This window comes from Amblyraja radiata, chromosome 14 (assembly GCF_010909765.2).
Source record: "Amblyraja radiata isolate CabotCenter1 chromosome 14, sAmbRad1.1.pri, whole genome shotgun sequence".
Classification (NCBI taxonomy): Eukaryota; Metazoa; Chordata; class Chondrichthyes; order Rajiformes; family Rajidae; genus Amblyraja; species Amblyraja radiata.
In genome coordinates this window covers 20,495,893-20,725,466 of record NC_045969.1, presented here as the reverse complement: position 1 = coordinate 20,725,466, position 229,574 = coordinate 20,495,893, and the positions used below count along the sequence as shown (strand labels likewise).

At 42.1% G+C, this 229,574-nt stretch overlaps 2 protein-coding genes and 1 long non-coding RNA gene across 5 annotated transcripts; 2 read left to right on the top strand and 1 right to left on the bottom strand.

The window, feature by feature from the left end:
* Positions 1-43,886: 43,886 nt before the first annotated feature.
* Positions 43,887-176,674, bottom strand: reps2 (RALBP1 associated Eps domain containing 2). Its single transcript, XM_033032735.1, has 19 exons — positions 176,274-176,674; positions 159,400-159,523; positions 130,785-130,936; positions 126,407-126,527; positions 119,030-119,127; positions 115,470-115,620; positions 110,425-110,488; positions 105,399-105,547; positions 100,480-100,586; positions 85,897-85,984; positions 83,522-83,608; positions 78,530-78,575; positions 77,643-77,779; positions 72,590-72,651; positions 69,752-69,856; positions 63,277-63,360; positions 53,448-53,587; positions 52,391-52,496; positions 43,887-44,545 (listed from the first exon to the last, which is right to left on the bottom strand). Exons 1-19 carry the CDS (start codon positions 176,451-176,453, stop codon positions 44,477-44,479), a joined length of 2,070 nt encoding a protein of 689 aa, XP_032888626.1. The 5' UTR covers positions 176,454-176,674; the 3' UTR covers positions 43,887-44,476.
* Positions 176,675-176,709: 35 nt separating this feature from the next.
* Positions 176,710-180,289, top strand: LOC116980475. The gene is made up of 2 exons (XR_004413977.1): positions 176,710-176,790; positions 179,822-180,289. It is a non-coding gene; the product is annotated as an uncharacterized LOC116980475 (long non-coding RNA).
* A 20,942-nt stretch (positions 180,290-201,231) lies between these two features.
* Positions 201,232-226,106, top strand: rbbp7 (RB binding protein 7, chromatin remodeling factor). 3 transcript variants are annotated; one of them, XM_033032733.1, is made up of 13 exons: positions 201,237-201,394; positions 207,177-207,321; positions 207,624-207,769; positions 209,020-209,193; positions 211,274-211,389; positions 211,633-211,793; positions 212,855-212,981; positions 217,319-217,396; positions 220,724-220,800; positions 222,155-222,212; positions 224,858-224,968; positions 225,141-225,238; positions 225,875-226,106. In XM_033032733.1, exons 1-12 carry the CDS (start codon positions 201,370-201,372, stop codon positions 225,207-225,209), a joined length of 1,287 nt encoding a protein of 428 aa, XP_032888624.1. In that variant the 5' UTR covers positions 201,237-201,369; the 3' UTR covers positions 225,210-225,238; positions 225,875-226,106. The 3 variants fall into 3 exon arrangements, with proteins under 3 accessions (XP_032888625.1, XP_032888624.1, XP_032888623.1); XM_033032734.1 differs by having other exon boundaries at positions 201,232-201,372; positions 225,141-226,106; XM_033032732.1 differs by having other exon boundaries at positions 225,141-226,106.
* Positions 226,107-229,574: the final 3,468 nt, after the last annotated feature.

Here is a 229,574-nt window from a genome sequence, read left to right as displayed (position 1 = left end):
CCTCTCTCTCCCACTCCCTCTTTCTCCCTCTCCCTCCCCCCTCTCTCTCTCCCTTTCTTTCTCTCCACTCCAACACCTCCACTATCCGACCGCAGGTCGAAGTTGAAACATGTGCCGGCACCGAGTCAGGACAGTTAACCCCAGCAGTGGAAGGAAGCAATGTGAATGTGCCAGTGTGGTTCTTGTGGTGGTCGCTGATTCCCATATTGCTGCTGTGGGTGTGGGAGTTTGCTCTGCTCATTCCAATAGTGACCGCTTCACAGCGTTGTTCCGTTGACTGTAAACCCCCACTGGGGCTCCTGACAAATATAATGTTTAAAGATTCAGCGAGTTGTATTTGAAGGTAAAGCACTGGGTGTATTTTCTGTACTGGTGTCTTACCCTTAGGCAAAACACAAGATTCTGGAGGAACTCAGCGGGCCAGCAGAGACCGAAGAGGGAATGGGCGGGCGACGTTTCGGGTCTGAAGAAGTGTCCCCGAACCTGAAACATCGTCTGTCCGTTCCCTCCCGTGATGCTGCCAGATCGGCTGAGATCCTCCGGCACTTTATGTTTTGTCCAAGATTCCAGCATCTCTCGTGTCTTCTCCTTGGTCAGTAGGTCCATGAGCCCCTCTAACCTGTGTCGATTAGATCACAGCTGATCCGCAACTGCCCTCAGCTAACTTGACTTTGCTCCTTATTCCCCGATTGAATCATCCATCTGGATCGCCGCGCGTAGGGAACTTTTAAATTACTATCACTTTTTTATGTGAATGTATGTTTTCCCCATATAAATTGACTAGCTCTACATTCAATATTATGTCCCCTTGTCACAGATGCCTCCAGAGAAAATAGCTTATTTTATTGTATATAAACCTGACTGGATTTCTAATCGTCCTTAAAACTTCATCGCGGAAACGCAAGCAACCGATTAATATGCCATCAACCCTTGTATCCATTCTGCCTAAATGTCAATTTTTCAAATCCCCATGTTGTCAATACCTGTTGTCATCTGCTGAGAGTTATCAGCAAATTTAAATATAACAGCTACTGTTTCTGTCTCAGCTGGTAGAGCTGCTGTCTCGCAGCACCAGAGACTCAGGTTCGATCCTGACCTCGGGTAGCGTTTGCACCTTCTCACTGTAACTGCGTGTGCTTTCTCGCATGCCAAAGACATCCAGGTTAATTGAGCTCTGTAAATTACCCCTAGTGCGTAGGAAGTAGATGCGAAAATGGGATAACATGGAACGGGTGATCGATAGTCGGTGTGGGCCGGCAGGACTGATGTTCCCATGCGGTATCTTCAATCAATCGCTGTTTCTGTCGTCCCATAATGAGAGGTTCCAGGGTTCCCCAGGGAACACCACATTATATCTTACTATTCATATTATCAGTTTCTTATCTTCTAATCCAAGTAAAAGGCAATATCCGTTTCCACACAGTATCATTCCTGCGGATCACCTTATTCCTGAGTCACTGGAGACTGTACGGTGATAACAGTCATTGACCTTCCTTTTGTTTACTTTTTTCACCAATCTCCAATCTTTATTGCGGTGGAAGAAATTACAGGTGCTGGTTTACGCCGAAGATAGACACAAAATGCTGGAGTATACCTGTCCCACTGTACGAGTTCATTCAATTGCTCTCCCGAGTTTAAAAAAAAATCGAACTCGTGGTAAGCACGGAGAATGAACGTAGCGGGCACGACGGAGCCCGGGGACGTCTCTTAGCGGCTCGTAACGCTAACGGCAGGTACTCGGGAAACGTGGTAAACTCGGGAAGACTCGTGGAGATTTTTCAACATGTTGAAAAATGCCCACGAGAGCCCCGAGTACCGACGAGGCGGCCATTACCGTAAATCTCCGAGTTCGAACCAGGGCAAACTCGAGAGAACTCTTTGAATGAACTGGTACATTGCTTTAACTCAGCGGGAGAACCAACATCTCTGGTGAGAATGAATGAGTGAGTTTCGGGTGGAGACCCTTCTTCAGTCTGGGTCTCGATCCGAAACATCACCTATTCCTTCTCTCCACAAAGTCTGTCCTGCTGAGTTTCTCCAGCATTTCCTATCTGTATTGCCTTTGCTATCTGTTTCATTTTCTCTATTTTGTGGCTCGCCCACATGTGTGAATTCCTTCACATGAACATTATTGATACTCAACCTTATCATTTCATTAACGCCAACAATTGCCAGCACTAACTGATATAACTCCAAATCGTTGACTCCGTGGTTATTGTATTCCCATTCCCGTATATACCCAATCCCCATGCATATTCAACATTATAAAATGTTGAGGCTCAAGGGACTGCAGATGCTGGAATCTTGAGCAAAACACACAAAGTGCTGAAGGAACTCTGGTGTTCAGGCAAGATATTCTCTGTTGTATTTGAATCTAAACCTGTTGTGTTTTGCTATTTCAGGTCCAGCAGTATTTGCTCATCATTTTTACCTTTCCACCCCAATAAAATCGATCACCACTACAGACCATTTAGGTCCAAAATCCCAGAAGTACAATCCATTCCCCCAAGCACCTTTCCCAATTTCCCTATATCCCTGAAAAGTATCCTCTCTCAGTCCCCATTGACTCACCTTTGATTCTTTTTAGCAAAAACCTACACTAATGGTAACTTTATTCTTCAATTGTCCGGCAAGACTGTCCGAGAATATTAGAGGAACCCAGTGCATTCAGAGGAAATATGCAAACTCCCGAGAACCAGCATTCATGTGCAGAATTGGACCCAGGTCTGTGAAGCTGAGAGGTAGCAGCACTAACACTGTACCACAATGCCACTTGTTCACTCTGAATGGGAGATGAAGAACATCTCCCACACAGATGCTCTGCATGCGTCCAGTGGGTCGGTGTGCGTTTCTCCTCTCAGGGCAACCTTCTTGCCTCCTCGCCTGTTCTGTGTGAGGAGGGAGACACACAGAAGAGAGAGGAGACGAGAAGGCAGCCTGGAGGCCCTAAGACCAGTTGTAACTTCAATTCATGGCTTATAAAAATCCTGGCTTCAGAGATCACACTAGAAACATAGGAGATTTAATAAACTCAATAGGATGAGATGACCTTACTGCAATGGAAATGTCCATCATAGAGAACATTATGGATTCCAAGGGCTCCATCATGATGAAGAGTGTATAATTTTAATAAATGATAGGGTAGAAGAATGACAAATGGGCAACTGTGTTTTGGGGTGAAGTAACCTGCCGTTAAAATGCCTACAATGTTGCCAATTCAGTCCGATACCCTACAGGCAATGAACAATTCAAATGGGATCATTATCTCTGAATAAATATAACATTGACCTATATGGTAACAGCGGAAATTGGAGGAACAGCACCTCATATTCCGTCTGGGGTCCTTGCGTCCCCTTGGCATCAACATTGAATTCTCCCAATTTGGCTAGCCCGTGCTGTCCCCTCCCCCCCTCCCCTTCCTTCACCCTCTAGCTGTCTCCTCCCATCCGCCCGCCCTCGGGCTCCTCCTCCTCCTCCCTTTGTCCTTCTTTCTTTCCCCACCCCCTATCAGTCTGAAGAAGGGTTTCGGCCCGAAACGTCGCCTATTTCCTTCGCTCCATAGATGCTGCTGCACCCGCTGAGTTCCTCCAGCAATTTTGTGTACCTTCATCTGATAGACAGTCTGTTTCCACCCTGCATTCCATTCTCTAGGTCCCCATCCCCTCATCTTCACCATGGACGTCCACCACTCTACACCTCCATCCCCCACCAAGATGGTCTCAAAGCCCACCGGTTTTTCCTCGAACGGCAAACAAACCAATACCCATCCACTGATACTCTCCTCCGCTTAGCGGAGTTGGTCCTTACCCTCAATAACTTCTCGTTTGACTCCTCCCATTTCCTCCAAATACAAGGCGTAGCTATGGGCACGCGCATGGGCCCCAGCTATGCCTGCCTCTTTGTAGGGTACGTCGAACAATCCTTGTTCGAGGCGTACCAGGGCCCTATCCCCGAACTCTACCTCTGCAACATCGACGATTGCTTTGGTGCTACCTCCTGCACCCACACACAACTGACTGACTTCATCCGCTTCACCACTAACTTCCATCCGGCACTCAAATACACCTGGACCATTTCCGACACTTCCCTACCATTTCTTGACCTCACTATCTCCATCGCAGGTGATAGACTTCTGACCGACATCCACTATAAACCCACTGACTCTCATGGCTATCTACACTACACTTCTTCCCACCCTGCTTCCTGTAAAGACTCCATCCCCTACTCCCAATTCCTCCTTCTACGCCACATCTGCTCCCAGGATGAGGTGTTCCACACCAGGGCATCGGAAATGTCCTAATTCTTCATGGAACTGGGGTTCTCCTCCCCTACTATAGATGAGGCTCTCACCAGGGTCTCTTCAATACCCCGTAACACTGCTCTCTCTCCCCATCCCCCCCACTCGTAACAAGGGCAGAGTCCCCCTAGTCCTCATCTTTCACCCCACTAGCCGTCACATACAACAAATAGTCCTCCGTCATTTTCGCCACCTCCAACGTGACCGCACCACTCGCCACATCGTCCTATTTCCCCCCGTCTACTTTCCGCAAAGACCGTTCCCTCCATAACTCCCTGGTCAATTCTTCCCTTCCCTCCAGCACCACCCCCTCCCTGGGCACTTTCCCTTGCAACCGCAAGAGATGCTACACTTGTCGCTTTACCTCCCCTCTCGACTCCATTTAAGGACCCAAGCAGTCGTTCCAGGTGCGACAGAGGTTCACCTGCATCTCCTCCAACCTCATCTATTGCAACCGCTGCTCTAGATGTCAGCTGCTCTACATCGGTGAGACCAAGCGTAGGCTTGGCGATCGTTTCGCCGAACACCTCCGCTCAGTCCGCATTAACCAACCTGATCTCCCGATGGCTCAGCACTTCAACTCCCCTCCCATTCCGAATCCAATTTTTCTGTCCTGGGCCTCCTCCATGGCCAGAGTTAGCACCACCGGAAATTGGAGGTGCAGCACCTCATATGGGCAGTTTACACCCTAGCGGCATAAACATTGACTTCTCCAATTTCCGGTAGCCCTTGCTGTCTCCTCCCCTTCTCAGCTCTTCCTCAGCCCTCGGGCTCTTCCTTTCTCCTTTCTCCTTTCTCCTCCCTGCCCCCCACCCTACATCAGTCTGAAGAAGGGTTTCGGCCTGAAACGTTGCCTATTTCCTTCGCTCCATAGACGCTGCTGCACCTGCTGAGTTTCTCCAGCATTTTTGTCTACCTCTGTTATCTCTAGACTTGCCTTTCCTCATACTCAGTTATCTGGCCTCGTACTCTGCATCCTTTGTAAACGTGGAACTCATCCAGAACTCTGCTTTCCGTACTCTAACTGCACTAAATCGTTTTCACTTATTGTACTTGTGTTGCCAACCCATAACGATGCCTCATTGGTCACACCTTTGCCACCCATCCCGATGAGCAGCAGCTTCCAAATCTCGATAAGCAAAAGAAAAAACAGCAGATGCTGGAACTCTGAAATAAAGGCAGCAAATGCTGGAAACATTCAATGGGCCAAGCAGCAGCTCTGGTGCGCGTAATAAAATTAATATTTCTGCTTGATTACTTTTCATCAACTAGGGAACATATCTCCATCATATTTCAACTCGTTTACCTCTGAAATCCAAAGCTGAAAATGTTGTTTATTGCCTTATGTGATCCAGGGAGGCGGTGCATTGCTTATATTGCCAGTTTAGCAATACAAAGACCTCCAGCAACGATTCAGCCACCCTAGTCCAAAGCCCACCGAGGCAGCTAAAGAAACAATGGTCACTAACACTTCCAACCACGAAACCATAATTTGGAGCAGTAATATTCTTCAGGGGCCATCGGCGGTGCTTTCCTGGTCTCGGCGTAGCTTCAAACCTACAACAATGTGGTTGACTCACAAGTGGCCTCGCAAACCACAGTGCGCAGAGTCAGCTGGGGGTGGGCAATAAACGTTGGCTTTGACTACGATTCTGAACAATGAGTAAACCACTCTCCTGTTAAGCGCCGCGATTGTTGTCGTAGAAAGTAGTACTAGCCAGAAATCTAGCCAGAGTGTACGCTTCAAAAAATATTTCGATTATTCTTCACTCTTTTTACATCATCCTTTGATTTATGTGCAGTGCTCTGCTGTAAATTACTAGCATCTTTCTTGGAGACAGAGCTCAATCCCATTGTAATGAAAAATACAAACACAGCCACAAGTGTAAGGAATGGGGATATTTACAGAGCGAAACACATTTATGGATCTCTGTCCGTTTTACATGATTTATTTTCCAGTAACAGGATATTTAACTAATTTGGCTAATGCTTATCACCTTTCTTCAAATGCAGACCTGATGATAAAAGATGTTCGGGATCGCTGCAGAGATCAGCACCGATTTTGGAAGAGGCTACAATTACCCATTTGGAAAACCTGTTTGCAGAACAAAAATAGATTTTCATCAGTAATAGGTCAAAACGAATACGTCTATTGAGGAATTATTCTAAATGCGACAGAAATTGAATGCATGACTGAAATACGTAGCTTCGGAACAATTTTGTTAAATATTCACTGGCTGAATGATTCCAATGTTGCATGTTGTCTGAGCTCTGAACTTCCTTTTTTCCCAACAGGGGTTCTTCGAGTACCAACGAGTAAATGGAACCAAATTGAGCGGGACGGTGCTAGTAAGAGCATCATGGACCGAGCGGCCGTATTCTCCGAATAATGGCCTCCACGTCAATTAACCCCCGGGTCGGATTTGGCTTTACGTTTAGTTTCGTTTAAAGAGACAGTGTGGAAACAGGCCATTCGCCATCCGTCGATCACTCAGTCGGTCACACTAGTTCGATGTTATCCCTCTTTTTCACCCACTCCCCACACAATTTTACAGAGGCCAATTGAACAACAAACGGCATGGTCTTTGGGATGTGGAAGGAAACCGGAGCACCTGGAGGAAACCCACGCGATTATAGGGGAAATGTGCAAACCCACACTGACTAAGAATAAAGGATATTCGACCCAAGGACCCAGGGGGCGCTTGGCCTTACAGGTGTTGGCATCTGGAGTTCTGCGGGTCCATTGGCAAAATAAGTCTCCGTATTACTTGACAGAGGCGCTCGGATCAGCGCTACCCGCAGGGAGTTGTGACAAAAAAAGAAGAAAAATATACTGAAAGCTTGAATATACCCTTGTTGTTGTTGTTGTTGTTGTTATGGTTGGTACTTTATTTGTAGTTGTTCGGACGCTGTAGATCCTCCCATTGGCATGAGTGAACGGCCCGGTGTCACTGCACGGTGCGGACCCGACACAAACGCCGGTCAACTCCGACGTCCGTCAAGCACGGGATAGTTTTTCATCATACAATATTTATAGCGTATTCAACATGGGTTCATTCCTACTGACCTTTGACTTTCGTAAGAGCCAAAAGTCAGCTCGTAACAAAGGGTGATTTACGAGTGCCCCTGATTCTATGCTTTATGATCCGATATTTCATACCACTCTACGGGATGTTGAAAGGGGTCGTTCCCACAGCTCTTGTTCTGATCAGACCTTACATGCTCCTCGGAAGGGAACGTCTGGCTTTCCGATCCGAGGTCCCTAGCGCACAGTTTCTTCTTTCGTATGCGTGGTCGGTCTTACATGTATACTTAGAACATAGAAGAGTACATCAAAAGAACAGGCTCTTGGAGTCACAATGTCTGTACCAAACATGATGCCAAGACCACCACTTTATCTATCTGTGCATAACCCATATCCGTTCATTCCATGCATAGCCCAAAGTCTTTTAAACGCCAACAAGATATCTGCTTCACCACCACCGCAGCAAAGCGTTCTCACCAACCTTTGTGTAAAAAAATAAGATGTCCCGCACATCTCCTTTAAACTTTGCCCCTATCACTTTAAACATATGTCCTCTAGTATTTGTTTTTTCTACCCGGGTAAAAGATTCGGATTATCTATGCCTCTCATCATTTTGTATACTTCTGCCAGGCCTCACGGCAATCTTTGGCGTTGCAGAGAAATTAATCCGTCCGACCAACCCCCTTATTGTAGCTAATACCCCCCCCCCCCCCCCCCCCCCCCACACACACACACACACACACTCTAATGCAGGGATCATTCTGGTAAACCTCCTCTGCATCCTTTCCAAAGACTCCACATCCTTCCTGTAATGGGCTGAGCAGAACAACCCACAAGCCTAACTAAAGTTCCATAAAGCTGCATAATGACTTCCTGACTCTTCTACTCATTGCATGACCTATGATAGCAAGCATACCAATATGCCTTCTCTTTCCACTTGTGTTGCCACTTTCACGAAGTTCTGGATTTGGACCCCAGGATCCCTCTGTACATCATTGCTGTTAAGGGTCATGCCATTAATTTTATGTGTTCCCCTTCCATTTGACATCCCAAAGAACAACACTCACAAATTTGATCGGCTATTTCTCCAACCATTACTTGTAGCTCATCAATATCCCGCTGTATACTTTGACAGCCTTTCTCACAGGCCGGACTCGGGACCGTCATCTACCCCGCCCTTGTCCTGGTACTAGTTTCACTGTCATCCTGTTGAGTTTCACCGTATAACTCGATACCACCCAGCCCACAGCCGACAATGGACCATATGAGCTCCACCTTGATCATCATTACTTTTTGCATATCTTTTGTTCTACATCACCATCTATATTTCTTGTTTCCCTTTCCCCTGACCCTCAGTCTAAAGAAGGGCCGCGGCCCGAAACATCACCTATTCCTTGTCTGCAAAGATACTGCCTGATCCGCTGAGTAACACTCCAGCTTTTTGTGTCTATCTTCGGTTTAAACCTACACAGTTCCTTCCTATACACATTGTATCCAGTCAGTTTTCTCTCCTTGGATCCCAGAACAGCTTACCATACAGAACTTTATTAAATGCCTTACTAAAATCCATGTAGACAACATCTATCACCCTATCCTTATCGATCACCTTCATCACTTCCTCAAAAACTCTATTGAGCAAATAAGACACGACCTGCCATGTACAAATCCATGTTGAATTAACCCATATTCTTCAAAACGGAACTAAATCCTATCCAGAAGAATCCTCTCCAATAGTTTCCCTAACACTGACGTGAGGCTCACCAGTCTATAATGCCTTGGATTCTCTACTTTCCGTCTTAAATAAAGGAGCAACATTAGCTTCCAGTCCTCTGGGACCATTCCTGCGGCTAGAGATCTTCAGCAAGGCTTACACAAGCTCCTCTCTTGCCCCTCTCAATAACTTGAGATAAATCCCATCAGGTTCTGGGAATTCATCTGCCTTAATGCTCTTTAAAGCCCCCAACATCTCCTCTCTCTTAATCTCCAACCGCCGTTGCATATCAGTATTCTAATAGATGAATTACACACTCCTGCCCCTCAGATACTGATTCCCCCGTCTATCCTCTCTACCCATTCTCTCCCTTCCATCTATGCTCCTTTCCCACTCTCTCTTCCCCTTTCTCTTCCTCCATTGACACCCCTACTCTAGTTTTCCCAATATTTCTCAGCACAAATCTTTCTTCGCCCTCGACCCACTGAGCCTGCCCCGACCATCGACACACGCACCAATCCTACATTCATCGCATTTATACGTTCCCCACGTTCACATCAACTCCCTTCAGATTTTATCACTTACCGACACAATAGGGGCAATTTACAGTGAGAATTTTAGCATCACACCCCGTAAAATTTTGAGAAAAAAACATCACGATCCTTTCCCTGGCCAATGTCATCACTATCCAGTTAATTGTCCCGATCTTCTCCCTTGACTTGTGAAAATGGGCGCATTCATTGCACTAAGCTTTCTTATGGCAGGGAAATAATTCAATTATATTCATGGTAATCTTAAAAAAAGCCACCCTCATCATCCGGGGGCAATCCCTGGCTGATAACCACTCGAAACGGAGAAGGAGTATTTGGGACGGCAAATAGTTGTCTTGGTCAAGTGCGCATTGACAGCGCTACATGTAACTCGCACCACCTACCCCGCCGCAACTCCCGCCCCACCTGGTGACCAGGCGTGGTGACCGAGCGTGTCTCACCCGCACGTCTGGAGTGGAAGCGAGCGAGTGACCCACCACGCGAGCGAGGGCAGAAGAAGTAGAATTTCCTGGTCTCGTTTTTCTCTGCTGTTTTCAAGTTGATACCGCCCTGTTATTTGCCACTGCTCATAGCAATTATTGATGGCTTGGGATAAATGAAAGTTAAACTGTAGTTACTTATTAGGTCGTTATCTGGTTACACAATTATCAACATATTGAAGTGCGACCAGGAGCTGCATTAACCGAAAATTGGCTACAATTCGCATGTGTGGAACTGTTGACTGTTATCCCAATATGCCACCTCCGATTTCTTCATTTCGGATGTCCAAAAAATAAAATTGATCACTACATCAATTTGGAGTTACTATTCCCGAGAGTGCAGGATGTGTACATTCTTTCCAATCCAAGAACAATGTAAACAAGCATGATGCTAAAGCAGAAAGCGGCTGCCAATTGTAAGGAAGGGTGAGCAAACGATGACGAAAACAGTCCAATCAATTATTTAATTGAAGAGAATAAACGACTGAGACATTGTCTTAACTTGGCCGCTCACATGTATGTTAATTGGCGCCGTAAATAGCACCAACCTGGTAGCACAAAGGCCGAAACAATGAACGCAGAGCCGTCGGGTCCCACAGCTGGCGTGGGATGTGCACGGCCTCTGCGCTGTGTCGCTCTTTCACACACTCGGATAGTTTCCAGAATTTGGATTACGTTGCTCGGAATATAAAGACAAATTCATGTCAACAAGGACGGGGACGCCGAGTCTCAGCTTTCGTTTGCACGCTTTAAGAACAAAGCAAACACGATTGAACTGGAGTACTGTGAAGTGGAACTGTTCTATTCCCTGATACCAAAATGGACATAAACAAGTGAAAAATGGGGAACGGATTTTCTGTTTGCAATGTGCAAAGGAGAAAGAATGAAACTAATTTCTACAAGACCAGAGGTTTCAGCTAAACATAGATGACTATATATGTATCACACTGATATTTCAATAGCTGCTTTCTTTCAATCTTTCATATTACATATCACGTATCAAACATTACATATCTTTCAATCGGAGTGTGCTATTTAGATTCAAATTCTCAATGTCGATATAATAAATTAGTTTTATTTAGAAATTGGTTAGCGCAACAAAACATTATTCTCCTTGATAAATGGATAGAAGCATAATGGTTTAACCATGAGAAATCAAAAGTCACCCACAAGGTGACTTCTAGTCACCCAGAAATCTGGAATAAGAACCCCAAAAATGTAAGTTCAAAACTTACAAATTCCCACAGTGAAATTTAAATTGCTCCTGACCTTTAGAGTGTTTGATTGTCTGACCTTTCACAGAAAGTCACAAACATCACCCATTCCTTCTCTCCAGAGATGCTGCCTGACTCGTTGAGTTACTCCAGCATTTTGTATCTATCTTCAAGATAATTGATAGTCCTGGAAATACCCAGCATCCATCAACAATCCCATCCCATTATATGAAGACTCTATGCCTCACCTCTGCAGTAGTCCCAGGCTTACAGGAGCTTGGTATTACGAAGACATATACTGGAACCTCACCATGGCAACACCAATATTTACAGTTTGTCTACACTACCAATGTCAATAAAGGTCACAGGTACCATGGGATTGTCTGATAATACTTGGGGAGGCTGGCCACAAAACCTTATTAAGGACTTGGTTTCTCGCCGTCTGCTTTGGTGGCCTGGCCTACTTGATCATGGCACCAGGCTCCCAAAGCATACAATCTATCATGTGTCCTGTCAGAGGAAGATATCTCTCTCATTTACTCTCACTATCCAGGTGAAGTGTTTCAACCGGAAACTTCAACTAACCATTTCCTTCCACAGATGCTGACAGGCCAGCAGTTTGTTTCTTGCACTAGATTCCAGTATCTGTGGACCATAGGAACAGATCACAAGGCAAACAAAGAACAAAGTTGTACTCAAAGCCTTTTTGAAGGAAATCAACATCTTCACTGACTCCTGGGTACCTATAACCTGTGTCTGCTCACAGGGGAGAAGGAACAGAAAAGTGGAGTGATCCTACACTGGACTCAGTGGCAACCTCACTACTGGAACAGAAGTAAGTCATCCTCCATCCCAGGACTGGATCAGAAGAAAAAGAGACAATCAGCCCTGATGCTTGTCAGTGGCAGTAGTGGGTTCTTTATGGGCCTGTCCCACTTACGTGTCCTTGGCACGCAAATTACGCGACCTCGTGGTTGCGTTAAGCCGAGACGGTCCCGCGAAGGTCGGGCGTGATTTCATGCGTCCGCACAGCCGTCTGGAACGCGTGACGTTATTTGAAGATGGACACAAAGCTGGAGTAACTCAACGGGACCGGCAGCATCTCTGGAGAGAAGCAATGGGTGACGTTTCGTGTTGAGACTCTTCTTCAGTCTGAAAAAGAAGGGTCTTGACCTGAAACGTCACCCATTGCTTCTCTCCAGAGATGCTGTCGGTCACGCTGAGTTACTCCAGCATTTTGTGTCTATCTTCAATTTTCTTGGCCCCGCTCTGGGAGTAGAAGTGGGAGCGGATCCGGACCTCAACGTCCGTGAGCCTCAGGCCGAGCTCAGCGATCGTTTGCCTGCTTCTGCTGCTGTTGAAGGTGGGACGTTGCGTCGCGCCAGGGTCTTGGGCCTGTCCCACTTTGGCCGTCAGTCACGCGACAGGCCGTTGGCGCGCGAAGATTTCGTTCACTACAAAAATTTCGGAGCCCCGCGCGATGTCGCGCACAATTATATACCCCTCCGCGCTTCTCAGTGGGACGGGCCCCGCGTGGCCATACGATGCCCGTGCACCTCAACGCGACCACGAGGTCGCGTAATTTGCGTGCCAAGGACACGTAAGTGGGACAGGCCCTTTAGTCATTAGCAGGAGACAACTGTGTCGTTTGTCCACAGATACTGCAAGCCTTTATATTACCCTGCAGAACACAATTCCTTACATCCCTTCTTCCCCACCCTCATACCAGGAAGGGTGTCTTTAAATTACGCAGCAGTACTTAATTCCCCAAATCCTTTCTTCCCCACCCTCTCATCAGGGAGGGTGCACCAAATCATTGTGATTTCTAACACTTACATTTTCCTGGATATAACAGTGGGTGTCAAATAGCGTATTCTGGTACACATAAAGGAGGTCTCTTATTGTTGGGAAAACCTAACTCATGGTGTCACCTAATCCATGTCTGGCACTCCTTCAGTGCACAGAAAGTTTAAGCAGAACTTTCTTTGACATTGGTTGCCTACATCTTGTTTTGAATCTCATTTTCTGCTTTCTAATGTTACATTAGGTTGCTGCCTGCTTAAATAAAGCAATTACAATGGTGCAATATAGAGCAAGAGTGTCCCATTACAGTACGGCTTGTAAACTGAACGGCATATTGTTATTAAAGCTTGTTCCAGGATCCTGCTGCGCAGTGATCAGAGACACTATTAAAGTGTTCATGGTTGGTCTCCATGCAGTCTCAGAAACAGTCTTAAGTCACCTGGCAATTGTGCCAAATGCTGCAATTAAAGCCATACCCTTTGTTTCATGTGAAGTGTGAATTCTTTACACACCAACCACTTTACAGTAAAGATAGACGCAAAAAGTTGTAGTAACTTAACGAGACAGGTAGCATCTCTGGAGAGAACCAATGGGTGATGTTTCGGGTCAAGACCCTTCTTCAGACCTCTCTCTGGACCCTCTCTAGAACTTTTTATTTCTAACTGTTGGCGTGACATCAACAGGCTCAACTTTTCCGCTCCCCTACTCTAACCTCACCTCTCAGGTACCAACTACTTTACAGCTTTGGCCACTGACACTGAGCTCCTCCCATTATAATGGGATAGTTTTTCAAAGATTTGTGATGGCACAGAATGAGGTCATTCAGCCCAGTAATATGTCAGCTCTTGCATATCAATGCCATTCATCCCACTTCTCTGCTCTTAACAGTTGCCCTGTAAAATATTCTCTAGTTGCTTTAAGGAAGTCTCGGCCGATTCTGTTACTACCAGCCCGACCAACAGTAAGATTTAGATCATAACTGCTTTCCATCATTGAAAAATCCTCTCATTACTTTCTTTCGAGTCAAGTCGTAAACCCATTCCTTCTGGTTCTTGAGCAATTCATTAGTGTGAGCAGCTCCCCTTTCCACAAATTTAACAAATTCACTACTTTATACATTTCTATCAAATTTGCTCTCAACCCACTTTAGAATAGAGTCAAAGAGCTGAAGAGCAGAGAAAGAGGCTCTTCAGCCCAACTTGTCTATGCTGAACCAAGTTGGCTAACTAGGCGAGTCCCACTTGCCCACAGTTGGCCCATATCCTTCCAAACCTCTTCTTTCCATGTACCTGTCCAAGTATCTTTTAAATGTTGTAATTGTATCCGCATCTACCACTTTCTCTCGCAGCTCGTAAACATACGCACCAATCTCTGTGTGAAAGGTTTGCCCCTCATGCCATTTTTAAATATTCCCCTCACTTTAGGGTGATGCTCTCTAGTTTTGGACACCCCTAACATGGGGAAACAACTATGGAAACTCAGCTAATCTATGTCCCTCATGAATTCAACTTAATTCCGTGCGTTCATACTCCATGCCTCTATTTCCGAATTCCAGAATCTCATCTGTCATTTTCTCAACAGAGCATCACACTTGACTCAATGCACAGATCAGGCTAATGTAGTTTGTGAGAATAAAACATTGGGTTCAGTGTTTAGTTTAGCTTAGAGATACAGCACGGAAACAAGCCCTTCGGCCCACCGAGTCTGCGCCAACCAGCAATCCCCGCACATTAATACTATCCTACATACACTAGGGACAAATTACAATGATACCAGAGATCCCGGAGAAAACCCACGTGATCACGGGGAGAATGTACAAACTCTATACAGGCAACACCCATAGTCGGGATCGAACCAGGGTCTCTGGCGCTGTAAGGCTGTAAATCGACCACTGTGCCACTATGGTTCTTAAACTTTCTCAGAAAGAATCTAATTGAATCCTTTCAGTGAGACAGGTCTTGGAACGAAGCAGACTGGTAGGAAGGCCCGGATTAAAAACATCTTTTAATTTATTTACCAATCCTTTTCATTTCCTACGTTCCCCCCATCCCATGTGTTCAAAGCCTCCCTGTGGGAATCGTAGAATTGCAGTGTTAATTCGGGCAACATAATCCCACCCTTGTGTTAGGAGGCGGCAAGTATGGCATCCAAGATGAGGGCGCCAACTTCAGGTAAGAAGCATGCAGGGCCGTCTTGGTAAATTGTCATAGTAATTTAGCGCAGTGAGATGAAGATGCAGATCAGTACTTGGAGATTTAATTTTCTCTAACACCAAGCTACTGCTCTAACCTCATGCAGCTAAACATAACATCAAAACACCTGTTAAGATCATGAAGTACCTATAACTTATTTGCTACATTACTTCCTCTGGGCCCCCTTGCAGTTTTTCTAAACTGGCACAGTGGTTGCTGAGTTACTGCCTTACAGCACCAGAGACCCGGGTTCAATCCTGACCAGGGGTGCTGCGTGTACAGAGTGTGTACATTCTCTGTGTGACTGTGTGGGTTTTCTCTGGTACTCTGGTTTCCTCCCACACTCCAACGACGTGCGGGTTAATAGGTTAATTGGCTTTGGTAAACAAATTGTAATTTCTCCCAAGTGTGGGTGATAGTGTTAGTGTGCGGGGTGATCACTGATCGGCGCGGACTCAGTTTGGCTGAAAGGCCTGTTTCTGTGCTGCAGTTTTAACGTCAAAAGACTCTCTTGCACAATAGGTGGTCCTGCAATGTAACACAATGCGGATTCAGTCCGCAAATTACGCAAAGTATTTCTTGCAGCCATAATGCATCTCTGCTTTAAGAGGAGCAGACTGCCTTTAAGTAATGCTAGCCATCCATTATATCAGGCCCCTTGCAAGGGTTGGTCTGGCTCAACCCAGCAGCCATATAAAGCAGCAGGCAACATGCACATGATATGTTGCCTGTAATGGATTGAGCAGGCAATCCTGGGTTACAATTCCCACGCCTCATTTGGGGGTTGACTGATCCCCTCTCTTGTGTCATTTGTGAGCAGGTTCCAGAAAATAAAATGATGATCACATTATCTGTGATACTCTTCAGGGTGGGGAATCAGCTCAGTCTGGTTGGCAGGTTACTTCAGGCCTATACTTTGCAGCCGATTCAATGTAATAAATACAGCCTTGTCAGTGCTGCTAAAGTCACGAGAACTGATAACTTGCCCTTCACCTTTGCTTCCAATGATCATTCTTCACTAGTTTCTCTCACTCTCCTCACCGGCTCGGTATTTCTTTTTTTCTTTGAAGAAGCAGTGTGAAAAGGCCATCTGCTGTTACTAACTCTTTGGATGCCTGTTGATAATAAAATCACATTTCCCAAGGAATAGGATTTGGATGCCATTGGTCCCATCCTGACTGTTGCTATTTCCACTCTGGCATCTGGTGACATTAATAGGACTCACGATAATAACTAAACATATTTTGAATAACTAGCTGGCAAACTAGGCATGAACTTTGATCAATAACTTTGGTTATTTAAAAACCCATCAATCTCAGATTTAAAATCAATTTAGACTTTAGACATACAGCATGGAACGAGGCTCTTTAGCCCACCGAATTCGCGCTGACCAGCGATCACCACATACACTAGTTCTATCCTATGCACTAAGGACTATTTATAATTTACAGAAGCCAATTAACCTATAAACCTGTATGTCTTTGGAATGTGGGAGGAAACAGGAGCATCCAGACAAAACCCACGTGATCACAAGGAGAGCATACAAACTCAGCTCAGACAGCACACGTAGTCCGGATCAAACCCGGCCTCTGGCACTATGGCAGCAACTCTACCACTGCACCACTGTGCCACCCACTGACATACTATCAAGAGTTGTTTGCAGAAGCTTTCCCTGAATAGTTAGTGTCCCGTTCTTTTCTCCTCTTTCTATTCTCTCTAACATTGAAAATAACTTAACATGGGAACCTAGGATTATTTTGATAAAATTGCAAAGCATTTGGTCTGAGCTAACATACAAAGAAACTTACAAAATTCTTAAGGGGTTGGACAGGCTAGATGCAGGAAGATTGTTCCCGATGTTGGGGAAGTCCAGAACAAGGGGTCACAGTTTAAGGATAAGGGGGAAGTATTTTAGGACTGAGATGAGAAAAACATTTTTCACACAGAGTGGTGAATCTCTGGAATTCTCTGCCACAGAAGGTAGTTGAGGCCAGTTCATTGGCTATATTTAAGAGGGAATTAGATGTGGCCCTTGTGGCTAAATGGATCAGGGGGTGTGGAGAGAAGGCAGGTACAGGATACTGAGTTGAATGATCAGCCATGATCATATTGAATGGCGGTGCAGGCTCAAAGGGCTGAATGGCCTACTCCTGCACCTATTTTCTATGTTTTTACATCTAAGCCAAAGTACATGCCCCCAACTGCTCACAGTACTCTGGTGTGATCAAATATTGTTCAATTGCAGCATAACCTTGATCCTCATATATATCAGTTTATTTTCTTTCTTGGTAATGATATTTTAGTAATCTGTGTATTTGAACCACCAGTCCCAAACACCTCCTCAGAACATTACTGCCCTTTACTTTACGTAATTCATTAATTATGATTTCACATTTGCCAATTTTGAAATTCATTTGAAACCATCCCAACTGTTCAATCTATTAATATATATTTGTAATTTAGTGTTTCCTTCTACGCTGCACACATCATCCATCTTTTCATCATCAGTAAACCAATATAGTGTCTTCTGTCTCATGAACCAATTTTCTACAATGAGGCCAATGCTTGCAATCTCAACGTGCATTCTTATAGGAACCCACACCCTGTCAATGTGTCAATTTGCTTATTACACTTACTCTCTGTCACCTAACAACCAGTTTCCAAATCAGATCCATGGAATGCCTTCATTCACATGAGCATTAAAGTCAGCTAATGAGCCCTTGTGAGTGATGATCAAATGCCTTTAGAAATCCATACTGATAATGTTCATGGAAAGGGCCGTAGTTACCTCATGAAATATTTAAATTGAGTTCATCAGGTGTGACCCGCCTACTGCGGGTCTCTCTGACCCACTGAAATGTTTTCAGTGGGTCAGAGTCCAGTTTCATTTTCACTAATTATAGATTTATAGATTTGTAAACTTCCGACACAGATAATTAAATGATTTTCCCTTCTCTTCACACTGTGGGAAATATACATTTACTGTTTGTAAATTGTAGCTTTAGCTAACTCTGGCATCATGGGAATGTGTGTTGAACTCAATTATATCAAGGATGGCATTCGATAAATGTATATGTATTTTTCGGCTGTAATCAAAATCGATCCATGGCCTTCCTCTTCTAAAGTCAACAATCAGTTCCTTGGTTTTCCTGACGTTGAGAGGAAGGTTGTTGTTCTGGCACCATTTGGTCAATTGATCGATCTCCCCCCAAAAATTATTAGTATAAGAAAGGGTATCTCCTTTTTTTCTGTCATTGAGTTGCACTATTTCGGTGGTAAACCGTGGCATAAGTCTGTGGGAGAATTGGCAGTAGATGTTAACAAAGCTTCAGTACAAAACATGGTATAGGGTTGGTGATTTTTTTGGGGTAGTTTCCTTTATTTAGTATGATGTCATAATTCATAGGTTGTTTAAAGGTCATCCAGTTGAATCACTGGAGTGTTCAGTACAAGATGTTTCAGGGGTAGTCAGTCTGTAGGAGATTTTGCATTGAAGGAACAAGCAAGAGAAATAAACTCTGTAAATCTGCAGAAACTCTCATGAAACCAGTATAATGCTTAAAATAGCATGTCTGGAATTCTTTCCTGATCATTGTGGACAAGAACAAAATGTTCAAAATACTTCTTTTAATGGACCCAAATAAACTTTCAGTTAGAATGCCAAGGGAGGTTTCAATTGGATAATGAATGGCATTTCTGATGGTCATTGTTAAGGTCACATTGTCAACAATGACTCAGTTAGTAGCACTCTAGTTTTAAGCTACTAGTTTGTGAATTCAAGTCCCACTGATGAGACTGGAGCACAAATTTGCTCAGAGAGAATAGAACTTCATGAGTGAGTGCTGTAGTGTTGAAGGTGTTATCATTCAGAAGAAGCATTAAATGGAAGTACTGCTGTTTGATTACATTGTGGGTCAGCGCTCCAAAATTAAGTACAAGTCACCAGGTACGAATGAAGACAACTTTAGAAGTGCCAGGTCATCACATCAAAAAGGGACAGTAGACTCCTTCCTGTGTCCTGGCCGTTGTTCACCCTCAACCAACATTTTTTTTAAATACCTCATCTGGTCTCTTTCCTTGCCCTTTATAGGCATTTATTGCTGCACTTCCTACAGTATCTACACTTCAGAAGCATTCCACTGACTGTAAAGTGCTTTGGCATATCTGGGGGACTGAAGCAGCAAAAGATTACTATACTGCCCTTTCAAATTCATAGCTGACTTTAAGTATCCCACGTTAAACAGAGTGAAATAAAAACATTTGCTTTCATATACCATGTTTGATAACCTCAGAATGCCCCAACGCTGTAACACAGAGACATGAGCACACCATATTCACTCTCTTCAGCTTGCTCTATTGTTCAATTAAATCATGCTGCTCTATATCTTAATGCTATTCATCAACCTTGCTGTCCTAATGCCCTCATCTAGTCCTGCATCTATCTTCATGATGGAAGTCACAAAATAAGATTCCAGAAATAGGAGAGACCCGTGCGGTTTGTAGGAATGAAGGATTTAAAGCAATTAGTAAAAGCAAAGTGATGGTAGTGGAGAAATTAACAGGATTAAAAGCTGACAAGGCCCTTACATGCGATGATATTGGGGATATCTAATGATATGCAAGGATATTGCTTTTGATTTTTACAGAATTTCCTCAATGCACAGGGATAGGAAGGGAAATGGCAACAATGCATGTAGAAATTCATAATTACTTTTGGTAGTTAGTAATGGTTTATGAAAATAAAATCAACTTTGAAAAATCTTTTGAAGTTTTTGAGGAATCTGGGGATATGAAATATTTGTACTTTAAAAGGACTCTCAATATGATGGTTGGGATGTTGTACCTAGTGAGATAGTCTATTGAACAGTTCTTGCATTTCAACAATCCATAGCACCCAGGCCAGTTCACCCTGTAAAGTCCTCTTCACTAGTACCTTGAGACGTGCCTTGTTTTCGAGAGATGGCGCACAGAGTAGTCAAGCAGCCTAAGTGGGAAGTCAGCCTGTTGAACCTACATCGCAAACAGCAGAAGCAGCACGGGTATAGATGGTAAGTTACTCCATAGCGAACAGATCCAATTAAAACCATGTATTCTTGCCACTACAGTCATGAGTGTGGTAGACAATTAAACCAATGGTAGCAGGAGAACATCACCATCACCACAGGATTGGAACCACCTTCAGTCAGAAAGGTAAAGGGAATGGTTCACTTTGGTCTTCATCTGATAGAATAGTAATCATCACAAAAACAGTCTTCAACCACTTTCACTCCATGTGACATCAAGAAAAGGCAAGAGTCTTGGACAGCTCAAAGGACACCAGGTCAGCAGTACTGCCGAGGACATTATGCTCCAGACTTAGCTGTGCTTCCGGACAGGCTGTTCCAGTACAGTTGTAATTCTGGAATCTGCCTAACATTGTGGAAAGCTGACCAATTCATTCCCATCTACATAAATACCACATATCCAGTGCAATTAATGTGTGCTGCAGTTTATTGAGTCAGCAGCAGAGTAATGAATTGTGCCATGAAGACAAGAACAAGAGCAGGAGTGGGCTACCTGGTCCTTCAAGCTTGTGCCATCATTCAATTGATCTGCTCCCATCAACTGTGCCATTTCCATTATCATAATTTCACAAGTCTTCCATAAATGTATCTGCCACCAATTTAAATACTTTTAATAATCTAGCTTCCACAAATCTCTGGGGTGGAACATTTCAGATCACTACCCTCCAGGAGAATATCTACAGTATCTTTGTACTTTGGTTTTCAATGATTGGCCCCTTATCTTGAAACTATGTCTCCTTGTTCAAGGTTTTCTCACCAGTGACTCTTTCACCCACATTTCAACATCGAATCTGTCATGCCCCCTTGGTTCCCATATGTTTCAATAAGATCATCACACATACTTACAAACTCCAAAAATGGATAGTGTTATCAAAAAACACTTCCACCTTGCTTACCAATTCAGAGCTCATTATGACTGATTCAGAGTTGCAGACCAAAGGAATGAATTCTGAAAGGAAGGCAGAAGTGCCAGTCCTTGAGATAGCTGCCTGTGTGGTTGTGGTGTGCAACCTACCAAAAGCTGGAAAGGACGACCTTCCCCAATGCACCTTGATGATTTATGCAGGCTTTCATGTGGGCCTGGCGAAGCATGTCCTCGTACTTCATGATGCACAAGCATTAGCCTTTGTCTGCATGGTGCCCATAATTCATCTAATCTCAGCCCTCTGCAGCAGGACTCATCCTTGGAGTCGGAGGGGCGGGGGAGGTGGGATTGATACCTGCATGACCTTTCTTTCCACTGGTGTGGACTGCAAAGCTACCTTCTTGCACTCTTCATCCTTTTCCAAAGCTGTTTGTGCAGTAGGCAATCCTCATCTAGGGGGCCAGGAAGAAACACAAGGGTATGTCAAGGGGAGGTTTGGGCATGGATGGGGTACATGCTCGCACCATATGCAGCATGTATATTAGATGACATAGTGGGACGTGAGAAGGTAAGATTGTACATGCCACCGCTGCCCACTCTAGCAACAGTGGTTTTCTGTGCTAGCTGGTGAGCTGTTAGAACCACAGGCACCCCGCCATTTTGTGCTGTCGGTAACATTTCTGCACAAACTTTTCCTGAAAGAGGATGAACCACAACACACTCAGTAGGTGGTTGGCTTGTGGCAGAACGCTGAGGCCAAGATGTGGGGATAAGGCGTGGCAGGGTGATCGGTGTGCAAGGACGTAGTTTGATTGGGGACCTTTGATTGAGTAATGGGGTGCATTTGTTGGAGCTGTGCATAAGGCTGGTGCCGCTCTTGGTGGCATTGCCACTTGTTGATTCATTCACTGACCTTGACCCAGTATATGGGCCATTAATTTCCTTGCAGCAGTGCACCATCATCCCTGCTGCATGAGTTCCCAGGTTGACATCAAATTTCCACCCTCTCCCTGCCTTGCCTTCTGATTCCAGATCCTGTGAGAAGAGGACATTTACCCTCCACATCCACACTCGCCATGGCACAGTGGCGCAGTGGTAGAGTTGCTGCCTTACAGCTGCAGAGGTCTGGGTGCTGTCTGTACGGAGTTTGTACGTTCTCCCGGTGACCTGGGTGGATTTTCTCTAGGTGCTCCGGTTTCTTACCAGGTTTGGTAAAATTGTAAATCGTCCCTAGTGTGTGTACGATAGTGTAAGTGTACGAGGATCACTGGTCAGTGGAGACTCAGTAGGCTGAAGGACCTGTTCCCGCGCTGTGTCTCTAAACTAAACTAAACCTAGGGCAGCCCCTTATACCAGTGATCTGCCTTAACCTCCAACCAGCCCTACTGATCTAAATCTAGGTGTAATCATGTCTTTAATCAGCACTGAATGCTGCCAGACACTTGCCCCCATATATACACTAAGGCCAGCCACAGTATGTTTGGTATGGACTGGCCTGTTACTGAGCTTGGGCATGCATGATGCGAGCGTGTATGCATGCCTTTATCTACCTGCATCAATAGTTCTTTGCCTGGGGAATAAGGCATTACAATCTCAGTGCCTGTTTTCTATAGGAATAAAATACTGTTTGGGCTTACACCAATGAGATGTTACTCATTGTGATAAAATGCTTGCTTCCCCAATGGCCAAGTTGCACTCATGTCCAAACCTTCATTAAAGCTTTAAGTTTACTTGGTTTCAAAGACTTGTCTGCTTTGGATCTCATTGTTCTTTGGTGAGTAATCTACTTACCTCCAGGCCTAAACGTGGTGAAGAACTGAATCAATCTAGTATTGGATGAAGGCATAAAGAATTACACTAACAAAATAAGTGGTAGAGTTATGAATTGGCTAGAGCAGGAACGCTTTGAAATTCAAAGTAAGTTGGGTAATGCTAAATGTGTCATTTAGCCTTCTTCTGAAATTCATTACACTGAAGTCTTAAGTACAATGCAGTGATGCAATGATAAACTTGCATTCGATACCAGTGACCAGGAATGAATCCTACGGTAGTAATGACAAGGCAGGGACTCAAATATGGTTGGCATAGTGCTGAAGCTGGTGGAGCTGTTGCTTCACAGCTCCAATGATCCAGGTTCAATTCTGATCTCACGTGCTGTCCGTGTGGAGTTTGCATGTTCTCCCTGTGATTTTTGGATTTGCTGGGATAATCCGGTTTCCTCCAACATCTCACCTGTGGATTGGTAGGTATTGGCCACTGTAAACTGCCCCTAATGTGTAGGTGAGTGGAGGAATCGGAGGGGAACTAATAGAAATGTGGGGACCGTAGAGTGGGATTAGTGTCAATGGATACTTATCAGTTGGCGTGGAGTCAAATAGGCCAAAGAAGATGCGTTCATGACCTCTAGTACATGTTAGAGTTAGAATATTCATCACGGAAGGAAACCTTTACCTGGAGTGACCCTTGCGTGACTCCTGGCCCAACAAGCCCTTGAAAAGGATCCAGTAGCTCAGTCAGTTCAAGGTCAATTAGGTGACAATAAATGCTGGCCTTGCTGGGGGCATCCGTAGCTCTTGAACAAATGGAAATGCTCTCAGCATGCAGTGGTGCCTTTGCTGTAGGGATGTGGATGTCAGCCAAGGGTCCCATTACTGCTTATTCTCCAGTGAATGGATGCATGTGCGCCCTGAATGAAGGCAGAATTGGCCTTCTGTTGAGTTGGCTGCATCGTCGGCCAAGTTTCGTACTTGAAGAATAGCCACGCGGCAGAACTAGAATCTATGGACATGAACGGATGCAGGAGAATTGGGGCACAAGAACTAACTCACTGTAGACAAAATGCTTCAAAAGACGACATTTCTCTAAATGTACTCTGTTTGTTATTTATTCCAGTTAAAGTGAGAGAAAGCTGCTTGATTTACATCTGTAGCTATCTTGATCCGGCATGAAACATATTATTCAGCCTGGTAGAATTGCAAGTCGCAGAATTAGCTTTGTGCATTTACCGTCAGTCTGTGCAGCACTGTGTCAAATCTGATCTGACATTGTAGCGCACAGATGACGGTGACTGTGCAAGCGCAAATAAGTTGTACGGGGAAGGGGACACAGCAGGCAGCAATTTAGAAGAAGCAGTTGTAGGTAAGAGATGGAGTGAAATAATTGTAACCATGACCGAAGACGGCGTTTAATTCGCACTGTTCAAAGTAGAATGATTCATACCGACGACAATTACGAGACTCAACCCAACACTTTGACCCACAGTTTGCGTTCGGTTCGCTTGTCAGGATGAATTGAGGTGAAGGAGCTGTGACATTACTGCAAGAGTGACACTTCACCTTAAGTTAATGCTCTCCTGTGTGAAGTTTGGAATTATTCTTGTCAACTTTTAAACCACAGTCATTGCGGCTAGATTGATCAAGGAGCCACGATTGCTACAAATAAATAGACTAGATCACACTTATAACATAGCAGTGCATCCAATGTGATCACCTTTAGATCCTGTTTCAATAAAAGCAAGTGCTAATATTGGACAAATCTTTACATAGTTACCCAGCTACTAAATGTTTCTTCCAGAAAGAGACAATAGGGAGAGTCGAGTCTTAGTTTGCACAAAGCTAGTTTACCTCAGCTGGGATGGGGCAATGGGGATAAAATCGACCTTTGTTCCCACTCCAGTGATTTGGGCTAGAAAGAGTATATTTAGTCCTCCTGTAAACAGTTCCTGTCTAAGCCCAACACATTAACAATGGTCCTTTTGGGAAATTCCTCAAAATGTTTACAGCTTTAGAGATAAATTACCAAGCAGAAATAGGATCAATTAGTTTTTCAACACTCTTCTTCACTGTCAGCAATTTACGTTTTGCTTATCGAGTGTGGGGAGCAGAAGTCTTTGAACATCTACCTGTCCTAGATCATAGATACAAAGAAAAATAGGTACAGGAGTATGCCATTCGGACCTTCGTGCCAGCAACTCCATTCAATATGATCATGGATGATCATCTAAAATCAGTACACTATTCCTGCTTTTCACCATATCCCTTAATTCATTTAGCCCTAAGAGCTAAATCTAACTCTCTCTAGAAAATACCCAGTGAATTGGCCTCCACTGCCTTCTGTGGCAGAGAATTCCACAGATTCACAACTATCTGGATGAAAAAGTTTTTCCTCATCTCAGTCCTAAATGGCCCACCGCTTATTCTTAAACTGTGGCCCCTGGACTCCCCAACATCAGGAATTTTTTTCCCTAATCTGGCCTGTCCAATCCTTTAAGAATTTGATGTTTCTATAAGATCTCCTCTCATCCTTCTAAATTCCAGTGAATACAAGCCCAGTCGACCCATTCTTTCATCATACGTCAGTCCCGCCATCCCGGGAATTAACCGGGTGAATCTACGCTGCACTCTCTCAATGGTAATAAAGTCCTCCCTCAAATTAGGAGACCAAAAATGGCACACAATATTCCAGGGGCAGTCTCACCAGGCCCCTCTACAACTGCAGTAGGACCTCCTTGCTCCTAAACTCAAATCCTCTCGCAATGAAGGCCAACATGCCATTTGCTTTCTTCACTACCTGCTGTACCCGCGTGCTTACTTTCAGTGACTGATGTACAAGCACACCCAGGTCTCGTTGCACCTCCCCTTTTCCTAATCTGACACCATTCAGATAATAATCTGCCTTCCTGTTTTTGCCACCAAAGTGGATAACCTTACATTTATCCACATTATACTGCATCTGCCATGCATCTGCCCACTCATCCAATCTAGCCAAGCACCCTGCAGCCTCATGGCATCCTCCTCGCAGCTCACATTCCCACCCAGCTTTGTGTCATCCACAAATTTGGAGATGTCACATTCAATTCTCTTGTCTAAATCGTTAATATATATTGTAAATAACTGGGGTCCCAGCACCGAGCCTTGCGGCACCCCACTAGTCACTGCCTGCCATTCTGAAAAGGACCTGTTAATTCCTACTCTTTGCTTCCTGTCTGCCAACCAGTTCTCTATCCATGTCAATACACTACCGCCAATACCATGTGCTCTAATTTTGCACACTAATCTCTTGTGTGGGACCTTGTCAAAGGCTTTTTGAAAGTCCAGATACACCACATCCACAGGCTTCTCCCTTCTCCATTCTACTTGTTACATCCTCAAAAAATGCCAGATTAGTCAAGCATAATTTCCATCATAAATCCATGCTGACTTTGACCGATCCTATCACTGCTTTCCAATGAGCTGCTATAACATCTTTAATAATCGACCAGCATCTTCCGCACTACCGATGTAAGGCTAACTGGTTCCCTGTTTTCTCTCTCCCTCCTTTCTTAAAAAATGGAGTTTGATTGGCTACCCTCCAGTCTACAGGAACAGATCCAGAGTTGAGAGACAATTGGAAAATGATCACCAATGCATCCACGATTTCCAGGGCCACCTCCTTGAGTACTCTGGGATGCAAACTATCAGGCCCGGGGGATTTATCTGTGTTCAGTCCCAACAGTTTACCTAACACCATTTTCTGACTAAAGTGGATTCCTTTTAGTTCCTCCGTCCCACTAGATCATCAGTCCCCTAGTATTTCTGGGAGATTGGTTCTGTCTTCACTAAGGGAGACACAAACAAAGTACTAGTTTAACTGTTCTGCCATTTCCTGGTTTCCTATTATAAATTCTAGTATAGCCTCTACTCTTTAGAGATAGAGGAACGAGATGTAGTTACATTGAAATGTCCAAAATTGTTAAGGGATTTGGCATTGTAGATATAGAGTTTGTAACGTCAGGAAATTTCTTCCAGAAATAGTGAACCTTTGAAGTTCTCTATCCAGCAGAGCTGTGGAGACGCAGTCTTTGAATTCAGTGAATAAGTAGACCAATAGATTCTTCAATATTATGGGAATAAAAGAATATGTAGATGGTGCAGAAAAGTGGCTTAGGTAAAAGTTTAGCCGATCGACTAAAATATGGGTCAGGCACGAGGAGCTGTTGCTTATGCTTTTAACACAAACCAAATATGAAGTCAATTACATGATCTGCAATCGTCTCAGCAAAACACATCTAATCGCAGCAGCAATTTTTTATTTCACACTTTAACCATGCTGATGACCTTCTAAGCAAATTCTAATTCAGTGTAAATAGTTGGGCTGCTCTCTCCCCTTAAATGCAACAAGAACTGAGCAGATGTCACTTAAATGGCTGCATAGTGCAAGGAGACTACTATTCCTTCACTGAAGAATGTGACAACAGAGAAACATCCAGCCCATATGGGTATTTGTAGAAACATTGAGGTTTTGGAATGCAATACCAGTTTGCATTTTACTAAGTTCTGTCAGGGAAGTGATGAGTGTGGTTGTGAATGTACAGCACTGGGAGCAATTTTCAATGGATGCTCTTGTCTACTTATCTGTTCAGCCAAGGTCAATGGATCATGATGGAGAAGTGGTCCTCCACAAATCATTCCAGCTGGATTGCTCTACAGAAATGAATTCTAACAACCATGCAGATAGATTTGGGAATGAAAGAGAGGAATATGAATAAACAATTTGCATTGTACTAATTCCAATCTCAGGACACTTACAAAGCGTGAATACTTTGCAATCAATCCTGTAAAACAAGAAACAGCAAAACTAATTTTATAAACATCAAGCAACTATGAGCAGCAAAGTGATCATATTTTCCAGTTATGTCGATTAACGGTATATATTTGATGGAACAAAAACTCACCCTTTAAAAGCTCCAGAGACTCATTCACATTCAACTGGAAGAGGGGGCAGAGTCCGTGTGTAACGTTTTATCTGAAAGACTCCATCCCCATGAGGATATACCTTGAGCCTAAAACCTTTTGGAAGGTGGAAGTCAAAGGATCCTCTGATCATCAGCTTTGTTGTCAGATATGGTGCTGGTAGCTGAATCGGCAGGACACAGGGGTTGTCAAATTTAAAATAGAAATAGAAATAGAGATACTTAGCAGGTCAGGCAGTATTTGTGTAGAGAGAAGTAGCTAAGGGCCTGTCCCACTTTCACGACCTAATTCACGACATTTCTTACTCGTGGACCTACTTGATGCCACGAGTACCTACTACTAGCATCACAACCTACCTACGACCTCCTACGACCTCGTGACGACCATGCTGCGAATATGAGTCAAGGGTAAACTCGGCAGAGGTCGTGAATTAGTTTGTGAAAGTGGGTCAGGCCCTTAAAGGTCTCAGATTGATGGCTCTTCACCAAAACAGCGGAAACAGTATTTTCTGCTTCATTTCAGAATTTAGACTAACCGGCAATTTCTTTGCTTTTCGATAAGCAAACATTTAGCTAGGAGATGGCAGGGGGAGAGAGCATGCATTAATTTAAGGCACAGTTTCTATTAATTTCTGGGTATCAGTTACATCCTGCTTGTCAGCGGGCTGCCTGAAATGGGTAGAGAGAGGCATCTCCTGGTTGGCAGCATGTTGCCAGGGGCACAGGGGGTGGGACGGCTGGCATCCAGAAAGGGGTATTTGCTGAGGTGTTGGTAGTGGGCAGTGGAATAGCTGGCAGCTGCAGAGAACCTTCCAGGGCTGGGTGCAGCCTCTTCTCCCGAGTGACCAACTTCCACTGGGAGGGTGAGACCAGTGAAAACACCTGCCCTCTATAAAACCCTAACAACCAACAAAATTGAGGACTCAAGGGCCTAGGCTATAGGAAGAGGTTGAGCAGGCTATTCCTGAGAGCGCTGGAGTATAAGGGGTGATCTTATAGAGGTATACAAAATCATGAGAGGAATAGACGCAGAGTCTCTTTCACAGAGTAGGAATCGAGAACTAGAGGACATAGGTTTAAGCTATGGGGGAAAGATTTAATAGGAACATGAGAGGTAACACAAAGGACTCAAAGAATTGTGGCTGAGAGATATGGGTCAAATGGAGGCAGTGGGACTAATGTAGCTCGGACATGTTGGCCGGTAAGGGCAAGTTCGGCTGTGGAGCTTGTTTCCACGCCGTGACTCTATGACTAAAATGCCTGTCCAATCAGACAGCAGTTCCAACTGATTAAACAAAAGTTAGTTAGAGTGGTAGATGTGAATTCAATGGGAATTATGAAAGAAGCATAATTGCTCCTTTTGACAATCTTCATATTTTGTTTCACAATGCATCAAAACTGCTCCATGTTGGTGCCTATTGTATCCCATCTTACATTTTCATCACGCAATGGACTGTTTAATTCATCCCAACTCTCAAGCATAAGCACATGTGCACTAGAGTGATTCAGGTCCTGCAGTTAAGTATAAAAGGAAGTCTGTACATCATTTTGACAGATTGCATCCCAGAGAGTAGAACTAACTTGTCTAGAAAGTCCTAAGGCAGTTCACTGCATTCCCTATGGCCCATAAAATTACCAATGAATCATGCATAAACCCTCAAAGGGCAGGACACATTAACACTGAATCAAAGCACAAATCTTGCATAAACTAAACTGAAAGACACAATTTTGCTACTGGATGACTGGCCCTTTAGTAATAGCACCTCCTATCGGCAGGCATGCACCATCACAGAGAAAACATCCAGATTTAACAATTAGAGTCATAGAGTCATGCAGCACCGAAACAGGTCCTTCGGCCCAGCTTGCACTTGCTGACAAAGAAGTCTCATCTAACCATTTGCCTGTGCTTGCCCCATATCCCGCTAAACCTACCCAAGTACATTTTAAATTGTGTTATAATACCTGCCTCAATATCTCCTCTGGCAGCTTGTTCCATACTCACCCTTTATGTGAAGCAGTTGCCCCTCAGGTTCCCCTCTCACCATAAACCTATGCCTTCTGGTTCTTGATTCCCCCTTCTCTGGGTAAAAGACTCTGTGCTCTTACCTATTTCTGTAATACTCCCCTGGGCCTTATCATTTACAGTGAAGGTCCTGATCTGGTTTGGCTTCCCAAAAATCTACACATCACACTTATCTGAACTAAATTCCATTTGCCCTTCCTTGGCCCACTTGCCCAGCTGATCTTGGTCCCACTGTATTTCTTGATAATCATCTTCACTGTCTATGCTACCAGCTATTTCATTGTCATATGTAAACTTACTAATCATGCCTTATACATTCTCATCCAAATCATTGATGTATATGACAAATAGCAAATGGGCCAGTGCTGGCCCCGTGAGGAAAACCACTAAAAAACCTTCCACCACCACCCTCTGCTTCCTACCACGAGGTCAATTCTGCTTTATCTATTTATTTAGCACTCCCTGGATCTCATGCAATCTAATTTTCCAGTGCAACTGAACATGCGGATCATTATCAAAGGCTTTGTTGAAATCCATATAAACTATGTCTATGTTCCTGACCTCGTCAGCTTCTTCAAAAACTCAGTCAAATTCTTGAGACACTATCCCTAATCAATCTGTCTTTCCAAATGCATGTACATTTTATCCCTCAGAATCCTCTCCAGTAAATTTCCTACAAATGTATGGACGAGATAGCGTCAATCAGGAGCTGTGAAAACTGTCTGTTGGTTCCTTATTTAATCTGCCGTTTAATATATTGAATAATAAATAAAACATGAGATATTTCTAGATATGATGCAATGCCGAATGAAGGAAGGTGATGTTTTGATCTGCTATTGTATTTTACATAGATGATCTGGATGCTGAGACCAATCTCGGCGATTGCTTCGCCCAACACGTCCGCTCAGCACTTCAACACCCCCTCCCATTCCCAAACTGACCTTTCTGTCCAGGGCCTCCTCCATTGCCAGAATGAGGCCCAGCGCAAATTGGAGGAACAGCACCTCATATTTTGCTTCAATAGTTTACACCCCAGCGGTATGAACATTGACTTCTCTAATTTTAGATAGCCCTTGCTTTCTCCCTCCTTCCCCTTCCCAGCTCTCCCACAAAGTTTACTTTCTCCGCCTCTTCCTTTCTTTTTCCCGCCCACCTCCCCAACATCACTCTGAAGAAGGGTCTCGACCCGAAAAGTCACCTATTCCTTCTCTCCATATATGCTGCCTCACCCGCTGAGTTTCTCTAGCATATTTTGTCTACCTTCAATTTTTCCAGCATCTGCCGTTTTTTCTTAAATACGATGCTTATGCGACACTCTTACAGATGAAACACAAAGCCACTACTCAATGTTACTGGAAGTTGAGGCGGATGTTGGAGACAGTTGTATTGTTCTTACAACAGTAATTTATCCAGTTCCTGGCCAATTCCTTTCCTTGAGTATTATCACGGGAAAGTAAATGGAGTGGAAAGGAAATTCTACAGCACATGAAAAAGGTGTGTTGTAGTATGTCACTGTACGAAGCCCCCTCATCAGTTTTGTTGTAGACTCTCTGGTATCAAAACTGTTTCAGGTTAGGGTCCTCATCCTGTAACTCTCCTTACACACTGCATGAAGGAAGGACTTTTCCTGTACTAGTGAAGGAAGTCAGATAGCCTTATAGATTGCTGATCGTTTTTGAGGATAGGGATTACAGAAAGGATGGTCTGCAGTCAGAGCTACAAGGGAAGGAAGGATCAAATGGAAGAATGCATCAATAAAGTAAGAATAAGGCAGCTGAAGAAGAGTCTCGACCCGAAACGTTACCTATTCCTTTTCTCCAGAGATGCTGCCTGACCCGCTGAGTTACTACAGCCTCTTGTGTCTGTCTCAGAGTAAAGCGGCTTTTTCACGGGGCGACTTGACGCAAGAGTTAACCAGAGTTTAACATCGTGGGAACCTCGTGCGATAACAGTACGGCATTCGTGGACCACCGTGGACCACCGTGGCGCTAACGGCAGGTAATCGTGTAACTTGGTGACTCGGGAGAAAATTCAAGCAAGTTTGAATTTCTCCAAGAGTGACTTGTACACTTGTGGTTGAGCATTGAAACATTATATGAACGTAGTGGCCAGTGCGATATCCGTGCGATATCCGTAATAACTCTTGCGGTTACCGTGGGAACTCCTGCGAACGGTGAACCCGGAAGCTGGACAGAGGGGACAGAAGGTGAGTAAAAATTGTCTTCTGTGGGATTGAATTTAAAAAATAAAGATTTGCATCCGCATATGGACATCAACTTATTCATGAGTTATGTTAATGAGATTCAAGAAAATAACTATAATCTTTAAAAGGGACTTTAAAAGGGACTTTACTGAAAGGTCCCGCATTTTTATGGTCCGTGAGGAATTTTTCACATGTACTTCTTTGAGAGATACAGTTCGGAGTCCTCGCCGACTAGCGATCGATGCCTTTCCGAAGCAGGGTCCGGAACGCTACCAATCAATGTTCTCCAGAGACCCGTGTAAGGAGTGAACTGCACATGCTGGTTTAAACCGAAGACAGACACAAAAAGCTGGAGTAACTCAGCGAGTCAAGCAGCATCTCTGGAGAAAAATAGCTGATGTTTCGGGACGAGACACATCTTCAGACTCAATTCCGATTAGGATGTCTGAAGAAGGGTTCCGATTCGAATCGCCACCTATTCTTTTTCTCCAGAGATGCTGCCTGACCCGCTGACTTACTCCAGCTTTTTATGTTTTTCTTCCCAGATCTGACTTACCTGCTGAGTTACACCAACATTTTGTGTCCTTTTGTGTGTATTAACCAGCATCTGCAGTTCCTTTAGACATTACCTAACTTCAGATTTTAGAGATATAGCGCGGAAACAGGCCCTTCGGCCCACCGAGTCCGCGCCGACCACCTATTCTTATCCGGCTTCAGAACGGTTCTTCCTTCCATTCGTTTGGGCACTGACCCGACCTACCAACCTATCTCAATGCGGACATTGGACTTTTTCCCCCTGGGACTGTCCTGAAAACATATATTCTGAACTCTGGTATTTTCCTCTTCGCTCTACCTGGTGTTCTAGTGCATGTGTCGGAAGGAACAGCAGATGCCGGTTTAAAGAGAATGCTGGAGTAACTCGACGGTTCAAAATGCTGGAGTAACTCAACGGGACATGCAGCATCCCTAAAGAGAAGGAACGGGTGACGTTTTGGGTCGAGACCCTTCTTCAGACTGTACGTGGCTTGGTTATATTCATGTATAGCATTATCTGATATGATTGTATAGCACGCAAACAAAAGTTTATTCCCTGCATAGAATCATACAGCGTAGAAACAGGCCCTTCGACCCAACTTGCCCACACCGACCAATATGTCCCATCTACACTAGTCCCACTTGCCCGCGTTTGGCCCATAACCATCTAAACCTATCCTATCCATGCTTCAGTCTAATGCGTCTTAAACATTGCGACAGTACCTGCCTCAACTACCTTAACGGATAGCTAATTCCATACACCCACCACCCTTTGCGTAAAATAGTTACCCCTTAGGCTCTCATTAAATCATTCCCCCCGAACCTAAACCTGTATCTGCTGGTTCTCGATATGAGACAATAATAACAAACCAAAGCGAGTTAGGACATCAACGGGGAGATCCTGGATAAACCCAAGGTAGCCACAAAATGGAGGAACTCAGCGCAACAGGCAGTATCTCTGGGGAGAAGGAATGGGTGACATTTCGGGTCGAGACCCTTCTGATATGCTGCCTGTCCCGCTGAGCTACATGTTGTGTCTATCTTCGTTTTAATCCAGCATCTGCAGTTCCTTCCTGGCCGAACCCGATTGAAAGATGAGAGGCTGGGCGATAGAGCACTGGGTGTGACAAGGATCAGGCTTCAGTAAGCAAAGTAAAGAGAGGTGGCAACGTTATGGAAATGAAGCGGGTAATCCGAGTGATGGCGAGACGGTATCCTCTAATGTGTCGGAAAGAACTGTAGATGTTGGTTTGCGCCGATGATAGACACAGTAATACTGGAGACAGACATAAAATACTGGACGGGCAGCATCTGGATAAAAGGAATGGGTGACGTTTCGTGACGAGACTCTGAAGAAGGGTCTCGAACCGAAACGTCACACATTCCTTGTCTCCAGAGATGCTGCCCGTCCCGCTGTGTTACTCCAGCATTTCGTGTCTATCTTCCGTATGCTCTGTGATGGGCATCTCGGAGTCAAGTGGCAACTCTGGTCTGTAGACACGAGGAACTGCAGATGCAGGAATCACGAGCAAAACACAGAGCGTTGGACGAGCCTGACCCTTTGAGTTCCTCCATCACTTTGTGTTGAAGTCAGGTCTGGACATTGCTTGGCTCAGTCTCAGGCGCTGGCTAACTAGGAAGGTCGAGTCAAAGTCCAGCACTAACACTCAAGAAATAACGTTTGCGGCCTGATGTTCCCAATATTTAATTGAAATCATTAATAAAGTAAATAAATAGATACCGGTCTAATCAGTATCTACGGGATTGGACAGGCTAGATGCAGGAAGAATGTTCCCGATGTTGGGGGAGTCCAGAACCAGGGTCCCAGTTTTACAGTCTACCGTGGGAACTCTTTAACTCAGTAAAGTAAGTAAGTAAAGTAGCCTTTATTGTCATATCAGTGCACAGGCAGCAGTTGATTGTTGCTCTATTCAGTTTCCCAGGGGGTCGGGACGGGACTGGAGTTGGGAGGGAAAGGTGGGGGAGTCGAGGGAGAGGAGGGGGAGACAGATGGGGGTGTCTTCATTTACTGGCGGCGGTTGTCTGTCACTGAAACAGGCAGGTGAGATTTCACATCCACCTTGTGTGTGCCTCTCTCTCTCTCTCTCTCTCCCTCCCTCTTACACAGGCTGAGAGACTCTGCCTCTGTGAGTGTATGTCTCTTTCTCCCCCTCTCCCACACACAGTAAGACCGAGGTACTATGCTCAGTCCATCTGTGTCTCCCACATACACAGTAAAACATGTCTCCAAATGAACCAATTCAACCAAGGGAGGATATTTATAGTGTGTGAAAAAAAAGTGACATCATTTGTGCCACGTGATGATTTAACAACACTTCACAATGTTCATTCAAGATTTAACGGGAAAGCTCGGGAGACGGACAAGTCACTCGCACAAATAACAGAAATGCCGTGGGAACTCTTTATCTACCCCCCCGTTATATCGTGTGATATCGTGCTAGACCACGACCACTTCACTCTGGTTACATCTTGCGTCAAGTCGCCCCGTGAAAAAGCCGCTTCAGGGTAGTTGGGATAATTGGATGGTAGATGCGATTGTGCTTTCTACGGAAAGGGAAGGCTAGGTGAATGAAAGTGACATTACGTGCACTGTACTTTAACTTCACTGCACATGGTCTTCTGCATCAGTATTCACTACGTGTGCTCAGTGAGCTCACCACCCATTTACGTTGAGGCAGAATTCACTTGTAATCTGCATAAAAGCCATCGCACAACAGGAGTGAATCTGTAGCCCAGTACCTATTTGTTCACCTTTCATCCATCAAGGTGTAGCAACACTCATAGGGGTGTATTATAGACCGCCAAATGGGGATCGAGAATTGGAAGAGCAAATATGTAAGGAGATAGCAGATATTAGTAGTAAGCACAAGGTGGTGATTGTGGGAGATTTCAACTTTCCACACATAGACTGGGAAACACATTCTGTAAATGGGCTGGATGGTTTGGAGTTTGTAAAATGTGTGCAGGATAGTTTTTTGCAGCAATACATAGAGGTACCTACTAGAGGAGGGGCAGTGCTGGACCTCCTGTTAGGAAATGAGATGGGACAGGTGACGGAGGTATGCGTTGGGGAGCACTTCGGGTCCAGTGATCACAATACCATTAGTTTCAATATAATTTTGGAGAGGGTCAGAACTGTACCTAGGGTTGAGATTTTTGATTGGAGAAAGGCTAACTTTGATGAGATGCGAAATGATTTAAAAGGAGTGCACTGCGACATTTTGTTTTATGGGAAGGATGTAGAAGAGAAATGGAGGACATTTAAGGGGAAATTTTAAGAGTACAGAATCTTTATGTTCCTGTTCGGTTGAAAGGAAACAGTAAAAATTGGAAAGAGCCCTGGTTTTCAAGGGAAATTGGACATCTTGTTCGGAAAAAGAGGGAGATCTACAATAATTATAGGCAGCATGAAGTATGCTTGAGGAGTATAAGGAATGTAAAAAGAATCTTAAGAAAGAAATTAGAAAAGCTAAAAGAAGACATGAGGTTGCTTTGGCAAGTAAGGTGAAAGTAAATCCAAAGGGTTTCTACAGCTATATTAATAGCAAAAGGATAACGAGGGATAAAATTGGTCCATTGGAGAGACAGAGTGGATAGCTATCTGCAGAGCCAAAAGAGATGGGGGAGATATTGAACAATTTCTTTTCTTCGGTATTCACCAAGGAGAAGGATATTAAATTATGTGAGGTAAGGGAAACTAGTAGAGTAGCTATGGATACTATGAGTTTCAAAGTAAAAGAAGTACTGACACTTTTGAAAAGTGGATAAGTCTCCAGGCCCTGACAGGATATTCCCTAGGACATTGAGGGAAGTTAGTGTAGAAATAGCCGGGGCTATGACAGAAATATTTCAAATGTCATTAGAAACGGGAATAGTCCCCGAGGATTGGCGTACTGCGCATGTTGTTCCATTGTTTAAAAAGGGTTCTAAGAGTAAACCTAGCAATTATAGACCTGTTAGTTTGACTTCAGTGGTGGGCAAATTAATGGAAAAGATACTTAGAGATAATATATATAAGCATCTGGATAAACAGGGTCTGATTAGGAACAGTCAACATGGATTTGTGCCTGGAAGGTCATATTTGACTAATCTTCTTGAATTTTTTGAAGAGGTTACTAGGGAAATTGACGAGGGTAAAGCAGTGGATGTTGTCTATATGGACTTTAGTAAGGCCTTTGACAAGGTTCCTCATGGAAGGTTGGTTAAGAAGGTTCAACTGTTGGGTATAAATGCAGGAGTAGCAAGATGGATTCAACAGTGGCTGAATGGGAGACGCCAGAGGGTAATGGTGGATGGCTGTTTGTCGGGTTGGAGGCAGGTGACTAGTGGGGTGCCTCAGGGATCTGTGTTGGGTCCTTTGTTGTTTGTCATGTACATCAATGATCTGGATGAAGGTGTGGTAAATTGGATTAGTAAGTATGCAGATGATACCAAGATAGGGGGTGTTGTGGATAATGAAGAGGATTTCCAAAGTCTACAGAGTGATTTAGGCCATTTGGAAGAATGGGCTGAAAGATGGCAGATGGAGTTTAATGCTGATAAATGTGAGGTGCTACACTTTGGCAGGACAAATCAAAATAGGACGTACATGGTAAATGGTAGGGAATTGAAGAATGCAGTTGAACAGAGGGATCTGGGAATAACCGTGCATAGTTCCTTGAAGGTGGAATCTCATATAGATAGGGTGGTAAAGAAAGCTTTTGGTATGCTAGCCTTTATAAATCAGAGCATTGAGTATAGAAGCTGGGATGTAATATTAAAATTGTACAAGGCATTGGTGAGACCAAATCTGGAGTATGGTGTACAATTTTGGTCGCCCAATTATAGGAAGGATGTCAACAAAATAGAGAGAGTTCAGAGGAGATTTACTAGAATGTTGCCTGGGTTTCAACAACTAAGTTACAGAGAAAGGTTGAATAAGTTCGGTCTTTATTCTCTGGAGCGCAGAAGGTTAAGGGGGGACTTGATAGAGGTCTTTAAAATGATGAGAGGGATAGACAGAGTTGATGTGGACAAGCTTATCCCTTTGAGAATAGGGAAGATTCAAACAAGAGGACATGACTTCAGAATTAAGGGACAGAAGTTTAGGGGTAACATGAGGGGGAACTTCTTTACTCAGAGAGTGGTAGCGGTGTGGAATGAGCTTCCAGTGGAAGTGGTGGAGGCAGGTTCGTTGGTATCATTTAAAAATAAATTGGATAGGCATATGGATGAGAAGGGAATGGAGGGTTATGGTATGAGTGCAGGCAGGTGGGACTAAGGGAAAATAATTGTTCGGCACGGACTTGTAGGGCCGAGATGGCCTGTTTCCGTGCTGTAATTGTTATATGGTTATATATCCAATGTAATAAGATCGTGCATTAAATGGCGAACTAACACTTTAGTCCATAAAACCAGTCAATACAAAAATGCTTTTGAAGAGTAGCTGCCTTACAACACCGGACCCAGGTTCAATCCTGACTACGAGTGCTTGTCTGTACGGAATTTGTTTGTTCTACCCGTGACATGTGTTGGGTTTTCTCCAGGATCTCTAGTTTCCTCCCACATTCTTAGGACATACAGGTTTGTAGATTAATTGGCTTGGTATAATTGAAAATTGTCCCTAGTGCTGTGTAGGATAGTGTGCGGCGATTGCTGGTCGGCACAGACTCGATAGGCCGAAGCGACTGCTTCCGCGCTGTATCTGTAAACTAAACTAAATGCAGAGAGATGTAACAATATAATTCATCTACAGAACTGCTTCTCTTTAAGGGAATAGTTTAAACGATATTCCGCAGAGACGGCTTTATAAAAAGACTGAATATTTTACAACAGGAAGTGGTTATGGCAGAGATTCACTGCATTTTTTTTAAAGGAAATCAGAATAAACATGTTGAACTGATGATTCAATACAATGGGAAGGGAACACACCAGTGGGATTAATTTGATTGGCACCAGCACCTGCACTGAGTGACTGCTATGCTGCCATACTATGGCCACCACAGAATGTGTTTTTACACGCTGGTGAACATTCATTCATATTTAACATAGTTTACCGGGACGAAAATCAGCTGAATTAAAAAAGTAAGAAAAGTGCAATTCACGGTTAAACAAATTCCATGGAAAGTGTGTATTTATGTTAGTGCAAAAAACAGTGAAGGAGAAACTCTGTGGCTCAGGCAGCACCTGTGGAGATAAATATACAGGTTACGTTTCAGTTTGGGACCATTCTTCAGACTTTATTTTACTTAGTGACCTGATAGAAATCTTTAGAACTATGAAAGGGTTTTGTAAGGTAAACTTGTGGGAAAATCCAAACCTAAAGGTACCAAATATGAGACAATGACTAATAAATCACGGAAATAATTCAGGAAATAAATGTCTTCTGCCACAGAATGGCTAAATTTACTAATGAACGGAAGTGGAACAGGCAAAGAGCATAAATGTATTGTGGATATCTGGCAAGACTGAAAGGAAAATGAAACTAAATGTTTTTTTATCAGGATCAGGTTAAGTAGAATGAATGGAAGCTTGTGTGAAGTTTAAAGATGGGTTGGAGCCATTTCCATACTACTGTGTGATATTGGGTGTGCTATAAATTTGCTAGAAAGGAACTTGCTCTTTGCAACAGATCACACTTGGCCAAAATCAGCAACAACTGTGTAAAATAAAGGCAAGCAATCAAGAGTGAATGGAATGAAGTCACATCTCTCAAAGATTCGGTGGGTAAACACAGCACAACCTGTGGCACTGATACATAAAAAGCAGGAAACCAAGGAAATGAAAGTACCTTAACAAAAGTGATTGATGCCGTGGGGTATCCAAATACAAGCTTTTGTGAACAGGCCAAGTACAATAAATTTTCACTCAGCTCAGTCGCAATGCTTTGTTGGGTGAGAACTCTGCCTTTGTTTTAAAGTTGGTAATGGTGTTTACACATGTTCCATAAGAATTGAGTGTGGGCCAAGTATTTGATTATAGTTCCATTTCCTAAACTGTAATGATTATCAGAATTGTTTTTAAATGTAAAGTGTTAATTTCTCCATTATCGTCACTTCCCGACAAGTGTGTATTGGGGAGTTGTTGAGTGGGGGAGAGACAGAAAGGAGTGATGCCCTTCTTGTCAGTATGAATGCCAAAAATAATGTGGGGGGTTTTAGAAAGCTCCATACTATGCCAGGGTGAAACCTACAGTAATAAAAGAGGCAATGCTCATATTACTGGGAGTAATAGAAATGCCTTGCACCAAACACTCCTCAATGTGTTATAGTACGTTTATTATAAAACAATATTACAGCAGCACAAAGCAGGCAGTCTATTCCTTCAATAGGTTGTGAGAAAGAATGCAGATTGTTAGATAGGGGTGTATGAAACAGTAGATGCTTAATAACTACATGACAGATTTGAAGGACTGTTCTAATGAAACAGAGAAATATGGATGTCTGGCAGTAACTGCAGGGCAGCAAAATCTCTTAATAAGGGTTCAGATGATGTCATGAATTATCCATTAGAAGTCCCTTTGTATTGTGTGCTGGATGTCAACGTTCAGATCTCCCATACGTGATCACAGTCAAACAGGGTGATGCAACTGAGTCTGGTCATTCACTTACTGAGAAATAATGCTATAATGTAGTGGCCTGGGGCAGTAGAATTCCAGCGAGCATTGTGCCTTTTGGCACCATCAGTCAATGGTTTCAAACAATTCCATTGAAAGTTCAAGAGGCGAGGCACTGAATCTCAACATCTATTTCTCTTCAACCACAACTGTTCATATGTTATTCTACTGTACACAAGTACACAAGCACGATTTAAATAAACATACCTGATAAATGTAGTTTAAGGAAACAATATGCATAACCAGCACCGCCATTCAATATGATCACGGCTGATCATCCAAAATCAGTACCCCGTTCTGGCTTTTTCTCCCATATCCCTTGATTCCCTGTAACACAGCGGGTCAGGCAGCATCTTTTGAGTGAAGGAATGGGTGATGTTTCAGGTCAAGACCCTTCTTCAGACTGGAAGAAGTGTCTCGACCCGAAACATCACCCATTCCTTCGCTCCAGAGATGCTACCTGACCCGCTGAGTTACTCCAGCATTTTGTGTCTACCTTTGATTTAAACCAGCATCTGCAGTTCTTTCCTACACATCCCTTGATTCCCTTAGCCCTAGGAGCTAAATCTAACTCTCTTGAAAACATCCAGTGAATTGGCCTGCACTGCCTTCTGTGGCAGGGAATTGCACAGATTCACAACTCTCTGGGTGAAAATGTTTTTCCTCATCTCAGTCCTAAATGGCCTACCCCTTATTCTTAAACTGTAACCCCTGGTTCTGGACTCCCACAACATTGGGAACATTTTTTCCTGCATCTATCCTGTCCAATCCTCTAGGAATTTTATATGTTTCTATAAGATACCCTCTCATCCTTCTAAATTCCACGAATACGAACATACGCTGCACTACCTCAATAGCAATAATGTCCTTCCTCAGATTAGGAAAGCAAAATTGCCCATAATACACCAGGTGCGGTCTCACCAGGGCCCTGTACAACTGAAGTAGGATCTCCTTGTTCCTAAACTCAAATCCTGTCGCAATGAAGGCCAACGGCTTTCGTCACTGCCTGCAGTACCCGCATGCTTAATTTCAGTGACTGATGTACAAGCACACCCAGGTCTTGTTGCACCTCACATTCTCCTAATCTGACACCATTCAGATAATAATCTGCCTTCCTGTTCTTGCAACCAAAGGGGTTAACCTCAATAGACAATAGACAATAGGTGCAGGAGTAGGCCATTTGACCCTTCGAGCCAGCACCGCCATTCAATGTGATCATGGCTGATCATCCCCAATCAATACCCCATTCCTGCCTTCTCCCCATCTTCGCTATCTTTAAGAGCCCTATTTAGCTCTCTCTTGAAAGTATCCAGAGAACCGGCAGAGAATTCCACACTCACAACTCTCTGTGAGAAAAAGTGTTTCCTCGTCTCCGTTCTAAATGGCTTACCCCTTATTCTTAAACTGTGGCCCCTGGTTCTGGACTCCCCCAACATCGGGAACATGTTTCCTGCCTCCTGCGTGTCCAAACCCTTAACAATCTTATATGTTTCAATAAGATGCCCTCTCATCCTTCTAAACTCCAGAGTGTACAAGCCCAGCCGCTCCATTCTCTCAGCATATGACAGTCCCGCCATCCCGGGAACTAACCTTGTTAACCTACGCTGCATTCCCTCAATAGCATTTATCCTCATTATACTGCATCTGCCATGCTTCTGCCCATTCACCCAACCTACCCAAGTCACCCTGCAGCTTCATTGCATCCTCCTCGCAGCTCACACAGCCACCCAGCTTGTAGCACCCCACTAGTCACTGCCTGCCATTCTGAAAAGGACTCGTTAATTCCTACTCTTTGCTTCCTGTCTGCCAACCAGTTCTCTATCTCATCTCTTGTGTGGAACCTTGTCAAAGGCTTTTTGAAAGTCCAGATATACCTCATCCACCCCATGGCTCTCCCTTATCCATTCTACTTGTTACATCCTCAAAAACTTCAAAAAAATTAGTCAAGCATGATTGCTCCTTCATAAATTCATGCTGACTTTGACTGATCCTGTCACTCCTTTCCAAATGCGCTGCAATAACATCTTTAATAATCGACTCCAGCATCTTCCCCACTACCGATGTAAGGCCAACTGGTCTATAATTCCCCGTTTTCTCTCTCCTTTCTTAAAAAGTGGAATTGGCTACCCTCCAGTCCACAGGAACTGATTGAAAGTCGAGAGAACATTGAAAAATGATCACCAATGCACGTTTTCTCGGGCCACCTCCTTGAGTACTCTGGTATGCAGACCATCAGGCCCTGGGGATTTACCTGCCTTCAGTCCCAACAGTTTACCGAACACCATTTTCTGACTAATGTGGATTCCTTTCAATTCCTCCCTCCCTTTCATTCCTTGGTCCCCTATCATTTCTGGGAATTTTTTTGTGTCTTCCTTAGTGAAGACAGAACCAAAGTACTTGTTTAACTGTTCTACCATTTCCTTGTTTCTCAATATAAATTCACCTGTCTCTGACTGTAAGGGACCTACATTCTAATTTTGCCTCACGGTGTATTGATCTAGCTCCTCTAACATAGCAAAACATAAACTAGGGTTCTCAAGTAGGTATATCATGGAAGAACCAAATTAAGAAATATTCGGATGACTGAAATATTGGTCAAAAAGATAGGTTTTAAGCAGAACTAAAGGATAAAAGTGTGACAGGGAGTTGCGAGGGAACTATTGAGTGTGGGACCTTGACAACTGAAGCCATTGCTGCCAATAGTTGATCAATTAAAATTTGGGGTGATCAACCAATTGGAGATTGCAGATAACATTTAGAGTTAACATTTAACAGATTAACATTTAGAGTTATAAGGTTGGAGATTAGACAGAGTAGGGAACCAATGCCACATGCACAATTTAAAAATCAAGGTGAGAAGTTTAACTTTGGTTTAACAAACAAAAGTCAAAGTGGGTATAATGGTTGGATGTCACTTTATGCCAATTAGAAAAGAGGTAATACTTTTAGTTTACAAGGAGTGGTAGGAGGGAGGTCATCCAGGAATGGTTAAGTCTAGAGTTTTCAGATTGTCTAGCTCAGGTGAACTCCTGGCACAGCCAAGCTAGGTGCCATCACAAAACAAACAGAAAACCATATAACTGTTGTGTTAACACGACCAGTTGGAAACATCACCTACAACATACTTACATGTGTATGGAAGATTCAGAAATGTTTGCAGATTTTTGTCAACATAGGGTCACCAACCCCCAAATCAGATATAAAGCACCATCTGTATTCAAAATGAAATATATTCTACAACCTTTGACACCTCTATTTAAATAAAAACTCCACATTAACTATAATCAGAATACAAATATTGCACATTAACACAAGGCAAACATGTGAAAATATTTATACAAAAATGACCATCATAAGACGATTGAACTGAGCGTTGATTTCCCAGAAAATCTCCCTCTATTTGTATAAAATTATTCTGTTATTTGGTCTACATAAACATGGGTCTGGGTGTGAATAGGACAGTACATTAAAGTATAAGACATACATTGCTGCACCAAAATATAACTGCTCAAACATTGAATGTTCCACCTCAAAAAGGTAAACCATAATTTCAGAAAATATAAAATACAAGGAACATTTAGAAAAAAACCCACCCACTTTAATGTTCATATTATCTTCATCAAACAATTCTGTGGAAATAAATGCTATATTTTGCACAATTCAATATATTTAACGAATACTTAAATTTGAAAAATGTAATGGAAGTTGGGATCCGGAGGTTGGAATATGTGAATCATGTTTCCAGGTTTTCAGTGATCAATGATATTTCAAGGTATGGGAAAGGTGAAAAATATGCGTTGATAAAATTTCAGATAATTCTATTTGCCTTCCCATTTAAGTTGCATTTGGATTTACAATACGTGTGAGGGAGCCAAACATGCATTGTGCTCTGAAAGGGGGCCAATATTAGATTTGCTCTGCTATTATTTATCATGCAAGATGGCCAGATGAGATTGTGCTTCAAACAAGGGAACAATTTTGAAGTTAGAATGTTAGTGTTTGCATTATATAAATGTTTCTATTTTTGTGTTCAAACACATTGTGATAAAAATGATAGTATTGAGAGGTCTTTGTGTCATATTGGCCCCTTTTGTGCCCTTTCCTATCCAAATATGAATATATACATTGTCCTCATATTTGAGCTCCCGTTAGATATACACCAGAAGGTGAGTCACGTGTGAGGGATTGGTCGAAGAGGCTCCAACTGTGACTCCAATGTAATCCGCTCTTTGCGAACCTCCTGTAAGAAATAAATGTTTGCATTATGTTTCTTTCATGCAACTGTGAAGCCATGGACAAGGAAATATCCCTATTAAACCTTTGTGGAGACAGTATATAATTGAACCACTGTGTTCAAAGAAATTTGATTGCCAACAAATTGTAATTATGTTTGCAGAACATTCATGTAACATTTCTGGAGGTCAGTCCTTGCTCTGAGAAATACAGGATGGAAAATCATATAATATTGCTCAATCACAACTCATTTTTACAGTCCAGCAATAAAAACTGCTCAATAAAAAGTCAAATGATAAAATAGAGTAGAAAGCTTGCTGTAAGGCTTTAACTGGCAACTGGCAAACATTGATATTATTAGAATATTTTAAATGATAAATCATCTTTACTGTCTACATGCCTGTGATGATGCAGCAAGCAAGATTTTCATTTTACTTTCCCTTGCTGTACTTGCAAATACGACAATAAACTTGATGACGAGACCTGATGGAAATGTTTTCGAGTGTTAGAAAGTGAGGCAATGATGAACTCCAAAATAACATGTTGGGGGACTTAAAGAATGGTCATGCCTCAGACTGTCGACAGGTAACGCTCTTTAGTCAGAGGTGGTCACATCTGATATTTCAGTCACACAAATGCTTTTTACTGCATTTCAGAGGTAGCGTGAACATTATTTACATCTTGCTACAGGCAGGCATTTATCTCAGTTGCTGCAAATGGAATTGAACTTTGTGCAATCATCACCAAATATCCCTACTTCTCACCTTGTGATGGAGAATAGTAAGATTAAACGAGAACTTACCTGTTTGAAGTTTGATCTGTATTTTATGAGGAGTTACGATGAGGGATTACGTGAAGAACCCGCTCAGTGCGCAGGCGCGGCATACTTCCAAGCAGCGGTGTGGAATCACAGATAGACACAGTTATTTTGAAGTAAACATAGTAAAGATAAGGAGACATCAATTTATTAGTTTGATCCATATAATGAGGGTGGGAGCGGAGGGCACGTAATCCCTCATCGTAACTCCTCATAAAATACAGATCAAACTTCAAACTGGTAAGTTCTCGTTTAATCTTACTATTTTACTTCGGAGTCACGTGAGTGACTACGTGAAGATTTCAAAGCTCTGTGATTTCAAACCGTGTAACAGTTTCATTTCACTCACTGCCGAAGTTCTTGAGGGAGGAAGTGTTATCGTAATCAACCAATGAGTCTATTTGTAGAAAAACACAATGGTATTTTTTAAACAATAACAACAAAGAATTAAGTTGCTCCCCTGGGCTTAAATTAAATATTTGCAGTTCGTAAATCTTTACTGCAAATAAACCAGGTTTTGCCAACGGCTTATTATAAAATTTCTGAACGGTCTTTCCCCCCCCCCCACCATCCTGCTGTAGCCAGGATGTGGTCTATAGACATGTCCATTCTTTAGCCGTCGACATGGATGCTGCCCTGGTGGAATAAAATTTGTACATGTTAGTGTTTATCCCAGCAGTTTCTAGCACCTGCTTGAGCCATCTCGCAATGGTTTGGCTCGTCACCCGACCATAAGGCTTTTGTGATTGACCCACAAGGCTTTTCATCTCCCTCGAATATTTTGGTTGTGTCTATGTAGGATAGTAGGTGGGTCATGGCACATAACCGTGGTTCTGGTGGGTAAGCCACGACTGGATTAGGTGTTCCTGGGCTGCTCTGTTTGATCAGTCGCTGGATAACGACAGATCTGGTCTGGAGCTGTGATCATGTTCTCCAGTCACAATAGGTGTAGTGACTGGACCCTCTGAGCGGATACAAGTGCCATCAACATGAGCGTCTTTAGTGTAGCTTGCTCGAGGCCGGGGGATCTGGCTGGTGGCCATTCCCTGAGATATGTCAGGACCACACTGATATCCCAAATATGGGTATACCTGGGCTTAGGGCTTGATATTGTAAATGCCCTTCATCAGTTTTACCACCAGTGGATGGGATCCCATCGCCTGTTGTCCTGGCGCTGGTTTGAGATAAGCAGAAAGAGCACTCTGTGCTGTGTTGATGGCACTGTAGCTGATCCCTACATCGTGGTGTAGATAGGCCAGGAACTCCAGTATGTTGGTGGCTGTAGCTGTTGCGAGGTTGTCCCTGTTTCCTGGCAGTACTTCTCCCTTTTTTGATGCTGGTTAAGTACTGCCTCTTGGTGGATGTTCGAAGGGATGCCGACATGGTGGTGATGGTTTGTTTGGACAATCCCAGTTCCAGGTAAGGTCTGTTCAAACTTGCAACCCAGGCGTTTAATTTTCTCATGGCATGGGTGTTTAGCTTACCTGGTAGGTAAGTAGCTGATAGCCAAATATGTCTTTCGACACACCATTGCCAAATCATGTTGACCAATTTGTCGCATGATAATGATTTTATGCCACCCATATGGTTAATATAAGCCATCACCGTAGTATTTATCAATTTGTAACCGAACATGCAAGTGCTGCATATTAGATACATATGCTTTTAAACCATAAAAGGCATCCAACATCTCTAGATAGTTAATGCCCAGTGTAAGTAGTAATGATGACTCTAGGTTAGTCCATCTACCACCTGTGCTGGATATGGAGTTAGTCGCTCCCCAGCCTTGAGCACTGGCATCTGTTTGAGTAACTAAAGTAGGGTTAGTGATAAAGATAGGGCTGAAACTATGCCAAACGTTTTCTGCCCACCACTGTAGCTCTGATATTGCTGCAGTGGGTAAGTTCATGACACGATCATAGTGACCTGTATGTCGTTTTATTGCCTGTACCTTTGCTCTCTGTAAATTTTTTGATAGTGCAAAGGTCCGAATTGTGTAGCCGGAAATGCTGCTACCATTTCCTCAATTACTCTTGCTACTTGTCGAATAGTTGGTCGCTCGTTGACCATTAAATTGTTGCATGATTGTGCTAATTCAACCATTTTTGCCTTTGGCAAGGTAACAGTCATATGGACTGAGTTAATTGTGAAGCCCAGGTAGTCCATGATAGTGGATGGCTTCAACTTAGATTTATCTGGATGTAGGACGAACCCCAGAGTTTCGAGGAGCTGTTTTGTAGCTGATACTGCTGCCACAGCCAATTCCATCGTTTTCTCTACTATCAGAATATCATCCAGATATGCCATGACAATATGTTTTTGTTTTCTTAGTATTGCCATGGCTAGGTTCAATATTTTGGTGAATAATCTTGGGGCTGAAGTTAGCCCATAGGGCAATGCTTTGTACCATCCAGATACATTTTAGGTATCTGTGATGATCCTTGTATATGGGTACTAGATAGTAAGCATCTTTAAGATCAATGCTTGCCATGAAGTGTCCTTTGGAATTCAGTTGTTTGGCAGTAACAAATGTCTCCATTTTGAAATGTATATACTTAACAAATTTGTTTAGTGATGTTAAGTCAATGATGATGCGACAGCCACCATCTTTTTTGGTTTTAGTGAATATATTCGATACAAATTCCAAAGGTTCATGTTTGGTCTTTTCGATGACCCCCTTTGTGATGAGTCTCACCAGTTCAGCTTGTCCCTCACGTTTCTCTTTGACGGAGGGAGAAATACCCTTTGGGGCCAATGTTGAACTGGCGGCGTTTTTTCTGACATGAATTGTATTTTATATCCACTAATGCTGTTGAGTATATACTTGTCACTCGTGACCATACCCCATGCTTCTTTAAACAAGTGTAATCTCCCCCCTGTTAATAAAGCACCCTTATTCTCTATATGCTGGTAGGGACCAGACCCACCTACCTCCATGGTTATTGGCGATTCTGTTTCTTCATTTTCCTGAAGATTTTGTTCTGACGTGCTGGCGTTGTTGGGGGGAGGCGCATTTTCCAGAGGGTCCGCTGCGGGCCCTGATCTAAAAAGATCTTTGGGGATAATGTGCGGACCCCAAGCGTTCACCAGTCCCATATTGCGGACGTCGACTGGTGGATGCCGTGGGGTGCTGCCGCTTGGGTATCGGAGGTCTTGGTTTGCTCGTCCCGGGGCCTGCCCTCATTAGGCCGAAAGTTTTTGATGCTTCCTCCATCTCCTTCAGTTTTTTATTGAGATCTTTCCCAAATAGCAGCGCGTCCGTCTCCGCAGCTGGGGCTTTACACAAGCCAGCAAATTTGGGATTGGGGGCAGGTCTTATGTTTCCCTCCGGAGATTGTTGATCTCAAATTGTGTGGTACACATTAATGCCAGCACATCCTGCTGGCAGGTATCCATCTCCGTGGTCTCCACGGAACGAGCAAAGGCTGTGATGGCCGACGTCAGGAGCCTTAGGATCCGGAGTTCTTGGGTTCTTGGGTCCGGATGTGTGACCCCACATGCCCCCAGATTTGGCTGTTGACACTTTTTACTTTGAGGGCCTCACAGTTTTCTGGTGCTGTGTGTTGTTTCAGCACCTCAGCGAGCACTTTTTCCAGTAATGGTTTATTGGATAGATGGTTGATGCTGGCCGCCATTCTTGGTTCCAGCGGTGCTCCAGCCCGTGGGGTTGCTACAAAGCGGTCCATCACACCCAACAGCTCTTCCTGTTCCTGCACCCCTGGCATACTCCCGAATTCGTCCGCCTGCCCCTGTTCCAGACCAGCCCAGCCCTGGTCACCAATGCTAGCCTCCAGTAATGAGGGAGCAGAGGGCAGTGCATGAAACACTGTGGAGGGGGTGCCTGACCTCCCTCCGCGAGAGCGCTCTTTCTGCGCATCTCGCTGGAGCTGCTCCAATAACTGTTGGATGCAGCTCAGGCGGCTGTCTCTCCTCCATTTAGGTGGAGACATGTCCCCGTCCGACGAATCGGACGCCACCGGCCGGATGCCTGTTCGGATGGCTAGACATCCAGCCCGTAGTTCAGGCACTAGCGGGACTGGGCTCGGCGCGGTGATGGGGATAGCGGAGCGCCCGGTAATTGTTCCTACCGCCTTCTTCTGGAGATTTTGTGCCTTGTAGATGCGAGAGCGCCCCTCAAGCAGCGCGTCTCGCAGGCACCTGCTCCGTGAGCCGCTCCAGCGGCTCAGGCGGCTCTCTCTCCCCCCGTGCGGGTGGAGAGACGTCCCGTCCGAAATCGGGAACACCTGCCGGATGCCTCTTCGAGTGGCTATGCATCCAGCCCGCTGCTCAGGTGCTAGCGGGCTGGGCTCGGCACGGTGTCGGGGAATAGAGGAACACCGGGTAACGCTCCTACTGCCTGTTGCTGCCCTCCTCCCCGACGGGAAACGTTCCTCCTTGAACGGGGGACAGTTTTGTTCCAGAGCCTTTTTCTCTGCCTGTAAAAAACACAAGCAGAAAAAGGCTCACCTGTAAAAGAAACCCGACCTCAGGGTACTCACCTGACGGTCCGTTTCATTCTGTAGCGGGAGAGCCTAACTCCCGCTGCTGCCGCTGTTGCACTGCTGGCGTAATGCCGCGCCTGCGCACTGAGCGGGTTCTTCACGTAGTCACTCACGTGACTCCGAAGTAAAATCACCACAGAAGTGGCAGAGAGCAGGTCTAGAACATTGCCTGGATGAACACCAGTTGCAATGTCCTGGACACAGGATGCCTGACTTGCAACAAGCATTACAATTTCTACATGGTGAAACCAAAATGTATAAAAATGGCCTTTATTAAAATCTGACAATGTGTACTTTAACCACATGTTTTTTTTTTTCTATTAAAAATCTAAAATTCTGTAGTACAGAGGCAAATAAATAAATGATGGGTCTTTGTCCCAAACATTATGGAGGGCATTGTCTACCCTTTTGGATATTGTTGAGGGGGAATGACCTGTCAGGGAAGAGCAGCAGCAACAGTCAGGTCTGTGGCACCAGTCCTGGCTCTGAGGCACAGCAGGGAATGGTAAAGTCAGGTAGAGTCATAATGGGAAGAGACTCATTAGTTAGGGGAACAGACAGGAGATTCGTGGCAACAAATGAGGCTCCAGGATGGTGTGTTACCTCTATGGTGCAATGATATATCAGAGCGATACAGAACATTCTCAAGGGGGAGGGTAAGCAGCCAAAGGTTATTGGCACAAATTACATAGGTAGGAAAAGGGATGTGGTCCTGCAGAGTGAATACAGGGAGTTAGGCAAAATCTAAAAAAGAAGGAACTCAAAGGTAGTAACTCTGGATGTTGCAGCCATTATGGAAACCTGAATAAGAGAGGGACAGGACTGGCACTTTGATTTTCGAGCCTACAGCTACTGCAGGTCAGATGGAGGAGCGGGTAAAAGAGGGGGAGGCGGATTGATTTATTGATTAGGGAAAATGTCATGGCAGTAGTCTGAGATGACATTCCTGATGATGATTCATCCAGCGAGGCTATATTCTGGAGCCGAGAAATAAAAAGGGGATGATCCTTGTTGGAGTGTACTATAGGCCCCCAAATGGTCAACTCGATTGAGAAGAACAAATATGCAGGGAGATTGCAGTCAACTGCAAGACTCATAGGGTTTTCATAGCAGGGGGTTTTCATAGCAGGGAATTTTAACTTTCCCAATATAGACTGGGACTGTCATTGTGCCAAAGGTTTTGACGTGATAGAATTTGTCAAATATGGTCAGGAAGGTTTTCTTTGGGAATATGTAGAGGGTCATACAAGGGAGAGTGAAAAGTTTGACCTACTCTTAGGAAATTGGGAAGATCAAGTGACTGAAGTATCTTTTGGGACCACCGATCACAGTTCTATTAACTTTAAAACAGTTATGGATAAGGTAAGGGCAAGCCCAGAAGGTAAAATTCTGAATATGGCATGGCCACCTTTTGTTGGTATTAGAAAGGAACAAGCTAAATTTGATTGAAGTAGGTAGTTTGCGGGCAAAGGGACATCTGGAACGTGGGATGCTTTTAAAAGTGTGATGACGAGAGTTCAAGGCAAGCATGTTCCTGTTAGAGTGAAAGACAAGGCAGGTGGCAGTAAGGAAGCATGTATAACGAGAGAAATTGAGGCTTTGATCATGGAAAAGGAGGCATGGGCCTGGTATTGGCAGATGGGATCAAGTGTATCCCTGGAGGTTTAAGGGGCTAAGGAACATATTTATGAAGAGATTCAGTAGGGTAAAAAGGGGACAGGAGATATTCCTGGCAGATAATATTAGGTAGAATTCTTAACAAGTACATTCGGGGAAAGAGGGTAACTATAGAGAGAATAGGGCCCTCATAAATCAAAGCAATCATCTCTGTGAGGATCCGCAGGTCCTCAATGAGTATTTACCAATGATAAAGACATAGATGTCTTGTGGATGGTCCGTAATGTAGTCAAAGAGGTGCTGGAGAGGGCAAAGCATAGATATTGTCTATATGGACAAGGCTTTTGATAAGGTTCTGCCTGGTAGGGTGCTCAGGAAGATTAGATCACAGGGTACTAGGGAGAGCTAAATAAATGGGCCCAGAGTTGGCTTTGTGGAAGTAAGCAGAGGGTGGTGATAGAAGGTTGAACAAAACTGCCAGAGGAGATGGTTGAAGCAGGATCTATAACAAGTTTTAAAAAACATTTGTGTAGATACACGGATACGAAAACCTTTATTGACCAAATGTAGAAAATGGGACTAGTGTAGATGGGGTTTCTTTTTGACATGGACAAGTTGAGGCAAAAGACCTATTTCTGTGCAGTATGATTTTATGACTGCATTGATTCCTTCTGCTTCTTCCATTCTTTTGTGTTGTTGTGAGCAAGCTCATGGTAAACAAGTAATCCAGAATGCAAGCCCTACACCACATCTACCTTCATTTGTGGTGCCCCTGCCACTTTTAAGCATTGTGGCTTAATCTTGCATGATTAATTGGCATAGAAATGGCAGGGCAACACATGTTGTAAAAGAATGAACATTACATTTGCAGTGCCTTTAAAAAAAATTTTTTTAATGGCTCATTCTGGGCATCTACCTTGAACTGCTGCTGCAACTCGCCGTTCAACCTGACCAGGGCCATATTAACTTCCTTATTTTTGCGAATCGCTGTTTGAATGGCTTTTTTCTGCTTGGATGATATTCTGCACCAAGAAAAATAAAACATTAGAATGAACATTAAGCATTTTATAACCTTCGGTGAAGGGCAAATTGCCAGTTGCAAGGAATAAGTTTGTGATTTTAACAGCTTAAATTCAGACTAATGGAAGTAAAGGAGGGGTTCTTTCTCATTTCAACCCTCCCTCTGCTCATTAAATGACTTTAGTCTGAACTGATCTTTTCTTGCTGATCCAGGGTTATGTTTTTCCATGACTGTGCAACATAAAAAGGATTGATATCTAACACACAAAGCAGTCGATGGACTTTGCTGATATTAATCTGAGGTCAAGCAAAGGTGAGGACCAGCATCAGCTACTGAATGGTGGATTTATCCTGCACCATTTTGTCAATAATGAGTCAATTTTTTGCAAACTTCTTTCAATGCTAACAAAACAGAGCTTGAAAAGAGATTTCTTATCAACGCACAGTATGCAGACACAGCTGGTCTGGGGCCACATACTTCTAGTATCTTTGACCTTATAGTGCACAAGATTCAGTAACACACTGTCCACTAATTTGGGATCCACAATGTACATGGGAATCCAATTGCTTTCTGGTTACTTGAATAGCAATTCTAATGAAGAAATAGAGTTATAGATACACAGCACGGAAACAGACCCTTCGGTCCAAGTCAGCCATGTCTAATCAAACCAGTCCCATTTGCCTGCGTTTGGCCCATATCCATCTAAACTGTATCTATCTATGTACTCTTTAAACATCTTTTAAACCTTGTAACTGTATCTACCTCTACAGCTTCCTCTGGCATTTCATTTTCTATATCCATCAACCTGTGTGAAAAAAATTGCAAACCATATTACTTTGAACTCTATTCCTTCACACCATAAATGTATGCACTCTAGTTAGTTTGGAGACTTCATCTAAACTTGTATAAAGCCTCTGGTTCTGAGGAAGCATAAAGGAAGCACAGAAAGTACTTTTGCAGTTGTTGGTGTGGTTTGGCGTTTGGTCCGGAAGCTGTGCTCCACTGGGGTAACTGCTCCTGGCTTTCTCCCTGGTCTTTCGGTCGAAGCTTTCTGCGAAGAGGTTTCAATGGAGGCTGGCGATGTGACGTGTCCTTTGTTGGAAGGAAAAAGAACAAAGCCATTTGTTGCTTATACTTCTCTCACAGCCTTTGTATGTTATTTTATGCTCTTTGAAACCCACTCCATCCCACATTGTAAAGCCATATGTGGGTAAGCGGTAGACAACATGAAATGGGTAGAGTACCATTTGGCCCATTAGCTCTCAGCTGTGGCTCAGTGAGGGTACTTGGGTCTCAGAGGCAGCAGCTTGTGAGCTGAAGTCGCGCCCCACATTATACAGGCACACCAGAGCAGCACACAAGGAGCACTGCACTTTAGGAGATGGGGGGCCTCAATGATGTTAAACTGAAGGTACAATCTACCTTTGAGATTGGTGTAAATATCTACAAGTGTTCACCACATTGTCCCAGACAATATTTACCCTGCAACCGCCATCACTCAACAACTGTCCATCATTATGACCGAGCTGTTTGTGAATCTTATTATGCTTAAAGTGGAAGCTATATTTTGCACATTGCAGCAGTGACTGCAATTCAGAACACACAAAGTGCTGGAGTAACTCAGTGGTCAGGCAACATCTCTGGAGGACGTGGATAGGCGATGATTCGGGTCAGGACCCTTCTTCAGAGTACGAAGGAGGATACCGACCCGAAACAACACCTATCCATGTCCTCCAGCGATGCTGCCTGGCCTGCTGAGTAACTCCACCACTTTGATTTTTTTTTGGTAAGGCAGCATCTGCAGTTCCTTGTATCTGCATTTTACTGTAATTCAGAAGTACTTCAGTGATTATCAAGTACTTTCTGATGTTCCCATTAATTGCAAAGTACTATACACATGAAAATTCTTTCAGATCTTTTCTCACATTTTTACACCATCATAGCTTATTTACCTTTCTAAAGGAATCAAACAAATATCCATATTTAATCCATATAGGCTGAGTTGGACGTTATTGCTCCTGTGAATACCTGCAGACCGAGGATACAGATCTATTGCTCCCTTTGCTTGAGTTCGGAGTCGGGGGGGACGAGGGAGGGCATGTTGGGTTTGCAAACAGTTGCTGAAATTGATCGGCATAAGCTGGGCACATGCAGTATTTAGAGGATAGAGATGATGCACTCACACATAGTGTACAGTGCCTTAAACTTCTGGAGGATTTCTTGGATCCCAATCTTTCTAGTAATGCCTTAACCTAGTAGTCTCCAATAGGCTAATGCCTGCTAATAAGATAAATATCTAAAATAAGAGAGAGTGGGGCAAATGAAATATTTTCCTTGATTTTTCAGTCATGGCACAGTGAGAAGAGTGACCCTAAGTATGATGGCTCGCAGTTGATAGCTGTTAGAAAGGGATGACTGACTGGTGGGAACAGGAGGAGGAAACCAGTCACTGTGTCTGGGATTCCTTCCACTTCCACCTTGTAGTTAAAACCCTGAAGGTTATGCAGACTTCTGCAGCACAAACAGCAGACAACTTGTCGCTTGCCTGTGTTAGTAAGCTTTTACATTTAAGCTAGTTTATCTATGACATTGACTCTTTCCAATTTATACCTTTGTTCCTCAGCCATAGTTAAGTGGAATCTAGCTAGAATGTTGAGAAAGCAGGCTCCTTAGCACATAAATAGAAATAAAAAAAATAAAAACTCACTTTAATAATTGAGAGGGCCTGGAATATATTGGATTAATTTCTAAATTCACCAGCTGTTCCCAATCCCCACTTCATGAGTGGGATTGAACTGGACTATCTCACAGCTCCAGTGACCTGGGTTCAATCCTGACCTCTGGTGCTGCCTGTGTGGGCCTTTTTTCCAGACGCTCCAGTTTCTTCCTAAACCCCAAATGTGTAGGTTGGTAGGTGAATTGGGCACGGTAAATTGCCCCCAATATGTGGATGAGGGGATATTGCTGGAAATGCAGGGAGAATAAAAGAAACAAGGTTTGGGTAGAATTTGTGTAAATGGAAGCATGGTGGACTCAAATTCAAGAGTCAAGAATGTTTTATTATTATACGTCTCAGATAGAAAAATGAAATTCTTACTTGCTGCAGCACAACAGAATATGTAAACATAGACCCAGTTCCGTGGGCTTGGTAACCAGCTTTTTTTTTTAGTACAACTTAATATTTATTAACACTCGTGTAACTTAACCATGCATGCAAACAATTAACTTCTAATAACTTCTCATTTACTTTACTATTTCAACTTATCACTTCTTAAACTAAATCCCAAAACCCATGACTTGGAGTCAGATATTACCCGTATGACTGAATTGGCCAGATTCACTTAGTTGGTAGGGGGCACTCTTCTCTGAGCGTCGAACTCAGGTCCCTTCTTCTTGCCATGGTTGTTCCCTTGGTGTCGCCCCCGATGTGGCCAATTCAACAGCTTGGAAGGGATGATGGCATTGAACACCAAGTTGTGGTCTATGAACAACAGCCTGACTTAAGTGTTTTTATTGTCCAAGTGGTCCAGTGCGGAGTGGAGAGCCAGTTAGATCGCATCCTCCGTTGACCTGTTGTGACAGTAGGCAAACTGGAGTGGGTCGAGGTTCTTGTTGAGGTTGGAGTTGATATCCACTATAACCAACCTCTCAAAGCACCATCACCACGGATGTTAGTGCCACTGGTCGATAGTCATTGAGGCACGTCACCTTACTCTTGGGCACCAGTATTATTGATGCCCTCTTAAAGCAGTTGGGAACCTCAGACCTCAGCAGTGAGAGGTTGAAAATGTCTGCAAAATCCCCAGCAATTGGTCTGCACAGGTTTTGAGAACTCGACCACGTATACCTTCAGGTCTAGGTGCTTTCCAAGGATAGAAAGATCCCCTGAAGGATCTTCTGACGTTGGCCTCTGTGACTATGACTGCAATACCATTAGGGCGTATGGGGGCTCGGGAAGGCACATCAGTGTTTTCCCTATCAAAGCGTGCGTAGAACGCATTGAGCTCGTCAGGGAGTGATGCTTCGTTGTCACTTGTGCTGCCTCCTGGTTTTGCCTCGTAGGAGGTGATGGCATTCAAACCCTGCAACTGTTGCCTAACATCCGCCCCATCCTCCAGCTTTGAGAGGAAGTCCCTTTTGGCCTTTTTGATGGCCTTGTCAAGGTCTTATCTGGACTTCTTATAGACGACTGCGTCACCAGACCTAAATGCCCAGATCTGGTCCTTAGAAGAATGCAGATCTCCTGGTTCATCCAAAGCTTCTGGTTAGGAAACACTCGGAAGGTTTTTGTAGGAACACAGTCCTCCACACATTTCCTTATGAAGTCTGTAACAACTGTGGCATATTCATTCAGGTCCGTTGCCGAGTCCTTGAACATTGCCCAGTCTACTGACTCCAAGCAGTCCTGTAATTGTTCATCTGCCTCCCCCGACCAGCTCTGAACAGTCCTCACCTCTGGGGGTGCTTTATTCAGTTGCTGCCTGCAGGAAGAAGCAGCACCGCTGAATGATCGGATTTACCGAAGTGAGGGCGAGGGATAGAGCGATAGGAATCCTTGATGGTCGTATAGCAGTGGTCAAGGGTGTTTAATCCTCTGGTGCTGCAGGCGACATGTTGGTGGTAGTTTGGGAGTGATTTTTTCAGGCTGGCCTTGTTGACGGCTATGGTGGTATACGCTTCGGCGTTTGCATTCTGGTGCTTGTTGACTACGGCGTGCAGCTCCTCCAATGCCAGCCGGACATCTGCCTGGGGTGGGATGTAGACCGGGGTCAGGATGATGGAAGTGAATTCCCTCGGGAGGTAGAAGGGGCGGCACTTCACTGCCAGATGTTCCAGGTGCAGAGAGCAGGAGTTAGACAGAACTGCCACATCTGAGCACCACGAAGAGTTGACCATGAAGCAGACGGTCAGCTTCCCCCTTTCCCAGATGCCTGCGTACGGTCCATACGATGGATGGATGGAGAAACCTTCAGGCTGGACGGCTGAGTCTAGGGAGCTGGGGGTGAGCTATGTCTCTGTGAAATAGAACACAGAGCATTCCCTCAGCTCCCTTTGGTAAAGCAGCCTTGACCTCAAGTCCTCCACCTTATTTTCCAGTAATTGTACAGGATGGTAGGGAGAGGGGGTCGTAGTCCCCTGTACTTCACTCTGACTTGTAGTCATTTGTAATATACACCAGGGTAATATACACCAGGGTAAATTGAAATTCCATGTTCACATGAATCTCAGAATAAACTGTTTACAGTGATGACAGATACAACAATGAATGCAAAAGAGCAAAGAATAGTGCAAAGATTGTAATGCAACATGAGTTAGTTGATAGAAAAAACTAAAGTGCAGTAATGAATAACAAATGAGGCATGGTTAAGAGCATCTGGCAGTATTGTGAAGAGGGCGTGAAAGAGGTGATAGGTCAGGGCGGAAGAAGCTGTTCTTAAGTCAGGATATGCAGGCTTTCATGTAGTTCTATATTTTCCTAGACGGTAAAAATATAAATGGCCAGTGAGGCAGGCATCCTTGACGATATTTCCAGCTTTTCTGATGCAATGTGCAGTAAAGGTGGGCTGAAAGGAAGGAAGTGATGAAACTGTGATGGACTGGGCTATGTTCACCAATCTCTGCAGGTTCAGTTGTCAGGAGCAGAGTAGTTGCCACACCAGGCTGAGATACAACCTGTCAAAATACTTTCTATAGCACATCCATACAAGTTTGACAGAATCCTCATGTTTAAGTCAAATCTTCTTAGACACCTATATGCTGTTGTGCTTTCTTGATCACCACAATAGTGGAAAAAAGGAACCAGGTTAAGTTGCTGGTGATATGGATGCCAAGGAACTGAAACTGTAGGAAATCCTTTCAGCAACTCTAGTGATGAAAACAGGGTCTTGTTCACCCCCTTGTTTCCTTAGTTCAATAACTAATTATTTTGGCATGCTGGAGGGATGAATTGACCAGGGAGTTATGGAGGGAACGGTCTTTGCGGAAAGCAGAAAGGGAAGGAGATGGGAAGATGTGGCCAGTGGTGGGATCCCGTTGGAGGTAGCGAAAATGTTGGAGGATTATATGTTGTATGTGACGGCTGGTAGAGTGGAAGGTGAGGACAAGGGGGACTCTGTCCTTGTTACGAGTAGGGCGATGGGGAGTGAGAGCAGAGCTACGGGATATAGAGGAGACCCTTGTAAGAGCCACATCTATTAGGTATGTTACAAAACTTACCTTCAGCGGCGCTGCAGTTCTGCCACTGGCCGTGTGTGCGACTTTGGCGCTTTAGAGAGGGGGGCGGGATTAAAATGCCATTTTCTCCTGCCTGTCGGAGTCGATCTTTCTCAGGCTGTTTAGCTGCTGCAGAGAAATCGCTCAGACATCCGTTCTATCAAGTTTTTTAAAAACATCGTTGGATAATTTAATCGCAGGAGTAAAATAAAAACCGACTTCTAACGCCGTCAACGCCGACAATGGGACGGATCTCCCGTATGGGACAAATAAAGGTAAGCCGTTTATTTTACATATAAACTTGCTTCTTAGGATTACTTTCATCCAAATTTTACGTTGCGAAAAGGTGATTTAGATACAAACCGGCAGTGTTTTTCCTGCCGATATGGGGTTTAAATTCACCACAAACAGCAATGTTCCAAACGATCACGTTCCACAAAATCCCACTCGCAAGATGATTTAAATGGCCATTAATTTACGGGAATTAAACACTAAATTCCTTCCATTTGGCCTATAAATTCATGAGAATGAGAGTTAAAAATCATGTTATATTGTGAATTCTTGTGTGAATGTTATTTGGACACTTAGGCTATTTAAAAATGTTAACCTTTTCTTAAGAAATAGATAGATGTTTAGATCTAGTAATTGAATTTTGTAATTAGCTACAATTAGGTAACTAACTAATTATATGCTTTAATTTCAGGTCATCCAAGTAAGATTGTTACATATTTGTTTCAGAATGCTTCAATCTATAATAACTGAAAATTTCATTCAGTTCTCTTAATTTTTAAGAAAGTTAAGGGCTTTTGACTGTCCTCGATCACAGCTTTTAAGTCATTGGAAAAGCAATAGGGAACAAGATGCTAATTTCAGAGTATGAAAATGGCCATCATTGTTTTAATACTGAAGATATGAAAGCGAATTAGGTGTCAAATTAAACTTCGTTTTATGCTTTATCTGATGGGATAAATTGCAGACTTGATTTTTTAAATCTCAAAATTTTGTAACATTGCTTCATCTATAGTAGAAAAGAATGAGGACATCCCTAAAGAATGAGGACATCTCCGAAGCCCTAGTTTGGAACACCTCATCCTGGGTGCAGATGCGGCGTAGACAGAGGAATTGGGAGTAGGGATAGAGTCCTTACAGGAAGCAGGGTGGGAAGAAATGGAGTCCAGATAGCCATGGGAGTCAGTGGGTTTGTAGTAGATGTCAGTCAGTAGTCTGTTACCTGCGATGGAGGTCCAAAAACGGTAGGGATATGTCGGAAATGGTCCAGGTGAATTTGAGTGCCGGATGGCACTACAGATATAGACGGTGATATAGAGAGATATAGAACAAATGAATGAAAGATATGCAATGATCCATTGTTGGCTGTGGGCTAGGTGATAATGAGTGATACAGACAGAGAAACTCAACAGGGCGACAGTGAAACTAGTACGATGACTAAATGGGAGAGGGACAGAGAGAGAGGGGATGCAATGGTTACTTGAAGTTCAAGAAATCAATCATCATATCGCTGGGTTGTAAGCTGCCCAAGCGAAATATGAGGTGTTGTTCTTCCAATTTGCATTTGGCCTCACTCCGACAATGGAGCATTGAGTTCACCCAGAGTTAGCCAAGGTGTTCAGGTGTATGTCATGATGGTATCCAGGTCCTGCCAGTGTCATCTGACATTTGCTTGAATGAATTGAGCCACTAACCTGTTTTGGAAGTCTTTCTTGGCATCCCATTAGCCTTGTGGAGATCATATTTCGTCTTCTTGTACTTCTTGTGCAGGATCACCCTCCTTGAAATCCTTGGATTTGGACTTTAGCAGAGAGTGAATCTCCCTGTTCATCCAATGTCAATGGCGAGGATAGACCCTGTATTAGTTGGATTGCAGACATCCAGGCATTTCTTGATGAAACTGGTGATTGAGGTATACTCATTCAGGTTTGAGTAATTGATCTTGAACATGCTCCAGTCCAACTCAAGGCAGTCCTTAAGTGGACCATCAGTCTTCACAGACAATGCTGCACTACTTTTGTTGTTGGTGTTGTTGTTGTAGATCCTGCCAGCTTACAGACACATCTCAATCTGTCTGTAAGCTGGCAAGATCAACACTAATAAATGATTATACAGGTGGCAATGAGTTTGAGGGTGGAACGACAGGCATACTTGATGGTGCTACTCAGAAGCTGATGTGCCAATTTGCATGTTTTCAGCCTCTTTAACTCTTTCATTTCTGCTGTTGGTAATCTTTCCTCATCTAAGTACACAACTCTTTTCCCTGGATACTGTGGCTTTCACACTTCCGGTCTACTTTCAGCATCTTTTCCTTATCTAGAGATTGTGGAAATCTGATATAGACCTTCCATGTCACCAGTTTGCCGAGTCAGTTTAGAGAGGTGAAGTTAGACACAAAAAGCTGGAGTGACCCGCAGCATCTCTGGAGCGAAGGAATGGATGACGTTTTGGGTCGAGACCCTTCTTCAGACCTGTCCCACTGAGTTACTCCAGCTTTTTGTGTCTATCTTTGGTTTAAACCAGCGTCTGCAGTTCCTTCTTACACAGAGATGTGAAGTGACAGTTCTCCGAAGAGGCAAATGTAACAAACATGGTGACATCCCAAATAGGCAGACACACTGCATATGAAATTTAAACACGTTTCAGGCATTAGATTTTGTATGAAAACTGCAAATAAAGACAAGGCAACAAACTAAATGGTACAATTTTAATGGGTGTTCAAGAATATTTGAAGATGTAAGCAAACAAATCTTTGAGGATGGAGTGATAAACTGAGGAGGTTGTTTAAAAAAATACCATACCTTGGGAAGAATGTCAAGGCTCTAGTGTAGGTGCAGGAGAGTTGCAATAATACCAGACATAAAAATACCTCAGATATGTAAGCATAACAAATTATATCAGCCATACGACTGCTAAGGTGCCTGAAAACACCTGTTGAGGGATGTCCACTTGGGTCTTGTACTTCCTGATCCTGAACCTCAAATTGAGGAATATGCTTGAATTATTTTAATGAAGGGTGCCTCGCTCAGTAGCATGATCAGAGTGATAACTTAGTCCAATGGCAAGGAGGGTCAACATGACTGGAGACCTGTTTCATTAACCTTGCCAACTGTGGATGGACACTCAAATGACAATTCTCTCTCACACATACACAGCCCTCCTTACTGATAACCACCCCCTCACTAGTATGCACAGATTCACATGATCTTGCCAACCACCCACCACCTTCTTATGCACCCTTCTGTGCACCCCATTCACATTCTCAACTATCCCCACCTCTCCACTGGCTCTCCTTTGATGAGGCAGCAACCGCCTGCTCGATAAATCTGACTGAGCTGCAGGTGTGTTGTTAGATCACAGGATATCTTTATCTGGTCGACGTGGAGAGAATAGTCCTCACTCAGGAGGAGCCCCTTGTGCTTCTGCATTGACCACATTGTGTTTACCATCATTGTGCCTTGGGCTTACAGAACACTTATTAATTATACAAAGCCATAACAAAAAATAGAGCAAAATACAATTATCTATAGAACATTCAGCCTTCTTCAAATATGGAAATTATTAATCAGACATAGTCTTATGTCAACACGTTAAGTATATCTAGGCTTAAGATGTGGTCCCTATAGAAACATAAAAAATAGGTGCAGGAGGAGGCCATTTGGACCTTCGAGCCTTCACCGCCATTCATTGTAATCATGGCTGATCATCCACAATCAGTAAGCTGTGCCTGCCTTCTCCCCATATCCCTTGATTCTGCTAGCCCCTAGCGCTCTAACTAACTCTCTTTTAAATTCATCCAGTGAATTGGCCTCTACTGTCTTCTGTGGCAGAGAATTCCACAAATTCACAACTTTCTGGGTGAAAACGTTTTTTCTCATCTCATTTTTAAATAGCCTCCCCTTTATTCTTAGACTGTTCTGGACTCCCCCAACATTGGGAACATTTTTCCTGCATCTAGCTTGTCCAGTCCTTTTATAATTTTATACGTTTCTATAAGATCCCCTCTCTACCTTCTAAATTCCAGTGAATCCAAGCCAAGTCTTTCCAATCTTTGCTCATATGACAGTCCCACCATCCCGGGGATTAACCTTGTGAACCTACGCTGCACTACCTCAATAGCAAGGATGCCCTTCCTCAAATTAGGATACCAAAACCTCACACAATACTCCAGATGTGGTCTCACCAGGGCCCTGTACAACTGCAGAAGGAACTCTTTACTCCTGTACTCAAATCCTCTCATTAGCTTTCTTCACTGCCTGCTGTACTTGCATGTTTACTTTCAGTGACTGGTGTACAAGGATGCCCAGATCTCATTGCACTTCCTTTTTTCCTAATCTGACACCATTGAGATAATAATAGAATGATTTTATATTGGCTCATTCTGTCAGTCAACAGAGCCTCTTCACGATGGCCAAAAAAGACATGTTGAACCAAGCAAATAACCTATAAAATATCCTCCATTGAAACTTAACCAGAAGAAAAAGAAACTTCAGATCACATCACCATTAAATAAGTTGGCAAATAAATAAGAATAGAAAATTGATGTAATTCCAACAAACCTTAATTGGAGAATTACTTTCTTCCCCAAGACTGTTCGATTTGTTCACCTGACTGTGCAATTCTGTCAATGGTCCTTTACTACCCTGCAAGAAGAGAAAATAGGAGCAGGTGTGGGATATTCAGCCCTTTGATCATGTGTTAATGAAATAATCTGCATGTCAACTAGCTGTGATTTATTTCAGTTCCTGTAATCTAATTTAGCATTAGTTGACAGATTCTTCACCAATACACATAAAGAAGAACCTGAGAGCCTTCAAAACAAACCAGTCCATTCAGGATGAGTCTGCAAAAAGTATCTAAGTATTAGTAAGAGATTATGGAGTGGAATAAAGACCTAACCAACAAACATCTGAGACAAGAGATGATACTGATAACTAACCGAGATATCAGCCCTGTAGTTCTTATATGCTGCACCCACACCCTACGGCTTCAAGCCTCATAGCACCAGGTTCTTCTATTTCATGCTTTGCTTTTGATGAGCTATGTTGTACTTAGCTTTCACAGTTTTCAAGAGAGAGTTAGATTTAGTTCTTAGGGCTAAGGGAATCAAGGGATATGGGGGGAAAGCCAGAACGGGGTACTGATTTTGGATGATCAGCCATAGGCAGAATGGCCTATTCCTGCACCTATTTTCAATGTCTTCCAGATCATGGACTGGGAGGATGGCATGCTGCTTGGCCATCCCTGAAGTTATTTTATAATTCAGAAAGTGACATTGTTTACTGGCTTCCATCCCAGATGGGAGGGAAGAACCTTTGAAATGTTATGGTTGAAATGAAAAGCTCAGTGAGTGAATGCCAGTACTCAACACCTTTTCTAGTGATGCAAAACATATGAGCCTTTTCACGGTGCCATACTCACTTCTGTAATAAATGACTATTAAAAAACACAATAACCACTGAAATCCACATATTCTAAACAGTCTTGTGTTTTGGCACTTAATTAGAAAAAAAAAAATTGTTTCTGAGTAATACTCTTCTTTTGAAGTGGTGAATCGCAATTCCCTCTCCTTACACTTCCTCCTTTGGGTTAACACAGCAACCATGCTTCAATAAATAACAATTTAACTAAATCATAGCGTGCCCCCAGGGATTTCAGCTGCTGGATTAGACGGTGAAGCTGGGGAGGTTCACCTCACAGAAGGTTTGAGAGAAGATCAGATAGAGGTGAAGAACATTGTGATAAGTTTAGACAAAGCAGATAAACGATGACTACTCCCACTGGTGGATGGTTCAAGTACTACAACATTGAATTGAAAGAAATTGGGCTAAAAATATATACAAATGTGGGAAAACCCATTTTTCCCTATTGTTATGTGGAAAGTGAATGGATCAGTGCTTTCAAGGACAAACAAAACTTTTGTTTTCTTTGGTAACATTGTGCATGTGCATATTCCTGGATTTTGTTTTAGGATGGAGGAACAATGTTAATGGAGGAAAGTGATGCACAAAATGCACTCTCCTGCACAAAGTTCTGTTTGTTTTATGTGGGGGTCGGGGGAAACTTTTTTTTCAGGTTCTTACCTTCCCGAAGAGGTGATCAAGTTTCGGATCACATTCACCGGGCTCTGCGGCCTACCATCGCTGGAGCGGGAAGCCGCCTCGGCCTGCCGTGAGCCCCACCGCGGGGCGCGGACCTACCATCGGAGCGGATCCCTACCCTGGGATAGCTCCCACCGAGGCCTGCGGACTTACCATCAAGGGCTCACAGTCTCGGGAGAGGCTAGTCGGGAGCTCCAACGCTGCAGAAGGTTCGTCCAGCCCCGACGCGAGGTTTGATCGCCCGGCGCAGGGGAGCTGACTTCCCCCAATGCGGGAGCTGAACTCCTCGATGCGGAGTGCCCGAACGCCGCTGGCTACGGAACTCAAGACCGTCCCGTCAACGAGGGGCTCGAGGCCCCCGACCAAGGAAGAACAACAAGGGAAGGACTTGAACTTTATTTTCGCCTTCCATCACAGTGAGGAATGTGTAGGAGTCACTGTGATGGATGTTTATGTTAAAATGTGTTTTTGAATCTGTTAGTTTTTTTAAATTGTATGACTGACCTGGCCAGTGATTTTCACTACACCAATTGGTGTATGTGACAATAAATGAACCTTATGAACCCTTATGAACCCTTGCTCAAGACATCCCAGCAAGTGGAAATACCTTGATGCATCCTCTGTCAATACATTTTAAGATCTTGCATGATTCAGTAATATCAATAAGACTTTATTGCCTTCCATCACAGTGAGGAATGTGGTGGAGCCGCTGTGTTGGGTGTTTATGTTCATTTTTATGTAGTTGTGTGTCTTGTTGCTTTTTTTGGTATGACCGTATGGCAAATTAAATTATTTGTATGTTGCAAAACATACTTGGCTAATAAATTACACGAGTTATGAGTTACGAGTTCTCTAAGCTCTAAAGAATGCAGACCCCATTTCTTCAATCTTGGAGCAGGGTCTCCACCTATTTCCCTCCACAGATGCTCTCTGATCCAGCAGTTTCTTCAGCAGTTTGTTTTATGTTTAAGATACAAGCATCTGTAATCTCTTGTGTCTTCTCTGTCTTTTGATTCATCCAACCAAAGTGCATCATCTCACACTTTCCTACACTAAACTTCATTTGCCAAGTTCTCACCCACTCACTCAACCTATCTATAGTCCTATTGCAGAGCCCAAATATGCTCATCCATTTGCGTCCTCCCACCTATTTTTGTGACATTTGCAAACTTGGATACCTTACATTCTGTTCCCAAAACCCAATGCAAAAAAAACCCTTCACATTGTTCATGGATGTACAAAAAAACAGACAAATTGTCCTTAAACAGGGCACAAGCCTGGAGAAAGTGATACAGCTTTACAACCTCAGTTTTCATTTCAAATTTCTTTAACTTTAATTTAATCCCCTGTGATGGCATAACATAAGCACTTGAGAGAGAATAATTTGTCGGTTTGAGGGAATGGGATTTACAGTAGCTCTATTAGTAGCTGGCACAGACTCAATGGGCAAAATGGCTACTTTATGTGCATTGACAATTCTATGGATTCTACTTAAAATCCAATTTGTCTATCAATTTTCTTGGCTGCAAAAATACTACTAGGTGCACCATCTGGTGGTAGAAGCTGAGATTACAAACCACTTTTGCAAATTTACTCTTCTGTGACTTAGCAGCAATTCTATCCTGCATATTGAAATTCCACAAAACCCATTTCTGATCTTCAAAGACTCTCATCTTCCACTCTGCCGTAGCAACTAAAGTGGCTGCTCACCTGACTAAAGGATTGGATTGTCCAAGTCAATGTTTTGGAATCAGATTGATAAGTGAATCAACCGCAGATAAGATGATTCCAGATGTCCCTGCCCCCTCATTGAAAGCCAGGGTATTGATGGAAAAGGGTTTATAACATCAACCTATATTTGATGTCATTACATTTTCAGTCTGGACCATATGATTTTTTTCTATTGCAGTTTCTATCGGGGCCAAAATGCAGTTAAAAAAAATCTATTTATTTTTGGATCTGAGTATCACAGGCACGGGCAGCATATAATTGTGACTTGAACACGCAGCAGTGTCAGTTCATGGTGGTACTCAGCCATTTCAAGAAGCAGCAGGTGGGAAGGATGTGCAGTCATATAGGGCAGTTCAGACAAGGATGGCAGATAACCTTCCCTAAAAGATGTCAGTGAACTAGGTGCATTTTCACAACAATCTGGTAGCTTGTATGGCCATCGTTACTAAGACTTGTCATCCTACCATTAAGCCTTTTCTGTATTCAGTTAGCTAGCTCCCCCTTGTTTCTACTCGATCTAACCTTCCGGAACAGCCTACTATGTGGAATTTTATCAAAGGCCTTGCTGAAGTCCATATAGACTATGTATATGACCCTGCCCTCATAAGCCTTCTTGGTTACTTCTTCAAAACACCCAATCAAATATGTCAGACATGATCTCCCATGCACAAGATCATCTGGACTATCCTGAGTCAACACCTATCTTTCCAAATGCGAGTATATCTCATCCCTCAGGATACTCTCCAGTAACTTGCCTACCACAGATGTTAGGCTCATTGGTCTACAGTTTCCAGAATTTACTTTCCAGCCCTTTTTAAATAGAGGCACAACATTGGCCATCTCCGGTGTTCCACTTCACCCGTGTTTAATGATGATTAATCTATCTCAGTCAGGATTTCCGTCAATTTCTTCCTGGACCTTGGTACCAGGAAGGCAACACACCATTCTGGACTTGCATTTGCTGCCACAGGAACTCGTGTCTGTTTCCCTAACTAATGAGTCCCCTCTCACTATTGCCCTGACTTCACCTGAACCAGCTGTGCCTCAGAACACGCTTGGTACAGCAGACCTAACTGCTACTGCTGCTCTCCTCTGATGAGTCATTCCCCCCACCAACAGTATCCAAAGGGGATACCTGTTTTTGAGGTGAACAGCTGCAGAAGATTCCTGCATTCTCTGCCTATTCTCTTTCTTGTTGTCACCCATCTACTTTGTGCCTGTACCTTAGGTGTAACCACCTCACTATAACTCCTATCTACGAAGCCCTCTGTTCCACGGACGATCTGAGAGTCATCCAGCCGCAGTTTCAGTTCCCTTACACGGTCAGTTGGGAACTGCAAACATTTCCCACAGGTGTATCCTCAGACACTGGAAATTTCCATGACTTTGCACATCCTGCAGAAGGAGCATACCATTGCCCTAACTGCCATCCCTATTGCACTGACCAGAGTTACAAAATAAGACCTTGCTGTCACCTTCCTCTCTGAAACCTCTCTATTCAAAGCCTCAACACATCCTCAAACACAGCATTTCACCTCAATATACAGCCTCTCTCCAAATGGCTGCTCCTGAATGGCCACTCCACCAGTGCCTATGTTTCTTTTCAGCACCATCAGGAACAATCACTCCAAACTCCAGCAGCAGGTTTTTAAGTCTGCCGTGCCTCTCAGCTGTTCATTCGACATGCATGTACAGCAGGAAGTGAAGAAAACGAATGGCATGTTGGACTTCATAACAAGAGGAGTTGAGTATAGGAGCAAAGAAGCCATTCTGCATTTGTATAGGGCCCTAGTGAGACCACACCTGGAGTATTGTGGGCAGTTTTGGTCCCCTAATTTGAGGAAGGACATTCTTGCTATTGAGGGAGTGCTGCGTAGGTTCACAAAATTAATTCCCAGGATGGCGGGACTGTCATATACTGAAAGGATGGAGCAGCTGGGCTTGTATACTCTGGAATTTAGAAGGATGAGAGGAGATCTTATTGAAACTTATAAGATTATGAAGGGTTTGGACACGCTAGAGGCAGGAAACATGTTCCCAATGTTGGGGGAGGGTGGTGGAGGCCGGTTCTCTGGATATTTTCAAGAGAGAGTTTAATAGAGCTCTTAAAGATAGCGGAGTCAGGGGATATGGGGAGAAGGCAGGAATGGGTTACTGATTGTGGATGATCAGCCATGATCACATTGAATGGCGGTGCTGGTTCGAAGGGCCGAATGGCCTACTCCTGCACCTATTGTCTATTGACAGTGAAACTAACCTGGCTTCACATTAATGTCCATAATTCCACTTTATTCTCCACTGCATTAATTGCTTTAATGGACAACATTTTATTTTTATTTCATGTGTCCCAAATGACTGAGTATTGGTAGCATTATTTGACTTTTTGCAATTTTTTTGCATTGATTGCAAATACTTCAATCAACCCTGTGGTATTGAAAAAATGTTGGTACTCCCCAAAACTCCATTCAGATATTACTGTATAATTAAAGGGCCATCATTTATGCTGCAGGCCGGTGGCGCGCAAAAATTTCATGCAGCACGAAATCCTGGCGCGCTGCGCGATACTGCGCGCAACTCCACACTCCTCCACGCCACTCCATATGCCCGTCCCGCGCTACCCACTCGCTACCAGGTCGCGTAAATGGCGCGCAAATGACGGCCAAGTGGGACAGGCCCTTAACTCTACAGGATTTCCTATCCCATGAGTAAATTATTTAGTTGAAGTCACTGAAATTTAAGACTGATTTACACTATGTCTGGATTCCCACCACTGGATAAATTGATTTGGTGATGTTAGTTGCGGAATAACATCTGGGTAAGGCATCAGAAAGAAACCCTGTTTTACTACAAATCAAGCAATGAGATCTTTAATGTCCATTGAAGACACTCAATGGAACCATGGTTTAATGTTCTAATTGAAAATACAACATCTCTAGATGTTCAGTACTCCCCCAGTGCCTGGCTAAAGTACGCCATGCAAAGGACAAAATCATATAGTCAGGTCTTTAGCCCTTACCTTAAACTGAAATAATTGAGTGCAAATTATTACTCCAGTGCTTACTTAGCCTAAAATCTGGCAGTATCAGGCTAACATTGCATTAATGCCCCACACTCCGATACCACCTTTCCCTTTCGTTCACCTTAGAAAGATGGATATACATCTCCATAAGTAGTCAGAATTTAACAAATGTAATTGGTTTACCTGTTCACTGAACTTGCTGAAATCTGCAAAATTCGGCTGCGGGACCTTCTCTTGCGGTTTGGCAGGCAGGTTATTGACCTTTGCATTAGCAGGAAAGGGAGCAATCTACAGAAAATAAAAAGGAAAGTTTTCTAACTGCGATCACCAATCTTCCAGGAATTCAAACAAGTCAAAACTTTTCTCACCTTTCCTCCCTTGGAAGCATTAAAATCTCACTATGGGCAGGAATATTGCCTTCAGCTACCCCTACTAACTGGTCAATTTTGGTGAATGGAAGCTATAAAGGATGATGACTGACCATCTGATGGTGCTGCATATCAAGGGCAAGTATAAACCGTACTTACAGTATACTCAATGTTCACAGAGACACAAATCTGACAAGAGTTGCAGGATTCCGATTGGAAAGACACATATTCCTGGAATAACTTAGTGGGTCAGGCAGCATTCCAAGAAAACATGAATAGGTGACGTTTCGGGGCAAGACCCTTATTCAGACTGAAGAGGGTCTGAAGCACTGACCCCAATCTGAATTTGCCATACCTACCCTTCATTTCAGAGGGTGTCCAATCCTAATTGCAGGACCTTTGCAGGCGGCTGCTACTGAGAGTAATTGAAAATCAAAGCACTGCAGATGCTGGAAATCTGAGATAAAAACAAAACTTCTGGAAAAACTCAACAGGTCAGGCAGTATTTGTGGAAAGAAGAAAGAGTTTATGTTTGAGGTTGAAAGGCTTCCGCTTCCCTAGCAACCTGAAACATTACCTTTGTTTTTCTGTTCACAGAAGCTGCCTGCCTGCTGCGATTCTATTTGTTGCTATCGAGAGCTACTGTATATTGGATACTGGCACTGTACTGATTTACATTCTACTTTTTGTATTAAAATGCTTTCTATGAATGGCACAACTAGACTCTCATCATGATCTTTTCAGATCTTAAACTGTTCTGTGCATTCTAAATGTAATACGGAGGAAGAATGTGTGTTGACAGGTGTATTGATAACCTAAACCCAGCTGTCAACTGAAGAATAAAGCAGAGGACAAACAAACACTTTACAATCAGGAATAGCAGCAGGGGGTGGTAAGCAAGTTTAAATTACAGAACACTTGAGAGATGCAGCTTAAGTCAGCAAATATAAAATGGAATTGGTAAAAGCCTCATAACCAGGTTTACATCTGCTCATTCAGAGAAGTAAAGAATCTGGAAAAATATTGAGGAAAAAACCCCTAATAAAACACTTAGTCTAAACAATCGCATATCTTTCCAAAGTCCTGAACTGCTAAAAGGTTCTTCGCATTTGCTTGAAGAAGTGTGTGTATGTGATGATTCTATCCAACAGTTTTTACATGACTCTTGGACATGTCGCGGTCAGTGCCAAGGCAGCACTGGCAGACACCTATTGTTGATTTGCAGGGAAGACGTCCTGATCTGTTTGACTGTGCATGTCTCTTTCTCAGCTCATTCACTGATAATGCAAATCATGACTCAGCACTTTGCTATACTGAATTTCATCTGTCACTTCTCTGCCCACTCTCCTAATCTGTCCCTACTGCAGAATCCTTGCTTCCTCTGTGCTGCCTGCCCCTCCACCTATTTTAGCATAATCTGCAAACATGGCCACAAAGCCTTCAATTTACTTATCCAAATCATTAATATACAACGTGAAGAGGTCCCAGCACCGACCCTTGCGGAACCCCACTAGTCACTGGCAGCAAACCAAAAAAAGCACCTTTTATTGCAACTCTTTGCCTTCTTCCATCCAGCCAACCTGCTATCCATGCTAGTATCTTCCCTTTAATACCATGGGGTCTCATCTTCTCTAGCAGCCTGACATGTGACACCTCATTGAAGGCCTCCTGAAAATCTAGGTAAACAACATCTACAGCCTCCCCTCCATCTGTCCTGCTGTTAACTTCCTCAAAGAATTCCAGCAGATACATCAAACAAGATCTTCCCTCCACAAAACCATGCTGACTTTGGCCTATTTTATCATGAACTTCTAAGTACTGCGTAACCTCATTCTTTATAATTGACTCTAAAATCTACCAACCACCAAAGTCAGGCTAACCAAGTTCAAATTTATTAGTCACATACACCTAGGTGTAGTGAAATTCTTTTTGCCAACCTACAGTTTCCACTCTTCTGCTTTGCTCCCTTCTTGTACACTATGATTGAATAGCAGAGCAGACTCGATGGGCCAAATGGCCTAATTCTGCTTCTATGTTTTATGGTCTAGTTAAAACCATCAAAGATAACAAAAAGAATCATCTCACATCTTGCCCGTAGCAGCTAGCATCTCTAATTCGGTTTAATGAGACTTGCCAGATGTGATCCTGTGCAGGCCCAAAAACCAAGTTTCCTGGCTTGAAAACACAAGAGACTGCAGATGCTGCAGTCTGGAGTAAAAAATAACAGGCCGCAAGAGGGCGGGTCAGGCAGCGTCTGTGGATAGAAATGGACTGATTACATTTTACATGAAAGGTTGGGACCATTCATAAGTCTGAAGAAGGATCAGAACCCGAAATATTGTCGATCCAATTCCCTCCACAGATGTTACCTGACCTGCTGAGTTCCTCCAGCAGTTTTTTTTTTTTTTCCGATCTTGAAAGTGGGGAAGTCTGCCAGGGTCCCCTTTGTCCTGTAGGACCATAGGAGGAGCCCATCAGTGTTCAGGGCAGTCGGCAATCCAGGTGGTAGGAGGAAAAATGCCCCCATATGCTTAAATCCACACCAGTGCTGGATGTTGGGACTTCCAAGAAGAAGTCCAGCTAAGTCCTGGTATTGAGGTGGAAGTTCAGGCTATTGCTGATACCCATGGCTGTACTGCAGACCATGCCTTACCTTGGCTATTGGAGGTCGTGGTGGGATGGCAGGTGGTGGCCGTAACCAACCGGATGTTACCACTAAAATGAAAAGAGATTCACAAATTGCAAATATTAACACTAATCAATTCACAAGCAAGTAATTGCTAACATCCAAAAACATAATATATCCATATAAGTCATGCTGATGGCATACAAACCCAAGAATTAACAAAGCACTTTCTCTATGGTGAGGTGCAGGTATAATGAACAATCTTGCTCGCAGCAATATCAAAGACACATGGGCACAAATACACAAAGAGAAAATTATACATCTATCTATACATAAAAGTCTCAACTTGTATGTATGTGTATGTGTGTGTGTATGTGTATGTCTGTTTTTGTATCTTTGTCAAAACGCTACGCGGTAGAGCTGAACATTTTCCACATTCTTAAACATTTTTCCCGTCCACACCATAATCAGGTTCCCTTCAGATTTCATGCTATATTATACGTTATTGATGATTAAAGTTTTAAAAAACCCAACTTTGAGAAGAATAACTAACTCTGCTTTGAGATTTTTCTGGCAGCTTCCAGTGATGACGTTACAATGGTATCTCAGTCATCCAATCACAATGGGATCTCATTTACATATGCTGCCAATGACGTCACAATGGGATTGTAGCCCTCCTAGCTCAAGCAGGTGCAAATGCATTTTTCTTAAAGTCACAGTACACTGAATTGTTTTTAAAGTTTAAAATGAGGGAGAGTGAATAAGGTGAAATGAGCAACCCCTGCACAGTTGGGGGCTATGGGTGAATGTTACAATATAGCGTTGAGGGAACGGGTTACAATGGGGCAAAGGATGAGTGATGGAAATGGGTTGTTTTGGGGGAACTGGTGAGTGGTGGATTATTGCGTTGAGGAAAAGGGACCCAATGGGTCCCACTTCTGTCATAACTTAGTAAATTATAAAAGTATGGAGATTGTGCAAAAATAACCAAGATATTAATGTACAAATACAAATTTAAAGTAGTGCAAGAGGTGGGCCGTTATGTTCCAATGTTACGGTATGATTAGAGTCGTGTAGGTTGATTCAAGAACCTTAAAGCTGTAGGAAAGCAGCTGTTCCTGAACCTGGTGGTGCGGGACTTCAAGCTTCCATACCTGCTCCCCAGTGGGAAGCTTTGAGAAGAGGGCATGGCCAGATGGGCAGTGATCCTTGATGATACAAGACGTCTTCTTGAGGCAGTGCCTCATATAGATGCTGTAATGGAGGGGAGGGCTGTGCCCGTGATGGACTGCTGTGTCCACCACTCTCTACAGCCTCTTGCATTCCCTGTGTGTTGGAATTACCTTACCAGGCATTGATACAACTGGTCAAGATACTTTCTATAGTACATCTATAAAGATTTGCTAGTGATGGACACATAACAAATTGCTTTAAACTTCTAAAAAAAGTTGACATGCTTTCATTGTGATTGCATCAGTTTACTGGGCCATGGATAGGCCATCCAAGATGTTAACGTTCAGGAATTTGAAGCTCCATCAATAATCCTAACAATAAAAATTAGCACTTGGTCCAACTTCCCCTTTCTGAAGTCCTTGAAAAGTTCCTTCACATTATGGACAATGAGCAAGGTTGTTGTTGAGGCACCACTCAACTAGGCGTTCCATCATTTTCTTGTACACTGATTCATCACCAGCAATAATTTAGCCAATTACAGTGATGTTGTCAGTGAATTTATAGATGGCATTAGAGCCTGTGTTTAGCCACAAAGTCACGGGTGTAAAGAGAGTAGAGCAGAGAACTAACCATGCAGCATTGAGGTGCACCTGCGTTGATGGTCAATAAGGAGATGCTGTTACTTGTCATTGTTAATGAGGAAGTCAAGGATGCAATGCAGAGTAGTGTTATAGCTACAGAGAAAGTACAGATAAAAATAAAGGCTGCAACAAGGTAGATTGGAAGATTGGGAATACATTCTCAGTTTAGGAGGGGTCCGTGATGGACTGGGTGGAAGGGCAGTTTGTGTGATGGACTGTGTATGGCACATAATGCAACATTGTGCTTAATGCAGAGCTGCCAAGTTTTGTCAGAGCATCTCAATATTCTAGTACCTGAAAATCAGTATTTTGCTGAGGAAATCAGTATTTTTACGCAATGCCATTTTGCTGAAATAAAAATGTTGATTTTTATGTGCAGTCATACCCATGTAAGAGTACAAGAATGCATAAGTTTGCTACCAATTGACATGCCTTCTACACACTTACTTGACAGTTGCCATCTCTTTGTATACTTCTGGTTGAACGGCTGCTTCCTGCTTTTAGCACCATATGATGATGTAGAAGCCATTTTGGAAGCCTCCCTCTCCCTCCCTCGCTCTCTCTCTTTCCCTCCTTCCTCCCTCTCCCTCCTTCCCTTTCTCTCTCCCACTCTCCCACCCTCCTTCTCTATCCCTCCCCCTTTCCCTCCCTCTCTTCCTCCCTCTCTCTTTCCTTTTATTCTCCCTCCCTCTTATTCCCTCCCTCCCTCGCACTCCTTCTCCCTTCCCGAACACTGTGACCCATAGCACTATGTGTAAAGGCAATAGCGCTCCAGCTGTTAGCGCTATAATTAGAACCCCTAGCGCTGTTCATTTAAATTCCCACGCGCTAAACTGTTTAGAGGCAGATCAAAGCTTACAAAAATAATCATCCAGACCTTGAAATTTAAAATACTAATAGATTTAATCTGCGATCATTTTTAGAGGTACAGTATGACTTTTTTATATCCTTGCATTTTTTAAGCAGCAAGTTGAAACAGGAAGTCGGGCCGATTTTTAATAAATCCGTATTTTACAAAGCAAATCCATACATCCGTATTCTTATCACATTTCCGTACAAAATACGGAAAATCCATACTACTTGGCAGCTCTGTTAATGCATCTACACAGTTCACAACTGATGTTAGTCTTTGTACAATGTCCACCTGGATCCTCGACTATGAAGTTGATTCACAAATATGTAATTAATAGCATTTAAACCCCACACAATGAAGCAAATCAGTACAGCAGAGATCAGCTCAACACCTGCACCTCACAGGTCATTAATTGCTTGCAGATTTGTTCATGATCAACTTAAGGGGGTCTAACTGAGCTGAAGACTTCAGTTACAGTATAAGTATAGGAGCAAGTCTGCATGTTCATTCTAATTAAAATTGCACTTTATAGCGGCACATTATAGTATTAGTCGTGATCCTGCTGTTCTTGCTGCACAACCAGAGGCTGCGTTTGGATTATTGTGTGCAGTTCTGGTCATCCCATTGCAAGGAAGGGCATGGAGGCTTTTCTACATCCTCTTCAAGGTTTAGCAGAATGCTGCCTGAACAAAGGGTATCAGTTATAAGGAGAGGTTAGACAACATTGGATTTGTTTCTCTGGAGTGTCAGAGGTTGAGGGGATACCTGATACATAAAATAATGAGTGGCTGAGATAGAGTAAACAGTTAGGATGTTTTTCCCGGGGTGGAAATGACTAAGACTGGAGGGATAGCTTTAATATCAGAGGGCAAAAGTTAAAAGGAGATGTGCTGGTGGCAGCATATATGATAGTAGCATTTAAGAACCACTTGGATAGGCACATGGATACGCAGGGAATGATATACTCAGAGTGTGTGTTTGTGTGTGTTCGTTGTTTATTATGGTATTACAGAGTACAACATTTACATTTCTGTTGTGTTTCTGCAAGTAAGAATTTAATTGTTCTGTTTGGGACTTATGACAATAAAAGAGTCTTGATTCTTGAATCTTGAAAGGGTCTGTGCTTTCTGGACTTTGGGAGAATTTCTCATACAAGATTTCTGCAGGGTTAAAGGAAGGGAGGAAGTTTTCCCTGACAAAGCTGTGTTAATATTGGTAACAATGGCAAACTAAGAGGTTTGCCATTGAAGACAGAAATAATAAGAAATTTCTTCACCTAATGTGTTGTGAATTTTTGGAATTCTCTACTGAAGATGGCTGCGAAAGCATTGGTACTCACTGTGCTTAAGATAGAGATCCATATTTATGGACCTGAAGGGAATCAGCAATTATGTATAGGTGATTGATAGCATTTAGGCGGAGTTGAAGAGTTGATGAGAATGTGGGGCGAATTAAAATGAATGGGAGTAACGTAATTGGAGTAGTGAGAGTTTCTACTCTCAATCAAATTGTGCTCAGAATTTCACTCCTGTTTTTATTTTAACTTATTTTCAATTCGTCAAATGTATCATCTGTTGTAAACCAATCCGATTGATCAGGGTCTTAGAAATAATTTTAAAAATGTTCTTAAGTGTGATTATATGGCAAATCCAACCAGCTGAAAATAGATTTTTTTTTAATTAAAATGGTTTAACTGGAACACTTAGTCTGACATTTGAGAGCACAGTATTCAATTTGCAACCAAATTTAAAAAGCAGATTTTCAGATGCTCTTTAAACATTTTTTTTTTAATGTCCCATTGTCTTAATGGAAAGGTTTAAATGTTTGCAAATTACTAGAAATTGAAGGTTTAGATATCGTTCAATGTTGTACGTGAAACAGGCAACTAAAGCAAACGACTTGAAATTCAATTTGTTTTAGATACGTTTATTTCTAGCTTGAAATACTTTGATTTTTTGCACTGATTTGATTCTCTTGGTTAAACCTGGTGCAGATGCCAAGACCTGACCAGTAAGACCAAATAGAACTTGCGTGTCGATCTACAAAAGACGATTTCACCAACTAAGTTATCAACTGATCTAAAGATACATCTAAATTGCACTGATTTGAAGTACAAGTGGAAGATAAGCAATGAAGGACATATGTATCATAAATCTTATCTTGACAGCTTTTAAGGACATATAATTTAAAGGTTATAATTACTAAGTTCCAAAAATATGCGGTTTCTAATGTTAAAAGCAGTCATGGTAAGTAAGCTCTTGCTGTTTCACGTAAAGTGCAGAATAACATTCATTTTTCATCTCATAAAAATAGATGGGACAATTCTATTCACTTAAGATACTATATGAAGGAAAGAAGTGCCATATCTTTCACAGCAAGGCCAATGGTTTGCACACAATGTGGGTTCACTGACCTTGACTGCCTTGCTGAAAAAGTTTATTTAGGTCCAGAGAAGATGCTCTCGAATGAGTTTTGGGTAGTCTTGGCGGTGGCGTTGGGGGAACTTCTCCTTTCTTAATAGCATTTTCAGCTGAGGTACTGGAGTATGATCTGCAATGGATAACTGTATTTTAACAAAGGTCAGTGGTTGAAGGGTTCTGCACAGACACAGATGTACTTGCCAACAGTTAACACTCAGCACCTAAAATGGAATCACTTGCTTTACTGCTATTTAATGATTCAATTATACTTTATTGTCACATGTACCTAGGTACAGTGAAATGCTTTGTTTTGCATACAACCCAGTAAAATCATGTAGCAGACCTCACCTAGACAGTGCACAAGTGTATTCCCCGTGTAATATTTTGCTCCACCGGATTTAATAGAATTGAATAACGTGGGACATTGAACAGACAGCCAAAGAGATACCATTAATTTCTCATGACAGCCCTACCCCAAATGTCAAAATTTGCAAAACGATGCATTACAACATAAATGTCTAATCCATCTGCCAGTCTCAGAATAGGCTTTAAAGAAAAGCAAAAAAAATCTAGAATAGTCAGGCAGACAGAACAACTACCCATTGTAGAGGGATTTGTCTAATAAACAAGTCTCATTCCAAGTACTAAATGACACAGCTAGCCTTTCAACTGATTTACACAACTCACTTAACTGGGTTGTTACATTTATTCAGCTTCTATTGGGACCCTGCCAAGGTTGGTAAATGCACTTGAGATGATAGTAAATCAGATAGATACTCTTAATAGGCAGAACATTGCAATACACCATGAAACTCATAAAAAATGCTATTATTTTAATAAACACAGATATTTAAAAATCTATTGAGGACAGATAAATTACCTGGGTCTTGTTTTTCTTTTCTGGCTGGATTCCAGTTCTCGACAACCTTCAGAAAACAGGAGGTTTTACAATAAGATACAGAAATAATGAACAAAACATAGCACGCTTTTTAATGATTAAAAACAATCAAGCATCAGAATCAAGTACTTTTATAAATATGTGCAAACTCAGCAAGAACGATCTATATTTCCCTGTGGGGATGGTAATGCTTTTATCTACAGGGCGGCACGGTGACGCAGCGGTAGAGTTGCTGCCTTACAGCGCTTGTAGCGCTCGAGACCCGGGTTCGATCCCGACTACAGGTGCTGCCTATACAAAGTTTGTACGTGTACCACGTGGGTTTTCTTTGAGATCCTTGGTTTCCTCCCACACTCCAAAGACGTACAGGTTTGTATGTTAATTGGCTGGTATAAGTATAAATTGTCCCTAGTGTGTGTGTAGGATAGTGTTCATGTGCAGGGATCGCTGGTTGGTCCGTCGGTGCGGACTCGTTGGGCCAAAGAGCCTATTTCTGCGCTGCATCTCTAAACTAAACTACGGGTTGCCCTATTGCTCCCTGCTTTCCCTCTACATACAAACCTTTACCACAAAGCTTCTTGGCAGGGAGAACATTTAATGTTGCATCCATCAGCGTGGCTCAGCAGGGTATGGAGGGATATGGATCATATGTAGGCTGATGAGATTAGTTTATCTTGGCATTATGTTCAACACAGACATAGTGGGCCGAAGGGCCTGTTCCTGTGTTATTCTATGTTCTATATTTTCAGATTCAGCACTGAAACTAAAAAAAAAGCTGATCATCATGAATAAATCCGTTTATCATAAGTTACCTTTACAATGAACAAACTGGACTAATCCAAGACTATAATAGTTTACTTGCAAAGCATTACAGAGAGGATTTTTTCTTTTTCTACTTCTGTTACGTTGTCGACTATTTTAAACATTCGTTTCCAGCTTTGTTTTAGCATCAATATAACATACATAATGTATTTAAATTACACAAAATGATCTCTATCTATGTAAATAACTCGTCCAAGAAATGGATAGAGTTGAAATGCACTGTGAATACGTAGTGCTTTTTTATTGCTAGTTTTTATTTAATCAAGGCTTGAAGGAGTTGGCAGATTACTCAGAACACAGACTAATTATTTCCCAAATGTAGTGGATATGATAATCTGAAACTAAGATGTAATAAAAATTCTATCGACAATTATATGGATTATTCCTGTAATTGGAATCTCAATTTAAAAGCAGTTATTTTCCTTGTTGCTAATACTTCACAATTCTGGCACTTAAACATACTGCTCATCACCACAATAAATTAATTAACATTAGGCAATGAGCCAAAGTTCAGCAGCAGACCAGTTTGCAGTTAATTAAAATTCTAAACAAATAATATGGTTTGGCGGTCTCAAGAACGACAACTGAACTTTTAAACGAATCTTTATTCGAAAATTCACTTTTCAGTAAACAGGTTCTCTCGACATGTCTGGCCACATCGGTGGCCAGTGCTGAACTGCCGCGCGAAAGCAAAACCGCGCAAAAACAAGCAGCCCCTCCCGAGTCACGTGACCGCGGCTTCTGAACGCCGGGTTTGATACCTGTGTGCGCCAGTAGGCGCCGCTACAATGGGTTCATTGCACTGCAGCTCTATTGTCAGTCATATGGTCAAGTATGGGAGGAGTTGTCTGATTTTTCAGAACATAGACTAGTTATTCCCAACATTTGGTGGATTTGCCCATTAAAGTATAAAGAAAGTGGATTTACATAGGACAGTACAGCACTTGATTAGTACAGGTGTCAGAGGTTATGGGGAGAGGGAAGGAGAATGGGGTTAGGGGGGAGAGATAGATCAGCCATGACTGAACTTGATGGCTTGAAGTAGACTTGATGGGTCGAATGGCTTAATTCTACTGCTATTCCTTATGACCTTATGGAACAGGTCCTTTGGCCCACAATATCTGTGCCAAACATGATGCCTAGATAAATTCTTATCTGCCTGCACATGATCCACATTCCTCGATTTCCTGCATATCAATGTGTGTATCCAAAAGCTTCTTAAATATCACTATCATATCTGCCTCCACCACCACCTGTGGCAGCATGTTCCAGGTACCCACCATCCTCTGTGTAAAATCTTGCCCCACAAATCCCCTTTAAACTTTGCCAGCAGGGGGTTCCAGAATTAACTTTTTGCTCGAGGAGTTTAGATTATTGTACATTGACCCATATTAAAATCCGCCTCCCACCCATGAACCAAGTTGCCTATATTTCTCTGGCCCTGTTGAATTATCTTACATTTTACATGATGTGACTGAGAAATAGATTTCATTTTCCATAGGTTTGTACGTTACAGGAGCAGAATTAGGCCATTTGGTCCATCAAGTCTACTCTGCCATTCAATCATGTCTGATCTATCTTTCCCTCTCAATCCCATTCTCCTGCCTTTTCCCCATAACCCCTGACACCTGTACTAATCGAGAATCTATCAATCTCCGCCATACAAATATCCATTGACTTGGCCTCCACAGTCTTCTGTGGCAAAGAATTCCGCAGATTCACCACTCTCTGACTAAATAAATTCCTCCTCATCTCCTTTCTAAAGGTACGTCCTTTTATTCTGAGACTATGGTCTTTGATCCCAGACTCTCCCACTAGTGGAAACATCCTTCTCCACATCCACTCTATCCAGGCCTTTCACTATTTGGTAGGTTTCAATAAGGTGCCCTCTCATCCTTCTGAACTCCAGTGAGTGCAGGCTCAGTGCCGTCAAACGCTTATCATATGTTAACCCAATAATTCCTGGGATCATTCTCGTAAACATCCTCTGGATCCTCTCCAACGCCAGCACATCCGGATATGGGGCTCAAAACTGCTCACAATAGTCCAAATGTGGTCTGATCAGTTGCCCTGTAAAGCCTCAGCATCACATCCCGGTTTTTATATTCTTGTCCTCTCGATATAAATGCTAGCATTGCATTTGCCTTCTTTACTACCGATTCGACTTGCAAATTAACTTTTTGGGAAACCTGCACCAGCACTCCCATGTCGCTTTGCACCTTTGGTTTCTGAATTCTCCCCCCATTTAGAAAATAGTCTACGCCTTTATTCCTACTACCAAAATGCATGACTCCACACTTTGCTACACTCTATTTGCCGCTTCTTTGCCCACTATCCAACCTGTCCAAGTCTTTCTGCAGAGTTCTGCTTTCTCTACACTATCTGCTCCTCCACCTTTCTTCGTATCATCTGCAAACTTGACCACAAAGCATTCAATTCCATCATCTAAATATACAACTTGAAGAGTAGTGGCCCCAGCATGGACCTTCTGTGAACGCCACTAGTCACTAGCAGCCCACCAGAAAAGGCCCCTTTATACCCCCCACTCTTTGCTTTCTGCCACCTCAGAGGGTAAGGAATGATCATTGCTAAATATATTCAAGGCTGAAATCAATGGGACATGAGGGAATCAAGGAAAGTGGGAAAGGATGAGAAAATGGGCAAGAATCTGACCTTCTGTTACTGAATAGCAGTGGACAATTGAGGAATCAGATGCTGAAGGAGGGTATACGTTGCTTATTTTATTACTTTTAATATTTTTTAGTTGTCACTGATCAAATGGTTTTACTGAGTGTTTGTCCAGGAGAAGAACCAGGTCATCTAGTTCAAATGGAAGCACATTGTTTTATCCTGTGCATGTTATTTAATTCCAGGAAACTATATTCCAGATCAACATAACTATTCACAATATGACTGCAGGATCTGACAGGTAACCAGGTGTGGTGATTTTGGCCAGAGAAAAGGAGTAAAGCAAAACTAAATATAGTGATTAAAACATAGTTTAACATAGGTTAACAATTATTTATTACTGTCTACTATGATTTAGTCAAGCTGTGCGAAAATATAATTAACTGAAAATTATAGTCAGTCTATCAGGCTTCTAATAATGTTCTAATATATAGACCATCATCAGGTTTGGTGGAGTGTTACCTTCATAGAGACCCATGATATTGAAAAATCAGAGACTGTATGTAAAATACTGTAATTTGTTAAGTGGTTCAATTGAACCAATGTTGAATAATTGATCCAGATTGTGTTACAGAACCATCCATCAGGAGTGATCTCAAAAAGCTTACATTGGAACTTTTTCCAAATATCATCTTAAACTTGAATTAACTATTAGATGATTTACTTAATTACCTGAGCCAATAATTTCAAATGCTATGAGGTTCTATCTATTTCTTATAAATCCCACTGCTCATACAAACACAAATTACATCAATTGTTCCTTCACACTGGAGTAAGCATCATGCTGTATTCAAAAGTTGAATATAAATTAAATATTAAAACATGAAATCAGGGATGTCTCAAAACATAATTATTTGCAACTTGTGGTACAGGGCACAGCTGGTAGAGGGCAGCATAGTGGCTCAGCTGGTAGAACTGCTGCCTCACAATGTTACAATCCCGGGTTCAATCCTGGCCTCGGGTGCTGTCTACGTGGAGTTTGTGTGTTCTTTGTGACTGCATGGGTTTCCTCAGGGAGCTCCGGTCTACTCCCACATCCTAAAGACATGCGTTTGTGGAATAATTGAGCTCTGTAAATTGACCCTAGTGTGCAGGGAGTGGATGAGAAAATGATATAACATAGAACCAGTGTGAATGGGTGATCTATGGTCAACAAGGACACAGAAGGCTGAAGAGCATGTTTCCATACTGTATCTCTAAACTAAACTAAACCAATCCAAGTTTGTTGATGTCTAAAACTAAGTTTGGTCTTCCCCTTTTTCACAGATGCCCTCGGTCAACCTCACTGCCACCAATTGTAATGATTTTAGAGTGGAACACCTAATCAATGGGACGTGAACAATTAATCATCACATATTAATGTCCATTGCATCGCTTTGTTAGAGAGGTTGAGATTGTGGGGGACAGGTACTTTCAATTTTCTTCAATCATTCTTACAATCTTATCCTTCTCTCGGGTACTTGCCTGCTTTAGATAAGATGAATGCATCTTCCGTTACTTGGCATTCTTCTGGTATTTGTTTCGAAGCTGCATCTCTGCTTAGAGTTAAATCTGTAAAATAAACATAAATGTTATTACAGTTTGTCTATCACATTTCCTCAGCCCTACCAGGCAATTCTATTCCTTATTTTGTGTCCTTCATGTGGCAAGACAAGAAGCCATTTGATGGAAATTATTAAGATTTGTGCAGATAAGTTAGCTTCTCTTAATTTTTTTCTCAGTCCAGGATTCCTCCTCGTGTTGTCCAGGAAAAGAAATGAAATTGTGGGAAATGCTCTAAATAGTATTTTTGATCGGTTTAACACAAAGATGCTAGATTGTAATTCTTCTAAAATTTGACCTGGTCTATTTTCTCCCAAGATAATTAGAACTCCCAATCATAACATTTCTGGTGCATGAATTTGATTAATGGATGACAAGTTTGGAATTTCATCAAAAATACATATTACTTTAACATGTTAATTTGCTATTTTTAGTGAAACTATTTTCCATATTTTGGTCTAAGTAGATATCACTTTTTAACAGGAAGATCACAACTTGAAGATCTTGTGTGCATTCCACCTTAGTTTATTTTCTTACCTGATTCAACAATGTTGGTGCCCATCATACTTAAGAAATCAAGTAAAATCTCTCTCAAACATCTTAGCAAACTATCAAACCTGACAAATCTTGACTTTATGTCAAACCCATGTGGATAAGCTGACCTTAACTAAGCTGTAAGGAAATAAATCAGGGCAATAAACCACTTCTGATGATCACATGCAGGCACTCGTGTTAGAATGCTAAAGATGATACCCACTTGAACAGACAGTAGGTGACACACATTAGCCAGGCTCATAAGTGAAGAGAGATTATCGAACAAACATGCAAAATAGCTGGGCAGAAGAGAAAATACGTTGAAAAATGTAGAAAAAAATTTAACTAAGAAATTGTCCCACTTATCTCCTGAAGTCAGTGAGTTGAGAAACAATTAAAAAAATTCCAGGGTTCTTATCCTGGCATTCGTGACTGATCTTAGTCATATTGATACATTCGCTTTGATGTTTAATTGGGAAGAATGAACGAGGAAAAGGTAAGGGTTGGGGTGTTGAAAAGGTGGGCAAGCATCTCCTCAACATAATTATGAAGAATTACATGTAGGTTATACTTGCGGTTGAGATTATTTAAGGATATAGACCAGAGAGTTACAAATCCAAAAACAATTCCGACAAAGCAGAGCAAATTGTGCTTCATAGCTCCAGCTACTCAGGTTAATTCCTGACCTCGGATGCTCTTTATGTGGTAAACATAGGTGGGTTGCTTTCAGATATCCAGTTTCCTTCTGCACCTCAAAGATACATGGATGGGAAATTAAAGGTAGACATAAATGCTGGAGAAACTCCACGGGTGAGGCAACATCTATGGAGCAAAGGAAATAGGCAATGTTTCGGGTCAAGACCCTTCTTCAGACGCACATCCTTGCCCCCGCACATCCACCAACAGAGATTGGGCCCGGAGGAAATTAGTTGGCCACTGCAAATTGCTCCTGCTGGAGGTGGGAGTAAGGAGAAATAAGGAAGAATCAATGGGAAAGAGAGGATTAGAAGCATATGAGGAAGAATAGGAAAGATGGAAACATCCAGAGAACCAGTATGAAAAATGAAACTTAATATGTAAATACATCCAATAGCTGGTCCTCATTATAGACAATAGACAATAGGTGCAGGAGTAAGCCACTTGGCCCTTCGAGCCACCACCACACACATATTATGCAAGGACAAATAAAACTACTGTCATGCAGAATCTAACCCTCTTAATGTTCACTCTCCTGTACCTTTTGGATTTATTCACTGAAATCACAAATGGTGGAAATTGCCACGGACAAAATATTTTGTCCACTCCTCAGACATATTGATCATTCTCTTTTGTAAGAACACCAGCAAATAAGAGTAGACCACTCAGCACTTCTAGCCTACCCTGCCCACCCCGATCTGCCAGAGGCCTCAATTCCTCTTCTACACCAATTCCTCCATCTCTGGGGTAGAGAATTCCAAAGATTCTCTGACAGAGGAAATTATTATACAACTCAGCTTTAAATCACCAGTTATTATGTCCCCTTGCAAGAGTCACGTCGAACAGTCGAAACACCCTCAAGGTTCAACCGTCATTCACCCTTACAATCTTATATATTTCGAAGAGATCAACCCTTATTCCTCTCAACTGTTTTATTACGTGCTTTGTTTCCTCCATGGGATCCTCTATAAGAAAGTCTAACTGACGATATTTGTTCCCTGTGAGGTGGTGGATCAATAAAATTACACAAAATCATAATAGCGCTGAAAGAATTTAAATGTTTATACCTGGCTTGTCCTTGAAGAAGTGCAGTTCTGGTGGCTGAAGGGGACTGGCAGGTAATGTGGCAGGCAGTGATTCAGCTGCAACATTCTCCTGTTTTTGGTTGAAACAAAAAATTGGAACACTCATTGCTTTCTTGTCACAATTCCAACAAAATCATGCAGAGATCCCAGTAATGTCAAATCCTACTGGAAAGATATTGCTTGGTTTGGAAACACATCCAGAATAATGAAAATTAAGGGGGGGAAAAAGTAGCAAGGGGAAAAAAAGGCCCTTTCCCCAGACTCTCAGTCTGAAGAAGGGTCTTGACCTGAAACATCACCTATTCCTTTTCTCCAGATGCTGTCTGACCCACTGAGTCACTCCAGCTTTTTGTGTCTATCTTAGCATAAATTAATACAAGTTTATTCTGGCTTTTGGTATAGTTCAACATACAACAGAGGACAGAATAAGCGTCTGAAGAAGGGTCTCGACCTGTAACGTCGCCTATTTCCTACGCTCCATAGATGCTGCCTCACACGCTGAGTTTTTCCAGCATTTTTGTCTACCACAGAATTAGCCAGGATCCCCCAGTGCTTACTTCATCAAGGAAAAAGGTCCAATAATGTTTAATAAAAAATAGTGCACGTATCCAGTATCTGCAAGATGCCTCAAAGCATTTCACACATAATTATCCTAATGGTAAGCAAGGTGACAGCGAATGTATATACACAAATTTGTTTTTTGTCATAATGGGTGAAACTGGGATCAGGATCCCTTTTCAGCACGTGACAATCTCCCGCTACTCCCGTCACTGGATCTTCTTCCTCCTACACCAAACAACAAACTAGCGAGGGGAGTGACAAGAAATGACTGCATTTTTAAAAAGGAAATTGTTTATCTGATCCCAAATGGTTTAATTACAGAAAGTTGAACAAAAAAAGTTCACATTTTATTCTAAATCAATGTTAAATAATTGAATAAATATAACAAATTTAGATTAAATTACTAATTGTCTAAATAAACCAAGGCATCAAATGGTTTAAAGTTATGGTGTATCAGCCATCAGATACACCAGGCCACAAATGCAGCATGATTAGGAGGCAAATATTCTTAGCTTTAGTTCTCTTAAAAGGAGCAGATATAGAGGGGAAAAAAAGCAGGGTTTTGAAACCAGGCGTAATTTGCCAGATTAAGGTAATCAAGGAAATTTCCACAAGACTCAACCTCATCAGGAGTAAGTTAGGAAGGAAGAACTGACAACCTGTAGAGAAATTACTTGAAATTGCAACACTGACAGCATGTAGAAAGGAGATATGTGAATGGTTGTGCAAGTAAAATTCTTGAAACCATTGAGAAGAATATCAAGCTGAATAGCCTATCTATTCTGTGCCTGGATTTGTGCTTTGTATGGGCACTCTGCTATTCTATCAGTGAAACAAAGCTTCTGAATCTGTAAAGAAGCGTTACTCTCATGCTGTAGTTATGCTGTGTGAAAGGTTCAAAAACATTGCAGTGAAATAGATGGGGGATCATATGGAATTATACTGTCTGTCTAATTCCTTTGATGCCACATTGACATTTGTGCCCCCAGCCATCTCTTCATAGAAACAATACAAGGCAGTAAATTGCACTGCTTTCAAGGCTTTGAGGTGGCCATAAAATATGTGTAACCATTACCACCATTTAAATCTGCATCCTTGTACTCTCAGTTATCATATCTCCCAATATTTATGGCTTCTGCCACCACTTCCCCAGGCTGTAAAAAAAGATTGCTTATTTATGCCCCTGTCCCACTTAGGAAACCTGAACGGAAACCTCTGGAGACTTTGCGCCCCACCCAAGGTTTCCGTGCGGTTCCCGGAAGTTGCAGGTGGTTGCCGGAGTTTGCAGGTAGTGGAAGCAGGTAGGGAGACTGACAAAAACCTCCGGGAACCTCCGAGAACCGCACGGAAACCTTGGGTGGGGCACAAAGTCTCCAGAGGTTCCCCTTCAGGTTTCCTAAGTGGGACAGGGGCATTACAAACATTTGCAGATTTGCAAGGCAGTAAGGTTGAAAACAATGGCTCCTTTTCTCTGGAATTTTGGAACTCATTTGTGCAGTAATGTTCCATTGACTCCCTTCTGGAACAACATACTGGCATTTACCATAATCGGTTATTCAAATATAAAAACATTAAACTCTAGTCCAAATGTCAACCCTATATACAAGCACACTGAATCCTTTGTATTTCCATACTGTGAAGGAGACGCCTGGCCCAATTTCTCATATCTTAGCTGAAGGAACAATGGCTAATTGCCTTGATCTTATCAGAGGTCAGCACAGAACAGGCATCTAGCCTGTGTAAGAAGGAACTGCAGATGCTGGTTTAAACCGAAGATAGACACAGAAAGCTGGAGTAACTCAACGGGATAGGCAGCATCTCTGGAAAGAAGGAATGGGTGACATTTCGGGTTAAGATCCTTCTTCAGACGTTCCTCACAGTCAATAGATTACACAAAGTAATTGGGAAAGGTTTTTTTTTTGGTTTTTTTAATAATTTTTTATTAGAGGCAACTGCATATCATAATCCAAACCAGTACAGACTTTGTTTAACGGTTACATATTAAGTATCCAGGTTTCCAGGGACCCAGTTACCAAAGTAGCTGGGATCCTCCTTTATCGGTTACCTATTAAAATTGCCTCTAATTATTTATTTATATTTATAGATCGAAAAAAATAAAGAAAGAAAGAAATTAGAAAAATAGGATAAACTATCAATAATAATCCCCCTATGTCTGCCTTCCGCAAAGACCGCTCCCTCCGCAATTCCCTCGTCAATTCTTCCCTTCCCTCCCGCACCACCCCCCCCCCCGGCACTTTCCGTTGCAACCGCAAGAAATGCAACACCTGTCCCTTCACCTCCCCCCTCGACTCCATTCAAGGACCCAAGCAGTCGTTCCAGGTGCGACAAAGGTTCACCTGTATCTCCTCCAACCTCATCTACTGCATCCGCTGCTCTAGATGTCAGCTGATTTACATCGGGGAGACTAAGCGGAGGTTGGGCGATCGTTTCGCCGAACACCTCCGCTCAGTCCGCAATAACCAACCTGACCTCCCGGTGGCTCAGCACTTCAACTCCCCCTCCCATTCCCAATCCGACCTCTCTGTCCTGGGTCTCCTCCATTGCCAGAGTGAGCAACAGCGGAAATTGGAGGAACAGCACCTCATATTCCGTCTGGGGACCTTGCGTCCGGATGGCATTAACATTGAATTCTCCCAATTTTGCTAGTCCGTGCTGTCTCCTCCCCTTCCTTAACCCTCTAGCTGTCTCCTCCCACCCTCCCATCCGCCCGCCCTCGGGCTCCTCCTCCTCCCCTTTTCCTTCCTTCTCCCCCCCACCCCCCATCAGTCTGAAGAAGGGTTTCGGCCCGAAACGTCGCCTATTTCCTTCGCTCCATAGATGCTGCTGCACCCGCTGAGTTTCTCCAGCAATTTTGTGTACTATCAATAATACGACTTGGGAGATAGGTCCGTAGGTCAGAGAACATAACTATTCATCTAGTCCTGGGTTCAGGCTTCAGTCCGGCCTCCGTGCCGGTCCGATCTACCCCTTCAAGTAATCTATAAATGGAGACCATATTCTAATGAATAATTCTGGTTTGTCAACTAAGACATATCTAATTTTTTCCAAATGTAAGGTCTCCGAAAACTAATTGGGAAAGGTTTTACATGTACCTTGAAATTTGCATTTCACTTACTGAATCAGCCAGGGCAAAGCTGCGTCAAAATGATTCAAAGACTTTTGTGCGGGAGGAAGGCATTTTGTGAGTTCCCACTGCCTGAGAAAGGATACATCAAGAGGAAGGGTCAGGGTGCAAACAAAAGGCTGGTTCTGCTTTTAGGCTTACACTTTCATGTTTATCTTGTGCAAGCTTGTTTCCAAGTGTGGCTGTTAGCTGCAGACATCTAGTAGGGGTGAAATGAAAACACTTGTAGCCTGAGTATTCATTGTGTTTGTGTAATTACCACAAGTGTGATGAATTGACATGCTCTCTTGGAGGCATGCACACAAAACTTCCAACTTTTCTCAAAGGTTGCTACCTTTGAATGTAATTAATCTAAAGGGCCTGTCCCACTGCGGCGATCAAGTTTAGAAAAGTTTGCTCTCCTCAAGCTCGCAGCATGATCGACACGTGGTCCTAAGAGGTCACTGCATCTCTCCTTCATGCTCGAGGGAAGTTCCCGCATATTTGCAGCCTCAGTTTGGCCGAGGAAAAATTTTCAGCATGCTGAAAATGCTGAAATGGAGTGGAGATGTAGTTATGAAATGTCTATGTAGTTATAGGCAGTCGAGGTAAGCGGTAGGCAATCTCCTTTGCTGACCAGGCATTTTAATTGGCTCATTGGAGTTTTCAGGACCAAGGAAAACCGACCAATAATGTTAAATGCCCGCTAAACTTTATTATAAGTTGTCTGGCTTCTTAAAAGTGTCTCCACTCCTTCTCCCCCCTTCACTCCCCCTCTCTCCCCTTCTCTGCCCCCTCCGTGCTCTCTAAAGGACCTACCGTACACTATGGCAGCCGTCTTTTACCTTCCTGTTCATCGCAGGTGTGAAATTCAGACAGCGCTCCCTCGCTTTCCCTGGCCCCCGCCTTTGCGATGTGTGTGTGTGTGTGTGTGTGTGTGTGTGTGTGCGCAGTCGGTCGGTCCAGCTCGCGGTTTCATCGCTGATGGTCGTTCCAGCTTGAGGTTTTTCAGGCGAGTGCCCTCAAGCTTGAAGGTCGAAGACAGTTGCTGAAAAGTCGCGTTTGTAGGACAGGCCCTTAAGTCTTGTATTTTTAATCTGCTGTGTAGAAAAGCTTTTGACATCACCTGTCTCAGTACTCTGCAAAATTTAGCTATTTTTTACATGTATGAAAATAAAATAAATTATCAGGATACAAGGAACTGCCGATGCTGGTTTGCAAAAGAAGACACAAAGTGCTGGAGTAATTCCTTAGCACTACCTGCCTCTCCACCTATCTTTGTATCAACTACAAACTTGACTACAAAGCTATAATTTCCATTCCAGCCCAGTGCTTCTTAAACTGGTGAATGGTTCACCCAAGGGTGAATGAAATTATTTTGGAGTGAATTAAACTAGACGGATGAATGAAGGGTGAATTACTTAATTTATTCAGATATTTATATACTTTTTTCTATTCTTAAAAAAGGCATTGCCATTAAAGTGGTAAGTAAGCTCTTATTGATTTTAATGGCAGAGGAGCTGGAAATTTGATATGTTTTTTTCTCTCTACCTATGGTTTTCTAATTTTAATGTAGCAGGATATTTCCCAAACTTACTGTAATATAACGTTTTAGGGAAGACCAGACGAGCTGGGATAATAAATTTATAAATGGCATCACTGGAGGATCGCCGTAGGCAACTGTTGAATTGTAACTTTACTTGTGTAGCAATTTAGCTACCATAGTTGATATTTGGTGGTATTGTGAGCTTTAGTGGGGAGAGTTATAGAAAGTTATATTAGTTGAATACTAATATATTAAATCAGACACTCTATGATTTTTTGAGCTAGTGTTCCAAGAAAAAAACTGCAGTGTAATCAAAGCCCAAAAGGATAGGATGGGGCTGACGCCCAGTGTTTAGAATGGTTTTTATCATTCTAATAGAATGATTTTCCAACTCCAGGGGTAATTAAACCTTTTTTTTGCACTCCTAGCTTTCTTTACATATTTTTAGGATGTTCAAAAAGTTGAATAAAATAAACACAAGAAATTAGTTAATTTGTGTTTTTTGCTCATGTGCCAAAATAAATTATTATATATAAAATGATACACAAGGGAGAATAAGACGAAAATTACCAAACAACATAAGAAAATTTAGTCGAGGATGAATGAAACTTTGTGATAAAGACTCAAGGGTAAATGACACTGAAATTGTTTAAGAAGCACTGATCTAGACAAACAAAGACCCACCTGATTACACAGTTGACTGTTCAATGATCACATTAGCCGCATACACGGTCTCCGGTGACCTTGAATAATTATTTTAATATGATTTCATGACAGAATTCTCAACTACTATTCATGGAATAATCACATCTATGCATTTTTTTTGGAAGGGTAAATCAAGGATTCTGCTCCAAGAGATAAGCTAAATGCACGTAAAAATGCTTTTGGATTTTCCAAATCCTCCAAGTAAGAAAAATGTCCACGAACGACATCAAACATACATTTAATTATATTCAAAGCATTTGATCTTGCTCGCCGCAGTTTGGAGACTTCTACAAGTGTCTAAAAGACTAAGAAGCTCATCATCCCGGGCTGTAATTCGCAACACAGCAGATCACAAAGTTCTACTCCACTGCAGATGATCAATAGCCATCTTCTGTATCTGGGGCATTTTTTTCTCACAGTAGAGAAGGTTAAAAATAGCATAACTGCCTAGTACTGGATCCTTCTAATATACTACGAAGAGAGATGCAGTACACACATATAATCAAACAAGCAGACGTTTTAAGATTTGAAATGGCAACCATTTTCACTGCCTTCATTTTCACTAGCTAGACAAATTTTCACTAGCTGGACAAAAAGCAAATCTTTCACGGGCTGACAGGCTTCCCCAGTGGGCATTTTTATTTTTAGTATCAACAATATTTAAAGAACTGAAATCTTCAATGCTCAGGTAAACCCACAAAAAGCTGGAGTAACTCAGCGGGACAGGCAGCATCTCTGGAGAGAAGGAATGGGTGACGTTTCGGTTCGAGACCCTTCTTCAGACTGGTTAGGGCGATGTCTAACCACAGAAATATCACTTGCATTGTTGCCCATTATCAAGTAGCAGCTATAACACCATCTATAAACAGCAATCTATATTAGTTGCACTATGGAAGGTCAGTATCAGCTATGGGGAAGAGAGTGGTTCTCAGATGGCAACAACTAACCTCTGTAACCATAACCAATGCCTTACCATGAAATAATCGGAAAATCAGATAGGAACTTTGAATTATAGTTAAAGTTTTGATTTGATGTGCTATGTTCAGTGGCACCGTCCAATTTTCCTATCCTTATCGACAGTGTGTGCAGAAGGAAATATCTGCACAATCCTAACTTCCAGAAGCTGTGGCTATGTTGAGTTTGCAATCAAATGTTGGCAAAACAAAGCATGAATGTTTGTTAAAAGTTTTGCCCAGACCTCGACACACCATCATAAATAATGTCAGACAATCACAAACCTGGCTTAGGCTTGTGCCTTGCTTGATAGGTTCTCAAGAAATATGAGTGCAATAACAAAACACTGAAAAGGCAGATGCCGACTGAATACAGAGTGGGCCAACACCTATCTGGTTCATCTTCTTTCAGCAAATGTTAATTCAAGGGCTAAATCTCAGAGCAAAACAACACCAAACTCACCCATTTAATACTATTGTTACTTGGTAATGTAAAGAAAATCTCAGTTCAAAATGCAAAAACGAATACACCAAACACAGCAAAAAGCGAGATAAACAATTCACTCAAAAATATAAATGTTCATTTTGAATCCAAAGCTACCCCAAACTATCTGGACACCACTCAACATCTCCTAAAGGAGTAAACTGTGCTGTAAGAGGAAAACTGCAAAAAGTAGCATTTAATCCAATGTAAAGACAATGAGAATGTCAGAAGAGATTTTGCATTGTTCTTGTTTTGTATGATTTTTATTCTGAATAAAGTTTATTTATGGTGAGAAAACACCTCCAACAAGCAGTCTCTTTGCTGCGTGGCTCACTATTGATTGAGCACAGTAACCTGACTAATTCCCTTTTTTGCACGTACATAGCCTGAAATAAATTCCTCTTCTATCTAAACTTCTTTATTCTCGATGAACAGACTACCCACAACATATGGTCCCTGATATTTCACTGCACATTTTAGTAAACCAGTCTTGAATAATTACTTTGTTTTCATAGATAATAACAACCAACATTTGACTAGAAATACAAAATACCAATACAAATACAAAAAAGGTCAGACGCAGTATATTCCACAGGAGTGACATACTCCCCAACTCTTCCTGGTCTTTCCACCAGAGGGTAGGCAGGTTTTTATCCGTCCCATTCCCAAGCTCCCTCTCCATTTAAATTTACTTCCTAAAATTGGACATAGAATTCTTACTGTTTTAGTTTTAGAGATACAGCAGAGAAACAGGCCCCTCAGCCCACAATGTCTGTGCCAACCAACGATCCCCATACACTTATATTATCCAACGTACACAAGGGACAATTTACAATAATACCAGGCAAATTAGATTACAAACCTGAACGTCTCGGGTACGAGTGTGGGAGGAAACCGGAGCACCCGGAGAAAACCCACACAGGTCACGGGGAGAACATACAATCTCCGCACAGACAGCATCTAGAGTCAGGATCGAACCTGGGTCTCTGGCACTGTAAGGCAGCAACTCTACCGCTGGGTACTGGGTTGACCTCATGACTGTTTTTTTACTTACTTTTATTCCACATCTCTTATCTATAAAACCCAGGATCCCATATTTGGTATTACCTGCCATGTTAGTCTCCCCTTCACTTCTCTCTCTTTCTCTTCTGACATCTCCTGTAGCATTTAAAACTCACATAGCCTGGCACCTGTTTGTTAATAAATCCTGATTATCTGCCATGGGACTCACTTGTAAACCTTTAATTTGTGCTGAGAGAACACCAGAAGAATTATTCCAATAAAGACATGTGAAGATAAGATGAAATAACGCTCATTCTTCATAGCAGTATACCAAGTAGTGTCAGACTCCCTCCATGTAATATAATGCAGGTCTCAATTATCCAGTTAAAACCAGTGTTGGTGTAAATAACATCAAATTGTATATTGAATAAACACTGCACAGTGCAAGAGAAATTATAGCCTGTCAAATATTAGCAATAAAACCATAACAATATTAACATATTAAGAAGTGATGGAAAATTAGTCATACTGATCGTCTTTAACAGAATCAAAACATTTATTCACATACGCCTGTGAACCTAATTTCCCCACCATATTTAATTCAGATATGAAACCAAAGTCAGTAAAACTTCTTGGTTCCCAATAACTCTCACCAGCTCTCTATCTTGAAAAGCACGATAGTTTACATGCACCTATATTATCCCACGTACACAAGGGACAATTTACATTTATACCAAGCCAATTAACCTACAAACCCTGTACGTCTTTGGAGTGTGGGAGGAAACCGAAGATCTCGGAGAAAGCCCACGCGGTCATAGGGAGAGTGTACAAACTCTATACAAACAGCACCCGTAGCTGGGATCGAACCTGGGTCTCTGCCACTGTAAGCGCTGTAAGGAAGCAATTCTACCGCTGCGCTGCTGTGCCGCCCTAAAGCTTGGGTGTTTTTTCTTGAGTGGCATGAATGAATGATTCTTCCATTAAGAAACCTATTTGTGAGCAGACTCACCAGTCACATTAATCAGAAACTAGGGTCCTTTCTTCAGTAAGTAATTTCCCCAAGGTAGTCAGCCAACATATTTCCCAGTTTTCCTATATATAGTGTTTAATTTTATTTTTCTCCAGGCAAGAACAACTTTCTGAAACCCTGGTTCAGTGGCAGCCCTCCCACTTGGGCTAGAATATTATGGGAAGCATGGGACAATATAGCTAGGGTGCTGATAGAGATTTTTGTATTTTCGTTAGCCACAAGCGAGGTAACAGAAGCTGGAGGTAAGTGAATGTTGTTTATTTATTTATGAAGGGCAGCAGGAAAATGACAGGTAACTACAGGCCACTGAGTCTTATGTCAGTGGCAGCAAGACAATCAGAAAATTCAACGGCAGGGGCTGTTTGGGTATATTCAGCAATGCATTGTGCGGGAAAAATTCTGACTCATGAATCTGATTGTTTTTTATTGAACTTGTGGTTCAAGTCCATAGTTCTCTGACAGTGGCAACATGGGAAGATAAGGTGGTAAAGAAGGCAACTGGCATGCTTACCTTCATAGGTTGGGACGGAGAATATAAATATACCAGGTTATGTGGCAAGTTTACAAAAAAAAGTGGCTAGACTGCAATTGGGTAATTGCCTGGAGTTCTGGTCATCAACCTCTAGGGTGTAATTACGCTGGAGAGTACAGAAAATATTAACCAAAATGTTGCCTTGATTGGAGAACTTTAGTTATGAGTAGAAATTGGATAGGCTGGGTTTATTTTCTCTGGAGCAAACAAGTGCTGAGCGAGACCTGATTGAGATATAGTCAAGAATCCTTTTCCATAATACATAGAAAAATAAAAAATAGGTGCAGGAGTTGGCCATTCGGCCCTTCGAGTCAGCACTGCCATTCAATATGATCATGGCTGATCATCTAAAATGAATATCAAAACAAGCAGCCATAGTTTTAAGGAGAGAGGAAGGAGTTTTGAAGGGAGAATTTCTTTTATACAGAGACTAGTTGATATTCAAATATGGCATAAGAGGTGATGGAATTAGATACAATCATTATAATGAAGACAGGCACTGATTAGGCAAGGAATAGAAAGATATAAACCTATTGCAGGCAAATGGGATTAGTGTACTGTAGATGGGGAAAAAAGATCAGCCCTTTTCTGTGCTGTCCGACTCTATGCTCAGAAGACCAAGTACCATTCCAGAGGTCTGAGATCATCTAGGCTGAAAGTGCAGTGCCATACTGAAGGAAGTGCCGCACAATTGTAGTGAAGTTATAGTTACACATCCCTTCGTTCTGACTCATCCTTGCCAACCAAGATGTCTATCTGAGAATATGCCATTTTCCTGCATTTGGCCCATATCCGTCAAAACATTTTCTATTCATCAACCCGTTCAAATGTCCTTTAAACATTGTAATTGTACATGCATCAACAGCTTCCTCTGTCAGTTCATTGCATATAGCCACGGCCCTCTGTGAAAAAGTTGCCCTTCACGTTACTTTTACATTTTTCCCCACTCACCTTAAATCTACATGCTCTTGTTTTAACCCCCCCCCCCCCATGGGAAAATGACTGCAACCATCCACCTTTTTGTAAGAGTTTTTTGTAAACTCTTTAGTCAGAGGGTGATGAATCTGTGCGATTCTTTGCCACAGGATGCTGTGGAGGTCGAATCGGTGGATATATTTAAGGCAGAGATAGATCGATTCTTGATTAGAAGAGGTGTCAGAGGCTATGGAGGGAAAGGCAGGAGAATGGGGTTAGGATGGAGCGATAGATCAGCCATGATTGAATGGCGGAGTAGACTTGATGGACCAAATGGCCTAATTCTGCTCTTATCACATGATCTTATCGATACCGTCACAATTTTATATACCTCTGTAAGGTCATTCCTCAACCTCATACACTACAGTGAAAACATCTGCAACCTATCCTGAATAACTCATTCTCTGCTCTCCTGGTAACATCCTCGGGGATCTTTTCTGCACACATTCCAGCTTAATGTCATCCTTCCTACAGCTGGGCAATTGGAACTGTGTACAATACTCCAAGTGTAGTCTCACCAATAACTTGTGCAGTTGCAACATGACATCCCACCTACTGCACTGAATGCCCTGACCGATGAAGGAGAGCACGCTAAATGCCTTCTCCACCATCCCGCTTACCTGTGTCGCCTTGTGCCATTTGGTCTCTCTATGCTACGGCATGCTATAAGGCCCTAATATTTATTGTACAAGTTCTGACCTAGTTTAAGTTAACAAAATGTAACAACTCACACTTGTCAGAGTTAAATAATCTCCTGGCATTCCTTGGTCCACTTCCCCAATTCATTTTGATCCTGTTGTAATCTTAGCTAACTGTGTTCACTGTCCATTGCACCACCAATTTTTGTGATATCCACAAACTTAAAACCTTGTCAACAACATTCTCATTCAAATTGTTAATCTAGGTGACAAACAACAATGGATCCAGCACAGATTCCTGTGGCGCACCGCTGGTCACCAGTCTCCAACCTGAATTACAACCCTTCACTAGTGACTCCTTCTGTCAAGCAATTTTTGTATCAATTGCCCAGCATACTGTGGATTCCATGTGATATAAACAACCATGCAGGACTGTCAAAGGCCTTGCTCAATTCCATGTAGACAATGTGCACCACCCTTCTTTCATAAAGCCTAAAAAAAAGCACAAATGTTAGACATGATTTCCCATCCATAGAGTATGCCAACTATTCCTTATCAGTCTTGCCTTTACAAATGCTGTCCTTCAGAATCCCTTCCAGTAATTTTCCCACCATGGGTGTTTGGTACACCAGCCTATAGTGCCATAGCTTTTCCTTGTAATTTCTTCCATAGATTCCCACAATGTCCTTGGCTACACTTGTTCATGGCCAATGGATTTATTCACCTTAGAATGCCATCAGATATCAGCACCACCTCTGTTGTAATGTGGATGTGTTCTTCATTTCCCTTAATTCCTTTGCTTCCATGAGCTTCACAATAGATACAAATGAGAAATTCAAATGATATACAAATGAGGTTAACAACTGGGCCATCCCCCATGACTCCATAGCCAGCCAAATTGACCCTTAAGAGTATTTTTCTTTACCTAGCTACCCGTTTGCTTTTAATATATTTTGCAAATTATCTAAGGGTTCTCTTTTGTCTTATCTGCCAAAACTATGTTGTGTCTTTTATACCTTCCTGATATTCCTCTTAAATATACTCCCACATCTATGCTCCTCAAGGGATTCGCTCAATCCCAGCTGCCTACAATTGTCATACACCTTTTTCCTGACTAGCACCAACAATATACTTCATCAATTATGGTTGCCTAATTTTGCCATTCTCGCCCTTCACTCTAACAGGAATATGCTTCCCCTGAACTCTCTCTATCTCACATTTAAAAGCATTCTACTTGCCAGTATCCCTTTGACTGCTAAGAGCCTCTTGCAATAAACCTTTGCAAATTCCTGACTAATGTATCAATATTTGCCTTGCCCCAATTTAGAGCTTTAACTTGTGGACCAGTCCTATCTTTCTCCATAACTATTTAAAAACAAATAGAATTATGGTCCCAAAGTACTCCCCCACTGATACTTCAGTCACTATCCCGGCCTCATTTCCCTAAAATTCTTTAGATGAGACTGATATCCTCTCTGTTGTTTTAAAGGGAACACAAGAAAATCAGCTGCATTAGTTGAAGACCAGATGAGGTGTCACTGATGATAAATATTGACCACAGTATATACTCTGGGTATAAATATTGATCAAAGTCTAAAGGGTTTCTTCTCTTCTCAAAATCATCCAATTAACATCGCAATTAACATCCCTATTTAACAGGATTTTTAGCCATTGCTGTTTATGGAACATAACTTGCACAAATAAGACACTGCATTTCAAACGCTGCAACAGTGACTACAGTTCAAATACCTCTACGTTCACTTAACCGTTGAGTGTAAAATGACATACTAGTGTTAGTTTATTGATTGTTTTTGAGGTTCTGATTGTCGCTGGCGAGGGCAGCAATTACTGCTCATCCTGAAGTGTCTTGAGAACGAGTCATTCTTAAACTGCCACTGTCCCTCTGGTGAAGGTATTCCCATAGCACCACAAAACCTGCTTTATTACAGATTTGTTGTTATGTCAAAATGAGTAAATAGGGGCATCTAAACACAAGAAAAAATTGATGTGACCCATCTTACTCCACTTTAAAATGAGATTCCAGAATCCAGTATATGGAAGATGCTAGAATGAGAGGTAGGAATATGTGGGATGTGCTGGCATACTAGTTCCTAACTTCTCTTGCATTTCTAAGTCTATTAATTATCCATAATCTTACAACAAAGACAAAAGGATTCACGACTCCTATACTACCACATAAATTTATTATATGTACTGCTTCAACATTAAAAAGCTCATTTCAGGAAATAAAGGCCAAACATACATATTATAAATGATAAAAGTCTCAATTTGAATCAAAGGTCTGAAGAATGCCTCTGGATACCATTATTGATCCAACATTGAGGCCAAATTTGACCTCAAAAGGAAGATTCAGCATCCAGTCACTCTGATGCTGTCAAAATAGGTTTGGAATCTTCTGCTGCATGTTTCTTTCTTCCTCATCAATGAAACTGCCAGATTTTCAACCCAAGCTGAATCATTAAATATTTTTTTCTAAAAACTTCCTTTTGGATTGATTAGGATTAGGGCCCAGATATTAACCATACACAAGTGGCCAGATGGATGAATTAGAACTGCACCAATGCACCGGGAATCATTGGCAAAGCATTTAAACACCCGAGCCTCTTTGTAATCTACCAATGGTCTTAAAGACTGATGTTTTAATGAGCAACATTTTAACTAAAGAGTTAGATATATCCAAACTCAAAGCATCTAAAAACTGTGTAAACTATTTTAAAATGTTTCCCACAAATAAAAGCTCTGTTCAGAGTCACGAATCGTCTCTATTTTGAAGTGTTATATGTGAATTGCTTATATTGGCTGGATGTGTCACATTATAATTAAGTCTTATGTTCCATGGAAATGTTGAAAAAGAACCTAACCCTCTTGTCTGCTTTCAATGACATATTGGACCATTTACCAGACCATGACATTATTGTGTTCCTAAAAAGTGAAATAAGTGCCATTAATTTTAAAAGAGTACCATTAACATGTCAATCACTCCTCTGTCCTCACCTCACTGTGGCTCCAGTTTGCCCATTGCTGTTGTAATGGTTGAGATTCAATTGGCAAGTTGCCATGGGAACACAAACGTACATCTTCATGCATCAATGCTGGAGGTACTAAAATAGAAATACCGCCATTGCAGGTTAATGAAAGGACACCACAAACAATCACAATGTCTAATGTAAAGAAAGTGTATGGTTAATCAATTCTGCAAATTTATAAAAACATGCTATAGAAAATACTCAGTGAGAGCTGCAGTTACATTGTCGGTTCCCTACTGTTACAAAAATGTTTTTGTGTAGCATGATACCTCTGAAGTCAAATTCAAACCTGAAGATTAGTTAATTTCATGTCCACATCATTCTGGGTAAAGTATAAAAACAGACATTTAAAATGGGACATACTTTGGATTTCCTGCGAAGTTCATAAATAGGTGCTAAATGTCACTTAGTCATTCCTAATATTGATAGACTAAAATCTGTGATTTTTTTTAAAGAAGTAGGATTTATGTCATTTTATTTCAGGGCTGAAGTGGCTTCATTGTTCTAACAATGTGTAGTTTGCATTCAACACATTGTTGGAAGAAGAACCAGCCAACTAGATTCTCAGATACTTTGTTAGCTTGAGGTGAAAGTGTGAAGTGTGCCATTTTATTTATTTGCTCATGGAATGTGGATGTATAGGGCAGCATTCATTACCCATCCATAACTGCTGTCTAACTGTGTGACCTTGACCATTTCGTAAGACCGGGGTTCCGACCCAAAACGGCACCTATTTCGGAGATGCTGCTGACCCGCTGAGTTACTCCAGCATTTTGTTTCTGGAGTCGCACAGAGACTAGACCAGTTAAAGACAGCAGATTTCCTTCAGTAAAACCAGATGAGTTTTTATGAAATCCAGTACATCCCGCGTCATCAAAACCTGAACATGCATTTTTATGTGCAGGAAAGAACTGCAGATGCTGGTTTAAATCGAAGGTAGACACAAAATGCTGGAGTAACTCAGTGGGACAGGCAGCATCTTTGGAGAGAAGGAATGGGTGACATTTCGGCTCAAGACACTTCTTCAGTCTCGATAATTTTATAATTTCTATGTAATTTACATTCATGGATTAGTCATTATCCATGTCATTACATGTCATGTAATAGTGTATTAGTCATTGCATGGATTAGCCAAACCTCCAGATTACTAGACCAGTAATTTAGCCCCTCTTCCACTGAACTCAATGCATCACCTGAACAGATTAGCTTTTCCATGGAATTGAAAACTAACCCTATATTGGCAGAATCTGGTCTATGGAGGGATGGAGAGGTTGTAGTAGTGGGATTGAGGGAGGGAAAGGGAAAGGCACAAAAATAGGTCACTAATCTCATACATCAAGAGTACGAATAAGAGGAAAAAAAAGGTCACCCCACAGCCTACTTCATTCCAGGGGAAAAGTCCAGCCTATCCAATCTCCCCAATAACTCAAATCCTCCAATGCCGAAAATATACAATGGTGAATCTCTCCTAAACTCTCTCGTGTGCAATCACATTCTTCTCATAGCATGAAGATTAGAACTACACACAGCACTCTATGTGTGGCCTAACCATATGATATCTTTTATTTCGAACGATTAAAAAAAAAGAAGAAAAGAAAAGAAGAAAATGAATAAATAAAAGGAAAATTATATATATACATATATATATACATAAATACATACACACATACATACATGTACATATATACATACATATACACATATACACACATACACATATACATAACATATATGTACATACATAAATTAAAAAATCAAAAGCCAATTTCAACATAATACACATTAGACTCGTTCGAAAAGGGATAGGAAGAAGCCTATGCTTGTCAAGTCCTCCCCCCATTCTTCACCATTAACAAATGCAAAATTCAATAAAATAAACTAAATAGACAATTCAAATAAAACTACTCCAATCAAGCTATTAAGAAAAAAAGAACAAAAAAAGAAAAGAACAAAAAGAACAAGCACCATTAACATCTGTGAGATTTACATTCTCCTTCCTCATTACTGTACTTTTCAAAGATATATCTTTTGTACATTTTTTTAAATTGCATTATATTCATACTTTGTTTAATCGTTTCAAGACCATTCCACAAAACCACCCCACAAATGGAAATACACATACTTTTTAAATTGGTCCGAGCATAATGCTGTTTCAAGTTTAGTTTCCCTCTAAAGTTATAACCCCCCTCTCTGTCTTTGAACAGTTTTTGTATGTTTACAGGTAGCAGTTTATTTTTTGCTTTATAAATTATTTGTGCAGTCTTAAATTCTACCAGATCCTTAATCTTTAAGGTGTGTAATTTTAAATACAGTATATTGGTGTGTTCATGATATCCTACATTGTTTACTATACGAATAGCTCTTTTTTGTAGTGGGCTTAGTGATTGTAAGGTGGTTTTGTAGGTGTTGCCCCATACTTCCACACAGTAATTTAAATACGGTAACACAAGTGAGCTGTACAGAATATACAATGCTCTCTCATTCAAAACATGCCTTGCTTTCCCCATCACTCCAATACTCCGTGCTACTTTTGCTCTCACATGTTTTATATGGGGTTTCCAGCAGATTTTGTGATCAAGAATCACACCCAGAAATTTATTTTCATACACTCTTTCTATTTCAACATTATTTATCATTACTTTTACTTGTGTATTTATTTTGCGTTTTCCAAACAGCATAAGTTTGGTTTTGTTTAAATTTAATGATAATTTATTCAAATCAAACCATGTTTTTAGTAGTTTGTTTTTAGTTTACTCATTTCTGCTGTGACCACCTCCAAAAGCTGCTGCAAATTATCCCCATCACAGAAAATATTAGTGTCATCTGCAAATAACACAAATTTCAAGAGGTTTGACACCCTACATATATCATTAATATACAAAATAAATAATTTGGGGCCCAAAACCGACCCTGTGGGACTCCACAAGTTATTTCTAAGCATGTTGATTTGCAGTCCCCTATTTGCACAAACTGATGTCTTTTACTTATGTAGCTTCTCATCCACTCTAGTACAACCCCTCTGATTCCATACTTTTCCAGTTTTTTGATTAGCAAATGATGATCAATTGTATCGAATGCTTTTTTCAAATCTATAAATACACCCACTGCATATTTCTTGTTATCTATAGAACTGGTAATGTCTTCACTTAACTCCATTAATGCCATGGATGTCGATCTGTTTGACCTGAATCCATATTGACTATCAACTAGCAATTCGTGCTTCTCGATAAAGTTATCTAATCTACTTACATACAGTTTTTCTAATATTTTTGAGAACTGAGAGAGTAACGACACCGGCCTGTAATTTGTAAATTGATTGTGTATGTAAAGTTGCAACATGATGTCTCAACTTTAATGTTCCATGCCATATTTCTTCTTCATCACCATATCTAAGCAAGTTGCCCCTTTCATAGAACTATGGACTTGGAACCCTAGGAACCCTAGGACTCCGTGTTCATCACCATTCCTTAGTTCATTACCACTTTCTGGCTATGTCTTACCCCTACATGACTTCCCAAATGCATCACCTTGCACTTTTTGGATTAAATTCCATCTCTAATGATCTGCCTAACTCTCCAAATGATCTAAATCCTCCTGCAGTCGGATAATTTCCCTTGCTCATCATAACACCACCATGCCATTTGTGTTGTCCGCAAACTTCCTAATCACATCTTCTATGTTCACATTTCAGTTATTTATATATATCATAAACAGTGATGCTCCCAGCACCGATCCACATAGTTCACAAATAGATACAGACTTCCAATCAGGAAAGTATCCTTCCAACACTACCCTTTTCCTCCTATCACAAAGTCATTTTGGGATTCAATAAGCTAGCTCATTTTGGATCCATGTGCTTAACCTTCTCGACCAGCCTACCATGCAGGACCTTGTCAAATGATTGATTCTTCTTCTTCTTGCGAATGAAACATAACCTGAAGGAATAGTTAGATCATTGATTGATTGATTGATTGATTGATTGATTGATTGATAGATACAGCATGGAAACAGTCACTTAGGCCCATCAATGTTATCTTACTTTCACATCCACTATAGACACACTAGAGGCGATTTACAGAGGCCAATTAACCACAAACACGCATGTCTTTGGGATGTAGACACCAGAACATCAGGAAGAAACCCATGCAGTCACAGGAAGAATGTGCAAATTCCACACAGGCAGCACCTGAGGTCAGGATCGAACCAGTAGCTCTACCAGCTGCACTCTGTGTACCCCAATGTCTCCTTGATATATTTGAAACAGTATGATTTTAAAAATAATGTATTTTTCATACTTTCCAATATGCTATTTTACTTTTTGTAAAAGGTTAAAATAAATTGTAAGGGTTTTTATTTCTTGCTTTCCTCGAGGAAAATGCCTTCAATCTGACCGGCCCTTCAGCCAACATGCTACAACGTCCCTGTTAACAGAGATTTACTCCAGGAGGTGCAAATGACAATGCCATAATACACACTAAATCTTCACTGGCACTTAACCTCAAGGTCTGTGGCAAACAGTATCCCCTCACCACTGACAGAATCATCTGAGTTTTGAAATATATTCATTTAAAAACAGCATACACCCCTCTAGCTTTCTAAATGTGAGAATGTAAAAGTTGCCATGACTTTGCTCATGCCTTTGTTGTTGAGAATTTGACAACCAGCCTGCAGATAACAGTAGCAAACATCATTCTATTAGTATGTTGCACATGTGTATTTAAATTGCACTGCCCTAAAACTTAATGGAATAATTCCATCACCCTTTGCTGCCATCAGCAGGGGAGCCCAACATTGCAGCACTGATTCCTCAGTATAGTTTTTAGTGCTCTATTTCTCACCCCTGCAAACGTTAAAGTGTGGCTACCCTCTGGAAGCATATTTTCTCACCTTCACTCCTTTGTAAATATTCAGGAAGCAGGGTCTCAGGGAGTGTGGCCGGGAGTGAATAGCCATTTTTCCTGGCAACGACTAGGTGAAAGGCAGCACAGAACTCGTACAGTGTTAAAGCTCCATCACAATCCACATCAGAGAGCTCCCTGTGGACATAATGGCTGTTAACCTTGAGGGCTAAATATCTTGTCTGCATCTTATGACAACTTTGAGAAGGTATCAACATTAAATTCAGAGAAACATCAATCGATTTTCTTCTAAGAAAAGCTTCAAACGTAATCCTGTGCCACAAGTTTAAGTATTGACCTTGTAGCATTTGTAACAATTTTTTTTAGATACCAAATTTGGTTAAAAAAAGGATTAAATGTTTAGCTCCCAGAAGTTCAATCACATTCATGTGTTCTGAAGATGCACAGGGCAAAATAGGATTCAAGTAAATAAGATGCTGGAATCAATTAGCCAATCTATTCTTGCACACTTCCATGCAGTTATCTCAAGAAAGGCTTTATTCCATCAGCAAAGTAAGTACCTCAAAAAGATTTTTTAAAATCTCTGCGCAGAAAACCATATGGCTGTGAATTTGGACTGGAAGTGCAACAACCTTCTATTGCTTTAAAATTACACCACAACTGTTAAAATTATTTATTTACACACATTAAAACAAAATCTATTCTGGGGTTCATTAAACCAAATTTTTCAAATAGCATTATTGAAAATGGAAACAAATGCATTTTATTTGTTACTCCATGATCTTCCAATTATGGCAAGATATTACTTCCCAGTCAATAAAATCAAACTATTCAGAATCTGAAATTAAAATATAATAACACCTTGAAATTATATCATATAAAAATGAACAGGAAAGAATGCAGGCAACCAACTCGTTACCATTTAAATCCTTTTCTCACCCATTGTGAATGTGTTTCTCACAAATTATCTATGATTAATCTGCTTTTCATTGATAAAATTTATATTTTACTTTTAAATTTCAAGCTTTATCCTTTTTTCATAGCAAAAGGATTTGAGTATAGGAGCAGGGAGGTTCTACTGCAGTTGTACAGGGTCTTGGTGAGACCACACCTGGAGTATTGCGTACAGTTTTGGTCTCCAAATCTGAGGAAGGACATTATTGCCATAGAGGGAGTCCAGAGAAGGTTCACCAGACTGATTCCTGGGATGTCAGGACTTTCATATGAAGAAAGACTGGATAGACTCGGCTTGTACTCGCTAGAATTTAGGAGATTGAGGGGGGATCTTATAGAAACTTACAAAATTCTTAAGGGATTGGACAGGCTAGATGCAGGAAGATTGTTCCCGATGTTGGGGTCTAGTCCAGGACAAGGGGTGACAGCTTAAGGATAGAGGGGAAATCCTTTAGGACCGAGATGAGAAAAACATTTTTCACACAGAGAGTGGTGAATCTCTGGAACTCTCTGCCACAGAAGGTAGTTGAGGCCAGTTCATTGGCTATGTTTAAGAGGGAGGTAGATGTGGCCCTTGTGGCTAAAAGGATCAGGGGGTATGGAGAGAAGGCAGGTACAGGATACTGAGTTGGATGATCAGCCATGATCATAATGAATGGCGGTGCAGGCTCGAAGGGCCGAATGGCCTACTCCTGCACCTATTTTCTATGTTTCTATGTTTCTACATCTGATTTCAATATAACTGAACAAGAGAGATAATCAATTCCTAATTAATCCAATGTACTCTTGTATCTCTGCAATGGCATGTGCATATTATAGCGCTGTGAATGTGTGTTATTTCCTTGCTAGCTTAACTAGCTGGGTTCTACACCCCTTAACTGCTTTGATAATTGAATGAAATCTGGAGCACAGACATTGGCAAAATTGCTCAATGCCGCTTAAACATGTAATTCAATTATTTAAACATATAAGTGATAGGATTGTTTAGCTACTGGGCATTACTGATTTAATGTTCTGTGTTGATACTTGTGCAGCTTTTAAGTAGCTGACAAACTAACAGTTATTCTTTTTGTAAGTTACTCCAGTACTTTGTGTCTTCTTACGTGTAAACTAGCACCTGCCAGTTTCTTATTTCTCTTGACAAACATACTCATTGGGCTGCCTAAAACAAATGAAACCAAGCAGGTCATAATGTTTTTTCTATGAGATTATTTGATTATTTAATAGTTTCGGGGTTGCAACAAACATTCAATGGACAGCAAGTAGAAATGTAGAAAATGAATGAAAAATATTTAAATGGCATTCGTGCAGATAATATAACAGAGATGATTAAAAAATTGATTTTGTAAATATCTTCTATAATGAGTACTAGCAGGAAACGAGTGTTGCCACTGATACTCATATACACCAAGTGACGAGAAATAGACTGATAGGACAACATTGTCCGTCATTCAGGAGGCATAAATACAGCTATTGGAGGTTAGAAGGGAATATTCTAAAAACCTGAAAGAATAACTTTTTTAAATTCATGGAACAATCAAAATAGCTGCGTTAAAAACAAAAAATAAGATACAGGGTAGTTGAGTGGCCAATTTTTAATGTACAGGTGCACAACCTTTTATCCGAAAGCCTTGGGACCAGACACTTTTCGTAATTCGGAATTTGTCGGCCTTCGGAATGGAAATTTTTTAGCGTAGATTTTAATGGCTGGCTCAGTGGTAGAGTGCTCGGCTCATATCCGCAAGGTCGCGAGTTTGCGCCTTGATCCCGGCAGTTCCTCGGTCGCGAGTTTGAGTCTTCAATGTAGTTTTTTCTTGCAGAATAAATGTCTGTATGAAATGCAGTGTGTTGAATGAATTCCTGAATTTGTAAATGTGACCGCAGCATTGAATCACCTCTCGCACTCATGTCACCCTAGCGGGGCTACATGCCCTTAGGCGGCCTAAGGCGACATTTTCACACTCTTATATCCGTGTGCAGCAGAGGCGACAAACGTGAGCTTTGGCGTGCCATATTTAGCGCCAAACGTGAGCTTTGGTGAGCTTTGGTGTGCAGACCACATCCTGGAAAAAATGTCCGGTTTCTTCCAGGTAGGCGATATACCCTCCCGGGCAATATACCCTCCACTTCTCTTTTATGAAGGGGATTTAGTTCCCCTTTCTTCCAGGACCGACCGGAGGTTCCGCTGTCACCTCTGCGGGCCGCCCTCGGTGAACGTCCTGTCTCCCTGTCCCTGGGATAGTAGGGGGCGATCAAACAGCACAATACCCCCCTCCCCCTCCAACTCCAGAGGAATCCGCTCCCCGATGGGCCGCTACGGCGACAAGTGGCAGTTCGCCCACAGCCCGAGCTGCGCGACCCCAAGAACAAGACGTACCTTGCACACCATCAGCTTCTGCCCCTACGGGGAGCGTGTTCCTCTGGAGCTGGAGCGGGGCTGGAGTTGCTGATCTGGGATCTCCGTGCTTGCAGTGGGCCTGGGGGTCGGTGTCCCGATGAGGGGGCGCAGCTCGGGCTGTGGGCGAACTGCCACTTGTCGCCGTAGCGGCCCATCGGGGAACGGCTTCTGGTGGTCCTGACGTCTCCGGCCAGTTGGCAGTTTTCCTCTGGAGTTGGAACGGGGCTGGGCTGCTGCTGGCTGTGGGTCTCTGGGATCTCCGTGCTTGCAGTGGGCCTGGGGGTCGGTGTCCCGTTGGTACTGACGTCTCCGGTGACTGGCACTGACCTGCTGGCATCGCCGACGTGAAGACAGTGCAAAGCCCCCGCGCCGGTGCAATGGGCGGGGAGCTGGAGAGGGGAGGGAAGGGGTCACACACATGGCCGGGAAGCAGAGGGGTGTAGGTGGGATGAAACTGAAGGGAGCGACAATCTGCTGCTGCCTGCCCGCTGAGTTAAAAAGTTCCCACGCAAGACTCACGATACACTGTGTATCGTGAGTCTACCGTGGGAACATTTTAACTCAGCGGGCAGGCAGCAGCATATTGTCAATTATTAACCCTCCCGCGCAATATACCCTCACCTTCTCTTTTATGAATGGGGATTTAGTTCCCCTTTCTTCGAGGACCGACCGGAGGTTCCGCTGTCACCTCTGCGGGCCGCCCTCGGTGAACGTTTTCAAGGACCTTTCTTCAAGGACCAATAAAATGTCCGCTATTCGGAGGTTTTCGTTATTTGGATCTTCGGATAAAAGGTTGTGCACCTGCAGCATGAATGCATCAACAAAATGGTTTCTATCATGCCTGTCAGCACATCTAAAAACTAAAGCAGACCGTGAGCCTTGGAGTACAGAGACATCCAAAGAACAACCCCGAGTCACACTAATGATGTGGTAAAAGTACACCAAAATAACTTGCATTCATATGCAGAAGGAATAACAGCAGGATCATTTTCAAAAATAAATTGACAGGTCAATTCACCAGCATGACAAATTATTTGTGCAATTTAAATTTTTCTGTTGTCAAACATGTGATCATTAGCACATCTGTGGCAAAGAGGCAGGAAGTTACGAAGCAAATTTAAAATTATACTAATCAATAACACAAACGGAAAATGCTTGAAATACTCAGTGAATCTGGCAGCATCTGTGGAAAGAGAAACAGAGTTAATGTTGAAAAGTTGTAGAGTCAAGAGATGTGTCGTCTGCCGCAGAACAATAACATTCTTACTTCCTGCAAGTTTACAGGCACAATAGTTGCAACAACAACAATAAACATATAATAAATTAGCAATTATTCCAAGCGAACTAGACCATGGCAGTGAAAAACCCAAAGTACATGGACAATTTGTGCTGATTCACAACTCATGGAGTAGTCTTTGCTCAGCTAAAATCACCCACATGTGAAAGATCCTCCGGCAGCGGCTGTTGTTTCACCATTAATTCCCCAGTAATATTTGAGTCCACATCTCCTATGTGCAAAAAACTACTAACATATTAATCACAGCTTCAAGCAAATTTAACACTTGGCAGATTCTGGTCACTGTATTAAAAATCATATAGATCTGGAAAACAGATCACAGTGACTGGTTTCTTGTACCAATGGACACAGTTGAAAACCGCTGTTGAAAAGGGAAACAAAATATATAAATTGAATTAGACTTACCATATGTGAGAAAGTTCTCGGATAGGAAGCTTTGACTTGGTGAAGAGATCCTTAGCAACAAACCCTGTAAGAGGACTTGGGTTAATTAGTGACTGAAATTGTAAAACTATAAATCTCTGAAGAGTGTAGACTGCTTAATTTCATCCACAAAGGACTGTTTATTCCCTTTGAGCTCACAGAATCGCAAACGTGTAGGATAGTACTAGTGTATGGGGAGATCGCTGGTTGACAAGGACTGGGTGGGTGGAAGGGTCTGTTTCCACACTGTTTCTCAATAGTTTAAATGTAGGCTATGATAAGGAATTTGAATATCAATGAAAATACAACTGACACCAATCTATTACATTATTTATTGAACAAATTCCAATAAATTAAATGACAAAGCTGATTATATAAAATAAATGTGTAGGAAGGAACTGCAGATGCTGGTTTAAACCGAAGATAGACCAAAAATGTTGGAGTAACTCAGCAGGGCAGGCAGCGTCTCTGGAGAGAAGGAATGGGTGACGTTTCGGGTCGAGACTCTTCTTCAGACTGATGTCAGGGGAGAGGGAGACACATAGCTAAGGAAAAGTAAGGTGTGAATACAGGACAAAGGGGATAAGGATCAAGGAAAATGTAGAATAGATCATTGTTAGCTGGGAGAAGGTAACAACAAAGCAAACAGAGATAAAATGTAGTCAGAGACCCGCGGAGCTCACCCGACCCTCAGTCCTCACCCGACCCTCGGTCCTCACCTGACCCGCGGAGCCCAACCGCCCGCGGCCCTCACCCGACCCGCGGCCCTCACCCGACCCGCGGCCCTCACCCGACCCGCGGAGCTCAATCGTCCCGCGGAGCTGGAGAACGCCAGGTGAGCCCCGGAGCTGGAGAATGCCACCCGACCTGTGGAGCTCACCTGACCCACGCAGCTGGAGAACACCAACCGACCCGTGGAGCTGGAGAACGCTACCCGACCCGTGGAGCTCACCTGACCCTCGCAGCTGGAGAACACCACCCGACCCGTGCAGCTGGAGAACACCGCGGAGCTGGGGACCGCCACCCGACCAGCTGGGCTGGAGAACGCCAGGTAAGCCCCGGGGCTGGAGACCATCAGCAGATCCGCGGGGCTGAAGACCGCCTGCGGAGCCACGGAGGCGCAGACGCGGAGCAACGGATCGGCAGAACACCAGCGCGCACCAAGCCAGCTCGGCCGACCAGAAGCACCAACAGACGGCGACGCGTACGAAAACACCGCCGGGGACGCAGAGGTGGGTTAAAGGCCAGGTTAGAGCTAGCCCCACACAGGGTAGCGATTCCTAGCCTTTTCCTCGCCAATGTGCGCTCACTGGCAAACAAAATGGACGAACTCCGGCTAAGGATCACCTCCCACAACTGGATCAAAGACTGCAACATCCTGATCTTCACGGAAACTTGGCTCAACACTGACGTTCCTGACAGCGCCATCCAGCTATCGGGGCGTCATTTACTCCGAGCGGACAGGATATCAGACTCCGGTAAGACCAGAGGTGGGGGTCTGTGCATTTATGTAAATAAAGCATGGTGCACGGACTCCACCATCATCGAGAGTCACTGCTCAGCTAACCTTGAGTTCCTCTTGGTTAGATGCAGACCGTTCTATCTGCCCAGAGAGTTCACCTCCACTGTTGTGACTGCAGCCTATATCCCTCCTGATGCTAATGCCAAGCTTGCAATGAAAGAGCTGCATACTGCCATTAGCAATCAACAGAAGCACAACCCCGAGGCAGCCTTCATTGTTGCGGGTGACTTCAATCACTCTAACCTGAAGACTGTACTCCCCAAATTCCACCAACATGTCTCCTTCCCCACTAGAGTAGACAAGACACTGGACAAAGTCTACACCAACATGGCTGAAGCTTACAAAGCCATCCCCCTCCCCACCTTGGTCAGTCTGATCACGTCTCATTGTTCCTGCTCCCTAAGTACTCACCACTCATCAGACGGGTTAAACCAACTGTGAGGACAGTTAAAGTCTGGTCAGAGGAAGCGGACTTCACACTTCAGCAGTGTTTTGGAAACACTGACTGGAAGGCGTTTGCAGCCCAGGCCACCATTGACTCCCACACGGACATTGATTCCTACACATCCTCTGTTCTGGACTTTATAAACTCCACCATCAATAGTGTCACCTCCCTCAAACAGGTGACCATATTCCCGAATCAGAAGCCATGGATGAACAGCGAGGTCAGGCTACTGCTGAAAGCACGGGAAACCGCTTTCAGGTCAGGCGATGCTCGAGCCTACAGTTCAGCCAGGGCTAACCTGAAGAGGGGCATCAAGAAGGCCAAGCACTGCCATAAGCTCAGGATTGAGGAGCACTTCAACAACAACTCCGACCCCCGACGCATGTGGCAAGGCATCCAGGCCATCACGGACTACAGACTCCAACACCACCCCCACATCCAGCGACGCCTCCTTCCTTGAGGAGCTTAATCACTTCAGTGGCCGCTTCGACAGGGACAATCTAGAGACAGCCATCAAGGCTGTGCTACCTGCCGATCACCAACCCCTCACACTCACCCCCTACGACGTATACGTGGCACTGAGTAGGAATAATGCACGTAAAGCTGCTGGCCCTGACGGCATCCCCGGGCGCGTGCTCAGGGCCTGTGCTGCGCAGCTGACAGACGTCTGGACTGACATCTTCAACCTGTCACTTGCCCAAGCAGTTGTCCCCACGTGCCTTAAAACCACCTCCATCGTACCAGTGCCAAAACACTCCACTGCGGCAAGCCTCAACGACTTCCGCCCAGTTGCACTTACCCCCATCGTCACCAAGTGCTTCGAGAGGCTGGTCCTGGCACACCTCAAAAGCTGCCTACCCCCCACACTGGATCCCTATCAGTTTGCCTACCGCAAGAACAGGAGTACAAAGGATGCCATCTCAACGGCACTTCACTCCGCCCTCGCCCACCTCGACAACAGAGACACATACGTAAGAATGCTGTTCACCGATTACAGCTCAGCATTCAACACCATTATACCATCAAAGCTGATCACCAAACTCGGTAACCTGGGCATCGACCCCTCCCTCTGCAACTGGATACTGGACTTTCTAACCAACAGACCCCAGTCTGTTAGGTTAGACAAGCACACCTCTTCAACCCTCACCCTGAACACCGGCGTTCCACAGGGCTGTGTGCTGAGCCCCCTCCTCTACTCCCTCTTCACCTATGACTGCACACCTGTACATGGTACTAACACCATCATCAAGTATGCAGATGATACAACGGTGATTGGCCTCATCAGCAACAACGATGAGTCGGCCTACAGGGAGGAGGTCCAGTACTTAGCAGCATGGTGCGCTGACAACAACCTGGCCCTTAACTCCAAGAAGACCAAGGAGCTCATTGTAGACTTCAGGAAGTCCAGGGGCGGCACGCACACCCCCATCCACATTAACGGGACGGAGGTGGAACGTGTTTCTAGCTTCAGGTTCCTGGGAGTCAACATCTCCGATGACCTCTCTTGGACCCACAATACCTCAACTCTGATCAAGAAGGCTCACCAGCGTCTCTTCTTCCTGAGGAGACTGAAGAAGGTGCATCTGTCTCCTCAGATCCTGGTGAACTTCTACCGCTGCACCATTGAGAGCATCCTTACCAACTGCATCACAGAATGGTATGGCAACTGCTCTGTCTCCGACCGGAAGGCATTGCAGAGGGTGGTGAAAATTGCCCAACGCATCACCGGTTTTTCACTCCCCTCCATTGAGTCTGTCCAAAGCAAGCGTTGTCTGCGGAGGGCGCTCAGCATCGCCAAGGACTGCTCTCACCCCAACCATGGACTGTTTACCTCCTACCATCCGGGAGGCGCTACAGGTCTCTCCGTTGCCGAACCAGCAGGTCCAGGAACAGCTTCTTCCCGGCAGCTGTCACTCTACTCAACAACGTACCTCGGTGACTGCCAATCACCCCCCCCCCCCGGACACTTATTATTATTTATTCAAATCATTTGCTATGTCGCTCTTCCAGGGAGATGCTAAATGCATTTCGTTGTCTCTGTATTGTACACTGATAATGACAATTAAAATTGAATCTGAATCTGAATCTGAAGAGCAGACTGAGCGGACGTGTTCAGCGAAACAATCGCTGTGCCTGCGCTTGGTCTCGCCGATATATAGGAGTATATCTGTATATCGGCGAGACCCAAGTGAAGGCTCATCGATGATTTCGCTGAACGCCTCCGCTCAGTCCGCCTAAACCTACCTGATTTCCCAGTTGCTAAACACTTTAACTCCCCCTCCCATTCCTACACTGACCTTTCTGTCCTGGGCCTCCTCCATTGTCAGAGTGAGGCCCAGTGCAAATTAGAGGAACAGCCCCTCATATTTCCCTTGGGTAGTTTACATCCCAGCGGTATGAACATTAACTTCTTTAACTTCAAATAACCTTTGCCTTTCCTCTCTCTCCATCCCTCCCCCTTTCCAGTTCTCCTGCCAGTCTGACTGTCTCCGACTATATTTTATCTCTGCTTTGTTGTTACCTTCTCCCAGCTAACAATGATCTCCATTTTCATCAATGATTTACATCTACATTTCTACATTTTCCTTAATCTCCATCCTCTTTGTCCTGTTTTCACACCTTATATTTCTTATCGATGTATCTCCCTCTCCCCTGATATCAGTCTGAAGAACGGTCTCGACCTGAAACGTCACCCATTAGTTCTCTCCAGAGATGCTGCCTGTCCTACTGAGTTACTCCAATGTTCTATATAAAATAACTTCCTTTTAAAAATAGTACTATAGTTTGTAACATGATGTTGGAACATCATTAAAGGAAAATGAAAGACATTGTATAAATACAGTTAGATAGACACCAAAACGCCACGGTTCAAGCAGCATCTCTGGAGAAAAGGAATAGGTGACGTTTCAGGTCTCGACCCTTCAGACGTTACTGAGTAGCCAGAGTTACTCCAGCTTTTTCTGTCTATCTTTGGTTTAGACGAGCATCTGCAGTTCCTTACTACACATATTAATACAGTTCTTAATTTCTCCCTTTCTTGTAATGAATCCAGTGTATTACCTGAAATAAGGGATTTCAAATCAGGCTGCAAGGATTTAAACTGATTGAAGTAGTACTCTTGTTGTTCCTTAGTTATCCTCCAGGGGTCATCTGTGTTGTCTGAGGGATCTTCCTGTGGTTCTGGATCTGGAGGTTGCACAGATGTTTCTTTCTATAAAGAGCAAAAAGGAACTGGGCTGTAGTTTGCTGCAGATCTGATTTTAAAGACATCTATCTCTAATTAGGCGAGACTTACCCATATTATTTTCTTATGCACCAAACTGTTGAAACCATGGGCAAATTAAAATGTATGGTCTGTTAAGATCAATTTCCCCTCCTGCTAACAATAGGGTCAATATGTCAACAACTATAATAAAAAGGAAATTTTAGCTTTACATTTTATGCTGAATTGGTGCCTCCATTCCATAATTAATATCTTTATATTGGAATAATAACGATCAATTCTATGGAGTAGGTGTGAATCCAGATTAAGATAAATCCCCATGAAGCTGCCACTCTGCATGTATATGTATAATGGTGGGGAGGGGAATATCATTAGACAGACACAATTTTATCCAAGAGCTTGAAAGCTCACAGGACTGTTGCTGACCTAGATCCTCCTCCGCCAATGGACTCTGGGAATAGCTGGAGCCCAAATCAAGGCTGTTAACATAAGAAATTACTCTGTAGGGAAAAGCTTACTCACAGAAGTAATAGGCAGCACAAAGGGGTAACTCTTCACTATGCCTTGCTTATGCATGCAAGATGGCACACAAGAAGCTTCAACAAATATGTTTAAAGTTTCACCTGCTCAAGGATACAACTGGCATGTCTTTGAGTAATTACTTTCTTTTAAATATCTAATTTCCTAATTTGTGGTTACCAACATTACAGACTTTCTTCAGGCGTGCTCCCTGCTCGAGTAGAGGAACATATATGAGCGGGAATCTATGCAGGTTGACCAGTGTTTCACATTCAAACTTGGATGACCTTTTTCAGATTATGAAAAATTATATTAATTTATATTTGCTGTACATGTGGAGAGCAGGCTGAAGTCAACATCCATCCTCATGTATGTTTTTACTCTGAAGCAGTTAATGGTACATTCTCTTGGGCAGTGTCACACTGCTTTCTTTTTCTTTCAGGGTAGTTTAGTAGTGACAGTAAAATAAAATGGTTTATCGTTCTGCATGCCTTTGTAGCATTTTCTGTGATTTTATTTGGTAACTTAGTGTTTTGTATAATGTGTTCTGGATTAATTCTTATTGTGAAGCCCATGTGGACAATAGTCCGCAGTCAAAGAGAAAGGCAGCTGGCATTTCACAGGAGCAGCTGCACCCTGGACAGGCAATTCAATTTGTTTAGCTCATTAAAGTAGCCATTAAAATAAAGTGTGATGTGGTCCCTGCGCTAATGCATAAACAATTCAAACTGACTTATGTTTAAACATCAAAACTCATGGGTGTTGTGTAATTTTTGGGCTCCCCACTTAAAATAGGTTTTGTTGTTTTGGAGATGACTGAGGAAAGCAGTACAAAATTTTCAGGTCTACACCATGACACTGCCATGTCCTGAAAGCACAATAAGTGCAAGGGATGGCATGGTTTGGCATGGCATGAGAAGCTGCCCTTCAGTTGTGGTGGCCCAGGTTCAAACCTGGTCTCTGATACTGACTGCGTGGGGTTTCCCCTAGTTATTCCAGTTTCCCTCCACATCCATTAATTTGTGATTGTAAAAGAGATTATCATAGGTGTTGATTAATATGTGGGAACTTCACTGATGTATGGGAGAAAATGCTTACAGCAAAATAAGTGGGGTAGTGGGTTTACTTTGAGATACAGTGGGATGGATGGCCTCTTCTATTTCATAATAATAGCATGATTTCAAATGTACATTGGATAACGCTTTCCTGATCCTCCACCTCAAACACTCAACTATCAGCTCCTCTATTCCCAGACTGTATAGCTGCTGATGTCCTGGGTAGTCAGTGAAGTGCAGGGTCCACAGAAACTAAGACTGTGGCCAAGTACACAAGTTCAAAGTAAAGCTCCATGAGGTTCTGCTAAAACGTCACTCACTAGAACCAAGTTAATTTTCACAACTTTACTCAAGATTGTCAGAGGAAATAGGGAATTTTTGAAAATGGAAATTACATCAGACTGACAGGTTGCAAAACTCATGCTCAAGTTGAACAAAGCATCATCATTTCCAGAAAATATGGAGGGCTTCTTATTTATGAATTATTCGTACTTATTAATTCTTTGCAGTCTGTGGCACCATCATCACCCCTATCAAAGACTCACCTAGCCCACCTCCTGCATGCTAGTTTAAAACTTCATTACTTTTTATTATTTCAAAAATAAATTTTACTCATAAAAATATATACAGGAAATACCACACAATACACGGCTTCCTTTACATTCATGGTGTTGGTCAGTGTATACATACTGTGTGGCCAAGTCAATACATTCACAGTGTCATCAAGTTGATACATTTGCTGTACAAAGCACCAATCCACTTTCTATGGTTCCTTTGAACAATGGTTTTGGGAGCTGTTACAGAGGACTCTCAGTACCCAGTGGTAGAAGGACCTTAGGTTAAAATATTTCCACATGGAACATTTGCGTTGGCTGCACCAAGCTTCGGTGTTGCATGTACTCCTCGGCCTGGAATGTGCCAGGTGCATAATTCACTTGCGATCAGAACGTTTGGGCAGCTGAAAGTTTGTATTTCACAGAGTTGATGATCTTTCAAGAGCAACTGATGTGTGCCTTGGTATGTGTCCCTGGGGACAGCCCCTGGATCTGAGAGCCTTCTATTAAGCAAGTGCTTGGGATGAATGTCGACAAAGATCTCTGCATTCTTTTCCAAACGTTTGCAAATGCACAGTGCACAAACAGTTGGGCAAATGTCTCACCCTCATCGCATCATGTACTGGGAGTGAGCCTCAGAAAGGATCTATCAGGGAGGGCCCTGCTCACTGCCTACCAAGTGAGATCTTGATATTTGTGATGAGTTCTGGCAATGAAGTATTCTGGCAATGAAGTATTCTAGAAAATGGTATTGATAGTTTTCTTGGAAAACCATCCTCCAGCATCTATCATGACCTCCCACAGAGCTTGCAGGACATTCCATGCTGACCAATGCCTGATGGATTTGTAATCATGTCAGAAGCTTTTCTACTAGGTAGTGTGGCAAAGTCCAGCTGAATGGAGCATTCTGTGGCAATGAGACCAGGCCCATCATTTTCAACAACAGGAACAAGTGGGACAACACATAGTGAGACGTTGTGTCTGTGTACTTTGGTTCTACAAAAAGCTTGATGCAGCCAACACAAAGGTGGCCATCAAGACAAAGGCAGCATTTGATATGCAGTAACCAGTTCACAAAATATCCACTTAAGGCAGGATTCTTTATTGAAGATCCCCATTTCCTCCTTCAAGCGTCAATGTTTACTTCATTATTTGCATGAATACAATCTTCTTGTTTTGCTAACCCTTCCAAAATTTGCTTCTCAAATCCCAGATTTAACTGGTGAATTATTCTTTAAAAATGCATTAAGTTAGTAGCTTTTTGTTTACCTGAGCATAAAATGAACACGTAAGGGAAGGTTTAGGTTCATAGTTCCCATGGGTCTGTCCATCTACTGAACCTGTAGTTGGGCTTCTTTCGTGAGAGACTGTAACACAAAAAAAAGTAAATTGAATTTAAATTGAAATATGGCTCACAAGGCGATTGCAGCCATAAATTTACCATGACTGAATAATGAATCCTACTATTGTAGAGTCTCGTACATCTGTCTATAGAATGCACTCGAGGTACAGCGAAGGATAACTGAATTGTGATTCATGGTTTAAGAATCATTATTCTGACTAGTAACAAGCAATTAAAATGACATGGTCTACCAAAAGAGGCAGTCGCCTTAATCATCACTGCAGCGTGGAGCAGAGCGATGCTTTGCCAACAATTCTGATGTATCATGGAGTCATCTTTTTATGGCTGGTTTGAGGTGAATATCTGCTAGCTGTTCCAGAATTGGTGTATCTCAAGATTATCCTTTGCATACTGTACTTCTGTTGCATGCTCTGCAGGCACAGGGAATGCAAGAAGACAGCTAGGTTGCACGTTTGTGAAAATCACTTGGCCACAGTTGCAAAACTATAACCTAGAAATTTGATTAATTGAAAGCCATTTAATCTAATTTCCATGTAAAATTGAACTTATTCGGGCCAGGCACTTGTGTGCAATTAACCTTAACCTCAATTAACGGACAGCTTCGTGTCCTTTTGGCGTCATGTCCGTTCGGCTTCATGTCCTTTCGGCGTCGTGTCCGTTCGGTATCTTGGCTTTTCGGCGAGATGTACATTCAGCATCTTGGCTTTGGCTTCTCATCCTTTGACGTCCTGTCCGCACACGTATAAGATCACCCTTTAGCCTCCTGCGCTCTAAGGAATAAACTACTACCTTGCCCAATAGCTCAGACTCTCAAGTACAGGCAACATCCTCGTAAATCTTCTCTGCACTCATTCCAGCTTAATGACATCCTTCCTATAGCTGGGTGACCAAAATGAACACAATACTCCAAATGTGGCCTGACATAATGTCTTGTACAACTGTAGCATAGCATCCCAACTTCTATACTAAATTCCCTGACTAAGGAAGACCAATGTGCCGAAAGCCATCTGTATCACCTGATCTTCCTGTGACACCACTTTCAGGAAACAATGCACCTGTACTCCCAGATTCCTCTTGTCTACAGCACCCTCCAGTGTCTGCCATTCACTGTGAAGGTCCAGCCTTGGTTTGACTTCCCAAAATGCACCTCACACTTATCTGCATTGAACTCAATTAGCCATTCTTCATCCCACTTGCCCACCTGATCAAGTCCTGCTGTAATTTTCGATAATCCTCTTCACTGTTTACGATACCACTTACTTTAAACTTACTAATCATGCCATGCACATCTATATAACTAAAAGTCTCATTTTGATCACTTCCTGTCTGCGCAGTATATTGATTTTAGAAAAACGCTACCATATATCGCTATGATTTTTGGCCATTTTACGCAGTCCTCCTCCGCTGAGGCAGCCCCGAGGATTTTTCCGATCGATGAAAAATAAAAAAAGTTATGAATGTTTAAAAAATCTTGAGATCAGCTAATTGGTCCTCTTGCCTGTCAATCACCACGATGAAGGTAACGCCCCTCCCGGGGGGGTGGGCAGGACTATAAAACCACAGATGCCTGGACGTGAGTCAGTCACACTGGAAGATCATGAGGGAGATCTCCACAACTGTGATTCTAAGCTGTGAATCAACTGAACTGTGAGTCTGCAATGTACTTGCAATAAATGATTTGTTTGCCCTTAATGACATTGCAATGAGTTGTTTGGCAATTTGGTGGCCTGCACTCTGCCTGAAATGCTGTGAAATTGAGTTTGGTGGCCTGCACTCTGCCTGAAATGCTGTGAAATCGAGTTTGGTGGCCTGCACTCTGCCTGAAATGCTGGGAAATCGAGTTTGGTGGCCTGCACTCTGCCTGAAATGCTGTGAAATCGTGTTTGGTGGCCTGCACTCTGCCTGAAATGCTGTGAAATTGAGCTTGGTGGCCTGCACTCTGCCTGAAATGCAATTGCAAGGAATAGCCGTGAGTGAACTGCCAGCCCACCAGCCCTGAGTGACTGAGCTGCCAGCCCACCAGGCCTGAGTGACTGAGTTGCCAGCCTACCAGGCCTGAGTGACTGAGCTGCCAGCCCACCAGGCCTGAGTGACTGAGCTGCCAGCCCACCAGCCGAGTGACTGAGCTGCCAGTCCAAGAATCCATTCGGCCCACAATGTCCATACTAGCCCTGTGGAAACCGGTCCCTTTGGCCCACAACCCCCTTACTAGCGCTCCAGAAAGCCCCCCCCCACACTGGCCACCAATATTGGAATTGGTGGAGAGGTGGAATATTGTGTTGGGGGACCAGCCCTCCCGTGTGAACATGGTACCCAATGGGTCCCACTTAGTCTAGTTCTCAAATAAATTGCTGATATAAACCACAAATAGCAATGGGCCCAGCACTGTTCCCTGATTCACACCACTTGTAATAGGCCTCCAGTCAGAAAACCAACCTTCCACCATCTTCCTCTGCTTCTGTATCTCTACCCAGGCAAATAGCTTTTCCTGAGTCCAAAGCGAACTAACCTTCCAGAGCAACCTACCATGCAAAAACTTACCAAAGGCCTTACGGAAGTCCATATATTGCCCATGTCAACCTTCTTTATTACTTCTACAAAAAACATGAGAAACGATCTTCCATGAACAAAACCATTTTTACTATCCCTAAACAGCCTCTGACTATCCAAATGACTACCCTATGTCATTCCTCAGAATCCTCTCCAGTAACATACCTACCACAGATGTTAGGCTTACTGTTCTATGGTTTTCCTTGCAACCTTTCTTAAACAGAGTCACAACATTAGCAACTTTCTAGTCATGTGGCACCACACTCGTGTCTAATGATGATTCATATATTTCAGCCAAAGCTCCTGCAATTTATTCTCCAGCTTCCCACAGCATCCTCGGATATAACTGATCAGGCCTGGGAAATTTATTTGTCTTCATATGTCTTAGGATATCCAGCACCTCCATGACCTCAAAACAAATTGTCCTCAAGATATCTCCATTTACTGTCCAAAGCTCAGTAGTCTTTGTGTCTTTCTCCATAGTACAAAAAACTGAGAATACTAATTGAAGTACTTGCTCAACTCCTGAAACTTCTCACATAGATGACCACTCAGGTTTCTGAGGGGTCCCCTTCTCTCTCTCTCGCAACCCTCTTTCCTTTACTGTTCAGAAAGTCATACTGCATGGAAACAGGTCCTTCAGCCCAGCTTGCCGATGCCTACCAAAACGCCCCATCTACGCTAGTCCCATCTACACTCATTTGGCCCTCATCACTCTAAACCTTTTCTATCCATGTATCTGTCAAAACGTATTTAAAATATTGTTATAGTACCTGCCTCAACTACCTCCTCTGGCAGCTTGTTCCATATACCCACCACCTTTTGTGTGAAAAGGTTACCCCTCAAGTTCCTATTAAATCTTTCCCATCTCATCTTAAACCTGTCCTCTAGTTTTTCGGATGATCTTTAATCTTATTTGCCAGAGCTATCTCTTGCCCCCTTTATGCCCCCCTGATTTCCTTATTAAGCATGATCCTCAGTCCCCTAAATTCCTCAAGAGAACATCAACCTCTTGCCAAGTGTGGATAATTGCAATACTCTGAATTTACTTAAGTACCATCAGAAGAAAAAAAACTTCCTGGTATATTTAACAACTAATATTTTAATTTTACAATATACATGAAGCAAAGGTCAAACTTTCAGCCATTTCCTCAAGTTTCTTTCTATGATATTGATTAAATGGAAACAGACAAATGCTATCAGAGCATTTAAGAGGCTTTTAGATAGGCACATGGAAGTGCAAGGAATAGAAAGATATGGATTATGCACAGGCAGATGAGATCAGTTTAACTTGGGATCATGTTCGGCACAAACATTGTGGGATGAAGGGTCTGTTCCTGTGCTGTACCATTTGTTCTATGTTTTATCTCTCCAATTACTTAGCTAAATAGTCATTCTTCCATTAACGAGTATTAATGATAGTTTTTTTATGGGAGGAAGGGTTTATTTCATTAAAGACAATTCTATAGGTAAACTAAACCCAGTCTCTCAGCATTCCGGTTTGTGTCAGCAACCCTGATAACTGCCCTTTTGGGCAGGAGGCTGAATAATTAAATTGTCCATTACCTTTACGAACTGTTGAGCTCAGCCGCCTCAGACGACTAATGCAGAACTTTTTTATTGTGCCTTGCAAGAGCTCCTAATTTCATAGAATTGAACCATTAACTCATACTGGATGTCTATGTAATAATAAGGTAATGTGTGCCACAGAACAGCTGAAACAGCACTTCTAGAAAATCCTCACTTGTAAATCAACCCTCAATTATTTTAGCTAGTTTCCCACAAGCATGATTTCCGAAGAAGAAGCAATTATTCATACTGTCGGACTACATAGCCTACAAATAAGTGGATGTATCTGCTGACAGTTCACTGAACAATTTTTAAGTACCTTTAACCCCCATTTCAGGTATTGGTTTATGTATATTGACATTTAATTACTTAGAGGTGACCTGTACATATGCAAGAAGTAATTCATCTTTTTCTCCTGACTGACTTTCCCACTTACAATTACATTTAGACTCTTTGGTTAAAACCAGCAATCTTTTATTGACAAAACATAATTGCCAAAAACGTGCACTGTGAAACTGATAATATCCCATTCAGGAATCTCGATGGTTTGGTTTCTGGCTGAGCAGATAATGGTTCCCATACTCCCCACCCTTCTACTCGGAGTCTCACCGGCTCTGGCATTTCCCCAATGCTCACCAGCTCAATGAATCCCAAGTCCAAAGGCACATGGGGTCTCCAGCTCCTACACATCCTAGAAATTCTCCAGTACAATGGAGAATTTATTATAATACTGCGATGTAATTAAAAACTGATTGAAAGTGTTTTGGGGAATTAACAGCATGCAACTGTCCTGGAAATCCCATACTCCCAAGTGTGTCTGATTATTACAGTTTTACTCATTGGTCGCAATGTCAAAATTAGGAAGGTGAAAATTAGATTGAAATGAGAGGAAAGAAATCATATTTTTCTTTAGTGTAAACATTGCTTTTTAATGTTTTTTGTACTTGCTCATTGTGCATCATTGTTTTCATTTTAAACCAAGGTTCTTTTTGTCCGATGTCTGCTTAATAGCATCACAGTTTCGTATTTTTGCAAATCTTCACCATCCTTTATTCTAATGGATTTTCAACATCAGTTGCCTTCCATAAGTGGATCTAAGTTCTGTTTCCTGAAGCTCTATGCTTAATATTACTTCTCATTCGGACACTGCATCTCACTCGTTTCCTTCCTAAAACTCAGCAGAATTTTAATGCTTAATTACCCTTTTAAGAGGGATGCTTGCCAAGAGATTCTTAGAAGCTCAAATATGGGTTATATCATACTTTCTCTTTAACACTGTTAAAACAACAGAATTTGTGTCAAGTGGGTGTTCCAAACGTGTGTCCTGTAGAGGCTTTTTGTGGTTTAATGGCACAATTTTGTCTTCATTTACTGAGGAATAGCAATTTTAAGATCAATATCAACAGAAACCAGGCAGGCATTTAAGAACAAGCTGTGGCAGCCAAGCCGACTATTCTGATACCTCTTCTGAGGCAAGGACTCCAACATGAATTGTCATGGTTATTCCTCAAATGTGTAGAAGAGGAGAAGATAGCAATGTCAGGTATCGACTACCTATCTATACATAACTAAAACTCTGATCTTGTTATCTCCCAGTTTGCGCGGTCTTTCTATTTGCGCAAGAACGGTACACGATAGCGCCACGATTTTTCACCAGCTCACTCGCCATTCTCCTGTGCTGCGAGTGCACCAAGTTTCGTTCTGATCGGTTGAATGTTGTAAAAGTTAGCGAGGTTTAAAAATCTTAAAAACCGCACGTGCGCAGATCGATCTCTTTTCCTGCCACTCAGCGCCGCGTGGATTAGTCTCTTCTCCTGTCACTCCCTGGGACAGACCAGAGTCAGAGACCCAGCCCAGTCTGGAGTCGGAGATGTCGCCCCTATTTCCTTCGCTCCATAGATGCTGCCTCACCCGTTGAGTTTCTCCAGCATTTCTGTCTACCTTCGATTTTCCAGCATCAGCAGTTCCTTCTTGAACATGTAGAATAAATTGTTCTCAAGCAGTCTATTGTCATATGTGTCTTCAGGGATACTATTCTGCCAACACACAAGAGTCTTTATGACCACGTAAAAGATCACACAACTCACTGACAGATTTCTTGAAATGTATTTGTTTGTGTTTGTCTAATTTGACAACACAATGATACAAATGGTTGTGCCTTGATGTAGAAGACAATAGCATCTCAAAGATAATCCAAATATCTACTGACCATGTCTAAATGCACAGCAAGACCCAGTCAACTGATGACCTACACTGCCTCCTGGTCATGTAACAGCATGAATCCCTCAGTCATGATTACAAACCCCTCTATGTTCATGTTTCACTAACTGTTATTTTACTGTATCGAGGTGCTAAATAAATAAGAAAAAATATTCTTGAAACAGTTCATATATTTTGTAAATAGGGCTAGGAATTGAGAAAATAAACAGCATATTAAAGCTCATGGACAATTAATTAAAAAATTAAAAAACAAATGAAAATGTAAACTCTGGACAATTGATGGTTATTGCTGACACTAAGTTTTAATTAGTGAAAAACAAAAATTTAAGCCCTATTCACAAGTCAGGGGGGATTTACAAATTAGCGACATATGCACAATTGAACTGCTTCAGGATAAATAATATTCATATACTGTGCAGCAAATCAGTCAATCGTCATGGCCTAGGGTTGCAACTCATAATTCATTCAATGTGAATATCTAATCTACTTCTTAGCCTGAACCACAGAAGGCAATAATATTTGGTGATTATACTGCTCCTCAAAATTTTCAAATGCTCAAGTAATTAGCAATTCCAAACTCAATTGAACGCTTACTTATACATGCTCATTACTCTATTCCAATCATTTAGAAAATAGTTGTACACTAGCACCATCATACACACTAGGGACATTACACTTCTTACCAAAGTCAATTAACCTACAAACCTGTACGTCTTTGGATGGTGGGAGGAAACCGTGGCTTCCAGAGAAAACCCACGCTGTCACGGGGAGAATATAGAAATTCCGTACAGACTGCCCCCTTAGTCAGGATCAAAACCGGGTCTCTGGTGCTGTAAGGCAGCAACTCTACCACTGCGCCACTGTGCCGCTGCCAGCCATTTGCTCGTTCGATCCAAAATATTTCACCAACTCAAATGCAAAGCACACTTGTGGATTGAACGTACCTGCACTATTCTGATCAAAGGCAACTCTTTGTCTTCCATCTTGGCTGGCTGTTTGATTTTTCTGGTATGAAGGTGAAGGAGGAGGAGAAGTGAAGGGCAATGCAGCTGCTGACACAGGCTCCTGTTGCAATAGAACACAGAGATATTTCAGTCCAGCAGCAGTACATGTTCATATTTCAGCCAGCAGGTGTAGGAAACCGCTACTAATTGCCTCCATGATCATGCCAAAAAATCCACATCCTCCAACAATGCACTTCAATCTCTACTGCAAATATACTCTGAGACAAAAAGAAATATGAGGAGAAGGCAGGAGAATGGGGTTGTGAGGAAAAGATAGATCAGCCATCATTACATGGTGGGGTAGACTTGATGCGCCAAATGGCCTAATTCTGCTCCCATAACATGAACACGGTGGGCTGAAGGGACTGTTCCAATGCTGTACAACCCTGACTCTAACCCAGAATGTGTAAAGTTGTCTATTGTATTGAGACTCCGACAACTTGTTAGTAAACAAGAACTAAACCTGGGAACTTCCTGCTACAAGTAGTTCAATAGCATACACGCAGTGCACTCACCCGATGAGCTATACAGAGCTCTTCCGTTTCATTCTATCACCAATCAGCATCCAATTTAAAAGTGAATAGAAGTCTGCCAATGATAACAAACGAGTCATTTAACTGAAGAGGAAGGAAAGTCTAAAGGGAGACTTCTTTTAATTCAAAGCATTCCTAATTTTTATTTAACAAATTCACTGTTCTTTTTTTTAATGCTTTAGTCTCCTTCAAACAGCACATCAAGCCAAGATATCACTGAAAAAACTGTCCTTGTATGTTTCCAAGTAGTTCAAGAGTGAAGCTATTAGTTCAAATTCATTTGGCAGCTGCTTGACCTTGGGCCTGCCAGGGGGACAGTGGCTTCTCTGGACCTCCTGGTTCTGACCAGTTCTACACAATAATTTCATTGCAGAGTTGTTGATTTTTTATTTTTAAAGGAACCTTTCCAGTACAGAAGGGTGCAAAATTTTCCAGCAACAGCAGCAGTGTGGCCCCACAACAAGCAAAACCATACAGTGTGTGATGAAATAAGCTATTTCTCCATTCAGAGTATTTCCACATTCTAACGAAATGTTATACAGCATGCCTTCTGTATTTTGATGTTATTCAATACTTAAACCTCATTTACATTACATCCATTCGTAATGAAGCACATTATGTATTTATAAAATAAATAACATGCACATTATGGGTTACGATTATTGTTATTCTAAAAATAATAAATTAGTGTCCTCCTGTTGCTATTTTAGTCGTAAATAATTAGTATTTCAGAAAAGAGAGCAAGAAGCACAAAGGATTCAGAGACACAGTCAGCACCAAAGCAAGAAATTGGGTAAAGTGAAAATTGCAGAGCTGCATGCCATAATCTTCTAATCTTCAGTGACAGAAGTATCAAAGAAGTAGACTGCAAATTTAATACTGTCTTTCGGAAAGGGATACAAGGAGAAAGCAGCAACTAAAGATCAGTCTAACTTCAACTGCTGGAAACAATAATCTGGATAGGTAAGGAAAGCCAGTACAGATTTGCCAGATATGCCACAAAGATAATTGAATTATTGATGAAGTAATGGCAGTGGGGTGCAATGTAGTTGTGGTGGTCAATCAATCAATCAGCCTTTATTGTCATTGTTACAATAGAGCGATTGTTTTTCCTTTTTTTTTTCTTTTCTTTCTAGGGTCTTATTTCCTTTCTTTACTTCCTTCTCTAACTTCTTCCCTAAGGGGCTTTCGTTTCCCAACACTTTCCTGCACCTTCACGATTCTTGCTCACTTTCCTTACTTCTTTTATTTCTATCTTTTTTAAAGCTCGAAAAACGAAGTGGTACAACAAATGTAATAAGATATATCTGATGTGTATTATTGTAATTTACTGTACTTCTAATTTAAAAAAATAAAAATAAAAAATAAAATAAAAAATAAACCTTTATTGTCATCTTGCAAAGCAACAGTTGTACAGTGCAAAATGAGAAGACGTTTCCCAGGGAATACCGGAGCATCGCACATGAAACTTAAAACATTTCACACATAATAACAGTAAAAACAATCCAGTCCCTGATGAAACAAGTGTAATTGGACTTGCAAAACATGATTAATTAGTCATACCTCCAAATAGAGTGGACCAAGAAGTCAGCCAGAATATTTGACTTGATGAGCGGCACAGTGGTGCAGAGGTAAAGTTGCTGCCTTACAGCGCCAGAGACGTGGGTTCAATCCTAACTATGGGTGCTGTCTGTATGGAGTTTGTACGTGGGGTTTCTCCAGGAGCTCTGGTTTCCTCCCACACTCCAAAGACGTACAGGTTTGTAGGCTAATTGACTTGGTTAAATTGTCTCTAGTGTGTGTAGGATAGTGTTTGTTTGTGTGCATAGTTGCTCGATACAAACTCAGTGGGCCAAAGGGTCTGTTTCTGCACTGTATCTCTAAACTAACACTAAGCCAAATGAGGATATAATAAAAGTAGATGGAAAAATAAAGTTTGCTACACTTTGTGTAGAAATTATTATTATGGTGTTCCTGATGAGCAGTCTTTGGGCTGATGCCTATGCATTATTCTGAAAGGAAAGTTGCAACTAAACAAAAGTTTCATAGCAAAAGGATTTGAGTATAGGATTCATAGCAAAAGGATTTGAGTATAGGAGCAGGGAGGTTCTACTGCAGTTGTACAGGGTCTTGGTGAGACCACACCTGGAGTATTGCGTACAGTTTTGGTCTCCTAACTGGGTAAAGACATTCTTGCCATAGAGGGAGTACAGAGAAGGTTCACCAGACTGATTCCTGGGATGTCAGGACTTTCATATGAAGAAAGACGGGATAGACTCGGCTTGTACTCGCTAGAATTTAGAAGATTGAGGAGGGATCTTATAGAAACTTACAAAATTCTTAAGGGGTTGGATAGGCTAGATGCAGGAAGATTGTTCCCGATGTTGGGGAAGTCCAGAACAAGGGGTCACAGTTTAAGGATAAGGGGGAAATCCTTTAGGACCGAGATGAGGAAAACATTTTTCACACAGAGAGTGGTGAATCTGTGGAATTCTCTGCCACAGAAGGTAGTTGAGGCCAGTTCATTGGCTATATTTAAGAGGGAGTTAGATGTGGCCCTTGTGGCTAAAGGGATCAGGGGGTATGGAGAGAAGGCAGGTACAGGATACTGAGTTGGATGATCAGCCATGATCATATTGAATGGCGGTGCAGGCTCGAAGGGCCGAATGGCCTACTTCTGCACCTATTTTCTATGTTTCTATGTAAACGTGCATCCATCATATTTTCAGATAATGTACTCCAGATAATCATAAGATCATATGTGATAGGAGTAGAATTAGGCCATTCAGCCCATCATGTCTCCCCCGCCATTCAATCATGGCTGATCTATCTCTCCCTCCTAACCCCATTCTCCTGCCTTCTCTCATAACCACTAATCAAGAATCTATCTCTCTCTGCCTTAAATATATCCACTGACGTTGTCTCCACAGCCTTCTGTACATTGCTGTGTAAAATACATTTGTGCATATCACCTCTGGTCTTTTGCCTATATCTTGAAAATCTGTGTATTCTGCTTATGGGATCATGCTCCTCTCTCTGTTTTCATTACCTGCATTGCAACTGAATTTCCTCTACACTTTTTTTCTACTACAAGAACTGTCCAGATTCTATGGTCTATTCTATAGTCCATTTATATAGTTAAATTCCTTGAGGACTTAAATGGAATTAGTTGGACGAATGTTGAAACAAGTGTTGAGAACTTAAACCTCTCTCTGTGGTAAAGTTTATATCTCTTCAAAAGCAGCTGTATGTTGAAGTGATGGAATGAAAGGAGTTAATGTATTCATGGGTCAATGTGGAAACAAGTATTACTATTACTTGAACTTTTCTATTTTTGAAATATCTTCCTCCACCATGGAGTGCTTCTCCATAACTGAAAGATTCATTTCAGAGAAAAATGTATGGACAACAGTCCAAAGCCTGCACATCAGGACCATCGCATTAATAAACTATTTACAATGTGAGGCTAAATTTTAGTTGCCCTTCATGTTTTGCTTTATCCTCAGCTAACCAAATATTCGTCCTGACTTCTTGAAACACACAGCAGACCATTTTATAAATAAATGTTATAAATAAGGGTCATTCGTATCCCTTCAGCAGTTTCAGTGCAAAAAGAGCCATGGAGGAGAAAAAATCACTCAGTACATTTAAGTACCATTTCTATCTAATTGAGAAATCTAATCTTAAAGAAATCCCTCTGTTGCTCTATTTCACACTGTGCATAGAGAATAATCGGTCCCACCATATCACCCCCTTATACACCCAGAGATCAGATTAGAATTTACCATTTTTGCAGTTGCGTTGTCTATGCCTCTCGGGGAGCTCTTTAATGAGACTGGATGAGTCAGTTGACCAAGAGCTTCTGCACTTTGGGGAAGACTGCTGTGCTCCGTCTCACTGTCACTCTTCAAGGCGAAGAACTGCGGAATTGGCAATTCTGAATGGGTTTTTAAAAAAAGTTGGTATGAAGCATTATTAACAACAGACCCAAGTCCAACATTTCCAGTATTCTGGTGAATTTAAAATTCAATAAGCAAGATTTCATTTTGAAAGTTGTTTTAAACTTCCATTAACCCAATTACTTCCAGCTGGTTTACTCTTCTCATAACCTTGATCTCCCTCTCCATCAATTCCAGTAATGCAAGAAAATGAAAGGGAACAAGAGTGCAAAAAAGAGTGTTACAGCTAAAGAGAAGGGCCACAATGAGTTAGATTGGGTGATCCGGGAAGCTTTCTTAGATTATGAGCGCTCCATCCAGCAGTCTGATAAGAGCGGGCAAAGGTGGTCTACTTAATAAACATCAATAAATAAATGTTCCTGGCCAGGTACTCCACAAATACCGTTACATTTCTCTAATTATGGAGGTGGCTGGGGAAGTGGGAGGGCAGGGGGATGGGGGGAACATCATAGACATTCAAAATAAGGATTTGACTCTATCTTAAGATCACGGTATTTCAATGCTCTGTTTGGTACATTAAGATTTTTGGTGGTGGGGTCAAGCGGGGAGAGTAACACAATAATGTAAATAGTGAATTCTAATACTACAGCATTCAATGTTCTGCTACATTTTGTAGGATATTCTGAAGGTAAAGTGCCTGTAGTGTGATCTAGGGAGCAGCCAAGATAATGGTCCCTTCGAAATGATGAAATGGGAGGCTAAGGGAAGATTTGTTTGGTGGTGGAAGCTTCTTGAAGATGGTGGAAATTTGTGCATGATTTGTAGAACGTGGAGTCTCGTGGAGTGGATGGAGTAATATTCAAGGTTAAATATTGGCCAGGACTTCAGGGACAAATTCTTGGATATAGTCAGGAGTATTCAACATACAAATATTCAAGATACAAAAGCTTGATAGCACGTCCCACCAGATTCAAAAACAGCTTATTTTCCGCTCATATCAGACTGCCAAACAAACCTCTCATACGCTAAGAAAGCATTCCCGAACTCCCAATCTATTTTGTTGAGGCCTTTGTACACTTTTTCTTTGCCTGCAAGTTTTCTGTAGCTGTAACACCATTTACTGCACTATATTCCTTTTTGCACTACCTCCTATAGTCATGCATGTTATGATTTGCCTGGAGTGCATACAAAACAAAGTTTTTCATTGTATCTCTCAGTACGTGTTACAAGAATAACCCAAACCCAGAAACCTGAGGAGCTGCTCCCATGTAATATTTTTAACTTGTCAATTACTTTGAAATTGTGATTTTTTATATGAATATGTCAAACTATATTTGAATAACATAATTGATGCCATAGAAACATAGAAAATAGGTGCAGGATGAAGCCATTCGGCTCTTCGAGCCAGCACCGTCATTCATTGTGATCATGGCTGATCGTCCCCAATCAATAACCCGTGCCTGCCTTCTCCCCATATCCCTTGATTCCACCAGCCCCTAGAGCTCTATCTAACTCTCTCCTAAATCCATCCAGTGATTTGGCCTCCACTGCCCTCTGTGGCAGGGAATTCCACAAATTCACAACTCTCTGGGTGTAAAAGTTTTTTCTCACCTCAGTTCTAAATGGCCTACCCTTTATTCTAAGACTGTGCCCCCTGGTTCTGGACTCGCCCAACATTGGGAACATATTTCCTACATCTAGCCTGTCCAGTTCTTTTATAATTTTATATGTTTCTATAAGATCCCCCTCATCCTTCTAAACTCCAGTGAATACAAACCTAGTCTTTTCAATCTTTCCTCATATGACAGTTCCGCCATCCCAGGGATCAATCTCGTGAACCTACGCTGCACTGCCCCAATCACAAGGATGTCCTTCCTCAAATTAGGAGACCAAAACTGTAGACAATACTCCAGATGTGGTCTTACGAGAGCCCTATACAACTGCAGAAAAACCTCTCTACTCCTATACTGAAATCCTCTTGTTATGAAGGCCAACATTCCAATAGCTTTCTTCACTGCCTGCTGTACCTGCACGCCAACTTTCAGTGACCGGTGTACAAGCACGCCCAGGTCTCGCTGTACCTCCCCCTTACCTAACCTAACCGCATTGAGATAATAATATGCCCCGTTGTTTTTGCCACCAACGTGGATAACCTCACATTTATCTATATTATACTGCATCTGCCACGCATCTGCCCACTCACTCAACCTGTCCAGGTCACCCTGCACCATGATAAAATTTAAATTATATTAAGTTGGAAATAATATATACAACTTCAAATACATATCCCATCACGGTTAATCAGTTGGAGCTCTAGCATCAAAAGACCTATTAAAGGATGCAAGTAATCCAAGCAGTTTTCATGTCCAAAGTGCCCAAAATATGAAACATGACACAACATCGAATGAGTATTCACAAAAAATATATTTTTTTTAGTCTTCTAATATCTACTTTTAATACAGATTCATAGTTCAGTGCCATAAATGCCTTAAATAGGTTTTTTTCTTTGCATACAGGTAATTCACAAACATTTCAAGTCCCCTTTGTCATATCTCAGACAGAACCAACCATTGTGAATCTTGTGACAGACAATGGTTTGAGCCATTAAGTGTAAACCTGACCATCTGTAAAATAATATTATTATAAATAGTAACATACACAAGTTTCAATGCCGATCAGATTTCTCTAATGCCTAGCATCTTGCAATGTAATGGACTTAGACCTTCAAGTGACTAAACTGTCACAACAAAGATTCTGACTGGGAAAATCAAAATACATTTTGAATATACAAGTATGAAAATAACATTTGAAAAGGTGAAAATGAAAATAAATACTTGTTATAAATACTTGTCAAATTGGGGGAACATAGACCATAATGTGTGTCCATAAATTTGTATTAGTAATTTTGCTAATCTGGATTGACATGGATTCATACAATGCAGTCCAATCTCGTCAGACTTTCAGTTGTTGGAAAACTAGAAAGTACAGTCGAATTAAATTCAACTAACAAAGTAAGAGAATGAAGAAACTCAACAGGTTAAATGAAAGGGTGCTAAAAATTAGTGCAGGTAATACTGTAAATAGACAGAAAATAAGAAAAGTAAAATGACATGCCTCAATGAATACCGACTGACGGCATTAACCTCCATGGTGATGAAGTGCTTTGAGGGGTTAGCAATGACTCATATCAACTCCTATCTTAGCAAGGACATGGACTGACCACACTTTGCCTACTGCCACAATAGATCAATGGGGGATGCTATATCGTTAGCCCTCCACTGTGCATTGGACCACTTTGGACAATAAGAACACATACGTCAGGCTATTGATCAACTCTAACTCGGCATTCAACACTATCATCCCTTCCAAACTTGTCAAACTCAGGGAACAGGGTCTCTTATCATCTCCATGCAACTGGATCCTCAACTTCCTCATCGACAGACCACAATCAGTACAAATTGGCAATAGCATTTCCTCCTTGACAACCATCACAACAGGAGCTCCTCAGAGCAGTGTGCTCAGTCCTCTGCTCTACTCAGTCCATACCTATGACTATGTAGCTAGACACAGTTCCAATGGTGCCTTTAAATTCACCTGCAATACCACCATTGGTGGATGAATAATGGGTAACAATGAGCCAGAATACAGGATCAATTGAATGCTGAATCGATTGAAAATCTGATTGAATTGTGCCAAAACAGCAACCTTGCTCTCAATGTCAGCAAAACTAAGGAGTTGATTATTGACTTGAGAAGGGGAAAGCCGAGGATCCATGAACCTGTCACCGGTGATGGATTAACGGTGGAGAGAGTAAACAATTTTAAGTTCCTGGGCGTGCATATCTCTGAAGATTGTTCCTGGGTGCAGCATATTGATGCACCTCAACTTCTTCAGAAGGTTGAGTAGATTTGGTAGGTTTATGAATGCTCTCTTGGAATTCTGCAGGTGTAAGATAAAGAACACATTGCCGATTGCATAATGGCTTGGTTCAGCAATTCGAACGCCCAGGAATTAAGAAGATTACAGAGAGTAGTAGATGCTGTTCGGTCCATCACTGACCTCCCCAACAAGACTTTTTGAGCTCCCTGATAGTGGATTCCAGCCTGATCATATTTCATGGCTAATCATGCTGCACAATCATGATCCCATATTAACGCTCCACAACATCTCCTGTGCTCTTATCTAACACCTAAGCTCCTGATGTCCAATCTCCCTCCCATTGTGATTCACTCCCCTTTCCACGATGTCAGGCATACCTCAACCCTACTCAGAGAACTTTTTCAAACAAAACTCTCTCCATTCAACTCATAACCTGCCTGAATTCTCCACCCATGTAGTCATATAGTTATGACGCATGGAAACAGGCCCTTCAAGAAATTCATCCAAGCTGATCAAGATGTCTAGCCATGCCAGTCCCGTTTGCCTGTATTTGGCCTACTTATCTCAAAACCCCATTTCTCCACGTGCCTGTCCAAATGTATTTTAAACATTATAACTGAACCCTGCCTCTGTAGCTTCCTGTGGCAGCTTGTTCCATATACCCACCACTTTGTGTGCGAAAGTTTCGGATTCCTTTTAACAAATATCCCTCTCACCTTAACTCGATGCCCTCTAGTTTTAGACCCCTCTTCCATGGGAAAAGACTGACCAATCACCTTGCCTAAGAATCTCATGGTTTTATATACCTCTATAAGATCACACTTAGTCTCATACTCTGCAGGGAATAACATTCTAGCCTATCCAGCCTCTTCTCATAGCTCAAGCCTTCGAGTCTGGGTAACATCTTTGTGAATCTTTCCTGCACCTTTTCCTTACACCTAAAGCTTAATGACATCCTTCTACTGCTCAACAACTAGAACTGCATGTGATAAGTGTGCTCTCACCAACAAATTGAGCAACCTAACATCCCAACATCCTGTCCTCTTGCCCTAACTGATGAAGGCATGGCAGCAAATGTATTTTTCACCACCCCATCTACATGTGTTGCAACTTTCTTGCATCAATGTACCTACTCCTAGATCGCTCTGTTCTACAACACTCTCCATGGCCCTGCCACTGTTTAATTCCCATCCCGGTTTAATTTACCAATATGCAACATCTTGCACTTCTCCAAGTAAAATTCCATCTGCTATTCCTTGACCTACTTCCCCAGTTCAGCTAGATCCAGTTTTAATCTTAGATAATGTTCATTGTCCACTACACTATCAATTTGGTGATATCAGCTAACTTACTGATCATATTAAAATCCGAATTGTTAATATACTGTAGATGACAAATAACAGTGGACCCATCACCAATCCCTGTGGCACAGCACTGATCACAGGCCTCTAACCTGAATGACAACTTTCTACTACCAACCATTAACTTCTAAGACCAAGCCAATTTTGGATCCACTTGGCTATCTAAGCCTGGATCCCATTTGATCTAACTTTGCAGACTAGTCTACCATGCAGATCTTTGACAGAGTCCACACAGGCAATGTTTAATATCCAGGATTGATAACCCTGCCTCATCAATCTTCTTCGCCATTTCTTCAAAAAATCTTAATCACATTTGTGAAACACGATAACCCATGCAGAAAGCCATGCTGACTCTCCCTAATCAGTCCTTGCATTTCCAAATGATTGTAGATCTGATCCCTCAGAAACTCCTCCAGTAGGTTTCCCATCACTAGTCTGAAGAAGGGTCTCGACCCGAAACGTCACCCATTCCTTCTCTCCAGAGATGCTGCCTGTCCTGCTGAATTACTCCAGCTTTTTATGTGTATCTTTCCATCACTAGTGTCAGGTTCACTGGTCTGTAGTTCCGTGGCTTGTCTGGAAACGCTTCTTAAATAAAGAAATAATATTAGCCATCCTCCAGTCTACCAGTACCTCTCCCGGCCTAATTATGATGCAAATAACTCTGCTAAGGCCCCTGCAATTTCTTCTCTAACTTTCTATGATGCCCATTTGGTCAAGTCCCAGGAACTTATCCACCTTAATATGTATCATGACTGCCATGTGGATATGTTTCAACTCCATTTATGTCCTTTATTCCTTAGGTTCCATGTCCTTTTCAACGGTAAATCTAAATTCACCCTTCTCCTGTGGCCCCATACAGATTACACAACAAAACTTAAGGGGACCTATTCTTTCACTAGATAATCTTTTGCCCTTAATATGCCCTTATAGACCAGTTAGCCTGACATTATAGACCAGTTAGCCTGACATCGCTGGTGGGGAAGATGCTGGACCCAATTATAAAAGATGAGATAGACGAAACTTTGGATAGCAGTAACAGGATCGGTCCAAGTCAGCATGGATTTACGAAGGGGAAATCATGCTTGACTAATATTCTGGAATTTTTTGAAGATGTAACTAGGAAAATGGACAAGGGAGAGCCAGTGGATGTAGTGTACCTGGACTTTCAGAAAGCATTTGATAAGGTCCCACATAGGAGATTAGTGGGAAAAATTAGGGCACATGGTATTGGGGGTACAGTGCTGACATGGACAAAGAAGTGGTTGGCAGACAGGAAACAAAGAGTAGGGATTAACGGGTCCCTTTCAGAATGGCAGGCAGTGACCAGTGGGGTACCGCAAGGCTCGATGCTGGGACTGCAGCTATTTACAATATACATCAATGGTTTGGATGAAGGGATTCAAAGTAACATTAGCAAATTTGCAGATGACACAAAGCTGGGTGGCAGTGTGAACTGTGAGGAGGATGCTATGAGAATGCAGGGTGACTTGGACAGGTTGGGGGAGTGGGCAGATGCATGGCAGCTGAAGTTTAATGCAGATAAATGTGAGGTTATCCACTTTGGTAGCAAAAACAGGAAGACAGATTACTATCTAAATGGAGTCAAGTTGGGAAAAGGGGAAGTACAACGGGATCTGGGGTTCCTCGTACATCAGTCTATGAAAGTAAGCATGCAGGTACAGCAAGCAGTGAAGAAAGCGAATGGCATGTTGGCCTTTATAACAAGAGGAATCGAATATAGGAGCAAAGAGGTCCTTCTGCAGTTGTACAGAGCCCTAGTGAGACCACACCTGGAGTGTGCAGTTTTGGTCCCCTAATTTGAGGAAGGACATTCTTGCTTTTGAGGGAGTGCAGCTTAGGTTTACAAGGTTAATTCCCGGGATGGCGGGACTGTCATTTGCTGAGAGAATGGAGCACCTGGCCTTGTACACTCTGGAGTTTGGAAGGATGAGAGGATATCTCAATGAAATATATAAGATTGTTAAGGGTTTGGACACGCTAGAGGCAGGAAACATGTTCCCGATGTTGGGGGAGTCCAGAACCAGGGGCCACAGTTTAAGAATAAGGAGTAAGCCATTTAGAACGGAGACGAGGAAACACTTTTTCTCACAGAGAGTGGTGAGTCTGTGGAATTCTCTGCCTCAGAGGGTGGTGGAGGCAGGTTCTCTGGATGCTTTCAAGATAGGGCTAGATAGGGCTCTTAAAAACAGCAGAGTCAGGGAATATGGGGAGAAGGCAGGAATGGGGGGTGCTGATTGGGGATGATCAGCCATGATCACATTGAATGGCGGTGCTGGCTCGAAGGGTCGAATGGCCTACTCCTGCACCTATTGTCTATTGTCTAATATACTTGGGGAATCTCTTTGGATTGTCTTTTAGCTTGACTGCCAAAGCTATCTTATACTTACTTTTTGCATCCCTGATTTAGTTTAATTTAGTTTAGTTTAGAGATACAGTGCGGAATCAGGCTCTTCAGCCCAGCGAATCCACGCCAATCAGCGATCCACGCACACTAACACTATCCTGCACACACTAGGGACAATTTACAATGTTACCAAGTCAATTAACCTACAACCCTGTTCACCTTTGGAGTGTGGGAGGAAATCGGAGATCCTGGAGAAGACCCACGCAGGTCACGGGGAGAACGTACAAACTCCGTACAGACAGCTCCGGTAGTCAGGGTCGAACCCGAGTCTCTGGCGCCGTAAGGCAGCAACTCTAGTGCTGCGCCACCGTGTCACCCTAATATACTCCTGAAGGATTTCCTTTGATCTTAGCTGCCTATACTTATGTGATGTTTTGGTTAATACACTGGTGCCAAAACTGATCGTTTGAACTATGGCTACTCCCTGAAATATAAACGATACTTTATTTGGAAAAACTTGTTGGAACTCAAAATTTGCATAAATTAAACTTCTAAGAGACACAAAGTACCTGAACAACTATGTAACTGCAAACTGCTACAGACCACAAAGGATACAATTATACCAGTGCTCGAATCTTACCTTCGCCAACGGGTTGAGTTGGAGGACAACGCCTCCGGTGCGGGCTACAGGTAGGGGACGGGTGCGTTGGGGGAGCAGACCAAGTCTGCACTTGGTCTAGTACCTTCTAAAAAATCTATATCCAATTCTAATTAAATTTCATCAGATAAATAAACATAACTCTCTGTGAGTTTTAATACAATGAGACAAGGAACTTTAATTCTATTTTCAGCTAGCAGAGAGAGGGCTAAATGCTTTGAGCTACATGTGCAATATAATATTGTTGTGAGGGCCCCATTCACAAAACGTGCATTGCCCTCATCCTTAAGAATATCACCTCCATCCAGCAGCACAATGGCTTTTCAACCATGAAACAATTTCTAAGCCCAGACCTTGAAGTTTTCCCACCTACCAATTTCAGTTTTAGCTTTGTTTCCTCTGTTCATTCAAAGCAAACCAGTAATTTATAACGTTTTTACTGTTGAACTTTTATCTCAGAAAAAATGACGAGTTTGTTTGATCAAGTTGTTGACATCTGCTCTTTGCCTCTGGGTTGCTAGCAATCTTTAGAAAGAATCTAAAGGATCAACAGCTTGAAATCACAAGCATGTGTTTCTGTTGTTGGCCGGAGTTGCAGAAACTTAATATCTTCCTTTCGAGTAATAATAACATATGCAATTTTTTAGACCTTCATTCTGGGCCTTAGAAATGTAATGACAGAGCAACTACAATCCATGAACTCTCATTAACTGAATGACTTATTCAATAGCCCAAAATACGCATAGTGAATTTTAAAAACTGATTAATTAAATTGGGAGGTCAAGAAGGAGCTGCAGCTAAAATAGAAAAGAGCAGGTTCCATGCCACCTGCCTTTGAAAGACTTGCAAGAGGGACATAAACTAAATTTGCGACAGAGTTTTCAAGAGAGCAAACAAAAGGCAAAGAGAGTGCAGCTCCCATCATTCATGAAAAGGTACGGCTGTTGGCTGGGAAGCAAAACAAACTTTCTAGCACCAATGTGCAGGGTGATGGAAATATATTCACTGAAACCTATGTCACCTAAAGAGGGTGGGTGCAGCATGGATACATGGATGCTACATGGATAGGACAGGTTTGGTGGGATATGGACCAAGAGCAGGCAGGTGGGACTAGTGTAGCTGGGACATGTTGGCTGGTGTGGGCAGGTTGGGCCAACGGGCCTGTTTCCACACTATATCGCTCTATGATTCTCTGACTCTATGTAACAGTGATTTCCAAAAAATTTCACACAAGGTTAACAGGGACTGTGTGCAAATTCTGCAAAGCAGAATTTATAATTTTTCAGACCAGGCCACTAATAGCAATTTAATCTACCAATCGGACAAAAAGCATGGATTCTCAAACATTTCAGAAATACTTACAGTTATAAATGTTATAAATAGAAGTTATCCTTTCTCCTCTTCCCTTCCCTCCCTCTCTTCCCTTCTTCCCTCTATCCCTTCTCTCCTTCCCTCTCTCACTTCTCTCCTTCTCTCCCTCCCTTCTCTCCTTCCCTCCCTCCCTCCCTCCCTCCTTCCTCTCTCTCTTTTCCCTTCTCTCCTTCCCTCTCTCCCTTCTTTCTCTCCCTCTCTCTCTTTTCCTCCCTCCATTCTTTCTCTCCTTTCCTCTCTCCCTTCTTTCTCTACTTCCCTCACTCCCCTCTCTCTTTCCTCCCTTCTCCCCCTCCCTCCCTCCCTTCTCTCCTTCCCTCCCACACACGAAACACACAGACAACTAACACAGACAGACAGACAGACAGACAGACAGACAGACAGACAGACAGACAGACAGACAGACAGACAGACACACACACACACACACACACACACCCCTCCCCTCCAAGTTATAATGGGGTAGAAGCCCAAAGGGTAGGATTGGCTGAAACCCAAAATGTAATGCCTGGACGGCTTTTTCGCCAATAGTTATTGGTTAGCCAGGATGTAGTTAATTAAATTACTTTTTTTTCATTTCATAGTCACTAAAACAAGTGGTATTGTAATGTGTACTTTTCAGAGGTGATCTACACATTTTCTTTGTTACTTGTAGGCTTACATGTCTGCAATTTTATATTAAAATGTAGCTTAGATCTGTTTGGTCCATTAACTCGCAGGCACTTTTTAAGCGCACATTTTGATTACTTTCCATTCTACCATAGAGGTATAAAGTCTATAATAGACTTTATTTGTATTTCTATGATTCTACAGCCCTTGGCTGGGAACCTGGGGCTCACCAAAATTGTTCCCAATTGGGCCCCGCACCTCCTAAGGCCGGCCCTGCTTCCTTCAATTGGCAGGGTGGAAGCAGGTGTAGTCATGGGGGAAAGTGTTTGGTTGTGGGTTGATAAAAATTCTACTCATTGTTTAATTACAAATACAATTCACTGGGTTAATCTATTCTCTATCTGCCAAAAACTGGATAGCTAGGACATTCTTCAGCCATGTGATTGCTGGGGTTTTGTAGTATGATTGCATTATGCATTGATGAAATTTGCCATTAGCTACTCTACAGCCCAGTAATGGATTAAATGAATAACAGAGCAATCAGACCTGCATTGATACCATGGTAGAATCTTGCCACCATGTAGAATTGTGTTGATTACGCTGAAAAATTGAGCATTAATTGGGAATGAAATAGCTGCTAGAGACATCATTCCATTCTGAATAGCCTTGCGATTAGAAAACATGTCTGATCTTCAGCAGTTGTGGTATTGCTAGAACCATCACAAAGCAAACTTTGATCTGGTTGAGAACTTTAAACAAAGTTGTTGTTTCAAACTATATAACATCTGACTCAAACCTGACAAACTCCCAGCAAATAAATGTGAACATTACAATTTAACCTCTGAGGAGATTAATTCTGTATGAGTAATATGACACCACAGACTGATATGCAAGCCAACACACTTTCAACAAGGAGAGAGTGGGGAGAGATTAGTGGAAATAATGTTATAAGCACATTATGTGAGCAATTTCCTAACAATAGGAACTGTACTACAACTATATTACCCATACGCACACTAGCCATTCAAAAGTAACATTAAAGATTAGATTTATTTAAGGCACTCTCCCTGTGGAATAAATGATCATAAATTGGACATTTTTGTGTAATAATCTCGTCAGCGGAGTACAGCAGAGATCAGTGGAAGAGATTCAGCAAAGAGAAGGCATGCAATATGTCAAAGGTTTTGAGAGGAGTTCGTTTAGTGTGTATTGACTTGAATTAAAACTGCAACTGGACTGACGCCATTTATTCATTTGCTCCACTGAAGAACTGAAAAAGGCTGATTCTTCTCTCATGGCTGCCAAACACATTTTGTTGCAATGTAAGGGTTATTCTAAGAGAAAGATATAGTAAATACTAAATTCCGCTGGAGAACTCTAATACAAAATAGATACTCAATAAAATAGAATTATGCCAGGGGGAATATCTAAGGGAAGAAGTTCTTTAATTTAAAAAAAAGTGATGTTTTTAAATTTAGGCTCAGGCTGGTATAAATCAATCACAAAACCCTTGCTTTAATTGGCCAATGTTAACAGCTACCAGAGACAACAGCTTATCAAAGATTCCCTACTCCATCACTCAGGTTGTGAGGAAAGCAAAGCCAAAGGCTGCAAGCATAGGTCAATCACCATCAAATTCAGTCTGGGGATTTAGGAGAAAACTCTTCCTCCAAAGAGCAGTTAGGAATTGGAACTCCTCACCAGTTGGAATGGTTGAGGTAAATGTCGCAGATGAAGTTAAGACCCACGTAGATGAATATAGGAGGGAAAAGCTAACAGAAGTAAATACTCAGTCCTGACCCAAAACATCATCTGTCATTCCGTCTGCAGATCATAAGATCATAAAGATCATGAGGGATAGGAGTAGAATTAGGCCATTCGGTCCATCAACTCTACTCCGCCATTCAATCATGACTGATCTATCTCTCCCTCATAACCCCATTCTCCTGCCTTCTCCCCATAACCTCCGACACCTGTACTAATCAAGAATCTATCTTTCTCTGTCTTAAATATATCCACTGTCCTGGCCTCCACAGCCTTCTGTGGTAAAGAATTCCACAGATTCACCACCCTCTGACCAAAGAAATTCCTCATCTTCCTAAAAGAACGTTCTTTAATTCTAATGCTATGACCTCTAGTCCTAGACTGTCCCACTAGTGGGAGTCATGCTCCATGACTTGCTAAGTTCCTCTAATACTTTATTTTTTGCTCAAGATTTCAGCATCTGCAGTCTCTTGACTCTCCAGAAGCAAATACTGACAGGATTAGATTCTGAGGGATAGGTGAAGACTAGTGTGGATGTAATTCCATTAGAGCAGAATTTCCCAGCTTTCTCACCAATTTTTCTGGTAATACATTTTGATTAAATCTTAGTTCCTCCTCAGTAGACACCAATTCTCCAATATAATTCGCAGGTTCGTGAGGACAAACAAGAAGTCATTGTATTTTTCTCTTTGATTTAAGTCCTCAATTTAAGATTAAATGTTCAAGTGATGTCAATCCCAAACATTTTACTTAACAATGGAAATGCTCAAAATAATGTCTTTATTCTAGGCAGGCAAGCCTGGTCATCATGGCTCCAAGGATTGGAATCATATTCTCAGTCAATGAGTTAGTCCCAAGTGCAGGTTTGTTTGTAGCCCGGAGAGTGTGACACGACTCATGTGCTATCAGTATCATTTTAAACAAATGACTGTGATTCAAAAACACACTTCATGCATTTGAACTGACCCACAGGAGTTCATCAGTATATTCCTTTGGTGGTTCTCTTTGCCCTTCATTGAAGATTCTTGATGCATTTGTGGTAGAGGAAGAAGCCCATGAACAGCAATAAACGTAATGATCACAACATCTGTTGGTTGAAGGCTAAATGTATACTAAGGTTCCAAGAGAACTGCTTTACGCTTCTCCAAAATAAGATAATGGGATTTTTCTCATGCTTCATCATCTCATGCTTAGGACAATGTGTACGACGCTCCCTTTGAACATCACTGGTCTGCCAGTCTGATGGTCTCAATCCGAAACGTCACCTATTCCTTTTCTCCAAAGATGCTGAGTAACTCCGCTGAGTTACTTCGGCATTTTGTGTCTATCTTCGGTGTAAACTAGCATCTGCATTTCATTCTTGCACTAGTCTGCCAGTATTGATTATCTTCTCATTTTTCTGAACTGGAACTCTACATGATTCCATGATTTTCTATTTAAGAGGTAACAGTGCTATCACTACATCAAGGCCAAAAAAAATTAAATTAAATTGAATTCTATAATTTTCTTTTCCCTGAATCATAGACCAACTGATGAACTTTTAAGCCTTGGGAAATTACTACTCCCCGTGGATTGCACCTGGCCTCAAGAAAAGAAAATGAATGTCCAAAATGGGAATGCATCAGATCAAATGGCTAGTCAATTACAATGTCCCCCAAATCAAACACCAAACATTGCAACCCCTGGAAACCTGCAACAAACAGAAAATGATGGATACTCTCGGAAGCTCTCAGGCAATATCTCAGGAAAGATCAAAGTGCTAAAATTAACTCTTTCTTCCTCACAGATGCTGCAAAAGCAAATTGCCTCATTTATTGTATTGATGGCTTGTCCATTGGAGTCAAGTGTCATATATACTAACAATTAAATTCTTACCTGTAGTAGCATAACAGGCCTTTAACACAATACACATATATATATAATAAACAAAATTCAATGAATTAATAACCCCAATAACCTCATTGGAAATTAAGTTTAAAAGGTGGTTTGAGAACGACTCCTGTTTACCTGTTCTTGAAAGTGCTGCTTTGTGAACTGCATATTTACTGAAAGTCTCAATATCTGGTAGAGTTCCGTTTGTGCAAATATAGGTGTAGAATACACAAATTCAGGATATATGATGCCTATTCTGTCCGTGTGCCATCTACTTTGTTGTTCTCACATTGATTAATGACTGTCAGTTTGCAATCGGAAATGCTTTCCAATGCTAAGAACATTGAGTTCATTCATTCAAAGGAAACTTGGTAATTCAAGGTGTGCTCTAATTTACCCTTAACTGGACAAATCACAAGTCCCAACTCTATCACCATAACCTGGCAAATTAAATAATGTTTACAAATTGTGTAGCAAGACATCGCAGAGTACAGCCTGCAGCATGTGTAGGTTCTGGAACATCTGCAGAAAAGACTTATTAGCAAAAGTTTCAGGAACGAGGGGCTTATTTGCATGGTAAGTCTAGAGAAACTGGAGTTGTTCTCCTTAATGCACAAAAAGTTGAGGAGATAGAGGTTTAAAACCAGTGAGAAGTGTTAATGAAAAACACTGTTCCCATTGGTGGAAGGTCATTTATCAAAAGGGCACAGTCAGGTGTCAGGCAAAATGAACCAAAAGGACTTGTTTTAAAATAAAGACCTGGCCAATAACTTAGCATCTGAAAGTTGTGACGGCACATTCAATCATGGCTGCATAAAACAGATATTATCAGTTCTTAAAGTTAAAAGCATTGCAATATGAGAAGGAAGGGCTAGTGAATGGACTTACCATATTGCAGCGGTTATGGGAGATGGGATGGGGAGATGGCCAGCTACTTCGCAGTTATGGGGGAGGAGCTGCATTTCTCTGATAGAAAACAGACACCGAAGAAGGACTTTTTGTGCTGTTATGATTGAAATGCTCCAAATTTTGACAGACAACAAATTGCATGCCTTTTGTTTTAAAGGAAAGGGAAAATGGTGTTCAATGCAATTGCAGAGGTTTGGCATCTGGTCATACATTTCTTATCTGAGTCAGGAAGGTGTGGTTTTGAATGAGGAGATTGTAATTTCAAGTGCCATTCTAGAGACCTCAACACTGAACGTTTTGTGCAGTACCAAGGGAGTACTCCCTGTTTTCGGCATTGATATAAGAGCTTCAGCCTGGCTTACTCCACCCTATCCCATGGCAATTCCTCTCAAGGAACAATATTTAACTTATCATTCAACGAGATTCAGGTCACAAACTGTTCTTTATTGCATTGTTCTTTGTGGGGCCTTGCTGCATACAAATTGCCAACTATACCTGGAAGCAGATATGATATTGGCATTTAAGAGGCTTTTAGATAGACATGTGAATATGAAGGGACATGGAGCTTGTGCAGGCAGAAGGGATTAGTTTATGTAGGCATCATGTTTGGCATAGACATGGTGGAGCAAAGGGCCTGTTCTTGTTCTGTACTCATCTATGCACTTTATAGAATAACTGTGCTTGAGCATAGTGCTTATTATAAAATGCTTTGTGATATATTGAGACAGTGATAGGTGACATAACTGAAAATCAGTCTTGGTACAACATTCACATCCATGTATTTTCTGTCTAAAGATCCCTTGTGACTAGTGACTAGTGGGGTACCGCAAGGCTCAGTGCTGGGACCCAGCTATTTACAATATATATTAATGATCTGGATGAGGGAATTGAAGGCAATATCTCCAAGTTTGCGGATGACACTAAGCTGGGGGGCAGTGTTAGCTGTGAGGAGGATGCTAGGAGACTGCAAGGTGACTTGGATAGGCTGGGTGAGTGGGCAAATGTTTGGCAGATGCAGTATAATGTGGATAAATGTGAGGTTATCCATTTTGGTGGCAAAAACAGGAAAGCAGACTACTATCTAAATGGTGGCCGACTAGGAAAAGGGGAGATGCAGCGAGACCTGGGTGTCATGGTACACCAGTCATTGAAAGTAGGCATGCAGGTGCAGCAGGCAGTGAAGAAAGCGAATGGTATGTTATCTTTCATAGCAAAAGGATTTGAGTATAGGAGCAGGGAGGTTCTACTGCAGTTGTACAGGGTCTTGGTGAGACCACACCTGGAGTATTGCGTACAGTTTTGGTCTCCAAATCTGAGGAAGGACATTATTGCCCTAGAGGGAGTGCAGAGAAGGTTCACCAGACTGATTCCTGGGATGTCAGGACTGTCATGAAGAAAGACTGGATAGACTTGGTTTATACTCTCTAGAATTTAGGAGATTGAGAGGGGATCTTATAGAAACTTATAAAATTCTTAAGGGGTTGGACAGGCTAGATGCAGGAAGATTGCTCCCAATGTTGGGGAAGTCCAGGACAAGGGGTCACAGCTTAAGGATAAGGGGGAAATCCTTTAAAACCGAGATGAGAAGAACTTTTTTCACACAGAGAGTGGTGAATCTCTGGAACTCTCTGCCACAGAGGGTAGTCGAGGCCAGTTCATTGGCTATATTTAAGAGAGAGTTAAATGTGGCCCTTGTGGCTAAGGGGATCAGAGGGTATGGAGAGAAGGCAGGTACGGGATACTGAGTTGGATAATCAGCCATGATCATATTGAATGGCGGTGCAGGCTCGAAGGGCCGAATGGCCTACTCCTGCACCTAATTTCTATGTTTCTATGTTTCTATGTATGGAACAAGTAGATTGCAAAACAACTTTCAACTTTAAATGTACTTCCCAATTAATTTTAATTTATCTCAACCCATCAATCCTAACAAAATTATGTTCAGATTTAATCAACAATAATACAATCACGTTAAATGTAATTTGGAGAAATGACGGAAGTACACTTGATGGAAACTATATTCTATCTGATCTGATTTATATCTATTATCAATAGCCCCAAAGCATCACTATATGTAAATTTATCATTGGAACAGCCTTCAGCCAGTGAAAATTGAATAAGGAAATAAACTATTTTTCTATACACATGCACTAAAACATCCTGTCCTTACAGGTTACAGATTATTTCTCTACAGGAGAAATTTTTATTTTAAATTGTATATAGATTTTAAATAAACTTGATAAATAGAATGCTACAGCAGTGGAAAAAGTAATAAATCTCTCCAATCAAGAGGAAAGGCGCAAGTGATTCAACTTCATCACTCAAGAACTTTATAATCAGCTTTATCTTTGTGACAATCAATCAAACCCCTCAGTTGGCTGCATCATATCCTGCATGTGCATTGCTTATCACGAGTAGAACCATCCTGAACACCAGTAAATAATTATAAACATAAGTTAGTTGGGCTATGGGTAAAATGAAACAAATTAATTCTGTTCATCCTGTACAAGATTGCTATTAAAGTGGTACGAAAGAGATCCTCGCCTTCTGTATGCCTTGGGATGGAATACAAGTGGCTGATTCACAAAGTAACTGAGTTATTATATTGGAGCTATTTTGAGCATCCTACTGACCAAGCAGTTATACTGGATAACCTATTAATCAAGGGTAAATGGAAGATCTAGCAAATGTTCAGTCAGTTTGATCAAGTCCATTAAACGCAAGGTCTCATGCTGCAGCACAACAATGCTACTTGTTTCCTTTTGTCAGCCACAACCCAAAAATAAACAGTTGCAAAAAAACCCAAAAGAGCCGTCTACGGATAACAAAACTATTCATTGCATGTGTCAAAATATTTTCAAGTAATTTAAATTTAACTTCCTACAATTGCTCTTGGCTGGCCATTTACCGGCATAATTTTAACAAAGGGTCCTTGTGTTAATAGTGATTGATTGCTCCATGCCCATTACTGAAAGACAAGAATGCCATAAAATGGAATTGATTTTCCCTTTCAGAGCCATATTGACATGGGAACACATACTTTACCAAAGTCAGCTTCTGACGAGGTACATGGCTTTACCAGGAAGTTATTCTGCTCAACAATGTAAAACATAGTATTCGAAACAGAACAGCAGCACCAAAAAAAATAGATTGTTGTTCATGAAGAGTATTAGTATTATATTTTCCTCAAATCTAAGCAACATGAAAATAATATTTCTTTAGGCTGCTCTTGGATAGATGTGGAGATTGGGAAAAGGAGTGGTGAGGATGAAACCAAATTTAGGACTTCCAACTTAAGGATCACCGAAAAGTTAGTTCTGGGTTAACACTACATATTCACTGAATGGGAAGCAAGAGCGACAAAGGAAGGTTGCTGAAGATGGGTGAAGCATAAACAATGGGACCGACCAATTAGGCTGAACAGATGGATCGAGGGTAAATTCTATTTAATTCAGTGCAATAAATGTGAAACAATCTTAGCATCAATACTGATGCTATATTTGAAGTGCAACCACACCTCGAATATCATACCTTCACACCACAAGTAAAATAAACTGTGACATTGGAAACTGTTTTGCTTTTTCTGGAGAATATGAAAAAGAAAAAAAACATTGCCTGCAGGAGTCTCACAGAATTTGTTATTCCAGTTAAAGCATCACACTGATCCTGGAAGAACTGCAGGTTAATCCTGCAAGTGTTGTTTTCTCTTTGCAGTAACAGAAAAAAAGAAAATTACACTATGTCCCCTCAGCCACATTGATATAGATTGTGAACAGATAGGGCCGAGGATCTGTGATATCCACAAGTCATTCTGTCAACCAGAGAAAGATCCATCTCCTCCCATTCTTAGTTTTCTAACTTAACTGCATTTCAATCCACATTTGAGTGTTACCCTAAATTCTATGTGTCTAGCCTTATTCACCAGCCTTCAATGTGAAAACATCTCAAAGGCTTTTTGAAAATTCAAATACACCGCAGCCATTGGTTCTCTCTCATCTACTGTGCAGGATACATTCTCAAAGAACTCCAATAGATAAGGCAAATATGATCTAATTTCAATAAAGTCTAGATGTTTCCTCTCAATGACACTATTATTTGCTATATTACATCCTTTTTTTTTATAGATCCAGCATTTTCTCTCTATCATAAACTAATATGCTGGCCATTCCCTATGTTTATGCCATCCTTTCTAAAATAATGTTACAATGGCTACCCTGCAATCTACAGGAACAACTCCAGAATTGACAGAACTTTGGAAGATGATAATCAGAGTCTCCATTACCTTGTTTGCAATCTCCTGCAAAACTCTAGTATGCTGATCCATGAGAATCCAGGATTTACAGACTCATTAACTTTACCAGTATTTCTTTTTAAATCTTCACTAACTCCTCTTATTTCCTCACTTGCACTGCACGTTTAGTTCTCCATTATTTCTGGGAAGTTCTTTTTATTGCTCATCACAGTTGCTCAATTCCTCTGCCAGTTCATTATTCTCCATTATAAATTCCTCCATCTGTAAAATAACCATATTTGCATTCATCGATGGTTTATTTTGTATATATCTATAGAACTTTTTCTATAGCTTTGTAGAAATGGCCTTTATTAAAATCTAATAATGTGCACTTTAACCACTGTGATTTTTTTCTATTACAAATCTCAAATTGTGGAGTACAGAGGCAAATAAATAAATGATGGGTCTTTGTCCCAAACATTGTGGAGGGCACTGTATTTTTAACCCTCTGGCCCAAGAAAAGTACTGTTAACTTTTGAGAAATTTTGTTCTTAGATGTTCAGATATTGCACATATCCTTAATGTTCATGTAATTCACAGATAATTTAACACACTCCCCAGCATCCACAAAACATTCTAGTTATGCTGAATTTCTGTGTACATAACATCTATCATGGATCAATATCTATCTCTGACTTTATAAAATATTGAGTTTATGGACCAAATATACTGCACTTAATACGTTCAGCTTGGCTAAGTATTTATACCCACTTCTGCTGAGGTATTCAGAATTGCAGGAAAGGTTTGTGTGTGCAATGTGCCTCAGCATTTATTTTCTTTGTGATTTTGTGCACCTGAGAACATCCAGCTGGATGAGTTTTCCAAAGTACAGCATTAATTCTGCAGTGCAGAGAGAAATTGATAAGTAAATATACAGCGTGCAGTTCCATGAATGTGACATAAGATTATGATGCTGGTAACATCACAAGCATATTGGAGGGTGAAGCTTTCAGTATATTTAGTTTTTCACTTTTCAGTTACATTCCGTGGATCACACTCACATTTCCATGAACATACTTCACTTCATCCCTAATCCTTCGCCATTCTATTATGAAATATAATCTTCAAAAGGTTCAGTAACCAGTATAATATCTATTTTGAAAGTTGCATTAAACTGTATAAGTTTAAAGCAAAAATATTCTACTTGCTCCAATTCCTACATAATACAAATACTAAATTTGTAAATTGAAAAAACTTGATGATCGATGTTTTTGAATAAACAATTCTGTTTCTCCCCTGGCAAATATCTTTTGTTGTGCTAATAATTAGATGCAACTACAATTAGAAAGAACTCCCATCCATTGCTGGTCAATTTTAAATGCTCTCAGAGATGGTAACGACACATGTTCTCAGGCCACAATGTTTAAGAAGGAACTGCAGATGCTGGAAAATCAAAGGTAGACAAAAATGCTGGAGAAACTCAGCGGGTGAGGCAGCATCTATTGAGCGAAGGAAATAGGCAACGTTTCGGGTCAAAATCCTTCTTCAGACTGATGTGAGGGTAGGGGGGGTGGGGGCGGGAAGAAGAAAGTTCACCTGCACCTCCTTCAACCTCATCTATTGCATCCGCTGCGATCGCTTCGCCGAACACCTCCGCTCGGTTCGCAATAACCAACCTGATCTCCCGGTAGCTCAGCACTTCAACTCCCCTCCCATTCCAAATCCAACCTTTCTGTCCTGGGCTTCCTCCATGGCCAGAGTGAGGACCACTGTAAATTGGAGGGGCAGCACCTCATATTTCGCTAGGGCAGTTTGCACCCCAGCGGTATGAGCATTGACTTCTCTAATTTCAGGTAGTCCCTATTTTCTCCTCCCCTTCTCAGCTCTCCCTCATCCCACTGGCTCCAACTCTTCCTTTCTTCTACAAGCCCCCCCCCCCCCCCACCCGACCCTCACATCAGTCTGAAGAAGGGTTTCGACCCGAAACGTTGCCTATTTCCTTCACTCCATAGATGCTGCCTCACCCGCTGAGTTTCTCCAGCATTTTTGTCTACCTTCTCAGGCCACAATATTCATTTTGGTGAAGGTGTTTCCATAGTCCCATTCATTAAATGGGTATAGTATTTGAAAGTACAGACAAAGAAGAAATGTTAATGTCAAAGGAGAATAGAGCGACATTTGAATGACAGTTTGGATCATACGATACGATAAAACTTTATTCAGCCCCGGAGGGAAATTGGTCTCCCGCCAGTCACAACGCACAAGATACACAAATATCATGTGGTTCCCACATGTCTGTTACCCATGTAGGGGAGTGTATTTCATAATTCTGACCTTCTGTAGAAACTCAGAAACCTTGGTGAACAGCTGCAATGGATAGTTTACAACTGCAGCCACAATGCACCAATGGTGGAAGGAATTAATGTTTGGCATAGTAATTGAGGTGTGATTCAAGTGGGCAGTTGAACCCTGGATTATGTCAAGCTTTGGGGGTTGTTGGAGCTGCCCACTTTCAGAAGTGGAGCATATTCAGTCAAGAACCTAAATTATGCCCTGTAGATAGCGGAAAGGCTATTAATAGTCGGGATTGGTGGTATTTGTCACATGTAAAATTAATTGCAAGTAAATTTTAGATCCAAAAGAAAAAACTTATTTTCTTCAATATCTGAAAAAAATGGACATATATTTCCTAAAAGGAATGTTGCTTATAATCTATAGCTATATGGTCAAACATCAAGCAGGCCGCACCTCTATTCGTTAGAGTTTAGAAGAATGAGAGGTGAACATACTGAAATTCTTTGGGGCCCAACAGGGAAGTACGTTTCCTCTGACTGAGGAGACTCAAACCCGTTTCAACAAAAGATGATAGATTAATCAGGACTGAAAAGAGGAAATATGTATTTTCTTGGAAGATGGTGCATATTTGAAAATGTCTACCCTGAAGGGTTGTGGATGTGTTATAGATATCTGGATATAAGAAGAATCAAGGAATACAGGAATGGAACAGGAAAATGGTGTTGAGGTTGTAAATGAACCATGAGCTTGTTACCCAAGGGGCCAAATGGCCTATTCACACTTCTATTTCTCGTGTTCTTACGTTATTTGCAAAACAAGAGGAAATTGAAGATCAAGATAGACTCCCTTAAAAGATAATTAAGTGTTACAGTGAGGTAATAATAATGCAATGGCAAAATCCCATCTGAGCTCCATAACTACAAACCTTACACCCACAAGGTCATGATGCAAATCTATAATTATTGAGATAAATTATAACATTTGAAATGGTAATGTTTTTGTTAGTGCTTCCATGGCAACATTTATTTTCCCAATTTGGGAGAAAATCTCTAGAAATGCTTAAACCACTGTGTACTCAATGTACTCTTATGGAACAAAATAATTGTGGACATTTATAATTGTGGACAATAATAAATGACGGACATTTAACATTGGTTATGTTGAAAAATTTGCGGTGACCTTAATGAGGTTGCGACTAGTTCCCAGAATGCGGGGACTCCTCACGACCATGAAGGCAACTCCCCGGCAACCACCCGCGAACATGTGGTGACCATGAGGCGACTGCATAATCTCCTATAGTCGCCTAAAAAGTCGCCTAAGTGGGACAGGCCCATAACACCACACAGAATGGGGAGGAGGGGAAGAAATAAAAGAGAAACAAAAAATTTGAACATGCCCAATGACTTACCGTTCATTCCCATTTGTATGGGAAAATAACAGAATCCCAACCAGGAGAGTCAATAGAAAGGCACTGAGAAAATAATGACTTTCAAAATGGAAAGTCGTGCATGACCAACCACAGTGGATTTGTTGAACAGTAATATGGAAATTAGAAAAGGTTCATTGTGCAATTGTGTGCAATTGATCTAGATTTCGATGAACAGCCTCCTATTGAGGTGTTACTGAATAGATTAATGAATAAGGTCAGAGCACATGGAGTCAGAGGACAAGAAAAATAAGGGTCTCGACCTGAAACATCACCCATTCCTTCTCTCCAGAGACACTGCTTGTCCCACTGAGTTACTCCAGCGTTTTGTGTCCACCTAAAAAGAATGAATTGTCAGCTTGTGCCACATAATGCAGAGCACAGGGAATAATGTAGCTATTCAGGAGTGGCAAATGGTGGAAAGTAGGGTTATCAATTGTGACACCATTCGTATGTTGTTCGACATTGAATATCAATATATAATCAGGATTCAATACATAAGTTACAAGTTTGTGAATGGCAAACATTGGTTGGGTGAGGAAGCCCCGGCAAGATTGATCAATAATGAGAATGATTTCAACAAACATTAGAAAGATGTAAATCAACAGGCAGAATGAAAGCCAATTGAGCGCAAGATAGTGAACGCAGCACAGGAACAGGCCATTCAGCCCACAATTCAGCAGAACAAGATGCAATTGAACTAATTTCTACTGCCTGCACAGGACGCATATCCCTCCATTCGCTGCATATCCATGTGCCTATTTAAACCCGTAGTAAATGCCACTATCCTTTCTGTCAACACCTTTATCACTGGCAGCAGGTTCCAGCCACCCACCACTCTCGGTGCAAAAAAAACTTATCCCACACATTTATTTTACACTTTGCTCCTCTCACTTTAAAGCTATGCCTAGACTTTGACAGTTCCACCCTGGAAATATGTTATGACTGTCTACCCTATTTATGATTCTCAGAATTTTTCAACAGGAACACAATCCGTTTGTCCAGCCTCCCCTAGTATTCTCTAAACCATGCAGCATTCTGATAACTTCTGCACTCTCTTCAAAGTCTCCAAATCCTTCCTGTAAAGGGACGACCAGAACTACACACATTATTGGACCCCAAGAAAGGGAGTTTGTGGAGTGCTTCCGAGATGGATTCTTAGAGCAGCTTGTACTGGAGCCTACCAGGGAGAAGACAATTCTGGACTTAGTGTTGTGTAATGAACCGGATTGGATAAGGGAAATCGAGGTAAAGGAGGAAGTGACCATAATATGATAAGTTTTAAGGGTCAGCTCGGGGTGAGTTCCCCACCATGGCTAACATGTAATCCCGTGCTACCTGCTCCATGGCCAGATAGTCGGCGACTAAACCGTCTCCCCCACCTGGTGTGCCAGGTGAGGAGGGGACTGTGGACCCTCAGCAGGACCAAAAACAAGACATGTCAAAGGGCGGATGAGCTTCTAGTGAGCCAACGGCCATCCACATTTCAGTAGAAGTTACGATCACTGTCGTACATAGCATTGTAAGGAATGATGATAAAGTGCACACACCAAAATCCTATACTTCTAGTGGCGGATGTCCGCAGGAACTGGAGATGTGTGGTGTGTCCATCACCGTTACCGTTGGGAACCAGCACCACTGTGTTGCTAATGTTTTCAACGATGATGACTGATGATTTAATCTACAATTTGCGAGGGAGAAGGGTAAATTGGAAGTGTCAGTATTACAGTTGAACAAAGGGGACTATGGAGCCATTAGGGAGGAGCTGGCCAAAGCTGCCCTAACAGGGATGACAGTGGAACAACAATGCCAGATATTTCTGGGAATAATACAGAAGGTGCAGGATCAGTTCATTCCAAAGAGGAAGAAAGATTCTAAGTGGAGTAAGGGGCGACCGTGGCTGACAAGGGAAGTCAAGGACAGTATAAAAATAAAAGAGAAATATAACATAGCAAAGATGAGCAGGAAGCCAGAGGATTGGGAAACTTTTAAAGAGCTACAGAAGATAACTAAAAAGGCAATACAGGGAGAAAAGATGAGGTACGAAGGTAAGCTAGCCAAGAATATAAAGGAGGATAGTAAAAGCTTCTTTAGGTATGTGATGAGGAAAAAATTAGTTAATCCAAATGTGGGTCCCTTGAAGACAGAAACAGGTGAATTTATTATGGGGGAACAAGGTGAGCAAGGGGAACAGCAGATGAGTTGAACAGGTACTTTGGATCTGTCTTCACTAAGGAAGACACAAACAATCTCCCAGATGTACTAGCAGCCAGAGGACCTAGGGTGACGGTGGAACTGAAGGAAATTCATATTAGGTAGGAAATGGTGTTGGGTAGACTGATGGGACTGAAGGTTGATAAATCCCCAGGACCTGATGGTCTGCATCCCAGGGTACTTAAGGAAGTGGGTCTAGAAATCGTGGACACATTGGTAATCATTTTCCAATGTTCTATAGGTTCAGGATCAGTTCCTGTGGATTGGAGGGTAGCTAATGTTATCCCACTTTTTAAGAAAGGCGGGAGAGAAAACGGGGAAATAGACCAGTTAGCCTGACATCGGTGGTGGGGAAGATGCTGGAGTCAATTATTGGGGTATTGGGGTTAGGGTACTGACATAGATGGAAAATTGGTTGCCAGACAGGAAACAAAGAGTAGGGATTAACGGGTCCCTTTCAGAATGGCAGGCAGTGACTAGTGGGGTACCGCAAGGCTCGGTGCTAGGACCGCAGCTATTTACAATATACATTAATGGTTTAGATGAAGGGATTAAAAGTAACATTAGCAAATGTGCAGATGACACAAAGCTGGGTGGCAGTGTGAACTGTGAGGAGGATGCTATGAGGATGCAGGGTGACTTGGACAGGTTGGGTGAGTGGGCAGATGCATGGCAGATGCAGTTTAATGTGGTTAAATGTGAGCTTATCCACTTTGGTGGCAAAAACAGGAAGGCAGATTACTAACTGAATGGTGCCAAGTTGGGAAAAGGGGAAGTACAATGAGATCTGGGGGTCCTTGTTCATCAGTCATTGAAAGTAAGCAGGCAGGTACAGCAGGCAGTGAAAAAAGCTAATGGCAAGTTGGCCTTCATAACAAGAGCAGTTGAGTATAGGAGCAAAGAAGTCCTTCTGCAGTTGTACAGGGCCCTAGTGAGACCGCACCTGGAGTATTGTGTGCAGTTTTTTGGTCTCCAAAATTGAGGGACATTCTTGCTATTGAGGGTGTGTAGCGTAGGTTCACAAAGTTAATTCCCGGGATGGCAGGACTGTCATATGTTGATAGAATGGAGCAACTGGGTTTGTATACACTGCAATTTAGGATGAGAGGGAATCTTATTGAAACATATAAGATTATTAAGGGATTGGACACGCTATAGGCAGGAAGGAGTCCAGAACCAGAGGCCACAGATTAAGAATAAGGGGTAGGCCATTTAGAACGGAAATTAGGAAAAACGTTTTCACCCAGAGTTGTGAATCTGTGGAATTCTCAGGATGCTGTCAAGAGAGAGTTAGATAGAGCTCTTAAAGATAGCGGAGTCAAGGGATATGGGGAGAAGGCAGGAACGAGGTACTGATTGTGGATGATCAGCCATGATCACAGTGAATGGCGCTGTTGGATCGAAGGACCGAATGGCCTACTCCTGCACCTTTTGTCTATTATCTATTGTCTAAATGCAGCTGAACCAAAGTCATATAAACTTGCACATGCTATCTTTACGACATTATCTATTTGTGTTGCCAGTTTCAGCGAGCTATGGAATTGGACTGCAAGATCCCTCTGCACATCAATGCTGCTAAGAGTCAAGCAACTAACTGTATACATTCCCCTTACACTTGTCCTCCGAAAGTGCAACAGTTTAAACCTTCTTGGGTTAATCTCAATCTGCCATTTCTGTACCTGGGTTGCTGATCTATATCCCGTGCTATACCCTTCTTCAGACTGAATCCTGGATGATACGTTTACTAATCACCCAAGTACATACAGTTAATAAAGCATTCCTCAAGGAATACTAATGGAATTTTGAGGAATTCAAGTGAAAGGTACATTAAAGATATCAAAACACACTTGACATTTTTTACTCCTGTGACTACTAAATTAAAGGACCGATCCATTGGAAAGAGTTCAAACACGATGTGTAGGAGTGGTGTTGGAAATGTGAGGATCGATCGATCGGTCCGTCCGTCCGTCCGTCCGTCCGTCCATCCATCCATCCATCCATCCATCCATCCATCCATCCATCCATCCATCCATCCATCCATCCATCCATCTATCTAGTTACTTTGTTGAAGGGAGAAGACTGAAGGGTGCTCTATTGGGGTCTTTAAAGGATGTTAAAATAGAATCAGGAAATAGTCAGCAAGTCAAAGGGCCGAATGGCCTACTCTTGCGTCTATTGTCTGTTGTCTAATCTGAGGAGAGAAAACTGGAGTTAGTATTCATATCTGTACATTACCTTTCACCTGAATGGTGTTCTGCATTTCTGTTTGCCTTTCATATTTTTTTTCAGCTGCAGTATTTTATTTTTAATAGGATTCTTGCTTGAAGGAGTGAAACTGGGGATAAACTTGGAGGAAATGTGCCCATTCCTGACTTATTACAGCCTAGCTTGAACAGGTGATCACCACATTCCTTCTCTCCAGAGGTCGCGCTGAGTTACTCCAGCTTTGTTGCTATTAACGTCAAAGTCTGTAACTTTAACTTCAGGTTAAAAAAAGTGATTAAAGTAGTTTACCAAAGATAAATAGAGGGTAAGGTTAAATAAATAAAACTAGTTCTAGTAAGGTGTGAAATATTACAGGGAGTAGGCAGGATAATTGGGTTGAGAGGGAAAGATAGATCAGCCATGATTGAACTTGATGGACCGAATGGCCTATTTAGACTTGATGAACCGAACGGCCTATTCTACTTCTATGACATGAAATCTAGATGCAATCTTTCTTTTCATACAATGTAGCAGTTGTTTACAAGATATCACAGATTGGGACCACATCACCTACTGGATACAACAATCAATGATACAAAAAGAAAAGCTAATAATTACATCCTTATCTCATCTCCGAAACATGTGCTCAGACAAACGAAATTAGACTTGCAGTGTACCATAGAATAGATGCAAAATCAAATAGTTTATCAAGCTCGTCCAGATATTGGGACAAAGTTGTAGTTCAAACATCAAGGCAATGATGCTTGTTTAAACCAGTTCACAGACGAAAGTTCACAGAACTGAAAAGTTGACAGTTTCTTTGTATTTAATTTTGTGTATTTACGTGGGAAATTGACACAGTGAGAACTGACATCATTCTTAGATATAGAATTTGCAGTTCCTTCCTACACGTTTTGACCACATTCTTATATCACCTTGATTTCAGACCTGCAACAGATAACCCTTAACTCCTCATTACCAAGGATAACAAACTGTAATATCATGGTCCCATAAATATGAACATTAATTTGGATTATGTATTGGACAATGATCACAATATTTTTTACAGGAGCATTTTCGTCAATTTAAAATCATTGACATTTTTCCCAAACAGCTTGAAGCCTACATCTTTCAGCAACATGTGTAATTTTCAGATTGTAATTCGGTATTAAGAGACTCATGAAGATTTAGCATTTCTAATTTGCTCTCATGTTAACATATATAATGTTATTTTGAAAAGCATTGCTGTTCATTTCTTTTCAACATATCTATTAGTGTGTAACATTCAAAATTTAGAACATCTATACAACTTAACATTAAAAGTAGCACTGTAACTTACCACAGTTAATGCTTTCGAGGTGTATCGGAAGGCCAGATTGGGCTGCAGCTATTAGTTTCAGCGCAATGTAAAACTGGCCACGACCAAAATAACCCAATTTCTTTGCACCACAAAGGTTCATGATCTGTAAGGACCAAACAATATTTTTTTAAATGAATGATATGGATGAGAACTCCACACACAAAAGAAATTTGCAAAGTTTTGCAAATAACATTTTGATTTGCATTACAACTAATCCCAAACAGCCATATAGCAGGAAAAAATAAAGAGGATTAAAGATTTTAAAAATGCAGTAATAAAGATGGAGTAGCAATGAAATAATGAACTAAATTACTTTGACGTTCAACATTTTCTTACTCCATATTACGTTTTAATCAAAATGTGTAAGAAGAAACTGCAGATGCTGGTTTAACCTGAAGATAGACACAAAATACTGGTGTAACTTAGCGGGATAGGCAGCATCTCTGGAGAGAAGGAATGGGTGACGTTTCGGGTCTGAAGAAGGGTGTCAACCCGAAACATCATCCATTCCTTCTCTCCAGAGATGCTGCCTGTCCTGCTGAGTTACTCCAGCATTTTGTATCTACAGTGCCTTCCATAATGATTGGAACAAAGACACATCATTTATTTATTTGCTTCTGTGCTCCATTATTTGAGATTTGTAATAGAAAATAAATCACATGTGGTTAAAGTGCACATTGTCAGATTTTATTAAAGGCCATTTTTATACATTTTGGTTTCACGATGTAGAAATTAAAGCTGTGTTTATTCATAGTTCCCCCCCCCCCCCCCCCCCCCCCCCCCCCCCCCCATTTCAGGGCACCATAATGTTTGGGACACATGGCTTCACAGGTGTTTGTAATTGCTCAGGTGTGTTTAAATGCCTCCTTAATGTAGGTATAAGAGAGCTCTCAGCGCCTAGTCTTTCCTCCAGTCTTTCCATCACCTTTGGAAACTTTTATCGCTCTTTATCAACACGAGGACCAAAGTTGTGCCAATGAAAGTCAAAGAAGCCATTATGAGACTGGGAAACTAGAATAAAATTATTAGACTTACCAAAATCAACTGTTTGGAACATTAAGAAGAAAGTGAGTACTGGTGAGCTTATTAATCGGAAAGGGATTTGCAGCCCAAGTACGACTGATGACAGAAGAATTCTATAATAAAGAGAAATCGCCAAACACCTGTCCGACAGATCAGAAACACTCTTCAGTAATCAGGTGTGGATTTGTCAATGACCACTGTCTGCAGAAGACTTCATGAACAGAAACACAGAGGCTACAATGCAAGATGCAAACCACTGGTTAGCCGCAAAAATTTGCAGTGTGCTGGTGAAAGACACTTACAAATTCCATGAGGACTTTGGCAGGATCAATGAGATCTTCGCGGCCATTTCCATCCATACTATCTGGTGGTGGGGGGAGGGGGGAGGGGGGAGGGGGGGGGGACCCAGAGCCATACAGAGATCAAAATTGAACTCAGGTTCCTGGAACTATGAAGAAGCAGCAGTGTTTAATATTTTCAAACCACTTTCGCAACTGAATTTTTAATATTTATATATTTTTTAATATTTACTTGAATTTACGTATTTTGAATCCCAAACTCATATTGATTGCATCTATTTCATTCTTATCAACTATTATCTGTTCTAAATATGAATCTGACAACAGATAATTAATCTGACAACAGATATGCCAATACATTGTCAGCATGGAACAGGTTTCCCAGCTCTATTAACTCTTGACAATTATTCCCCTTCCCCTCCCCTTCCCAGCTCTCCCACAGCCTACTGTCTCCGCCTCTTCCTTTCTCCTTCCCGCACCCCCCCTCCCACCACCTCCACATCAGTCTGAAGAAGGGTCTCGACCCGAAACGTCACCTATTTCCTTCGCCCCATAGATGCTGCCTCACCCACTGAGTTTCTCCCGCATTTTGGTCTAGAGACATAGAAACATAGAAAATAGGTGCAGGAGTAGGCCATTCGGCCCTTCGAGCCTGCACCGCCATTCAATATGATCATGGTTGATCATCCAACTCAGTATCCTGTACCTGCCTTCTCTCCATACCCTCTGATACCTTTAGCCACAAGGGCCACATCTAACTCCCTCTTAAATATAGCCAATGAACTGGCCTGAACTACCTTCTGTGGCAGAGAATTCCAGAGATTCGCCACTCTCTGTGTGAAAAATGTTTTTCTCATCTTGGTCCTAAAAGATTTCCCCCTTATCCTTAAACTGTGGCCCCTTGTTCTGGACTTCCCCAACATCGGAAACAATTTTCCTGCATCTAGCCTGTCCAACCCCTTAAGAATTTTGTAAGTTTCTATAAGATCCCCCCTCAATCTTCTAAATTCTAGCGAGTACAAGCCGAGTCTATTCAGTCTTTCTTCATATGAAAGTCCTAACATCCCAGGAATCAGTCTGGTGAACCTTCTCTGTACTCCCTCTATGGCAAGAATGTCTTTCCTCAGATTAGGAGACCAAAACTGTACACAATACTCCAGGTGTGGTCTCACCAAGACCCTGTACAACAGCAGTAGAACCTCCCTGCTCTTATACGCAAATCCTTTTGCTATGAATGCTAACATACCATTCGCTTTCTTCACTGCCTGCTGCAACTGCATGCCTACTTTCAATGACTGGTGTACCATGACACCCAGGTCTCGTTGCATCTCCCCTTTTCCTAATCGGCCACCATTCAGATAATAGTCTACTTTCCTGTCTTTGCCACCAAAGTGGATAACCTCACATTTATCCACATTATACTGCATCTGCCGTGCATTTGCCCACTCACCCAGCCTATCCAAGTCACCTTGCAGCCTCCTAGCATCCTCCTCACAGCTAACACTGCCCCCCAGCTTCGTGTGATCCACAAACTTGAAGATGTTGCATTCCATTCCCTCGTCCAAATCATTAATATATATTGTAAATAGCTGGGGTCCCAGCACTGAGCCTTGCGGTACCCCACTAGTCACTGCCTGCCATTCTGAAAAGGACCCGTTTACTCCTACTCTTTGCTTCCTGTCTGCCAGCCAGTTTTCTATCCACGTCAATACTGAACCCCCAATACCGTGTGCTTTAAGTTTGTATACTAATCTCTTATGTGGGACCTTGTCGAATGCCTTCTGAAAGTCCAGATATAACACATCCACTGGTTCTCCCTTATCCACTCTACTAGTTACATCCTCGAAAAATTCTATAAGATTCGTCAGACATGATTTACCTTTCGTAAATCCATGCTGACTTTGTCCAATGATTTCACCACTTTCCAAATGTGCTGCTATCCCATCTTTAATAACTGACTCTAGCAGTTTCCCCACTACCGATGTTAGACTAACTGGTCTGTAATTCCCCGTTTTCTCTCTCCCTCCCTTTTTAAAAAGTGTGGTTGCATTAGCTACCCTCCAATCCTTCGATTTACCTTCGATTTTTCCAGCTTCTGCAGTTCTTTCTTGAACAATTACATTGAATGTGTTTGTCACCATTTTTTCAGCCTCACCCTGCTGGATTGCCCAATGCACAAGGATAATTTTCACTAGACAGCTATGATGCAGTGGTTAAGAGCTATTATGAAAACTACTGTGTTGCACAATAACCAGTGGAACAAACACTAATGGTTTATAATTGCACAAATGTAATGTGATAAAATTAATTCAACCAAATATTCAGAGTACACATTTTAAGGGCTGGTGAACATTAAATAAAGAATTTCCTCAGATGGTGGTGACAGCTTTAAGGAAAGGGAATGCCGGAGGTTCAAGAAATATAGTTCAAATCTAATCAATTCAACAAACCTTTCAAAATGAATCAAGACAGACAACGAGATCAATCAATGTTATATTTGCATAAATTTTCCTTCAATTGGAACCAATAAGAAAATATTGTTTTTCTCCACAGGAAAGAAAAAATCTACTCCACGTGTTTTTTTATTTAAATAACATGGACAACACAATTATTTTAAAAAATAGCAAGGAAACAACAAGACTTGTATTTCAAAAGAGTATTCAGCATAGCAAAATGTCCCTGGTTGATTCATAAAAATACATTCAAACATTGGGATAGATGAGAGGTACAAGTGTTTTAATAAGAGGAAAGACAGATGGAGATGCTTAGAGAATAATCCCAGGACCCAGACAATTGAAGGCATTCCTTGGTTACTTGCCCAGCTCATCAAGATCCTTCTGTAATTCTTGATAAACATCTTCACTATTTACGATATCAGCTATTTTGGTGTCATCTGCACACTTACTAATCATATATTGTACATTCTCATGCAAATGGTTGATAATAGATGACAAACAGCAATGGGCACAACACCAATGCCTGAGGCATACCATTAGTCACAGACCTCCATTCTGAAAAACAACCTTTCATCACCACCCTCAGCTTCCTTTCACAAAGCCAAATCTAGTTCTCCCTGAAACTCATACGACTTAACCTTCCAGAACAGCTTACCAAGTGGACCTTATGAAAGGACTTGCAGAAATTCATATAGACTATATCTATGGCCTTCCCTCATCAACCTTCTTGGTTACCTATTCATTAAAACTAAATCAACTTGAGACACAATTTTCCACACATAAAACCATGCTGACTATCCCTAATCAGTTGAGTCTGAAGAAGGGTCTCGACCCGAAACATCACCCATTCCTTCTCTCTAGAGATGCTGCCTATCTCGCTGTGTTACTCCAGCATTTTGTGTCTACCTATCCCTAATCAACCCTTCTTTCTAAATGTATGTGTATGTTATTGCTCAGAATCCTTTCCAGTAACATTCCTACCAAACTTATTAGGCTTGTTGGTCTATAGTTCACAGATTTTTCTTTGCAGCCCTTTTTAAATGGAGGCATAACATTAACCACCCTCCAGTCTTCCAGCACTTCACCCGTGTCTAACGAAGATTCATGCATCACAGCCAGGACTTCTGCAATTTCTTCTCTGGCTTACCATGGAGTCCTTGGTATATGTCTGATCAGGTCCAGGAGATTTATCCACCTTCACACATCTTAAGGCGTTCAGCACCTCTTTGACTGCAGCACGGATCGTCTTAAAATCATTTCCAATAACTTTCCCAAGTTCCCTAGCCTTCAGATATTTCTCCGCAGTAAAAATAGAAAAGAAATATTCATTGAGGACCTTGCTCATCTCCTGCGATAATGTTTTGTGGCAAGTCTGGAGTGAATGTTGATAATAAAAACACACGAAGAAACAAATAATGGACATGGCTTGCTTTATCTTGTAAGTAATGCATATAGCTACATTGGAGAGGTTGAGACCAGTTTTCAGCTGCTATGCCTGAAGAATGTGATTAGGCATCAGATAGCAAAAAGCCTGACACACCCACTATATCATCTTAAATTCTATAGAAACCAAGATCACAGCTTTCTACTGCCAATTATTAAGGTCATAACCACTAGACGTTGCTACAAACAAGCTGCAATTTACAATTTACATAACATATGATGATATGATACTAGTTAATGATACTGATGCATTGCATAAAATATCTCAAATTCCTACTCAGAAGTACTTGGGCAGAATTATGGTGATGTTACTTAACTACCTCAACTTTTGGAATAACAAAAGCTGTGATTTTTTCCCCAGTTTTCCCCCAGTTTTTCCAGTGGGGTGACGCCTGTATGGTCGTGAGTAGTGGCCCAAAGAGTCGTACCTTTTTCTGGTCGCCGCTGGATTTTCAACATTTTGAAAAATTTTGGCGACCTGCTGCGACTATGACGGGTGCCGGCAAGTCGCCAAAAAAATCGCGTAAGTGAGACAGGCCCTTTACTGAAACTTAGAACTGCAGAGAAACCTGTGGATCAAAGAATCAGTAGATCCTGCAGACCTGAAGTTCTAGTAAAATAAGGAAATTTAATTGGGGTTTATAAAATAAAGAAGGGATGGGTTATATCTATTTAAATTGGTTAGTGTAAATCAGGGACTCAAATATTTACCCTCTTACAGAGGAACAATGACCTTTAAGACAATTTGCTACATTGGGCAATGAATTTAAATTTGATACAAGTACTCAAACTGAAAGTCGATATTCCATTTGTATCAGATAATGCAACTTAAAAAAAAATAAAAAATAAGGTGATGTGATGGCCAGAGTCTCCCGGAACCAAAGCAATGCACTGGGGCCCCTACACTTGTAGTTTCTTTATGCCGAATCAAATATGCCGTCATGCACTTGCTATGTTCTTCTCCGTTTTCATGTTCTACAATAACATTCTACAATACATAGATTAGCATGGGGCCCCTATGCTCGTGGGGCCCCGGGGAACTGCCCAGCATGCCCATGCGTTAAGACGGCCCTGCCTGGAACTCATATTAAATGAGAAATTTCATTGTCGTTCATTATGCTTCTGGTATGTTCGATTTTTCCCCCATCTTTATGCATTCCTTCAGGAGAGTCTTTTCACCTCAAGCCTTTGTCAATTACTCCACCCATTTGTCAAGCACCTCACCTCAGCATTTCCATCACAGATGCTGCCTGATCCGCTGTTCCTCCAGCACTTTGTTTTTATTCAGGATTCCAACATCTGCAGTTTCTTGTGAAGCCATTTATGTTAGCATGTCTTAGTTTATGATCAAATTTGTAACTGCATCATAAATATAGATTTTTTTTTAGTGAAAAGTAACGATTTACTTAACTATAAATTATTAATACGGAGCCTTACCTTCCAAAAAATAACCCAATATTCATACCATCTACTTTTACTTTTCTTTTAATAGTGGGATCTAGCAATATTAAGAAAGTACAAGTTAAAAAGCAATCTTCAGAACAACAAGGAAGGAGAACAGGAATGGTGACTAGGGTCAAATAATTTATGTCTTACCATGAAAGACAAGGTTGTATTTAAAAAGTGCCTTTTGTTGTGAAGTACTATGCAACAAGCCATGAGGTAAATCATAGTCATTCTGTAGCTGACTATGTATAGAGCGTGTTTTCAGAAACAGTTAATCTATTTGATTGATGGCAGTTCAGGAATAAATATTGGCCAGGTCATACAGCATGAAAATTGACGGCATGCTGATCACCAAGCACCCATTTTCAACAACAAATCCCATTCTTTTTTTATTCCTCCCACATTCTCATCAACTCTCTAGATTTTATCACTCATGACTCACCTACATACTAGGGACAATTAACAGTGGCCAATTGACCTCCAAATTCACATGTCTTTGGAATATGGGAGGAAACCTCTGGTGTCACATGGCGAATGTACACAATCTATTCGGCAGCACCAAGGGTCAGGACTGAACCAAGGTCATTCAATCTGTTTGGCATCTGCTTCACTAGCTTTGGCACTCTGCCACTCCCATCTCTTTCAACATAATGCCATGGAATCCTTTGTCTACTTGAGAGGTCAAAGTCATACCCAAACCTTGGCACTTCAACACAAAATGTTACTGGAGCAACAGCCTAGATTTTGCATGCAAAAGGCTGAGGATGTTCTTGAATTCATGACGTTCTCTCGAAAGATGAGCATGACTGGTCTTTTCAACAACAAAAGTAGGGTGGTGTGCTGAGGTTCGAAGTGAAGCAGGTTAACATTAGACCTAAGAGACATTTGAACTGTGCTGAAAATTAATGAATGAACTAGGCTCTAAAAAAGAGAGATGGAGAGATAACTACCGAGCTTGTTTAGAGAGCTATAGTCTCAACATTCAATGATCAGACAAAAGAACTGGGGATGCACAAGAAAACAGTGCTGAAATGTCTCAAAAATATGTAGGACTAGAAAACTGCAGTTTTAAGGATGGTTGAGGCTGTGTACAGAAATTTGAAAAGCAATGATGGACCAAAAATAAAATGAGATCAGCAAATATAAAGGTCTTACAATTAAATCAAGTTCATTGAAGGTTCATGGGAGATTGGCAAAGAGAGTATTAGAATGAATAAATCTAGAATGAATACAACTAAAGATAAATATTTTGTTATTATTTGGGCCGAGATAGGGCTGGTGATGACCAATATTTGACAAGTGTTAAACAGATGTGTGTTGAAGATGATAATGGCTGAAGCTCTGTGCGTAGTACAGCAGGGCACTATGATAAAAGTCACCAACATTTTGGTTCAACTTGAATTGGTGGCCTGTGAACCAATGTTGACAAAGGTTTATAAAATAAGAGAGCAAAAGAATCCTATAATCAACAACTAATTGTAATACTAATTAAACACTTTATTCAGAACTGAAGGGTGGAATATTGTGGATTCATGATGATATTAGGCCAGGAAATGAATTCCTTAAATAGCATCTCTGCAGGCACCAGCAGTGGGGTTGGAGTTGTCCTTACACACACACATACACCTTTGCAGTAAAAATAGAATCCAGAAATAAGAACTGGGTTTGGATAAGAAATTTGCCAAAATTCAAATCGGTGTATTTTCCCCAAAGTTACATTTAAGTGTGTATGCAATGTGCATTAATAATGCTGGAACCATGACTAGCATTGATAACAATTCCCTGGTAAATAGATAATTGTAGTCCACATATTAAATCATGAATGAAGAAACAAAATTCTCAAATGTCTTTTTCCTTTCATATTCCAGGATTTTGCTTTTGTATAAACATGCATACATCCGCAAAATCTCTTAGTTCTCATGTAACGTCATAAACATGAAATGCTAACCCTACCCTCCTCTCTTCAGAGATGTTGCCAAGCCTGCTGAGTGTTGCAATAATTTGTTGCCTTTTCAGTTGTCTTTCTAGTTCAGCAGCATTTTATTCCCTGCTTTTACAGTTTTCATGCTCATTAATCATTCTGCTAAACACCACAAAATATATACAAAAACTATTTATTCTGCACCACGAGATCCTCCACTTGTGTTTGTGGGGTGTTATTTAACTAAAAGTAATACAGTTTGCAAATCAAGTAGATGGCTTGCTGCCTACTAGGACAAACATTGAACATTATTTTACACTGGAGGGTAGGGTTAAGATTAGGGTTAGAGTTCCTCTGTCGCAATCCAAACTCCCGGGATAAATGCTCCAATTTACCAGATGTTGTTAGCAAGTTAGCATGTGGCCCTAGTCCAATGATTGCAAACCAATGCATTGCAATGGAGCAACATTTATTCAGAAATGTGAATAGTTTACAATTGGTAACACTGTATACAGTTCTCCGTTTTAAATTATTTAGTTAACATATGACAACAGCTCCCAGGAGGAAAATTATGAATTAATAGTGACATATTAATTTCAATTTTTTTCTTAAAATTAAACTGCACTACACAGTTCCTTTAAAGTACACGATTCCATTAGCTTAGTTGGCAAACTTCCCCTGCAGGTTATGCTAATCCAATTCACTCCACCCATTATCGGAAAGTGGGAGAGTGCTCTGACAGCAAAATAAAGGTTAGTGGTGCAAAATAAAACCTCTGCATTGCTAATGCCCTGTCATCCAGAACGAGTTATGCCTCAGAATAAACTGCTTATACACCAGTGATATGGACATTGATTGGTCAGTGGAAAGTGGTCTGCATGTGAAGTATTGAAATAAAAATCCAACCTGGTCGACAATGACCCTACCAATCAGCAAATGGATGCAGAAACAAAGAACTGCAGATACTGTCTGAAGGGCCTGTCCCACTGCGGGGACCTAATTGGCGAGTTTATAAGAGTTTGCGCTCAACACATACTCGCAGCATGGTCGACATGAGGTCCTAGGAGGTCTTTGTAATTCTCCTTCCTGCTCGAAAGTAGGCCCCGCATACTCGAGGCCTCAGTTAGGTCGTGGCGGGTTTTTTTTAGCATGCTGAAAGATGCCCGCAAGTAAAAAAAGGTCGCCATGGAAAAAAATCTATTTTTTTTACTCATAGGTTTAGTCGAAGTAGGTCGGCATGTTATTCGTAGGTAATCGAAGGCAATCGAAGGTAATCAAGGGTAGTCGAAGGTAATCGAAGGTAGTCATAGATAAGGGCGTCCCACTTGCATGCGATTGCTTGTGTTTGGCGCGACCAAACGGAAGCAGAGTTCACGCGAAGTTCGCGTTAAGTACACGCGTGACAGCTGGGCAGGAGGCGGGCCGACTTAATTTGGGTGTCGCACGGCGTGGGGTGATGACGTCATCACGCAACGACACGCCGGGCGCTGACGTCATCGCGCAACGCCACGCTGCATACGCCGTCAAGACGCTGCGTATGACCGCAATGCACCTGCGTGCCGACAGGCCGTTGGCTCGCGAAGATTTCGGCCACTCCCAGAATTTTGGAGCCCCGTGCGATGTCGGGACCAGCCCTGCACAACTCCGCGCTTCTAAGTGGGACCGGCCCCGCGCGGCCATACGGTGCCCGTACACCTCAAGTGACCACGAGGTCGTGTAATTTGCGAGCCAAGGTCGCGTAAGTGGGACAGGCCCTATAGTCTTCAACATAGACGAAGGAGATCGAAGGAGGTCGTCTTCACTCTCCACTACTCGGTGTCCAATTTTCCCGAAGCTAGTCTTCAACAGTCGAAGGAGGTCTTCTACATAGTCGAAGGAGGTCTTCAACATGACACTTTTTCATACTCTCCTAAACTCTTCTACACTCGCAAATTAGGTCTCCTCAGTGGGTCAGGCCCTTTAAACCAAAGATAGACACAGCATGCTGGAGTAACTTAGTGGGTCAGGCAGCAACTCTGGAGGAAAAGGATAGATGTGTCAGCTAGGGACCCATCTTTAGAAGAAGGGTCCCGAGCTGATACATCACCTAATATTTCCCCCCAGTAATGCTGCCTGACCATGGCCGTCCGAAGGGAGTGTGCGATGGGTGTGGTCGCACCCCACCATTTTTTTCCAGAGTTTTAAAAAATCTAGCGAAAAAAATTAAAAGTATTGGGGCGTAATAGTTTTTTATTCTACACAAGGACAGAGGGAGCCTTGCCTTTGGGCTCCTCTTGCAGCCATACAGTCACTGGATGAATCCTGGCATTGCGCTCGATGACCGAGAGGGCAGAGGCTTGTTCTTCCCCGAGCTATCGCTGCTCGCTGCTCGCTCTCCGAGTTTGGGCAGCTCACGTGGCGAAACTTGAGGGCAAGACTTTCGAAGGCGGCGTCGGCGGCAAACTTCTCCATGGCCAGGTTCTCGATTACCTCGGGCTCGAGTCCACAGTGCTCGAAGAAACTGTCCAAGCCCGAGCAGGCTTGGGAGAAGTGGCAGCTGAGGTCGTGTGCGAGCGCCACAACCCACCGCTTGAGCGGCTCCTTGGGGCAACCTGCCGCTGCTTCTCAGGGCGCTGCTAGCGTGGTTACTTTAGCACCCTGGGATGATGCTGGCGTAGCGACGGGGGGGGGGGGGAGGGAGAGGGAAGAGGAGGGGGGAAGAGAGGAGAGAGGCTGGATAGGGGATAGGAGGGGAGGAGAGAGATGGGGGGGAGATGAGGGGGGGTGAGAGGAGAGGAGGAGAGAGGAGTGGGGGGGAGAGGAGGGGGCAGAGAAGGAGGGGAGAGGAGGCGGGGGGGGGGGGGGGGAGGAGGAGGGGAGAGGAGCAGCAGGGAGCGGGTGTCAACCAAAGGAGGAAGGAGGGGTGGGGGGGTGACGACACTCGCAGCACGAGCAAGATGGCGCAGACTTCAAAGTTTGTCAGATTTTTGAAGATTTTCATTAATAACAAGAAATAAAGCATGAAATTTTCAGATAAGGTGTTTTTGGAATCCATGGGGAAAAATCTCTACCAGAATATGTAAACATTTTACCGTTAACGCATCCTTTTTTCGCGAAGCTGTGATTAAACACAAACAAATACACACACGAACAAACACACACACGTCCAAGATCAAACTTTTAATAGTTACTAGACCAAGTGGGACCAGTTGGGTCCCATCCCCTCAACGAGCGGGGGAGAGGGGCTGCATGAGGCGTCACACACACACTAACCACCTTCCACACAAACACATACACACTAACCCCCCCCCCCCCCACACATACTAACCACCCCCATTGATATTATACTAATATTATTCATTTGCTCCTTTTACCCTATCCACTTCCTATCCACTCAGTCATAGCTCTCCAACTCGCAGGCATGTCTAGAGAGGGAGGGAGGTAGAGAGAGAGCAGAGAGAATAGGGGCAGAGTCAGAAAGAGAGGGGCAGAGACAGAGAGAGAGGGGGGTAAGAGAGGGGGGGGGAGTGGGGGGAGAGAGAGGGGGAGAGAGAAGGGGGAGAGAGAGGGGGGGAGAGAGAGGGGAGGGAGAGAGAGGGGAAGGGAGAGAGGGGAGGGGGAGAGACCCGAACCAAGGCACGAGCGGGTGGGCAAGTGAGCGAGTGTCGACCAAAGGAGTGCCAGTTGGGCCGACGCAGTCTTCAGCTATGATCATTGATCTTCAGTCGACAGGGCGACTTTTCAACAGTGGGGGGAGGAGGGAGGGGTGGGAGGTGACGTCAGTCACATCGCAAGCAGACGGCAGGCAGGCAGATCCATTGTCACGTCATCAGCGAAAAACAGGTGTTTTGATTACAAATTTGATCAGATTTGTGAACATTTTTATTCATGACTCAAGAAATAAAGCACAATGTTTTCAGGTAAGTCGATTTCGGACTCTAGGGGGTAAATCTCTACTAGAATATGTAAAAACTTTCCCGTGGGCACGCCGTTTTTTGAGAAGATGTGAAACCACACAAACAAATAAATAAATACGCACACACACATCCAAGATCAGAGTTTTATAGTTATAAGGATATGATTGAATCAAAATCAAGAATTATAAATTCACATTTCAAAAATGGCTTCACAATTCAGTAGTACTGATTTTCAGTATTCCATACAGATATATGAGAAAACATGAGATTGCATGCAAAATACTGATTTTCAAAAATCCAGTTTCTGTGTAGTACATTCTATTGCATTTATGTGAGAAATACCGATTTCCCCAACAAAATACTGATTTTCACCCATCAAAATACGGAAATGCTCGGTGAAACTCTGGCAGCTCTGCAATTATTCCCAATCACAATGTGTTTGAGAATTCAAAATGTAATTTGTGATCTTGTTTTATGAGTCATCATGGAACTAGAATTTGTTATAATGGTATGACAGTAAAATAGGTTAGTTTGAAAGCGATCATAGTAATGTAAATGCACCATTTAGTTTGACCTCAATTTTAATTATGGAAATTGAAGTTGAACTAAATGTTGTATTCACATCACTATTCCATGTTGAAATTGATGTGATGTGAAGTTGTTAGGTCAGGAGGACCATTAAAGGTGCACTGCACACACTAACAGTCGAGCAGTAACAGGCAATCAAATCAACACACAGAGCATTTTCTAAAAAAAGCTTTTCTCTACTGCAAAAACATAACAGTATTTTATTTGCAGTTTTTGCATGCTCCTTTATAACATTTTACATAACATTTTACAACAGTTCAACGATTATTAAAACAAGGACAATTTCAATTCTTGATTTTTTTAAATGTATACAACAATGAACCCAATCATCCCATTCCACCCAACCATTACTCTTGACTCAACCAAAATAATTTCTGATATATTGGTCATAAATTTGGTGCAAAAATGCTCCAAAATAAGGTTCAGAATGCACCAGAGAGCATCTAAAACTCTAGAGCTTCCAGGGCCCTTAAGCGGCCCCTGGACCCCGGCCGCAAGGGACTTCGAACTTCGCGCTTGTGATGTGCGCTGCGTGCATATTATTTCACATTAAATTTTTGTAATCCTGTCATGCCATCCCCTTTTTGAAAAGCTTCATACTGGCCTGCTGACCCACTGAGTTATTCCACCACTTTGTATCTAGCAAATAGATGGATTTTTTTGAGCCCCAAGAAGATCCAGAAGTTGATTCCAGAGATGATGCAAGGGTGAGTGCCTTTGACATCAAGGCAGCACTTTACTGAAACAAATTGCAAAGAGCCCTGATAAAGGCTGTGATGTTTGTAGTTATTGCAGGCTGATGAACTCAAGTAGTTCAGCAGAGCAGGGCCCAAGATTGCTTTATCAATTCTTATCTCTTCCTTCTAATGTGGATTGTTCAGTGATGATTGCATGGTGTTCTGGCCAGTGTGAAATTCCCCAGATAATTAAGCTGTCATTTCTCTGCAAAAGAACCTCTTGCTTGCGCTGACAAAAGTGCTGGAGAAACTCAGCGGATGCAGCAGCATCTATGGAGCGAAGAAAATAGGCAACGTCTTGGGCCGAAACCCTTCTTAATTAATTAATGTTTTGTTTATAGGGACAGTGCATATTAATGAACATTTGCATGTAAATATGCGAGATTGTAGCCAATCAGTAGCTAATTTCCGTCTCTAGTCCCAGGCAAAGGTAGGTGAAGTGTCTTGCCCAAGGACACAACGACAGTACACACTCCAAGCAGGATTCGAACCGGCCACCTTCAGGTTGCCAGCCGAACACTTAGCACATTGCGCCATCTGTCGTTCTTCAGACTGATGTAGGGTTGGGGGGGGAAATCAATGTTTATGCCGCAAGGGTGCTAACTGCCCAAGCGGAATATGAGGTGCTGCTCCTCCAATTTCCGGTGGTGCTCACTCTGGCCATGGAGGAGGCCCAGGACAGAAAGGCCGGATTCAGAATGGGAGCGGGAGTTGAAGTGCTGAGCCACCGGGAGATCAGGTTGGTTAATGCGGACTGAATGGAGGTGTTCGCTTGGGCCGATAGCCTCATTAGCACACATGAATACTTAACTGCATTACTATACCGAATGTTCCCAGGACCCACACTGTGTTTGTGCTAGGGAGAGCAGGAGATTCTTCATTATTTTATTGCAAATATATGCAGGATGTATAGATTACTCTATGGCCATTATGCCACCAATTCAATACAGTGTTTTACAATAGCTCAATAACACCGATGTTTTCCCTCTTAAGCAATGCACCCACGAGGCATTTGAGAAGCTGTTACTACACAAGACTCCAGCCCCTTGATAAAGGCAGCATGTTCCTAGAATATGATTCTCCTCACAAGATTTTTGTGGTGGCTTCACTGAGGTTCAGTGTGCCCCTCAACACGTACTCCAGCACCTTAGATTGCACCAGATGACAGCATTCACTAGTGTTGGTGTCTGTCAAGGACCAGCCCCTGAATAAGTCTTCTGTTATGTAGCTACTTGTGGCAAACCTTGACAAGGACAATTGCAGACCTTTTCTTGGCAATTGGAGAGTTCCCGGATGTTGGACCATAGTCTCATCTCCATGCCAGCCTAGTAGTACAGTGGCACAGCAGTGTGCTGTAGTAGTGCTTCTGCCTCACAACGCCAGAGATCCAGGATCAATCCCAACCTCGAGTGCTATCTTTGTGGAGTTTGCATGTTCTTCCTGCTACTGTGTGGGTTTCTTCTGGGTACCAGTTTCTTCCCACATCTTAAAGAGTAGGTTTGTGAGTTAATTGGCATCTGTAAATTGCCCCTAGTGCGCAAGGAGTGGATGGGTTAACATAACACTAGTGTGAACAGGTGATTGATGGTCAGCGTGGGTTTGGTGGGCTGAAGGGCCTGTCCCGGTGCTGTATCTTGGTGTTTGTTTGAGTTCTGGCAGTAAGGCATTCTGCCAAATGACATTAACAGTCTGCTTGAGAAACCATCCTAGGTCCTTCTGCCATTAGTTATTGTGTGCTGACCACAGACCACTGTCAGACTGCTGACCCAAGACATATTTCTGCAGAAATGGTGCTATGAAGAACAGGTAGTGTGGCAAAGTCCAGCTGAAATGATAACTGAGTGGCAACAAGGCCAAGTCCATCATTAATAATGCTGGAGATAAGTACAACCTCATTACATGGTTGTACTTGGTCTTTGTGTACTTTGGGTCCACATATACTGGTGGTCATCAGGATGAGGGCTACATTGGGTATGTTTTTGCCCCTAATTGTCTGAAGACCTGAATAAAACAACCCAATAGATGTCTCCGTCCCGGTCCCCGCATGAAATGGATGGTGGCAGACACTAGTCATTGCACAGGAGTGGGGTACAGGCCACACTCGTGCTCCTTCCAGCAACACAACACTCTCAGAAAATTGACTGAATGTGAAGAGTTATCAAACCCACTATTTATCTCAACATTAATATGAGTTGACCATTTTATGCTGGAAAATCGAAGGTAGACAAAAATGCTGGAGAAACTCAGGGGGTGCGGCGGCATCTATGGTGAGAAGGAAATGGGCAACGTTTGGGGTCTGAAGAAGGGTTTCGGCCCGAAACGTTGCCTATTTCCTTCGCTCCATAAATGCTGCCGCACCCGCTGAGTTTCTCCAGTATTTTTGTCAACCAGGATGAAGTGGTCCATTTGATGAACGCCCCGTGCACTGAAGCACCCAGTCCTCCAATGTGCAGGTTTAAGACGCACATCATGCGCTTTAAATGTGCAACCAGAGTCAGTGCATGAAAATATCTAACTGACAGTCACACGACTGCAATGGTTCAAGGCTGCAATCTATCTTTGCCATCACCAGGGAATTACCGCAAGCAACAGATGGCCATCAAAAAGCATCAAGAGAAGGAACAAAAAAGTATACACCATTTTAAAAAGAGAAAACTAACGCTCAGTCCACGTTGATCACGAAATTATGCGGAATTGCGAAGGATGTAGTCCAGAGGACGCGAACAACAAAACATTTTGAACGCGGCCGATGTATGTATGCATCAGTAGAGTTCAGCCGCCACTGTAACGAGTCATTTCGAGAGAAATTGTGTCACCTCCACAACACACCATTTATAGGATGCTCATTATTTTATTCGAATTCCACCCACCCCCCCACCCAGGCAAACTCTTGCAACTTGACTGTTTAAAAACAATGAAAATGTGTACATTTGAAATTGCAGTGACAGTCTGACAAAAAAGTTGAAGTTATGCAACGGCACTCCATGCAGCATCTCATTACACAAAGACATGTTTCAGATAAATGACATTGCTTCTCCTCTTACCTGATGTAGAGCGTCTGGAGGGAGCTGGGACGCTCGGAACAACTCGGCAACTTTGGTTCCGGCGGCAACTTTGCCCCGGTCGTCGGCATCTGAGGAAGCGAAGGAGAAGAGGTCGGAGAAGCAATTCTCCTCGCTGTCACTTAGAAGCATGCCCGGGGCACGCGCGCTCTCCCGGGACATTCTACAGCTGTCCTCGCTCGCGGACACCAGGACACCTTCTCTCGACTGCAGGCACAAGCAGTTGCCTGGCCAGATCAGAACTTAGTTCGCACTGTTCCTCCTGCAACTGCCGCTCGCTGTTTATCATTCACTGGTCTCCTCTGCTCAGCGCCGCTTCAATATTTTCTTTTATTATTTCCTCCCGCAGCCACACGCGTCGGCAGCCACCGCCATTTTTTTTAACCAGCCGGCCTGACGTCAGCGCAACTCCGCTGCGGCTCGGCTAACAGCAGCTGCACAAGACGCTTGAACCAGGGAAGAGCTTGCAGAACTGTTCCCATCCCTGCATCGAGAATGGGTACTTTTAATTCCTGTGCATTATTTTCATTCACCGGTCTCCATCGGCAAATTTTTTTTTTTAAACGATGGAGCGTTTAATTTGCAGAGTTCTTCATTTGCACGATTCAGGTGAGGTTTTGGTGTACCTGGGTCAATTCATGCTCGCAGAATATCTGGAGAAATGCAAAGGGGAAATTTGATTTTGCATTTTTAAAGGGCGGTTATCGAGCCAACTATACCAATCGTTTTTTTTAAGACAGTGTATGAAATGCAATGAAACACAAGGTTTGATAGCGTGCAGAAAAGAGCACGGACATTGGCGATGAGTAGTTGTCGGAATATTCGTTGGGCGTTTTTGTTCACAAACCAGTATTTCCAGAAATCAGCTTCCACTTTAGATCTAAACAACGAACATTTGATCAGATTCAGAAAGGCAAGCAGATTCCTATTGATCTGGCTAAAAGTAAGTGCAAAATATAAGAAAAAGTCTGAATAAGGGCTCGACCCGAAACGTCACCTATCCGTGTTCTCCAGAGAAGTTGCCTGACCCGCTGAGTCACTCCAGCATTCTGTGTAACTCTTTGGCAAACCAGCATCTGCCGCCCCTTGTTATTACGAATATTACTAAATATATGAGCAGGGAGTAGTCGTATCCAAATCAAAACGAAAAAATACCTACTGGAAGAACTCAACGGGCCAGGCAGCTTCCGTGGAAGGAAATGGACCGACGACGTTTCGCGACAGGACCCCTTTTCGGACTGAAGATCCTGACCCGAAACGTCGTCTGACTGTTTCCCTCGACAGATGCTACCTGGCACACTGAGTTCATCCAGTACTATGGGGTTTTTTTGCACCGTACTCCAACACCGGCCGTATCTGGTGACTCTAACGAAAAACGAACAGCTCTGTTAAGTTTTACCCAGTATCCGAACACGAAACGCGGTTTATTCCGACCTATAAATAGACACAACGTGCTGGAGCAACTCAGCGGATCAGGCAGCATCTCTGGAGAACGGGGATGGGTGACGTTTCGGGTAGGGACCCTTCTTCAGACCCGAAACGTCACCCACCCCTTTACTCCAGAGATGCTGTCTGATCCACTGAGTTACTCCAGCACTTTGGTATAAATCTTCGGTGTAAACCAGCATATTTGCAGTTCTTTTCTACACGTTTAATCCGACCTGTTGAGTGCTCCCGGCACTATTTGAAGTGCTTATTTTATTCTAGATGTAATGATGCATCCATTCAATTAAAATATAAACTAGCAGGTTATTTCGTTAGACTACATAAAAATAAATTGAATTAAACCATCTGAAATTTCACACCAGTACAAAAGGACAAATGAACAACTAGTTTTAAATAACTTTTTTTTAAAACGGAATGCAAAAGGTGATTGCTTTTGTTTCGCAAAGCCGTTTAAAAGTAATTTAGTAAATTAAAATCAGATTGTTAAACAAATCAGACACATTAAAATGAAGAGAATATCTGAAGAAGGGTCTCGAACCGAAACGTCACCCGTTCCTTCTCTCCAGAGATGCTGCCTGTCTCCAGCTTTTTGTGTCTATCTTACGTTTTACCTTTATCAGTTTTTAAATGTTAACACTGGCGTCCTCTGGTGTATGATCAAATAAAGAAAATTAGCTGGCGTGCTCCTCTTTCCCTTAATATTGGATGCTTTCATCGCTAGCACGAAAAGAATGTCGTTCGCAATTTGCAGTTAATATGTTTGCCATAATTCGAAGCCCTTGAAAAAAGATCCTTCCCGAGCCGGTCACGGATTATGACAAGTTGTGAATAAATGACGATTAATTTCTTAACCTGCATTAAATTGCACGATATAGTATGTAAGATACATAAATAAACTTTGCTGGGAAACAATATTTATTTATCAATTACGTGCGATCACATAATTTTCAATGAATTTAATTACGTTAAAGCCTATTCGCCAATAAAATCTACTATAAAATTATCCGTACATCACTTTAGATACCTACTTTATTTTATGAACATTTCGGGAGATAATATAGTTTTAAAAACATTTTAATGCGTAAGGCCAAATTACTTTTATTCCAGATTTTTTTTCCAGATTTTCTTATAGTAAAAAAAACCGCTTAATATTGATTTCCCATTCACGTGCTATGGATTTCTTCCTATCCCCTTTAAAGGATTCAAATAAACATTTTCTAAATATTGATTGTTCAGATGATCTGATTAATTTTGTTTATTCATTCATTCTGATCGTTTTAATTGCCAACTGTTTTCTATGTCAACTTAAATATATCTTGATATCAATTTCTAATGGGCCCGACAGGTCACGAAGAAACAAGAGATGCAAGATACTGGTTTACAAGAAAAGACACACAGTTGGAAAGGCAGTAACTCAGCTGGAAAGGCAGAACTGGAGGACATGGAGAGGTGACATGGATAGTCCCGAAACGTCACCTATACTTGTTCTCCAGACATGCTACCTGGCCCGCTGAGTTACTCCAGCACTTTGTGTCTTTTTTTAAAATTAAAAGAAACAAAGTTAACTTTTGTATTTTATAATGAGCTGTGCGCCGTTCACGTTCGCAAACGCGAACTACACTGGAGTTCAGTTGCTTGAAAGCTTAATTCTGTTTGACAACTACCACACATAAAACTTTCGAATTCTGTTCACTTTGAAAACTTGTTGGTGTTATCGCTGCATCTGCTGTAATCTGGCAGACATTGATAAACAGACCTGGAACAGGGATTGTGAGGCATCGCAAAAGAACTAGGTGAAAGCAAAATTTCGGCATCGGAAGTCGTAATTGGGAAATTTAGTCTCGACCCGAAACGCCACCCATTCCTTCTCTCCAGAGATGCGCCTGTCCCGCTGAGTCATTCCAGCTTTTTGTGTCTATTTTCGGTTTAAACCAGCATCTGCAGTTCCTTCCTGCACAATTTAGTGGAGCCACGCTATTCAAACTTCAGAAAATACTGAAAGCTGCTAAATAGCTGGTACGTGCTAGGAAAAGATTACCGTTGTAAAATAATAATAAAGTAATCTGTTGCATTGTTCTTCACAGGAGCATCTTAAGATCACAAAGCAGTTTAAAAACGCACATTAAATCAATGCGATGCGCATTAATGTTGTGTGTGCCTTTGTTAACACGGAAAGTACGGCTCAAAGACTGGCACAGACGAATGCCGCGGGTCAGATAGCACCCGTGGAGGGCGTTCACCGACGACGTTTCGGGTTGGGACCCGAATTTAAGGCGAATTGCTCCCACCATCTGACAACGTTACTCAGTAATCTGCCACTAGATGGTGCACATGTTGCCTGGTGCACGTTTATTTCTGCAAGGACTGGCGTAGACAAGCTCAGCAGTTCAGGCCATACACTTGGGATGCAGCGCTCTAAAACGTCAAATCACACAATTGCTAAATTCTCATAACTTTTGTGAAATTTTGGCAACACCTGCACCAAAACACTGTTCCAATGTTTGTGTTATTTCCTTATAAGCAAAATAAACGTCACTCAGCTTGGCATTTCTCATTCAGTTGAGTAAAGTGCATGTCCAGATTCCGACTTCCACAAATTGCATGTCAATGTCTGAGGATGTTAAATAACAGCTCAGTAGTTGAGACAGTGTGTACGTTTTCTTTTCAGTCTGAAGAAGGGTCTCGACCCGAAAAGTCACCCATTCCTTCTCTCCAGAGATGCTGCCTGTCCCGCTGAGTTACTCCAGCTTTTTGTGTCTATCTTCGGTTTAAACCAGCATCTGCAGTTCCTTCTTACATGTTGTGTTTCTTCACTGTTTGAAGAATGGTCCAGATCCGAAACGTCTCCTATACATAAGATAGACACAAAGTGCTGGGTCAGGCAACATCTCTGCAGAAAAGGAACAGGTGACGTTTCGGGTCGGAATCCTTCTCAGACTAACCCGCTGATTTGCTCCAGCACTTTGTGTCTATCTTCAGTATAAACTTGCATCTGCAATTCCTTCCTACACGTCACCTCTCCATGTTCTCCAGAGATGCTGCCTGATCCGCTGGGTTACTCTATCACTTTGTGTCCTTAGCAGTGCTTCTTTTATACTTTTAATATATAAAACTGTGTCCTTCAATTTATTTAATCCTCCACGACCCTTTTCCACGATGACTGGAAAACGGTAGTTTTTGTCCTTTGAAAATGTTGCTTCGGTTGTAAAAATGAGGCAGCAGCCAACCGTCTGTGTGAAAATGCCTTATTTCTATTCTACCCAACAACTTGAAAAGAGAACTGCACCATGATTCAGAAGATTGGGGCTGCGAATTTGCTTCCTGCACAGGCCTCAAGAGAGATGGTTGACAGCAGTCACACCAGATATTCACATTGTCAGAAGCTGCCAGTTCCCGAGATTGTCCAGAAGCTTTCGGTATTCCCGGCAATTGTAGTACACATTACGTTCAGTTGTGCGTGCCTTGATTCAAACTGACGTCTACTTCCATGGTGCTGGCAATTTTTTGTCATCTTTAGTCTGCTGACATGTGTTTACTTAGTCATACAGTGTGGAAACAGTCCCTTCAGCTGAACCTGCCCACGCCAAATTTATGCCCCATCTACACTATTCCCACCTGCCCACACTTGGCCCACAACCCACTAAACATATCCTATTCACGTTATGATAGAACCTCAATTACCACCTCCAGCATATACCCACCACCCTTTGTGTGAAGGGAGGGAGTGCCACACATTTGCTTGCATCGTCTTTTGGAATCATCTTTTGGATGAGCTGTAAGCTGAGGCATTGTCTGCTCTATTAGAAGGATATAAGCAGTCATAGGCACTACTTTTAAGAAAAGCAGCAGAGTTATTGCTTTCCTATGACAAAGACTATACTTCAAATAAACGTAATAGCTCATTAAGTGCTTTGGGATATTCCAAGGTAGTGAAACATAGAAATTAGGTGCAGGAGTAGGCCATTCGGCCCTTCGAGCCTGCACCGCCATTCAATATGATCATGGCTGATCATCCAACTCAGTATCCCGTACCTGCCTTCTCTCCATACCCTCTGATCCCCTTAGCCACAAGGGCCACATCTAACTCCCTCTTAAATATAGCCAATGAACTGGCCTCGACTACCCTCTGTGGCAGGGAGTTCCAGAGATTCACCACTCTCTGTGTGAAAAAAGTTCTTCTCATCTCGGTTTTAAAGGATTTCCCCCTTATCCTTAAGCTGTGACCCCTTGTCCTGGACTTCCCCAACATCGGGAGCAATCTTCCTGCATCTAGCCTGTCCAACCCCTTAAGAATTTTGTAAGTTTCTATAAGATCCCCTCTCAATCTCCTAAATTCTAGAGAGTATAAACCAAGTCTATCCAGTCTTTCTTCATAAGACAGTCCTGACATCCCAGGAATCAGTCTGGTGAACCTTCTCTGCACTCCCTCTATGGCAATAATGTCCTTCCTCAGATTTGGAGACCAAAACTGTACGCAATACTCCAGGTGTGGTCTCACCAAGACCCTGTACAACTGCAATAGAACCTCCCTGCTCCTATACTCAAATCCTTTTGCTATGAAAGCTAACATACCATTCGCTTTCTTCACTGCCTGCTGCACCTGCATGCCCACTTTCAATGACTGGTGTACCATGACACCCAGGTCTCGCTGCATCTCCCCTTTTCCTAGTCGGCCACCATTTAGATAATAGTCTGCTTTCCTGTTTTTGCCACCAAAATGGATAACCTCACATTTATCCACATTATACTGCATCTGCCAAACATTTGCCCACTCACCCAGCCTATCCAAGTCACCTTGCAGTCTCCTAGCATCCTCCTCACAATAAGTGCCTGCTTTTTTCAAACATCAACTCATTCAAACTACAACCTGGAGCAATGTGAAGTAGTCAAGGATGAGTGATATTAAACATGCAGCATGCATCTTACCTAACTGAAAATAAAGTAACTGAGAGTAAGATTAATTTCACTGAATTTCTGTCACTTGTATCAGTGAAATACAGGCAGAATTGGCTGAAGCAGTGCAAGGTCGTGGACTTGAAAAGCTCTGATTGTATTACAGAAAATTATGCAAACTTTTTTTAACAATTGTTTATCTATCTATCTATCTATCTATCTATCTATCTATCTATCTATCTATCTATCTATCTATCTATCTATCTATCTATCTATCTATCTATCTATCTATCTATCTATCTATCTATCTATCTATCTATCTATCTATCTATCTATCTAAAAGTCTGATCTTGACCGCCTTTGGCCCACTGTGCTGCGATTTCCGAGAGAACGCCGTCACCTACGGCAGTCATTTTTGGCCAGCTCACTCAGAGCCCCCCTCCGCCTTTCAGGACCGGAGGATTTTTCCCATCGATGAAAAATCAGAGAGATATTAATGATTTTTTTTAAATCATCATTCTCTCTGCTGCACCTGCTGGAGGGAGGGGGAGGGACTATAAAACCAGGAAGTGGTGTACCTCACTCAGTCTCTGCAAGATGGAGGTCACGTCTCTCTGACCTCTGAATAACACTGAACACATATTTACTCAACTGTGAGTGCTCTTAATGTGGTTTGAAAATAAAAATATGGTTGGTTTGAAGTAAAAAGGCACTGCCTGCAAATGGTTGTTTGGGGGGGTTTGGGTTGAAGTAAAAAGGCACTCTCTCTCTCTCCTCCTCTCTATCCTCACCTCTCCCCCCCCCCCCATCTCTCTCCCCCCCTCTCTCTCCCCCCTCTCTCTCTCCCTCCCCCCTCTCCTCACCCCCCTCTCTCTCCCCCTCCTCCCCTCCCCCACCCTCCCTCCCCTAAACCCCCTCCCCTACCCCCTTCCCTCCACCCTCCCCCTCCCTGCACCCCACCTCTCCCCCCTCCCCTCACCTCCCTCTCAGCACCCTCTCTCTCTCCTCCTCACTCAGCACCCCTCTCTTCCCCAATGCCCCCCCTCTCTCTCTCTCCCCTCTTTCTCTCCCCTCCATCCCCTCCCCACCCCTAACCCCCCCCCCCCCTACCCCCTTCCCTCCCCCCTCCCTGCTCCCCACCTCGCCCCCCTCCCCTCACCTCCCCCCCTCTCTCCCCTCCATCCCCTTCCCCACCCTCCCTCCCTCCCCTAAACCCCCCTCCCCTCCCCTCCACACCCCCTACCCTCTTCCCTCCACCCACCCCTCCCTGCTCCTCACCCCCCCCCTCTCAGCACCCCCTCTCTCTTCCCCTCACTCTAACCCCCTCTCTCCTCCCCTCTCTCTCTCCCCTCCTCCCCCACCTTTCCCCCCTCACCCTCCCTCTTCTCCTCCCCTCCACCCCCTCCCCCTCTTGCCCCTCTCTCTCTGTCTCTGCCCTCACTCTCTATCCCCGCTCCCCCTCTCTAGATGTGACTGCAAGTTGGGGGCTATGCGTCAGTAGATAGGTTGGTTATGGGGTAAAAGGAGCAAATTAATAATATTAATATAATATCAAGGGGGGTAATTAGCATGTGAGCGGGGGGGGGGGATAGTTAGTGTGTGTGACGCTGCATGCCGCCTCCCCCCCCACAACCGCACGTTGGGGGAACAGACCCAACGGGTCTGCACTTGGTCTAGTATCTATCTATATATTAAAACTCTGTGTGTGTGTGTTTGTCAGAACCGCAGCCGCAGTTTTTCAGCTTCTGGCAACTGTGCCCGACCGATCTGCTTCAGGAGCGAAATCCCGCATGCCCATGTGTGTGTGACTGTTTGTGGGGCGGGCACGCGCTCTCCATTCAAGCAGACTCTCATCTGTTTGTGGGGGTGGGTGCTTAGTGTATATGACGCCACACGCTCCTCCCCCCGGAACTCCAGAGTCTTCACTGACATGTTACAAAGGACCCGCTGTTTGTCTGGGCATGTGCTTAGTGTGTGTGACGATGCACGCTCCTCCCGCCCAACAGCTTTGGTGCATGAGATGCGCGGAGCATCTCCTCTCTCTTCCCCTCCACTCCCTCTCCACCTCTCCCCTCCCCCTCTTCCTCCCCCTCTTCCTCCCCCTCTCCTCTCCCCCTCGTCTCACATCACCCTCTCCTCTCCCCTTCCCCACCCCTCTACCCCCCTCACCCACCCTTCCCCCCTCTACCACCCCCTACCCGTCTCCACCTTCACCCCCCCACCGCTCTCCTGCTCTCCTCCTCTCCTCCCATCCTCATCCCCCTCTCTCCCCATCTCCCCTCCTCCCTCTCTCCCCATCTCCCCTCCTCCCTCTCTCCCCATCTCCCTTCCTCCCCACCCTCCCCCCTCACCCACCCATCCTCTCCTCCTCCCCTCCACCCCCCTCTCCCTCGGTCTCTCCCCATTCTCTCTCTGCCCACACCCCCTACCCCCCCCCCCCCCCTCTCTCAAGACGCACCTGCGAGTTGGGGGCTATGCGTCAGTGGATAGGGCGGTTATGGGGTAAAAGGAGCAAATTAATAATATTAATATAATATCAAGGGGGGTAGTTAGCGTGTGTGCGGGATGGTAGTTAGTGTGTGTGACGCCACATGCTACCCCCCCCCCCGCAACCGCACATTGGGGCAACAGACCCAACGGGTCTGCACTTGGTCTAGTATACTTTTACAACTCTGTGTGTGTGTGGGTGTACGGCATTTTGCCTTTGATTCGTTACTCCGAAAACCAGACGCAAAACTGCCAACATTTTTACCATTTCGCTAGTGACTTTACTTTTACATTCGCACATCCACTCCTTGGTCAATTATTTCCCAAATTGATCACAAAACTCAAATTTTAAGATCTAAACGGCTCTTACCAGCTGCTGACATCACAATGCCCACATGCCGACCAATCCAAGCCGCTTCTCTCTCTCTCTTCATTTGGCAGCCCGGCTCTCCTCCACTCCCACCCCCCCCCCCCCCCAGAGCTGCCCACACGCTCTGCTACCGCACAGCTATCTCTCCACTCCCCCCCCCCCCCCCCTCGGCTCTGTCACGCTGGCTGTTTCCCCGCTGCTTTTCGCTGCCGGCCCGCAGGCTCACTCGGGATCACGCCCGCCCCCCCACTCCACCCCCCCTCCCCCCCCCCCCCCCCCCCGGGGTCTGAAGCGCCAAGGATGCGAGGCCATGGAGGTGAGGCTCACTCTGAGGCCTACGGCTGCTGGGTGGCCCTACCTCTCTCCTCCCTCCCTTCTTAATATATCAATGGGGATGGTTAGTGTGTGTGTGTGTGAGAGGTTGGTTAGTGAATGTGTGATGCCTCAGGCCGCCCCCTCCCCTCGCAACGGGTCTGCACTTGGTCTAGTGTTGCTTTAAAAATCTGTGCCCTGGTGTAATTCGGCTCACAAGGAGATGCACCCACATCAAAATAACAGGGATAAGGAGATTCCACCAACTTCTCTCATTTGTAGATGTCTTCAAATTTTGTATTTCCACAATACAGGCATCATCCATAGTAATATTTTGTCGATTATTACAACTTGATGCTGATCGGCAAAAAAAAAATTCAGCAAAATTATGGCACATATATTTATATTTGTGAAACAATAAAATAATTTGGATGGTACACACAATTGCTGGGGAAACTCAGCGGGTGCAGCAGCATCTATGAATTTGGATTGTAGCATTGTAGTGCTTTAATATCCAATTGACCACATTTTGGAAAACATATCTAATAATCGTAGACCTGACACGGTTACATTTTCAACAGTTACAGTTTCAAAAAAAAAAAAAGGAAGAAAGGTTTTGGACCGAAACGTTGCCTATTTCCTTCGCTCCATAGATGCTGCTGCACCCGCTGAGTTTCTCCAGCACTTTTATCTACCTACAGTTACATTTTCTCTATTTGCTCCTCTTCAAAATGGCATAAGAGGAGAAAAGGGTAGACAAGAGGAGAGAGAATGTCAGAGTTTTGAAACATGCATTCATGGCACAACATGAGTTTGAATGTGAAAGTTTATTTCAAGCCCTGTTTGATTATCAGAGGGGCCACAGTGCCCTCCATAATGTTTGGGACAGTCCCATCATTTATTTATTTGCCTCTGTACTCCACAATTTGAGATTTAGAATAGAAAAAATCACATGTGGTTAAAGTACACATTGTCAGATTTTAATAAATGCCATTTTTATACATTTTGGTTTCACCATGTAGAAATTACAGCAGTGTTTATACATAGTCCCCCCATTTCAGGGCACCATAATGTTTGGCACACAGCAATGTCATGTAATTGAAAACAGTCATGTTTAGTATTTTGTTCCATATCCTTTGATGCTTGAAGTCTGCGATTCATGGACGTCACCAGTTGCTGGGTGTCTTCTCTGGTGATGCTCTGCCAGGCCTGTATTGCAGCCATCTTTAGCTTATGCTTGTTTTGGGGGCTGGTCCCCATCAGTTTTCTCTTCAGCATATAAAAGGCATGCACAATTGGGTTCAGATTGGGTGATTAGAAACATAGAAACATAGAAATTAGGTGCAGGAGTAGGCCATTCGGCCCTTCGAGCCTGCACCGCCATTCAATATGATCATGGCTGATCATCCAACTCAGTATCCCGTACCTGCCTTCTCTCCATACCCTCTGATCCCCTTAGCCACAAGGGCCACATCTAACTCCCTCTTAAATATAGCCAATGAACTGGCCTCGACTACCCTCTGTGGCAGGGAGTTTCAGAGCTTCACCACTCTCTGTGTGAAAAAAGTTCTTCTCATCTCGGTTTTAAAGGATTTCCCACTTATCCTTAAGCTGTGACCCCTTGTCCTGGACTTCCCCAACATCGGGAGCAATCTTCCTGCATCTAGCCTGTCCAACCCCTTAAGAATTTTGTAAGTTTCTATAAGATCCCCTCTCAATCTCCTAAATTCTAGAGAGTATAAACCAAGTCTATCCAGTCTTTCTTCATAAGACAGTCCTGACATCCCAGGAATCAGTCTGGTGAACCTTCTCTGCACTCCCTCTATGGCAATAATGTCCTTCCTCAGATTTGGAGACCAAAACTGTACGCAATACTCCAGGTGTGGTCTCACCATGACCCTGTACAACTGCAGTAGAACCTCCCTGCTCCTATACTCAAATCCTTTTGCTATGAAAGCTAACATACCATTCGCTTTCTTCACTGCCTGCTGCACCTGCATGCCCACTTTCAATGACTGGTGTACCATGACACCCAGGTCTCGCTGCATCTCCCCTTTTCCTAGTCGGCCACCATTTAGATAATAGTCTGCTTTCCTGTTTTTGCCACCAAAATGGATAACCTCACATTTATCCACATTATACTGCATCTGCCAAACATTTGCCCACTCACCCAGCCTATCCAAGTCACCTTGCAGTCTCCTAGCATCCTCCTCACAGCTAACACTGCCCCCCAGCTTAGTGTCATCCGCAAACTTGGAGATATTGCCTTCAATTCCCTCATCCAGATCATTAATATATATTGTAAATAGCTGGGGTCCCAGCACTGAGCCTTGCGGTACCCCACTAGTCACTGCCTGCCATTGTGAAAAGGACCCGTTTACTCCTACTCTTTGCTTCCTGTTTGCCAGCCAGTTCTCTATCCACATCAATACTGAACCCCCAATGCCGTGTGCTTTAAGTTTGTAAACTAATCTCTTATGTGGGACCTTGTCGAAAGCCTTCTGGAAGTCCAGATACACCACATCCACTGGTTCTCCCCTATCCACGCTACTAGTTACATCCTCGAAAAATTCTATAAGATTCGTCAGACATGATTTACCTTTTGTAAATCCATGCTGACTTTGTCCAATGATTTCACCACTTTCCAAATGTGCTGCTATCCCATCTTTAATAACTGACTCTAGCAGTTTCCCCACTACCGATGTTAGACTAACTGGTCTGTAATTCCCCGTTTTCTCTCTCCCTCCCTTCTTAAAAAGTGGGGTTACGTTTGCTACCCGCCAATCCTCAGGAACTACTCCAGAATCTAAAGAGTTTTGAAAGATTATTACTAATGCATCCACTATTTCTGGAGCTACTTCCTTAAGTACTCTGGGATGCAGCCTATCTGGCCCTGGGGATTTATCGGCCTTTAATCCATTTAATTTACCCAACACCACTTCCCGGCTAACCTGGATTTCACTCAATTCCTCCAACTCCTTTGACCCGCGGTCCCCTGCTATTTCCGGCAGATTATTTATGTCTTCCTTAGTGAAGACGGAACCAAAGTAGTTATTCAATTGGTCCGCCATATCCTTGTTCCCCATGATCAACTCACCTGTTTCTGACTGCAAGGGACCTACATTTGTTTTAACTAATCTCTTTCTTTTCACATATCTATAAAAACTTTTGCAGTCAGTTTTTATGTTCCCTGCCAGTTTTCTTTCATAATCTATTTTTCCTTTCCTAATTAAGCCCTTTGTCCTCCTCTGCTGGTCTCTGAATTTCTCCCAGTCCTCCGGTATGCTGCTTTTTCTGGCTAATTTGTACGCATCATCCTTCGCTTTGATACTATCCCTGATTTCCCTTGTTATCCACGGATGCACTACCTTCCCTGATTTATTCTTTTGCCAAACTGGGATGAACAATTTTTGTAGTTCATCCATGCAGTCTTTAAATGTCTTCCATTGCATATCCACCGTCAACCCTTTTAGAATTAATTGCCAGTCAATCTTGGCCAATTCACGTCTCATACCCTCAAAGTTACCTTTCTTTAAGTTCAGAACCATTGTTTCTGAATTAACAATGTCACTCTCCATCCTAATGAAGAACTCAACCATATTATGGTCACTCTTGCCCAAGGGGGCACGTACAACAAGACTGCTAACTAACCCTTCCTCATTACTCAATACCCAGTCTAAAATAGCCTGCTCTCTCGTTGGTTCCTCTACATGTTGATTTAGATAACTATCCCGCATACATTCCAAAAAATCCTCTTCCTCAGCACCCCTGCCAATTTGATTCACCCAATCTATATGTAGATTGAAGTCACCCATTATAACGGTTTTGCCTTTGTCGCACGCATTTCTAATTTCCTGTTTGATACCATCTCCAACTTCACTACTACTGTTAGGTGGCCTGTACACAACACCCACCAGCGTTTTCTGCCCCTTAGTGTTTCGCAGCTCTACCCATACCGATTCCACATCCTGCAAACTAATGTCCTTCCTTTCCATTGCGTTAATCTCCTCTCTAATCAGCAACGCTACCCCACCTCCTTTTCCTTTCTCTCTATCCCTCCTGAATATTGAATATCCCTGGATGTTCAGCTCCCAGCCTTGGTCACCCTGGAGCCATGTCTCCGTGATCCCAACTATATCATAGTCATTAATAGCTATCTGCACATTCAACTCATCCACCTTATTACGAATGCTCCTTGCATTGAGACACAAAGCCTTCAGGCTTGTTTTTACAACACTCTTACCCCTTATACAATTTTGTTGAAAAGTGGCCCTTTTTGATTTTTGCCCTGGATTTTCCGGCCTGCCACTTTTACTTTTCACCTTGCTACCTATTGCTTCTACCCTCATTTTACACCCCTCTGTCTCTACGCTCACACATTTAAGAAACCCTTTCCCTTTAACTCCATCCTCCACTAGCCCATTCGACACCCCACCCCCCTTATTCAGTTTAAAACCACCCGTGTAGCAGTGGCAAACCTGCCTGCCAGAATGCTGGTCCCACACCTGTTAAGATGCAATCCGTCCCTTTTGTACAGTTCCCCCTTACCCCAAAACAGATCCCAGTGATCTAAGAATCTAAATCCCTGCCCCGTGCACCAGTTCCTCAGCCACACGTTCAGGTCCCGTATCTCCCTGTTCCTGCTCTCGCCAGCACGAGGAACTGGAAGCAAACCGGAGATAACAACCCTGGAGGTCCTGCTTTTCAGCATTTTTCCGAGCTCTCTAAAGTCACGCTGCAGAATATTCATCCCCTTCTTTCCGACATCGTTTGTGCCGACATGCACTACCACTTCCGGATGTTCACCTTCGCCCTTGAGGATTTTCTGCACTCTGTCCGTGACATCCTGGATCCTGGCACCAGGAAGGCAGCACACCATCCTCGCATCCCGTCTGTTGCCGCAGAAACCCCTGTCCGTACCTCTCACAATGGAGTCTCCCACTACAATGGCGTTGCCTGCCTTAGGCCTTTTTGGTTTTGGCTCAACAGCCCTATTCGCATCACAAGCCAGTCCGCCGCCCAGTGTAAACACCTCTTCTGTCCCGACAGCTTCTAAGTGGGTGAACCTGTTCACAAGAGGTACAACACCCGGGGACGTTGGCATTCCATGCTTCCCTCCCGTTCTCACTGTCTCCCACCTTCTCTCTTCCAGTACCTTAGGTGTAACAATCGTACTGTAGGACTTGTCGAGGAACGACTCCGTTTCTCGGACGAACCGGAGGTCATCCACTTGCTTCTCCAGTTCCCCAACACGGCCCTTCAGGAGCTCTACCTGGATGCACTTCTCGCATTTGTAGCAGCCAGAGGCACCGGCGGTGTCCTTGACCTCCCACATACTGCAAGCATCGCACTGAATCAGCTTGCCTGACATCTCCTTCTTTCGTCTCCTCTCCGAAGACTCTCGAGCCAAAGACTCACACTTTTCTCACAGGGCACTTCGCTCACTCACTGCCGCTCGCTAAGAGCAGTCTTGCTTAAATTGACTGATAAATTGCCTGATTTACCAATTTACAAACCAAATTCCTCAGTTTTCAACTGTTTTCCCAGCACTGACTCACTTCTCTCCTCCCACTTGGGCTAGAGCCAATCAGTCGTATCTCTTGCTAAACTCCTGCTGCTGTTGTTGCTCCCAAAGCTACAGCAGTTCTGAGTCAAGTCTGCCTGTCCTTGACCTGTACTTTAACTGTTTTCACTTCTCTCCTCCCACTTGGGCTAGAGCCAATCAGTCGTATCTCTTGCTAAACTCCTGCTGCTGTTGTTGCTCCCAAAGCTACAGCAGTTCTGAGTTCTGATTGACTTGGCCACTCAAGAATTTACCATTTTTTGTCTTTGAAAAACTCCTTTGTTGCTTTAGCAGTATGTTTGGGATCATTGTCTTGCTGTATAATGAACCACCGGCCAATGGGTTTTGAGGCATTTGTTTGAACTTGAGCAGATAGGATGTGCCTTTACATTTCAGAATTCATTATGCTACTATCATCAGCAGTTGTATAATCAATGAGGATAAGTGAGCCAGTACCTTCAGCAGCCATACATGCCCAGGCCATAACACCCCCACCACCGTGTTTCACAGATGAGGTGGTATGCTTTGGATCTTGGAAAGTTCCTTCTCTCCTCCATACTTTGCTCTTGCCATCACTCTGATATAATTAATCTTCATCTCATCTGTCCACAAGACATTTTTCCAGAACTGTGGTTGCTCTTTTAAGTCCTTCTTGGCAAACTGTAAACTGGCCATCCTATTTTTGCAGCTAACCAGTGGTTTGCATCTTGCAGTGTAGCCTCTGTATTTCTGTTCATGAAGTATTTTGTGGACAGTGGTCATTGACAAATCCACACATAACTCCTGAAGAGTGTTTCTGATCTGTCAGACAGGTGTTTGGGGATTTTTCTTTATTACAGAGAGAATGTCATCAGCTGTGGAGGTCTTCCTTGGCCTGCCAATCCGTTTGCGATTAGTAAGCTCACCAGGGCTCTCTTTCTTCTTAATGATGTTCCAAACAGTTGATTTTGATAAGCCTAAGGTTTGGCTGATGTCTCTAACAGTTTTATTCTTGTTTCTCTGTCTCATAATGGCTTATTTGACTTTCATTGGCACAACTTTGGTCCTCATGTTGATAAACAGCAATAAAAGTTTCAAAAGGTGATGGAAAGACTGGAGGAAAGACTTCTTCTTCTTCTTCTTCTTTGGAGTTTTACGGCAGCCGGCATCCACAATGTTGCATTGCTGCCACCTTCTGGCTTCACTCCACAGTCCTCATGTCTTTACATTATATCCTTTTTATAAGGCCAGAGGCCCTCAAGAAATTAAACAACACCTTTACTCCTTTTCCTTCCCCTCCATACGCTAGAATGTTCTTTTCTGATATATCTGTCATTCCAATTTTCTTCATTTCACAGATCAAAACTCTTCTTTCTGTTTCATATCTTCTACATGCAACTAGAGCATGCTGAACTGTTTCCGGCTGATGGCATTCCTCACACAGCCCAGTAGGGTGTTTTCCCAACATTTTTAATGTGCTGTTCAGGTGAGTGTGTCCTATCCTCAATCTTGCTAATACTACCTGTTCTCTCCTGTTCCCCCCTCTTCTTGCTGTAATGCCCACTCTATTTTGTAGCGAATAGAGGTGTCTCCCCTTTGTCTCCTGTTCCCAGTATTGTTGCCATTCCTGATTTATTTTCTTCCACACAATGTGTTTTCCTTCAGATTTGGATAATTGTAAGTTTACCTCTATGTTCTCTTTTTTAACGGCCTCTTTTGCTAATTTATCCACTTTTTCATTTCCTAGCACACCAATGTGTGCTGGGACCCACAACAAAGTCACGTCACTGCCCTTCCTTGTTACTTGGCTTAATAGTAGTAGAATTTCATACACTAGGTCAGGCCGCCTATGGGATGCACCAGACCCAATACTCTGGATTGCAGACAATGAGTCGCTACATATTAATACTTTGCATGGTTGCACCTGTTCTATCCACCGAACTGCCATCAAAATAGCGTACAGTTCCACTGTATACACTGCCAAATAGTTATTTGTTCTTTTGCAAATCTCAACATTCATCCCTTGCACTACCATAGCTGCCCCTGTTGTTTCAGCGGAGGAAAGACTAGGTGCTGAGAGCTGCCTTATACTTGTATTAAGGATGCAATTAAACACACCTAAGCAATGACAAACACCCGTGAAGCCATGTGTCCCAAACATTATGGTGCCTTGAAATGGGAGCATTCGCCCTTGAAATGGGAGAATATGGTGCATGAACATATCTGTAATTTCTACACGGTGAAACCAAAATGTATAAAAATGGCCATTATTAAAATCTGACAATGTGCATTTTAACCACGTGATTTTTTTCTATTACATATCTCAAATTGTGGAGTACTGAGGCAAATAAATAAATGATGGGTCTTTGTCCAAAACATTATGGAGGGCACTGTACTTTCCCTTTGTTCAGCTAATATTCAACCTCCCAAAGTGCACCATCTCACACTTACTCAGATTATGCTCAGAATTAGGCTGTTCTGCCCGTTAAGTCTACTCCACCATTCAATCGTGACTGATCGATCTTTCTCTCAATCCCATTCTCCTGCCTTCTCCCCATAACCCCTAACACCCTTACTAATCAAAATTGTCTCATTTTCTGCCTTAAAGATAGTAATTGACTTGGCCTCTACAGCCATCTGTGGCAATGAATTCCACAGACACACTACTCTCTAACTAAATAAATTCCTCCTCGTCTCGTTTCTAAAGGTACATCCTTTTATTCTGAGACTATGGCCTCTGGTTTTAGACTATCCCACTATTGGAAACAACCTTCAATACCCTCATGGTTGTTGGGAAGGAGCTGTTCCTGAACCTGAATGTTAAAGTTCTCAGATTCCTACGCCTCTTCCCGATGGCAGGAGTGAAATGAGAGTGTGGCCAGGGTGGTGTGGGTCCTTGATTTGCATTTGTAATAACTGCCTAGCATAGATAGTTGACCTGCATTGGTGTGAAATAGGAATTAATGATGCTACAGCCCATGTTACGCAATCACACACTCACATTTCTTCAATTTGAGCTACAGCCTGTTTAAATCTCAGCCCATTTAACTCTGCTGTAACTTCAGGGTACGGGAATGACACAAAAGCTCTTTCTTTATTTTGTATAATATGTGTTTTGGAAGTCCTCATAAAATTGATATTGTTCCTGAAGCTTTATCTATTGCAAAAACACCCCTATGTTTACCTGACAGGGGGATACAATTGTTTCCTGTGATTCATATGGAATACTAAAGCTTTGGGATGTGCGAAAAGTAGCCATAGTGCTCTCAGTTGATGCTGGACCTCATCCTGGCAACCAAGTGGTCTTTCACCCATCAGGTAGGAATACTTTATTTGCTTGTTTGCATCTCATTTCTGTTCTGTGTTAGCTTCTGGTAAAATGTAGTTAACTATTTTCCAACTGTAGACAACATCATGGTGGTAAAATTATAGTTTGGTTTTACACTCTGGAAAATGGTTTTGAGTTTTCTATATTTTTGGATGTGGTATTTGAAACTTGTTCAGTTTGTGCAATGAATGTCAATTTGTCATCATAACCAACTGCACAGTGGCAGAAAAGTTACTGAACTAGGAGACAGACAGTGCTCTCGTCTATTGATCTAGATGTGATTGAATCCTATTGTGGCAGCCAAGCATATTTAAATGTAAGTAGTTAATAATTTTCCAAGGTTAACCATAAGCAATAAATCTATTGCATTGTTGTAAAAACCCATCTGATTCACTATTGTCCCACATGGAAGGAAATCTACCATCTTTATCCAATCATAAATGTCTTGGAGTCACAATTAATTTAAAGTTTGCTTTATTGCTAATTATATATTTTTGCCTTATTTTAGCAAATGCTGTGTAAATTTCTACTATGCTGTTCTTTATATTGCTTTGTAAATGAGGAAAAGTGAAAGTTTACAGTATTACGGGATAATTTATGAGGAAGTCAAATTAGCACAACTTTCACCTATCCACATTGTTGCATTCAATACATTGAAATATCTTCACTTCATCTCCATTTGGAAGTTCTAAACAAGCTAAACTTTTGCCACTCTCGTTATGTTCATAACATTCATTTCTGTTGGATTTTTTAAGGGATTTTTTTTTTTGAGATTCTATATGAGAGTATTTTGAAACCGATTTAAATTAAACCGGTGGGTTTTACCTGCTTTTTCTTGTCACTTCCTAAACATTTTGGTTGATCCAAAAATATAAGATTTCTAGTTGCAGCTACCTTCAAAGCTTAATTTCAAGCATTATTCTCTTCTCCTTCTACCTGCTGCAACCTGCTAATGCAAGATATTTTCCAGAATGTGGCCACTTTCCATCCTGTGTCTATACCCATAGAGCACCTACACTTGTGTTTGAGAAATGCATTAATGGTTATCAGGTTAATTTTGGTAATTACATCTGTGATGGTGATTCTAACTTACCATGATGTTGAAACTAAGCAACATACGTGGGAAAAGGACACTGTAAACAAAGGCTTTGTACACTGCTTTGTAATAAGTTTCATAATTTTGTTCCGAGGACAATGCAAATAGTAGCAACATTTTCAATATATCAATTTAAATGTTCCTGCTGTTGTCACTCCCCATGGATCTTATGTACCAAAACTTGTTCTCTGCCGCAAGAGCTGTATAGTCAAAGCTGATAGATGGTGATTAGTCAACATTATTTCCTAGAAAAACTCTTTTAAATTGCAAATATCCTGAAAGCCTCAAAAAATGAGCTCTTTGATGTATTTGTGTCTCATTTTTGCCCTGGCCTTTACACGTTTTACATGGAATAGCACAGCACAGGAACAGGTCTTTCCACCTATGATGTCTGTGCCAACCATGAAGCCAATTTAAACTAATCCATCTGCCTGCATATGGTGCACATTCCTCCATTTTCAGTCTGTTCAAGTACCTGTCTTTTAAGCGTTGTTATCATATCTGTTTCCACACCTCCCCCAGCAACAAGTTCAGGCATGTATCACAGTCTTCCTGTAAAAATAAACTTGCCTCATAAATCTCCTTTAAGCTTTGCTCCTTTCACCTTAAAACAAATCTTTCTAGTACTTGACATTTATACCCTGGATTTTGACTACCTACCCAATCTATGCTTCATAATTTTGTACACTTTTATCAGATGGCTCCCTCAGCCCAGAGAAAATAGTCCAAGTCTAACCTTCCCTTTTTGCTAATACTCTCTAATCCAGGCAACATAATAATAATAATAATAATATATCTTTTATTGTCATTGCACGTCAGTGCAACGAGATTTAGTGTGCAGCTCCACTGATGTCCAGGAAAGGTAAATAAATACAATACATAAATAAACAAGCTGAATTGATTGACGTGACCATCTGAGGGAGGCATACTGGTGAACTGCCTTTAAACTCTCTCCAGGGTCTCTATATCCTACCTGTAATGCGGTGACTAAAACTGCACACTGTAGACAGTTTGCAGATTCGGCCAGTTGCTTGAAGGTATATGCCTCAAAAAGATAGTAGCAAAGCACAGCCATGCTTCTTGCATTCTTTGATCTAAAACCTGTCAAAGATTGACCTATAAAAATAGATTGTAGCAGTTTTTGTGGTAGGCACATGTGAGTAGCATTGAATATTTATTTCCACAAGCCTGCTCTACTGATAATGTCAAACATCTTCACCATGTTGACAAGCACAAGTGCAGTGGCTTATTTTTTTCATGCAGCTGGCTTAAGGGGAACATCATGTCCATTGTTGACTTCCTGCTCTTAATCTACAATGTGACAGAGTCGGTACAGTCAGTAAACTGCTGCAAGCATTTGAGAGTGACTGGCAAAACCCTTGCTTGTGGTGCTGAAGAGATGTCCCTATAATCTTTGATGTCACCTTTAGTAACTTGTCAGTTTCTTTGTTGAACTAAATTAAGGCGCATGCTGCAATCAAAAGCACTTGAACTATTGGTTGGGAAGAAAACCAAACTGTAAGAAAGACGACTGAGCCTCCTTTTCAAGAGCAGCCAGCTTTTGCACAGTCTTTCTTACAGAGAATGATTATACATTGCCATGAAAGTAAGCATGCAGGTACAGCAGGCAGTGAAGAAAGCGAATAGCATGTTGGCCTTCATAACAAGAGGAATTGAGTATAGGTCAAAGAGGTCCTTCTGCAGTTTTACAGGGCCCTAGTGAGACCACACCTGGAGTATTGTGTGCAGTTTTGGTCTCCAAATTTGAGGAAGGACATTCTTGCTATTGAGGGAGTGCAGGGTAGGTTTACAAGGTCACTAAAACTGACTGTCATATGCTGAGAGAATGCTCTGGAATTTAGAAGGATGAGAGGGGTTCTTATTGAAACATATAAGATTATTAAATGTTTGGACACGATAGAGGCAGGAAACATGCTCCCGATGTTTGGGGAGTCCAAAACCAGGGGCCAGTTTAAGAATAAGGGGTAAGCCATTTAGAACGGAGATGAGGAAACACTTTTTCACACAGACAGTTGTGAGTCTGTGGAATTCTCTGCCTCAGAGGGCTGTGGAGGCCAGTAATCTGGATACTTTCAAGAGAGCTAGATAGGGCTCTTGAAGATAGCGGAGTCAGGGGATAAAGGGGGAGGGCAGGAACAGAGTACTGATTGTGGATGATCAGCCATGATCATATTGAATGGTGGTGCTGGCTTGAAGGGCCGAATGGCATAAACCTGTACCTAATGTCTATTGCGTGGGGCTTCTTGTACATCAGTGGAGCTTCTTGTACATCAGTGGAGCTGCACACTAAATCTCGTTGCACTGACGTGCAATGACAATAAAAGATATATTATTATTATTATATTATATTATTTTAGGCCAACCCTTAGCAGACCACTAGATATAGAAAAAGATGTGGGAGTAGGTTACATTTCCTGCTGAGAATTGTAGCTTGGTGCTTTCTTTTGAAATGATCAGACTCACACATAGATTAGAACCCATCATCTTTTATTAGTAATTCTACGGAGGAAACGCCTTGTGCTTTCGTCCCCATGGAATACAGCGAATCTAAGAGAGTGTGAGAGAGAGAGTACGACAAGCGGCTTATGGCTGGCAGTAAGGATGAAGATCCAGACTGGACTACATAAGGAATGTGCAGCATGCATAATCTGTGTGGTTATATATATATTAGTTTGTCTCTAGTCTATATTACTAAATCTCTGTTCTTGACCGCTTTTGGCCTTCTGTGCTGCGATTTCCAAGAGAACGCCGCCACCTACAGCCGTCATTTTTGGCCACCTTGCTCAGAGCCCCCCTTCGCTGCATGTGTGCCGAGGATTTTTCCCGTCGATTAAAAATGAACGAGATATTAATGTTTTTACAAAATTCCCCATTCTCTCTGCTGCCTCTGCTGGAGGGGGGGGGAGGGACTATAAAACCAGGAAGTGGTGTGCCTCAATCAGTCTCTCATCAAGATGGAGCTGTCAATTAGTCCCTGTCACTCTGAGCTCTGAATGACACGGAACAAATTTCTTCACACCTGTGAGTAAGTACCCTTAATGCGGTTTGAAAATGAAAATATGGTTATGGTTAGTTTGAAATAAAAAAGCACTGCCTGCAAATGGTTGTTTGGGAGGGGTTTGGGTTGAAGTAAAAAGGCACTCTCTTTCTCTCTCCCCTCCTCTCCTCTCCCCCCTCCCTCTCCTCTCTCCCCTCCCCCCCTCTTTTTCTCCCCCTCCTCCCCTCCCCCACCATCCCTCCCCTAAACCTCCTCTCCTCTCCCCCCCCCCTCTCCTCTCCCCTCCCCCACCCTCCCCTAAATCCCCTCCCCTCCACATCCCCTACCCTCCCCCTCCCTGCTCCCCACCTCACCCCCCTCTCTCCTCCCCCTTCATCCACCCTTCCTCTTCTCCTCCTCCACCCCCCTCTCCCTCTTGCCCCTCTCTCTGTGTTTCTGTCTCTGCCCCTTCTCTCTCTGCCCTCACTCTCTACCCCCGCACCCCCCCCCCCACGCGAGATGTGACTGCAAGTTGGGGGGTATGCGTCAGTAGATAGTGTGGTTATGGGGTAAAAGGAGCAAATTAATAATATTAATATAATATCAAGGGGGTAATTAGCGTGAGTGCGGGGGGGGGGATAGTTAGTGTGTGTGACGCTGCATGCCGCCTCCCCCCCCCACAACGGCACGTTGGGGGAACAGACCCAACGGGTCTGCACTTGGTCTAGTATATATATATATAGCCCGGGTACTTTACTGTGGGCTTATAGACGCGACCTGCACACGTACGGTTCAGTCCTGCAACTTCTCCCGTCACCGGAGATGCAATCGGTGGTAGAATAGGTGCAGGAGATTGAAACAGCATTCCCGGTGATGAGACAGGAGACTGTGGCACAGGTGGAGGCAGTGTGGCCAAAGGCGAAGCGACCAGATCAGAAACGGTATATCTAGAAGTATATCTAATTGAAATTTCTTGGATGTGGCCTTATTAGATTACAGCTAACTTAATGTACGTATGTTACAAAACTTACCTTCAGCGGCGCTGCAGTTCTGTCACTGCCCGTGTGCGTGACTTTGGTGTCTTTGAGAGGGGGGCGGGTTTAAAATGCGATTTTTCTGCAGCCTATTCAAATCGATCTGTCAGGCTGTTTAGTTGCTAAAGAAAAATCGCTTCAACTGCCGTTTTATTAAGTTTATTAAAATTAGCACTGGATCATTTAATTGTTGGAGTAAAATTAAAATCATCTTCAAATGCCGTCAATGCCGACAACGGGACGGATCTGACGTAGGGGACAAGGCAAGGCATGCCGTTTATTTTTTCTTGCTTCTTAGAATGCCTTTAATCAAAATTTCAAGTTGCGAAAATGTAATTATGTAAATATACGAACCGGCAGTATTTTTCCTGCCGATATGGGGTTTAAATTCACTGCAACCGCAACGTTCTAAACCAGCGCGTTCCACAAAATCACACTCGCAAGATGATTTAAATGCCCATTAATTTACAGGAATTCCATTTGGCCTATAAATTCATGACAATGAGATTTAAATATCATGTTATATTGTGAATTCTTGTGTGAATGTTATTTGGACACTTAGGCTTTTAAAATATGTTAACCTTTTCTTAAGAAATGGATAGATGTTTAGATCTAGTAATTGAATTTTGTAATTAGCTACAATTGGGTAACTAACTAATTATATGCTTTAATTTCAGGTCATCCAAGTAAATTAATGTACATTTTGTATTGTTTCATATTTGTTTCTATAATAACTGAAAATGTCATTCAGTTCTCTTAATTTTTAAGAAAGTTATGGGCTTTTGACAGTCCTTGATCACAGCTTTTGTGTTGTCAATGGAAACAAAATGCTAATTTCCGAGTATGAAAATGGCCATAACTTTTTTAATACTGAAGATATGAAAGTGAATTAGGTGTCAAATTAAACTTCTTTTTATGCTTTATCTGATGGGATAAATTGCAGACTTGATTTTTTTAATCTCAAAATTTTGTAACATTGCTACTTAATGCGGCATTCCATCACGAACAGGTTCCCCACCTTTGTAGACACATTTCCGATGCTCAGCCCACAGCCTAGCAGTCTGAAGAAGGGCCCCAACCCGAAACGACACCCATTCCTTCGCTCCAGAGATCCCGCTGAGTTCCTCGAGCATTTTGTGTCTATCTTCAATGTAGAGAACGGCGTCCTTATTGCTGTGGGCGATCACTTACACTGAATAACTGGCGCAAGGAGAAGTGTGCGGTAACGAGAAGCGACAACGGCTGGAGCAAAGATACTAGAGGAGCTCTATAATCTTTGGACTGGAGCGGGGAGGTTTCCGCGTGCGCAGCGCCGCGCGGCCGGGCAGACGCGCCGCGGCCACGTGCGACACCCCACTAGGCGCGCGCACGGAAAGGCGCGGCGCGCTCCCGCCCGCGTGCGCAGGGAGGCGGGGCGACGGGTCCCTGGATCGCCGCGCGTGCGCACACGGTGTAGATTGTGGCGCGGGGTCGGTGGTTCTGTTTTTACGCGCGAGCGGGCTCGATTGTTTCGAAAGAGAAAATCACATATAATTCAAAATAAACGGCGAGCGGCAGCAGCCTTCATTCCGCATGGTGAGAATGGCTGATAAAGAGGGTGAGTGTGATGCACCGTGCATCGGAGCTTCAGCGCCGTTGCTCGAAGCCAGTGGGCCCAGTGGCGCTACGGTCCGGGGTGAAGGGAGGGCAACCTCGGGTAGCCGGAACTCGCCAGCTCCGGGCCTCAATTGCGCGAGTGGAGCAGTCAGGAGGAAGAGGAGGAGGGGTGGCTAGTCACTCGGTGCATCAGGACTGCCGGCTAGCGAGCGGTCGTTCCCCCAGCCCCATCCCCATGTCTCCGATGCGAGAGGCCACTGACCCGAACTAACTCCGAGCCCGTGGAACTGGACGGAGCAACCTCCTCAAGGCGTCTCACACCTGCCTTTAGGATGGATACCTTTTTTGTGCGGCGGGGATCTGCGGTGGGTGGGACTTGGGTGGTTCCACTGGTGCTGTCCTGTCGTTACATTTGGAGCTGACCAGATTTTCTGTTTAGTAACAGGAATGGTGCTGTTGGGTTAATTATTGCCGCGTTTTGTGTGTGGCGTGCAAAAGCACTGAAGTCAATGTTTGCAGCCGGGCCCCTACTTTGAGAGCTTGTAATGTGGTTTTCGTGACCTCGGGTCAAACAAATTTGAAATCTAGTCCCTTACAATGAAGGAAACGTGCCAAATGTTAAGCAAAGTGAGTTCCCTCACACCACACTGGAGCTTGGAGTGTTGAGCATGAAATGTTATCCGTTTCTCTTTCCACATGGCCTGGGTATTTCTAGCATTTTCTGTGTTTGTTTCAGATTTCTAGTATCTGCATAAATTTTATTTTACAACTAGGAAAACTAGTTTGGCGACGTAAGACCTTTTTGGTCTGTATTAGGCACACATTTAGTTTCTATTCTCGTGATAGTATCTTACAGAATGAACGCCGCCTCAATATAGTTTGGAGTGGTGTTGTAGATTGGGAGTTTGAGGCGTCTGGGTCACTGCATTTAAAAAAAGTAAGGGGAGGAGTGGACGAATCTCAATCAATTTTCTGTGGATTGTAAGGGGTGAGCTGACAGGGTACGCAAGTATGAGATTCTGAATGAATGAATTCTGATATTTTAACTACATCAATTTCTAGAGATGAACCTAACTGGGAAAACATACAACAGCAGCAGTTTTATAATCTTCAGTGTTGCAACCTGACCTAAGAAGGGAGCATTGCTGAAATAAAAATTGGGTCCAAGTCATAACAGGAGAAAAATAGGCATGATGAAGAAAACTTGTTTGAAGGTTAGATTTTGAGGAACATAAAAGAGGTGGACTTGAGGAGGGGGTTACAAAGTCCATGGTAAACATTAGTATTGAAACCAGGGATGCTCTCAAGATTTCAGAATCAGAGTTGTGCAAATGTCTTGGAGTGTGGTAGACAAAAGGTGCAGGAGTAGGCCCTTCGAGGCCATTCACTGTGATCATGGCTGATCCACAATCAGTACCCCGTTCCTGCCTACTCCCCACATCGCTTGACTGTGCTAACTTTAAGAGCTCTATCTAACTCTCTTGAAAGCATCCAGAGAATCTGCTTCCACTGCCTTCTGAGGCAGAGAATTCCACAGATTCACAATTCTCTGGGTGAAGAAGTTTTTCCTCATCTCTGTTCTAAATGGCCTACCTCATATTCTTAAACTGTGGCCCCTGGTTCTGGACTCCCAACATCGGGAACATGTTTCCTGCCTCTAGCGTGTCCAATCTCTTAATAATCTTATGTTTCAATAAGATGCCCTCTCATCCTTCTAAATTCCAATGTATACAAGCCCAGTCGTTCCATTCTTCCAACATATGACAGTCCTGCCATCCTGGGAATTAACCTCGTGAACCTATGCTGCACTCCCTCAATAGCAAGATCTGGAGGAGATTGTTTTGAAAAGACTAGGTAATAGCTCTGAGTTATTTGAAATTAATGAGTTGTGTAACAAAATTTGTGTACGTCAGTGACTGCAAAGATGGGTCAATGGTACTTGTTTGGACATGGATCGTATTTTGCATGATTTAAACCTCAATAGTACATTGGAGACTACAAGAATAGATTGGAAGATCAGGATCAGAGTTGCCATTGGCAGCGATAATCTGGTGCATGGAGATACTAATAGGTGTCCTGTAGTATGGGAATATGGACAATAATTTGTCTTTATTAAATTGTAAAAGGTTTGGTTTACTGAGACAGTTGTTAGAGAGAGGGCTAAGTTACAGCTTGTGATGCTGTACACAAGTTCCTTATTCACAATGTTTCTTTTGTTCACAAGAAACATTTGCTTATCCATTACTTAATGTTTGAAGAGCAAATTTCTGCTTATCCACTACTTAATTTTAGACAAGGATCACAGTTTAGAGACCGGTATGATCGTGGTGTGGTATAGGGGGGTTGCACGTAAGGTCATTGGGTCAAAGGGCGTGATGCACGGACCAGCTCAATCCATGTGGAGGACATGGCGACCTCTAGCATATACTGTTAATACACGAAACGCATACTTTCTTACCCATTAAAAACCGCTGAAAAGGTCATTTTTTGCGTTGTAAATAATTATGGAAATCGGGGTAAGCGTGAGACATTTATCGTACTTCAGAATTGCAAAAGTGAGGAGAAATGTTGGTAGAGAGAAGCGAGAGCTGAAGGGACAACAACAGCTAAAGTGCTTGGAGAACATTGGCCGTGCAGATATCGTGAAAATATTGAGAATTATCGCGTATGATCACTGCATTTCATCAACAGTAAGGCATTATTTGTGTTTTTTCTTGATTCCTTTGGTATCTAAAACGTTTCAGAAGTGATAAATCTGGCTGTAAAATTTTTAAATCGCCCATGGTTCTCAAGTGGGTTTTTACATGCACAAAGAAAATGCTTCTGAAGCTAAATTTATCATTTAAAAAAATCTCCAGGCGTACGAGTGGTGTGTGGAAAAGTAAGTTTTCTATCATTATGCTATTGAGATGTATATTTTGGCAAATAATAAAATGTCTTGACAGCTTAAACACCCACTCCCTTTCAATCACGATATTGTCAATTTGCTGAGGTTGATTATGTCCAATTAACAGCTAACAATTATGCCATTCCTTGGCTTGCATCTGAGTAAAATGTAATTAATAGGGTGATTTCACGAAAGGTCACTGGAGCGTAGATCCGCACCCACGTGACCGAAAATTTTAACTGGAGCACATGCGTCACTTCCGGTACATGTTAGTGAATGGGAAAACACGCACTTTCACACCCGTTAAAAACATCGAAAACGGCCCGTTTAACTGTACCAGTCGGGGTGACCGTGAGGAACAGCTACCTAAATTTACAGTCCAAAAAAAAGATAGAAACTAAGGTAAATTCAAGAGGGAGCTGAAGGTGTCAAAACAGCGGAAGTGCTAGCGGACATTTGCCGTGGTGATTTAAAGATCGAAAATATCGGGAATTATCGCGTTTGCTCGCTGCATTTCATCAAAAGTAAGGCATTATTGACTTTTTATCTATTCATTTGTTATATGAAAAGTATTAAAAGTTAAAAATCCGTCAGTAAAATTGCAAAATCGCCCATGGTTCTCAAGTGGGTTTTAACATGCAAAATGAAAATGCTTCTGAAGCTCCATTTACCATTTAAATAATCGTAAACTATCAATGCGTTTTGAAATAAATTGATAAATGGGATAATTGTCAGCTGTTAGTTGGACAAAAGCAGGACATTTTATTATTTGCCAAAATATATTTCTCAATGTTTCTTGTTTAAAGCCTGCACAATCACCCAAACTACTTATTTATTTATTTATCATCTAATAACAGACAAGCCTGCAGCATGGAATGATGTCAACAATCCTGATTGGGACCCACTGTGAGCAGGATAGACAATGTGCACAAGAACGCCATCAACTTGCAGAGCTATAGATGCTTGAGCTGCAACCAAATCTGCTTTAATACTCTCTTCTTGTTGCTCGTGCATGGCGTTCCCATTCCTTAGCTTGAATCTCAGTAACATTTATTTCAAAACGCATTGATAGTTTACGATTATTTAAATGGTAAATGGAGCTTCAGAAGCGTTTTCATTTTGCATGTTAAAACCCACCTGAGAACCATAGGCGATTTTGCAATTCTACTGACGGATTTTTAACTTTTAATACTTTTCATATAACAAATGAATAAAGATAAAAAGTCAATAATGCCTTACTTTTGATGAAATGCAGCGAGCAAACGCGATAATTCCCGATATTTTCGATCTTTAAATCTCCACGGCGAATGTCCGCTAGCACTTCCGCTGTTTTGGCACCTTCAGCTCCCTCTTGAATTTACCTTAGTTTCTATCTTTTTTTTGGACTGTAAATTTAGGTAGCTGTTCCTCACGGTCACCCCGACTGGTACAGTTAATTGCAGCTCAAAAACGGGCCGTTTTCGATGTTTTTAACGGGTGTGAAAGTGCGTGTTTTCCCATTCACTAACATGTACCGGAAGTGACGCATGTACTCCAGTTAAAATTTTCGGTCACGTGGGTGCGGATCTACGCTCCAGTGACCTTTCGTGAAATCACCCTATACCTTCGTATGGTTTGCGATTTATTTATTTTATTTAAAAAAATAATGATAAATTTTGCTTCAGAAGCGTTTTCTTTTTGTATGTTAAAAACCCACTTGAGAACCATGGGCGATTTTAAAATTTCACAGCCAGATTGATCACTTCTGAAACTTTTTAGATACCAAAGGAATCAAGAAAATACACAAATAATGCCTTGCTGTTGATGAAATGTAGTGAGTAAACGCGATAATTCCCAATATTTTCAGAACCATGGGCGATTTTAAAGTTTCACAGCCAGATTGATCACTTCTGAAACTTTTTAGATACCAAAGGAATCAAGAAAACACACAAATAATGCCTTGCTGTTGATGAAATGTAGTGAGTAAACGCGATAATTCCCAATATTTTCAATCTTGATATCTGCACGTCCAATGTTCGCCAAGCACTTTAGCTTCAGCTGCCGCTTCTCTCTACTGTAATTTCTCCACACTTTTGGAATTCTGAAGTAGGATAAATGTCTCTCACACCTACCCCGATTTACATAATTATTTACAATGCAAAATTTTACCATTTCAGCGTTTTTTAACAGGTCCGCAGCGCTGGAAACAATGGTAAGTACTTACCTGCAGTTCATCGCGTGTACTCCAGTTGGCATAGCGTGACAACAGTACGGGTCACGGGTCATGACCCGACTGGTATGCAACCTCCTTAGAGTAAAGTTAGCTATTGTCAAAGTCCATGTGGTGATACTGTGGCATTTTGCTTTAAAAATGAGGAAGAAAAAAATGAAGGAGAATAAGGGAGCATACAAATTCACGGTGGCGCAGCGGTAGAGTTGCTACCTTACAGCTAATGCCGGAGACCTGGGTTCGATCCAGACTACAGGTGCTGTCTGTACGGAGTTTGTACGTTCTCCCCGTGACCTGTGTGGGTTTTCTCCGAGATCTTCGGTTTCCTCCCATATTCCAAAGATGTACAGGTTTGTAGGCTAACTGACTTGGTAAATGTAAAAATTTTCCCTAGAGCGTGTAGGATAGTGCTAATGTGCGGGGATTGCTGGTCGGCGCGGACCCGGTGGGCCGAAGGGCCTGTTTCCACGCTGTATCACTAAACAAAACTGAAATTTGAAGTTTATAAAGGCATTGAATCAATCAAACACAACAGTTTTTTATGTAGCACTCATTGCCTTTTTGAGCTGTAAATAAGTCTTTCAGTTAAATTTAATAGTCAACCCGTTGCAACCGATGAGCTATGTATCTTTATGTGATTTTTATTTTTTGAAAACTTGAACTGAATTAATACGTTGTTTTTTATAGTTTATGACGACGCAGTGGAAGAGCGTGTGATCAATGAAGAATATAAAATATGGAAGAAGAATACTCCATTTTTGTATGACTTGGTTATGACTCATGCATTAGAATGGCCCAGTCTTACTGTACAGTGGCTATCTGATGTAACCAGGTAAAATATTTTTGTCAAAGATTTTGTTTATTTTATTTTTTTAAGTTCTGGTGTTCTCTTGTATTGGTGTTACCTGTGAAAAAATTAGGCCCAAAAATGTTACATTTCTATATTGTAGATCAAAACTTTGTGGAGATATTCAACATTGTAATAAGATAAAAGTTGAAGATCTGCTGAATTATCAAAGTGTTCCTATTTTAAAATATTTCTCCAAATATTTTTTTTAGATTGTATGCTGAGTATCTGTTTAATTTTTCAGTAAAAACATCAATGGGCAAGAGTGTTTTATCTGTTTTATGCAGGCCTGAAGGAAAAGATTACAGCGTTCACCGTTTGGTGTTAGGAACACATACATCCGACGAACAGAATCATTTGGTTATTGCAAGTGTCCAGATCCCCAACGATGATGCTCAGTTTGATGCTTCTCACTATGATAGTGAGAAGGGAGGTATGTCCTGGGATGTTACGCAGGCTTAAAAGTATCTCTAGTACTCTTTCATGCTCAGGATTCCAGCATCTTGTGTTTCTCGTGACTCTGTGGTATGCGTTTCATCTGCATTTAGCTCCTTGTGTTTGGAAGTCAAACTATTGGGTAATGATCTCGGGCCAAGTCTTTTAAACCTGTTAGATTATCTAGTAGAATCATGTATCCCATCTATAAACCTTTTGACTGTTTGAAATATAATTCTCATACAATTTTACTCAGTCATTTTATTTTTCAGTATTCGTCCTATTGGTCTACCATAGGTTCATTTTCTTAAACTATGCCAACTATAATTGAAATCTAAATTTCTCGGATCCATGACATTGCTAAATGCCAAATTCACTCATTTGGTTTAGAAGGTCATGTTTTATGTTATCATATTGTAAATTATTAATGTATTTGTTTAGTGCACATTAAAAATACAGAAAGTTGACCAACCATCCTTTCTTCCTTCGAGGTGGAGAATCAACTAAATAGTTTGACACTTTGAATTTTCTCATCGAATCTGAATGTTGTAAATATCCGAATTAAGGGATATCATTGGGATACATTCACTAACTAGTTTTCATGCCAAATGGTTTCTTATCCAGATGTACACAACCTCTTTACACATTCCCTCAAGGAGAGATAGAGAGTGCTTTTAGATTTGATGTTTAGATGTATTCTGCTTGCTTTCTCTTTTTGAAAAAAATATTGATTATTATGTTCAGTTTTACTATACAAAACATTATATTATACACCCACAGTGTGAGTTTGCCTATTAGCAGTGGAATTGATTTGAAATAATCCAGTTTTATTTTAAACAGACATCACTGTTGCACAAGTACTCAGTCTCCTATAGATTTGAACATTGGTTCAATGGACCAATATCTAATTTACTACGATGCTAGTAAAAGTGTGAACTACAAAAGGCCCAATGCTTGTTTTTTGTAACTTGCATCTTCTCAGGACATATTTTGTAGTTTTTTTTGGGGCGGGGGGGGGGGGGGGGGGGGGGGGGGGGCGGGATGTCAGTAATATCCAATGGGAATGCTTTCTAATCTGCTTTGTTTGCTTTACTCTCACTGAAAAGGATGTGATTGGAAATATTCCTTTAATTGTTGCTGAATAATTGCAAATTGTTTTTCCTCACAGAAGATGCTTCCTTTATGCCATGATTTGCTGTCCTAATGTTGCCAATTAAACTATTGTAATGTATCGTTTTCATTTTTCAGAATTTGGAGGATTTGGGTCTGTAAGTGGCAAAATAGAAATTGAAATTAAGATCAATCATGAGGGTGAAGTGAATAGGGCACGCTATATGCCACAGAATCCATGTATTATTGCCACCAAAACGCCAACCTCTGATGTGCTTGTCTTTGATTATACCAAACATCCATCTAAACCGGGTAAGGAACATTGTTCATTTAGTTTATTCTAACATCATATAGACCAAAAGGTCTGTGCATGGAGGAGCCTATAAAATACAAAAATGCAGAGGTTATAGGAACTAAATTAGTGCTTTTCGTAAGTGAAGACAGATGCAGGGTATAGTTAAGACAATATAGATTAAACTTTGATAACGGAGTCTTTAGAAATGTTGGTTAAACTTAATGAAGGTGCATCAACTGGTTAGAGAAGCTGGGACTATTTTATTTGGAGATGATAAGTGGGGGGGAGGGGGGGGGTTATTAGTGCTTGATAGAAGTATATAAATTATGAATGGTATGGACACAGTGGATAAAGAGTCTGCTGTCGGAAAGAACTGTTGATGCTGGTTTAAATCGAAGGTAGACACAAGATGCTGGAGTAACTCAGCGGGACAGGCAGCATCTCTGGAGAGAAGGAAGGGGTGATGTTTTGGTTCAAGAAGGGTCTCGACCCGAAAGGTTACCCATTCCTTCTCTCCAGAGATGCTGCCTGTCCTGCTGAGTTACTCCAACATTTTGTGTCTACCTAAAGAGATTGCTGTTTTGGTTAGAGGAAATCTAAGGGCTGCAGATATGAAATATGAAATAAATAGTAGTAAGAGTAATATAAAGAAAATCGTTTTAACACTGTGATTGGAATCTGAAATGTACTCCCTGAAGATATTCAGGTTTCAATGTGGCTGTCAAGAGGAAATAAATAGAATATATGATGAGAAATTTACGGCTACAGGGAAGGAGTGGGAGGCTGAAATAAGTAGGTTGCTCTGGTGGAGTTGCTGTGGACACAAAGCTGAATGGCCTTGTATGCTGTTAACATTGCCATAATTCTGAGAGTTAATTAAGTCACGATGAAACAAATGAAATCAAAGCAGTGAAACGTTCATAAATGCCATTAAAAACCCTACATGTATTTGATCTTCCCAAATAGATAAAAGTTAGCATATCGAACCGCAAATTTTTGCAAATTACTAAAACTGTTTTCAAATTAGCATGTGGAACTATTAAATAGCAGCAGGTAAATATATTGTACTTTTATAGCATGACCATCTCAATCTCAGCATCTATAATGCTTGGAAAACTGCACTAAATCTGGATGAAATTTGGAGACGAATGGGGTGCATTTGTATGTAATGCCAATTTATTACTGCCCCAAAAAGCCCTTTGTTTATTAAATGTAAATTCTTCTCTAGATTTGAAATTTAAAGAAATTCCTATTGATATTGCATGCTTTTTAAAACGGCATGCTAAGAAGCAACCTGTTCTTTGGTTGTCAAAAGGCACAGCTATATTTTTTTCTTAAAATTAGGGATTTTGTTAATAGTTATAAAGTACAGTCCAAAATAAAAACATAATTGTCTTTAAAACAAAACTTACAAAATGCCCAGCTTGGTATGGGGAGGCAGTTATTGTAAATCAACTTTGCTAGATTTTCTTTGCCCTAGAACTATAATCTCTATAATAGCTATATCTGTTTATGGTGATGAAGTATGTCCACAATATGCAGTGAAATCAGAAGGTATTCTGACCCCTTCACTTTTCCCACATTTTGTTACGTTACAGCCTTATTTTAAAATGGATTAAATTCTTATTTTTTTATAAACCTACACACAATACCCCAGAATGCAGATGCGAAAACGGGTGTACTTATTTGGGTAATTTGAGAGGATCTGCAGAGAAGAATGGGAGAAATTACCCAAATAAAGGTGTGCCAAGCTTGTAGTGTCATACCCAAGAAGACTTGAGGCTGTAATCGCTGCCAAAGGTGCCTCGACAAAGTACTGAGTAAAGGGTCTGAATACTTATGTAAATGTGATATTTCAGTTCTTTTTAATTACTTTGCAAAAATTTCTAAACACTTTTTGCTTTTTTATTATGGGGTATATTAAAAAAAAAAAAAACTTTAATCCATTTTAGAATAAGGCTGTAACGTAACAAAAATGTGGAAAAAGTGAAGGGGTCTGAATACTTTCTGAATGCACTGTATATTTTGTATACAAGGCTAGTTATTGAGTTTAACGGGGGCTGATTGTAATCAGCTGGTTTGATTGTTTCGCATTAGATCCAAGTGGCGAGTGTATTCCTGATCTGCGGCTACGTGGCCATCAAAAAGAAGGATATGGCCTCTCCTGGAACCCTAATCTGAGTGGACATCTTCTTAGTGCTTCTGATGATCATGTAGGTGCACGTGTTGCTTCAGTGTTTGACTGATCAAATGAGTGAACAAGTCTTTTGCACAAGGTGGTTGTAAACTGCAGCCAAATCTAGAATGAAGAACTTTGATCATTATTGCCATTTAACTGCTATTAGATGGACAAATGTTAATCTTTTTAGCTACGACATGATTAGATTTTCAGACTGGGAATCGCTTTTTCCAAATTAAGATTGGTAATAATTTAAATTCTGTCTATTTTTCCACAGACTATCTGTCTTTGGGACATTAGTGCAGGTCCAAAAGAAGGAAAGATAGTTGATGCTAAAACAATCTTTACAGGTCACACTGCAGTTGTAGAAGATGTGTCCTGGCACTTATTACATGAATCTTTGTTTGGATCAGTGGCTGATGACCAGAAACTCATGATGTGAGTATAAGATTAATGATAATTTTTAAGAGTCAATACTGTAACCATTGAAACAACAGGAAATTATAATGTTACTTCCTGTAGACCAGAGGTATTTGCTAATGTTAAGGGCTATAATCCCAATATCTATCTTTTTCTCTTTATAATATATATCCTGACTCTGGCAACATCTCAGAGCTGGCAGGCTGTGGATGGCAGCCCAGAGACGCATGGAGCAGCAGATCTGCTGAGGGCTGCAGGTGAGGGAGAGGGGACCACCATTGACCACTTTATCAATACCACTGCTGTAGACTAGTAGCAAGTCTTTTGTGGACAGCGTTGTCCCAAGTATATTAATATTTTCCAGTGAACATTCTGGTCTTCTGCAGTGCCATACAATGCATGTTCTCATGCAATAAGGAGAGTTTTATAGCAACTAGTCTTCATGTTCATTTTTTTTTGTTCTCACAACTTTTGAGTGTTTTCTGTCAATATTGTTCAATGCTTCATGAATAATTTTATACTACAGCCATAAATAGATGCTTTTGAGCTTCTATCACAGATTACTAGATTTTCAGATGAGCAGACATTTTCCAAACATTGCCCCTGTCTCTTTCAGGGGGTATTCTTTGCCTAAATGGCTTTTCTTCATGTGTGAATGCCAGCAGGTGACATAGATTTAAATCTGCATTTACTTTGTTCCTGAGTTGGATTTTCAGCATAGTCATCACATAGAAACAGGAATTCTTGATGCTTTGTTTTCTCTTCTAGCCAGTCATAGAAGTCAATTGCCAAATCTTATGACTGGTGAATGGCTAACTCGTCAGATGAGATTTGATCCTAAGGCCTTGCATCCAGTTACTATCTCAACTAAAGTGTATAAAAATGAAAGGTGGAAACTGCTGATGGTCAATCGGGCAAAACTTCAAATGGTCTTGGTCTGCACAGAAGACACAACGATCTGACCTCGCCCTGTTTATGATATTGCAAACAACTAATTGTGATATAAGTTGTGATATAAGTTATCTTGTGGCATTTTTTAATTTCATGCTAAAGTTCAAGTTCATATTTTTGTTTTGCAGTTGGGATACCAGGTCAAATAATACTTCAAAGCCTAGCCATTCTGTGGATGCTCACACAGCCGAAGTCAACTGCTTGTCTTTCAATCCATACAGTGAATTTATCCTAGCAACTGGCTCTGCTGACAAGGTCAACATTTTTGTTACTTATAGCAGCCTTACCAAACCCACAGTGCCCTCCATAATGTTTGGGATAAAGACCCATCATTTATTTATTTGCCTCTGTACTCCACAATTTGAGATATGTAATAGAAAAAAATCACATGTGGTTAAAGTGCACATTGTCAGATTTTAATAAAGGCCATTTTAAATGTTTTGGTTTCACCATGTTGAAATTACAGAGCCCTCCATAATGTTTGGGACAGACCCATCATTTATTTGCCTCTGAAAGAGCTAATAGTTTGGAGCTCCGGAGCGTTGGGCCGCTGCTCCAACATCGTGGAGCTCTGGTGCGGAGAGCTTCCAACGCGGGCGGCGCTGAACAACCTCGCGGAGTCCTGGGGCGCCTTGCAGAGTGTCTACAGCAGCAGTCTCCACCCGGCGCGGCCTGCGGACTTTGGAAGCCGCAGACTCCGGTAGGAGGGGGCCGACTCTGTCCACGCCGCTGAGGACGTCCCGCAGCCCCGACGTCGGACTTGTATCACCCCGGCGAGCGGTCCTGGACATCGGGCCGCCCATAGCTGCAACTGTGGAGGGCTTGGGGAGGCCCTGACCACGAGGAACAGTGGAGGAAGAGACTGACTGGTGCCTTCCCACACAGTGGGGAAACTGATTCTGCTGTGTGGGGATGTTTTATGTCAAATTCTATAGTGTGTTGTGTTCTTTATTTTTATTGTATGGCTGTATGGGAATTTCATTTCACTGTGGCACATGTGACAATTAAATGTATCTTGTAGTCAAATCTAAAATTGAGTCGTTCTTCTACAAAAGCATGGCTCGGTACCAAGTCTGAATGACATTGCAAATTATATGGAACACAATATGGAGGACAGGTTGCCTTTTCAAAAACGACATTAAGATGGAATCCTTCAGTAATAGCATATGCTTCTTTTCAAGGCCATAAAGAAGCCAAGATTGGAAAAAAAAATAGCTGACGTTCCAGAGATAAGTAATAACTTGTTATTGGATGAGCTTGATTTGGACCCAGCTTTCCTATATTGTGAAAGGCTAAAAATATTTCAATCATGCCATATTCAGACTTGGTAGGAGTGTTTTACTGATAAGAAAAATGTATAATTGTGCTAACTCTCCTTTGTTCTGTGAGTGGGAGCCCGAGAAGCACTGAACAACGTTTGTGCTCATTGTAGATCTTTGCCACTCCCGTCTGACGAATCAGTTAAAGATTGCCATGGTCATTTAACGTTTGTTGCTATCTGCTTTTTAAGAAGCAAACTTTGACATCTGTACTACACAATTTGAGATTTGTAATGGAAAAATCACATGTGGTTAAAGTGCACATTGTCAGATTTTATTAAATGGTATTTTTATATATTTTGGTTTCACCATGTAGAAATTACAGCTGTGTTTATACAAAGTTCCCCCATTTAAGGGCACCATAATGTTTGGGACACATCGCTTCACAGGCGTTTGTATTGCTCAGGTGTGTTTAATTGCCTCCTTAATGCAGGTATAAGAGAGCTCTCAGCACCTAGTCTTTCCATCACATTTGGAAACTTTTATTGTTTATCAACATGAGGACCAAAGTTGTTCCAATGGAAGTTAAAGAAGCGATTATGAGACTGAGAAACAATAAAACCGATAGAGACATCAACCAAACCGTAGGCTTACCAAAATCAACTGTTTGGAACATCATAAAGAAGAAAGAGAGCACTGGTGAGCTTAGGGAAATCGCAAAGAGACTGGCAGGCCAAGAAAGACCTCCACAGCTGATGACAGAAGAATTCTCTCTCTAATAAAGAACCGCCCCCCCCTCTCCCAAACACCTGTCCGACAGGCCAGAAACACTCTTCAGGAGTCCAGTGTGGATTGTCAGTAACTACTGTCCGCAAAAGACTTCATGAACAGAAATACAGAGGCTACATGCAAGATGTAAACCACTGGTTAGCTGCAAAAATAGGATGGCTGGGTTACAGTTTGCCAAGAAGTACTTAAAAGAGCAACCATAGTTCTGGAAAAAGCTCTTGTGGACAGATGAGACGAAGATTAACTTGTATCAGAGTGATGGCAAGAGCAAAGTATGGAGGAGAGAATGAACAGATCCAAAGCATACCACCTCTTGTGTGACACACGGTGGTGGGGCTGTTATGGCCTGGGCATGTATAGCTGCTGAAGGTACTGGTTCACTTATTTTCATTGATGATACAATTACTGATGGTAGTAGCATAATGAATTCTGAAGTGTATAGTCACATCCTAACTGTTCATGTTCAAACAAATGCCTGAACTCATTGGCCGGCGGTTCATTCTACAGCAAGACAATGATCCCAAACGTACTGCGAAAGCAACAAAGGAGTTTTTCAGAGCTAAAAAATGGTAAATTCTTGAGTGGCCTGGTCAATCACCTGATCTAAACCCAATTGAGCATGCCTATTATATGCTGAAGGGGACTAGCCCCCAAAACAAGCATAAGCTACAATGCAGGCCTGGCAGAGCATCACCAGAGAAGACAACCAGCAACTGGTGATGTCCATGACTCACAGACTTTAAACAGTCAATGAATGCAAAGGATATGCAGCAAAATACTAAACATGACTATTTTCATTTACACAACATTATGGTGCCCTGAAATGGGGGAACTATGTATAAACACTGCTGTGATTTCTGCATGATGAAACCAATATGTATAAAAATTGCCTTTATTAAAATCTGACAATGTGCACTTTAACTACATTTTTTTTCTATTACAAATCTCAAATTGTGGAGTAAAGAGGCAAATAAATAAATGATGGGTCTTTGTCCCAAACATTATGGAGGGCACTGTACAGCGGTGTTTATACGTAGCCGCGCAACCCCCCCCCCCCCCCCCCCCCCCCCCAATTTCAGGGCACCATAATTTTTGGGACGCAACAATGTCATGTGAATTAAAGTAGTCATGTTTAGTGTTTTGTTGCTTATCCTTTGCATGCAATGACTGATTGAAGCCTGCGATTGATGAACATCGCCAGTTGCTGGGTGTCTTCCCTGGCGGTGCTATGCAAGGCCTATATTGTAGACATCTTTAGCTTATGCTTGTTTTGGGGGCTGGTCTTCTGTTTTCGCTTCAGCATATAAAAGGCATGCTCAATTGGGTGATTGACTTGCCACTCAAGAATTGACCATTTTTTTTTGTTGCTTTATCATTATGTTTTGGATCATTGTCTTGCTGTAGAATGAACCACCGCCCAATGAGCTTTGAGGCATTTGGTTGAACCTGAGCAGATAAGATGTGCCTATACACTTTAGAATTCATTATGCTACCACCATCAGCAGTTGTTTCCTCAATGAAGATAAGTGAGATGGTACCTTAAGCAGCCGTACATGCCCAGGCCATAACACCCCCACCACCGTTTTTCACAGATGAGGTGGTATGCTTTGGATCTTGGGCAGTTCCTTCTCTCCTCCATACTTTGCTCTTGCCATCACTCTGATAATTAATCTTCGTCTCATCTGTCCACAAGACTGTTTTCCAGATCTGTGGTTGCTCTTTTAAGTACTTTGTGGCGAACTAACCTGGCCTTCCTATTTTTGCAGCTAACCAGTGGTTTGCATCTTGCAGTGTAGTCAGTGGTCATTGACAAATCCACACCTGACGCCTGAAGAGTGTTTCTGATCTGTCGGACAGGTGTTTGGGGGGTTTACTTTATTATAGAGAGAATTCTTCTGTCATCAGCTGTGGAGGTCTTCCTTGGCCTACCAGTCCCTTTGCAATTAGTAAGCTCTCTTCTTAATGATGTTCCAAACAGTTGATTTTGGTTAGCCTGCTTGGCTGATGTCTTTAACGGTTTTATTCTTGTTTCTCAGTCTCATAATGGCTTCTTTGACTTTCATTGGCATCACTTAGATCCTCATGTTGATAAACAGCAATAAAAGGTGATGGAAAGACTAGGTGCTGAGAGCTTTCTTATACCTGCATTAAGGAGGCAATTAAACATACCTGAGCAATTACAAACAGCTGTGAAGCCAAGTGTCCCAAACATTATGGTGCCCTGATTATGGGGGGGGGGGGGGGGGGGGGGGGGGGGACGATGTATAAATACTTCTGTAATCTTTACATGGTGAAACCAAAATGTATAAAAATGGCCTTTATTAAAATCTGACAATGTGCACTTTAACCACATGGTTTTTTTCTATTACAAATCTCAAATTGTGGTCTTTGTCCCAATCATTATGGAGGGCACTGTATTCATTACGTGCATTGTCTTTCTATAAGTTTTTCCGATGTGTTCTGTAAATTTAGATTGTTTTTTAAAATTGCACTATTAAAAGCAATGTGACCACACATTTAATTTTTCCAACGTGTTATATTTAGACGGTGGCATTGTGGGACCTTCGGAATCTAAAATTAAAGCTTCATTCTTTTGAGTCTCACAAGGATGAAATCTTCCAGGTGAGCAGCAAGTTTTTTTTTTTAACAAGAGATTGTGAAGTTTTTGGTTCAGTTAATGGTTCCTTGTTATAATTGGGAGATGTAGGTTATACTTTACCATTGTTTTTATGAGTTTATTTTCCTTTTTTGTACATAAAATAGAAGTAATTTTCCCATGGGATTATACTTCCTAGGAAATATTTTCCACTCCATCTAAAGATTGAGATTTGTTTGTCCATGTCTTCAATTGTTAAGGAGTTGGAATTTTATGCAGCCAAAGTAGTCTGCACATGAATTTGCCCCTCTGCCATTTCCAAATCGATAATTGTTCAAATTTATTTACACTTGCTGATGCACCAGTGTGGTAAATATTGCATGCGATACATATTTTTTAAATCTTAAGAAAATAGGGTATGACATTGGAAATGTTTTAGAACTATCACAATTCTGGTAACGTAGAACTAGATTCACGTTGTGCATGGTAGAACATCTTTTACATGGTTGAATAGCCTGCTTTTGCTCTTTGCCTTATAATTCTGGTTCAACCTATTGGTATTGTGAAGTAGAATTTTTTGATCACTAAGTATCATTGCTGTAAAAATGACTTGGAGAAAGGAAGTGAATTTGGATGTAGTGGTATTCCTTGTTTGTGTCTATCAGTCAGATTCAATACATGCCATTGTATGGAAATGGCACAAGCCCCACACAATGCCACAAAATAAATTGTATTTCACAGTTGTTCTTCACTAATATTTGCCATTGCTTTCGTTCCATTTGGCGCGTAGGACTGTCCATATTTGGTGCTACTTTTATCTGGGCAATCATTCCTAAGAAATTGCTCCTAAGTGATACTTTCACGATATTTCTCCTGCTGAATCCTTTTTCTTTTCTGTTTTCCATCTGCATGCTTGACAAAAAATGCAAAATCCAGTGTTAATTTGCACGTGTTGAAAACATTGTTTCAGATCTTTTAATCTCTCCATTGTTCTTATTTGTTACACTATGCTCGACAGTCATAAGCATTGTCTTTGGATGTATCTAATATTGCAATAGTCACTGACACCATCTCTACCGTGCAAATATTTGGTGTAGAAACAAATTGTTCACTGCCATGAACTGATGTTTGACTTAGTTGTGAGCTTCTAGCACTGCTATCAAAAAATCATTCAATTTCCACCTTTTGTATAATTACCTCTAAATTCATCTGCTGGTGAAATCCTCATCCAAACTGTTATTTCCGGACTTCAATGCTCCAGCATATTTGGTTGGCCTTCCTTATTCCATGTAAAGTTTTGCAGATGGACATTGAGTTGTTTAGGTGTTTCTGAAGTTTAACAATCTATTTCCTGCCACTTGAGCTTGCCTTTTTTTTAAAAGAATACTTAAATGTTAACAGCCATGCTTTCATTTGTGAAAGTAAAAACTAGAGAAATTGCAGCTTTGTGATGTAGATATTTTTACTGCTATCTATTGCAGCCCATCTTGGTTATTTTTAATCATCCTGCCCTTTAGTTAAAATCTCTGCACGTAAAAAAAATGTAGGAAACCTTGAATCATTTAAGACTTCTTCTCTCAAGAAACTTTAAGTTTGGCATGGGTGCCATTCTGTAAAAGTTCAACTTTTTATGGCTCAGCAGATCATAGTACAGGTTGAACACCAATTTTCTGGCACCCACCGTTCTGGATTATCCGTTTTTCCGGGACAACAAACGTTGTGTGATAATGAAACAATAATACCCTCATGACCCGCTAATGACACCCCTCCTGTGTCTCTAAAGCACCATGGAGTGCAGAAACTAAAAATATATATATAAAGTGAAACTGAATATGAATAGAATGACCTGCTGAGCCATTCCCGTCTCCCTGGCCGTATAGAGCTCCGGCTTCCGACTCCACCCCTGACTCGCCAGGTGTACCAGTGATCCCCTCTCAACTGCTATTTCTTCTGTGATGGATTTAGCCGCTCCCCACTTGACCATCGCCACCTGCTTCTCCAGCCGCCCTGTCCAGTCAGCATTGACACCTCCCTCACGGGCCTAGTTTTAAAGTGAAATGACACAAAGTGCTGTAGTAACTCGGCTGACTGAATTAGTCTGAGGAAGAATCCCGATGTCACCTATCCATGTTCTCCAGAGATCCTAAATTGCTCCAGCACTTTGTGGCCTTTTGTCTATTAACCATCATCTGCAGTCATCAGCAATAACTGCACCTCTCCCAATGGATCTATGGTTCGTTTATAGTAAATCCTCATTTTAACATCCATAGCGGAGGGTGTGGGGTCAGAAGCCGTGGATCTAAGCTGCTGGGACAGTGGGAGCTGGGGATGGTTCGGCAGGTCATTCAATTCACATTCAGTTTACAATTCCATCTGTGGTGCTTGAGGAAGTTCAACAGAGGTCTCATAATTTCGTCTGGATTTTAGGGGGGTATGGTGGGGAGAGACCATCAGCTGCTGTAAAATTGGTGTTCAACCTGTGTCAACTTGCTGTGCGTTGATGACATTAAGGACCTCATCTGACCTATTGTTTAAAAAAAATCTTTAATTGTACTGATTATTTGTGAGTGCAATAAATTATTGGAAATAATCTGGTTTTCATGCTGTTGCCTTAGTATTCCTATTAAAATGTGAGCAGAGACGTCTTTTGAGTCATATATAACAATGAGATAATGTACAATGTAGTCTCACACCACCTTGCCAAAATTCTTTGCTTGGACCTATTTTATTAGGACAACAGGCCTGTAGAATTGGTCATTTGAAATTAATAATGACATGCTATATAACTCTCTGGTAGGTTACAATTAAAAATAAATAAGGATATACATTGGAAACATGATTATGAACTTCAGTGGACTGCTTGTATCTTTCTACATCAGTTAATTCAAATCGTATGGAACTACCTGTCATTAGAATGATTCAGGACCTCTAACAATTGTGTAAGATTCCAATAGTCTATATCTAGTTTTCTTCACATTAGTTTTTTGTCTTTTACACTTGTCAAACGTTGTTGGTTCTCATCTATAATCTGGGAATAATTTATGTTGAAAATGATAAAAATGAACCCTTCAGTTTGTTTACCTCAATGGATGGTACATTTAAAATGACATATTGGTGTCGTGTATAGTACAGTAAGATATTACGGTTTAGCATGTAGATAGAAACGAAGCACAGGTTTTCAGTACACGCTGTTGCCAGTGTGGGTCTTTGTTTTACAAAAGTACAGTGCGCATACTCGCACATATTCACGAGACTGATAAGGAAAGCACCATTTCCTTTGCAAGACCTCTATCCATAATCCTTCCTATCCCATTTACCAAAGACCGCAGGTGATGCTGAAATTTATTTTGTAGGTCCAATGGTCTCCACATAATGAAACTATCCTGGCTTCCAGTGGTACAGATCGTCGCCTCAACGTTTGGGATTTAAGGTGAGAAGAAATTTGTACTTTTCCAATAAGCAGTTTTCTTTCAGTAATATGTTGATCTGAACTCATGGTATAATAAAGTAGACGGTGATTAGTAGCAGTATTCATAGGGAACGCTATCGTAGTAAAGAACACAAAGATCTGAGCTAAAGTGAACAAATAGCAGACACATTGGGTTGTTCGAACGAGTCTGAGACATCGGTGGAAATTGTTTAGGGAAAGCATTGATAAAATGGATTATTCCAGCCTTCCAGAAAATTAGATGACTGAGGAAATTGTTAATGTGTTGACCAAGACTTCTCAAAACACTGATTTAAAAATGTGTAATTGGATTGTCAAATTGCTGATGTGACACCATAATTATTCGTCCACCAATTATAGGGAAATTACCATAATCTGTTATTAGGGATAATATCCAAGTGTTTAAACAAATATAATCTAAGGAAAAACCTGTAAAGAAAAAGTCTTGTTCAATTTAATTCTGTGGAGAGACCATTGAGATAAATAGGGTAGTGTTAATGGCTATTACTCTGACTTCCAGAAAGCATTCAGTCTATCTACGTAAAAGACTGGCCTAAAAATAGACTACCGGTAATTGGTTTGCCTGCCTGGTCATTTTTCTTCTGATAGTTCCAATGGTTCAATTTTGTAAAGTTCTGTGTTTTTCTCCATCTTGCAATCCTTTTGTTAATATTTTTCTCAGACGCCTTGGCTTGCAGGAGGCTGAGGGGTGATCCTACAGAGGTGTATAAAATCATGAGGGAAATAGATAGGCTGAATGCACAGTCTTTTACCCAGAGTATGGAAATCAAGAACCAGAGGTAAATAAGTAAAGATTTAATAGGAACCTGAGGGACAGCTTTATCCACAAAGAGAGAGGTAGTTGTATGGAATGAGCCACCAGAGGAGGTATTTAGGAAGGAACTGCTGATACTGGTTTGCACCAAAGATGGACACAAAATACTGGAGTAACTCAATGTGCCAGGCAGAATCTCTGGATAGAAGGAATGGGTGACGTTTCGGGTCGAGACCCTTCTTCTGAAGAAGGGTCTTGTCCAGAAATGTCGCGCATTCCTTTTACCCAGTGATGCTGCATGTCCTGCTGAGTTACTTTAGCATTATGTGGCTATCTTTGCCAGAAGAGGTATTTGAGGCAGGGATTGTAAATACATTTGAATAGGTACATGGAGTTGAAAGGCTTGGGGATATGGGCCAAATGCGGGAAGGTGGGACTGGTGTAGATGGGGCATTTTGGTTGGCATGGGCAAGTTGGGCAGAAGGGCCTCTTTCCATGTTGTATGACTCTGACTTGTTCTGCAGACTTTAATATGAATTCCCCTGGATGTTGTCATTGCAGCAAAATTGGCGAGGAACAATCAGCAGAAGATGCAGAAGATGGACCTCCAGAACTACTGGTAGGTCTGTGTACAAAATAAAACAATTAAGCTAATTTACTTTGCAATATGCCATTCTGTTTATGTTGCCTTTCCTCATTTGCCCAGTTGCAGTGCAAAAAAATGTAAACATGGACATTAGAGCTTAATTTCTGAGGTTCAGTGGGAATGTCTTCCTTTGGCATCAGGATAGTCTTTTCAGAGTTTGACATCAAGGATCCAAATAAAGCTGAAGTCAATAAGAATGATGGAGTTATCAGGCTTGTATCACACTAAACACGTGTAATGATGATTGTTAGAGGCCATTTATCTCCATACCGGCACATCATTGCTGGTGTTTATTGATCATAATACAGTATTCTATTTCTCAGATAATGATGGGGTTTAATGTCTAAGTCTTGCTGAATTTGGACTATTTCTGAATTTGGCTGATGTGGTAAATACTAGACAACGAGTTCCCATGAGAGATAAGAGAAAGTTCTGGAAATGCTCAGCAAGTGAGGCAACAGCTATGGAGAGAAATACAGCTAACCTTTTTGATGATCTATTATTCAAATTAAGTGCAAGAGTTGTAGGCTATTTGGTCTCTCGGAGAGCTCCATGTAATTTTTTCTGAGTCAGAACTCCTTTAACATTAGTGTGGGATGTGCTCTGCAGCCTGGATCTACTCTCTTCTTGCATGTATTTAGGGGTGGTCAATCATTAATATGCTTCCTGACGGTCCGGCAATTTTTAAAAATCTGAATTTTAGGCATGTGTGCCCATAGAGGGTTTTTGTCACATAACTTTAGTTATTTTAGCATTCATTTTAAATTTGTGCTGTGGTTATTAACTCCTCAGCTTAAGAAAACACTTTTCCTTCATTTACTTTTGCCCATTTGTTATTTTTAGCACCCTTTCAACTACTTTCTTGAGGTGAAAAAAAACTGCTTTATAATATTGTGCTATTTGAGATTGAATTATTACTCATTTGTTTATGCCAAAATGGATGAGACGGCACAGTAATATAAGGATAATTCATTCCACATCTTTAAACTTTGCAATATTTTATGATGTAGTGGAGAGTGAATATCTAAATGCAGGATCTAGTTGGGGAAGTGGGCCATGAAAAGGCAAATGGAATATAATTCTGACAATTATGAGGTGCTGCATTTTGTAAGTGGTTTGGACCTGGAGAGTATTAAGAGACCCAGGGTGGTGGTACATAGTTCCCAGAAAGTAGTGAGACAGGTGAATTATGATGAAAACGTTTGAAAGCTTGCCCTCATCGGTCAAGGCATTGAGTATGGGAATTGGGACATGTTACAACTGTTCAAGTAGTTGGTAAGACCACATTTGAAGTACTGAGTATTCCAGTTGCCCAGCTATAAGAATTATATAATTATGCTAGAAAATATACATTGAAGGTTCATGAGGACGTTACTGTGACTGGAGGGCTTTAGTTATGAGATTCTGTATGTGGTGGGGTGTTTGCTCTGGAGAGCAGGAGATTGTAATGACTATAAAAGTATACAATATCATGGGGAGTATAGTGGGCGGCGCGACCGATGTTGCAGCGGCCTCTGCAGTCCGTCTTTCTTTTTAAATTTTTTTTGTTGTCCCGTTGAGTGTATAGTTTGTAGTGGGTTTTTAAATTGTTTTTAACTGTGGGGGTGGGGAAACTTTTAAATCTCTTCCCTGTACGGGGGACCCGGCCTTTTCCCTGTCGGGTTTCCGTTGTCTTTGGGGCCTCCAACCGGAACGACCTGGGGGCTCCAGTCGCGGAGCCTGCGGACCTACCATCGTGGAGCTGGCCGGCTTCGGAGCGTGGAGAGCTGTGGTGGCGCGCGGCTGCGGCCCGACGTCAGAGCTTCGGAGGCTCCAGCCGCAGGCCCGGTGGACGGTGACATCGGGAGCTCGCGGGTCCCTGGTGGGAGACCGCTTTTCGGAGCTCCCGCAACGGCAACTTCTCCCAACTGAATTGCGGGGTTGAAATGACCTAGAGCGGGGCTTTAACGGTTGCGGGACTTGCCAGTGCCCGCCAGGGGTTCCAACATCAAGACCTGGAGCGCGGCCTTGCATTGCCCGACGCAACCTTAATGACCGCGGGACTTACCATAGCCCGCCGGGGGCTTTGACATCGGGAGAAGAATGGAGAGCAGGGGAGAGACAAGACTTTGCCTTCCATCACAGTGAGGATGAGATTCACTGTGATGGATGTTTGTGTAAATTGTGTTGGTGTGTGTCTTGGTTCTTTTCTTGTTGTATGACTGCAGAAATCAAATTTCATTTAAACTTCATTTGTTCAAATGACAATAAACGGTATTGTATTGTTAGTCTTTTAGTTAATCTTAGAGAATATAAATTTAAGATGTGAGGACAAAGATTTAAAAGTGACATGCTTTACAACTTTTTTGCACCGCATGGTGGGTGTATAGAACAAGCTGTCAGAGAAAGCTGGTGAAGTAGATACAATTACATTTAAGAAGGTACATGAATAGAAACGGTTTAGTAGAATGGGCAAAAAGCAACCAGATAGATCGGACTAGCTTGAATAAACATCTTGGACAGCATGGACTAGCTGGGCCGAAACCGTTCCAAAAGGAAGAATTTCTTCATGCAGTGTCAATTTATAGGTAGATTTAAATCTCAACAATCATTCAAGCAATATTGCTTTTTTCTTGCAGTTTATTCATGGAGGGCACACTGCAAAGATCTCTGATTTCTCCTGGAATCCAAACGAACCATGGGTAATCTGTTCTGTTTCGGAAGATAATATTATGCAAGTTTGGCAGATGGTGAGTGTTGGTCTTACTGAAGTGGCTGTAGTCCAAATAACAAAGAAATAGTATAAAAAGTGCAGAGTATAAAATGTAGTTAATATATTTGTAGCATGGCTAAATAACTTGTGTATTATGGTTAAATTACATAAATGTTATTTATCAAGATTTAATTGTAATTTTGTTTCAGGCTGAGAATATTTACAACGATGAAGAGCCTGATACACCGGCCTCTGAACTAGAGAGTCAAGGATCATAAGCCTCATTATCACCACCTGCATTTAAGAGGTCTGAAAAAAATCTAGACTGATAATCTTAACACAACAATTTTCCAAGTGGTCCTTTCCAGTCGAATGTTGGGGCTTGTGTATATATAAAGCACTTACGGAAATTCTGACGTGCAATTCCTGTAATTTCCAGAGAGTGTCGTACAGAAATTTTGGAAGTGTTTTGAGAATGCAAAGCCTGATTTATGCAGTAGTGTGTGATTGTATTTCTTAGCATGTATAAAAGCTTATTGATAGCTGCCAGAAATCTAAAGCACAAATTGTGTATACTTATGTTTTGCCATAATACAGCTTGACCCTGAAATGTGATTAGCAGCAGGGGCATTGATTTGGAGTATGCATGACAATTGATTCCAATGGAAATGTGTTAAATTTGAAGTCTCGACAAGGAATTTTTTACCTTAAACTTAAGGACAGGAAAGACATTGATTATCTAAAGTGCATGTTGCAGCACTTGGAATTCTTTGGCTTGTATTTGTCCAGCCCTCTTGACCCACATCACGTGCATACAGTGGTGGTTCAAATGCCATTAACTTTCCAGCATTTGTTGCTGCAGCACATCCATGTCCATACATTTTAAATAATTGCAGCAAATGTTGTATTATCATTGAGAACAAAATATTTACTTGTTTTTCAGTGTAATTCAGCAAATGGTGAAGAAATGCTACTGCAGTCCTCTGAGGGATAAGAACTAACGTATGTGGTGTAGGTTTCTTAGCGTTTGAGGCTCTTCTGTGTATGATTGTATGCATTTATAAATTTCTATAGAAATTTGCTTGTCCTGTACTTTCTTTCATAATTTTAAAATAATTGCATTTTATGCACATTGTAGAGCAGGGATATATAAACAAAATAAACCTTTTGTAATACTTTCTAAAACCACGGCTATTTTTTTAGATGGAGAGAGGCAGAATTTAATCAACACACATATTGGAGATTACTTTATATTTTATGAATGAAATCTCATTGTAAAATTAAGGGCTGTTGAATGTGTTGGGAATAACAGTGATTATGTCTGGATTTGTGCTTGGTTTGGGGATTGACCATATTTATGAAATTTATGCTCTTGGGTAACTGGGCGATGGATCTGAAATCCTGATGAAGAGAAGCTCCTTTCCTCTGAGATGTTTCCCCTATTGATCTTAGACAGCCTTCTGAGAGGTCAGGTGGCACTTTGATTTTGCTTACGTGTGCAAAAGAAGGCACATCCAACAATTTAGTATTACACGGGGGGAAGGCAAGAGAATTAGTTTGAGAGGGATCAGCCATGACTGAATGGTGGAGTGGACTTGATGGGTGGGCCAAATGGCCTAATTCTGCTCCTATCACTTATGAACCTCAAAATGTTGGCCTAAAATTTGAACAAATCTTTAATCATCAACCTATACTTTTATATTTAGATACATAACAGCTAGCTGCAAGGCAACATTCACCTACCACCTAATTTTGAGGAGGCTTTGTTAATCTTTACGGACCATTGGTTGTCAAAGATAGACACAAAAAGCTGGAGTGACTCAGTGGATCACACAGAGCTGCCAAGTAGTACGGATTTTCTGTATTTCGTACGGAAATGCGATCAGAATACGGATGTACGGATTTTTTTTTAATCAGCCTGACTTCCTGTTTCATCTTGCTGCTTAAAAAATGCAAGGATATAAAAAGTCATACTGTACCTCTAAAAATTATTGCAGATTAAATCTATTAGTATTTTAAATCTCAAGATCTGGAAGCTTTGATCTGCCTGTCCCACTCCATGTTTAAACAGTGCTGACAGTTTAGCGCGTGGGAATTTACGAACAGCGCTATGGGTTCTAAAAATAGCGCTCCAGCTGGGAGCGCTATTGCCTTTACACATAACGCTATGGGTCACAGACTGATGAGGGAGGGAGGGAGAGCGAGGAAGGAGGCTTCCAAAATGGCTTCGACATCATCATCTGGTGCTAAAAGCAGGAAGCAGCCGTTCAAACAACAGTATGCAAAGAGTTGGCAATGAATGCACTGTCAAGTAAGTGTGTAGAAGGCATGTCAATTGGTAGCAAAGTTATGCATTCTTGTACTCTTACATGGGTATGACTGCACATAAAAAAAACACTTTTTTCAGCAAAATACTGATTTTCAGGTACTAGAATACTGAAATGCTTTGACAAAACTTGGCAGCTCTGGAGAAAAGGAATAGGTGAAGTTTCAGGTCGAGACCGTTCAGTTTCTTAGTTGAGCCACTGTACTAATGCACATGGGTTCATGGCACCCAATTCTCCCCTAACATTGCAATTCTGAACTGACACAGCATCAGATTCCAAATCTACCATGTCCAAATTGAAATGGGTGATGCTTCACAGTCCTTTTACATGTTGAATTGTCATCATAAATAGTTCTGTGACAATTTCTGATTAAGTGAATGTGTAATCTTTACGATTTAAGTATTTAGTGAATTCTGCATTAATTTTTATAACCTTTGAGGATTGTCATATTGAACCCTGTCCATGAAGGTGAGAATTGATATAGACTTAATCTTTGTAGATGCAAGATCTGGCAGCACTCCAATGCTGGTGATTTTCTGGTGAACTAGCAGATTAACCGAGAAGCAGTGGATGTAGAGCTATGCTAATGTTGCCAAGTTCAGATAAACTCAAAATATAAGGGGTTCTGTTTAGGTCATTTTAAGAAGTTCAATGAAACTGGGTTAAAATGGGTTTCAAAGCGAGCAAATAGAAAATACTTGCTTTTAAAGGCATGTTATCAATCCCAGTAATCCTCAGATACTCTGCAAGTAACCAATTTATTCAGGGGTAGCATAAAAACAAGCACATACAAACTTGAAGGAAAAATTATTCAGTTAAATGGAAGAGTTAGTTACAAGATAGTAATATTATGTTCAAAATGGAATGAGAAGGAATTGGCATGGTAAGCTTTCTAGGTCAAAATGGGCTGGTTTCAAAATCCTTCAGTCTTTAATTATTTTTCCAGGTGTTGATCATGGTAGTGATCAATTGAAATTCAGTACTAGTAGCCTCCCTATTACCCTGGCATGGTGGAATTAAACCTTCATGCAGGGGACAGGCTGCTAATAATTCTGCCGCATTCCGATGCTATGCTTAATTGCACTATAGGTGATATCTGCACTCCTCCAACTACCTGAAGAATAAAACTAGCAGGGGTTTGGTTAGCGGCAGCATTGAAGTCCTGTCGCACATCCAGAGCTCCTGCACATGTAATGTTTTACATTAAAATGGTGATACCGTCCTTAACATCTACATGGTTGCACCTCTTATTTACTTTTTCATTTTGGTTGTAACATTTTTCCTTTCTTTCTGCCTCACAAAATATCTCTCCCATCTAGCACTTTATTTGCCATGTGCTCTTATTTTTCCTGAAATACTTAATTTATCAAATTCACTCTTCCACAGACAATGCATAACTGCTGTGAATCCTCTGACTCGAAGATCCTGCAACTATTACTTTTCATCTAACTATGTGGTGGAAGTCCAAATATTCTCGTCCTTAATTGTTTGCTCTAAGATTTATTTGAGGTAAACCGGCTGGATTGTATGTCCAATCTGATTTTAACCACCCCCTTCAAATAGTAGCATCAGAGAACCATCTTGAGCAACCAATCTTTGTTTAAAAACACTCCTTGGTCATCAACCCCTTCTATAAATCTATTGCTGATTTATTTGCCTCTGACTTTTGTCGCTTTCACCTTGTGTTCTGAAATATTGGGAAGACTATAGTTGATTCTTGTTTACATACATGCATTAAACCTAACACATTGGCCAATAAAGTTCATGCATAGGCAATGCCAAAATTTATTTAAATATCTAATCAGTATTTTTCTAGTTGCAGCTTGAATTACAAAAAAAGTTGTGTAACAAGTAAAGAAATATTAATGAGATGCTCATCTCTACCTACTTTTTTTTTTGAATGAGAGGTATTAAAAGATGAATGTCACTGTAGAATTAGCTTTACTGAACCGACAAAATTGCAAAATGTTCTCAATATTCTAAAAGTTAATCTTTAAGTTTTAAACTTTCCATATGTATAATCCAGTCAATGACTAAATAAATGGACTGAACATTTAATTAAAAGGTGACATTTAGGAATAGTCCTGAAACCCTACAATTGAGATGAATGTCAAATAATATTTTCAAAAAGAAATGTCTTTCTACTAAACATTTTATATTCATTTTTTCTATACAAGTAATTTACAGTCTGCGGTTGAGCTCGTGTTGAATAACGGTCAATTAAACCTTGTAACTGAAATGGTGAATTAATTGACAGCTAATGTAGAAATGGTGGCATAAATCACATCCTCACAGAAAGATAATGCCCAAATTTGA

Bases quoted from the DNA above. Each gene is read 5' to 3' on its own strand.
- reps2 (XM_033032735.1), bottom strand. From the start codon at position 176,453: ATGTCCCGGGAGAGCGCGCGTGCCCCGGGCATGCTTCTAAGTGACAGC. The intron at 63,361-69,751 runs GTAAACCAATTA...CTCTTCTTGCAG, and splicing joins TCAGCAAGTTCAGTGAACAG to GGTAGTAAAGGACCATTGAC. The intron at 53,588-63,276 runs GTTTGTTGGAAT...CTTCCAACAAAG, and splicing joins AAAGTAATTCTCCAATTAAG to GACACGTCACATCGCCAGCC.
- rbbp7 (XM_033032733.1), top strand. From the start codon at position 201,370: ATGGTGAGAATGGCTGATAAAGAGG. The intron at 207,322-207,623 runs GTAAAATATTTT...TGTTTTATGCAG, and splicing joins TGGCTATCTGATGTAACCAG to GCCTGAAGGAAAAGATTACA. The intron at 207,770-209,019 runs GTATGTCCTGGG...TTCATTTTTCAG, and splicing joins CTATGATAGTGAGAAGGGAG to AATTTGGAGGATTTGGGTCT.